The sequence below is a fragment of the Schistocerca cancellata genome, chromosome 6, assembly GCF_023864275.1.
Source record: "Schistocerca cancellata isolate TAMUIC-IGC-003103 chromosome 6, iqSchCanc2.1, whole genome shotgun sequence".
NCBI classification, from domain to species: Eukaryota; Metazoa; Arthropoda; class Insecta; order Orthoptera; family Acrididae; genus Schistocerca; species Schistocerca cancellata.
Window position 1 is genome coordinate 151,336,925 of NC_064631.1, and position 222,868 is coordinate 151,559,792.

The 222,868-nt window shown below is 43.2% G+C and overlaps 1 protein-coding gene and 1 non-coding gene across 2 annotated transcripts; one reads left to right on the forward strand and one right to left on the reverse strand.

The window, feature by feature from the left end:
* Positions 1-44,448: 44,448 nt before the first annotated feature.
* LOC126088215 (UDP-glucosyltransferase 2-like) lies at positions 44,449-198,558 on the reverse strand. Its single transcript, XM_049906341.1, has 8 exons — positions 198,484-198,558; positions 198,381-198,439; positions 151,338-151,590; positions 130,938-131,192; positions 110,420-110,740; positions 74,960-75,182; positions 59,158-59,377; positions 44,449-44,725 (listed from the first exon to the last, which is right to left on the reverse strand). Exons 1-8 carry the CDS (start codon positions 198,556-198,558, stop codon positions 44,449-44,451), a joined length of 1,683 nt encoding a protein of 560 aa, XP_049762298.1.
* Trnas-uga (transfer RNA serine (anticodon UGA)) lies at positions 48,993-49,067 on the forward strand. The gene has a single exon. It is a non-coding gene; the product is annotated as a tRNA-Ser (tRNA).
* Positions 198,559-222,868: the final 24,310 nt, after the last annotated feature.

A 222,868-nucleotide genomic window follows, 5' to 3' on the forward strand; every position in this document is an offset into this window, starting at 1 on the left:
CAAGGTTTTAAATTGTAAGACATTTCCATGGGCAGATGTGGACTCTGACCACAATCTATTGGTTATGAACTGTAGATTAAAACTGAAGAAACTGCAAAAAGGTGGGAATTTAAGGAGATGGGAACTGGATAAACTGACTAAACCAGAGGTTGTACAGAGTTTCAGGGAGAGCATAATGGAACAACTGACAGGAATGGGGGAAAGAAATACAGTAGAAGAAGAATGGGTAGCTCTGAGGGATGAAGTAGTGAAGACAGCAGAGGATCAAGTAGGTAAAAAGACGAGGGCTGGTAGAAATCCTTGGGTAACAGAAGAAATATTGAATTTAATTGATGAAAGGAGAAAATATAAAAACGCAGTAAATGAAGCAGGCAAAAGTGAATACAAACGTCTCAAAAATGAGATCGACAGGAAGTGCAAAATGACTAAGCAGGGATGGCTAAAGGACAAATGTAAGGATGTAGAGGCTTATCTCACAAGGGGTAAGATAGACACTGCCTACAGGAAAATTAAGGAGACCTTTGGAGAAAAGAGAGCCACTTGTATTAATATCAAGAGCTCAGATGGAAACCCAGTTCTAAGCAAAGAAGGGAAAGCAGAAAGGTGGAAGGAGTATGTAGAGGGTCTATACAAGGGCGATGTACTTGAGGACAATATTATGGAAATGAAAGAGGATGTAGATGAAGATGAAATGGGAGATACGATACTGCGTGAAGAGTTTGACAGAGCACTGAAAGACCTGAATCGAAACAAGGCCCCGGGAGTAGACAACATTCCATTGGAACTACTGACGGCCTTGGGAGAGCCAGTCCTGACAAAACTCTACCATCTGGTGAGCAAGATGTATGAGACAGGCGAAATACCCTCGGACTTCAAGAAGAATATAATAATAAGCAGGTGTTGACAGATGTGAAAATTACCGAACAATCAGTTTAATAAATCACAGCTGCAAAATACTAACGCGAATTCTTTACAGACGAATGGAAAAACTGGTAGAAGCCGACCTTGGCGAAGATCAGTTTGGATTCCACAGAAATGTTGGAACACGTGAGGCAATATTGACCCTACGACTTATCTTAGAAAATAGAGTAAGGAAAGGCAAACCTACGTTTCTAGCATTTGTGGACTTAGAGAAAGCTTTTCACAATGTTGACTGGAATACTCTCTTTCAAATTCTAAAGGTGGCAGGGGTAAAATACAGGGAGCGAAAGGCTATTTACAATTTGTACAGAAACCAGATGGCAGTTATAAGAGTCGAGGGACATGAAAGGGAAGCAGTGGTTGGGAAGGGAGTAAGACAGGGTTGTAACCTCTCCCCGATGTTATTCAATCTGTATATTGAGCAAGCAGTAAAGGAAACAAAAGAAAAATTCGGAGTTGGAATTAAAATCCATGGAGAAGAAATAAAAACTTTGAGGTTCACCGATGACATTGTAATTCTGTCAGAGACAGCAAAAGACCTGGAAGAGCAGTTGAACGGAATGGACAGTGTCTTGAAAGGAAGATATAAGATGAACATCAACAAAAGCAGAACAAGGATAATGGAATGTACTCGAATTAAGTCGGGTGATGCTGCGGGAATTAGATTAGGAAATGAGACACATAAAGTAGTAAAGGAGTTTTGCTATTTGGGGAGCAAAATAACTGATGATGGTCAAAGTAGAGAGGATATAAAATGTAGACTGGCAATGGCAAAGAAAGCGTTTGTGAAGAAGAGAAATTTGTTAATATCGAGTATATGTTTAAGTATCAGGAAGTCGTTTCTGAAAGTATTTGTGTGGAGTGTAGCCATGTATGAAAGTGAAACGGGGACGATAAATATTTTGGACACGAAGAGAATAGAAGCTTTCGAAATGTAGTGCTGCAGAAGAATGCTGAAGATTAGATGGGTAGATCATATAACTGATGAGGAGGTATTGAATAGGATTGGCGAGAAGAGAAGTTTGTGGCACAACTTGACTAGAAGAAGGGATCGGTTGGTAGGACATATTCTGAGGCATCAAGGGATCACCAATTTAGTATTGGAGGGCAACGTGAGGGTAAAAATCGTAGAGGGAGACCAAGAGATGAATACACTAAACAGATTCAGAAGGATGTAGGTCGCAGTAGGTACTGGGAGATGAAGAAGCTTGCACAGGATAGGGTAGCATGGAGAGCTGCATCAAACCAGTCTCAGGACTGAAGACAACAACAACAACAACATCACTTGTGCCCCACTCATCCTGCCAGATTCCCGTTCGCCAGAGTTTAAGCTGTCGCTTTTTGCTTAAGTACACACCGGTCTTTAACCAGTCCAGTGCAGCCTGATTTCTGCTGACAATATCTGTCGGTTAGTTTCCGAATACTACATATCTAGCTTCCACCAATGTGTTGCCGTTCGCTTGGTGGCGAGCGTTAGTCCATGTGCCCATCTACTTACTGCAAAACTGAGTACTGATTCGAAGAGCGCACAATGATATGTTCTTATTACTGACAAGGAAAGTCTACATTGTCCCGAGTTTAGCCTTACCAGTTCGTGTGGTATTTTTTCTGCCTAGTCTGTCGTTATCCTATGTCTTCGTGACAATTTTCATCTTTGTGTACTCCTACGTAGCATGTTACTACAATTCTTTTTTTTTGTTTGCGTCCTAAATTTTTATTAAGGATCCGTTTCCAGTAGACCCTTCAATAGAGTGTATGTTGTTTTGAGGTCTGCTGTCTGGAGTTTGTTTGTTGTGCACCACTGTGTGACTGTATGTAATGTCCCATTTTATTTCCCTTCTAGCTGGGCTCTGCTGTTAGCAGGAACTACTACCACTAGCGTAGGCGACGACTTCATCTAGCCTACTGTCTCCTCACAAAAGTTCTCCGAGGGGTCCAATAGTTATGTCCCAGAAGATGGGTCCACAGATCGATCCATTGGCAATTCTCCTAATAGCCTTGCGGCTACCTACGTGCCATTGTTCTACCCTATCCCTGCAGTAATCCAAGAGACTATTGTACAACGAATAGGGTACTTCCAAGTGCCTTAACCACGCAAACGGTACAGGCTACCACAGGTTATCAAAGAAATCGGCGATGGCTATCAAGACTGCTATTACAATATTTATTCTGTTTGATTGTTACAGTTTCAAGCGCATGATTATGCGTTGTATATTGATTGACCTTCTCTAAGCCCAATTAATGGGAAATAACGTCGTAGTGAGCTATGTGAACCTGTAGGCGGCTGCACAGTAGCTTCTCCTGGACTTTAGACATTGTGCATTGTGTTTACAATGCATAGCTAAATTCTAGCTCATAGGCCAATAGCTAAATTCTCACAGCTAGCCACTAGCTTAAAGTCTTACATGCTACCTTTATCAGAGTACAACGGCAACTGCTAATGCGTTCTGCGCGTCTCTACTTGCAATCGATTCAGCCACTCAGGCAACATCTTTGGTTCAGTGGCGTCAAAGATACGATCTCTTCTACATGTGATAACCATTACATGTCATTTTTCATGAAATACCGGGTGATCAAAAAGTCAGTATAAATTTGAAAACTGAATAAATCACGGAATGATGTAGATAGAGAGGTACAAATTGGCAAACATGCTTGGCATTTCGCTCCGTTTTACACTGTCTTTTCTGTATGCTGAGACCGTCTTTCAGCCAATGATTCCTTTTTCGATTTTCTCACACTTTTCATGCAGTTATTACGTGTTAGCCTCCCTGCATTTCCTATTTATTTCATTCCTAACTAACTTGTAGTTCTGTATTCGTAAATTTCCCTCATCTTTTCGGTTCTTCCTTCTTTTGTCGATCATGTGAAGCATTTCTTTGGGTTTTTCACAGTTATCTTCTTCGAAACTATGTTTTTTCTTCCAGCTCCTGTGATTGTGATTTTTAGACATGTCAATTCCTCTTCAACTGAATTGCCCACTGAGGTACTCATTATCGCAGTATCTATAGCCTCAGAGAACTTGCAGCTTGTCTCTTCATTCCTTATTAGTCCGATATCCTACTTCTACTGCAGAATACTCTTAATCTCTACTAAATTGAGATGTGACAACTGTATTGGCTTCTGGGTACTCCTTACAATTCAATATCTGATTTCATAATCTCTGCCTGACCATAAAGTAATCTAATTAAAATCTTCCCGTATCTCCCTGCTTTTTCCAAGAATGTTCCCTCCTCTTATGATTCTTGAACAGAGTATTCGCAATTATAGTTTAAATTTATTGCAGAACTCAATTAGTCTTTCTCCTGTCTCATTCCTACCACCAAGCCCATATTCTCCCGTAACCATTTCTTCTACTCTTTCCTACAAGCACATTCCAATCCCCCATGACTATAAGATTTTAATCTCCCTTCAAGTGCCGAATTACCTGTTCAGTATCTTCATATACGGGGTGATCAAAAAGTCAGTATAAATTTGAAAACTGAATAAATCACGGAATAATGTAGATAGAGAGGTACAAATTGACACACATGCTTGGAATGACATGGGGTTTTATTAGAACCAAAAAAATACAAAAGTTCAAAAAATGTCCGACAGATGGCGCTTCATCTGATCAGAATACCAATAATTAGCATAACAAAGTAAGACAAAGCAAAGATGATGTTCTTTACAGGAAATGCTCAATATGTCCACCATCATTCCTCAACAACAGCTGTAGTCGAGGAATAATGTGAACAGCACTGTAAAGCATGTCCGGAGTTATTGTGAGGCATTGGCGTCGGATGTTGTCTTTCAGCATCCCTAGAAATGTCGGTCGATCACGATACACTTGCGACTTCAGGTAACCCCAAAGCCAATAATCACACGGACTGGTGTCTGGGGACCTGGGAGGCCAAGCATGACGAAAGTGGCGGCTGAGCACACAATCATCACCAGACGACGCGCGCAAGAGATCTTTCACGCGTCTAGCAATATGGGGTAGAGTGCCAGTCTGCATAAACACCGTACGTTCCAGCAGGTGGTTATCAGCCAGGCTGGGGATTATACGATTCTGTAACATATCGGCGTACCTCTCAGCCGTCACGGTAGCAGTTACAAAACCAGAATCACGCATTTCCTCGAAGAAAAAAGACCCGATAACGGTAGATGTGGTAAATCCAACCCATACCGTGACTTTCTCGTCGTGCAATGGAGTTTCCACGACAGTTCTAGGATTTTCGGTAGCCCAAATTCTGCAGTTGTGGGCGTTGACAGACCCTCGGAGCGTGAAATGAGCTTCGTCGGTCCACAACACGTTACTCAACCAGCCGTCATCTTCCGCCATCTTTTGAAAAGCCCACACCGCAAATGCATTCCGCTTCACTAAATCGCCAGGTAACAGTTCATGATGCCGATGGATTTTGTACGGATAGCATCGGAGGGTACGCCTCAGTGCCAACCAAACAGTAGTGAATGGAATGCCGGTGCGACGCGCGACTGCACGAGCGCTGACTTCCCCGTGCATAGACGAACCCGCTACAGTCTCCATTTCTTCCTGAACTGTCTCAGCAGCATTACGCCTTGTGCTCGGTCGGTCACTACGGGGTCTAACGTCTAAACAACCCATGGCTTCGAACTTCGAAATCATTCTCGCCACGACTGCATTTGTCAACGGATCTTTTCAGGATCGTAACGCTGAACTAGCATATTATGCATTCTGATAATACAGCTTCACTAAAAGCGCCTTTTCAGGCAACGTCAACATGCTGCTACTGTTGGCGCATCTGATTCACTCTCTCATTACAGCTCCTTTTATACACGATTGTCATGCGCAGTCACTGATGTTTTGCTGTCCAGCGCCATCTATCGGACATTTTGTGAACTTTGTTTTTTTTTGTTCTAATAAAACCCCATATCAGTCCAAGCATGTGTGTCAATTTTTACTTCTCTATCTACATTATTCCATGGTTTATTAAGTTTTCTAATTTATACTGACTTTTTCATCACCCGGAATTACAAAATCGGGCTCCGCATACAAGTGAACCCCTCACATGGTTCCTCCCAAATGTTCTGTTGTGTGTATGTCAGCATGAATTGTTCCCAGTAATGCTTCCTAGTTTGTTCTAGTATACGTTTAAAATGGTGTTATCTTTGGATAGCAGCGAAATAACGGTGCTTTTCTGACCGTTCTCAAGGATACTGAGAAAGAGTGAGGAATTATTAACAGTTCATCCATCTGCCAGTTCACAGGTACACTGGCGTGGTTCATTGTGGACTAATGCATTTAAACGATCTTCATCAAACCCCGAAGGCCTTCCTGAAAGTGGAGAGTCACTAATGTCAAAACGATCATCCTTGAAAGGAGAAAAACATTTTCTTGCCGTACTCTGTCCAATGGCATTATCTCGATACACGGCGTAAATGGTTTTTCTGCCTCCACTACTGTCATCCGTCTATTGAACTTAAACAGAAGAATATGCGGGAAATGTACCGATTTCTCCACTTGGCACTCCATTTCCTAGCGTTCACAGCTCCAAATGTGAAAACAACAATGTCTAAACTCAAAGAGCGACAGTGAACTACAAATAAAAATGACGATCGATAAATAAATTCGTAGCAACCGGAATACCAACATGCAAAGCAAAACAAAAAACTACGAACTTGTGCACCAACCTAATACACACGCGCAGCAGAGATGAGAGGAAATCGTTCTAGCAACGATACCAGCCGCATATGTGAAAATCCGCTCACATAAGCGACTTTGTAAAGGGAAAATTGCTACAGCCAGGCGCCTGTGAACGAGTATCTCCGAAACGGCGGAAGGGGTCGGCTTTGAGCTGTCGTCTGCATCTATGGAGAGTGGTTTAAGACGATGACACGAGGTTTGGACAGCTAGTCCTCGTCACAGGAAGCGGACGCTTGCTCTCTCTGTAAGCAGATCTCTGTGGCAGAACTGACGACAAGGTACAATTTTTGAACATGGGTCCCGGTGGAAGACGATCCCTACGTGCTGCCTCGTTGACCAGACGACACTGTTAATTAAGACGACATCGGACACGGGACCATCGAGATTGGACTGTGGACCAGTGGAAACGTGTCGTCCGGTGGGGTGTATTCTTGTTACATCGCGTGGATGGTCTTGTTCGGATACGGCGTCATCCAGGCGAAACTGAATCATAGCTTGGAGACAGTGGCCAGGTCATTTAAGATTCCGCGCTTGCATAAAGTTTGCAAAATCGCGTCGTGACGATCGGCAATTGATCTCAGGGACGATGTAATAGATTTCAAATGAATAAATGGCAGGATAAGAATTATATTCGGCCATTGCGTGTCCACGTCGTCATCCGTTAAGCTAGTATTGCTGGTTGGCTGTAACAATAAAGCATTAAAACACTTCATGTATCATATATCTATTAGGAGAAATGTTAAAATGAGAACTCATGAGACTAAATTAATTTATATTAATTTCATTGCAAATGGTTCTAAAGCTAATACATGACACTTCATCGCTGTTCTCTACACAGAAGTAAGATTAACTGAAGATAGTCAAGGTATGCATCTGTCGTGCGCACTGTCAGTATGAAGGCTAACAGACAAGAGAGAGGGATCCGATTAGGAACTCTCTTCACTTACTTTCTAAAACAAAACAAAAAAGTATTGCAGTCGATCGCAGTCAGCCTATGAATGACTGCCGCTTTATCTTTGAAGTATTATTTATGAAATAATAATTACATTTCACAAAATTAATTTGCCTAAGGTACTTACAGTGGAAGTTACCTACAGTAAATAAATAGGTAAGTGCACATTTTTGTGCTTTCCGTTTTTTTTTTTTTTTTTGTGACGTTACACGTAGATAAAATTACGTGGGTCTGTCCATGTAATGCTTCAGAGCAAATCCCGTTATGTTATTTTATAAACTTACTGTTCATAGTTCGTTGCAGTGAATCTTTTGTCGTTTGTAACATAGACCTTACTAAGTAGAATCCCCGCCCCCCCCCCCCCCAAAAAAAAAAACTAATACTGCAGTTGGTACCAGTAGGTTCAATCAACGTGCTAATATTACGCGAACTCAAATCGGACAACGCTCTTTTCACGGAAACACTATTGATAACTAATTCGTAGTCCGCATACATATCGTTTTGTGCGTTAGGAGGAGAGATGATATTTATCGCCCACATACATTAATCCAAGCTGTTAAATGTCTCAGACTGTCGATCAAATCCCGTACTTTGTTATAACACACCACGAAAATTCTAAACATATTATGTGTATGATAAATAATTATAGATTCGAAGGCCAAACGTTATTATCTGTTTACAGCACCATACTGACATTACACTGCATGATGGAACCATAACAGATCTGGAAATACTATAAATTCCAGCCATTGCTGCAAGTGCATAATAAAACAAGTTTTCCAGTCTTGGTTGTATAGGAAGCTACGTGAGCAAACGAGATGATTTCAGAGATATGGCGGAGTAACTTTGAGTTTTACCATCAGATTGACTGCAAAATAGCTGCCGTTATTGATGTTTCTGTGTAATAGATTTCGACATTAGGCATACAGTACATATTTTTGTAAACCATTACAGATCCTGATTGCCTTTTTCTGTAAGTAGTGTATCGGGATATTGCATCTGCGTTACCGATTAAGCCATAAAAATTCATTTGAAGCTCTGGCTTTTACTGCCACGAAACCGGTTGCGATCAAGTAATAAAGGACTAAATACAGCTGAAGCAGTTATTAATACCCAAGATGAACACTGAAGACCATTAAAACTGGTTTTCTACAATAAGTATACATGTATCTAAAATATAACACTTATTTGTTCCAATTTTAGGAGTCATAACCAGAAAACATGTCATGATCAAAAACATCTAAGGTAGTATTACTTCCTCTGTAAGACAGCATATACGGAAACTTCGGTTGGTAACGGCCTATGTCTGTTCGACGCACATTGCCTCCTTTACGTATCAGGAAGATGTAATTTGTTCTACATCTCTGCCAGCAAGATAGATAGACCTTCTATGAGTAACCATTCTTTGCATTCTCATATGAACGTCACTAGAATCTCCCATATTCTTAACGCTAAAAGAAAAGAACTCTGGGAATTTAATGTACCCCGTACTGGGTTGCTTACGAAGAACAGTCATCGAACCTAGAGATAGTCTAGGGCAGAACTGGCAGCATCGCTAATCGGTAACTCAGGTAATCGATTTCAAATTCAAGTAATTAAAACTATAGAAATACAGAACATATAATTATAACCAACTGTCGGACCTGATTATAAGAAATGTATACACAGCCACACAAGGTAACAGTATTATTTTCATTCTTCAGAAGTCTGCCTTAGTATTCGTAAGAGTTTCGGAGAAACACTGGAATACGTCTTATCACTGCAATTTGAGCACCAGGAGCAAATGCTTTTCACTTACCGCTATTCACTCTAGTAGGAAAAAGATGCATCGGATATAGGTCATGACGAATACACTTCCAGTCACAAGATCTTCAAAATGTGATCAAACTTGAAATCCAATTACACTGTATTGTGTGTGCCACGATATGGATAACCTAGAGCCATGGACTTTGCATAGTGGCATAGTGTTAGTTTGCACACTACAATAGCATACTTAGCGGTGTATATTTAGAAGGGGCGTTCAATAAATAACGTAAAACATTTTTTTCTCATCTAATTTCGGCAGAATAAATGAGGAAAGTTTCCAACCGCTTTCTCATACATAAACAGCAGCTGACCGGCGTTGTCTGGTGAAACGTTGTTGTGATGCCTCGTGTAAGGAGGACAAATGCGTACCATCACGTTTCCGACTTTGATAAAGGTCGGATTCTAGCCTATCGTGATTGTGGTTTATCGCATTGCTACATTGCTGCTCGCGTTGGTCGAGGTACAATGACTGTTAGCACAGTATGGAACCGGTGTGTTCAGGAGGGTAATACGGAATCCAGTCAAGAACCAAGAGAACTTATTTAAACAGAAATTACGAATGCTTTGTTATTGTGAACAGGCGTCACAGTGTTATTGTGTGTGTGCATTCTTGCTTGTTAGTTGCACGATTACGTAACGACTATAAGGCTCACACACTTAGAACATTTACCAATACTGCTAATGAGATTCTAATGCAACATTTTGGTTTACTTGACTCCTGGAAATTGAAATAAGAACACCGTGAATTCATTGTCCCAGGAAGGGGAAACTTTATTGACACATTCCTGGGGTCAGATACATCACATGATCACACTGACAGAACCACAGGCACATAGACACAGGCAACAGAGCATTCACAATGTCGGCACTAGTACAGTGTATATCCACCTTTCGCAGCAATGCAGGCTGCTTTTCTCCCATGGAGACGATCGTAGAGATGCTGGATGTAGTCCTGTGGAACGGCTTGCCATGCCATTTCCACCTGGCGCCTCAGTTGGACCAGCGTTCGTGCTGGACGTGCAGACCGCGTGAGACGACGCTTCATCCAGTCCCAAACATGCTCAATGGGGGACAGATCCGGAGATCTTGCTGGCCAGGGTAGATGACTTACACCTTCTAGAGCACGTTGGGTGGCACGGGATACATGCGGACGTGCATTGTCCTGTTGGAACAGCAAGTTCCCTTGCCGGTCTAGGAATGGTAGAACGATGGGTTCGATGACGGTTTGGATGTACCGTGCACTATTCAGTGTCCCCTCGACGATCACCAGTGGTGTACGGCCAGTGTAGGAGATCGCTCCCCACACCATGATGCCGGGTGTTGGCCCTGTGTGCCTCGGTCGTATGCAGTCCTGATTGTGGCGCTCACCTGCACGGCGCCAAACACGCATACGACCATCATTGGCACCAAGGCAGAAGCGACTCTCATCGCTGAAGACGACACGTCTCCATTCGTCCCTCCATTCACGCCTGTCGCGACACCACTGGAGGCGGGCTGCACGATGTTGGGGCGTGAGCGGAAGACGGCCTAACGGTGTGCGGGACCGTAGCCCAGCTTCATGGAGACGGTTGCGAATGGTCCTCGCCGATACCCCAGGAGCAACAGTGTCCCTAATTTGCTGGGAAGTGGCGGTGCGGTCCCCTACGGCACTGCGTAGGATCCTACGGTCTTGGCGTGCATCCGTGCGTCGCTGCGGTCCGGTCCCAGGTCGACGGGCACGTGCACCTTCCGCCGACCACTGGCGACAACATCGATGTACTGTGGAGACCTCACGCCCCACGTGTTGAGCAATTCGGCGGTACGTCCACCCGGCCTCCCGCATGCCCACTATACGCCCTCGCTCAAAGTCCGTCAACTGCACATACGGTTCACGTCCACGCTGTCGCGGCATGCTACCAGTGTTAAAGACTGCGATGGAGCTCCGTATGCCACGGCAAACTGGCTGACACTGACGGCGGCGGTGCACAAATGCTGCGCAGCTAGCGCCATTCGACGGCCAACACCGCGGTTCCTGGTGTGTCCGCTGTGCCGTGCGTGTGATCATTGCTTGTACAGCCCTCTCGCAGTGTCCGGAGCAAGTATGGTGGGTCTGACACACCGGTGTCAATGTGTTCTTTTTTCCATTTCCAGGAGTGTACATTCTGGATTTAAAGTACTTCCTGTGAGATACCAGATGACACAGTGGTTAGTTTATGTGACAGCTACACGATTTTATCACGACGCTACTAATGAGTGACAATTTACAATGTTGCTTTTGCGGTGTATCTGTTTTATATCTGCACAGTTTTTCTGTATTATTCTGGAAAGTAAAACATGTTTTAGTAGTAACTTTTGTGGTATAGCTACAATGAGACAGCCTTTTCCGTAGCACAACAATACGTTACATTATAGTACTTTCTTGATCACGGTAAGGTACGTAATACCTAAGATATCTATACGCAAAGCATTTCACTTTTGTTTATCATGAGGTAAGTACATCGACTTCTGCAGAACTTAGATTTCGGAGGACGATAACTACGACATTTCCACAGAATTATCTTACAGCAAGACTCACATTTAGCGCTAAAGGACACGTATTTGAGTGATTAATTTTATACTTAAAACATTTATTTTTAAAGATATTTGAAGTACATTGATACAAAGGTTTTCCGTAACACATTTCATTCCATTGCTGTAATCTGTAACACCTGAGGGTATAATTACATTAATCCTCAGGGGGATACACGCTTACTTTGTGTACCATGTGTTTGGCAAGCACAAGGAGCCCTAGCTAATACGGTATTTGCTTATACAACTTTACACATCGGTACCATATTCCTCTAACACATAAATTACATAGCTATCTGATCATTTAACTGAGAGAGACAAACTTTTTTACTACATCAGTAACAGATGTTTACGTAATTACACCGTTGGATAACTTCACACTTACGAAATTGTATTTTGTCTGTACTTTGTGAACTGTTCATATTTTTTCAGAACCATTGTGATACTATGAGGGCTTTGAATGATGTATTTGGTATGAGATCATGATTTTTAAAGTACGTTTGAGGTAGATGACACTACTGAAATGAGCAGAGAATTTTTTTTAGGTTTTGAAATTATTGGAGGAAGCTGCGACGATTTTGAGATTTGACTGAGGTGTTATGATGTTATTATTACAACGACGATGTGTATTATGCTGTTGACGTATGTTTATGTCAATAAGATGATGCTACCATATATGAGGAATGTGATTACGTGTTTATATGTATATGAATAATGAATAGAAGTTAGGGACTCTGACTTGTGAAAAAGGATGTTGGAAACCAAGAATCGTACTTTAAGAGTTATGAAATGTATGTAAATGCGTGAATGTATTACAATGCCGACGAAAATTTTTTGGACACTGTTATATCAATAGCATTTTGTTTCTACAGATTTGTAATGCAAATTCTTGACCTGTGAAATATTTTTATATGAGACTGTCACTGTAGCAGAAACTGCTGTCGTAAATATTTCAGTAAGAAAGGTAAGTGACCTTGACGTAATGCGTTTTGGGCGCCCAGCTGAGAGGTAGCCATCTGACAAAAGAAAGCCATTAGGTGGAGAAAAAAAAAGAGGCCATTATCCTCGCCATTGACATTCCTTTAGAGATAGCATCGCAAATACGACACGCTCATTACTTGGAAAGATACTTACATCTGCACACCTGATTATGACAAGCGTCTTTCTACGAGAGTTGAGAGAATTAGTACTAACTTATGAAATGTCACATGACTATTGAATGATATTTTTATGCTTTGCTTTTCATAGTTGCTTATTTCATTTGTTATCTAGTTTCCAGCTGTGTTGCAGCATTGGTTTTATAAAAAAAAAAATGCATTTGCTAATGTGAACACTTTCTGTCAACAGATCTATTAAATAATTATTTTATGATCCACATTCTTCGAAACAGGAGCTCTTGGAATGGAAAGAACAATAAGAAGGGACTGATAACGATAACTGCATATATAATTTTTTTTCAAGTACTTGGTAATTTTTTGTAGAATTAGTTTTTGTGGTGCACCATTTTAATTACATAGACATTAAGATGTGAATAGACATTTCCCTTATCTGCATTGTTGTTTTAGTGTACTATTTTTTCCGCTTGAGCTATGTCATGTTTAGGTATAAGTTACTGCTGTTTGCCAGGCATAGTGTTACTGAATTTGACTTTGTGTTACTCTGCTAAGCCAGTTTATTACTGATTTATTTTTAATGTTTGCTGCTCATTGCATATTAGTTGTAATATTGTTGCTTGCTTTGCCAATTTGAATTTTTTGTCATTGATGTTTGTATTAATTATTTTGTGCTGCTGCATTGCCTCGTCCCTTAGTTTAGCATCTGAGCTCAGTAGATTTAAGTTAGCTTAAGAGGGGGTAGCCTATAAGAGAATTAGTTGCGATGAATTTGAAGAAATGCACTGAGAGGTTATACGAGAAAAATACAGAAAGCATGCTTGGATAGGATTTTTTTGGTGGAAGCAAAGGTTGAAATAAGACGAAAGATCTATGGAATGAAGTTTTGGGTTGGACTGCAGTACCAAATGTTACACTGAAAACGAACCCTGTCCTTTCCTTTTGGTGTTATCCCACTATGTGTTTGTGTACCCTTGTGTATTTGTTTTCTTCCTGTCTCTGTGTAGTTTCATAGAAGTTTTTCATCTTCTCATACTAAGCTATATTCACTATGATGAGGAATACTGTTATCCTCAAATATAATTGGCATTAATAATATGTTATTTACCTTGTAAATATGCTTAGACATTATTTATTCTGTTCTGTTTTAATGCTCATGTGTGAAGTTGATGTTTCGAAAGTTATTCTGATCTTTTATGTATGTACTCATGTCATAATTCCTGTAACACTGATGTATATGTCTATTTCTATTCTTTTGTAAAGCCTGTATTACTACAAATGTTATCTGTATTGTTATGTTTTTAATGATGTATTTTGTACCTTTGTTATTGTATTCTCATGTTATAATATTGTAATTGACACCAGTTCATCAAATTAAGTAACTTGTAAGCATTCATTTCACTGCACACATTTCTGTTGGTCATAGTAATGCACAATATGTGAGAAGTTGGGACTGTTAGTGTTTGCACGTGTGTTACTAATTCAGCAAGGGACTGGATAACAGCATTGCTGGTTCTAAGGACAATTCCAAAAACTTTGTGAGTGCACAAGTGGTGGTTATGGACTTGCTATCTTCTCTGCAAGACTCTTCGATGGTGATTGTGCACCTGCACAGTCGCAGCAGATGGCTGCTGGCCATCTCTACAATGACTACAGTGGGTCTCCACCTTCGATGAATCACCAATACCATTATTTCTACAAGGACTGCAGTGGGTCTGCACCTCTGGTGGCCCACCAATACCGTAATCTCTACCAGGACTACAGTGGGTCTACTCTGTGATGACCTACCTACCAATATTCATCAACTTCGACTGACTCTGCGGTTTGTTTGCTCTGTTGTGGCCCATTACCTGTCAGCATGTCAAGAGTCAGCACTGTCTTTCCGTTGGAAGGACAACACTACTTCTTCAAGACTGCATGGAAATCCACTACTTCTGTGTGCAATTTTTTTTACTAATGAGACTTTGTGAAAAAAAAACTGTAATTACTATTATGATGAATGATCAGGACTATCTTTATGGACTGTGAGAAAATTTTAGCTTTTGACCAAAATTGTATCAATAAGTGTGTGCATTTGCTTTCTTTGTTATTGTAATTACGATTATGAAAAATTTTAACAAATATGTATTGCCCACTGCCCAAAACAATTTGTAAAATTTTTTGTGGGGAGCATGGGGGCTATGTAAGTAGGCTGTTTATGTTTTCTTATTGGCAACGTTACGTAGCGCTCTGTATGAAAATCACTGGCTGTGCTGTGTGCAGTCTGTGGCTAGTTTGCATTGTTGTCTGCCATTGTAGTGTTGGGCAGCGGCAGCTGGATGTGAACAGCGCGTAGCGTTGCGTAGTTGGAGGTGAGCCGCCAGCAGTGGTGGATGTGGGGAGAGAAATGACGGAGATTTGAAATTTGTGAATGAACTGCTATATATATACACTCCTGGAAATTGAAATAAGAACACCGTGAATTCATTGTCCCAGGAAGGGAAAACTTTATTGACACATTCCTGGGGTCAGATACATCACATGATCACACTGACAGAACCACAGGCACATAGACACAGGCAACAGAGCATGCACAATGTCGGCACTAGTACAGTGTATATCCACCTTTCGCAGCAATGCAGGCTGCTATTCTCCCATGGAGACGATCGTAGAGATGCTGGATGTAGTCCTGTGGAACGGCTTGCCATGCCATTTCCACCTGGCGCCTCAGTTGGACCAGCGTTCGTGCTGGACGTGCAGACCGCGTGAGACGACGCTTCATCCAGTCCCAAACATGCTCAATGGGGGACAGATCCGGAGATCTTGCTGGCCAGGGTAGTTGACTTACACCTTCTAGAGCACGTTGGGTGGCACGGGATACATGCGGACGTGCATTGTCCTGTTGGAACAGCAAGTTCCCTTGCCGGTCTAGGAATGGTAGAACGATGGGTTCGATGACGGTTTGGATGTACCGTGCACTATTCAGTGTCCCCTCGACGATCACCAGTGGTGTACGGCCAGTGTAGGAGATCGCTCCCCACACCATGATGCCGGGTGTTGGCCCTGTGTGCCTCGGTCGTATGCAGTCCTGATTGTGGCGCTCACCTGCACGGCGCCAAACACGCATACGACCATCATTGGCACCAAGGCAGAAGCGACTCTCATCGCTGAAGACGACACGTCTCCATTCGTCCCTCCAATCACGCCTGTCGCGACACCACTGGAGGCGGGCTGCACGATGTTGGGGCGTGAGCGGAAGACGGCCTAACGGTGTGCGGGACCGTAGCCCAGCTTCATGGAGACGGTTGCGAATGGTCCTCGCCGATACCCCAGGAGCAACAGTGTCCCTAATTTGCTGGGAAGTGGCGGTGCGGTCCCCTACGGCACTGCGTAGGATCCTACGGTCTTGGCGTGCATCCGTGCGTCGCTGCGGTCCGGTCCCAGGTCGACGGGCACGTGCACCTTCCGCCGACCACTGGCGACAACATCGATGTACTGTGGAGACCTCACGCCCCACGTGTTGAGCAATTCGGCGGTACGTCCACCCGGCCTCCCGCATGCCCACTATACGCCCTCGCTCAAAGTCCGTCAACTGCACATACGGTTCACGTCCACGCTGTCGCGGCATGCTACCAGTGTTAAAGACTGCGATGGAGCTCCGTATGCCACGGCAAACTGGCTGACACTGACGGCGGCGGTGCACAAATGCTGCGCAGCTAGCGCCATTCGACGGCCAACACCGCGGTTCCTGGTGTGTCCGCTGTGCCGTGCGTGTGATCATTGCTTGTACAGCCCTCTCGCAGTGTCCGGAGCAAGTATGGTGGGTCTGACACACCGGTGTCAATGTGTTCTTTTTTCCATTTCCAGGAGTGTATAACAGGGGATGGCTACAGAAATTTGCAAGCAGGCAGATAGAGCAATGTGGGTGACCCTGACGACTCAGCTGTGAGACAGACGTGCCCTAGTCTGTGAGATAGACGGGGCCGACTACACATAACCGTAGCAAGGTGACAGGAAACAGCAGCCAGGCTGACAGCATCTCTGGAGACTCTCCAGTGCGCGTTAATTCTCCTCTAAAACGCTTAATCGTATGTATGTGAAAAGCAATAAATTCCACACAAGAACAATCTCAAATTGGTTAAATGTAGGATAAATGATTTTTAAAGGTAAGCAAACGATGAGGAATAGTGTTAGATGCTAATCTAAATGATGTAAATAAAAGAACTGTGCTATCCTTGTTGTCCGCAGAGCCTCTTTTTATCACGAATCTGCAAACTGTTCGTGATTTCATCTATAGTAACGTCAATAAGCAGTCACTTTCCTTCGTTTCCGTATCACACAGCTTTACACAGCATGCAAATATTTTTTCATGATTCAAAATACACACGACGTGCGACCATCATGTACTGGGTTGGAGAATTGCCACAGCATTTAGAATAAAATAACATCATCATTTCCTCAAGAAAGTAATGGCATTATGGCAGAGTCATCATGGCACAATGTCCCTCTCTCTTCAGAATGTACCATCCATCCACAATTAAATCATTTATGGTGTCATGTTCTCTTTTATTGCTACTAGTTACAGCTCCTGTCCTTCAGTTACCCCATATGTACAATAAATTTTTAATATATATAAGTACATGTGTCAAGCCATCTCTATCGTTTCTTCTGTATGAATAACAAAATTCACATTCTTTTTATTTTGCTAGGAATCTACAAGGTCTCTCACTCTCTCTCTCTCTTCTCTCTCAAACTGTAGAGCAGATCTGTGTCATCCTGGAGTCAGATGGTTCAGTGACTACATAGCTATCTCTCTTTCTTGAAGCTTTCTAGAGAAGTAATCAATAGAGAACTACAGGCACTTTGGTCTAGTGCTTATGCGACCAAAAAAAAAAAAAAAAAAAAATCAGCTACGCTCTGCGTATAAATACAGATAACCTGTTTCACCATATTGTATTCGGATTTTACTGAATTTTTTACTTTTCCACATTTTTCCGTTTTTCAGTATTTATAATTTTCTGCAATATATACGTACGCTATGTGATCAAAAGTATCCGGACACCTGGCTGAAAATGACTTAAAAGTTCGTAGCGTACTCCATCGGTAATGCTGGAATTCAATATGGCGTTAGCCCACCCTTAGCCTTGATGACAGCTTCCACTCCCGTAGGCATATGTTCAGTCAGGTGCTGGAAGATTTCTTGGCGAACGGCAGCCAATTCTTCACGGAGTGCTGCACTGAGGAGAGCTATCGATGTCGGTCGGTGAGTTCTGGCACGAAGTCGGCGTTCCAAAACATCCCAGAGCTGTTCTATAGGATTGAGGTCAGGACTCTGCGCAGGTCAGACCATTACAGGGATGTTAATGTCGTGTAACCACTCCACAACAGGTCGTGCATTATGGACAGGTGCTCGATCGTGTTGAAAGATGCAATCGCCATCACCGAATCGCTCAACAGTGGGAAGCAACAAGGTGCTTAAAACATCAATGTAGGCCTGTGCTGTGATAGTGCAAAACAACAAGGGGTGCAAGCCCCCCCCCCCCATGAAAAACACGACCACACCATAACACCACCGCCTGAGAATTTTAGTGTTTGCACTATACACGCTGGCAGATTACCTTCACCGGTAATTCGCCATACCCACACCCATGCATCGGATCGCCACATCGTGTACCGTGATTCGTCACTCCACACGTCAATTTCCACTGTTCAATTTGCCAATGTTCCAATGTTTATGTTCCTTGCAACCGAGCGAGACGTCGTTTGGCATTTACCAGCGTGGCGTGCGGCTTATGAGCAGCCGCTCGACCATGAAATCCAAGTTTTCTCACCTCCTGCCTAACTGTCATAATACCTGCAGTGGATGCTGATGTAGTTTGAAATTCCTATGTGATGATCTGGAGAGATGTTTGCCTATTACACAACTGTCGGCGGTCTCTGTCAGTCAACAGACGATGTCGGCCTGTACGTTTTTGTTCTGTACTTGTCCCTCCACGTTTACACTTCACTCTCATATCGGAAAAGTGAACCTAGGCATGTTTAGGAGTGTGAAAATCTCGCGTACAGACGTATGACACCAGTGACACCTAATCACCTGGACACGTTCGAAGTCCGTTAGTTCAGCGGAATGCCCCAATCTGCTCTTTCACGATACCTAGTGACAACTGAGGCCGCTTATATGGAGTACCTGGCAGTAGGTGGCAGTACAATACACCAAATATGAAAAAAGTATGTTTTTGGGGGTGTCTGGATACTTTGGATCACATTGTGTATACCAAGCAATAATAACCTAAAACTTGCACCACAAGTATTGCGGAAATGGAAAGTGCTATAGGAAATGTACGTTTTGTGGAAAAATGCGCTTTCGTAAATGACTGATAGCCCATTGACGTTAACAGATTGAAAGTACCGTAAATTAGAATGTCAGTGGTGTTTATTGTAGGATCCTAGTGCTAGTGGTTTACGAGAAGTCATACTTTGAAAAGTTGACACACTGACACTTGTACAGTACGTGCGATAGCACGCACTAAAGAACAAAACAAGTGCATAAACTACTTATGTGGATTCTGATCAGTAACGAGACATCTGACCATCACAGTTTGTATTCAAAATGACCACCGGCAGCGGCAATACACGCTCCCAGTCCGGTTTTGAACGACTGCTACATACGTGCTAGCATTTCAGCGGAGATGTCCGAGCAGGCTGCAGCAATACGTCGTTGCATATCATCGGCAGTAGTTGGTATGTCTTTGTAGACAGCGTCTTTCAGCTTTCCCTACAGAAAAAATGTATAACCGTCACATCAGGGGACGGGCCGGCCAAGGTACAGGTCCTCTGCGTCCAATCCAATGGTTTGGAGAAAATTTGTGAAGACACGCTGTAGTACTTCGTGCACTATGGGCTGGACAGCCACCATGTTGTTATCACAGATTCCTCCTGTTCTGTTCTGCAGAGGAACGTCTTCTATCGTCTGTGGAAGATGGTCTGTTAGGAGGCTGTGACACTTGTGCGCGTTCAGTGCTATGTCTGTGGAAAAAAAAAAGGCCTACGAGCTCATGGTTGACTGTTTCACGCCACACGTGTACACTTCATGGACGCTAATGTTCCATATTAAAAGCCAACGGAGACTGTCAAGAGACCAAGCGTGCACGTTTCGGCGGTTTAATGGGTCAAATGGCTCTGAGCACTATGGGACTTAACATCTGAGGTCATCAGTGCCCTAGAACGTAGAACTACTTAAACCCAACTAACCTAAGGACATCACACACATCCATGTCCGAGGCAGGATTCGAACCTGCGACCGTAGCGGTCGCGCGATTCCAGACTGCTGCGCCTAGAACCGCTCGGCCACTCTGGCCGGCTTCGGCGGGTTACCTTACCATGTTAGATCTGGGGTACCCTGTCGTAATGCCCACGTACAGAAGTTAACACGGTTCTCATAATCGTTTCCATGCAACTCTTGATGGAGCGATACATGGTAGGGATGGAACGTATGTCGATGGAGAATGCACAGGACACTTGTCTGACTAATGTGCGGATCAACTGCTACAGCAGCAAGAACATTAATTTCCCCCTCTTCTGTCATCACTTATTTCCTTCTAATACGTTGATTAGATAATACAATAACACTTTCACACAACTGGTTGTAGAGGTTTATAAATAATTGCCTAGATAGTTGACGTCTATTGGCGTATCTTACCGCGTACACCATGCAAGGACGAACTGCATTCTTCCTGTACTCTCTCTATATACTATGAGCATATAGACTTTTTCAGTACCGGTAAATCACAGCGTCCACTGACGACCAGCTGATTGGACTGCCACACACTAACTGACTAGCAAGTCGCAAGCAGTGCACTCAAGAGACACACAAGCACACTGTAAGCAAACATAACAACATCGTGCGTAGCAACTACGCAGGTTGAATTGCACAAACAACTGTCGGCTTGGAAACTTTTTAAAATACGATCTGGCACTAGAATTCTTTGACAAACACCACTGACATTCTAATTTACCCCAATTTTAGTTTTTTTAATGTCAGTGGGTTTTGTTCCATCTAAAAAGCGTATGTTAGCACAGAAAAAGCACTTTGTGAGTATAATGACAATTTCTTGAAAGTCTCTTTGGGTTTGCTGCCCGATCCTAAAATCAACTTGACTCGATATTTCGGCGATCCAACTGTTCGCCATCTTCAGGAAATGCTGCTTCTGCTGATGAGTCCCACTGAGAACTGACGCCAGGTTGCAAATCGACGTCCTATATAGGCCACCGTTCAGTACACGGCGCATGCGCCGCCCATCACGGTTTCTGCCTTCCAAAACAGGGAGGTGGCGCCGCCCTTAGTGAAACACTGCTGGCAACGATATATCGCAATCAAGGCCGCACCGAAGAACGTTCAGTTTTGATGCGAGATAATACAGTATTCCACGTTTTCCTAAGAGGAAACCCATTGTCTCTGTTGATTAAATTATCAGCCAATCTAATTTCAATCGCCTCTTTATAAACACTGTTCCAAAAATCGGAAATGTTGGCAACCACAACAGTTTCCTCAAATTTCATTTTGTGTCCCTCATTTAGGCAGTGTTCTGCTACCGCCGATTTTTCCGGCTGTTGTAGCCTCGTATGACGGTGATGTTCCACACACCTGTCATGCACTGTGCGAATAGAACGACCAAAGTAAGCTTTCCCACATTGACACGGAATTTTGTACACCCCGGGTTTCCTAAGTCCCAAATCATCCTTCACAGATCCGAGCAGAGCCCTAATCTTAGAGGGTGGACGGAACATACTCTCAATGCTAAAATATTTTAAATTCGTCCAATCTTAAACGATAAGCCTCCAGCATAAGGAAGAAAGGCCACATATCTATGTTCCTCTTCGTACACTTCCGGAGACGGTCCAAACTCCATAGCCCGACGAATCTGCTTCTCGGTGTATCCATTATCCTTAAAAACAGTCATCAAATGCTCAAGTTCTTGGGTTAAACTGTCTGCGTCGGAAATGGCATATGCTCTCCGTACCAAAGTCCTAAGGACGCCACTACGTTGGTGTGGTGGATGACAACTCTTAGGATGCAGATACCAATCTGTGTGTGTCGGCTTTCGGTGCACACTGTGTCCCAAAGTGCCATCTGGTTTTTTATAAACCATTACGTCTAAAAATGGAAGCATCCCATCATTTTCAACCTCCATAGTAAATTTGATACGGGGATGAAGACAGTTGAAGTGGTCCAAAAATGTGTTAAGAGCATCACGTCCATGCGGCCAGACGAAGAAGGTATCGTCCACGTATCTCTAGAAGCATGTTGGTTGCAAAGCTGAAGTCCTCAGTGCCATGTCCTCGAAGTCCTCCATAAATTAATTGGCGACTATGGGTGACAAAGGACTACCCATAGCCACTCCGTCATTCTGTTCAAAAACGTTACCGTTAAATAAAAAATACGTGGAGGTCAGCACATGACGACAAAGCTTCACCAGCTCTTCATCCAGTTTTTCACTGATCAAACTAAGGGACTCTTCCAGAGGAACTCGAGTAAATAGGGACACCACATCGAAACTCACTAGCAGATCTGAAGGACTCAACTTCAAAGATCTGAATCGTCGAATAAAATCCACCGAACTGGATATATGGTGTTCACACTTGCCAACAAATGGACTGAGAGCAGATGATAAATGCTTTGCCAGGTTATAAGTGGGTGCACCCAAATTACTAACAATAGAGCGTAGAGGAACCCCTTCCTTATGCAACTTAGGCAGACCATACAACCTAGGCGGAACGGCAGCAGCAGGATGCTTTACGTTTCTTACGTAAATCATCTGACAACGAACTCTTTTTCAACAGTGAAAGTGTCTTACGTTTGATCTTTTCTGTGGGGTCATTAGATAGTCTTCTGTACGCCGGGTCGTTGAGAAGTAAGTCCATTTTGAGGACATAATAATCCCGCGTCATTACAACCGTGGCATTCCCCTTGTCAGCTGGTAAAACTACTACTTCATTATCATTCTTAAGGGAACGAATGGTTGCTCTCTCTGCGGAAGAGATGTTATCCCGCGGTGGTCGAGCCCGACGTAATGTGTGCGACACTTCTTGCCTTATTTCCTCTGGTTGGTCCTCGGGTAGGCTGGGTACTGCTTGTTCTACAGAGCATATGAACTCTGTGATAGGAAGTCTCTTGGGAGTGGGCGAAAAATTTAATCCTTTCTCCAATACCGACACTGTGGGCCCATCCAACGCCTTGTTAGAGTGATTAATCACAGTACGCCGACGTTTATTCGCCTCTGATGCTTCTTTCCCGTTCTACAGCATCTTTGGATCACAGTGTCCCGGGTTCGATTTCCGGCCAGGTTGGGGATTTTCTCTGCCCGGGGACTGGGTGTCTGTGTTGTCCTCATCATTTCAATCGTGACAATGACTAGACTGGACTGCGAAAAAAAATTTGGACTGTGTAAAAATTGGGACTTTATACTGATGCTGATGACCGCACAGTTGAGGCCTCCACAAACCAAACATCGTCATCAATGTTTTTAGATTGGATCCACCTTTCAGACACTACCTCAGATCATACGTTGGTGGATCCATACCAAACATTACCGAGAAATTATTGTGCAGATGGACCCACCACAACCGCTTTCCCAGTCTTTACACAGGCTGATCTGCCCTGAACGGTATGTCCAGACATAGTGTAGACTGCATCCATACCTAATAATATTCCCGGAAGTAGCTTGTTGTGGATCCATTGTTATCAATATCCTACACCTAAGGCAGACATGTGGGCCTTTAGGATGCCACTCTGAACCCAACCCCGGATGCTGCCAACGCTCACACCAACACCGCTACCCCCAACGGCAACATCCCCAACGATGGTCAGTTGCTCAACAGTTGCATGTCCATTCGCCCTTACGCATCTCCTCAGCCATAGTTCACCCCTGTCTTCTATGGTATGTGGTGTTCCACAGCTGCCTCGGCACCGTTATACTTTAACCATGGTGACACACGTGCAGTTTACAAACTGAGCTGTTTCGGAAATGCATTCACCCATGGCCCTAAAGCCAATGGTCATGCCATTCTGGACGTCAGATAGATTGCTCCATTTCGCATAACAATAACTGCAATGTTTTTTCCGTGTCCCCGCGACGCACTTTATATACCCTCCACTGGTAGTGCTGTCACCCACTGTCTGTTACTGCACGCTGACGTCGAACAAAGGTGGTGCTCACCTTAATGGGACTGGACCGGGCATTCATTTCCAAATGATTATTTTCTTTATTTTGGACAAAAGAAAAGCTGCTTAATTTTTCTACTACTCCGAAGCACGCAAGGATCTAAATCATTTACGTAAAACAAGTAGGATGACCCACAACCAACGTGACCCGTTCTTTGTGGAGGCAGCCAAATGTTGAAAGAATGGTTCAAATGGCTCTGAGCACTGTGGGACTTACCATCTGAGGTCATCAGTCCCCTAGAACTTAGAACTACTTAAGCCTAACTAACCTAAGGACAGAACACACATCCACGCCCGAGGCAGGATTCGAACCTGCGACCGTAGCGGTCGCGCGGTTCCAGACTGAAGTATCTAGAACAGCTCGACCACTTCGGCCGGCAAATGTTGAAAGAGACACGAGTGTGGATCCTTTGCGACACAAGACGGCAGAGGGTTGCCATGTGCAGAGTCTCGCCATTATACATCGGCGAAACCTGTGGCGACAATAACAATCAGCAAGGATTTCTTGGCGCTGTTTGGAGAAAGCAGGAGCCCAAATCGCGTACGAGTATTACACGATCTAGCGCAGGACATCACGTCTGACTCTGTTTGAAACTGCCATCATAGGAGACGCACCCGCTGCCGTTCTGCAGACTCCATCCAGAATTCAATTCGTATCTCCTAAACTGCATGGTTAGGTGGTTACTAGTCTCTGAAGTAAAGTTCCACTTAAAGGGAGGGATCGCCACCATTTTGTGAAATGACCCTTGTGACTTCAAAGACTTCCTGGAAGGACATTTTACAAACTGACTTTAACGCCGCAGCAATGGTTCAGAAATACAGATACATGAACTACCATGTTTGCTGAGAATTCAGCATTCATAAAAGGCTTTTGAACCAGTGAATTATCATCTCCCTGAAACACTGTAGATTTTTGAGTGCCCCCCAACGCAAAGCTTCTTCCGGAAATTTAGAGGGGAACGATACGAAGCCAGGTAGGGAGTTGCCTGACATCATTCACTCATCTAACTCGGGGGTTCTCAAACATTTTCCGTCACGTCACCCTTCTCAAACATAAATTATTTTGCTCCCCCCCCCCCCCCTCCCCTCCCCGCGCCTACTATTTTCCTTTCTCTCCTAAGCAGTTCTATGCTAGGCACAAAACGGCCCACGTTATCTACTTCTGTCTAATTACTGCAACTGTCAGTTACAACAATAAAAATAATAACAGAGAGCAGTGTTGGAGCACATCGGAGTTAGAGCATTTTTTAGAATTTGACACGTTTGTGTTACTCAAATATATTGAATGATAACAATTAACCTCATGCGCGACTGGAAGCTCAAGAACATGTTATTAATTCATATCACCATGAAACAATGCATTCATAAATTACAACTGGTTCATAAATAACCGCGGCTTCATGTGCAGTTACTGGAACTGAGAAAATGTGTGAGTTTCGCTACACGTATTTTTACAAATTAGTTCACAAATTACACTCCTGGAAATGGAAAAAAGAACACATTGACACCGGTGTGTCAGACCCACCATACTTGCTCCGGACACTGCGAGAGGGCTGTACAAGCAATGATCACACGCACGGCACAGCGGACACACCAGGAACCGCGGTGTTGGCCGTCGAATGGCGCTAGCTGCGCAGCATTTGTGCACCGCCGCCGTCAGTGTCAGCCAGTTTGCCGTGGCATACGGAGCTCCATCGCAGTCTTTAACACTGGTAGCATGCCGCGACAGCGTGGACGTGAACCGTATGTGCAGTTGACGGACTTTGAGCGAGGGCGTATAGTGGGCATGCGGGAGGCCGGGTGGACGTACCGCCGAATTGCTCAACACGTGGGGCGTGAGGTCTCCACAGTACATCGATGTTGTCGCCAGTGGTCGGCGGAAGGTGCACGTGCCCGTCGACCTGGGACCGGACCGCAGCGACGCACGGATGCACGCCAAGACCGTAGGATCCTACGCAGTGCCGTAGGGGACCGCACCGCCACTTCCCAGCAAATTAGGGACACTGTTGCTCCTGGGGTATCGGCGAGGACCATTCGCAACCGTCTCCATGAAGCTGGGCTACGGTCCCGCACACCGTTAGGCCGTCTTCCGCTCACGCCCCAACATCGTGCAGCCCACCTCCAGTGGTGTCGCGACAGGCGTGAATGGAGGGACGAATGGAGACGTGTCGTCTTCAGCGATGAGAGTCGCTTCTGCCTTGGTGCCAATGATGGTCGTATGCGTGTTTGGCGCCGTGCAGGTGAGCGCCACAATCAGGACTGCATACGACCGAGGCACACAGGGCCAACACCCGGCATCATGGTGTGGGGAGCGATCTCCTACACTGGCCGTACACCACTGGTGATCGTCGAGGGGACACTGAATAGTGCACGGTACATCCAAACCGTCATCGAACCCATCGATCTACCATTCCTAGACCGGCAAGGGAACTTGCTGTTCCAACAGGACAATGCACGTCCGCATGTATCCCGTGCCACCCAACGTGCTCTAGAAGGTGTAAGTCATCTACCCTGGCCAGCAAGATCTCCGGATCTGTCCCCCATTGAGCATGTTTGGGACTGGATGAAGCGTCGTCTCACGCGGTCTGCACGTCCAGCACGAACGCTGGTCCAACTGAGGCGCCAGGTGGAAATGGCATGGCAAGCCGTTCCACAGGACTACATACAGCATCTCTACGATCGTCTCCATGGGAGAATAGCAGCCTGCATTGCTGCGAAAAGTGGATATACACTGTACTAGTGCCGACATTGTGCATGCTCTGTTGCCTGTGTCTATGTGCCTGTGGTTCTGTCAGTGTGATCATGTGATGTATCTGACCCCAGGAATGTGTCAATAAAGTTTCCCCTTCCTGGGACAATGAATTCACGGTGTTCTTATTTCAATTTCCAGGAGTGTATTTGAAAGATACCAGCGGACAGACGACGTCTGAACAATAATCAAAATTTAAATGCCCATATAAAAACTGTTATATTCAAACTGATCATTAAAGGAGAAACAGACAAAAGTATAAACACAACCAGTTAAAATTTGGAAATTTTCTAACACTTGCATATTTAGTGTGGCGTGTGTGCTTGAACCTGTGAAGAAAGCAGGTCCAATCTTGGTTGAATTTTTGAAACAATTCACAGCTCCCTTTCCAGCTACAATCGAGGCCGATGTTTCGTCTAGATTAACGTCCTTGCGAAAAATGTTGACTCACACATGTAACTTCAAGCGAAAGATAACAATGCGTCCACTACTCCTCGTGCTAAATTGGGATATTCATTCCGAGTCGACACACAACAATTTTCAGGAGACTTCGATTTAAATTCGTTTAGAAGTGGTCTATCACGCGAGAGTTCTATTAGTTCTTCCAGTTCTATTGTTGACTGGTGGTCTGTTATGTTCGTACCGAACGGATTGTAGATCTAGTCATACGTCAGAGAAGGTACTGACGATTTAGCATCGATTTGTTGACCTATGTTTTCGAGATTTACTACGCCAGTCCTACTAATTTTATCTACAACTAACTCACTTCCCGTTATGAAACCATTCAGACGAGAAGACATCTCGTAATTACTCTTTTTATTCTGGGATTTCCCAAATGCAAGTTTAGTTTTAACGCAACCACTTTCTCACTTAGAAAGGCTGTATCATTATTGCGACCTTGAAGTGATAAGATCACCCAGTTTCTCAAAAACATCGGCCAAGTAGCACAATATTAGAAGGCATTTTTCATTCAGTAACAAAGACGTGAGAGTAGCACCTCTGTTCAGCAGGATAAGATGCAGTTCATCCTTCAGCTCCAGAACGCTACGAAGAACTTAACCACGAGACAACCAACGTACTTTCGTATGCAATACAACCGAATCAGGACTACCCATCTCCTCGCAAAGAATGGAAAATAGCCTACTGTTTAAAGCTCATGCTTTCACAAAATTTACAAATGGTTCAAATGGCTCTAAGCACTATGGGACTTAACAACTGAGGTCATCAGTTCCCTAGACATAGAACTACTTCAACCTAACTAACTTAAGGACATCACACACATCCATGCCCGAGGCAGGATTCGAACCTGCGACCATAAATGCAGCGCGGTTTCGTACTGAAGCGCCTATAACCGCTCGGTCACAGCGGCTGGCCACAAAATATACAACACTGACTACATCTTTCAGCACATTATTGGCTTCCGGTTATACTACTTCAGAAGCCAATGCATCCTTGTGTATCATGCAGTGTGTGTGTTTCATAGAAGGACAAAAAGCACATCCTCTTGCCACGAATCCCCTTTTAATTCCAGAAAATGCTGCCACCCCATCGGTACATATACTAACACAATTTTTCCATGATAGGTTGTTGTCAACAACACAGAAATTCACAAGAAAGAAAATATCTTCTGTTGTGGACTGACAAGACAGCCAGTCCACAGTGACGGGTAACCGAAAGGCACGCGTTTACATAAGCCGGCTGGCGTTAGGTCTGAAACAGGATACGTAATGAATACTATGAAGAAAAGTACGTAGCTGCTGGAATACTTAACTTTAATCCATCATTTGTATACAGCATTCTTGATGATACAAGTGAGACTCTCTCTAGAAATGGTTAATGGCGCCTTGCTAGGTCGTAGCCATGGACTTAGCTGAAGGCTATTCTAACTATCTCTCGGCAAATAAGAGAAAGGCTTCGTCAGTGCAGTCGCTAGCAAAGTCGTCGTACAACTGGGGCGAATGCTAGTAAGTCTCTCAAGACCTGCCGTGTGGTGGCGCTCGGTCTGCGATCACTGACAGTGGCGACACGCGGGTCCGACATGTACTAATGGACCGCGGCCGATTTAAAGCTACCACCTAGCAAGTGTGGTGTCTGGCGGTGACACCACATCTTCTGCTGGAGTTCTCCTTTATAAAGCTCTGCAAAATAGAAAGTCTTTGTGCATTTTCATTTTCATAACAGTAGTGTGGAGAGAAAAGAAGCTGGGAACGATTTCTGATTAGTAGTGTCATCAAGTAGGAAGGCGAATTTTGTTCTATACTGAAGAAATGGTATCATTTGGTTTTTCAGGTCAGCGGCTATTGCGTTAATAGCACAAGCCACGATATCATCAGAGACTAGCATCGACTTCAGACTGTCACCAAAACTTTCTCCATGCATGATTTCGTACATTTCGACGCGAAGAATTAATTTTTCACCAGTAACGTGTGATCATTTAGATTTAGTAGATTGATGCATGCTCTTAGGGCTTTCTTAGGAACTGATGCCAGTTTTCTATTGCTCATGATACTTAAAAATTCCGTGGGTAATACCTAGACAGTCCGCATGTTTTGTCTGCAGATGTATCTTTAGTTTCGTGCTATCGTTGGCTAAAATCTCCTAACAAAGGACAGATTGTTGTCGTTCCTCATTATTCCAAGGAATTCTGGTCAAGCCCGATGTGAGATAATGAGCTTGTTACTTCCACACTTTCGTTTTGTATTTAGAAATAACATCGATGATAGGAGCAGAGAAAGATGCGAGACAACATTGATTAAATTCGAATCTTTTTCGTTACTGAAACTATTTACCTTCGAAGTAGAAGAGACACTCTGCGAATCACTTCTATGGGATATCTTGCTATCACTTATAATCAGTTAGATGTTCATTGGAACGGCGGGACTTCCGTCACTTTATTTTAAATCCGGTTAACTACTTCCACGAAAAACGCACTAGAATTCAACGTCTAGCTTAGCTGTCGCCTTTGAACTGACTCCTAAAGCTTGGCTGAAATCGAGTGAACAGTCACAATGGCTGTGATTATCAGTCTATTCTAGCAGCCAGTATTGCAAGGAAATGGCGGTCAAATTGTCAAGCGGGCTATTGTCATAAGTGGCTGTTAAGGGTTTGGTAAATTGATAAAGCTGCGCGTGTTCGGTGACATGGGCTACGTGATGAAATATTAATCGCAACTTTTTTCAGCATTCCTTTTGACAGGGCCTACAGGTTAGTTCTTAGGAAATAAGACAGCACATTAATGACGTGGAAGCTCCCTGGCTTGTTTCATAGAAATAAGATTCTGACGCTAGCAATATTTGTTCACTAGAAATCTTTTTCTTATTTTATTTATTGGAAATGCACACATGCCGTGCAAAGGATTACTTTAACATTATATTACATTCACATTACTTGTCTTTGCTATAAGCTACGATGAATTTCTGTCTAATCCTGCATTTGATAATATGGTATCGGTCACAAAATTCCAAGCACAACTCACACACACACACTCGTCATTTGGTTCGTGACATAATTTATTGCCACACACCTTGTGGTGAAAACCATGGGTCGCCATTCTCGTCGTCACGTGTCGCTTTTCATGGTTAGCTTCCATCCAAGTCCTTTCTTGATTAGCATACGTTGCATAGAAGTCCTCTGATATGTTGCTTTTCTTCTCATGCAGATCTTGTAGAAGCCGTTTGATGTCAGTAGTAGCTGGGAGTATGAGCTCGCATCTTAGATCCTCTATCAGAAAGGTCTCCCTGGTAAGCTCGTACACTTCCTCGATCTTGAGTTCTCCGGGACTCCTAACATTCTCTTCAGGTATCTAGCCTTTACTCACTCCAGTTCTTCCAACTGTTTGTATGTGAGGTATTCTCCGACTGATTCTAGGCCATATGTGAGAACAGGTAGTATCTTTAGCCTGAACAGATCCATAGCTGGGCTGATCGATAGCTGTGTGATGTCTCTGATTTCATTCACAACTCTAGTGGCCACCACTGCTCTAGATATACACTCCTGGAAATGGAAAAAAGACCACATTGACACCGGTGTGTCAGACCCACCATACTTGCTCCGGACACTGCGAGAGGGCTGTACAAGCAATGATCACACGCACGGCACAGCGGACACACCGGGAACCGCGGTGTTGGCCGTCGAATGGCGCTAGCTGCGCAGCATTTGTGCACCGCCGCCGTCAGTGTCAGCCAGTTTGCCGTGGCATACGGAGCTCCATCGCAGTCTTTAACACTGGTAGCATGCCGCGACAGCGTGGACGTGAACCGTATGTGCAGTTGACGGACTTTGAGCGAGGGCGTATAGTGGGCATGCGGGAGGCCGGGTGGACGTACCGCCGAATTGCTCAACACGTGGGGCGTGAGGTCTCCACAGTACATCGATGTTGTCGCCAGTGGTCGGCGGAAGGTGCACGTGCCCGTCGACCTGGGACCGGACCGCAGCGACGCACGGATGCACGCCAAGACCGTAGGATCCTACGCAGTGCCGTACGGGACCGCACCGCCACTTCCCAGCAAATTAGGGACACTGTTGCTCCTGGGGTATCGGCGAGGACCATTCGCAACCGTCTCCATGAAGCTGGGCTACGGTCCCGCACACCGTTAGGCCGTCTTCCGCTCACCCCAACTTCGTGCAGCCCGCCTCCAGTGGTGTCGCGACAGGCGTGAATGGAGGGACGAATGGAGACGTGTCGTCTTCAGCGATGAGAGTCGCTTCTGCCTTGGTGCCAATGATGGTCGTATGCGTGTTTGGCGCCGTGCAGGTGAGCGCCACAATCAGGACTGCATACGACCGAGGCACACAGGGCCAACACCCGGCATCATGGTGTGGGGAGCGATCTCCTACACTGGCCGTACACCACTGGTGATCGTCGAGGGGACACTGAATAGTGCACGGTACATCCAAACCGTCATCGAACCCATCGTTCTACCATTCCTAGACCGGCAAGGGAACTTGCTGTTCCAACAGGACAATGCACGTCCGCATGTATCCCGTGCCATCCAACGTGCTCTAGAAGGTGTAAGTCAACTACCCTGGCCAGCAAGATCTCCGGATCTGTCCCCCATTGAGCATGTTTGGGACTGGATGAAGCGTCGTCTCACGCGGTCTGCACGTCCAGCACGAACGCTGGTCCAACTGAGGCGCCAGGTGGAAATGGCATGGCAAACCGTTCCACAGGACTACATCCAGCATCTCTACGATCGTCTCCATGGGAGAATAGCAGCCTGCATTGCTGCGAAAGGTGGATATACACTGTACTAGTGCCGACATTGTGCATGCTCTGTTGCCTGTGTCTATGTGCCTGTGGTTCTGTCAGTGTGATCATGTGATGTATCTGACCCCAGGAATGTGTCAATAAAGTTTCCCCTTCCTGGGACAATGAATTAACGGTGTTCTTATTTCAATTTCCAGGAGTGTATATACTCTGAAACCTTTTCCCGTATTTTGGACTGTGATACATAGATATTTGAAATTTTTAACCCTCTTGAGTCGTTTTCCATTGCTTCAGTGAGTCTTCCTCCTTTCCCGAATGCTACCAACTCCGTCTTCTCTTCGTTTATCTCGATGTCGTTTCACCCCGCCCATTCGCTTAGTGAGTTTAGCGCTACTTGTAGTTTGTCTATATCTGTCACTGCGAGGGCCATGTCATCAGCGTATATGTACGTGCTTGTTCCTGCCATTCCTTTCGTGACATCGTGCGTGAGGACGTTAAACAGGATAGGACTGAGTGGATCGCCTTGGTGGACGCCCTTCGTCTGTGGCAGCCAGTCGGATATGCCTATTCCATCACTATCTGTATGTGGTTTTCTGCCAGTACATTCGATGTCAGGGTCGTTATATCGTTCTTCCAGTTAGTCCCTCCAGTTTGTTTATTAAAACCTTTCTGCTGAACAGGTCGAAAGCTTTTGAGTAGTCGACAAAAACCACATATAGTTTTTGTTTGAGTCTTCCTATGGTCTGCTTTATTTGTTCCTGCAGGTTTTCTACTGCCAGGGTCGTGGGCCGTCCCTTCCTAAAACCGAACTGCTCCCCTGGCAGAAGGGGCTCGAGCTTCTCTGCCAGCCTTTTGGCGAGGGTTCCCGTTAGGAGTTTCAGTGGCATGGATTCCAAAGCTATTCCTCTGCACGCGTCTGGGTTCTCTGTCTCCTTTTCCCTTATATAGTAGTTTGAGTGCTGATTTTCTCCATCGCCCGGTATGCTTCCGAGTTCTATACATTTATTTAGAAGGGAGATCCATATCGGCAGGTATTCTTGTGATGTCTGTGCTAAGTGTTCGTTTCTTATTCCATCTGCTCCTGATGCTCTGTTGTTCCTCATTTTCTGTATCGCTCTCGCAATTTCATCTGTGGTGAGGATCTCATCAGCCTGTGGGGTCCCAGATGTTTTGATCGTAGGTTTTGTTTCTTTTGAACAGATTACTTTTCTTATGTGGTCTTTCCATGTTTCCATGGGGCTGTTGGGCTGTATTTTCTGTCTTTTCAGTCTCAGAGCACGGTGTAAATCTTTTTCTTGTATAATATCAAATTGATTGACTCTCTCGCTGTTTTAGTTTGTTGGTGGAATATTAATTGCTATTATCTTTCATTAATATCTCAGTAGTAAAAATAGGAAAAAATTCCATTTTTCATCTCGTTCACGTAGATGTGGACTCGGCTCTTGCATGTCGGGAAATTTCACTTTCAGTATTGCTGGCCGAAGCACTGCGTTCAGAGTTCGGGGTGAATTGGAGTAGTGTATTGAATGTAGCAAGTTTTACTTTGCAACGAGTCGGTTCCATCAACTACGACCAACTGTGAAGAAGAGTGAGGGAGGCAGGAGAAAGTGCTGTTGGCTGCGGCCCGGCCTGTTACAAGGGCGGAGAGTTTTTGTACGACACTCACGACTGCAGCGCAGTGGAAACAGAGAGTGACAGCTGCCTACGCACAACCCACATTTCTGTCGTCAATAAGTTTTGCTTTGACTAAGCAGATGTGATAATATCGAATCTGATTCAACACCATAACTGAAACGAAGTACATTAGCTGAAAAATCTTTGGTCCTGAAGGAAAAGGCAATTTTTGTGACAACAATAGCATGGTGCATTACAGGGTCGCGACTTAATCATTCCAAGTGTTAGTAAACTTTACATGCTGTTTGTGAAAATTAATGCGTGTGCAAGGAGCTGGATTTCATGAAAAAATATGAACGGCAGCCATGTGACATGAAGATGTGACGATCACTACTCCGAAAACGTCACTTTTGTAGTGATCTGCTGCAGTGATTTCTAATCTGCGTGATTTTGAGTATGGCTTACAGCTTAGTGAAAAAAACTATAGACAATGAAAAAAGTGGGCCACTTAAAACTTTTGTGGTACTAGACATAGAACAGAGCGCACTGAGAGCTGCTTATGCATTAAGATTATGTAGAATTACCTTGTTTAGGGTCAAGCGCACAATCATATGAGGGTGAGGTCTCTTCCAGGGACACTCATAAATTGTCGAAGAGGACAGAAAATCGTTATGTTGCTATTCGGTTCATGAGAGTTGTGTCTATCCCAAATGTTGCACACGGTAACAGTAGCCTATAAGAAAGGATTAAAATTAATAGCGCGTCATTGTATGGCCTGACTTTGTGCTTAGAGGTGGTAGAGGGAACGTCAGGTCCCATAGTGATTCCATGCAACTATATCACAGCCCAATGATATATCCACCAATTCAGAACGGCTGTGATTCAAATCTTCAATTGATGACGTAAATGTAGTGCTTCTATTATTTCTCTTAATCATTAAAGGGATAGTTGCTTTCAATAGACCAGGACTAATTTTCTTATCCATCACTGTACAGCCCGGAATTGTTGTTCCCTTCGCCACTGGCCTTGACATCAATGTTACACTGTACTCTAACATTCCTTCAGTAACGTAGAGGGAACATTTCCATGGTATAGCTAGTGCCTTCAACATTTGATGCAGCACAATAAAAGTAAACACTAGACAGGGGTAACGCCTGTTCCGACGAGGCCTCTGCGAGGAGAGTTCTGTGACATATGACAAGGAGCTAGTATGTTGCCAGTCCCTCCGGCCATTATTGCCAGTAGATAAATCCTAGCGATGCCGCTGCTTCTTTACTCGAGCAGCTCCTCATTTGACCTCAAGAGCCGTTCTAGCCCTCCATGACTCACACAAAAATTGGAGGAGGTACCTGGAATCGAACCCAAGTCCTTCGGCACCGAGGGAAGCGACGCTAACAATTTATTTTAGTATTAATATTTTTATTCAACAAGCATAAAGGGTATTCAAAAGAAAAGCACGAAATAGTACGGTAGGTATAATTGAAGGTTACACTGCTCCCACTTGAACTTGGCCATTGCACTTTGTGTGACCCTGGAGACGTGTGGATCCGAGTTACCGTGGAGCAGAATCACTCCTTCGTGAGCAGCTCCGTGGTCGAGGAATCGGACCTTAGATCTCGAAAAAGACGATGAGCATCACCTTGCCTGCTGAGAGTATAGCTTTGCATCTGTTAGTGGGGAGCGTAGAGGAATGACTCCATTGCATGTATGTGTCACTACGTTACCCCAAATCAGCATATGCAAATTTCAACCGATTTGGTTGTCACGATGTTTCATACCTTTTCATTTTGACACGCCTTATATTTTGGAACATAATACTGCCTACCCTGTTTGCAACCATCAGTCCCACTGTAGTGTATGATTGGAAGTATTATTAATTTGCTTCTATTAGCCTGTTGATGGAGCAGTAGTCTCAAGCCTTTTCACAACTATTGCCCAGTCTCATCCGTGAAGACGATCGCTTTTTGCATCAACTCTGTCTCACTGGTTCCGTTACTGAGCTTTGCTAAGCAGGTCCTGTTTTACTGCTTTTTTGATTACTAGCTTGTGAATCAGAGAAATGTTCTCTACAGCAGACGAAATGCCAATTACATTGCTTTATGGTTGTGCTGACATTAGATCTCGTGCTTTTTCTTCAACAAATTCGAACAAGCAATACGTCAAAGTTATTCCTAAGCAGAGTTCAACCTCTTTATCAACTTCCGGTACAGTATGTGCTTTCACCTCTGGTAATAAGTGGTTGTTACAAAAGTTTCCATATTTATCTTCGGCTTGTAGTTCGGATATGTTTTACCCCTTGAAATTTACAGTGAGATAACAAAAGTCATGGGATACCTCCTCATATCGTGTCGGACCTCCGGACCGTAGTCCAGCAGCTCGTCGTGGCATGGACTGAACAAGTTTTTTGAAGTCCCCTGCAGAAATACTGAGCCGTGCTGTTGTCTCCACAGTTGTCCATAACTGCGAAAGTGTTGCCGGTGCAGTATTTTGTGCACGGATTCAAATGGTTCAAATGGCTCTAAGCACTATGGGACTTAACATCTGAAGTCATCAGTCCCCTAGACTTAGAACTACGTAAACCTTGTAAGAGGTATGCGATGTATGCGCTGCCTGCAACAGGCAAGACTTAAGAGAGTCTCTGACCAGAGAGCAGTATGTAGTTAGTTGTCACTAGTCGGCATTAGTCGGCAGTAGTCGACAGTAGTCTGCGTGAGTCTGCAGTTGTCGACAGTAGTCCGCGGGAGTTGGCAGTAGTCGATAGTAGTCTGCGGGAGTCGGCAGTAGTCGGCGCGTGTCTGCGCGTGTCGGCAGTCTGCTCTGGTCGGGACGCTTGAGGATGAGTATTATTGTAGAAGGTAAAGAAGCAGCGTTGCGCATATCTAGTAATGTATGTTAACTGTCATCCAATTTCTTTCAAAAAATGCCCCAATAATAATTTTTATAATATAAAGTAATTTTTTTTAAAAAAGCATTCATTTCAATTTAAATATTGTAACCTCTGAAAAAAATTGGCTCCCATTTATAATCTCTGTGCAGAAATGCATTCACATTTAATGTTCCCAAAAAATTTCTTTTCTCATTTAATGTTAAGTTCGAAACAGAAAAATTCCTAAACACCAAAGTAATAAAAAAATTCACTAACCTGGTAAATTTTATGGCGACAGCAGCGCTGCGCCACGGCCCTGTACTCTGAATAAAAAGCAAAATATTCTTACCTCAATAAAAACTGCGAATATATCTGCTCTTAACTAAAAAATTTTCGGGACAGCTCCGTGCAATGCTGGCCTATGCTTTGTGACTCATGAAAGGAATTAATTATTCATTGGATAAAATCTTTAAATTGAAGTGAATGCTTTTTTTTAAATTACTTTATATTATAAAAATTATTATTGGGGCATTTTTTGAAAGAAATTGGATGACAGTTAACATACATTACTAGATATGCGCAAGGCTGCTTCTTTACCTTCTACAATAATACTCATCCTCCAGAGTGCCGACCAGAGCAGACTGCCGACACGCGCAGGCACGCGCCGACTACTGCCGACTCCCGCAGACTACTGTCGACTACTGCCAACTCACGCAGACTACTGTCGACAACTGCGGACTCACGCAGACCACTGTCGACTACTGCCGACTAATGTCGACTAGCGACAACTAACTACATACTGCTCTCTGGTCAGAGACTCTCCTAAGTCTTGCCTGTTGCAGGCAGCGCATACATCGCATACCTCTTACAACCTAACTAACCTAAGGACATCACACACATCCATGCCCGAGGCAGGATTCGAACCTGCGGCCGTAGCAGCCGCGTGGTTCCGGACTGAAGCGCCTAGAACCGCTCGGTCAAAGCGGCCGGCTGCACGGACTGACCTCTAGATTATGTCCCATAAATGCTAGATGGGATAGACGTCGGGCGATCTGGGTGATCTAATAATTCACTCGAATCATCCAGAATGTTCTTCAAACCAATGAAGAAGGTGGCCCGCTGAAATGGCACGTAGTCCAAAACAAGTCCATCGTTGTTTGGGGACATGAAGTCCATGAACGACTGTAAATGGTCTCAAGCATCCGAACATAACCATTTCCAGTCAATGATCGGTTCAGTTGGACCAGAGGATTCAGTCCACTTTATGTAAATACAGCCCACACCATTATGGGGCCAACACCAGCTTGCACAATGCCTTGCTTACAACTTGCGTCCGTGGATTCGTGGGATCTGTGCTACACTGGAACCTACCACCACCTCTTACTAACTGAAACCGTGACTCATCAGACCAGGCCACGGTTTTCCAGTTGTCCCGAGTCCATCCGATATGGTCACGATCCCAGGAGAGGTGCCGCAGTCAGTATCGCGATGTTATCAATGGCACTCGCATCGGTCATCTGCTGCCACAGCCCATTAATGCCAGATTTCGTCACAGTGTCCTGACGGACACGTTCGTCGTGCCTCCTACGTTGATTTCTGCGGTTATTTCACGCAGTGTTGCTTGTGCGGTGGCTCTGATGCCGCTGTTCTCTGTTGTTTTAAGTCAAGGCCGTTGTCCATGGTGAGAGGAAATGCCTGAAATTTGGTATCCTCGGCACACACTTGACACACTACTGACATGGAACGTCCCATGTGTCTGTTCCAACTACCATTCCGCGATCAGAGTCTTTTAATTCCTGTCGTGCGGCCACAATCACGTCGGACACCTTTTTACATGAATCACAATGACAGCTCCACAAGTGCACTTCCCTTTTATACCTGGTGTACGCGATACTACCGCCTCTATATATGCGCATATTGCTATCTCATGACTTGTCTCTTCATTGTGTAAGGGAAATATCTTTGGGTCCGCATCGTCACTGAAATGATGTGGCTGTAAGCTGGTGAAAGGCCGGATCGCCGTCGTAAATCGATGTCAGGACGGCGCGTTCATCTTCCTGAAGTTCAGGATCAGATATGACATAGGCCTACAAATAATAACAATCAACTATTAAACAATTCTATGGCTTAGAGTATTAATTAGTTTCTTAACTGTTTACTTCCTCTTTTACTACATAAAAATCCACCACTAACACATGAATTTGCAGTAATCTGTTTTTTTTTAATTCGATGTTGACATAACTGTACTGTTTTGTTGACACAATAGACAGAAAAGTGAGCGTAGATGGGCAACCCATATTCACAGAGTTTGACAAAATATCTCAAGTATCTAAATTTAAATATCTGGGAGAAATCATTCAACCATGTGAATGAAATCGAAAAGGAAGCAAAGAGAATCATGTAATTACAAAACTTCTGCGGAGTTACATGGAACAGGTACAACAAAAAATCAGTATCTCGCAACGCAGAATTAAAACACTACTTCACATAACTCAAACCTGAAGCGTTATGTGCAACAGAGCCATTGATTGTTGGAGGTAGATCATTAACTAAAGACACAGAAAAAGTAGAAAGGAAAATATAAAGGAAAATTTTGGGTCCGGTCTGTGTTGAGGGAATCTGAATGAGACCGAAGTCTAAAGACTTACAATAAACTGGAAAAAACTACTCTCAGGAAAACAATATTTAAGTTTTACGGCCACATTCTCAGAATGAAAGATGAAAAACTTACCTGAAAGATTTTTTACCTTGTCCTCTGACTGAAAGAGGAAAAGAACTAGATACATGAAACCGAAAGAGATCTTCAGGAAATAGGCATTACAAACAAAATTCTACAGGACAGAGTTGCATCTTTAATTGACAAACATCAGTTTAAAGCTAAACCAACTGTTACATAGACGAGAATATTGACAGACGTATGCAAGAAAAACCACAGTGAGAAGATAGGAGACACTCAAAAGAAAAGAAGAAGAGAGGAAGAAAGAAAAGTTGCTGATGAGCCTCTGTTAGAAGCTGCTCATTAATACAACTGAAAGTGGAAAAAAATTATAATAGCTTTTTGTTTGCTACAAAATAACTACCCCCGCCTATCTTGCTAAAAAAATGTTGCCAAACAACTCCTGGCACAACCATTCAGCTACAGAGGCGGTCTTCGAGCACCATATTCAGCAAAATAACAGCGAGACCCATGTGTCTCTGATAATTATTTTTTTCTTATCCCTTCAATGTTACTGCTGCGGGTTGCTGCTCTTCAGCTGAGAGCATCAATACAATATAAAACATAATGTCTAAAAATTTAAATGTATAAATTAGTTTCGTGTTTCTGCAATTTTTAAAACAGCCAATTGTACATTCAAGAGTATAAGTAATATATTGTTTACAAAACATATTAATTAATGATTGAGGATGGATAAAAACGGAGTACTTCACTTCATTGGGAGTGCAGGAAGTGAATAGTAGATGATAAGGGCTGTTGGAAGAAGCGTGTTTTGGAAACGATGTGGACTGGAAGAGTTGGAGAAGAGGACTCGGAACCAACCATTTGGAAAGGGAAGGAGGAAGCTTGGGAGGGGGGTGGAGGGGGGTCGGTGGGACGGGGGAAGAGGAACCCTCACATGAAGAGGAAGAGAAGTATTCTAATAAACCTACAAGAATGAGAAGATCTAGGGCGGATTTCAAGGTAATGTAAGGGGATATGGCTAAACTTTGTTGGGATGAACGGTTAGCCAAACATGTCACCCCCTGTGTAAGTAGTCGTATGACGTTGTTCGCTTAGAGGGTCGGAGTGGTGTGTCAACCGTCTTGCATGTTGACTGGGCAATACAGGCGAAATGAATTAGAGACTTGATGGGAAGCACATCGCGCTTAGGCTGTAGGAAAAAGGAGGAAAGGCAGTAACAGATAACGCTGCATCACTGTTACAAATTGAGCGTTGTCAGAAGAGGCAGTTCTATACAACAAATGCCCTGCATAGCGCAACAATTACACACCGGCACGTTCATTTGACAATATTCCTCACACAGTACCACTTTGAAAACATTTAGTCACAGTGTAGGGTTTATGAATCCACTTTTCCCCTAAGTAAGTCACTACTTCTTTTATGTTGATAATAAATATTTTTCTGTTTTTTTTTTTCGCAGAATCATCTGACTTGTCAAACTAACTGCGACTTCTCATTGGAACAATCTACAGATCCTTCCGCCTCAGAGCCTTTTCTAATCAACTATACTTACTAACAGTTTCCAGAACCTGGAAAGAAATGAAGCTTGCTTCATGTGAATGAGTAACATGTAAAACTATATTTGTTGTCCTCAGTTCTTTGGTCACAAATACCGTAGTTATCAGAAATAGGTGAGCAACTACATTCAGAGTATTTGTAAGAACTACTGAGATGAAATGGGAAAATCAAGGTCTTGTATACTGTCAATCGTTCCTGAATTCACAGTGCATCTTGGTGTAATTGCCAGTACTGCGCGGTGGTGACATAGCGGGCATCCAGCACAGATAAATACTTTCTGCCAACTGGCAGTTGACAGAGACGATGTCTTAAGCATAGTGGTATCTGAGACTCTGGGACATGTCCACTAACCAGTCCAATATCTGGATGTGCGCATGTACGTCTTATTTTAGTCATATTCACTCGAGCACTATTAAAAAAGTGTAATAAGCAGTTACCTCGCAGTGAAGATTGCAGAAAATGCTTTTGCCGGCAGCTGCGGGCTTCTTTCCATTAACGTCATTAAATTTATAGATGATGGGAAGGAGAAAGAAGTGACGGTGCAGGCGTGAAGGGTGAAGGGATGTGGAAGGCAAAACGCTAAAAGTAAGTAAGTCGATGGTGAGCAGTTTATGGCAAGAGGGAGACGATGTAGAGACGAGCGCAACTAAATTCTCTACCCAAAAGTTCTGACAATAAATATCCCGTTGCCGATATGGATAACATTATTACGCAGCAGTACCTTTGATATTAAGAATATGTCATGATCCACCAGATGTCCATGTACACAACATCGATATGTATGTAAATGATTATACAGTTGCAATTCTGTGTTAGAAGTAAAACAGTCAATAGAAAGCATTAATGGTGTTCGTATGTAATGCTGTTACTATGCGTGGTAGAGTATATAAGCGGGATGGACAGCTTCAGGTATTGACTGATAACTGGGAAGGACACGGAGACACTTCGTAATCGTGTGACACAGCTTTATGAGTACCCTAGAAAGTTTAAAAGGAATCTTATTGTGTACCTCTAGATGATCAGCCGGTCGAATCACCCAAGATACAGATTTTCGCGACACTCGTATGTGACAGTGTTCCGATGTTGAACTGAATGGGAACGTTAGGGCAGACATACTAGTCAACAAGGTTCCAGTCGATCATATCTAACCATCACAAAGGACCGTCGCCTTATTGTGCACCAAGCACTTCACAATCTCCTTCACGTACGTCTACGGTCGCCATAGCAAGTAACGGCCCCCCTGCAACATCTGTGTCCTCCAGCACCATTGGTAGCAGACTAGCAGCAGCTGCACTAGTCAGTTACCGTCCCCGCCGACGTTAACACCACAACACAAACGGCCGCGTGACGCAGCGACTGGGATGCATGAATTGTTGGTAAATGGTTTCGCACTGTGTTAGACGGTGAATCGCAGTTCTGCATTGCCACTGATGACCATCGTCGGCGTGTAGGCAGTGGCCTAGAAGACGTACGGTGCTGTTACGACACCCCCGGGATAACAAGGCCGTCCAGCAGTGTTAGTGACGTCACACTAAGCGGCCCATAGCCGACGCAGCAGTCCTCGGACACCTCCGTACAGACGCGCCTGATGCTAACGATCTTCTGTCCGTCATACAGAAAGGAGCGAACTATTATTCGAACCAAAGACCAAATTATATATATTCTTGTAAACAGCATAAAGGTTCATAACGAAATACTGATTACATATACGGGCAGGAATAGGTTTAATCGATTGAGGAACTTTGCCACTATTTTATAATTGTCAGAACACTACTTAGCTTTAAAACTCGCATACAGGTGGTGACAAATGCCAACTGACAGCAGGACTTAACATTTTCAAGCTATTACACTGAAAGTAAATTATCTTAAACACTGTCATACATAGCAAAAACCTCACTACTTTCGTTTTCAATAAGGTAACAAGAGTTCGCTTTATCTCATAAAACACATGACTATTGTGAATTTACTCATATGTTCATGGTGACAGCTGTTTTCAAGAATTTTTACAAGTGTATCCCCAGTAATAAAGAATGGAAACGAAAGATAGATATCAAATATTCTCCTTTTAACATAGACATCACTGAACACAAGATTCTGTCTTGCACTGTGATACTAAGGGACTGCTCTTTCCTTTAAGAAAAGCCTGACAATTTGAAGTTCACTCTGCTATTGAAGATACACTTCTTGAAATAATATTAAAAATGTTATGAAAGGTAAGGAAATGAAAAACAACCAAGTGCATTACATGTAAGAATGTGAGCAAAAGGCTGAGGCTCTCTTTACTTACCATTTTCAATCTCTCTACAGCTTATTTCCTTTTCCACGTAGAAATCACCAACTGCAAGTCTCATTATTGCTGTCTGTTACTAACAAAGTGCTTTTCTATTTAGAAAACCTGACAATTTGATGTTCATTCTGGTACTGAAGATAAACACTTTTCAGAGGAGTTCTAGAACCTATTCCTGCCCGTATATGTAATCGGTATTTCGTTATGAACCTTTATGCTGTTTACAAGAATATATATGATTTGGTCTTTGGTTCGAATTATAGTTCGCTCCTTTCTGTATGACGGACAGAAGATCGTTAGCATCAGGCGCGTCTGTACGGAGGTGTCCGTGGACTGCTGCGTCGGCTATGGGCCGCTCAGTGTGACGTCACTAACACTACTGGACGGCCTTGTTATCCCGGGGGTGTCGGCTGTTACTCCTTGCTTCATCATGTGGGGAGCCACTGGGTATGACTTAACGTTACACTGGTGGTAACTGAAGGAACTCAGACGGCGCAGTGGGATCTCACAGGCATCCTGTTTCATCATGTGTTACCTCTTATGTGACTGTATCGTGGTACCACTTATCAACGGAACATTGCTTGTCTACTCAGGAAAGAAATCCTGAGATATTCCTGTGACCAGAAAAATCGCCGGCCGCTGTGGGAGAGTGGTTCTAGGCGCTTCAGTCCGGAACCACGCTGCTGCTATGGTCGCAGGTTCGAATCCTGCAGCCATGGATGTGTGTGATGTCCTTAGGTTAGTCAGGTTTAAGTAGTTCTAAGTCTATTTTGTTTCCTCGTCCTCTTTCATGTTACTTTTTTTGTCGGGCAGTATGTTTAGACGAACATGTATTTATATATATTAGACTGTGAAAAGATACTAGCTAATTGGTAGTGTGCGAGGAGCATTTTGAAATACAAGTGCCAATCTGCGTTGAATTACTGTGCTGTGCAGACCTTTTGACGTATAGAACTGCAGGGTGTGACAACGCTGCACTTGTAAGATTGTTGGAGCACGCTCCATTACTATCCCTCCTCCCTTCTTCTAGAGAGTAAACACGACGGCGTTCCCAGGATCGGAAGGCCTTCAGTTCACTCTGCTGGTAGTTTTTCTCCAACACAAAAAGAAGCGATAGCCGACGCCTCTACGAAACATGCTAAGCTAACTCGTATGCAGGTCATCGGTGTACATTTTTACACAAAGAATGCTCACGTTTCCAAAGTTTACTGGCATCCCCAAACTCGCCAATAATCCTTCGACTCTCACAAACGCAGAAACCTTGACGACTGCGATCCCTGAGCGTGCATTCACTCTTTCTTCGCTTTCTTATCGTTCTTGTGTGATCGGACCACTTTCCGGAAGATGAAGTGCAGCGCCAGTAGTGGGAGAGATGCCGCTGCTACGACGAAGGCCGCGACATCTAGGAGTAGGTACTGGTACCAGGCGAGATCGAGCGCGGCAGAGCGGAGGTGCGGGGCGCCCCTGTGGCGTAGCACGTACTCCACCCAGTACACAGCCTCCTCCAGCGGCGGCCGAGGCCGGTCCCTGTACAAGGAAGACAGCTGCTTCGCCCGCTCGCTGTACCTGTGCAAAATGAAAGTACTTGGATTATTGTCTCTTCCTGAAAATTCCTGGCAGATTAAAACTGTGTGCCGGACCGAGACTCGAACCCGGGACCTTTGCCTTCCGCGGGCAAGTGCTCTACCAACTTTTTTATTTCTTTTTTTTATTTTTTTGTTTTTTACCCCTTCTTTAATTTTTTTTAAACGCTACCCCCTTTTTGGACCACTTTTTTCCCTTAAAAAGCCCCTTAGGAAAATGGAACTAAAAAATAAATAAATAAAGAAAAATAAAAAACCTAAGTGCCACCGCCACTTCTCATCCTATAACAAAAAAATCTGATCCACTTCAGGCGTTGGCTCCTGAGTAAACCCACCCCAGAGAGCTGCCTATAGACCAGGGGAAGTATGGGAAATCAAGGTTAGGGCTATCCGTTGCCACTTTTTTTTTTATATGATTACATTTAGGGAGCGTGTACAAATGAGAATTCTAGTAACTAAGTCTTACAAGTAAGTGTTACAACAACAAAGGTGGCATAAAAGAGTAATCAAAAATTAAAAATATAAACCACTGATGTAATTCGAACTAAAAGGTTCTTCAATAATGTAACTGGTTCCACTTGGAGCCTCGCCATCGTTATCTGAAATCTCCAATAGCGCCTTTGAAGGGCATCTGCAACGGAGGCATTCTGCTTCGCTAGTGCCTCAAGGAAAACAGTATCCTTGCAGCAGTTTGTCTCTTCCTTTGGTCATGGCTGACAAGGCAGAACGTTGAGCCGTTAGTGTGATGCGGCACAGCACATTAACCACAGCCTGGCACTCCCCAGCTAAGTGGGGGGTTAACGAAAACGCTGCGTAAATAATTTGCGAAGAGCGTACGGTATTTCGGTGTGCGTTCGAGGGCATTGTGAGCATTTTGTAGGAACCACCAGTAATCAAGCTGCTCTTTCTCTCCGTCGCTAAAGATGTAGGCGACGGTCAATCATATCAGGTGTGACCCGGAGGTAACAAGCCAATATCTTCTGTGTTAATCGCCAAACTCCGGACGATGATGCGCAAGTAAAACGATGTTCATCGGTATCCAAAAGGTGACAATCTGGGCAATAAGGGGAGTCTGCCAGTCCAATAGTGTGAAGTCGCTGGCGTGTGGCATATTTTTTGTTGGCGATCTGATACCACTTCGAACGCACCGTGGTTGACAGAGAGTGGTGGTGTATCGTTTTCCACACTCTTGGCCAGTGAACCGTAGGGTACTTGTTTTCCACCACGTTATGGCGAACAGCCCACAGAAGGTTGGTATAAAAATCTTTCGCCTTTGGTGGACGTGTGGCGGAGAGGTTCGAGCTGACATAGCTGTAATCAAGAATGAAGGTCGACACATGGGAGAGCTGTGGTGCGACGTGCGCAACCGACACCGGCGGGACATTAGAGACTGGCTTCAGAACCTGTAGTAAACGACCCGTGAGAGAGGTATGTTGACTTTTCCATCGTTTCCTCATGTTGCTCATGTAAAGGGCAGCTGCTCTCGCCCTGACGTTGACCAATCCCAGTCCTCCTTTGTGCACTGGGAGGGTAAGAGTCTCGTATCGTACTTTAAATATATGACCTGCGGAAACGTAGTAACTGAAGGCCGCCTGAAGCCGGCTACCAACTGAGCTACCCAAGCACGACTCACCCCCGTCCTCACAGCTTTAATTCCGCCAGTACCTCGTCTCCTACCTTCCAAACTTCACAGAAGCTCTCCTGCGAACCTTGCAGAACTAGCACTCCTGGAAGAAAGGATATTGAGGAGACATGGCTTACAAGGAGACGGCACGACCGTGGGGTCGGGGATTTGTCCGCAATTTTGTGCCGTGAAAGAGGATCCCTAACACCTCACGTGGTTAAAATATTAGGACGCACTACTCGGAAAATCCTGAGAAAAATCGATCCAAAGTTTCTTAGGTGCCTTATGAGTATAAAACTTTAGTCCACTACCGAGCCGCCGTCTGGCCTACACGGTTAGCGCTTGGACCCTTACGCCAAAGGTCTCGAGTTCGATTCCTATTCTGGCACTTTATCTTTTCTTCTGTTGCTTGCAAAATTGCAGCGCGTTGTTACAGGAGAATCGTGAAATTAATTCCAAGGAAGATTGTACAAAAATTCATTCTATAATTCACCATCAATTATCTTCACCATTATTCCGAGACATGATTCAATATGCCTGGTTTGCCTCAAAATTGTCAGAAACTCGAAACGTTTTCGTAAATGTTAATGGGGCATGTTTTTGTACAGATTTATTGCAAACGCCCTGTGATTCTAAAAAATCCGCTTTTATATGTTGCGCAAGATGTCGCAAAAATTATTGCTTTGTTTGTTTTTACGATAATTACCACTGCGTTTCTTGTTTATAATTATTATATATATAAAAATTGAATGTTTTCCAATAGACTTTGTTATTTTGATTAAAAAGGCAATGTCTCGCCTCGTATACTTTACAATGAAAAATGCAAAACCCATCGTCATGAATTGTGTTGTTGGACAAAAAGAAAATAATTTTCATTCAATAATGAAACTAATTTGCTAAAGATAATGTAGGTTTGGGAAAGTTTCTGAATAATTGGTGGAATAACCAAAGAAAATGAACCAGAAGAAAAAAAAAGTGCCAGAGGAGGAATCGAACACGAGACCTCTGGTGTAAGAATCCGAGCCCTAAAAACTTTTTTTTTTTTAAATCTCATTTTGTTCGCTTCATCTGCTCGGGGCGGACGTCGTAATACATCCGTTTAAGTTCGTTATTGATCAATTAACTCAGGTTTTTTTTTATTACAGAGGGCAGCTAACCCTCTGACCGAACACGCTGAGCTACAGTGCCGGCAGCACCTAGGCCAGCCGGCGGCTCGGCAGATTACTAACATTTTATACTCATAAGGCACGTAAAAAACTTTGGATCGATTTTCCCGGGATTTTCCGGGTAGTGCGTCCTAATATTTTAACCACGTGAGGTGTTAGGGGTCCTCTTTCCCCACACAAAATTGCGGAAAAATCCCTGACCCCACGGTTGTGCCGTCTCCTTGTTAGCCACAGCCTGGGGGATGTTTCTAGAATGAAATTTTCATTCTACAACGGAGTGTGCGCCGATATGAGACTTCCTGGCAGATTACAACTCTGTGCCGGGCCGAGACTCGAACTCGGTACCTTTTCAGGGAGTGGCAACTGAACCTTAACATAGACAAATGTAATGTATTGCGAATACATAGAAAGAAGGATCCTTTATTGTATGAGTATATGATAGCGGAACAAACACTGGTAGCAGTTACTTCTGTAAAATATCTGGGAGCATGCGTGTGGAACGATTTGAAGTTGAATGATCATATAAAATCAATTGTTGGTAAGGCGGGTGCCAGTTTGAGATTCATTGGGAGAGTCCTTAGAAAATGTAGTCCATCAACAATGGAGGTGGCTTACAAAACACTCGTTCGACCTATGAGTACTGCTCATCAGTGTGGGATACGTACCAGGTCGGGTTGACAGACGAGATAGAGAAGATCCAAAGAAGAGCGGCGCGTTTCGTCACAGGGTTATTTGGTAAGCACAAACTCAAGTGGCAGACTCTGCAAGAGAGGCGCTCAGCATCGCGGTGTAGCTTGCTGTCCAGGTTTCGAGAGGGTGCGTTTCTGGATGAGGTATCGAATATATTGCTTTCCCCTACTTATAAAAAAAATGGTTCAAATGGCTCTGAGCACTATGGGACTTAACTTCGAAGGTCATCAGTCCCCTAGAACTTAGAATTACTTAAACCTAACGAACCTAAGGACCTCACACACATCCATGCCCGAGGCAGCATTCGAACCTGCGACCGTAGCGGCCACGCGGTTCCAGACTGTAGCGCCTTTAACCGCTTGGCCACACTGGCCGGCCTCCCAACTTATACCTCCCGAGGAGATCATGAATGTAAAATCAGAGAGATTCGAGCGCGTACGGAGGCTTTCCGGCAGTCGTTCTTCCCGCGAACCATACGCGACTGGAACAGGAAAGGGAGGTAATGACAGTGGCACGTAAAGTGCCCTCCGCCACACACCGTTGGGTGGCTTGCGGAGTATAAATGTAGATGTAGATGCCTTTCGGGGGCAAGTGCTCTACCAACTGAGCTACCCAAGCACAACTCACGCGCCGTCCTCATAGCTTTAATTCCGCCAGTACCTTCCAGGAGTGCTAGTTCTGCAAGGTTAGCAGGAGAGCTTCTGTGAAGTTTAGAAGGTAGGAGACGAGGTACTGGCGGAATTAAAGCTGTGAGGACGGATCGTGAGTCGTGCTTGGGTAGCTCAGTTGGTAGAGCACTTGCCCGTGAAAGGCAAAGGTCCCGAGTTCGAGTCTCGGTCCGGCACACAGGTTTAATCTGCCATGAAGTTTCATATCGGCGCACACTCCGCTGTAGAGTGAAAATTTCATTCTAGAAATTGTCTCTTCCTGTCAAAATGTTTGACATCCTTGTTTCGCTAATAGACCTATGACATTTCTTCAGTGTGCTTCCTAACAGATCTAGGCATTTCCTGCCTATCCTTTCTCACCAAAGGGTTCTATCCTCGATTCTTATCTTGCCGTTTTCTTCCCTCGCGATAACCATGGCAGGAAAACGCTAAGGCTCAGTCTAGATATAACGGGGTCAGTGTAGTGAAATGAAAAGACGACAAGGATTTCTGGTCTGACGAGTACATGGGAATATCAAAAGCAGCGAAAATGATATAACGGGAGTAGGCTTCGTTACTAATACAAAGGTAGGACGCAGAGTGAGTTACTGTGAACAGTTCGACGATAGAGTTCTTCTCATCAGAATCGACAGCAATATTTCAGGTAATTAATAAACCACAGAATAATGTAGATAGAGAGGTAAAGATTGACACACATGCTTGGAATGACATGGGATTTTATTAGAACAAAAAAAAACCATATTGCTAGACGCGTGAAAGATCTCTTGCGCGCGTCGTTTGGTGATGATCGTGTGCTCAGCCGCCACTTTCGTCATGCTTGGCGTCCCTCAGTCCGTGCGATTATTGGCTTTGGGGTTACCTGAAGTCGCAAGTGTATCGTGATCGACCGACATCTCTAGGGATGCTGAAAGACAACATCCGACGCCAATGCCTCACCATAACTCCGGACATGCTTTACAGTGCTGTTCACAACATTATTCCTCGACTACAGCTATTGTTGAGGAATGATGGTGGACGCATTGAGCATTTCCTGTAAAGAACATCATCTTTGCTTTGTCTTACTTTGTAATGCTAATTATTGCTATTCTGATCAGATGAAGCGCCATCTGTCGGACATTTTTTGAACTTTTGTATTTTTTTGGTTCTAATAAAACCCCATGTCATTCCTAGCATGTGTGTCAATTTGTACCTCTCTATCTACATTATTCCGTGATTTATTCAGTTTTCAAATTTATACTGACTTTTTGATCACCCCGTATATGAGGATATTGAACAGGTAATTCGGCACTTGAAGGGAGATTAAAATCTTATAGTCATGGGGGATTGGAATGTGCTTGTAGGAAAGAGTAGAAGAAATGGTTACGGGACAATATGGGCTTGGTGGTAGGAATGAGACAGGAGAAAGACTAATTGAGTTCTGCAATAAATTTAAACTATAATTGCGAATACTCTGTTCAAGAATCATAAGAGGAGGGAACATTCTTGGAAAAAGCAGGGAGATACGGGAAGATTTTAATTAGATTACTTTATGGTCAGGCAGAGATTATGAAATCAGATATTGAATTGTAAGGAGTACGCAGAAGCCAATACAGTTGTCACATTTCAATTTAGTAGTGATTAAGAGTATTCTGCAGTAGAAGTAGGATATCGGACTAATAAGGAATGAAGAGACAAGCTGGAAGTTCTCTGAGGCTATAGATACTGCGATAATGAGTACCTCAGTGGGCAATTTACTTGAAGAGGAATTGACATGTCTAAAAATCACAATCACAGGAGCTGGAAGAAAAAACATAGTTTCGAAGAAGATAACTGTGAAAAACCCAAAGAAATGCTTCACATGATCGACAAAAGAAGGAAGAACCAAAACGATGAGGGAAATTGAGGAATACAGAACTACAAGTTAGTTAGGAATGAAATAAATAGGAAATGCAGGGAGGCTAACACGTAATAACTGCATGAAAAGTGTGAGAAAATCGAAAAAGGAATCATTGGCTGAAAGACGGTCTCAGCTAACAGAAAAGACAGTGTAAAACGGAGCGAAATGTTCGAAATTCTGAGAAAAATAGGGTAAGCTACAGGGAAGGACGGGTAATATACATTAACTACAAGAACGAAGAGGAAACAATAAGACTGAAAAACCAAGAACGAAGTGCTCTGTTTTAGATGGTTTAAGACAGGGATGTAGTTTTTCGCTCCTACTGGTCAATGAATACATCGGAGAAGCAATGACGGAAATAAAAGATGGCTTTAAGAGTGGGATTAAAATGCAAAGTGAAAGGATATCAATGACAAAATTCGCTGATGAGATTTCTATCCTCACTGAATGTGACGAAGAATAACTGGAAATGTTGAAGGGGATGAGTAGTCTAATGAGTGCAGAATATGGATTGAGAGTAAATCGATGAAAGGATAAAGTAATGAGAAGTAGAGGAAATGAGAACACCGAGAAACTCAAAATCAGAATTAGGGGATCACGAAGCGGACGAAATCAAGGAATTCTGCTAACTAGACGGAAAAGTAACTCGTGAAGGACAGAGCAATGAGGACACAGAAAACAGAACAGCACTGGCAAAGGAGGCACTCCTGGACAAGAGAAATCTGTTAGTATCAAACATAGGAATCCGTTGGAGGAAGAAATTTCCGAGAATGTACGCTGAAGTACAGCATTGTATGGTAGTGAAACATGAGCTGTGAAAAAACCAGGGAAGAAGAGAATCGTAGCAGTTGAGATGTGGTGCTGCAGAAGAAAGTTGAAAATTAGGTGGAGTGATGAGGTAAGGAATGAGGAGGTTCTTCGGAGAATCGGCGAGGAAACGAATACAGACGGAAGCGCCAAAGAAACTGGTATAGGCATGCGTGTTCTAATACAGACACAGGCAGAATACGACGCTGCGGTCGGCAACGCCTTTTTAAGACAAGTGTCTGGCGCAGTTGTTAGATCGGTTACTGCTGCTACGAGTACAATGGCAGGTTATCAAGATTTAAGTGAGTCTGAACGAGGTTTTATAGTCGGCGCATGAGCAATGGGACACAGCATCTCAGAGGTAGCGATGAAGTGAGGATTTTCCCGTACGACCATTTCACGAGTGTACAATGAATATGAATCCGGTAAAACAGGAAATCTCCGACATCGCTGCGGCCGGAAAAAGATCGTGCAAGAACGGGAAGAACGACAACTGAAGAGAATCGTACAACGCGATAGAAGTGCAACGCTTTCGCAAATTATTGCAGATTTCAATGCTAGGTCATCAACAAGTGTCAGCGTGCGAAACATTCAACAAAACATCATCGATATGGGCTTTCGGTGCCGAAGGATTACTCGTGTACTCTTGATGACTGCACGACACAAAGCTTTACGCCTCGCCTGGGCACGTCAACGTCGACATTGGACTGTTGATGACTGGAAACATGTTGCCTGGTCGGACAAGTCTCGTTTCAAACTATAACGAGCATATGGACGTGTACGGGTATGGAGACAACTTCACGAATCCATGGACCCTGCATGTCAGCAGGGGACTGATCAAGCTGATGGAGGCTCTGTAATGGTGTGAGGCGTGTACAGTTGGAGTGATACAGGACCCCTGATACGTCTAGATACGACTCTGATCGGTGACACGTACGTAAGCATCGTGCAATTTTGCGTATGATGATATGGTTGGAGACCGTGGCTGTTATTTGAAGTCAAATGTTGATGCTGTTGAGGCAGCAACCAGCCACAAATATATTTTCATTAACTCGAACAAATCTGCATTTGCATCTCATATTGCTGAAGAAAACCATTCAGTGAGAAACATTGAGAACAGCTTAAAAATTTTACATGTAGCAGAAAAAGGAGCCACTGTGACTGTATTAGAAGAAATTGAAATACACACACACAAAAACAGCAACCCAGACTATATCCTTAATGAACAAACCGAGTTAGCTAACACTCATCTCCTGAAAAATTTCCAACAATTATTTTCCGCCCTCCAAAGCAAATAATATTCCTACGTCTATCTGCAGATCAAGTAGCAAATTTATATGTTACTACAATTCTCATGATGCTAAATGTAAATAAATAATGTACTGCCTTACCTATACAGTACTAAAAACAAATTGGATCAACTTTGTAAATAATGTAACAGTATACGCTCTAAAGCTCACAAAATCAATGTCTCTCTGTGCTAATGTAAAAGGCGTTTCAGTTGCATAAGTGAATTTATTACCTTTTTCCAAACATGGGACACCTTCATGATGTTTCGATATATCATAGCATCTTTGTCAATCATATGTTTGTAATCACTTTGTATTGCGTCAAAACATGTGGTGTGCGCTAGAAACCTTTTCTGTGACAAATCTAAAGTGTTCAGAGAGAAAAATTTACGTGTGCAACGATAAAAATGCAGTGGGAATGTATTCACATCTGTTGGATGAATGTAATACAAACAAAGACTCCAAACCGACATTTCAGATAAGTTGCATCCAATGAAAATCTGTAACGCAACCATCTGTGTAGCATGCTTATAATTACATTTTATTTATATTTTAGGACAATTAATCTGTAAAAAGACGTAATAAAAGCATGAAAACCGTCTGAAGATGAATCATAACGATTCGAAACCGGTAACGGTACCCTTTGAGTAAAGGAACTGAAAACAAATTTCTGGCTGGTTGTTGTCTCAACACCATCAACGTAAGCATCGTGTCTGATCACCTGCACGTATTCATGTTCATTGTTCAGAAGAGATCTACATTTATGGACAGCCTTGCAGGATTCATGGTATCATTTCTCTACAGCACTACTTCAGACATTATAGTCAAGTCCATGTCAAGTCGTGTAACGGCACTTCTGCGAGCTCGCGGGGACCCTACACGATATTAAGCAGGTGTACCAGTTTCTATGGCTCTTCATTGCTATAAAACACTGACAAGAAAAACGGACAGGATGGTAGGACATCTGTTAAGGCATAACGGAATAACTTCCACGGTGCTAGAGGCAGCTGCAGGAGGCAAAAACTGTGGAGGAAAACAGAGATTGGAATAGATACAGCAAATAACTGAGGACGTAGGTGACAATTGCAACTGGGCGTTGAATCTCACTGACTGGAGTAGATTCGTCTTCGGTGATGAGTCCCGCTTCGAACTGAGCCGCGATGGACGGCGAAGACGTTTTCTGTGATGCCCCGGACAATGGTAGGATACCGACCTGACTGTCACCCGCCATACGACCCAAGAAGTAGGCGTGGCGATCTGGTGTGCACTTCTTTTCGTCACAGGACTACTTTGGTTCTCATCTGCGGCACCATTACAGCACAGCGGTATGTTGACGATATTCTGTAGGCCATTTTGTTGCCCTTTATGGCGAGACAACCTGGGGTTACATTTCAGCAAGATAATGCCCGCCAGAACACGGCGAGAGCTTACACTGCTCGTCCTCGTGCTTGTCAAACTCTACCTTGGCCAGTAAGGTCACTGGATCTCTCCAGGAAATAAGAACGTTTGGAGCATTACGGGCAGAACCCTTCAGTCAGTTCGAGATTTTGACAATCTAATGCACCAACTGGAAAGAATTCAGAAAGATACCCCTGCTTGAATGATGGCCGAAGGTGGACCAACATGTTACGATTTTCTCAATTTGTGAAGCTCTTTCTCTTGAATAAATCATTAAGTTTTTCTGAAGCTACAATCTGATAGCCGGCACGGTAGCTAAGCGTGCTCGGTCAGAGGGTCAGCTACCCTCTGTAACAAAAACCTGAGTGAACAGATCAACGGAAAACCTAAATGGATGTCATCGGACGTCCGCCCCAAACAAATTCAAAGAACAATATAGTACAAAATGAGATATGAAAAGTGGTAACGTGCTTGCCTCCCATGCACTTCGCCCAAGTTCGATTCCCGGCTGGGTTGGAGATTTTCTCCGCTCGGGGAGTGGGTGTTGTGTTGTCATCATCATCATTTCATCCTCGTCATCGGCCGCAAGTCGCCCACTATGGCGACTTGCACTTGCGGCCGAATCCTAATGGGACATTCCGGCCAACAATGCCATACGATTTTTTCACTTTTGTCTGTACCTGTACCTTTTTTTTGGAGGCTCATGGGAGGAAGATAAGAGAGATTAGTGCGCATACAGAGACTGAAGCAAAGCAAGCGCTGTATCGTGTGTGAGATACGGAGGCGAGCGAGTGCGCCGGGACTTACCCCAGTTCACTGCTAGTAGCCCCACGTCACCTTAACGCGTCTGCATGTAGCGCACAAGTATTGCACCACAATTAAGTATGAAATTAAAAATCAAAATTTATGTTTAAAATTTTGTTAAAATATAGTTTAGTGTTATAATGTTCCAAATACCATGTCTTTATGTTCTGGACTTAATAGTTTACGTAAAAATGCCGTTTTAAGAGAAAAATAAGCGGTGCTAAATAAAGAAGCTAGAAAGCCAGCATTGGTCAAAAATGCCGTTTTAAGAGAAAAATAAGCGGTGCTAAATAAAGAAGCTAGAAAGCCAGCATTGGTCAGAAGGTGCAGTTAGAGATCATAAATAAGTGGTGCAGGTTTCCAAAACCATATAACAAAAATTAACACCGGAGTCCACGTTTTTGGGAAAAATCAGAGGCGCTAAATAATGGACTTAGAAACATGAAAATTAGTTTTATGCTTCAGTTCATCCCAGAAATAATACCTGAAAGAGCACGTTAAGCTACCTATTATAGGTTTTGAGTAATTAAGTAGAAACCAATTTTGTAACTAAAATGTAACAGCACACCGCCGTCGGCTCCGGCACCTATTAAAATGCAGCTCGAGAGGCAGTAAAAGGTTCACTTCGCATTCAGCCACAGTAAGATCCGTGTCTGTTAAACATCGGATCGCGCTCTGCCTCGGATGGCGTCAGAGCCGAACTGATTGTCGTAGATTAAGTACCTGTAATTTTAATGATAGAGAATTTTGGTTAAAGTGGATGACAAATCATACCAATTGATAGGGCTATACTAAATTTGAGAGTTGTAGTATTAATAACTGCTGACATAACTTCTAGTAAAGACATGGTTCAGGGGTAAAAATCTACCGTTAGCTCCACTATAAAAATTCTAGAAGGCAAAGTTTTCATTATAGCGAGCTGTAACTTTTTCGGTGATTTCAAACAACTTAACCGAATACAAATAAAAATTAAGAGGTTTCTGAAGTAATTTGCAACTATATTGTTAAAGTTTAAGTGTCCGAGAAAGCGGTCGTTCGGAGGCTGCTGCAGTATGCAGACAGCCGTAGACAACAGATGTTCCCTCAGCCGTCCGCTCCGGCACCTATATAAATGCAGTCGGAGAGGCAGTAAGTAGTAAGGTTCACTTCGCACTCAGCCACGGTAAGATCCACGCCTGTCAAACGTCGGATCTCGCACTGCCGCGGATGACGTCAGAGCCGAACTGTGTCAAAGTGCTTATTTTGCGGTAGAAACGGACAGTGAACTCGCGCGGATTGTACACCGTCCTGGATCGCTTATAATTCGCTGAAGAAACTGTTAGTGTTCCGACCGTGAGAATTACAATTCCACGTGGCAAGTGGTGACTTTATTTCCACTTTAATGGCGAGCATTAATTTGAACATTATTGCAAACTTTCATTGAGTAATTTTAGTCAGGGCGAAAGACAATCTGGTAGGAACGTACCGTAGAGGTCGCCTCTGAACTGCTAAATATGCTGTTAGAATAGAAAGACTTGCTTTCAATTGAAAATAGTAAATTTCCAAGTGTTGTATGGGAGAAACTTTATGCAATATAATTTTGACTGGAGCTTCATACTTTTATTTAAAATCAAAGTCCTAATCCTGCAAAGAAATAGGAGGACAGAAACTTTTCTTTAGTGGGCTGGACCAGAATGTGGCCTTGCAGACTGGAAACTAAGGTCAGTAAGTTTCCCTTCGCTTTCTGGCTGATCACAAAATTGCACTACTGGCCATTAAAATTGCTACACCAAGAAGAAATGTAGATGATAAACGGGTATTCATTGGACAAATATATTATACTAGGACTGACATGCGATTACATTTTCACGCAATTTGGGTCCATAGATCCTGAGAAATCAGTACCCAGAACAACCACCTCTGGCCCTAATAAAGGCCTTGATGCGGCTAGGCATTGAGTCAAACGGAGCTCGGATGGCGTGTACAGGTACAGCTGCCCATGCAGCTTCAACGCGATACTACAGTTCATCAAGAGTAGTGACTGGCGTATTGTGACGAGCCAGTTGCTCGGCCACCATTGACCAGACGTTTTCAGTTGGTCAGAGATCTGGAGAATGTGCTGGCCAGGGCAGCAGTCGAACATTATCTGTATCCAGAAAGGAGCGTACAGAACCTGCAACATGCGGTCGTGCATTATCCTGCTGAAATGTAGGATTTCGCAGGGATCGAATGTAGGGTGGAGCCACGGGTCGTAACACATCTGAAATGTAACGTCCACTGTTCAAAGTGCCGTCAATGCGAACAAGAGGTGACCGAGACGTGTAACGAATCGTACCCCATACCATCTCGCCGGGTGATACGCCAGTATGGCGATGACGAATACGCGCTTTCAATGTGCGTTCACCGCGATGTCGCAAAGCACGGATGCGACCATCATGATGCGGTAAACAGAACCTGAATTCATCCGAAAAAATGACTTTTTGCCATTCGTGCACCCAGGATGGTCGTTGAGTACACCATCGCAGGCGCTCCTGTCTATGATGCAGCGTCAAGGGTAACCGCAGCCATGGTCTCCGAGCTGACAGTCCATGCCGCTGCAAACGTCGTCGAACTGTTCCTGCAGATGGTTGTTGTCTTGCAAACGTCCCCATCTGTTGACATCTGCATCTACATCTACATCCATACTCAGCAAGCCACTTGACGGTGTGTGGCGGAGGGTTCCTTGAGTACCTCTATCGGTTCTCCCTTCTATTCCAGTCTCGCATTGTTCGTGGAAAGGATTGTCGGTATGCCTCTATGTGGGCTCTAATCTCTCTGATTTTATGCTCATGGTCTCTTCGCGAGATATACGTAGGAGGGAGCAATATACCGCTTGACTCTTCGGTGAAGGTATGTTCTCGAAACTTGAACAATAGCCCGTACCGAGCTACTGAGCGTCTCTCTTGCAGAGTCTTCCACTGGAGTTTATATACCATCTCCGAAACGCTTTCGCGATTACTAAATGATCCTGTAACGAAGCGCGCTGCTCTCCGATGGATCTTCTCTATCCCTTCTATCAACCCTATCTGGTACGGATCCCACACTGCTGAGCAGTATTAAAGCAGTGGGTGAACAAGTGTACTGCAACCTACTTCCTTTGCTTTCGGATTGCATTTCCTTAGAATTCTTCCAATGAATCTTAGTCTGGCATCTGCTTTACCGACGATCAACTTTATATGATCATTCCATTTTAAATCACTCCTAATGCGTACTCCCAGATAATTTATGGAATTAACTGCTTCCAGCTGCTGACCTGCTATACTGTAGCTAAATGATAACGGATCTTTCTTTCTATGTATTCGCAGCACATTACTCAGGAATCGAGACGTGGCTGCACGGTCCGTTAGAGCCATGCGGATAAGATGCCTGTCATCTCGACTGCTAGTGATACGAGGCCGTTGGGATCCAGCACGGCGTTCCGTATTACCCTCCTGAACACAGCGATTCCATATTCTGCTAACAGTCATTGGATCTCGACCAACGCGAGCAGCAATGTCGCAATGCGATAAACCACAATCACGATAGGCTAGAATCCGACCTTTATCAAAGTCGGAAACGTGATGGTACGCATTTGTCCTCCTTACACGAGGCATCACAACAACGTTTCACCAGACAACGCCGGTCAACTGCTGTTTATGTATGAGGAATGGGTTGGAAACTTTCCTCATGTCAGCACGTTGTAGGTGTCGCGACCGGCGCCAGCCTTATGTTAATGCTCTGAAAAGCTAATCATGTGCATATCACAGCATCTTGTTCCTGTCGGTTAAATTTCGCGTCTGTAGCACGTCATCTTCGTGGTGTAGCAATTTTAATGGCCAGTAGTGTAGTTGCCAGGCGTGAGAAAAACGGCGAACAAACAAATTAAATATTAACTTTTACCCTCCGCCCCACAAGACGTGTAGGTACTCATCTCATGTTTCCCTCGCTCAACGCACGAATGGAATTAAACAGAGAATCAGTAATATTGGTAGGAAGAAACCACCTCCACGCACACTACAGTGGCTTGTGAAGTACCCAAATTGTGCCTAATCCTGTATTCCTTACCTAAAGGAAGACGCTAAGCTCCGTGACTTACCTGGTATCGTTGACCAGCGTATCGATGGCAGTCCGCAGCGCCTGGAACGTGAGGTCCTCGTAGCGGACGCGGACGCCGTTGCCCGCAGCCGCCACCCTCACCCCGTTCAGCTCTTGGTCGGAAAACAACGGAACGACGAGCAGCGGCACGCCCGCCATTATGCCCTCCTGTGTCCCCAGCAGTCCGCCGTGCGTTATGAACACCCGCACGTTCGGATGATCTGTTAAGCCAGAAAATTCCATTTGGACACTTCAGAAGGATAGGTACACGGGAGCTGTTTAAAAAATACTACTTTGACAGTGGATCTTTCACTCTGCAGCGTAATGGGCGCTGTTTTGAAACTTCCTGGTGAGTTAAAAAGTACTCGTATGCCGGATCGGGAGTCGAACCCGGAACTTTGCCTATTTCGGGCAACGCTCCTACTGACTTAGCTACCCAGACACGACTCGTGATCCGCTCTCACTGCTTTTCTGTCCCAGTGTCTCCCTCCTACTTTCCACACTTCACAGAAGCTCTCCAGCATACCTTGCGGGACTATTACTTCTGGGAGAAATGGTATTACAGAGAAACTGGTCAGCCGCAGCCTCAGAAATAATCTTTTATTCTGCAGATGAATGTGTGCCATATAGGAGCTTGCTGGCAGATTATAGCTCGTATGCAGAAAAGCTTCTGGTGAGTTCGGAAGGTAGCAGACAGTTAATGGCCGAAGTAAAGCTGCGAGAGCGGGTCGTGAGTCGGTCTTTTCTTTCCTTTTCAGTATACAGAATAGTATCAGTTGCACTAATTGCCTTAGAAAGGATATAACAATAACTTACAGATCCTAAGTAACGCTCCTCGAGCAATCGGGTGACAAATGAGGCTTCGACGATTTCTTTTTTTTTAATCAGCACTATGTAATGACCTCAAACTCTTTTGGCAGTGGAGAGACTGACAGATCTGAAGCATGAATAGTTTGAATATCCACTCTGTTCACAATATTTGGCAACCTCTGTCTTCCAACTATTCTCACAACTATTCAAATTTGTGACCGGGAAACTTTCTGAAGGCAGTGGAGAGACTGTGACAGGTACATACTGGACAGGCCGTCCAGGCAATTTTGGGGATTGAGTCTGCCCATAACAAAAAACAGTGGAAATGGGTACTGACGTAAACGAGGACTACACAGAAAAAAAGAGTGCGTTTCTTACTTTAAAAACTCATACTGTCGCTGGAAAGCAAGTATTTTTATTCAGCCCGCGCACGATAACTTACAATTCTGTCGGCTAATGATACTATGGTGTTTGTTCCTGAAGATGAAAGGGACGACGTTACATCTTCAGAAATGACCGTTGAAATTACCTTTAAATGTAATAATTTATGCCAACGCTACAGTACATACACGACTCTTAACTCCCCTCAGTATTTTCAAGACGTCTGTCTTCCTGATGCAAATGATTTCCTTTCTCTAAAGAGAGGAATAGCACCGACAAAGAATGGTTGTAGTTACTGCCCCTTTTCATTGGCACTGACTAACCACATAGTTCCGCTTATCTCCCTCCCTCCATCCCACCCACCCTCTCCCTTTCTCTCTCTCTCTCTTTCTTTCTCTGTCTCTCTCTCGATTTCTCTGTTTTACTTTCTCTCCCTCTCCCACTCTTTCTCTCTCTTCCATTGAATTTCTCTACCCTTCTTCGACACCTAGTTCCACTTTCTCTCTCACTCTCTACACATCTCTGATTGTCTCTCGCATTCACCCACACACACACACTTTCTCTCTCTCTCATACACATATTCTCTTTCTCTCTTATCATTTCTTTCGTCTTTCCATCGTCTCTTTTCCCCACTCCCCTCTTCTCATTTTCTCTCACTAACCCGCTCGCACACCAGATGCTTCTCTCTGTAATTACCATCTCTCTCTCTTTCTCCTACTGCTCCATCTACTCCTCTGAAACAATACAGTGCAATGTTTCCGTTATCACTAGGCATACACTTTGGGTGCTTGAGCTATGCTTGCGTTTCTGGAGCTGGAAATGAATAGAATTCTACTCCATACGCATTAAAAATTTAAATCAAAACGAAGCAAGCGAATTGTATATAATGAACTATGCATTGCGTTTCATTAATTTTGCAGCTCTGCATCGCAGAATCCTTTACTTCAGTATGATGAAACCACATCTAGATCACAGTTATATTTATAAGCAATTGCCACAGGAAACATCTTATGGAAACATAAATGATGAGAGTGCTAAACAGAATCAGTACACAGAGCTCATTCTGAGATAGCAAAAGTCATTTTCTACGAGCTGTACTACACAATGTGTTTCAGGAAATTACCAGAAAACGTTGAGGATACTTAAGTCACCCTTGAAAGGTAATTTTCTTCTTAAAGAAAACCATCGTCTATGAGTTTTGAACATTCTATGAGTATCAATAACACATTTACGTACAAATAACACACTACTAAGGCTATATTCGAATATACACTACTAGACATTAAAATTGCAACAGCCAGAAGAACAGCATGTAAATAAATTTTGCCAGTTGTGCAGGTGGGACAATACATGATTAAATTTTTAGGTAATTTAGGAGTAGGTCCTATACAGGGTGCGAAATTCAGTGCACGTAGCTGCCACTTCTGAGAGAAGCATGGTCAGGCATCGAGTCACACTGAGACTGGATGTGATATGCGTCCGTTATCCCGTGATGCTTCAACTCCACGCCAGACTTCATTAGTGTGGTGTCACCGCCAGACACCACACTTGGTAGGTGGTAGCTTTTAAATCGGCCGCGGTCCGCTAGTATACGACGGACCCGCGTGTCGCCACTGTCAGTAATTGCAGACCGAGCGCCACCTACGGCAGGTCTAGAGAGACGTACTAGCACTCGCCCCAGTTGTACAGCCGACGTTGCTAGCCATGGTTCACTGAGAATTACGCTCTCATTTGCCGAGACGATAGTTAGCATAGCCTTCAGCTACAATTGCTACGACCTAGCAAGGCTCCGTATTCAATTGATATTTATATTCTATTAATGTATCATCAAGAGCGATGTTCTACAAATGTGGATTAAAGTTAAGTATTCCAGAAGCTACGTACTTTTCTTAATAGCATTCATTACGTATCCTGCTTCAGACCTCACGCCAGCCTGCGTGAGCTTAGCGTGCATTTTGGTCTCCTCAAACAAAACAGTGTTGGCACTTCTGCCGACACTTCAATTAGCATAGTGGCAGGCGAGTGGTGGCATGCTAGCTCTAGCCAAACCACGACCACATGGTTGCAGTAGCTAAGAGATGTGGAAAACATACTGGCCATGTATCGAGAGAGGTCCGGAGAGCACGTAGAAGAGTCCTCGAAGATAGGGAACAGCTGCCGGCTTTAACGTATCATAAATGTGACAGTTACTCTCCTACTCTCAAAAACTACTAACTACGCGAACCAGAGGTGGTCACATTGTGCACCTAGTGCCAGTCCATACCATCATGACATATGCTGGGCTTGCAAGAAGATGATGGATGCAGTCAAGCAATGTTCTTTCTCCTCAGATCCTCCACACAGGGATGAATTTGTCATGAGGCTACACACCAAACCGGGCCTCGTCTCAAAAGGCAACGTGGTACTGCTCCCTGTGTCCAGTGTTGTTGGGTGCACCAGTGATGATATGCCTCTCTCTGCTGCCACCTCGAAGGAAGCCGAAACTGTAGTCTCCAAACTAACAGTCCGTGGTACTTTGGATGTCATCGCACAGTCCGTGTGGATACTTATTTTGCTGCAAACTAGCCCATTTCCTGATTCAGCGTAAGTGGCATGTGCTGTATCCAGCAACTCCATCTCCCAGCAATACGGAGGTGACCGGCAGGTAGCCGTAACCAGGCTGGATTATGTATCAACACACCGGTCGGGTAAAACACGGTGGTCTGTTATCACTTATCAAGTTATATTCCGATGGAGACCACGCATACGTGTGGTACCAGTTTCACCACCTGTAGCGCTTGCGTCATCGTAGGTGGCACTACATGCGTGGGATTACTTGCCTCTGCCGGTCATCGTAACTGAATGTGTGTCTGTACGGTCCTGCATGACTGATAGAACATTATCTAACCTCTCATTGCGCTAGTCACGCGGCACTGCTAAGATCCCAACATTCAAACGAGTTTCCTTAATGAATGAGAAACCCATTGCGTAATTTTTACTCATATTCAGAATGTTGATAGCGTTTGTGCTGTGTCTCACGCACGGTGTATATTCGGCTTTACTATTGCTCGTCATCCGGAAACATCTGTGTGTTAAAAATCTAGTAAAAATGTATAATTTCATGTGTATGACATCATAGACGATGTGTAAAAACAATGTTCTAGATGAACGGTAAGCGCCAAAATGACAGAGGGTTGACGTAGCTGCGAAGCGACCATTGGCCATCGCAAAAGACAGCGATGCTACAATGGCGCTACGGAACAACCGGCCGCCGCTTAAGTTTATCGAAGGCCACTGGTGATAATCATGAAAATAAAATAAAAATGAAGGAAGATGGCACTATAGACTTATGCTGCACGCTGTTTTGAAGCCAGAGTGGGCGGTGCCTCCCGACAATTTAAATAGCCCTAAACATTAGCAGACTGCAGACTGCTTACATGAAGAATATAGTGTAAGGAAGGCAGTTTCTAACGTATTTCTGTTTTTGAATGCGTTTTTGCTCTAGTAATACGACACATTCGGCCTCGTTAATGTACCACGTTCTTGTTCATATATTTCGAATAAATAAGTTACAGTAGTTGTATTACATGTTTATTACCTTATAAATAAATAAAAAACTTTTTTATTTTAAATTCAGTGCATTAGTATTTGTAAAATGACTCTTAGTGTTCATTAAAAAATAAGTTACAGTAGTTGTATTACATGTTTATTACCTTATAAATAAATAAAAAACTTTTTTATTTTAAATTCAGTGCATTAGTATTTGTAAAATGACTCTTAGTGTTCATTAAAAAATGACGATCATTCCACTTGGGACCTGTGGAATGGTACATTATCTTATTTGTTTTAGTTGTAAATATTTGTCATGTATTGTTGTTTTTCTGACATGTTCCACATCCTGGAGGACCTCCTCACTACGGATCAATTGGAATGAAAGTAAATCTAATCTAATCTAATCTAATCTAAGAAGAGAAGGATGTGATCTGAAAAGGATGCTTTCGTAATGCATTTTATTCCTCGTTTACTATATCCATATCTACAGCAAATGAAGCTGTAATTCTGAAACCAACGCTTGTTGTTTGCTTACTGCTATTGCTTCTTGTTCGTCACATTTTCAGCTTTCAGCTCTTAAGCACCGCCTTTTTAATGTTCACGTGTGCAAAGAAACTTACCCAAGTGTTCTGTTGTTAGCCCAAAAAGATTGCAGTGAGGAAAGAAGGAAGGTATGCTATTGTATCTTGTGCATATCAATAAACAGAGTGAGTACTGAAATGTCAAAGAAACAGAACTGCTTAGAGGTACAGCTCCGTGCACAATAGAGTTCTTGTTTTATTAGAGTGCATTAGTCTCAATGTAGTTTACACATCTTCTCACTCTGAAATCTTATCTGTGGTACGTCACTCAGCGTGTGACCAACAACAGTAATAAAAGAGGTATAATTTTTAAATTCGAGTATTAGCCAGCACTGTGGAACGGTAGTATAAATGTGTTAAAGGGGATAGTCTCAAACGCTTAAGACTCCGTAAAATTAATATTTCGCTTTAACACAAATGTAAGTAATTTTGTTAGTAATGACAGCCTAATCTGTGTAAGATGTAGGCCTACCTTTCCAGCAGTAGCCTGTCTGCTTCTTTACCCGAAATATTTCCCCCCAGTGACTGTCAGTTTATCAGGAATAACAAAACGTAGTACAATAGGAATTTACGTCTGCTTTGATCATATGCTTGGTTTTACTTTGGAATTTCATTTTGAAGTTTTCAAAGTGTATAAGCCTATACCATGCTTTGTGATATACCAATAGCTAATTAGTTACTTAGTTAGTTATATGTTTCATGTTCATTTGCGCGATAAATCGTAATGGTATAGTACGAGATATTATATACCGACACCAATTTTTTTTGAAATATGCCTCCATGGTGATCATTCGTTAGTTTTTCGTTTTTTAATTAAAGACAGACAGATGTTAGTCAGTAATTACTACTCATCACGATTTACAGATTACAGAAATAGTTAATATTTTGAGAAACAGAAGGAATTGTCAAAGAAAAACGTTTTCAGTTTCATTTCAAATGTTACTTTGCTTTCTGTCAGGCATTTTATGTCAATTAGCAATTGATCAAAGCTTTTGGTTGCAGTATTGTGAACTTCTGCCTGTACTACAGACAACCATAATGTGGTGTAATGAATATCATTTTTCATTCTGGTGTTGTAATTGTGTGCATCATTGTTCCTGTCGAAGTGCAGTGGATTATTAGCACCAAACTTCGTGGGGGAATAACTATGTTGTGGAAAGGATATATTGCTATTCATTCGCCGAGCAGCAGGCGGGCACGGCGAAAAGAGTGCTCACATAAGTTTACAGCCAAAGCCTTCTTCAAAAAGGAAACAAAGCACGCATACACATTCATATTGCCGGCCGGAGTGGCCGTGCGGTTCTGGGCGCTACAGTCTGGAGCCGAGCGACTGCTACGGTCGCAGGTTCGAATCCTGCCTCGGGCATGGATGTGTGTGATGTCCTTAGGTTAGTTAGGTTTAATTAGTTCTAAGTTCTAGGCGACTAATGACCTCAGAAGTTGAGTCGCATAGTGCTCAGAGACATTTGAACCATTTGAACATTCATATGGTTCAAATGGCTCTGAGCACTATGGGACTTAACATCTGAGGTCATCATTCCCCTAGAACGTAGAACAGCTTTAACCAAACTAACCTAAGGACAACATTCAAATTGCTCTGACCACTATGGGACTTAACATCTATGGTCATCAGTCCCCTAGAACTTAGAACTACTTAAACCTAACTAACCTAGGGACATCACACAACACCCAGTCATCACGAGGCAGAGAAAATCCCTGACCCCGCCGGGAATCGAACCCGACAACCCGGGCGTGGGAAGCGAGAACGCTACCGCACAACCACGGGCTGCGGACTAACCTAAGGACATCACACACATCCATTCCCGAGGCAGGATCTAACGTGCGACGGTAGCGGTCACGCGGTTCCAGACTGAAGCGCCTAGAACCGTTCGACCACAGCGGCCGGCCACACACATTCATAAAATCATACAAACAAAACTCTCACACATACATGACCACTGGCTCCGGCTCTTATAGCCAGAGTCTTTTTTGAAGAGGGGGGGGAGGGGGGAGGAGTAAATGAGAACAATGTGTATTCATAAACAAGAGGAATTTACGTTACGTAGCCACGTGTTGTGCGGGGACGAGACTGTTGATACAGTGTGGCACGGATGTCGGAGCGTTTGCGATTTGCAAGGCACTGCAAAACGTAGGAAACAAGGGAAGGATCGGACACCGAGTAAATAAGGCAAATCCAAAGTCGAATGACAGAAATAAAAACGCTACAATAAAAGTAAACAGTGCAAAAGCAAATATTGCTTGAACGGACTACTTACGAATGAAATTTGATTCCTTTAAACTTTAGACTACGGTCGGATAGTTTAGTACACCAGTAAACAACGCAAGCTGGTATTTTTTGTGAAACTACTACGTCTCCAGACAATCAAAACAGCCAACACGGTCGAAACTGGGCACGGGCGAAGTATCACCGCGGTGAACCATGGAGGTATGAATGCGGTGAACCTAATGTTTTGGACTACTTAAGATGGCGGGCTTCGGCTTAAAGTTTGTCGAGGTGGCGTTACGTGTTTGTTCGTCTTTAATAGTTCCCACATGATTTTCATGAAAGAGATAGACAGTTTTTGTATATACCTTCTACATGTAGGTCTTATTGGTAGTCTGTCTACATTCAGACATCGTGCGAGCTGGATCGTCGCATGGCGATCCGGTTTGGCAAGGCTTGGTGTGGTTGGAGTAATAGTCTGGCGTGACCAGACTGTCTATGCAGCAGGCTGAAGGGTGCGGGAAGTCAGATTTTTGAGAAGAAATTACCGTGAATGGCAGTAGTTGCGAGAGTTGTTCGCCCCCCCCCCTTTTAAGTACCGATTTTGGAATATTTAGGTTCTCAGCGAAAAACTGGCTGGTGTGATCTTTACCAACTTTTAGTGCTGTGTGCAATTATAGTGAATTGTGGTAAATTTAGGCTGTGGAAGGCACAGCTGGAACAAAGCGTTAATGCTATAATACTAACTGAATTTTGTGCTCGTATCAGAGGTATCTGATATTTTGATCCGTGACGTATTGTTAGTGGCTTCCAGCTCGCTCAGAAGTAATTAGGTTGTTGGTTGGTTGGTTGGTTGGTTTGGGGAAGGAGACCAGACAGCGTGGTCATCGGTCTCATCGGAGTAGGGAAGGATTGGGAAGGAAGTCGGCCGTGCCCTTTCAGAGGAACCATCCCGGCATTTGCCTGGAGCGATTTAGGGAAATCACGGAAAACCTAAATCAGGATGGCCGGACGGGGGATTGAACCGTCGTCCTCCCGAATGCGAGTCCAGTGTCGAACCACTGCGCCACCCCGCTCGGTAATTAGGTTGTTGGCCGGTCCATTAGTGGTGAGTTAGGTTGTTTGAAGTGCATCGAGCGAGGTAACGAATCGAGTGCGTTACGGTGGAATTTTGGGCCCTAACATATACGGTGGACATCGTTTGGCTCGTTAGTTTGAATTGGTCCACGAATAATTAAATAGACCGTACCTTTAGCCGATGTTTATTGCGCAACTTAGTAACGTGGAACCATGAACGAACTGCACGGTATTAAATTGAGACTTGCAGAGTGGAAAGTGATGAGTGGCCTATTTTCAAATAAGTAATTGTTGCGGGTCGCGTCACGCCAATGCCTGAAGAGGCAGCGCTTTGCTTTGAGAGTTAATTGTTTGGGTCAAACAGGTGGTTGCATTTAGGGCTTTTATTATTGCTGATTGTATTGCTATCGATTTGTAGGTCATTAGTTTGTTGTTGCCACTTACGTCGAGAAACTTTTTATTGAAATACATTAAAAGACTCAAATAAAATGATGCTACGTTATAGAAATATCAAAGAAGGATTGCGTTCTGAATTATAGTGTAAGTGGGCTGTTTAGCTGGCATTATTGGCGCTCGCTGTATTGCAGTAGTTCGAGTAACGAAGATTTTTGTGAGGTAAGTGATTCATGAAAGGTATAGGTTATTGTTAGTCACGGCCATTCTTTTTTAGGGATTATTGAAAGTCAGATTGCGTTGCGCTAAAAATATTGTGTGTCAGTTTAGTGTTGATCAGAATAAGTAAAGAGATAAATGTCTGAGTACGTTCAGTTCTGCTCAGCTGTTTAAAAATCAAATAACGTAAGAGGTTTATCAGCACAGTAAAATATAAATTTTCCTAAGGGGTCGTTTCAATAGTTATTATAGAGAGATGTGGTAGTTCCAGATTCAGAATCTTAGAATTTGTGTTAAATGTGCTAGGTTGATGTAGATAAAATGAGCCAGAAAGAGGATTTGTAGGATTTACCTCAAGCGGGTATAGTAATCAGAATCAGTAACTGAATTTGCTAAAAGATTCCAAGTGCTAAAGAAAGCCGGCTTCAGAGTTTCACTTGAAACGTGAAATAGCAATTGCTCATTGGTCGTAAATTCGTATTTAATGAAATTAAATACGTAATTGGGTATCTGTCTGATAATTTCGGCTAGTTAACGTAAAATATAGAGAAAACGTAACAGAAAGTAAGCCATATTGATATTTGGGCGGTTTCTTTTGAGTAATTAACAGCCAGTTAATAGTAATTACGCCTTATCGTTGAAATTCGAAGATCGTCTTATCTTTGCTATACGTGACGACCAACTGACAAGCTATCTAAAGTTCTGATTAAGGCGTAGTGCTTAAACTGGAAAGGAATTGATAGCAAAAGATATTCATACATACCTATTACGTTTAACTAATTCTCAGAGAAGAAAGAAAGAGAGAGAAAGATTTATAGATAATTCGTAACTATTGTTGTACTTAATTACAGGCGATTAATATCTCAATAGCATGATTCAAAGATATTACCATTTGACATGAGGTAATTTATCGCATTGGACAGACGATAGCGATTTATTACGACACGTCAGAAGAATTCATTAAGGTATCCTTTTAGAGTTACTTTTCGCCTACGCTAATACGAGGTTAAGATTTTTCAAATTACCAGGAATTTTTCAGAACTCGTATTCATTGCGATTAGGATTTTTATGTCAGTTGAGATTTCAATATAAGGCATTAATCTTTAATATGTCTCGCTGAGTGATGTAACATTTTGATTTTCCGAAAGTCTATTCCTTGTTATATACTGCACGGAAACGGTACTTAGCCTTACTATTAGTGAACTTAAATAGAAAATATTTGTCGCTGTGTAGGTATGTGTCGTACTTTGTTCCACTCATTCGACTTCGAATAATGAAATGATCGTATGACATTGTTGGCTGGGATGTTCCAGACGGGTTTGGCCGCCAAGTGTCGGCGTCTCATTAGGTGATTTGCGGCCGATGATGAAGATGAAATGATGGTTCAAATGGCTCTGAGCACTATGGGACTTAACATCTGAGGTCATCAGTCCCCTAGAACTTAGAACTTCTTAAACCTAACTAACCTAAGGACATCACACACATCCATGCCCGAGGCAGGATTCGAACCTGCGACCGTAGCGGTCGCGCGGTTTCAGACGGAAGCGCCTAGAACCGCTCGGCCACTCCGGCCGGCATGAAATGATGATGAGGACAACACAACACCCAGTCCCTGAACGGAGAAAATCTCCAACACGGCCGGGAATCGAACCCGGGTCCAGTAAAGGGAGGCAAGTAAGTTACCACCCAGCTAAGCAGGTGAACGACTTCGAATAACAATGAGGTTGAAAACACCATTGGAACTCTATGAGACTAGTAGTGCGTTGCAAGTAAATAACATCTAATACAATATAAATACTGTACGTTTAATCATTTCTGATGTGCTGGACGGCAAGTGTACTCGGATGTTAGCGCAGTAGCAGGAAGTCCCATAGAAAGCATTGTGGCGTTAATTCAGTGACTCACTCTGTCCTTGTTATCCAAAAGTAAAGAGTTCTATGGTTAACACGCTACCTTCGTGATGTTGGACTGGAACGCTAATCATTTGCATATCCAAGCATGTACTACAGTTTATGCCAGTTGCTATTTGCTACATGCTGTCGTCATGGTGTTGCAGTTTTGACGGCCAGCAGAGAACGTATAACAGGTTTTTTTCAAACGGTTTGCTCTGACCTAGGCTATGTGATTGATGTCTCCACAGCCATGACCACACAAATCTGTCAAGCATGTCAAGATTACGTTCCATGCCTTGAAACGCATAACTGAATCGGGCAATCAGTTCAGGTATCATTACCGTCGGAACAATGTACATTACGCTCGTGAAACGCTCCCAAAGGTAAAAATCATAATAGGGCTTCACGCGGAACTGGCAACAAGTCTTGCTTGACATATCCTGTGATTGCCAAAGTAGAAAGTTAGCTGCGTTCGCAGACGCAAACTGAAATATGCAGGAGCTCCAATTGCTAAAACCAAAGGCAAAGAAAAGAAAGACCGTTGGCTGAAAGACCCAGAAGGGTAGCTGCAGCCCGCTAATCAGAAGGGGTGTTCTTCCTCGACACATAATGGCACCTTTCCCCGCAGTGCGTGAAAGTTGTGTTTTAAGTGTAGCTGTTGAGTATGGGTGACTATAAGGCATGTTTGTATATTTTGGTGACACATTTGCGTTGTAAGAAGATAAGGTACAGGGTCAAATGCGATATTGCGAAGTAGCCTACTCCTCTAGAATTGCATCAAGCGGGGCCGTCGAGCTTATTCTCCCAATGGACGGATCACCATCAACAATCTTACATGCCCACATTCCATTAGACACAATATGCAGATTTATAGTTTAAACCATGTTTTTTTTTTTTCAAAGAAAATTTTGCACTGGCTGTATGAATTATTTTTATTAAATCTGCGACCGGTTTCGCACCACTTATCGGTGCATCCTCAGGAAATATACGCTATTTATAACATAGTAAGGTTGAACATTGCCCTATAGCCACTCCACAGCATTCACGTCCAATATACCGTCATCTGGTGAAAGCGGTAGTTGAAATATAAAAATCCTTTAAAATTTTTTAAAATGATGGAAGGGGCAATGACCGTGCAAGTTGAGAGGAGCACATCAGCGACCCAGGCTCAAAATCGGCCGTAGGTGCGCATTTGCGGGAAACGGGTCACCATATCACCGATATCCAAAACAACACGCGGACATGCGGGTGTTACATTGGAATGTAAGGGCAACACCCTTAATGTTTTGGAAGAGGTTGAAATCTTCAGAGTTCTGAAGAAATCCCCTCGCTCCTCACTTAATGCCCAGACCGATATGAGGCACAAGGGTCTTTTAGAAAATTTTGATTACTTAAACAGGTAGCCTTACCCCTATAGCTTACTTGTTAGTAGGTTCTGTCCAATACATTTTTGTGCGTACTCCGGGCCTTACGCATTCATAACCACCACATTTATTATTCTTATGGTTTTAACTAACAGCCCATTTTTTATATTGGCCGCCTAGTATGGCATTAGACATTTTTTAAAAAAATATAAATTCAGTAGCCCCCACTCTTCACGCCTTGTACGTCATCCGGCCTCTGGCGAAACCCGCGACACTGCGTGAGCGCTTTCAGGGTTTCGGCCAGTCAGTCAGGTCGTGTCCGCTGTTGCGCGGCTCCTCTCAACTTGCACGGTCATTGTCACTCCCATCATTTAAATTTTTTTTTAACGGATTTTTATATTTTAACTAGCGCTTTCACCAGATGACGGTATATTGAACGAGAGTGCTGGGGAGTGGCTACAGGGCAATGTTCAATGTTACTACGTTATAAATAGCGTATATTGCCCGAGGATGCACCGATAAGTGGTGCAAAACCGGTCGCAGATTTAATAAAAATTATTCATACAGCCAGTGCGAAATTTTCTTTGAAAAAATGTCGAAGTTAGGCTGTGGTTGCCCGTCCTACAAAACAACATGTTAAAACATGGGTGCAAAGATTGTGACCAGAAATTTCACGCCAGCAGCTCCCCTATCCTTGCCGGATGAATACACTGAGGTGACAAGTCATGGGATAGTGATATACACATATACAGATGGCGGCAGTATAGCTTACACAATGTATACAAGAGCAGTGCATTCCAGGAGCTGTCATTTGCACTCAGATGATCCATGTGAAGAGGATTCCGACGCGATTATTGCCCCACGACGGGAATTAACACTTTTGAACGCGAAATGATAGTTGCATTTCGGAAATCTTTAGGGAATTCAATATTCCGCGATCCACAGTGCCGAGAGTGTGCTGAGAATACCACGTTTCTGGCATTATCTCTCACCACGGGCGACGCACTGGCCGAGGGCCTCCACCAGGCCCCCACAACCGCTCGAGTGGTCGACTGTGAAGAGCGGACAAATTGAATAGCTGGGCGGCGGCCATTAGAGTGGTAAACTGACGCGCGGAGTTCGAATGTTTATACATCGCTTTTGGTTATAAAATGCCTTCCCTTGAGTTAGGTCACAAACATAATGCCTCATTTAAATACATTACTACAATATACTTTTTAATTTATGAACAAACAGCAACTAGTCACTGTTTATGAATTTATCTTACGTACTACATGGAATCTGCCGTAGCTAAAAGTTATGTACTGGACCCCTAGTATTTTTCGTAGTTCATTAACGATAGATGTACGCAAAACGCATCAAAATACTCGAAGATTTTCCCACTATATTAATAGATATTTTATGACTCTACCTTGCTTTAGATTTTATGACGAGAAGTGCGTTATATATGGCATAGTGCTTTGGCCACTCACGACGAAATTATCAAGTTACAACCTAACCTAAACCATGAAAACACTACCGATCAGCCAACTTTCTTCAAAATGATCAGAACATATAAAATGGTATTCTGTCGGTCGGAAATCTTGCCTGCTGACAGCGTGTAACCATTTTTGTAAGAGCTGTGGTTTTGAGAAAGGAAACCTGCAAATAGTTGCACAGACATTATGCTAATACCGTGTTACAAAAACATTTATTAAGCAAGTGCACTGACATACAAAACAACTTAAAATATTCACATATCTGTGAAATGTAATAGTCGTTCCTTTCTCGAATTTATTTGTACAATTAATCGCTGTACAGCTCTTCACCATTGTACTTCTTTTGATTGGAACGTACAGACAATATAATTACGAGTAACAAATACTGTATGTACGCCCCAACAAATATACAACGTTGAATCAGGGTCTTCATAAACAACAATACTACACAACACATCAGACTACAACCACTATAATGGCGTCCAGCCGAAGGTTCAAATTATCCCGCGACTGCAGCGCCATCAGTGGGTCTAGTTATTTTTTACAAGGTCTTTGGCCTACACTTACGTCGTTTGCGTAGAGTTGTCAGTGCTGACAGACAAGCAACAATGCGTGAAACAACTGCAAAAATCAATGTGGGACGTACGACGCTCGTATCTGTTAGGACAGTGCCGCAAAAATGGGCGTTAATGAGCTATGGCAGAAGACGACCGACGCGTGTACCTTTGCTAATAGCACGACGTGGTTTGCAGCGCCTCTGCTGGGCTCGTGGCCATATCGGTTGGCTCCTAGACGACTGGAAGACCGTGACCTGGTCAGATAAGTCACGATTACAGACGGTAAGAGCTAACGGTAGGGTTCGAGTGTTGCGCAGACCTCACGAAGTCGTGGAACCAAGTTGCCAACAAGGCTCTGGGCAAGCTGGTAATGGTTCAAATGGCTCTGAGCACTATGGGACTTAACTTCTGAGGTCATCAGTCCCCTAGAACTTAGAACTACTTAAACCTAACTAACCTAAGGACATCACACACATCCATACCCGAGGCAGGTTTCGAACCTGCGACCGTAGCGGTCGCGCGGTTCCAGACTGAAGCGCCTAGAACCGCTCGGCCACATGGGCCGGCATGGATTTTCCACCACGAGGTTACGAGCTGGCTATTTCCAACTCAAACTCCACCGCACAGGGATGCGGTAGCGATCTGTTGGATTATGGAGACGGGTGGAAGCAGAGCTGACTGTACACAGCATACGATATTGTGAGTACAAATTCTGTAAGTGTGTAACACATAAAGTGATATCAAGCTGCACCATGTAAGTACACTGGCAGAAGTACAGGTTATGTAAGATGACTGCTCACCGCTGCGGCAAAAATAGTTATGGAAAACTTTTCTTAGTTAGATCCAACAGCCAGGGCTCGCAGGTTCCCATAATCTCAGGTGCATATTTGCAACTGTTAAGGTAACCATCTCGTGAAAATCGGCATGGCTGTGTGTGTGTGTGTGTGTCTTTGTATGTGTAAAACACCTTCACCAGTAATCTAATGATGAAACCACAGTCACAATACATATTCTATAACAGAGTGCTCCTAGTGTAGTTATAACAAATTACTAAATGCAGCCGTTGATAAAATCCATCATTAGGTTAAACTCTGCTGGGAAAGATCGTTGTAGCAATCAGTATAAATGAGAAACGAATAACCCTAACAGGGGTAGCTATAGTGTCCATTATAAATCCCTTGGTGTAAAGAAATGTAACTATTGCCTCTGTAAAGAAGAGTGTTACGCAGCCGCTAGATCTGTTCTCTGGTCTGTTACATAAACTGTAAAAACGGCCACGTAGTGGTCGTTACTTACAGAGGACGTCGTTCTGAGGCATCCACTTCTGAGCTCGCACGTTGTGTGGCAGGTGCGGCAGAACAGCCGGGTCGACCTTCCAGAGGACGTTCTGAGGCACCGACGCCAAAGTGTCGAGAATTGCTTTAAACTTCTCCCCTGGCAAATCGTCAGGCTGCACCAGGGAACCGAAGCTGAAGTAGATCACTCCCTGAGGACTATTATCCAGAAAACTCTGCAGATCCTGAAAAGAGTAATGGAAACGAATTAAGGACTAATTACTGTCGTTGTTGTTGTGACACTGAAGGCAGAAGCTAGTCCTTTACAGCTCTTGACGCTAGTCCATCCTGTGCAAGGCTCTTCAGCTCTGTGTAACTATAGCAGCCTCATATTGCTGTCGAGCCCTCGTCACTCTCTACAAATTTTCCTCCCCACACTTCCCTCCATTACAAAACTGACTATTCCTAAGCAACCGATCCATTATTTTAGTTATATTATGCCATAAATTTCTTTTCTTCCAATTAAAATCAAAACCTCTTCGATAATTAGTTATCCACTCCAGCAAATCTCATCTTCAGCATTCTCGTTTACACCATTTGTCAGTTTCAGGCAGTACTGCAAATACTTATGGAAAAATTTCCTAATACTTAAATTCATGAGCTTCAATGGATTGGAAATAACAGCCAACCAGATACAAAATACAAATTTATTTAACCTTGACCATGATTTCGATAGCTTTAAAACTGTCTTTTTCAAAAGGTATTATACCTATTAATAATTGTTACGACATTGTGTATAGAACAGACATGGTATCGTTACAATAAACAATATTACAGGAAATGTTTACAAATAATTTTAATGAAGCATAGTCACGTAGAATCACATATTATTTATATCCGATGTGGGAGTCGTTGACCGTCTGTCGCATGTGCGGGTCATCCACTTACACACATTTAAAATACACGGTTTAAAAGTTGTAGCTCACAACTTTACCGCTCGATGCAGATCTTTGCGCTGTGTTTGTTTTCCTCAAAATTCTATGTTCAGTAACAACACGTCTTTAATTTTGTTGTGTTACAATGTACACTTAGTCATTCACAGTTAGGTGGATCCTCAACATTTTAGTAATGAACCACCTTAGGGTAATCCTTCTCATTTTTATTTTTAGTGTCTTTTATTCATCCTATAACATCATCATTTCTAGATACGAGGGTGGTTTGAAAAGTTCTCGGTATCACCAAGAGAGGTCAGCGCTAGCGCAACGAGTTGTTCGCGTGATATTCATTGGACTGTTGCCTGTAAACACCTGTCACGTCAGTACTCTTGAAAGACAACTGTGGCGGTGACGTGTCTGTTGTTGTACCCGTGTTGTGATTTACGAAGATGGAAAAAATGGTTCAAATGGCTCTCAACACTATAGGACTTAACTTCTGAGGTCATCAGTCCCCTAGAACTTAGAACTACTTAAACCTAACTAACCTAAGGTCATCACACACATCCATGCCCGAGGCAGGATTCGAACATGCGACCGTAGCGGTCGCGCGATTCCAGACTGTAGCGCCTAGAAACGCTCGGCCACTCCGGCCGGCGAAGATGGAAAAAAATCGCGATTCGAGCAGTGATTAAGTACTTCGTAAACAAAGGTATGAAAGCGAAGGACATTCATGCCGATTTCCAGAATACACTGGGGGACCCTGTTCCTTCATCTTCAACAGTTGCCGAGTGGACAAATGAATTTAAATTTGGTCGGGAGAGCTTAGATGATGATCCGCACAGTGGTCGGCCGAGATGTTCACTACTCCAGAAATCGTTGCAAAAGTGCACAAAATGGTCATGGAGGATCGCCGATTGAAAGTGCATGAAATTTCTCACGCTTGCCAGATGTCATCTGAAAGGGTGTATCACATTTTAACTGAAGAATTGGAAATGAAAAAATTATCTGCAAGTGGGTGCCGCGACTCTTGCGGCTGGTTCAAAAACGTGTGAGAATGGACATATCGGAACAATGTTTGGCCCGTTTTAGGAGAAATGAAAAAGATTTTTGCGCCGGTTTGTGATACCACAGATACAAAACAACAGTCAAATCAGTGGAAACATGCTGGTTCTCTGCCACCAAACAAAACAAAGACAATTCCTTCGGCGGGAAAGGTTATGGCATCAGTGTTCTGGGTTGCGAAGGGGATTCTGTCAGTAGATTATCTCCCCACTGAACAAACAATTACGGGATAATACTATGCTAACCTCCTGGACAAATTGCAACAAAGGATATGCGAAAAAAGTCCAGGTTTATCAAAGAAGAAAGTCATCTTCCATCAAGACAATGCGCGCCCGCACACATGTGCCGTCGCCATAGAAAAATTACACGAACTAAGGCATGAATTGTTCCCAAAACTGAAAATTTTTCTTGGTCGGCGAAGATTCACTTCAAACGAAGAACTGATAGCCGGCGTTGACAACTATTTTGCCGGCGTGGAGGACACTCATATTCGAGATCGGATCAAGGCACTGGAACATCGCAGGACCAAGTTCATTAATCTAAATTAATCTAAAAGCATATATATATATATATATATATATATATATATATATATATATATATATATATATATATATCCACGTACAAGTGCTTCGCTTGCGTTTTTGTGATATTGTAAAGAGTTTGCTTTGTTTACCTGAGCCTGAGGGCTCTTTATAAGCCACATGACTTGAATGGAACACTTTTTTACCCCCCTCCCTTCTCCCCATTTCAACTTTTTAGTTTACATATTAATTCCACTAAGGAACATGTACTTGTGATATCACACACGCTGCTCATTGCAGCTACACGCATGCAGGATGTGTGACAAGCCTTCAAAAATGTTAGAATCACAGTCAAAATCTACCTGGTGCTTGAGAGCCTCCTTAGCTGGAACCACAATATTGTCTTTCCGACTATATTTCTTTCCCTCGCTGCCTAGTTTCTTCCTTTGACTTTGAGCACTCCGTTTTTGTGCAGTTTTCCTTTCCATTTTGGAATATTTTGTATTGTTTAAATGCAATAATTACTTCAGCAATTCCCTATGTTGCAAACAAGCCACAGACCTTGTACATCAATCGTCAGTAGTTCACACAAGTGCACGCCAAGAGACTAACAGAGGGTTGGCGCATGACTCATTATTTGAACTTCGGTGTTGGTGTTAGACACTAGTGCAGTCTTTAGACAGCTGTATACACTGATTCCCGATGATCTGGCAGTTTTGTCAGAATAAATGTCATTGGTCTTGATGACATTTACAGCGGAATTTTTTGGTGCTTCGCCCGTTATTTACTCACATGCCAGGAATGCATGTCCGAACATAAAACCAGACACTAGGCTAGCCTGCAGGTGCAACACTTTTGTATTTGCATCTGAGCAGTATCCTCCGCAAGCTACAATCGTCAGTCGTGGTCTGAACAATTTTATGTGTAGTTGTGAGTGCATTATTTCGGAGCTAAGTGAATTCGAACGTGGGCAAATTCATCGCGCTCGCATGGTGGGTACTTTCGCAACAAAGGTAGCCGAAGTGATTGTTTTTACGAGAGTCACCGTATCGAAGATTTATACCGCATACAGGTACAGTGGAAAAACATCATCTGCTAAGTCACAACGCGGGTGAAAGTGTGTGACGAGGTATCGCAACGAACGGTCATCGAAGAGTATTCCGACGAAAAATAAGAAGATGACAGCTGCAAAAAGTCGCTGCAGAGTTGAATGTCGCACTCGCGAGCCTTGTCAGCACCAAAACAACAGGAAGGGAGCTACAGAAGCAGGGAACTGCAGAGCAAGCAGGAATTCTAAAACCAATCGTCAGTTATGCAAATGCCCGTAACAGGAAAAAGTGCTGACAAAGCCATGAAACCTGGGCTATGGATCCTGGCAACCACAGCTACTAGATATCAATACTAATAAGCCTTTGTGATCCACTTTGGAGAGGAGGGTGTGCGATTTCTATCCATCTCCGTCACCGTTGCCTGAACTTGTTGGTATTTTGTAGCAAGAGTGGTATAACATTCGCTTGACCTTGGAAGAATGTCATTTGGCCATATGAGCCTTGCAGCACACCGAGTCCAACATACGGCAGAGTGGTAAGGTACTATGGGACCGAACTGCTGAGGTCATCGGTCCTTAGGCTTACACACTACTTAACCTAACTTAAACTAACTTACGCTAAGGACAACACACACACCCGTGCCCAAGGGAGGACTCGAATCTCCGACGGGGAGAGCCGCGCGAACCGTGACAAATGGCATATGTCTCTTTGAACTCTCTGAGTGATATTGAGGTATTACAGTGGCCATCAAGACCCGTCTGTCCCTGGTAGAACCAGTGTGGCAACATCTCGGACGTCAGCTGCGTCCCAGTGTCAGTGTTCAGGCTGTCAAGGACCAGTTACAACAGTTTGAGTCGTCTTGCTTCAGGAGAGTAGACAAACGCTTTGTCACACACTTCCCAACCGAATTAGTGCATCCAGGCGTGAGGGTGTGCAACGTCAAACTGACAAGTGAGCTGCTACCGCCAGCTTCGTTGTAAATCTGATTCAATTTTGTTATCACCGAAACAACATCACATACCCTCTCAACCCAAGTTTCATTTCGTCCGCCCTCGCCCTCGCCCTCGCACCCACACCCATCCCTCTGCCGCCCCCTTATGTCTGCTTCACTATTTTTATCAGACAGTGTACGTCTTACAATGTGTTTTTTAAGAGAGGAACCATCCTGTAATCAGTAACACCTCGTACTGCTGTCGCAGTGGAGAGTGTTGTTGCACTGTCCACGCGTGCTTTTTCGTAAGTGCTCAAAAGAAATTCTTTGAACAGCATGCTCTTATAGAGAAAGTTATCACGTAATAATAAACTTGTGTCTTGTAGAGTACAAGGGTTTGCTTCTACTGGCGTGACATTGAGACCGTATACTGGTGGTAGCTTATAATAAACTGAAGCAATCTGTTGAAATTAGTAAAGTTAAAAATTGGCCACCGTTGGAAACTCACTGTAAAGCAGAGAATACGTTATTTCAAAGTGCAAAGTCATTTTGTATTGGTCTATTAATTTCAAGTTTAGAGCCTAAGAATTTAATCAGAATGCAATAAAATATGGTTCTTTTATGGTAAAGAATTTACATATTGTAGGGACCTTAGATTTTAAATAGAGGTTTACAATTTATAGTTCGTGAAAAAGTTCGCAGTCTATTATTCACATACCCATCGGAAGTTATGGTTTGGCGGAAAAACCCTCTGTACCATAACGGGTATTGCGCTGTTTGCGCATCACACTTGAGGTTTCACATTATGCAGACCACCTTGATGTAAGTGATGCGGATGTTCAGAAATCTGGTGCCTATTGCTGTGCGAGTTCATGTATCCTGATGAATGCAGCCACGTTTCATCATAAAAACAGCTACTGATGATTAATCTCTCTATTAGGTGCAGACTGCAAAAGCCAGTTGCAGTACTGAAGTCGTCAAATATTATCTGAACTGATCAGTCGATGCACCACCGTTAGTTTGTATGGTTTCAATTTGAAGATATGCTACTGGGACAGCAGTATGAAGTGTTAAATGGCCCAAGTATTCTCTGGCTCCAGTGCGAGACCGCTCCTAATTCGTCTCGTTCAGTTTCTGCCAAAGACCGATTCTTTTCGTGCCACACTATCTGGACAACGCGCAGGGCCCTCATGCGGTGAACATAGCCTGGCTGCGGGGCTACTGGTTCCGTCACAGTGCCGGAGACAGCCCTTGCATCGTCTGCGAAGCACCATGTACTTGTGTATCTACATACATACCCCGCAAGCCACTGTACGGTGGGTGGCGGAGGGTTCCCTGTATCACACTCAAACTGAACGAGGGGAAAAAGATATCTTTATGCCTCCTTATCAGCTCTAACTTCTCGTATTTTATCTTCGTTATTCTTACGCGCAATATACACTCCTGGAAATGGAAAAAAGAACACATTGACACCAGTGTGTCAGACACACCATACTTGCTCCGGACACTGCGAGAGGGCTGTACAAGCAATGATCACACGTACGGCACAGCGGACACACCAGGAACCGCGGTGTTGGCCGTCGAATGGCGCTAGCTGCGCAGCATTTGTGCACCGCCGCCGTCAGTGTCAGCCAGTTTGCCGTGGCATACGGAGCTCCATCGCAGTCTTTAACACTGGTAGCATGCCGCGACAGCGTGGACGTGAACCGTATGTGCAGTTGACGGACTTTGAGCGAGGGCGTATAGTGGGCATGCGGGAGGCCGGGTGGACGTACCGCCGAATTGCTCAACACGTGGGGCGTGAGGTCTCCACAGTACATCGATGTTGTCGCCAGTGGTCGGCGGAAGGTGCACGTGCCCGTCGACCTGGGACCGGACCGCAGCGACGCACGGATGCACGCCAAGACCGTAGGATCCTACGCAGTGCCGTAGGGGACCGCACCGCCACTTCCCAGCAAATTAGGGACACTGTTGCTCCTGCGGTATCGGCGAGGACCATTCGCAACCGTCTCCATGAAGCTGGGCTACGGTCCCGCACACCGTTAGGCCGTCTTCCGCTCACGCCCCAACATCGTGCAGCCCGCCTCCAGTGGTGTCGCGACAGGCGTGAATGGAGGGACGAATGGAGACGTGTCGTCTTCAGCGATGAGAGTCGCTTCTGCCTTGGTGCCAATGATGGTCGTATGCGTGTTTGGCGCCGTGCAGGTGAGCGCCACAATCAGGACTGCATACGACCGAGGCACACAGGGCCAACACCCGGCATCATGGTGTGGGGAGCGATCTCCTACACTGGCCGTACACCACTGGTGATCGTCGAGGGGACACTGAATAGTGCACGGTACATCCAAACCATCATCGAACCCATCGTTCTACCATTCCTAGACCGGCAAGGGAACTTGCTGTTCCAACAGGACAATGCACGTCCGCATGTATCCCGTGCCACCCAACGTGCTCTAGAAGGTGTAAGTCAACTACCCTGGCCAGCAAGATCTCCGGATCTGTCCCCCATTGAGCATGTTTGGGACTGGATGAAGCGTCGTCTCACGCGGTCTGCACGTCCAGCACGAACGCTGGTCCAACTGAGGCGCCAGGTGGAAATGGCATGGCAAGCCGTTCCACAGGACTACATCCAGCATCTCTACGATCGTCTCCATGGGAGAATAGCAGCCTGCATTGCTGCGAAAGGTGGATATACACTGTACTAGTGCCGACATTGTGCATGCTCTGTTGCCTGTGTCTATGTGCCTGTGGTTCTGTCAGTGTGATCATGTGATGTATCTGACCCCAGGAATGTGTCAATAAAGTTTCCCCTTCCTGGGACAATGAATTCACGGTGTTCTTATTTCAATTTCCAGGAGTGTATGTTGGCGGTACTACAATCGTTCCGCAGTCGGCTTCAGATGCTGATTCTCTAAATATGCTCAAGAGTGTTCCTCGAAAACAACGTCGTATTCACTGCAGGGATCACCTTTTGAGTTCCCAGAGCCTTTCCGTAATACTTTAGAATAACCAGTCCTATATGCAGTCCCCTTACTATATCACTCATACTTCCCCAGAAGTCGACCATTTGCCTTCCGTACCACAGTTTTCACATGCTCGTTCCATCTCATATCGCTCGGCAACGTTACGCTCAGATATTTAAATGACGTGACTGTGTCAAGCAGGACACTACTGATGCTGTATCCGAAAATTACGGGTTTGGTTTTCCTATTCATCCGCATTAACTTTCATTTTTCTTACATTCTGAGCTAGCTGTCATTAAATCACATCAACTAGAAATTTTTTCTAAGTCGTCTTGTATCCTCGTATGGCCACTCAACTCCGTCACCTAGCTGTACACCACAGCATCATCAGTAAACAACTTCAGATTGCTGCCCACCCTGACCACCAAATCATTTACGTATACGGAGAACAACAGCAGTCCTATCACACTTCCGTGGGGCACTCCTGACGCTACCCTTGTCTCTGATGAACACCCTCCGTCGAGGACAACGCACTAGGCTCTGTTCCGTAAGAAGTCTTCGAGCCTCTCACACATCTGGGAACCTATTCCATATACTCGTGCTTTCGTTAACAATTTGCAATGGGACACCATGTCAAACGCTTTCCTGAAATCTAGAAATATGTGTAAGTAGGCTGTTTATGTTTTGTTATTGGCAACGTTACGTAGCGCTCTGTACGAAAATCACTGGCTGTGCTGTGTGCAGTCTGTGGCTAGTTTGCATTGTTGTCTGCCATTGTAGTGTTGGGCAGCTGGACGTGAACAGCGCGTAGCGTTGCACAGTTGGAGGTGAGCCGCCAGCAGTGGTGGATGTGGGGAGAGAAATGGCGGAGTTTTGAAATTTGTAAAAATGGATGTCATGAACTGCTGTCCCCCCCATGAACCATGGACCTTGCCGTTGGTGGGGAGGCTTGTGTGCCTCAGCGATACAGATAGCCGTACCGTAGGTATAACCACAACGGAGGGGTATCTGTTGAGAGGCCAGACAAACATTTGGTTCCTGAAGAGGGGCAGCAGACTTTTCAGTAGTTGCAAGGGCAACAGTCTGGATGATTGACTGATCTGGCCTTGTAACAATAACCAAAACGGCCTTGCTGTGCTGGTACTGCGAACGGCTGAAAGCAAGGGGAAACTACGGCCGTAATTTTTCCCGAGGGCATGCAGCTTTACTGTATGATTAAATGATGATGGCGTCCTCTTGGGTAAAATATTCCGGAGGTAAAATAGTCCCCCATTCGGATCTCCGGGCGGGGACTACTCAAGAGGATGTCGTTATCAGGAGAAAGAAAACTGGCGTTCTACGGATCGGAGCGTGGAATGTCAGATCCCTTAATCGGGCAGGTAGGTTAGAAAATTTAAAAAGGGAAATGGATTGGTTAAAGTTAGATATAGTGGGAATTAGTGAAGTTCGGTGGCAGGAGGAACAAGACTTCTGGTCAGGTGACTACAGGGTTATAAACACAAAGTCAAATAGGGGTAATGCAGGAGTAGGTTTAATAATGAATAGGAAAATAGGAATGCGGGTAAGCTACTACAAACAGCATAGTGAACGCATTATTGTGGCCAAGATAGATACGAAGCCCACACCTACTACAGTAGTACAAGTTTATATGCCAACTAGCTCTGCAGATGACGAAGAAATTGAAGAAATGTATGATGAAATAAAAGAAATTATTCAGATAGTGAAGGGAGACGAAAATTTAATAGTCATGGGTGACTGGAATTCGAGTGTAGGAAAAGGGAGAGAAGGAAATGTAGTAGGTGAATATGGATTGGGGCTAAGAAATGAAAGAGGAAGCCGCCTGGTAGAATTTTGCACAGAGCACAAATTAATCATAGCTAACACTTGGTTTAAGAATCATGAAAGAAGGTTGTATACATGGAAGAACCCTGGAGATACTAAAAGGTATCAGATAGATTATATAATGGTAAGACAGAGATTTAGGAACCAGGTTATAAATTGTAAGACATTTCCAGGGGCAGATGTGGACTCTGACCACAATTTATTGGTTATGACCTGTAGATTAAAACTGAAGAAACTGCAAAAAGGTGGGAATTTAAGGAGATGGGACCTGGATAAACTGACTAAACCAGAGGTTGTAGAGTTTCAGGGAGAGCATAAGGGAACAATTGACAGGAATGGGGGAAAGAAATACAGTAGAAGAAGAATGGGTAGCTTTGAGGGATGAAGTAGTGAAGGCAGCAGAGGATCAAGTAGGTAAAAAGAAGAGGGCTAGTAGAAATCCTTGGGTAACAGAAGAAATATTGAATTTAATTGACGAAAGGAGAAAATATAAAAATGCAGTAAGTGAAGCAGGCAAAAAGGAATACAAACGTCTCAAAAATGAGATCGACAGGAAGTGCAAAATGGCTAAGCAGGCATGGCTAGAGGACAAATGTAAGGATGTGGAGGCTTATCTCACTAGGGGTAAGATAGATACTGCCTACAGGAAAATTAAAGAGACCTTTGGAGATAAGAGAACCACTTGTATGAACATCAAGAGATCAGATGGAAACCCAGTTCTAAGCAAAGAAGGGAAAGCAGAAAGGTGGAAGGAGTATATAGAGGGTCTATACAAGGGCGATGCACTTGAGGACAATATTATGGAAATGGAAGAGGATGTAGATGAAGATGAAATGGGAGATACGATACTGCGTGAAGAGTTTGACAGAGCACTGAAAGACCTGAGTCAAAACAAGGCCCCCGGAGTAGACAACATTCCATTGGAACTACTGACGGCCTTGGGAGAGCCAGTCCTGACAAAACTCTACCATCTGGTGAGCAAGATGTATGAAACAGGCGAAATACCCTCAGACTTCAAGAAGAATATAATAATTCCAATCCCAAAGAAAGCAGGTGTGGACAAATGTGAAAATTACCGAACAATCAGTTTAATAAGCCACAGCTGCAAAATACTAACACGAATTCTTTACAGACGAATGGAAAAACTAGTAGAAGCCGACCTCGGGGAAGATCAGTTTGGATTCCGTAGAAATACTGGAACACGTGATGCAATACTGACCTTACGACTTATCTTAGAAGAAAGATTAAGGAAAGGCAAACCTACGTTCTATAGCGTCCCCAGTGCCATATTACGAAAAGACAATATTTATAAAGAAGACATTCATAATTTGTAAGAGATTTTTTTTTTCATGTAGCCGTAAAATATTAATTTCTCTGTCCAGGTTTCAAATGCAAAGAAATAATTTATGACAAAATGATCGAAAGAGGTGTTAATGTTTTAGTCGTCTTTATTACTTCTTCTCTTGTTTTTCTGGTGTGTCGACGGACATCTTGCGTGTGCTGACAAATGTAAGCATATTTGTATGAGTTAAGCATGTAATATACTGATTTAATATTATTGTGCACTTTTAATTTGTAAGAGGTGATCCCGATTTCATGTCCGCCTTCCTTGAATTAACCTGCATTCAAGTAATTTACAGCTCAACAATTGCAGCGGCCGATGCAGCCAACGACGCCATTACGTGGCGATATTAACTTATGAAAAAATTAGCGGAAGCTGAAAACTCGCCCGCTATTAGCATAATATTAATTTTTCTCCACAGCCACCCGACGTTGCAGAAAATACTTAGCTTTAAGATTCTTATTTTCAGTACCATAGCCGAGACCCAGAGCCAGCACTCTGACTACAATACAATGGTTAACGGAGGTAAGAAAGCTCTCGCGCGTGTGTGGGCCGCAATTGTAACTAATAACTAAAGATCTTATGCTTTAAGGTGAACTGACTAGCCGAGGAAATTAATATGAAAAGTTTAATACATTGTACAACTTATATGCTCATGTTTTAAGATTCAACGAGTCTAACATTCATTAACGTAACGAATAATTTGAAATTAATACTGTTAAAAGGGAGAACTTCAGGAACGCATTTAATCGTAAAATCAAAATTAAATGGAATATCACTTTTATTAAGGCCCACCACGTAAGTCGGCAACAATCAAAAAATAATAATAGTAACAATAATATATATATTAAATTACGACGGCCGAAGTTACGCGAGAGTTCCTAGCATTTGTAGACTTAGAGAAAGCTTTTGACAATGTTGACTGGAATACTCTCTTTCAAATTCTAAAGGTGGCAAGGGTAAAATACAGGGAGCGAAAGGCTATTTACAATTTGTATAGAAACCAGATGGCAGTTATAAGAGTCGAGGGGCATGAAAGAGAAGCAGTGGTTGGGAAGGGAGTGAGACAGGGTTGTAGCCTCTCCCCGATGTTATTCAATCTGTATATTGAGCAAGCAGTAAAGGAAACAAAAGAAAATTTCGGAGTAGGTATTAAAATTCATGGAGAAGAAGTAAAAACTTTGAGGTTCGCCGATGACATTGTAATTCTGTCAGAGACAGCAAAGGACTTGGAAGAGCAGTTGAACGGAATGGACAGTGTCTTGAAAGGAGGATATAAGATGAACATCAACAAAAGCAAAACGAGGATAATGGAATGTAGTCAAATTAAGTCGGGTGATGCTGAGGGAATTAGATTAGGAAATGAGACACTTAAAGTAGTAAAGGAGTTTTGCTATTTGGGGAGCAAAATAACTGATGATGGTCGAAGTAGAGAGGATATAAAATGTAGACTGGCAATGGCAAGGAAAGCGTTTCTGAAGAAGAGAAATTTGTTAACATCGAGTATAGATTTAAGTCATTTCTGAAAGTATTTGTATGGAGTGTAGCCATGTATGGAAGTGGAACATGGACGGTAAATAGTTTGGACAAGAAGAGAATAGAAGCTTTCGAAATGTGGTGCTACAGAAGAATGCTGAAGATTAGATGGGTAGATCACATAACTAATGAGGAAATATTGAATAGGATTGGGGAGAAGAGAAGTTTGTGGCACAACTTGACCAGAAGAAGGGATCGGTTGGTAGGACATGTTATGAGGCATCAAGGGATCACCAATTTAGTATTGGAGGGCAGCGTGGAGGGTAAAAATCGTAGGGGGAGACCAAGAGATGAATACACTAAGCAGATTCAGAAAGATGTAGGTTGCAGTAGGTACTGGGAGATGAAGAAGCTTGAACAGGATAGAGTAGCATGGAGAGCTGCATCAAACCAGTCTCAGGACTGAAGACCACAACAACAACAACAACAACATGAACTGCTGTATATATTATGACTTTTGATGACTATTAAGGTAAATACATTGTTTGTTTCTTAATTAAAATCTTCATTTGCTAACTATGCCTACTAGTAATTAGTGCCTTCCGTAGTTTGAATCTGTTATTTAGCTGGCAGTAGTGGCGCTCGCTGTATTGCTGTAGCTTGAGTAACGAAGATTTTTGTGAGGTAAGTGATTTGTGAAAGGTATAGGTTAATGTTAGTCAGGGCCATTCTTTTGTAGGGTTTTTTGAAAGTCAGACTGCGTTGCGCTAAAAATATTGTATGTCAGTTTAAGCACAACCTTGTATAATTGTTCTAAGGGGACGTTTCATATGGTCTTTGCGTGTTGTCCTTCATCCATAGATCACAGTATGTCATCTCAGGAGAGCGCAAACTAATTTTCGCACGAGCGATGGTTTCTAAAATCGTGCTGTTTTGTGGACATACGCTTCTCGGAATCAAGAAAATTTGTTATATTCGGACTGAGAATATGTTCAAGAATTCTGTAGCAAGCCGATATTAGGTACATTGGTCACTAATTTTACAGGTCCGTTCTTTCACCGTTCTTAAATACACCGATCACATGCGCTTTTTTCCAGTCGCTTGGAACTTCAAGCGCTGGGTGAGAGATTCGGGTTAAGTGCGGGGGGGGGGGGGGGGGGGGTAAAGGGCCAACACACTAGAGTACTCTCTGTTATACCGAAATGGGATTCCATCTGGGCCTGGCCACTTATCTGTTTTCAACAATTTCAGTTGTTTCTTTACGCCAGAGCTGCTTATTACTATGTCGTCCATTTGATTGTCAGACGACGTTACGTTTGTACGATACTCCTAGGTGAACGAATTCTTAAACGCGAAATTTTAAACTTCGCATTTCGTTTTGCTACCTTCAACTGCCATACCAGACTGGTCAACGAGTGACTTGATGAAATCCTCAGACACGCTTAGCGATTTGACATAGGACCAGAATTTTCTCGGGCTCACTGTCAGACGTTTTGCTAAGATATGACAATGGTAGTTGTTGTATGCTTCGCGCATAAATTTTCTCACGGACGCACAAATCTCTAATAACTTTTGCCTGATGTCATTTCCGCGTTCTGTTTTGAACCGAGGGTATAATAGCTTACGCTCTCTCAGCATTTTCCGAATATCTTTGTTAATCCGCAGTGGGTCTTTTCCATTCTTTACCCATTTACTAGGCACATAACTATCCGGAGCACGATTTAGAATCTGCTTCAACTTTGCATGTAATTCCTCTACGTCCATCTTTCTGGAACTAAATGTTATTTCGCTGTCTAAGTGAGATGCTAACAACAGCATATTTGCTTTTCTAGCAGGAACACTCCCCTACCCTTCTTGACTGATTTCTTAACTTACGCAACCATAGTTGCTATAATGACGTCATTATATGTAATTCCAGTTTCTATACAGACATTGTCAACAAGGTCGGCCTGTTTTTGGCTACAAGGTGTAAGAGAGTTTCATTGCGTTTGGGCTCCCGAAATAGATGCTAGATGCTCAAGACAAGTTTTCAAAAAACTTGTTCAAAAGTACTTCGCGCGACTGCGTGTCTGTATCCCCTGCAATATTTCCATAATGTTCCCAATCTACACTGAAGCGCCAAAGAAACTGGTATAGGCATGCGCATTCAAATACAGAGATATGTAAACAGACAGAATACGACGCTGCCGTCGGCAACGCCTATATAACACAAGTGTCTGGCGCAGTTGCTAAATCTGCTATTGCTGCTACAATGGCAGGTTATCGAGATTAAAGTGAGTTTGAACGCCGTGTTATAGACGGTGCACGAGCGATGGGACACAGCATCTCCGAGGTAGTGATGAAGTGGGGATTTTCCCGTACGACCATTTCACGAGTGTACTGTGAATATCAAGAATCAGGTAAAACATCAAATCTCCAACATCGCTATGGCCGGAAAAACATCCTGAAGAGAATCGTTCAACGTGACTGAAGTGCAGCCCTTCCGTAAATTGCTGCACACTTCAATGATAATCCACTAACAAGTGTCAGCGTGCGAACCATTTATCGAAAGATCACCGATATGGGCTTTCGGAGCCGAAGGCCCACTCGTGTACTCTTGATGACTGCACGACACAAACCTTTACGCCTCGCCTGAGCCCGTCGACGCCGACACTGGACTGTTGATGACTGGAAACATGTTGCCTGGTCGGACGAGTCTCGTTTCAAATTGAAGCGAACGGCTGGACGTGTGCGGGTTTGGAGACAACCTCATGAACCCATGGAGCCTGCATGTCAGTAATGGACTGTTCAAGCTGATGGAGGCTCTGTAATGGTGTGCATCTGGAGTGATATGAGACCCCTGATATGTGTAGATATGACCATGACAGGTGACTTGTACGTAATCAACCTGTCTGATCACCTGCATCCATTCATGTCCATTGTGCATTCCGACGGACTTGGGCAATTCCCGCAGGACAATGCGACACCCCACTAGTCCAGAATTGATGATGATGATGTTTGGTTTGTGGGGCGCTCAACTGCGTGGTTCTCAGCGCCCGTACAATTATCCAATCTTTGCTCAGTCCAATTTCGCCACTTTCCTGGATGATGATGAAATGATGAGGACAACACAAACACCCAGTCATCTCGAGGCAGGTGAAAGTCCCTGACCCCGCGGGGAATCGAACCCGGGACCCCGTGCTCTAGAAGCGAGAACGCTACCGCGAGACCACGAGCGGCGGACTAGTCCAGAATTGCTACAGAGTGGCTCCAGGAACACTCTTGCGAGTTTAAATACTTCCACTGACCACCAGACTCCCCAGACATGAACATTATTGGGCATGTCTTGTAACGTGCTGTTCAGAAGAGGGAGATCTTCACCCTATCGTACTCTTACGGATTTATGGACAGCGCTGCAGGATTCATGGTGTCAGTTCCGTCCAGCACTACTTCTGACCTTAGTCGAGTCCATACCACTTCGTGTTGCGGCACTTCTGCGTGCTCGCGAGGGCCCTACGCGATATTAGACAGGTGTGCCAGTTTCTTTGGCTCTTCAGTGTATACCTATACTCGGTAGATTGTTGTTGCCTCCAACTTGTATTGCATGATCTTGGTAGTTACGTGGTACTGAACGTAGACGTTCTTTGAATGACTGTAGAACTGTCTCAGCGGAATCGGGTGGCTTCACTGTCGCACTCGACGTCGACCTCAATAGAGACAACACACTCCAGAGCTTTCCGCTTCGGGTTTTAGCCATCGCTCTATCCGAAGAATAATTTGAATGTGAGAACTTTTCTGGAGGGCAGAACTTTGTTAAGAATACTTCAATTTCCGCTGGATAGGTCAGGAGTCCACTACACGCAACAAGCGGCTGGGCGGTTTTTTAGGTTAGATGGCCTCGGGCAAGTACAGAAAGGGCAACAGCCTCAACAGGTGCGGGGCAAAGTCAGGACATGCGGGGACCAAGCAGCAATCGGTATTGTAATTGTAAACTGTCGAAGCTGCGTTGGTAAAGTACCGGAACTTCAAGCGCTGATAGAAAGCACCGAAGCTGAAATCGTTATAGGTACAGAAAGCTGGCTGAAGCCAGAGATAAATTCTGCCGAAATTTTTACAAACGTACAGACGGTGTTTAGAAAGGATAGATTGCATGCAACCGGTGGTGGAGTGTTCGTTGCTGTTAGTAGTAGTTTATCCTGTAGTGAAGTAGAAGTGGATAGTTCCTGTGAATTATTATGGGTGGAGGTTACACTCAACAACCGAGCTAGGTTAATAATTGGCTCCTTTTACCGACCCCCCGACTCAGCAGCATTAGTGGCAGAACAGCTGAGAGAAAATCTGTAATACATTTCACATAAATTTTCTCAGCATGTTATAGTCTTAGGTGGAGATTTCAATTTACCAGATATAGACTGGGACACTCAGATGTTTAGGACGGGTGGTAGGGACAGAGCATCGAGTGACATTATACTGAGTGCACTATCCGAAAATTACCTCGAGCAATTAAACAGAGAACCGACTCGTGGAGATAACATCTTGGACCTACTGATAACAAACAGACCCGAACTTTTCGACTCTGTAAGCGCAGAACAGGGATCAGTGATCATAGGCCGTTGCAGCATCCCTGAATATGGAAGTTAATAGGAATATAAAAAAAGGGAGGAAGGTTTCTCTGTTTAGCAAGAGTAATAGAAGGCAGATTTCAGGCTACCTAACAGATCAAAACGAAAATTTCTGTTCCGACACTGACAATGTTGAGTGTTTATGGAAAAAGTTCAAGGCAATCGTAAAATGCGTTTTAGACAGGTACGTGCCGAGTAAAACTGTGAGGGACGGGAAAAGCCCACCGTGGTACAACAACAAAGTTAGGAAATTACTGCGAAAGCAAAGAGAGCTTCACTCCAAATTTAAACGCAGCCAAAACCTCTCAGACAAACAGAAGCTAAACGATGTCAAAGTTAGCGTAAGGAGGGCTATGCGTGAAGCGTTTAGTGAATTCGAAAGTAAAATACTAGGTACCGACTTGACAGAAAATCCTAGGAAGTTCTGGTCTTACGTTAAATCAGTAAGTGGCTCGAAACAGCATGTCCAGACACTCCGGGATGATGATGGCATTGAAACAGAGGATGACAAGCGTAAAGCTGAAATACTAAACACCTTTTTCCAAAGCTGTTTCACAGAGGAAGACCGCACTGCAGTTCCTTCTCTAAATCCTCGCACAAACGAAAAAATGGCTGACATCGAAATAAGTGTCCAAGGAATAGAAAAGCAACTGGAATCACTCAACAGAGGAAAGTCCACTGGACCTGACGGGATACCAATTCGATTCTACACAGAGTACGCGAAAGAACTTGCCCCCCTTCTAACAGCCGTGTACCGCAAGTCTCTAGAGGAACGGAAGGTTCCAAATGATTGGAAAAGAGCACAGGTAGTCCCAGTCTTCAAGAAGGGTCGTTGAGCAGATGCGCAAAACTATAGACCTATATCTCTGACGTCGATCTGTTGTAGAATTTTAGAACATGTTTTTTGCTCGAGTATCATGTCGTTTTTGGAAACTCAGAATCTACTATGTAGCAATCAACATAGATTCCGGAAACAGCGATCGTGTGAGACCCAACTCGCTCTATTTGTTCATGAGACCCAGAAAATATTAGATACAGGCTCCCAGGTAGATGCTATTTTTCTTGACTTCCGAAAGGCGTTCGATACAGTTCCGCACTGTCGCCTGATAAACAAAGTAAGAGCCTACGGAATATCAGACCAGCTGTGTGGTTGGATTGAAGAGTTTTTAGCAAACAGAACACAGCATGTTGTTATCAACGGAGAGACGTCTACAGACGTTAGAGTAACCTCTGGCGTGCCACAGGGGAGTGTTATGGGACCATTGCTTTTCACAATATATATAAATGACCTAGTAGATAGTGTCGGAAGTTCCATGCGGCTTTTCGCGGATGATGCTGTAGTATACAGAGAAGTTGCAGCATTAGAAAATTGTAGCGAAATGCAGGAAGATCTGCAGCGGATAGGCACTTGGTGCAGGGAGTGGCAACTGACCCTTAACATAGACAAATGTAATGTATTGAGACTACATAGAAAGAAGGATCCTTTATTGTATGATTATATGATAGCGGAACAAACACTGGTAGCAGTTACTTCTGTAAAATATCTGGGAGTATGCGTGCGGAACGATTTGAAGTGGAATGATCATATAAAATTAATTGTTGGTAAGGCGGGTACCAGGTTGAGATTCATTGGGAGAGTTCTTAGAAAATGTAGTCCATCAACAAAGGAGGTGGCTTACAAAACACTCGTTCGACCTATACTTGAGTATTGCTCATCAGCGTGGGATCCGTACCAGATCGGGTTGACGGAGGAGATAGAGAAGATCCAAAGAAGAGCGGCGCGTTTCGTCACAGGGTTATTTGGTAACCGTGATAGCGTTACGGAGATGTTTAACAAACTCAAGTGGCAGACTCTGCAAGAGAGGCGCTCTGCATCGCGGTGTAGCTTGCTCGTCAGGTTTCGAGAGGGTGCGTTTCTGGATGAGGTATCGAATATATTGCTTCCCCCTACTTATACCTCCCGAGGAGATCACGAATGTAAAATTAGAGAGATTAGAGCGCGCACAGAGGCTTTCAGACAGTCGTTCTTCCCGCGAACCATACGCGACTGGAACAGGAAAGGGAGGTAATGACAGTGGCACGTAAAGTGCCCTCCGCCACACACCGTTGGGTGGCTTGCGGAGTATAAATGTAGATGTAGATGTAGATGAAAATTTTGATAGTCTTAATATCGTTACTCTGAACGCGATCTAACTTCTCTTTCGGCACATCGACTGGCGAGTGTTCGTCAGAGTACCCCAAACTACCGCCTGGCCTAAAAAGCCCTCATGTGAACTCCACAGGTACTTAGCTACCCGAGCAGCTGTTTCCTTTGTATAGCGTACCTATGACCTATCAAGGGTAGTCCTACACATCCCCAATCCACACTCGACAGCGCAAGTCTAGAAATCAGACGCCAAGACTGTCCCAGAGACGACGAAGCCTTTGCTTCAGGCCGTCCATTCGGCTCCGAACCAAAGTACCCCGACAACTCTGATAACAGTGCTGTAAACTGAGAGCTCTGCTTGTACCGTGCGCGGGGCCAGCAGCTTTCACCTCGTCCGGCAGCCGCTCACATGAACTGCGATTCGCCTCAGCTCCTATGCAAAGTGCGTCGTTGGTGGCGAAGTGAGCCACAATTTTTCAAACGAGTGCACTCTCCGACCTCGATAGCCGCAGGCAAGACCGCCTCCACATCTCGGATGAAGGACCCCGCGGATTTCTAGCCAGCTCTGAACGCTATCTTCCTAAGGGGCTCCATATGCGCTTAACGTTGTTGCTGTCTTTAAGTAGCAGACCTCTACCCATGTGTGCTTGCTCGAAACCTTCTGAAGGAACTGTGACCTGTCCATTCACGGAGTGAATAAGTGAGACTCCACTTCGAGCAAGGCGGCCGTGTTACCACCCGCCACTCACCCTGCTGTGAGCGTGGGTCCACTAGGAGGTGCCTCGGCAGCAGAGACCGTGGGCGAAACAAACGATGCGTTGTCCCATGTGACGCACCGGATTCTCCTCCACCGCTACACGCCGAGGCAGCAAACTGAAGGCGACTGACAGTAATCAGAAGCGCATTCAGCTGTTCGCGAACTGCGTTCAGCTCCTCGTGCGTCCGCACAAAGACTGCACGCATCCTCCTCATCGTAGCAAGACTAACAGAAGTAAACCATAAAGGCAGACAGAAACAAAGTATGCAACTTGCTGCTCGCCTGATGTGTCACCAGTGGATGCTGATGTATCTTGCTGAACGAACAGACGCTAGTCTTCAAATCAAAACAAATGAGCTATTACTGCGCTATAGACTGAATGAATTTACACTTGTAAAACACGAGATTAATCTTCTTAAATAGAAAAACACGCAAGAAATTTAAGAAAAAAATAGATACGTAACTTGTCCCTCTGGAGATGTGTATCAGCAGACAGCTGGGACCTGACTGAGGACATCCTTCTCATAGAATTATTTCTGTCTTCTTCATTTCTGTAGAACTACTGCAATCAGCATCCACTCAGACCTGCTTACTCCGTTCGAGGTTTGGTTTCCATCTACAATTTTCACCCCCGTTACTTCTCTCCATTACCAAACAGAAGTCCCTTGATGCCTCAATATGAGTAGTGTCCTGCGAACCGAGTCTTTCTTTTGGGTACTCTGTCCCATAAGTTTCTTTTCTCCCCAGTTTCATGCACCACTTCCGTATTTGTTGTTCGATAAACCCATTTAATCTTCAGCAATCTTATCTAGCACCATATTTCAGAAGCTTTCTTCTCTTCTTGTCTGAACTGCTTATCGTCCACGTTTCATTTCCGTCTAAGGCTAACAATAAAATTGATATCGATTGTTAACAAATTTGGCCGGCCTGTGTGGCCGTGCGGTTCTAAGCGCTTCAGTTTGGAACCGCGTGACCGCTACGGTCGCAGGTTCGAATCCTGCCTCGGGCATGGATGTGTGTGATGTCCTTAGGTTAGTTAGGTTTAAGTAGTTCTAAGTTCTAGGGGACTGAAGACCTCAGATGTTAAGTCCCATAGTGCTCGGAGCCATTTGTTAACAAATTTCTCTTTTCCCGAAACGTTTCTCTTGCTGCTATACTACATTTGGAGTCTTATTTCGTAATTTAATTTCCTCAGTCTCGCTTGATTTAATTCGGCTACATATCATTATCCTCGTTTTACTTGGGGTTCATCTTATAACCTCTTTTCAACACACTTTTATTCCTATTGAACTGATCCTGCAAGCCCTTTTCCGTCTCTGCCTGAATTCCAATATTACCAACAAACTTCAGAGTCTGAAGCTCTTCTCTCTGAATTGTAATTAGCTTTCCAATTTCTCTTTGGTTTCCTTCACGGCTTGAGCAATGTACGTGTCGAATAAGACTGGGAACAGACCACAATCTTTCACAATTAAAAGGTGGTATATCAGTTAATGTTTCCAAAAGCTTATTATCCGTAAATGGTCGTTTCCCTGCATTTATTTTTGTCGTATTAATAAGACCTGCTGGTACGCTTGATTTAGGTGGAATATTCTACAGGAATTCTCTTTTAATCCCATTAAAAGCCTTTTCGAAGTCAATAAAGCATGTCTCAAGTAACAAAAGGCCCCTCCCAAGGGATCTCACAAACTTCTTGCGCCTTCACGACTCTGGTTCCTCGGTAATAAAGGAAAGTTTATCAGGTTAAAATTTTGCGTGCTAGTTGACTAGTGTTGCCAGATAAAATCGGGATTTACGGATCTCATAATCGGGACACAAAATAAAAAATAAATTGAACTAACATCGTAAATTTTCAGTAATTAGATAAGAATTTCGTTTTAATATATAACGAACAAAGCTGAGACAGTGCTACAACTAAGAGTGAAAAAAGGACCGTTCTGTACATTAAAAGTACCACCTTTAGGCTGATAATGAAGAATCTCCAACATGGTTCAGCACAAGTCAAGAAAGTACTAATTGGCACGTGAGAGAAGTCGCGGACAGTGAATGATTGATAGAAGATGGAAGTTGGAACACACTTCAGAAAGCAGCGGCGCGGCAGTAATAATACAACAGTGGAAACAATGCAGCCGAGGGCGCAACCTACGGCTAGCGCATGCGCTGAGGAGACCCTCATAGTTCACCACATTGTAGCTTTCTTGGTTACCGCCATCGACGCGTTCAAGTACTCAGTTTGGAACTGGACGTACTCGATCAGTTATCAGTGAAAACGCATTACATTTACCACAGTTAGCGATGCCCAAATGTCGTGACATTTGGCTTCCTGCACAGGGTCGTAAATACAGTGACGGGGATCCTGGGGCTAGCGCCTACATTGCCACCCCCAATCCACTATATTCCCAGCTCAACAAAACGTCGCCCACACATCGTCTTTCACAGCCAGCCTTCCCTTTCCCCCTCTATCCTACTACACACGCATATGCAATACGTTACAACATCTCATCCCACGTTAGTCAAGGAGTGAAAGCAGTAAGAAAACCTTTAAAAAATATATATTTTAAATACTTTAGTGACACGGATAATAATCTTAACAGTTTTCCCCCCATTTATCCAACATGGAACACCAAATCGTACCAACATCACTGGACGTAACAATCACTGCACACGGTCCTGTTGTTGTTGTTGTTGTTGTCTTCAGTCCTGAGACTGGTTTGATGCAGCTCTCCATGCTACTCTATCCTGTGCAAGCCTCTTCATCTCCCAGTACCTACTGCAACCTACATCCTTCTGAATCTGCTTAGTGTATTCATCTCTTGGTCTCCCCCTACGATTTTTACCCTCCACGCTGCCTTCCAATACTAAATTGGTGATCCCTTGATGCCTCAGAACATGTCCTACCAACCGATCCCTTCTTCTGGTCAAGTTGTGCCACAAACTTCTCTTCTCCCCAATTCTATTCAATACTTCCTCATTAGTTATGTGATCTACCCATCTAATCTTCAGCATTCTTCTGTAGCACCACATTTCAAAAGCTTCTATTCTCTTCTTGTCCAAACTATTTACCGTCCATGTTTCACTTCCATACATGGCTACACTCCATACAAATACTTTCAGAAATGACTTCCTGACACTTAAATCTATACTCGAACACGGTCCTAGGTACATTTTAATCCACACTGCTATATTAAGACAAGTTGTGTTTAACGGCCGATTAACTTCAAACTTTTACTGAAACTGTAGCGAAGAAATTCGATAAATTGTTCTGTAATTATAATAAATGGTATGTTGCACAAATTTGTACTATAACTAATTTCTTACGACTTCCCAAGGTTTACAATTTTAAAATACAAACCATTTCTAATTTTAACAAATTATAATTATAAAGTATTTTTTGTAATAATCTGAAGATGGACACTTGGCCCGAAACCGATCGTATTGAAATAAAGGGAAGTGATCTAGAGACTTCAACAGTAAAAATATCATTACAATGGATATAAATGAACCCACTCAAAAGTAAAGCTTTGTCAATCACCACAAAGATGAAGATATACAACACTATTATCTGCCGCATAGTACTGTACAGTTCAGAAAGCTGGACGCTTACAAAGAATGAAAGAGAAAAACTGAATGTTTTCGAAAGAAAAGTAATGCGAAAAATCTGAGGACCTGTGTTGGAGAATGGCGTTTGGGGAATTCGAAAGAACAATGGCATTTATTAGTTAATGAAGCAACCGGCTATCATCCAGAAATTAAAAAGTAGGAGACTGCCATGGGCTGGACATGTGGCCAGAATGGAAAACAACAGAATCATCAAGAAAGCATTTGAAGGAACTCTCCAGGCAATAAGACCATTGGGCCGACCTCGCACAAGGTGGAAAGATGACATAGAGAAGGACATCGTAGTTCTGGAAGTTTCCGCAGGGTGGAGAGAGGCTGCGAGAGATAGAAGGCGGTGGAAGCAGATTTCTGGTGCGGCGCGTGGTCTACAGGGCCTGTGATCGCCGAGAAGAGAAAAGAGAGAGATCTAGAGACTGAATTTGGACCTTTTTCTCAGGTGTAATGTTTCAAGAATGTTTAGAGGAAGGTACAACCACGGGTAATGGCATACTTTTCTACTGTATTAAGAACTTGACAAAATCTCTGAGATGATGGATACTGACATCAACGACAGTGCATGCTGGTAGTGAAACGTCCCCTTTGAACAATTTTACATGTGAAACGTCCACTTAGAACAATTATACAAGCCTGTGCTTAACCTGGCACACAATATTATTTAGCGCAACGCAATCTGACTTTCAATAACCCCTACAAAACAATGGCCCTGACTAACTTTAACCTATACCTTTTACAAATCACTTACCTCACAAAAATCTTCGCTACTCAAGCTACTGCAAAACAGCGAGCGCCACTACTGCCAGCTAAATAAAAGATTCAAACTACTGAAGGTACTAACTACTGATAGGGATAGTTAGCAAATGAAAGATATTAATAGAGAACAAACAATGTATTTACCTTAATATTCATAATTGACATTCAGTCTTACAGATTATCAAAACTCCGCCATCTCTCTCCCCACGTCCACCACTGCTGGCGGCTCACCTCCAACTGTGCAACGCTACGGCTACGCGCTGTTCACATCCAGCTATAGCAGTTCATGACAACAATGGCAGACAACAATGCAAACTAGCCACATACTGCACACAGCACAGCCAGTGATTTTTATACAGAGCGCTACGTAACGTTGCCAATAAGAAAACATAAACAGCCTACTTACATAGAGAAAACATAAACAGCCTACTTACATAAAGAAAACATAAACAGCCTACTTACATAGCCCCCATGCTCCCCACAAAAAATTTTACAAATGGTGTTGGGCACTGGCCAACACAGATTTGAAAAAATTTTTCATAATTACAATAACAAAGATACAAATGCACACACTTATTTATACAATGTTGGTCAAAAGCTAAAATTTTCTCACAGTCCATAAAGAAAGTCCTGATTGTTCATCATAATAGTAATTACAGTTTTTGTTTTTCACATAGTCTCATTAGTAAAAGAAATTGCACACAGAAGTAGTGGATTTCCATGCAGTCTTGAAGAAGTAGTGTTGTCCTTCCAACGGAAAGACAGTGCTGACTCTTGAAATGCTGACAGGTAATGGGCCACAACAGAGCAAACCCCCAGCAGAGTCAGTCGACGTTTCGAAGAATATTGGTAGGTAGGTCATCACAGAGTAGACCCACTGTAGTCCTGGTAGAGAGTATTGGTGGGCCACCAGGGATGCAGACCCACTGTAGTCCTTGTAGAGATGGCCAGCAGCCATCTGTTGCGACTGTGCAGGTGCGCAATCACCATTGAAGAGTCTTGCGGATAATAGAGCAAGTCCATAACCACCACTTGTGCACTCACAAAGTTTTTGGAATTGTCCTTAGAACCAGCGATGCTGTTATCCAGTCCCTTGCTGAATTATTAACACACGTGCAAACACTAACAGTCCCTACTTCTCACATATTGTCCATATACTATGACCAACAGAAATGTGTGCAGTGAAATGAATGCTTACAAGTTAATAATATGATGAACGGGTGTCAATTACAATTATATAACATAAGAATACAATTACAAAGATACAAAATACATCATTAAAAACATAACAATACAGATAACATTTGTAGTAATAGGGGCTTTACAAAAGAATAGAAATAAACATATACATCAGTGTTACAGGAATTATGACATAAGTAAATACATAAAAGATCAGAATAACTTGAAACGTCAACTTCACACATGAGCATTAAAACAAAACAGAATAAATAATGTCTAACATCTTTACAAAGAAAATACCATATTATTAATGCCAATTATATTTGAGGAGAACAGTATTCCTCATCATAGTGAATGTAGCTTAATATTAGAAGAAAAAATTCTATGAAACTACACAGAGACAGGAAGAAAACAAATACACAAGGGTACACAAAGACATAGTGGGATAACACAAGGAAAGGACAGGGTTTGTTTTACTGCAGTATTTGGCAAACAAAACTTTCTTTGCTTCTTGGAGATCTCCCTTCATTCATCATTATTCCCAAAAAGTCCTATCTATACCTCCTTCCTGTATTCTATTCATATTTCTTTCAAAATAATTATTTCTGATTGTACAATACTCATTGGGGCCCAAATCTTTCTTCGCAATGCATTCTTTACCTATTCTCCATAGTCAGTTTCTTATATAGTCTACCCCCTCTTAAGCTAACTTAAATCTACTGAGCTCAGATATATATACCAAGGGACGAGGCAATGCAGCAAAAAAAATAATTAACACAAACATCAATGACAAAATATAGAAATGGCAAAGCAAGCAGCATAAATTAGCAAAGCAAGTGCAATATTACAACTAATATAAGGCAATGCAGGAAACAAGAAAAACTAGCGTAGAAGAGTAACACAAAGTCAAATTCAGTAACACTATGCCTGACAAACAGCAGCAACTTATACCTAAACATGACATAGCTCAAGCAGAAAAAATATTACAGGAAACAACAATGCAGACAAGGGAAATGCATATTCACATCTTAATGTCTATGTAATTAAAGTGGTGCACCATAACAACTGATTGTAAAAAAATATTACCATGTACCTGAAAAGAAAATTAAGTGTTACTGTTACGAGTTACTTCTTATTGTTCTTTCCTTTCCAAGTGCTCCTTTTTTAAAGAATGTGGATTACAAAATTATCATTTAATAGATCTGTTGACAGAAAGAGTTCACATTAGCAAATGCATCTCATTTTATAAAAGCAATGCTGCAACACAGCTGGAAACCAGATATCAAATGAAATAAGCAATTACACAAACCAAAGCATAAAAATGTCATTCAGTAGTCATGTGACATTTCATTTCATAAGTTAATGGCTCTCAACTCTCGTAGAAAGACACTTGTAATAATCAGGTGTGCAGATGTAAAAATATTTCTTGTCATTTTGTTAGGCATTTCAGTAAATATCATAAATTTTTAAGTAACGAGGGTGTCGCATTAGCGATGAAAGGCACATCCTAATGGCTTATTCTCCAGGTGTTTGACACAGCTGTGTGCCCACAACGCATTACAAAAATCATATGTTTTCAAGTAACGAGCGTGTCGCATTAGCGATGCCCTCTACAAAGGTATGTCAACAGCGAGTTTAATGGCCTCCCTTTGTCCTTTTCTTCCACCTGTGCCTCTGGCACACCCTAATGGCTTTCTTTTCTACCTGAGCGTCTGAAAAGGCTTGTTCTCCAGGTGTCTGACACACCTGGGTGCCCACGTCACATTATGTGCAGGTGGTCACTTAACTTTCTTACGGAAACATTTACGACAGCAGTTTTCGCTACAGTGACAGTCTCATATAAAAATATTTCACAGGTCAAGAATTTGCGTTACAAATCTGTAGAGACAAAATCCAATTGACATAACAGAGTCCAAAAAATTTTCGTCGGCATTGTAATACATTCACGCATTTACATACATTTCATAACTCTTAAAGTACGATTCTTGGTTTCCAACAACCTTTTTCACAAACCAGAGTCCCTAACCACTACTCATTATTCCTTACCTTATTCGTCGACACTTCTTCAATATTTCATCATAACAGATACATAGCATACTCAAATAACTCATATAGCATCAGCTTATTGATCATTATGTGCAGCATAATACACATAGTCATCGTAAAAATAACACCATAACACCTCAGTCAAATCTCAAAAACGTCGTAGCTTTCTGCAATTGTTTCAAAATCTAAAGAAAATTCTCTGCTCATTTCAGTAGTGTCATCTACCTCAAACGTACTTTAAAAATCATGATCTCACACCAAATACATCATTCAAAGCTTTCATAGTATCACAATGGTACCAAAAAATATGAACAGTTCACACAGTACAGACAAAATACAATTTCGTAAGTGTGAAGTTACCCAACTGTGCAATTGCGTAAACATCTGTCACTGACGTAGTAAAAAAGATTTGTCTCTCTCAGTTAAATGATCAGATAGCTGTGTAATTTATGTTTTAGAGAAATATGGTACCGATGTGTAAAGTTGTATAAGCAAATACCATATTAGCTAGGGCTCCTTGTGCTTGCCAAACACATGGTACACAAAGTAGGCGTGTACCCCCCTGAGGTTTGTTGTAATTATACCCTCAGGTGTTACAGATTACAGCAATGGAATGAAATGTATCGCGAAAAACTTTCTTTGTAATTCAAAAATCTTTAAAAATAAATGTTTTAAGTACAAAATTAATCACTCAAATACGTGTCCAGTAGCGCTAAATATGCGTCTTGCTGTAAGATAATCTCTGGGAAGTGTCGTAGTTATTGTCCTCCGAAAGCTAAGTTCTGTAGAAGTCAATGTACTTACCTCATGATACACAAAAGTGAAATGCTTTGCGTATAGATAACTTAGTTATTACGCTTATTGCCGTGATGAGGAAAGTACTGTGCTGTAACGTATTGTTGTCCTACGGAAAAGGCTGTCTCCTTGTAGCAATAGCACAAAAGTCACCACTAAAACATGTCTCACTTTATAGAAGAATTCAGAAAAAACTGTGCAGATATAAAACAGATACACCGCAAAAGCAACATTGTAAATTGTCACGCATTAGCAGCGTCGTGATAAAATCGTGTAGCTGTCACATAAACTAACCACTGTGTCATCTGGCATTTCACAGAAAGCACCTCAAATCCTGAATCCACTCTCAAGCAAACCAAAATGTTGCATGAAAATTTCATTAGCAGTGCTGGTATATGTTCTAAGTATGTAAGCCGTATATTCGTTATGTAATCGTGCAACTAACAAGGAGGAATGTGTCGTCTGTTCGCAATAATAATGCATTCGCAATTACTTGTCTAAGTTACCTATGTTCTTGACTGGATGGTTAGTTAGCTTTAAAACATAGTTGCATGTTAACAGTTTCTCAGTGTGACAAATTGTACAAGTGGTGTGAAGTGAAAATTGCAAAGACAAAGTTAAAAAGCAGATTATCTGTCAATAAATGGTTTTACATGAGAAATGTGGTGTAAACCTTTACTCTTCCTAGAACGCAGAGTTTCAACTTCAACGCAATTATCATGTGGTATACGTCGGATTCTGTAAGGTCCATTGTAAACTAGAAAGAATTTGTGACTCAAGTGTTTCTTCTTATGTGACAATGAATGAGCTTTAATGAGAACTTTCTGACCAATATATAATTTCTTTGCATTTGCTTTACCGTGTAGTTTTCTCCTTTTGTCTGCTGCAGATTTTATATTTTTAAGAGCCAAATCAATTATGTCTTTGTGTCGAAGTTTACGTGTATTCGGGAAAGGTACAAGCTCTCTGATTCTGTTCGGAGGTTCTACATTCTTCAGTACAAGAGTAGGTGGTAAAGCAGTGGAATCATGAGGCATTTCATTCAGCACATTTTGAAATAAGTGTAAATATCTGTCCCAATGCTGATGCTTTCTGTGACAATAAAGTCTGCAAAGCTTATTGATTTCTTTCATAATCCGTTCAGACGGGTTACAATGTGGTGAATACAATGAAATAAAAACAGGTTTGATTTTATGATTCCGAAGCATGCGTAACCAAACAGCAGATCTGAATTGCGGTCCGTTATCTGAAATGACTTTACTAACGTGTCCCACTTCACGTAAGAAATTTTTAACAAAGGCGTTGGATACAGACCGTCCAGTGGCTTTACGTAACGGAGTGAAAGAAACAAATTTTGAAGTAAGTTCAACAGCGACTAGAACGTACGAAAATCCATTCGATGTTGTGACAAGGGGTCCCAAGAGATCAACAGCAGCAAATTCTTTTAATTTGGAAGGAATAATAGGAAACAACGGAGCACGATGTGAGATAGTAGATGGTTTCGCCTTTTGACAAAGTTTACAAATAGACAAGACTCTTCGAATTCGCTTTTCCATATTGTTAAAATAACAAGTCGTTCGAAGAATATGATAACATTTTCGTGGGCCAAAATGTGCGTAGCTGAAATGAATGTACCAAATGAGCTTATTAGCAAAATCGTCTGGAATGCAAAGTACCCAAAGCTTGTCATCAACAGTGCAGCGTTTGAAGAGTATGTTGTTTCTAACCAGGTAATAATGCCGAATCTGAGTGTGTGTCTTTTCATGCCATTTACTTTTGATATCTTTCCAAATCGGATCTTTATCTTGTTCATGAGCAATGTCCTTTAAAGATGTGGTGATGAAGTTTTCAAAGGCGACTTTCTGAATGTAAAGAATACTGAAATTTTTCTCGAGGTTGCCTTCTGTGTTACTTTTCTCAAGCCCAGCCGGTGCGCGTGACAGCGCGTCCGCAACAATGTTCTCCTTGCCGGGAATGTAGACTATTGTGAAGCGGAATTCTTGCAGAAACAATGCCCAACGTTTTAACCTATCATGATTTAATTTTGAAGACATAAGAAACTGTAATGCACGATGATCACTGTATACTTTTACGTGCTTACCAGAAAGAAAGAAACGAAATTTGTTAAATGCCCAAACGATAGCTAAAGCTTCTAATTCAGTAACGGAATAATTTTTTTCAGATTTTGTTAGCACTCGGCTAGCAAAAGCAATGGTTTTCTGTATGGTAGTGTCATTTTCTATGGCTTCTTGAAATAAATGGGCACCAAGACCAACTTTGGAAGAATCCGTGCTAAGGCAGAAATCTTGTGACAGATCTGGATGAGCTAGTATTGGCGCGTGAAGTAACGCTTCTTTCAAAGAATTGAATTCCAACTGTGCTTGTTCGTCCCAGTTCCAAATAGTATTTTTTCCAGTGAGAGAACAAAGTTTTGGTGTAACTAGAATTTGCATATTCAGAAAACGACGGTAAAAATTTACGAGACCTAGAAAACTGCGGACTTGTTTTTTTGTGGATGGAACTGGAATGGCTCTAATTGCTTCTAACTTTTCAGGATCCGGCTGAATGCCTTCAGAAGAAATAATATGTCCCAAAAACTTCACCTTCGTCCTACCGAATTCAGACTTTTCCAAGTTAACTGTAATTCCAGATTCTGCAAAAATACGTAACAAACTGTTGAGTATGCGGTTATGTTGTTCCCATGAAGCTTCTGCTATTAGAATATCGTCCACATATAAGGTGATGTGACGTTTTAAGAACTCAGGTAATATGGAATTTAACCCGCGAATGAATGCTGCTGAAGAAATGTTCAAACCAAAAGGAAGTTTCCGAAACTGATAACAAACGCCGAAACAAAGGAAAGCTGTGTATTTTCTACATTCTGGATGAAGTTCGATCTGATAAAAGCTGGATCTGAGATCAATGGAAGACAACACTTTTACACCATTAAAATTTTGAAGAAGTTCTTCCATCGTCTGCGGCCTGTCTGTTTCAGGAATAATGATAGTATTGATTTGTCTCGAATCTAAGACAAGTCTGATCGATCCATTTTTCTTCTCAACAACATGTAACGGATTGTTGTATGAGCTTGCTGCAGGCTCAATAATGCCCTCGTCAAGCATAGATTGTATTTCTGTTCTAACACGGTCCCTATAATGTGCTGGAATTACGTATGGTCTAACACAAAATTTAGTATGCTCACGAACACGAAATTGGTATTGAAACCCCTTGATTGTTCCTGTTTTGTGAGTAAAAACTGTGGAATGTGCTTGTAAAATCTCAAAAAGGTCCTGCCTATCAGTGTCATTACAATTCTCAATTGTCTGAATTTTATTCTGAATTAACTCATTAATTTCAAATATGCCGTCGATGTCATCCCTGTCAGTACTTGCAGAGTGATTGTTAGTGTCTAGTTCCGTAGAAAATTCCGAACTGTTATCTAACAGAAGGTAAAGCCGATTAATTTCCTCATCATGGTTTGAGAGCCAGTCTTCAAATTTCAAAGCTATTGACATACCTTCTTTCTCTAAACTTATTTCAGCATCGTGAAAGCTTAAAATTGCTTTGTATTCATTCAAAAAGTCTACTCCCAGTATAATTTCCGTCGACAATAATGGAACAATAAGAAAGTTCATAGAGAAGCTGTGGCTTTGGCAAAAGAATTCTAAATTGGTTTGTTGGCGTACATCTACACTTTTTCCAAAGATTGCACCTTGTAATTTAATCTTACGTAACGGAAGTGTGGGGCAATCGTTCGATTTGTTGCATTTGCTAAAAGCTGTTTCACTAATTACTGAAATGGGACTGCCAGAGTCAAGTACTGCCGTAAATTTTACGTCATTTACAGTAATGTGAATCACAGGATATGCAATGTTGTTATGTTTTACGTCGTGTTCCTGGAGTAAGATGTCCCTAATGTCTTCCATTTTTACGTAATTACTAGCTACGGCAGCTCCGTCGTCAGTTTCATAAGTACATATTGTCGCTGCCAGCGGAGTGAGTCATTGCCTATTGTCTCTTTGTTGGCGCGCGTCGTTATTGGGATTTGGAGACCTAACTTCTACAAATTCATCGTGACGAGAGTGCTCTGCTCTGTTTAAATCTCGCCAGTTCTGATGCAATTCAGGTCTGTCGTTACGATCATATCGTCTGTCGTCATGTCGGTAGTTTACATAGTTTCTTGTTTGCCGGTCACGTGGTGGAGAATTTCTGCCTGAGTCGTAACTGCGTGCTGGACCGTTGCGTCTAAAGTTATTCTGTCTCCCTTGATAATAGTTATATTGGTTCCCATATTGTCTGTTTCTCTGATTGTCTCTGTGATAGTCATTACCGCGGAAAGGTGATCTTTCCCTGTAACTATTACTCTGCCAGTGGTTGTCATATGGGTGGTGTCTGTTTTGGTCACGATTTACGTTGTAAGAATAGGTTTGTCGTGGCCATTTATTGTTTCTGTCGTCACGGAATTGTGACGGATGTGACCTATAGTGATTGTTTTCCTGTTTTCGCATCCCGCGACTGTCTGTGTCAATTTCCAGTTCTTGTAACAGTCCCTGAAAAGCTTCAATATCGTCTTTGCAACGTCCTGCCAAAATAATATGTCGTAAATGTTCAGGCAGTTTGATTAAGCAAATGCGGATGAGTTCTGAGGGGCTGTATGGGTTTGACAGGTACTGATTCTTGTGCAACATGTCTTCAAAATATTTGACAAGACTGGAAAATTCAGATTGTTCAAAGTGTTTCATCATCATGATGCTATGTTTTACGCGATCTTGTGTAGCTTGTGACCAATATGCTGAGAGGAAGGCGTGGTAAAATTCTCCTTCACTGTGACAATCGTGAATGACCGATCGCATTCTTACAGCTGGTTCATTCTCTAAGTAGCCACACATAAATTCTAACCTGTGCTCCAATGACCAGTTGGGAGGGAAACAATGAGAGAATTGATGGAGCCATGCTTGTGGATGAATGTCGTTGCCAGAATTCTTAAATGTTTTGAATTTACGTGTAGTAATGAACAGCTTATAGTCAAAATCATCGTGTCGGCGAGTAGCATATCGTGTCGGCGGTTCCATCTCAAAATTCGGTGTACCTTGCCAATTTCTTTCATAATTACCGAAATGCCCTGTGTTATTATTTTGTGGCTTTTGCGTATTTCTAAGTTCCTCTTCCCGTGTTGGAGCGCGAGTGTCCTCTGAAATACGTAATTCTTGTATTACCTGTGTCAGCTGATCTTGTACTTCCCGCATTTCTCTTTTGTACTGTGTGTTGATTTGATTTTGATTTTGTTTGAATTTTCTAATTTGTTCATACTCTTCTGTGTCAGTGAAGGCTATGGGTCTTGTGTCATTCAGATCATCATCTACCTTTGTAGATAAGTTAGTGACCTGATCCGAAAGTTCGGCTACTTTCTCTGATAATGAACTAATTTCCCCCATGTGTCTTTCTACTGTGTCCTTTAAGTTTTCCTGAGTTTTTGCAAGTTGCGTAACCGAATCGGTAGATGCAACTGAGTCAATTTTAGCTTGCAAGGTCTCATGATTTTCATGAACAATAGTTTGCAGTTCTTTTATGGCTGCTTCGTGATTCTGTAATGTATTTTCATGCCGCGAAAAAATAGGTTGGAAATGCTCACAAATTTGTGTTTTTACATCATTACAGACTTTCTGACATTTCGATTCAATGTTATGTAATTCAGTAGTTAAATCTTCACGTGTTTGTTCAAGTGTGGTGCCTAACTTTTGAAGCTTTTGCTGTGTTTGTCTCTGATTTTGTTCCATTGTGTCTAACTTTTGAAGATTTTGTTCCACTGTGTCTAACTTTTTAAGATTTTGTTCCACTGCGTCTAACTGTTGCTGTGTTTGTCTCTGGTGTTGTTCCATTGTGTCTAACTTTTGAAGATTTTGTTCCATTGTGTCTAACTTTTGAAGATTTTGTCCCATTTGTCTCTGATTTTGTTCCATTTGTTGCATTAATTGCAATAATAATGTATTAGTGTCTGGAATCTGTTTCTCTATGCTTTTTGGCAGTGGATTTTCACCGGCAACATTCACATTTTGACAAGCAGAAAATGTGTCTTGACTCATTTGAGAAAACGGTGAGGACGCAAAACCTGAATCTACAGTATTTGCAAAATTGTGTCCTATCATTTCGGATTCCTGAGGCGAGCTGTTGCCGACCGATCGATCGATAATGCTTCCCTGTTCATTACCTGTTTGACTGGCTACACCATTGTTTGACGCCCGCTCCATTTCCCTATGCACAGTTACCAAATTACTACTTTGAACATTAGTTAACTCATTACATGGTGGGGCCAACACACTGCTTTCGTCTTCACTGTCATTTCTTAGTTTACTTTGAAGCCGAGTGTTACGTTTTTCACACGCCATTATTGTCACAATATTTCACACGATAACACAGAAAAGCACAATTTGAATAGCAAAAATAAGAGAACACATTAACATAGCACTGAAAATAATATCTAGTTAATTGCAGCTGCGAAATACTTGGTGCAAATCTACATGCATGCCACAACTGTTTTACAGTACAACAATGAAAGGCTGCAACTACAAAGGAGATTCCCTCTACAATTACGCACTAGCAATAAACAAAATCTACACTAATTACACAAACTACAAGAAAAAAAATCAGAAGATTCCAGTGAGGTATCCTAGGCTAAGGGTCGACATATGAAACGTCCCCTTTGAACAATTTTACATGTGAAACGTCCACTTAGAACAATTATACAAGCCTGTGCTTAACCTGGCACACAATATTATTTAGCGCAACGCAATCTGACTTTCAATAACCCCTACAAAACAATGGCCCTGACTAACTTTAACCTATACCTTTTACAAATCACTTACCTCACAAAAATCTTCGCTACTCAAGCTACTGCAAAACAGCGAGCGCCACTACTGCCAGCTAAATAAAAGATTCAAACTACTGAAGGTACTAACTACTGATAGGGATAGTTAGCAAATGAAAGATATTAATAGAGAACAAACAATGTATTTACCTTAATATTCATAATTGACATTCAGTCTTACAGATTATCAAAACTCCGCCATCTCTCTCCCCACGTCCACCACTGCTGGCGGCTCACCTCCAACTGTGCAACGCTACGGCTACGCGCTGTTCACATCCAGCTATAGCAGTTCATGACAACAATGGCAGACAACAATGCAAACTAGCCACATACTGCACACAGCACAGCCAGTGATTTTTATACAGAGCGCTACGTAACGTTGCCAATAAGAAAACATAAACAGCCTACTTACATAGAGAAAACATAAACAGCCTACTTACATAAAGAAAACATAAACAGCCTACTTACAGTAGTTGCAAGATTGTAGCGGGATTTCACATAGAACTGGCCACGACGTAGCACTGACTTCGTGACGTCATGCGGCCTTCCTGTCTATTGTTGCAGGCTCTATATGCTTCAGAGATTAGGCTGGGGCTGAACGCACCTGCGGCAGGGGCTTGGGGTCCTCGACGTGCAGCCCGCCGACCTGGACGAAGGCCGGCACGCTGGGGACGGGCTGGTCGACGCTCCAGTGGCTGTTGACCAGCACCAGGCTGGTGTTGCGGACGATCTGCTCCAGCGGCGGCGTGTCCGCTCCCAGCACCTCGCGCAGCTTCTGTTCGACGTAACCACCCGACATCAGCCAGTCGACGGCCCTCACGTAGACGTGCATCACCGTGCTGTACACCCGCTCCCAGAAGCCAAACGGCGCCTTCAGGGGCACCAGGCACTGCTCCGTGTAGGCGGGGTGGTCTGGGTTACCCACCTGCAAACGGGAGTACACGCTGCAAATACCGGGCGGGGAACAGAAAGCCGGCCGTTCTGGCCATGCGCTCCTAGGCGCTTCAGTCTGGAACCGCGTGACATCTACGGCCGCAGGTTCGAATCCTGCCTCGAGCATGGATGTGTGTGATGTCCTTAGGTTAGTTAGGTTTACGTAGTTCTAAGTTCTAGGGGACTGATGACCTCAGAAGTTAAGTCGCATAGTGCTCAGAGACATATGAACCATTTTCTTGAAGAGAAAAAAGAACTCGTGGTAACACTCTTAAGTCCTGGTGTGTACCATAAAAACCTATACTAAAAAATGACAGCTAGTTTCTGTCATACGAGGTGCATTCAAGCTCTAAGGCCTCCGATTTTTTTTTAATTAACTACTCACCCGAAATCGATGAAACTGGCGTTCCTTCTCGACGTAATCGCCCTACAGACGGACACATTTTTCACAACGCTGACGCCATGATTCCATGGCAGCGGCGAAGGCTTCTTTAGGAGTCTGTTTTGACCACTGGAAAATCGCTGAGGCAATAGCAGCACGGCTGGTGAATGCCCGGCCACGGAGAGTGTCTTTCATTGTTGGAAAAAGCCAAAAGTCACTAGGAGCCAGGACAGGTGAGTAGGGAGCATGAGGAATCACTTCAAAGTGGTTATCACGAAGAAACTGTTGCGTAACGTTAGCTCGATGTGCGGGTGCGTTGTCTCGGTGAAACAGCACACGCGCAGCCCTTCCTGGACGTTTTTGTTGCAGTGCAGGAAGGAATTTGTTCTTCAAACCATTTTCGTAGGATGCACCTGTTAACGTAGTGCCCTTTGGAACGTAGTGGGTAAGGATTACGCCCTCGCTGTCCCAGAACATGGACACCATCATTTTTTCAGCACTGGCGGTTACCCGAAATTTTTTTGGTGGCGGTGAATCTGTGTGCTTCCATTGATCTGACTGGCGCTTTGTTTCTGGATTGAAAAATGGCATCCACGTCTCATCCATTATCACAACTGACGAAAAGAAAGTCCCATTCATGCTGTCGTTGCGCGCCAACATTGCTTGGCGACATGCCACACGGGCAGCCGTGTGGTCGTTCGTCAGCATTTGTGGCACCCACCTGGATGACACTTTTCGCATTTTCAGGTCGTCATGCAGGATTGTGTGCACAGAAACCACAGAAATGTCAACTCTGGAGGCGATCTGTTCAACAGTCATTCAGCGATCCCCCAAAACAATTCTCTCCACTTTCTCGATCATGTCGTCAGACCGGCTTGTGCGAGCCTGAGGTTGTTTCGGTTTGTTGTCACACAATGTTCTGCCTTCATTAAACTGTCGCACCCACGAACGCACTTTTGACACATCCATAACTCAATCACAACATGTCTCCTTCAACTGTCGATGAATTTCAATTGGTTTCACATCACGCAAATTCAGAAAACGAATGATTGCATGCTGTTCAAGTAAGGAAAACGTCGCCATTTTAAGTATATAAAACAGTTCTCATTCTCGCCGCTGGCGGTAAAATTCCATCTGCCGTACGGTGCTGCCATCTCTGTGACGTATTGACAATGAACGCGGCCTCATTTTAAAATACTGCGCATGTTTCTATCTCTTTCCAGTCCTGAGGAAAAAAAATCGGAGGCCTTAGAACTTGAATGCACCTCGTATTTTAAGCAACTGTAACTCTTAGAAAGGTTCTGCGACACATCAAACTCCCGAGTACCTAGTATGCGGGTTATCAGTGCATTGTGTGGCGATGTTTTCTTTTAAAAAAAGCGATACCTGAATGTTCTCTTATCCTAGATACACACGTGCGTGTTTTCCACTCTCAGAGAGCTCTTGCTAGTAAAACGTGTTGCACATACCACGCCAATAGTCAGCTCTCCAGTAGTGTTCTAGAGTGGGGAAAGAATTCATATAGTCGCTCTCTCGAGTTTAGACCTCTCGTGTAGACGGTGACCTCTGTCTCTATAGACCTGCTTGCAGTAGCTTTCAGACAAGAAAAACTGTACCGGCATTCTTGGGAGAGCTGAGAGTGTTGAGCGGCCATATTGCGTCCCAGGTTTGTGCAGTATTTCACACTTTGTACGCTACCGCATCTTGGTAATATATTTTTCTGTACTCTTGCATGCATTAAAGTAAATATACCCACGTAACTGTCGTGTTTTGAGCCATAATATCTGGCCATGACATGTTTCTGAGCGAATAAATCGCCTGTTTTACCTCCAAAACTAACAGCGCTAGTAGCATTTAGCATATTTCGAAAGTTCTAGGCTTGAACAATCACTATGCAGCAAGTAACATATAATTGCAATTTGTGTCCACAAAAACGTCGTGGACATATTATGTAGAATTAACAAACGGAAATAAAAAGCTGTCACTGAACAGACTCGGCCCCACGCTCATATGATAATATGCGCCACAGTAACACTGCAACACACCGCTCTGTAAACGTATACTGGCATTGTCGGGACAGTTGAGGTTACGGTCACGACGGATACGCACTGTGAGTGAGTGTAAGCGACGTGTCGAAAAAAAAGTGGTGAAGGAAGCTGTCAGGAAGTGGAGTGAGGACGAAGTTGTGCATTTATTTAGTCTGTACGAGGAAATGGCCAGCGTTACGGAATATTCCGTTATCGGACGACGGGAACTGAGACAATAAGCAAAGTTAGTTGGCCGAAATGGTTACAGTTTTTAACACCTCTACAGAAGAAATTTTACCAGGATACCCACAATTAAAGAACTCAGACAAAATAGTTTTATAACACAGATTAATTAATATAGAGGAACAAGTGAAGTTATGTTTGAAAGTAATCGGTTTAGAACGCGGAAAATTGCAATTTAACTTCAAATAATACAGCTGTAGGCTATCTATAAATGTGTATGATGTGGTATTTATCTGTTGAAGAACAGACCTTCCGTACCGGTTCCTTAAGTCAATACAAGTAAAATGTTCAGATAAATATATTTCCGCAAATGTGTGATTTAACAGATATCCGCCTATTTGGCTTTTGAAAGCCTACAGATATCAAGATGAAACTGGTGTAATGTTATTTCATTGTAATTCTTTCTGTACCAAGTATTAAAGAGAATAAACGTAGCTGATGCTACAAATGTTAGTGTCACAAGCAGATTGTCTTTAACGATAATGGATTTATGCACGGTAATATCTAGATTGACAGTTTTGAGCCCAGTTCAAAGAGTATTTCTTCCCCGTCTATCGTAGTCTTCCTCTTAAAATTTCAGTATAGTTGTGGATTTTCCATTAAAAAAACTCTGCAATGAGATTCTTGCATGCTCCAAAATCATCCCGCCGCCTAATCCGCTCTCTTATCCAACACGAACGTGGACATTTATGTTTTTTCTTTGCCGCTAAAAGTACAGGGCTATTATAAATGATTGAAGCGATTTCATAAATTCACTGTAGCTCCATTCATTGACATATGGTCACGACACACTACAGATACGTAGAAAAACTCATAAAGTTTTGTTCAGCTGAAGCCGCACTTCAGGTTTCTGCCGCCAGATCGCTCGAGAGCGCAGTGAGACAAAATGGCGACAGGAGACGAGAAAGTATGTGTCGTGCTTGAAAAGCACTCACATCAGTCAGTCATAACAGTGCAACGACACTTCAGGACGAAGATTAACAAAGATCCACCAACTGCTAACTCCATTCGGCGATGGTATGCGCAGTTTAAAGCTTCTGGATGCCTCTGTAAGGGGAAATCAACGGGTCGGCCTGCAGTGAGCGAAGAAACGGTTGAACGCGTGCGGGCAAGTTTCACGCGTAGCCCGCGGAAGTCGACGAATAAAGCAAGCAGGGAGCTAAACGTACCACAGCCGACGGTTTGGAAAATCTTACGGATAAGGCTAAAACAGAATCCTTACCGTTTACAATTGCTACAAGCCCTGACACCCGATGACAAAGTCAAACGCTTTGAATTTTCGGCGCGGTTGCAACAGCTCATGGAAGAGGATGCGTTCAGTGCGAAACTCGTTTTCAGTGATGAAGCAACATTTTTTCTTAATGGTGAAGTGAACAGACACAATGTGCGAATCTGGGCGGTAGAGAATCCTCACGCATCTGTGCATCAAATTCGCAATTCACCAAAAGTTAACGTGTTTTGTGCAATCTCACAGTTTAAAAGTTTACGGCCCCTTTTTCTTCTGCGAAAAAAATATTACAGGACACGTGTATCTGGAAATGCTGGAAAATTGGATCATGCCACAACTGGAGACCGACAGCGCCGACTTCATCTTTCAACAGGATGGTGCTCCACCGCACTTCCATCATGATGTTCGGCATTTCTTAAACAGGAGATTGGAAAACCGATGGATCGGTCGTGGTGAAGATCACGATCAGCAATTCATGTCATGGCCTCCACGCTCTCCCGACTTAACGCCATGCGATTTCTTTCTGTGGGGTTATGTGAAAGATTCAGTGTTTAAACCTCCTCTACCAAGAAACGTGCCAGAACTGCGAGCTCGCATCAACGATGCTTTCGAACTCATTGATGGGGACATGCTGCGCCGAGTGTGGGAAGAACTCGATTATCGGCTTGATGTCTGCCGAATCACTAAAGCGGGGCACATATCGAACATTTGTGAATGCCTAAAAAAACTTTTTGAGTTTTTGTATGTGTGTGCATTGTGAAAATATCTCAAATAATAAAGTTATTGTAGAGCTGTGAAATCGCTGCAGTCATTTGTAATAACCCTGTAGTTTTATCACACAGATTAATTAATATAGCCCGCATCTCGTGGTCGTGCGGTAGCGTTCTCGCTTCCCATGCCCGGGTTCCCGGGTTCGATTCCCGGCGGGGTCAGGGATTTTCTCTGCCTCGTGATGGCTGGGTGTTGTGTGCTGTCCTTAGGTTAGTTAGGTTTCAGTAGTTCTAAGTTCTAGGAGACTGATGACCATAGATGTTAAGTCCCATAGTGCTCAGAGCCATTTGAACCATTTTGAACCAATTAATATAGAGAAACAAGTGAAGTTATGTTTGAAAGTAATCGGTTTGGAACGCGAAAAATCGCAATTTAACTTCAAATAATACAGCTGTAGGCTATCTATAAATTTGTATGATGTGGTATTTATCTGTTGAAGAACAGACCTTCCGTACCGGTTCCTTAGGTCAATACAAGTAAATTGTTCAGATAAATATATTTCCGCAAATGTGTGATTTAACAGATATCAAGATGAAACTGGTGTAATGTTATTTCATCGTAATTCTTTCTGTACCAAGTATTAAAGAGAATAAACGTAGCTGATGCTACAAATGTTAGTGTCACAAGCAGACTGTCTTTAACGATAATGGATTTATGCACGGTAATATCTAGATTGACAGTTTTGAGCCCAGTTCAAAGAGTATTTCTTCCACGTCTGTCGTAGTCTTCCTCTTAAAATTTCAGTATAGTTGTGGATTTTCCATTAAAAAAACTCTGCAATGAGATTCTTGCATGCTCCAAAATCATCCCGCCGCCTAATCCGCTCTCTTATCCAACACGAACGTGGACATTTATGTTTTTTCTTTGCCGCTAAAAGTATTTAAAGTGCTGGTGGAGCCCGGTGCTCTTCTACCGCTACTTCTTCCTCACGCACAGCTATATGACAGAAACATCTCGCAGAAAGTGATCTCTCAGATCTCAAAGACACTCTCACCGTGCTGTTTGTAAACGCTTAAGGCATCTGCTCTTGCTAGACTCTCTGACATACAAAAAGTACTCATAAGGAATTATCAGACAGTAGCTATCAGCGAAAATTCGTCCCTCGTGTAAACTATTCTGCGAGCACTTTCTTCGAGTACCAAACTTAATGGGAGCAAAAAAGCCGTCACGTGTTTCGCAGGGCTTACAATTAGAACTGCAGTCGAGACGACATCAAGAAATTCCCTGACAGCTTGCATAGCTGTTGCCAACTTTCAACCGCGAAGCGTTAGCGGCTGCAGACTGAAACAGTAGTCGTCTGGAGAGCTGGTACAACACTGAGAGGTTGCCATAGAGACGCTTACAAAATCGTATTACTTTATTAGTTGAGGGAGGTCCGCAAAGCTGCGGCGCCCAACCCACTGTAACTGTCATGAATCTACGAGGTGCATTCAAGTTCTAAGGCCTCCGATTTTTTTTCTCCGAACTGGAAAGAGATAGAAACATGCGCATTGTTTTAAAATGAGGCCGCGTTCATTGTCAATACGTCCCAGAGATGGCAGCACCATACGGCAGATGGAATTTTACCGCCAGCAGCGAGAATGAGAACTGTTTTAAATACTTAAAATGGCGACATTTTCCTTACTTGAACAGCGTGCAATCATTCGTTTTCTGAATTTGCATAGTGTGAAACCAATTGAAATTCATCGACAGTTGAAGTAGACATTTGGTGATGGAGTTACGGATGTGTCGAAAGTGCGTTCGTGGGTGTGACAGTTTAATGAAGGCAGAACATCGTGTGACAACAAACCGAAACAACCTCGGGCTCGCACAAGCCCGTCTGACGACATGATCGAGAAAGTGGAGAGAATTGTTTTGGGAGATCGCCGAATGACTGTTGAACAGATCGCCTCCAGAGTTGGCATTTCTGTGGGTTCTGTGCACACAATCCTGCATGACGACCTGAAAATGCGAAAAGTGTCATCCAGGTGGGTGCCACGAATGCTGACAGACGACCACACGGCTGCCCGTGTGGCATGTTGCCAAGCAATGTTGATGCGCAACGACAGCATGAATGGGACTTTCTTTTCGTCGGTTGTGATAATGGATGAGACGTGGATGCCATTTTTCAATCCAGAAACAAAGCGCCAGTCAGCTCAATGGAAGCACACAGATTCACCACCACCAAAAAAATTTCGGGTAACTGCCAGTGCTGAAAAAATGATGGTGTCCATGTTCTGGGACAGCGAGGGCGTAATCCTTACCCATTGCGTTCCAAATGGCACTATGGTAACAGGTGCATCCTACGAAAATGTTTTGAAGAACAAATTCCTTCCTGCACTGCAACAAAAACGTCCGGGAAGGGCTGCGTGTGTGCTGTTTCACCTAGACAACGCACCCGCACATCGAGCTAACGTTACGCAACAGTTTCTTCGTGATAACAACTTTGAAGTGATTCCTCATGCTCCCTATTCACCTGACCTGGCTCCTAGTGACTTTTGGCTTTTTCCAACAATGAAAGACACTCTCCGTGGCCGGACATTCACCAGCCGTGCTGCTATTGCCTCGGCGATTTTCCAGTGGTCAAAACAGACTCCTAAAGAAGCCTTCGCCGCTGCCATGGAATCATGGCGTCAGCGTTCTGAAAAATGTGTACGTCTGCAGGGAGAATACGTCGAGAAGTAACGCCAGTTTCATCGATTTCGGGTGAGTAGTTAATTAGAAAAAAAATCGGAGGCCTTAGAACTTGAATGCACCTCGTACTTACGACGACTCAGCTATAGTGTTTTCGTTTGCAATAGACTATTATGCAAGGGACTCATAGTTTATTGCTAGACGGCGATGTGGATCTAAATCCCACCCTCAGACTGCCCTGAAATATTTTTTCGTTGTTTGCCATTTCATTTTTAGGTACGTGTGTGCACTCGACTGTTTAACATGCTCGTGGGCGGTTTACTGTCTATACAAGGTGTGTCAGAAAAGTGATGAGACTGATTTTATATCTAATAAAGTTTCTATTTTTTTCAGACAACAGTATTGTCAGGTTCGAAGTAGTTCAGCTCGGCAGCTATACAGCGGCGGTGTCGTTGTTCCAGACCTTGGTAGCAGCGCTGAAAGGCTTCAACTGGTGGGGCCTTTACCGTGCAGAGTCCCAAAAGTAGTCCTTATAAAACTTCCGCAATTTCGGGAAAAGAAAAAGTAACAAGGACTCAGATCAGGTGAATGTGGGCCGTGCAACAATAGGAATGCCTTTTGAGGCCAAAAATTCCGTGATGGAACTGGCCTCGTGGCATGGGGCGTTGTGATGAAGCAGCATCCACTTGTCTGCAGTGTTGAGTCCACTCGAATCACCTTTTCCGTGAGCCATTCAAGGAAACCTTTGTAAAACATTTGGTTGCTAGTTTGTCCTGGAGGAATAAATTCTTTTGTGGACCATACCTCTACTGTCAAGAAAGCAAATTAGCATTCTTTTCATATTTGATTTGCTCATTCGTGCTTTTTTCGGTCGTGGAGATGTCTCAGTGCCACTCCTAAATTTGCCTCTTTGTCTCAGGATCATACACAAAGTTCCAGGATTTGTCTCCTCTTATCACATGACTGAACCATTTGTTGTCACTGTCAATCATCTCACATCAACGCACACATTTCTTCAATTGCCCTTCTGCACAGTTGTGAGGTTTTCCAGCACCGTTTTGGCATAAACCTTTCGCATGTCCAAATCTTCTGTCAAAATTTGATGTACGGTGAAAGTGTTTAACAGGTCATCCATCATGCGTATTGTTAAATTTGGACCTGACATCACAAGATCACTCACACGTTCGAAGTTATCGTCGGTTTTTGAAGTTGAAGGTACCGCTGAACGAAATTCATCTTCAACGTGTTGTTGGCCTTCAAAACAATGGTTTGTACCAGTAAAAAATTTGTGCTCTTGATAAGGAATGTTGCCCTTAGGTTTGTTTTACCTTTTCGAAGGTCACGCTCGCGGATTCTCCAGATTTAACACAAAACGCAGCTGCATAACATTGCTCTAAATTCCACTGTTCCATTTTCGTAACACACAAGAAAAATACAATTTCGCTCATGGCGCTCTCAAAAACCAGGTGATGGCTCTACGGAGAGCTGACCATCTGGAAGGGATGAACACACCGATCTACACAAGTAGAACAACACAGCGTCGCCAGTCTCAGTTTCTTGGGAGCTAGAGGACAATGACTTCCAACTCACTGAATGCTGATAGTAATAGAAAATAGTGTCGGTTTTCTGGCGTTTCCCTTCACAATGTTTGCTCTGTATTGATACGAAATGGAAGTGTACTGTTAAATATAGTCAGGAGAAATCTACTGTTGATTTTACTTTTTTCTAGTCGCCGACTGATCTTAGTAACACCAATAGCGTCCCAGATTTGTGAGGACACATGCTCTCCGGCATATCCGACTGAAAGTATGGTTCATGTTTTTTGATTATTGTTGCTTCTGCTGAGTCGGCTGCACGTGCATAGTTTTTACAAATGGAACTGTACATGTATATGTCACTAGAGAAGAGGGTGTCATTTTTTTCTGTTTCATGTGGGGCATATCGAGGACAACGCGGGAAGCATCGCGGGAGTGAGCGTGCTTCTGGTCTCCAGCCACTGTGAGCTGAACGCCGTCACGACTCCGAAACGTGGAAGCGTTGTCCACGGAATTCACAAAGCAGTTATTCAAAGAATTAAAAATTGTAATCAGAAATTTCATTTTTACTACTAAAATAGGTGTTTTGAGTCTTTGTAACAACTCTGAGTATACAGTATGTTGTGTAGTCAAGTACACAATTAATACACTGCTCCAAAGAACGGAGATTAGGGGAACGTGACTTCAGGTATCTGACGTATTCCAGTGAGCACTTACCAAATTATCCTATATCTTTCGCAAATTCAAATGGTTCAAATGGCTCTAAGCACTATGGGACTTAACATCTGAGGTCATCAGTCCTCTAGACTTAGAACCATTTAAACCTAACTAACCTAAGAACATCACACACATCCATGCCCGAGGCAGGATCCGAACCTGCGACCGTAGCATCAGCGCGGTTCCGAACTGAGGCGCCTAGAACTGCTCGGCCACAGCGGCCGGCATTCACAAAATAAGTACACAAAAAAACATAATTACATCCTCAGTAGTTTATAAAAAACTGAAACTTCCGACAGGTGTCGAAAACAAAGTGAAAACAATCACTCATCCCGTCATCCAGGACTTTGAGAGCGCCCCTATTTGAGCGTGTGTGACTCCCTGGCAGCTACTTGGCATGCTCCTTATGAGTCTCCATAGGTCATCCTGTGTTATCCGTTCCCATTCTTTAATGAGAGTTGTTGTAGAGTCTGTGGAGGAACAGGACGACTGTGAACTCGTCCGTCAAGCATGTCCCACATATATACGATGGTGTTAGATCGGTACCCACCTCCTGCCATTCCATTACTCCAATGTCCAAGATTCACCAGAAGTCCCTGCTGACGGCCGTTAAATAGGCTCTGGCATTAGAAGCAGTTCAGGACCACCACCGTCTGCAGCAGCCACCACATGGTCCAGCAGGATCCATTCGATGTACTGCGTGGTGGCGAGGCGACCATGGACAACGATAAGCTCTGTATGGCTGTCAACACTGGTGCCTCCTCACAACATTGCAGAACCTTGGAAATCTGTCGAGTTCGTGGAGAATATTTGGCAGGCACATCTCACCACTGATTTCCGCACACGAACATGCCCATTACCTTGCGTCAGAGCATATCTGGACTCATCCGTGAATAACGCATTACGCCAGTTACGGAAGTTACACATGACATGGCAACGGCGGAACTGAAGCCGAGCTGCAAGTGTTGTCATGTCAAGCGGGGCACTCGGACATCTGGATTGCACGGTCCTTTTCCGTAACCTGTTCATTACGGTCTGGTGGGACACAGCGGCTCCTGTGGCCCTTTTGACATCGTCTTGCAGTGCTCTGGCAATAGCCGTACGACGCCGCAACGCGGAGATGGCCAGATATCGGTCTTCACGAGGGTTTGGTATGCATCGAAGATCTTGTCCAACTCGACTTATGGACTGACCTGTCTCTATGTAGCTTGCCAACAACCTATGGATGACACATGGAGAGGCATTGGCATCCGCAGAAACACGACCGAAAGTCCATCGCTTTTGAATCAAATAGACCGCCCTTGCAACTTCCACTGCATTTATACGTCGCATTACATGCGCTTGGTTGAATACCACGTCCACAAATGACAACTGCCATCTGTGTGCCTCACAAGAAAAAACACTAGGTCACCGGTACTCACTGCCTTCTGATGGGTCACCTGACGCTGTGATCGTGTAGTGCATAACACAGCAAATAGATGGTGAATGATTTATTTGTTGCCAACAATGGAAGCGAAGATCTCAATCCATGCAATGAGACCACAGGTGTCACCTGTATCAAAATAGATTTAACATACCGGATGTCGACACACGTGTTCCCCTAATTCTTTTCAACAGTGTAGCTACGTTGAACTTTTGTTGTGAAGTTATTGTTGGTACAGTGCAGTATCAGGATAATTTGAGTCTAGCTTTTAATTAACCACTGAGTGAGGTTTAAGGTCTTCCTAACTCGCAGAGTAAACAAAAACATATTCAAGATTATTTTAGCAAGAGGCGTTTGGTTGTTGATGCTTTAATTTTATAATGCAAGAAGAAAAGAGTGTACTATAGTGAAAATTATTGAAGGATTTGGAGTTAATACAAAATCTCTTTCCCAACATTGCAGTTTGATGGAGGACAAAGCCGACCTCAAATTAATATGAAGTTTTTGCCGCACTGGCACCCTCCCTGTATCTTCTCTCACCAAGTTACCGAATTCACGTGCTGAAAAGGCGAACCTACAAGAAGCTTATTTGAACATCCAAGAAAAGAAGTGAACTACGAACTAAGAGACTATTACCACATCAAGACAGGACCCTACACACCATAGTGTCTAAAACAGATAATTGACAGGAAGAGAACAGAAGCCTCTGAAGTGTGGTGCTTCAGAAAAACGCTGTAGATTAGATGGGTAGTTTGCGTAACTAATGAGAAAGAATTTAACAGAACTGGAGAGAAAAGGAATTTGTGACATATTTGACTAAAAGAACGGAGAAGTCAATAGGAAACATTCTGAGACATCAGTTCAGTACTGAGGGACACGTGTGTGTGTGTGTGTGTGTGTGTGTGTGTGTGTGTGTGTGTGAAGGAAGGGGGGATTTTAGAGGGAGACCAAGAGACGAATACAGTAGGCAGGTTGAAATGGACGTAGATTGTAATAGTTATTCCAAGATGAAGAGGCTTGCACTGGATAGAGTATCGTGCAGAGCTGCATCAACCCAGTCTTCAGACTGAAGACCACAACAATAACAACAACAAAAAAATCTCAATACAACTCACAATTTAGTTTCAGGTTGGAAGGTGTTTATGTCTGCGTGTTGGCACTACTTCTACTTATCTAAATCAATGGAGCCAGCGATCATTTCACATACCTTTTTCATTCCAGTGTAATGATCCAAACTCGGAGTAATACAGATTGTTAAAGACAGGCTATGGTTGCGTATATATTGTGTAAACTCTTTAAAAGATACACTTCAGTCATGTGCCGGAGTTCCAGCATACTTTCTTTCGGCCGGCCGGAGTGGCCGAGCGGTTCTAGGCGCTACAATCTGGAACCGCGCGACCGCTACGGTCGCAGGTTCGAATCCTGCCTCGGGCATGGATGTGTGTGATGTCCTTAGGTTAGTTAAGTTTTAGTAGTTCTAAGTTCTAGGGGACTGATGACCTCAGCAGTTAAGTCCCGTAGTACTCAGAGCCATTTGAACCATTTTTGAACTTCCTTTCGATTCCCCCTCCCTACATTTCTGGCTGGGTGATTAAATCATTTTCACCTTTTTAGGTAGAAATTAGATTCGCGTAAGTATGAGGATTTCTATATAAAGTCATCGACAGGCGTCGGCGGCGCCACATCAACCAAGGTGATAGGTAAGTGCACTTAAGTATACGTATTTAAGTTTGGTAGCATTTCTACAGGAAAAATAGCCACATCAACCAAGGTAAGAGGTAAGTGTACAGGAAAAATAGCCACCAATATAAGTGGGTTCTTTTTTGTCATCAGTCCAGTCTATCAAAGTTTGGTAGAGTTAATTATTTGCATTTCCTTGTATCGTAGTTGCGACCAATCGCCATGGCGTGGAACGACCCGTTTTTAACCCCCCAAGCAAACAGAATGGTATTATGAGTTTAACACGTGTATCTTTCTCAGGCATCGTAGCTCCCAACCGAAAAGTCCTATTTTAATACAGTGTTATCTATCTTTACTGTAGTGTTGTGGAGCGATTGAAAGTTAACACCTAAAAAAATCAAATCAACATTAGTTAATTATTACCTTTAACAAGAACTGTACAATATCTTTTTAACATACGAAAATTTTGAACTTATTATTATATGAATTCACTATGTATATTTATCATGACCTTAACAAAAGAAAAATAGTTACGTTTCATGAGACAATTGGTGATATATATATTTCTGAACAATGTAGATATTAATAAGTAATAACATTAGATATGTTATTACAGTAATCGTGAAGTAAATTTGCAAAATTACCACCTTAGCATAAGTAAATTGCTATCAATTAAACTTAGTCTAGGAAGAGTACATTAATTCACCCAAATAACGTAACCTAGGAAATTAAAACTGAGAAGTCGCTTGTGATCAATTACCCTAAGCCACCCATTGAACTCAGTTTAATCACGTTTATTTACTAAATATCAGAGATAATAAAAAGTCGGAATAATAATTTTAGGTTGAAACACAAAACCGCATATGCGATATTCTGCTGCCAAAATCTTGCAACTGTAATAATATTTATAAAATTATATCTGTTGTCAGAAAACGCTGATTTTGTTGAGGCAAGATATTGTGTCTCGAAAGCTGTTTGTGTGTATATGGAATGAAAATATTACTACGTATATTAAACTACATTTTTTTTACTTTATGGAGGCTTTTTGTGTGGCTTTTTAATTTTTAATTTAAGTTTTATTACAATTACAGCATATCATATCATATCAGTGGAATGTATGACAATTATTTATATGATTTCATAAAGTTTTATGAGTCTTTTTGATTTATACTTAACTGTCGCATACTCAACATACATCAGACATTCTTCTATAAAGTGAAAGGAGTTGCCCACAGACACGCCATCACTTTATGTTTGAGGTTAATTTTATTACACATTATGTTTTTACAACACTGGGGAGTTGGTCACTACTTTCTGTGTGACACTAAAACTGAGTGACGAGTAGTGTTAATCATTCCTTCTTCTAGTATTACATTTCTGAATCATACTGTTGCTTTGCAACTATGATTCTTTGTTGACACCATTCTTCATATGAGAGTGAATGAACTTAGAAGCTGCTGTCAGTATGGCCAACTCTTAAGCGATCATAATCGAATTTCTTAAGCTCTGCTCCCGTGCTTGCAGAAAGTACCAGTTAATATGCAAAGACTGTGATTCAGTGTATGCTGGACAGACATGTAGAAGTTTTAGAAGAAGATACCCTGAACATTTAATAGCAATGAAACGCGACAGCACATAATCCACGCCGGCCGGAGTGACCGAGCGGTTCTAAGCGCTACAGTCTGGAACCGCGTGACCGCTACGGTCGCAGGTTCGAATCCTGCCTCGGGCATGGATGTGTGTGATGTCCTTAGGTTAGTTAGGTTTAAGTAGTTCTAAGTTCTAGGGTACTGATGACCTCAGAAGTTAAGTCCCATAGTGCTCAGAGCCATTTGAACCATTTTTTGAACATAATTCACGTTTGCAGACCACCTCACTGAAAACAACCACCACGCTAGTGCCATAGAAATAGAACTCCAGACTTTAAAACACAGTTATCATTTGCATCACTTATTGTCAATAACAAAATGTTACCGGATTCAAAAACCTATCGCCTGAGGGAAAAAGGAATTAATGATCAGGCAGTACTCTGCAAAAAAATGTTATTCAACAGTCTAAGCGAAGTATCAGACAACGCACTATAAAACTTGGACACACACACACACACATATATATGTATATATATATATATATGAAAACACATCGGAACACACATATATACGTATATATGAAAAGACATCTAAAATTTGCGGCCCCCAACCGGGAACAAAACAATGAAGAAACGACTGTGAAGAGTGCGTTTGAAATGTAAACATACAATGATGCTTTTATTTAAGCCTCAGCAATATAATAAGATTCACAACTCTCTAACGAGTAGGAGAAAACGCAAGTAACCGCTCTTAAAAACGCAACACAATCTATGAATAACAAACAGCAAGAGATAGTTCTTCATACCAAAGCCTCACAAAAAAATTTGCTGATGTCGAAAAGTCATTTTAAATATAAAAATAACAACAAAAATTAGCAGGAAAATAAAAACCAAGTACAGCTCAGAACAAGTAAATACAACAGTAATAAGAGTAGAAAGGGGGCATATATCACAATTTCACCGGAATACGTAGTATAAAAGTTCGTTGTAAACAAACATGGAGTTCACACGTTGTCTTAACACCCCTGAATTGCAAGTGACGTGGGGCAAAATTTAGTCTTGTAGCTGATATCTGTTGGCAGCCATAGGGCACACATAATACAAGAAAAGTAAAGTACATATGTAACTTAATACAACAACAAAATTCTGATGTAACTGTTAACTTATTGCTAAACTACATGAAAATATGTGTGTGTATACACGTTGCTCAGAAGCAGTCTGGAAAGCTTATAATAATTGTTGACAAAAAAAATTCGATACACTGCAGAAATTTGGAAATTTGTGGTAAGTTTCTATGGGACCAAACTGCTGAGATGATATTTTCCTACGCTTACACACTGCTTGATCTAACTTAAACTAACTTACGCTAAGGACAACACACACACCCATGCCCGAGGGAGGACTCGAAACTCCGACGGAGGGAGCCGCGCGAACCGTGACAAGACGCCCGAGACCACGTGGCTACTCAGTGCGGCGATGCATTGCGTCATTTAAGCAGCATTGAAGTTAGCCAACCAGACGTTGAGAACGTAAATTCATGCTGTCCGGCGGAGACCGTGTCGTCAAATGTTTAAACAGATGTATTCAGAAGGTTGTAGAGCAGACACCACATATTATCCTTGTCAGGTGCTTCTGTGCAAGAAACATATTTATCCTCAATGAAGAGTTATGGAAGAATATGATGGCGTAAGACATTAGTGAGAGACGGTAGAAAAAGTAAGTCTGCATTCGACTCTTTCATTGACATTATCCGCAACGCAGAACTTAAATGTTTGAGGTGATTTGTAACATGCGATTTCCAGTTGAGGTACCTAGTAGTATATCCAGAAATTAAAATATTCAGCTACGTTTATTGATGTAGACACATGCACTATTAAATTAGGTCGGTGAATTAAGTTCTAAGCGTATTTGTTTTTCATGTCGGTATTCCAGTTACTATGTGTTTATTTACCGATTGTCATTTTTTATTTGTGGCTCACTGTTTCTATTTGTGTTTATACAGGGTGTTTCAAAAATGACCGGTATATTTGAAACGGCAATAAAAACTAAACGAGCAGCGATAGAAATACACCGTTTGTTGCAATATGCTTGGGACAACAGTACATTTTCAGGCGGACAAACTTTCGAAATTACAGTAGTTACAATTTTCAACAACAGATGGCGCTGCAAGTGATGTGAAAGATATAGAAGACAACGCAGTCTGTGGGTGCGCCATTCTGTACGTCGTCTTTCTGCTGTAAGCGTGTGCTGTTCACAACGTGCAAGTGTGCTGTAGACAACATTGTTTATTCCTTAGAACAGAGGATTTTTCTGGTGTTGGAATTCCACCGCCTAGAACACAGTGTTGTTGCAACAAGACGAAGTTTTCAACGGACGTTTAATGTAACCAAAGGACCGAAAAGCGATACAATAAAGGATCTGTTTGAAAAATTTCAACGGACTGGGAACGTGATGGATGAACGTGCTGGAAAGGTATGGCGACCGCGTACGGCAACCACAGAGGGCAACTCGCAGCTAGTGCAGCAGGTGATCCAACAGCGGCCTCAGGTTTCAGTTTGCCGTGTTGCAGCTGCGCTCCAAATGACGCCAACGTCCACGTATCGTCTCATGCGCCAGAGTTTACACCTCTATCCATACAAAATTCAAACGCGGCAACCCCTCAGCGCCGCTACCATTGATGCACGAGAGACATTCGCTAACGATATAGTGCACAGGATTGATGACGGCGATATGCATGTGGGCAGCATTTGGTTTACTGACGAAGCTTATTTTTACCTGGACGGCTTCGTCAATAAACAGAACTGGCGCATATGGGGAACCGAAAAGCCCCATGTTGCAGTCCCATCGTCCCTGCATCCTCAAAAAGTACTGGTCTGGGCCGCCATTTCTTCCAGAGGAATCATTGGCCCATTTTTCCGATCCGAAACGATTACTGCATCACGCTATCTGGACATTCTTCGTGAATTTGTGGCGGTACAAACTGCCTTAGACGACACTGCGAACACCTCGTGGTTTATGCAAGATGGTGCCCGGCCACATCGCACGGCCGACGTCTTTAATTTCCTGAATGAATATTTCGATGATCGTGTGATTGCTTTGGGCTATCCGAAACATACAGGAGGCGGCGTGGATTGGCCTCCCTATTCGCCAGACATGAACCCCTGTGACTTCTTTCTGTGGGGACACGTGAAAGACCAGGTGTACCGCCAGAATCCAGAAACAATTGAACATCTGAAGCAGTACATCTCATCTGCATGTGAAGCCATTCCGCCAGACACGTTGTCAAAGGTTTCGGGTAATTTCATTCAGAGACTACGCCATATTATTGCTACGCATGGTGGATATGTGGAAAATATCGTACTATAGAGTTTCCCAGACCGCAGCGCCCTCTGTTGTTGACAATTGTAACTACTGTATTTTCTAAAGTTTGTCTGCCTGAAAGTGTACTGTTGTCCCAAGCATATTGCAACAAACGGTGTATTTCTATCGCTGCTCGTTTAGTTTTTATTACCGTTTCAAATATACCGGTCATTTTTGAAACACCCTGTATATTGTCATTTTGCCATTTGGAGATAGTGAATGGAGCTGTGGAAGCTAGAAAATGGATTGCCAATTGGAGAAGTCGGAACATTTCCTACGTATTCTTCTGTTCGTGTTTACTGCATGGGTAATAGCAGCAGAGGCCGCCAGAAGTACTCGTGCCGTGCATGGAGATAATGCCACTGGACAGAGCACGGCAATAAAATGGTTTTCTCGTTTTAAGGAGGCTGGTTTTGACATTAGTGGCTCTCCAAGTTAACGAAGACATTCGGGCTTTGATGAAAATCGTTTAAACGCATTAATCCACGGTGATCCACTTTAGTGTTTTCGTAAACTGGCAAATGTGATGAGCTGTGACCATTCAACCATCGTGCGACATTTTTGTCCAGTGCTGTAGGTTCAAGAATCGGGTGGAGGAGTACCGCAGTTTCTGAGCCAAAATAAAAAAAAATCGGCAGGTGGCCACATGTGTTTGCATCTCTGTTTGCTCGTCATCAATTGGCTCGAGAACAACGCCGACCATTCCTATTTCGAATCGTTACTGGTGACGAGCAGTGGAGTCTTTATGCTAACACAAGAGGTGCGAACGAATGGATGAATCTAAACAAAGCAACAACTTCCCGTACAAAGACCTACTCGCATCCGCAAAAGATAATGTAATGAATCAGGTGGAACATCGGCGGTGTGGTGTACTACAAATTGCTACTGACATTTATTGCCAACAACTGAGCCGTCTTGCAGACGCAGGCGAGAACAACCACCAGGAAGATTTGGTGAAGTGATGCTGCTCCACGACAAAGCCCCTCCGCATTCTGCTGCATTGAGAAAAAAATTATGTGAAGGTAGTATCTGTTCCCGAAAGAACAGATACCATTGATGACCGCGCAACTTCTCTAGACTAAAATGATAATTAAATCGACACCCTAGCTGCAAACAGGCGTTGATATACATCACTGGGGGCATGTTGAAAATGTGTGCCCCGACCGGGAATCGAACCCGGGATCTCCTGCTTACATGGCAGATGCTCATTCCATCTTTCTTTTCTTCATTTTGTTCGCATTTGTTCGTTGCCTCTGCTCGGGACGGACGTCGTACGGCATCCGTTTAAGTTTGTTGTCGATCGATTAACTCAGTTTTTTTTATTGCAGAGGGTAGCTAACCCTCTGACCGAACACGCTGAGCTACCGTGCCGGCTTCCATCTGAGCCACCGAGGGCATAGAGGATAGTGCGCCTGCTAGGACTTATCCCTTGCACGGTTCCCGTGAGACCCACATTCCCAACATGCCCACACCACTACATTCGTAGTGCGCCCAATAGATGTTTGCCCATCACACTCATTACTCGTGGCAGATTAATCTACCAAGTCCCGTACGAGTTGGGGCATAGCGTGTGCGTGAAGGTAGTATCCGTTCCCGAAAGAACAGATACCATTCATGAACGTGCAGCTTCTCTAGAATGAAATGATAATTAAATCAACACTGTAGCTGCAAACAGGCGTGTTCGAGTCCCGGTCGGGGCACACATGTTTAACATGTCCCCAATGATGTATACCAACGCCTGTTTGCAGCTAGGGTGTCAATTTAACTATCATTTCAACAAAAAAAAGCCCTAAACACTCTACAGGAGTTTGTGAGTTTGAGAAATTATTCCGCTCCCATGTTATTCACGTGATCTTACGCCCTCAGATTCACCTTTTCCGCACCCTGTCGAGCAACCTTCAAGAAACTTCCCCTCCGGATGAAAATTCACTCCGAACAAGGGTCAACGAGTGCTTCGCCTCAAAACCACGTGATTTCTACAGTCGCGGAATCGAATAATTACCCCAGAGTCGGCAAACTGTTGTAAATAGTAAGGAGAATATTTTATTGATGAATGAAGTCTGTGCCGGCCGGTGTGGCCGAGCGGTTCTAGGCGCTTCAGTCTGGAACCGAGTGACCGCTACGGTCGCAGGTTCGAATCCTGCCTCGGGCGTGGATGTGTGTGATGTCCTTAGGTTAGTTAGGTTTAAGTAGTTCTAAGTTCTAGGGGACTGATGACCTCAGATGTTAAGTCCCATAGTGCTCAGAGCCATTTGAACCTTTTTTTTTTTTTTTTTTTTTTTTTTTTTGAAGTCTGTGTTAAGTGTATCTGTTGTGTTTATTAAACTTGTGGAAAAGCGCTACGAAAAGCGCATAAACCCAATAATTCTGTGGTCAGGCCATGAGCGGTACTGATTTGCATGTCCATTTGCAGTGACCAAGTTACCGATTTTCAACAAAATATTGTTTGAATTTTTAAGTGCTCAAGTTACTTCATTTGGCTTGACTATAGTGCTTGCATCGTGAGCAAAGAGAACTCTGTTTGCTGTTATGTCGCTATATCTGCTGTTAATCCGGTACGCGAGGCTGAAAAGCGCTTGTTGGACGAAGCTCCAGGGACAGTTGGACTGGCAATGAACTCACCCTGTCGTGCGCGCCGTTGAGGGCCATGCTAGAACTGATGGCGACCAGCGGCGCGCGAAACTTGTGCGCCAGTGCGGCCATGCAGTCGTGGACGAAATCCTCCGAGATGACGAGGTCGAACCGCGACCCGGAGTTGGCGAGCCGCCGCATCTGGGGCAGGTCGTACACCTTGGCGCACAGCTGCCGGTTGATGTTCTTCAGGAAGACGGGCCCCGCGAACGGCATCCGCAGTAGGTTGATGACGGCCGAGGGCATCTGCAGAACGTCCGCAGATCACACCAAGTCGGAGTATCCAATTAAACTAACTAGCTAACACCTACGACCGTTATAAGGACTGTTCGTTAGTGCCGGCTTATGGGACGGACTTCCCGGACATTATTTGACCTTCAACAATAAGAACAATAATAATAAAATGATAATTAAATCGACACTCTGGCTGCAAACAGGCGTTGATATACGTCATTGGGGACATGTTGAAAATGTGTGCCGCGAACGGGACTCGGACCCGGCCTCTCCTGCTTACATGGCAACCGCTCTGGCCATCTGAGCCACCGAGATGTTTGCCCATCACACTCCTTACTCGTGGCAGATTAATCCACCAAGTCCCGTTCGAGTTGGGGCATAGCGTGTGCGTTCGCACAAGAAGGTCAATGGCCGGACAGCCACATTTCAACTATATATGAAGGTAGTGTCTGTTCCCGAAGTCGATTTAATTATCATTTCGTACCAGAGAAGCTGCACGGGCATCAATGGTATCTGTTCTTTCGGGGACAGATACTACTTTCATATAAAATAATCATTCAAACAGTAATAAAATGAAGATTACTATTTCTGTATAGTTCCTGCTGGATCACTCAGTGCTTTTAGATTTCAGACCAACGATCTTATTTTGAAGTTAAATTCCTACGTTTTGCAATGTGCAAGCTGCAATTTCAGACAGGAAATTCCGTTATAGATCCTCAAATACGAGATAAAATCTGAAACCTCCCCTTAGAAAAATTAATGAATGTCTTTGCTGGTGCCGGCCGGAGTGGCCATGCGGTTCTAGGCGCTACAGTCTGGAGCCGAGCGACAGCTACGGTCGCAGGTTCGAATCCTGCCTCGGCCATGGATGTGTGTGATGTCCTTAGGTTAGTTACGTTTAATTAGTTCTAAGTTCTAGGCGACTGATGACCTCAGAAATTAAGTCGCATAGTGCTCAGAGCCATTTGAACTGTGCTGGTAAACCCCTTAGGTTATTTGATTTTCAAACAGCTGAGCAAAACTGAACGTACTCAGACATTTCTCTCTTTACTTATTCTGATCATCACTAAACTGACATACACAATATTTTTAACGCAACGCAATCTGACTTTCAATAATCCCTACAAAAGAATGGCCCGGACTAACAATAACCTATACCTTTCATGAATCACTTACCTCACAAAAATCTTCGTTACTCGAACTACTGCAATACAGCCAGCGCCAATACTGCCAGATAAATAAAAGTTCTAACTACTGAAGGCACTAACTACTGATAGGCATAGTTAGCAAATGAATTATTTTGATAGTGTACAAACAATGTATTTACCTTAATAGTGTTCTAAAGTCATTATATATATATATATATATATATATATATATATATATATATATATATATATATATATATCAGTTCATGACATCCAATCCTACAAATTTACTGTCTCTGATGGACACGTCTAGATCATCCGCTCTCAAAACTCTGCCATCTCTCTCCCCACATCCACCACTGTTGGCGGCTCACCTCCAACTGCGCAACGCTACGCGCTGTTCACATCCAACTGCCCAACAATAGAATATTCCAATAATGCAAACCAGCCATAGACTGCACACAGCACAGTCAGTGATATTCATACAGAGCGCTACGTGGCGTTACCAACATAAAAACTTAAACAGCCTACTTACAAATCTGTGGCACAATCCGGTGACCAGAATATTGGTCTGACAGCAAGTGCCTTTCTTCGCAGGTTGCGGCCGTCCTGGAAGGACTGAAACGGGGGAAAATCCTCGCCCCTATCCAGGATTGAACTCGATACCTCCAGGCCAAAGTCTCGCGCTCTACGCGCCAGACCACTATGGCCCAAACCCTCAAATACCTTTGGCGTCCAGGCCAAAGTCTCGCGCTCTACGCGCCAGACCACTATGGCCCAAACCCTCAAATACCTTTGGCGAAAGAAGATGACTACAATCTGCGTTCAACATTTCTGTAGACATTCGCGTAAAAAATGGTCAGGTGCGAACAGGACTCGCGCATCGAGGGTTCCGTACAAACTTAGTTGTGTATGTAGACAGTTCATCCACTCCAGGAATCGAAGATCTCGACGAGTTTTACCTGTTATAGTCATTGATATTGGCAAGACATCAGTCCTAGAGATTCCAAGACTTTCGAGAATGTTTTAATTTCAAATATGACGTGGGGTAACAAATAACAAAAGAAGTAAACTTTTCGTGTGGTATAATAACATATTAACAATTTTCCTATATTTTTCTGTTTACTCGTTCTGTGAACAATGCCTCTTCTCAAATTTTATGATTCTAAACCGTCGGGAAATTCCCTATAGCGTTCGCTGAGTCAGTTTGCCAGTATCGAAATACGTGGCATAAATGGCAGTGTGTTTTAGATGCACTGACTCAGAAGATGACATTTCTTACACCGACAAGGGACTATAGACCTTAGTATGTGACATAAATTTCAACTTGACACGTCTACCGGTTCCTGAGGAAAGCTGTCTTTACAGACGGACAGGCAGGTAGACATCTTGCTAACAAATGCCAGATTTTTTTGTGTGTGATTTCTGATTTTTTCCTTAGGCTATAGTGTGAAACTTTGGCACATTTCATGATTCTAGATCAATGGGAAGGGGCCTGTAGGTTTTGGTGAGTTGATTTGGGATCATTAAAATTTGTGGCATAAACGACAATATGGTTCGAGTGCATTGACTTAGCAGCTTCACTGTTTCACTTCCTCAAGAGACTGTAGACCTTAATATGTGACATATATTTTCAACTTGATACACATACCCGTTTCTGAGTAATAGGATTCTGAACAGTCGGACCGACAGACAGACAGAAGGCCAACAAAGTGATCCTATAAGGGTTCAGTTTTTACCGACTGAGGTACGGAACTCTGAAAGGAAAAGAGGAAAGGTCAGTTAGAAGCATACAGAATTCAACACGTCGCTCTCAACGGAACGAAAGTGACAGACTTAAAAGCAACATCGTGAATGCCCCAAAGCAGTGTTGTAGGACAGTGACTATTTATACTATACATAAATACCCTAGCGAATAGCATCAGAAGCTTCGCGAGGCTCTTCGTGGACGATTCTCTCGTCTAAAGGAAGCCTGAAAGAAGAAGACCAAAGAAACGCAACAATATCTGCAGAGAAACGACAAAAGACTCAGGGACTGGAGCGTCATAAAGTGCTGTTTAGGAAGGTGATTCCAGGCTCAGATGCACTGGTAGAAACCTAAGTAAATGTAGTAAGTTAATTCATCTGCGAAAGATGTACGGGGAGGTTATAATTACAGTGCAGCTCTCGCGCAGGTCTAGTGAGGGCTGTAATCATCGTACGGCAGCGAAACTTTTTTATTTATTGGCTTTCGGGCTGTGCCCATTCAGTCAGCTCAACAGTATGTCAGTTATGACGATACGAAAGTAACGGTGACGTAATAACCAGCCCACAGGCTGAGAAAATCTCCGATTAGGCCGGGAACCGAACCCAGGCCCCTTCGCCTGACAGTCCGCCATGCTGACCAGCAGCTACCGAGGCGGACCGTAGTAACTCTGCGGGTATGTTAATGTCTTAGTGTGGAACCGATGTACACTGGAAAAAAATTAGTTCCAAGTTTGAGCATGTAATGCATACGTGCATTCCCTTCACGTGTTTAAGTCAAGTATTACGCATATTTATGCGATCGGGAATGCTCAGTAGCAGCCACGCTACATGTACATTTGACAATTAAGTGTCAGCAAGGATCATTAGTGATGAAATCATAGGAGGCAATGTTGTGCAACCTTAGTAGGGACAAGATCCGACTATTCCGGAGTAGGATCTTACATTCTGAGACAGTGTTCCGAGACCAACTTCCATCACAATGTCCGCAAACGTGACGTCATATCCGCCTAGTAACAGCGATCTGAACGCACATCGGCTGAAAGTTTATATATATATAGGAAACGAGAAGTGTCCTTATTGGCTGAGGGAGAAAGGTGGGGTATCTCTTGTCCGTCAGGAAGATAGGGCGAGTTAGTAGCGAGGCGCCTCTCAAAACGTATGGTCGAATAACCGGGGGCGGCTCCAAAACAACGGTCGCGAGTAAATATTCCAGCTGTTAAACATAAGATAAAGTGAAGGTTAATTATCAGTGAACGCCACGTGTCGTGTGTATGACGGTTATGGAAAGTCGAAAGGTGTTCATGTGTTGTAAAGGGTTGATTAACGGCGTAGCCAAGAGCCGCCATATTGGAAACTCAGTGAAGTGTGTGTCAAAGTATTTTCTTTATTAAAACGACTATAGAACAAATCGTTGTTGACATTTAATAACTGGCATCCCGAAACACTCCACTTCAGCAGGATCATCTACATTGAAACTGGCCCCTGAGCGCTACTACTGTGCGACGAGGGATGGACTACCGAAGCACGTTACTGATACAGAAACTAGAGAAGTAAGGCAGAGTCGCTTCCTTCTCGCTACAATGCCACTGAGGGACTTCTAACCACCAGGTGAAAATCTGGTGCTGTAAACTGTCTGGCGGTATGACATACACACTGCCATTTGACAAGACATAACTTCAGTGAACAACGTGGGTACAGAGGAGAGAGACCATGCGCTTTTAGAGAAACTGATTTATATGAAAGGCAGCAATTACAGCGCTGCTTTGACAGAGTATCACCGACTGAAAGGTCCGAGGAGACGCTCAGTGTAATTAAATGGTTTAAGGGAGATAATAATGAAATACGAAAACGTGCGTGAGTATGGTGTGACACCTGGAAGAGGAGGGAGTCCTATCCCGTTGGAGGTTGTTGACGAGGTTGCTGTGCTATAATTGACCATGCAACATGTGCCCCGAGTAGCGCTACTGCTCGTTCAGTGTCAAGACAGTTGTCCATCCCATGGTCAACAGTATGTGAAGTTTACCAATATTCACTCCTGGAAATGGAAAAAAGAACACATTGACACCGGTGTGTCAGACCCACCATACTTGCTCCGGACACTGCGAGAGGGCTGTACAAGCAATGATCACACGCACGGCACAGCGGACACACCAGGAACCGCGGTGTTGGCCGTCGAATGGCGCTAGCTGCGCAGCATTTGTGCACCGCCGCCGTCAGTGTCAGCCAGTTTGCCGTGGCATACGGAGCTCCATCGCAGTCTTTAACACTGGTAGCATACCGCGACAGCGTGGACGTGAACCGTATGTGCAGTTGACGGACTTTGAGCGAGGGCGTATAGTGGGCATGCGGGAGGCCGGGTGGACGTACCGCCGAATTGCTCAACACGTGGGGCGTGAGGTCTCCACAGTACATCGATGTTGTCGCCAGTGGTCGGCGGAAGGTGCACGTGCCCGTCGACCTGGGACCGGACCGCAGCGACGCACGGATGCACGCCAAGACCGTAGGATCCTACGCAGTGCCGTAGGGGACCGCACCGCCACTTCCCAGCAAATTAGGGACACTGTTGCTCCTGGGGTATCGGCGAGGACCATTCGCAACCTTCTCCATGAAGCCGGGCTACAGTCCCGCACACCGTTAGGCCGTCTTCCGCTCACGCCCCAACATCGTGCAGCCCGCCTCCAGTGGTGTCGCGACAGGCGTGAATGGAGGGACGAATGGAGACGTGTCGTCTTCAGCGATGAGAGTCGCTTCTGCCTTGGTGCCAATGATGGTCGTATGCGTGTTTGGCGCCGTGCAGGTGAGCGCCACAATCAGGACTGCATACGACCGAGGCACACAGGGCCAACACCCGGCATCATGGTGTGGGGAGCGATCTCCTACACTTGCCGTACACCACTGGTGATCGTCGAGGGGACACTGAATAGTGCACGGTACATCCAAACCGTCATCGAACCCATCGTTCTACCATTCCTAGACCGGCAAGGGAACTTGCTGTTCCAACAGGACAATGCACGTCCGCATGTATCCCGTGCCACCCAACGTGCTCTAGAAGGTGTAAGTCAACTACCCTGGCCAGGAAGATCACCGGATCTGTCCCCCATTGAGCATGTTTGGGACTGGATGAAGCGTCGTGTCACGCGGTCTGCACGTCCAGCACGAACGCTGGTCCAACTGAGGCGCCAGGTGGAAATGGCATGGCAAGCCGTTCCACAGGACTACATCCAGCATCTCTACGATCGTCTCCATGGGAGAATAGCAGCCTGCATTGCTGCGAAAGGTGGATATACACTGTACTAGTGCCGACATTGTGCATGCTCTGTTGCCTGTGTCTATGTGCCTGTGGTTCTGTCAGTGTGATCATGTGATGTATCTGACCCCAGGAATGTGTCAATAAAGTTTCCCCTTCCTGGGACAATGAATTCACGGTGTTCTTATTTCAATTTCCAGGAGTGTATTTTACACTGGGGCTCGTACAAGATTCAGCCGGTACAGCAACTGAAACCTCGTGATTTGCCGCAACGTTTTACTTCACAGGACGCCATGTTGTGTACGAAGAGTCATTGCACTCGTCGTATGTGACTGTGTAGTGTGGATTCACAAGCACCTGTATTCTCGGTTCGTTCTACTAACAATAGAATACACCCACATATACCGTGACGTCTGCGCGTTATCGAGACATCCTTGTACAGCAAAACTTGTACTCCTTCCTACTTTGGAAGAACGCAACTGTGTGAAAATCATTGTTTTCAAGCAAGATGGGAGAACAACTCATCTCGCTCCCTCAAAGAAATATCGGCTTAATGAAACCTTCCACGAACGTGTTATCTCCAGAGGTCTTCAAGAATGCAGCATCTCATCGACGTCTCCAGTGCTCATATTGAACAAAACTGCGTTCAAGTGGCGGTTTTCAATAAAATCAAATCTCTCACTTGTTTGACCTCTTCTACCCACGTTCCGTTCCTCATTCACGACATATGGAACCTTTCTATATGTCTTTCTTGCGTTCATGGCGCCAGATTTGCAAGAGGTGGCCAAAATTTAGAACTAATTTTTTCCAGCGTAAATCGCTCCGCATTAACGCCTTGCCATGTCTACCATGTTTCGCTGCCATACGATAATTATAGCTCAGACTGGACCTAAGGAAATAGCTGCACTTTGAATATAAGCACACGGTATTTTGTAAGTCTCTTGTTCGAACGATCCTTGACTACTGCTAGTCGCTCTGGGATCCTTACTAGGTATGATTAATAGAAGAGGTAGAGAAGGTCCAATGAAAACGTAACGAAGCCATTTCGTTTAAGAAGAACAAGAGCCCTACGGAGTTGCTTATACAACTCTAATAACAGAGGCTAGAAGTCTACAGTTGAAATTTCGAGAGCCTTCATTCCAAGAAGACCCATGCAACATACTAGTATCGTCTCGTGAAATGGTGTCAACGAGAAAATCAGAATAATTAGAGCTCGTAGGGAAGCTTAACAACAGCCGAACATCCCAAGCACCTTTCGCGACTGAAACATGGAAAGGGGAAATTATGGTGGTACCATATGTGCCCTTCGCACATACCGTTAGGTGATTAACTGAGAGTATAAGAGGGTGTATCAAGTGAAAACCTTAAATTTGTAATAACAAATCGAAATTTCGCGCCGTTATCCTACAAACAGCGTGCAGAATGGCCTCTAGGTGGCAGCATAGTGCAGATGCACGCATACCGTCGCAGTATCAGTATAAAGATGGCCGCCCCACTTGCGACTTCCACCAGGGAAGAACAGCGTTCTGTTATTCGGTTTTTGCGTAGTGAAGGTGTGAAACCTATTGAAATTCATCGACGAATGAAGGTTCAGTATGGTAATGCATGTTAGTCACAGCAGAAAGTCTACGAATGGAGTAGGAAGTTCGCAAATGGTGTGACTTCAGTGGCAGATGCTTCTCGTCTAGGTCAGGCACAACGAGTTGTGACTCCACAGAACATTGCAGCAGTTAAAGCCATAGTGAAGGAAAACCGCCGAGTGACACTGAATGACATTGCAGCATGTTTACAGATTAGTCATGGGTCAGCACACCACATTGTGCATGATGTGCTCCAGCTTCACAAAGTGTCTGCAAGATGGGTGCCACAGCAGCTGACTCCTGAAACGAGAGAACGACGTGTTGATGTTTGTGAAGAACTTCTTCGGTGCTTTGAACGAGAAAGTCATGGCTTACTTGCAAGAATAGTTACTGGCGACGAAACCTGGGTTCGTTTCCACCAAACGGAAACGAAGAGAGCGAGCAAGGAATGGCGCCATTCCTCATCACCAAAACCAAAGAAGTTTCGAACAGAACAATCAGCAGGGAAGGTTATGCTGACTCTCTTTTGGGACGAAAAAGGAGTCATTTTGGAGCATTACATGTCTAGAAGGACCACTGTCAGCGGTGCATCATACACAGATCTCCTAAAAAATAATCTGCGGCCAGCAATAAATCAAAGCGACTGGGATTGCTGTCAGCAGGTGTCCTTTTGCAACATGACAATGCAAGGCCCCACACTGCCCGTACAACAGTTGCAACAATCACAGACCTCCATTTTGAGTGTCTTCCTCATCCACCATACTCACCAGACCTTGCCTCAAGTGATTTCCATATGTTTGGACCACTCAAAGACGCAATGGGGGGAAAGAAGTTCCATTCTGATGAAGAGGTACGCCTCGCGGTGCACGAGTGGTTGCGCGGACTACCAAAAGAATTTTTTTCTAAAGAATTTATGCAGTTTGTAAGAGCTGGAGGACTTGCATTGAGCGTGGGGGGAGATTATGTTGAAAAGTGACACAGCTTTGTACCACTTCTACACAATAAATAATGTTTAAAAAAATATTTAAGGTTTTCATTTGACTCACCCTCGTATGATGATATAGAAGCACCCCCTGAGCGATTCAGTACGTCAGAGAGCTCCTGATATTGGCTGCGAGTGACGTTGTCCAAATACTGTGCTAAGACAGTGGATTCCAAGCTTTTTTACTTGGTTCCCCCTTTGCAGCCCCAGAGTATCTCATACCCTGCCTAAGTTTATTTATTTATTTTATTTATTTATTTTTTTGCATCTTTCGAAAAACTTTATTTGTTGTCCAGTCTTTAGTAAAAGAGAATTATCAAATGTAGAGTTATATAAAACTATAGTGTTTCAAAGGATTTGATGGTCGAAATCGAAATTTTTTTGTGTTACTTAAAATATCTGATGATATTGCCTTCACTTGAATATCACTTTTCATACGTAACTTTTTTTTTTATGTGATGGAAGTTTTTCTTTTAAGTAGTTCCCGAATGTTTGGTTCCAAACTAGTTGAAGCATACTTGGGGTTACTCTCCACGTTCAGGGGACTGCGGTGTTTTGTTTTCATGATGGTTAGTGTCGACAATCCGGTCGCACATCCGTTGTATATGAGAACTGCACGGGGACTTTTGAGGCCTCCTTTGCCACTCCTGCATAAATAGTAAGGAAACTGTTCTAAAATCTTCCAACACTATTTACTGGAACTGTTCTTTAGCACTCGAATGCATTTCAGTTCCACTGCATCCTCATGCATTTCATCAGGAAGCCAGAACGTTGGCCTAGAATGGCTGCTGGTCCATCAGTACAAATTCTCATAACTTTCAATGGCCTCTGTCTGTAACCTGACTCTAACCTAAAAAGTGGGCCCCCTTGATCCCAATAGTCACAGGGATTTTGTCTTGTGTGCTTATGTCTCCTCTTACACTTTCTTCAAGGTTCTCAGCTAATCTTTCCCTCCCCTCCTTTACAGGTGCAGGCCAAGATCAGTGTATTTCCATCTCCCAATCACAGCAACAGGCACGCCTCAGATTTGAGACTTTGATTCAGTCAACAGCAGTTCTCTCAACTCTTTGTTTACAAGTCTAACGGTCTGTTTACCACATGGCTGGTCATGTCGCTGCGAAACCTCGAGAAACCGCAAACGAGTGTGTGGCGTTGCTGCTCCTCTCCCGTGACTGCTCCGCCTCGCCTTATAGCAAGATTCCTTTGCCTCTATATTTTTTCTACGGAGCTAGCCTTAAAGTTGTTCCTACGAGTCTGCTGCACAGTATTAAGCTCAGAAACTGGCTGAGGCCCTTCTCCTGCTTCAGGTGACAAGTCAAACTGATTGCTAACCGGAATTGGAAATGTGATTTCTGAGGTTCCCTCTGCCTGTTACTCGTCACCTTCTCCCAGCTCTGATTCACTCTTTCCTCCTTCAGCCTATCTAATACGAAATAAGCCCTTTATAATTCTATCTGAAGGGCACAAATCTTTGTTCCAAGTTCCATTACTTTCTTCTCTGCACTGCATAATCTACAACTCCGCGGAAGAGGCTCATCTGACAGCTTTTTAACATCCATTGGTGGAACATATTACAATTTGGTGAGTTGTATAACGGTTATAATCTGAAAGATCAATTCAAAAAATAAATACAGAAGTAGGAAACTTCAGAGTGAAAATGGAATATTTTAAACTGTTAATAAGAACATAGTTGTGTCTACGTATTCTTAGTAGGTGTGTTGCATGCAGAAAGTCAATAAACGTAATAAATTTACACTACTGGCCATTAAAATTGCTACACCAAGAAGAAATGCAGATGATAAACGGGTATTCATTGGACAAATATATTATAGTAGAACCGACATGTGATTACATTTTCACGAAATTTGGGTGCATAGATCCTGAGAAATCAGTACCCAGAACAACTACCTCTGGCCGTAATAACGGCCTTGATACGCCTGGGCATTGAGTCAGACAGAGCTCGGATGGCGTGTACAGGTACAGCTGCCCATGAAGCTTCAACACGATACCACAATTTATCAAGAGTAGTGACTGGCGTATTATGACGAGCCAGTTGCTCGGCCACCATTGACCAGACGTTTTCAATTGGTGAGACATCTGGAGAATGTGATGGCCAGGGCAGCAGTCGAACATTTTCTGTATCCAGAAAGGTCCGTACACGACCTGCAACATATGGTCGTGCATTATCCTGCTGAAATGTAGGGTTTCACGGGGATCGAAGTAAGGGTAGAGGCACGGATCGTAACACATCTGAAATGTAACGTTCACTGTTCAAAGTGCCGTCAGTGCGAACAAGAGGTGACCGAGACGTGTAACCAATGGTACCCCATACCATCACGCCGGGTGATACGCCAGTATGGCGATGACGAATACACGCTTCCAATGTGCGTTCACCGCGATGTTGCCAAACACGGATGCGACCATCATGATGCTGCAAAACAGAACCTGGATTCATCCGAAAAACTGACGTTTCGCCATTCGTGCACTCAGGTTCGTCGTTGAGTACCCATCGCAGGCGCTCCTGTCTGTGATGCAGCATCAAGGGTAACCGTAGCCATGGTCTCCGAGCTGATAGTCCACGCTGCTGCAAACGTCGTCGAACTGTTCGTGCAGATGGTTGTTGTCTTGCAAACGTCCCCATCTATTGACTCAGGGATCGAGACGTGGCTGCAGGTTCCGTTACAGCCATGCGGATAAGATGCCTGTCATCTCGACTGCTAGTAATACGAGGCAGTTGGGATCCAGCACGGCATTCCGTATTACCCTGCTGAACCCACCGATTCCATATTCTGCCAACAGTCATTGGATCTAGACCAACGCGAGCAGCAATGTCGCTATACGATAAACCGCAATAGCGATAGGCTACAATCCGACCTTTATCAAAGTCGGAAACGTGATGGTACGCAATTTCCTCTTTACACGAGGCATCACAACAACGTTTCACCAGGCAACGCCGGTCAACTGCTGTTTGCGTATGAGAAATGGGTTGGAAACTTTCCTCATGTCAGCACGTTGTAGGTGTCGCCACCGGCGCCAACCTTGTGTGAATGCTCTGAAAAGCTAGTAATTTGGATATCACAGCATCTTCTTCCTGTCGCTTAAATTTCGCGTCTGTTGCACACCATCTTCGTGGTGTAGCAATTTTAATGGTCAGTAGTGTATCTGTACCTTGACCAATGAGAGGAACATATTTCTTATTAAATTTGAGAAAGTTTGTGAAATTCTGTAAGACTTACTCCTCCTTGTTTTACGAACTTGTCAGCGTTTAGATTTGTGTGGTTTATCTTGTAACCGAAATTTAACGGATTCCTTTTAGAACTCAGATGGGTGACCATACAGTTTTCATTATTTGGAGTCAACTGGCACTATTCGCGCCATATTAGTGTCCTGTGTAAATCGCGTTGTAATTGTTTTTGCTTTTCTGATGTCTTTCCTAGACGGTAAATTATAGCACCATCTGCAAAGAATCTTTTCTATGCTAAAAAAAGTGTGAGATCAATGTATTCAGAAACCCATTTTTTTGATGGTGAAAACCAGTGCCTTTGCTTACTAACTCTTTTAGTTTATAAATGGTGGGAGAGTGTGTCTAGGACACTTCGCTCAAGAAGCTGCAGAAGTTGTTCCCGTGTATAAACACGTGGTTTTTTCCGTTCAGAAATCAGGAATTAGCCGGTGGTTATGGCTCAGCTGTTCTAGGCACTTCAGTCCGCAACCACGCGGTTCCTAAGGTAGTAGGTTCGAAAACTGCCTCGGGCATGGATGTTTGTGATAGGCTAGTTCTAAATCTAGGGTACTGATCACCTCAGATGTTAAGTCCCAAATCAGGTATTAGGTTATCCACGCAGGAAATGCTTTATAAAACTGGAGCACAGCAGTACCATGTTGCGTACGGAATCATTAACAGCGTTTACAGTTAATAAAATGTAGCTCGTCGCCACTCAGCGCTTTCCAAACATGATGGTTCCACTATCGACAGTGTTTTCTGGATTCACCGTGAGGCGCGCCTGACCTGGACGATGAGCATCAACCAAGGCATCCCCTAACTTCCGACTCGATACCTAGACTTGTTGCCGTAACAAATGTGAATCATTGTATCTCACTTTCATCCTATAATGAATTTCAACATGTTTCAGAACTTCACTGCGCAGGAACAGAGTAGAGGCCGCGCAGGATCGCACGGTGACCAATTTTCGTGCAAAGCATTTGTTTGTTCGGAAGGCGAGGCCGACACTGTCTACCATCTTTGGGCCGGTCGGCTATGACAGAATCGAGGCACTTGCACTGCGATCTTTCTCAAACGACTTACAGAAACTATTCGGTAAAGTATTTAATTTTTTCTTTATTGCTATGTGTCAGGTTCATTACTAGGTGCACATCATTTCCTTAATTGTCATAGTTCTTGTGCTATTTACGTGGAAGTAAGACAGTACGCGAAATTCGAAAAGATTTGCAATGAAAAATAGAGGTCGCTATGATTTTGCGTTTCGTACATATTGCATAATATGTTGCTGCGAATGAAATTAGCTAACATATTGAATTTCTCTCTATACTTGGCTGCGGGTCAGTATCTGTCACAAATCTCGAGAAAATTGATCTGACGTGGCTCATTCATTTGCGATTGCGCCGCGCCTGCGATAAGGTCAGAGTGAAATATCCACAACATTCGTCATATTTCATAAACGGCTTGAGAAACCGAAATGAGGTTTTGCCAAATGAGAGCACCTAAAGAGGAGAGAGCTTTGTCTCATGTTTATTATGCAATACTTCATCATCCAACGTGCTATTCAACAACGTACAGACTTTTTCGATGAAAGAATGTAATTTTTGAAGACCATCGATAGCTTGTGAAGCGAGAAATGCTCTGGGTTTCGGAACAACGCAAGTGAACATTTACACGTTTATATTGTATCGAGGATGCGCTTCATCATAAGACACTGACCTTACTTTCCTCGGGGCCTCGCTTAATAAACTTCATAAACCATTGCTTCAGAATTCTCTCGCAGTTGCGTCTGCATAACATGTTCGTGACGTGAGGCTATGTAAACTCCGCTGGGTTTTGTCACAAGAAGCAAATTTTAACATGGCAATAAGAGAAATGTGTAGGCTTTATTCAAAATTCTCTACTCGTGACGCTTCTGTGAATGTTACAAATGATTAACAAGCGCCGGCAGAAGTGGCCGAGCGGTTCTAGGCGCTACAGTCCGGAGCCGCGCGACCGCTACGGTCGCAGGTTCGAATCCTGCCTCGGGCATGGATGTGTGTGATGTCCTTAGGTTAGTTAGGTTTAAGTAGTTCTAAGTTCTAGGGGACTGATGACCTCAGAAGTTAAGTCCCATAGTGCTCAGAGCTACCTGAACCATTTGATTAACAAGCCAGGCGAAAATACATCACTGCATTATCGACGGAACTCCTTTTAGATACTAATCAAAGCAGAGGTGACAGATCCTTTTGAATGGTCACCATGCCAAGTGCGGGCGTGGATCGGCTCCGCGTAATATGCATAAAATGTGAGTGTAGGCTTAAATATAACATAATGATGTGTAACTTTCCCGAACAGAAAATGAAAAATAAAAATAATTAAATTTGAATAATTAAATTCTGACGTAAAGAAACTGATAAATCTTAACTCATGAAAAACTGATAAATTTTGACGTAAGCAGCGCTACGCCATGGCCCTGTGAAATCATTCTGAATCTGTCCGTGAGAAATAAACTGACAAATTCTTACTTCATGATGATGTCGCTGCATAACGCAGTCTATATAACTGCTCATAAATGGCACATCTTAGTGCAATGCTGGCCTCTCTAATAATACTTGATAACATTTGTTTGAGATCTGGATTACGAGAGAAACTGACTTTACTTCGTGACACAGCTGCACAGCTGGTCGTCTGATTACTAAAGAGCACATGATTATGATCTGACAAAAATTCTGGAATATTTTAATTTAGGTAAATGACTGGATCGGGACTTGCAGTTACTTAAGGGGTTCAAAAAAATGGTTCAAATGGCTCTGAGCACTATGGGACTCAACATCTTAGGTCATAAGTTCCCTAGAACTTAGAACTACTTAAACCTAACTAACCTAAGGACATCACACACACCAACGCCCGAGGCAGGATTCGAACCTGCGACCGTAGCAGTCCCGCGGTTCCGGACTGCAGCGGCAGAACCGCTAGACCACCGCGGCCGGCTTACTTAAGGGGAAATTATACTTTTATAGTTGACTGGTAAAAATAATTATATTCTGAAATTTTTTATGTTATTGATAGAGAATACAATTCATTGTAGGGGAAAACTGAATATATTACAAATCTGGGTCAACTGGTGCTGACGAATCACAAAAGAAAAGATTGAAACAAATTCATATGAACATCTCAGACAAGTGACTTAACTACGCGCATCCCAATAAAAATAATAAAATTTACCTTACAATTGATGGTTGACTTAATTTACTGTTGATTTTTCATTATATTAACAATTATTCATTTGTTCATCGTCATCTCATTCCATGGTATCATTTAGATTTGCAGCTGATGACAATTATTATTCAGTTCCATATAATAAAATTTTACAATTTGTTCTGTACTGTGACTTTAACAACTACTAACCGTAAACTGCGCTGTGCCACCGACAGACTACAACTACACTGTAGCAGCGAGCGACTGCAACTGCGGCAGAGACTGCTCTGACCTGAGACTCTATTGCAGCTCTCTTTTGGTAGGGGCAAAGATATTTTATGTCTCAGGCAGCGCCTGTGAATTGTGGTTCTAGCAAGTGAGCACTACATCGAAATTATATTTGCTTTAGAAGGGTGGAGAACCCTTTACAACTTCCCCTCCAGCGCTCAGCATTTCCCCTACAGCGCCTGCTCATAGCCCTGACCACTCCCCCCCCCCCCCCACCCCCCCACATGCCCTGTCATCAGCACATCTACTGGTCACAGCATTCTGCGTGGACTGTAACAGAAATACTAGAAAAATGTTCTCTGGCTGGTATGCAGAAGACCTGGGTTCTATTTCCGGCACTATTGGATTGTACCTTGGCGGGAGGACTGGAACGGGGTACACTCACCGTGTTGATACCAGTGGAGAGCTACTTCAGTGATAAGTAGCGGTTCCAAGGTCTCGACAGCGGAGAACATGGGAGAGCAGTTTATTGATCCTGTGATCCTCCATACCACACGAAAATGACACCATTGGCGGACGATGGCAAGGTGGTCAGTCGGACCCGATTTGCCAGTCAGGACAGGTTGGGTATCTATTTGTCAATTTAACTCCATTTTATGCTTTGTAGAGCTCACTCTTAGATTTTCTGTCTATTACATGAACTGATGGCAGTATGATGCTGATATAACTTAATTTAATATCTTTTTATTTGTGGGACATCCACAACTATTGTGCACAATGTTCATGGTAAACAGATCCGCTACAGTTGTAAAACATATCATTGACCGAAGTCTTGCAAGACAGGAGTCGTTATACACTACCACCGTTTTGGGGGTCTTACCCCAATCATCAGGTGTATCTGAACTCTAAAGTAGAACAACAATTCTAACTACTTCATCAAGCAATTAAGAAATTAAAAAATTAAAAATTGACATTTAAAGACTGAAAAACATATGAAATCATTGAACAATAGCCTACTTAGCAGCAGTAGGACGTAATGTCCAAGCTGTAACAGCTAATGGGAAGACATATACCATAGGTTGACCATTAAATAACATCACAAATTGTGACTGTGTAGAGCTTCAACTTTCAATCGTGGTCTGGGAAAATTCCTTTTGCGCCAAAATTGCCTCCAGGAATGCATACAGTCTATAACAATGAAGCAACCATAGGACATTAGGTGGAAGCTACGTGCTAAAGCGAAGTTAAACTATGATAGATGTTAGCCTATTAGTTGTTATGGGATCGTAATGACACCCCATTATTGCTAGGTAGATTATTGTTCAATAATTTTACCTGTTTTTCAGTTTCTAAAAGTCAAGTTTTAATTGTTTTAAAAATCTTAATTTCTTAACGGAGTAGGTTACAACTGTTGTTTTGCTTCAGATTTCTGATACACCTGATGATGGGGCTAAGACCCCGAAATTATGGTAGCGTGTAACGACTTCCGTCGTGCAAGGTTTCGGTCAATAAACTGTTTTACAACTATGGCGGATCTGTTTGCCTTAAACATAATGTAATTGACCAATATATGTATCTTTACGTTGTGACTCTTCTTTTGTGTACTCTTCCTGTGTAGGATTACTTGAGAATGGGGCCGCGACGCCAAAAACAGTCACAAACAACGAAAGATAAATAAATAATATTAAATTGAATTGTCGTTATCAGGAGAAAGAAAACTGGCGTTCTAAGGATCGGAGCGTGGAATGTCAGATCCATTAATCGGGAAGGTAGGTTAGAAAATTTAAAAAGGGAAATGGATAGGTTAAAGTTAGATATAGTGGGAATTAGTGAAGTTCGGTGGCAGGAGGAACAAGACTTTTGGTCAGGTGACTACAGGGTTATAAACACAAAGTCAAATAGGGGTAATGCAGGAGTAGGTATAATAATAATGAATAGGAAAATAGGAATGCGGGTAAGCTACTACAAACAGCATAGTGAACGCATTATTGTGGCCAAGATAGAACGAAGCCCACACCTACTACAGTAGTACAAGTTTATATGCCAACTATCTCTGCAGATGATGAAGAAATTGAAGAAATGTATGATGAAATAAAAGAAATTATTCAGATAGTGAAGGGAGACGAAAATTTAATAGTCAATGGTGACTGGAATTCAGTAGTAGAAAAAGGGAGAGAAGGAAACGTAGTAGGTGAATATGGATTGGGGGTAAGAAATGAAAGAGGAAGCCGCCTGGTAGAATTTTGCACAGAGCATAACTTAATCATAGCTAACACTTGGTTCAAGAATCATAAAAGATGGCTGTATACATGGAAGAAGCCTGGAGATACTGACAGGTTTCAGATAGATTATATAATGGTAAGACAGAGATTTAGGAACCAGGTTATAAATTGTAAGACATTTCCAGGGGCAGATGTGGACTCTAACTACAATCTATTGGTTATGACCTGTAGATTAAAACTGAAGAAACTGCAAAAAGGTGGGAATTTAAGGAGATGGGACCTGGATAAACTGAAAGAACCAGAGGTTGTACAGAGTTTCAGGGAGAGCATAAGGGACCAATTGACAGGAATGGGGGAAAGAAATACAGTAGAAGAAGAATGGGTAGCTTTGAGGGATGAAGTAGTGAAGGCAGCAGAGGATCAAGTAGGTAAAAAGACGAGGGCTAGTAGAAATCCTTGGGTAACAGACGAAATATTGAATTTAATTGATGAAAGGAGAAAATATAAAAATGCAGTAAATGAAGCAGGCAAAAAGGAATACAAACGTCTCAAAAATGAGATCGACAAGAAGTGCAAAATGGCTAAGCAGGGATGGCTAAAGGACAAATGTAAGGATGTAGAGGCTTTTCTCACTAGGCGTAAGATAGATACTGCCTACAGGAAAATTAAAGAGACCTTTGGAGATAAGAGAACCACTTGTATGAACATCAAGAGCTCAGATGGAAACCCAGTTCTAAGCAAAGAAGGGAAAGCAGAAAGGTGGAAGGAGTATATAGAGGGTCTATACAAGGGCGATGTACTTGAGGACAATATTATGGAAACGGAAGAGGATGTAGATGAAGATGAAATGAGAGATACGATACTGCGTGAAGAGTTTGACAGAGCACTGAAAGACCTGAGCCGACACAAGGCCCCCGGAGTTGACAACATTCCATTGGAACTACTGACGGCCTTGGGAGAGCCAGTCCTGACAAAACTCTACCATCTGGTGAGCAAAATGTATGAAACAGGCGAAATACCCTCAGACTTCAAGAAGAATATAATAATTCCAATCCCAAAGAAAGCAGGTGTTGACAGATGTGAAAATTACCGAACAATCAGTTTAATAAGCCACAGCAGCAAAATACTAACACGTATTCTTTACAGACGAATGGAAAAACTAGTAGAAGCCGACCTCGGGGAAGATCAGTTTGGATTCCGTAGAAATACTGGAACACGTGAGGCAATACTGACCTTACGACTTATCTTAGAAGAAAGATTAAGGAAAGGCAAACCTACGTTTCTAGCATTTGTAGACTTAGAGAAAGCTTTTGACAATGTTAACTGGAATACTGTCTTTCAAATTCTAAAGGTGGCAGGGGTAAAATACAGGGAGCGAAAGGCTATTTACAATTTGCACAGAAACCAGATGGCAGTTATAAGAGTCGAGGGACATGAAAGGGAAGCAGTGGTTGGGAAGGGAGTAAGACAGGGTTGTAGCCTCTCCCCGATGTTATTCAATCTGTATATTGAGCAAGCAGTAAAGGAAACAAAAGAAAAATTCGGAGTAGGTATTAAAATCCATGGAGAAGAAATAAAAACTTTGAGGTTCGCCGATGACATTGTAATTCTGTCAGAGACAGCAAAGGACTTGGAAGAGCAGTTGAACGGAATGGATGGTGTCTTGAAGGGAGGATATAAGATGAACATCAACAAAAGCAAAACGAGGATAATGGAATGTAGTCGAATTAAGTCGGGTGATGTTGAGGGCATTAGATTAGGAAATGAGACACTTAAAGTAGTAAAGGAGTTTTGCTATTTGGGGAGCAAAATAACTGATGATGGTCGAAGTAGAGAGGATATAAAATGTAGACTGGCAATGGCAAGGAAAGCGTTTCTGAAGAAGAGAAATTTGTTAACATCGAGTATAGATTTAAGTGTCAGGAAGTCATTTCTGAAAGTATTTGTATGGAGTGTAGCCATATATGGAAGTGAAACATGGACGGTAATTAGTTTGGACAAGAAGAGAATAGAAGCTTTCGAAATGTGGTGCTACAGAAGAATGCTGAAGATTAGATGGGTAGATCACATAACTAATGAGGAAGTATTGAATAGGATTGGGGAGAAGAGAAGTTTGTGGCACAACTTGACCAGAAGAAGGGATCGGCTGGCAGGACATGTTCTGAGGCATCAAGGGATCACCAATTTAGTATTGGAGGGCAGCGTGGAGGATAAAAATCGTAGGGGGAGACCAAGAGATGAACACACTAAGCAGATTCAGAAGGATGTAGGTTGCAGTAGGTACTGAGAGATGAAGAAGATTGCACAGGATAGAGTAGCATGTGGAGCTGCATCAAACCAGTCTCAGGACTGAAGACCACAACAACAACAACAAAGTGAATTGTAGCTTTGGAATGTCTATTTACAAAACAAAGAGTACTTTAGGAACATTTTCAGATTTTTTACCTGTTACTGAATTATTCCTGAGTACTGATAGTTTAACGATTTTTCATAAATTTTGAAAGAACTGTTTACTAACGCCAATAACTGGGAAGACATGGTCGGAACTCAGTGAAACAAATTCCGTTACTTTTTTATCATATAATCGCTCATATAATCACTCACATTATTGTCAGCTTCTGGGACGTCTCCTTTGAAGCTTATGTCAGTGTAGTTCTCCAGCGGAGAGTCCAGGGGGTAATGGCCGACGACAGTGACGTTGTGGCCTCTGGAGGCCAGCGCCTTGAAGAGGCGGCGAAACATGATGAAGTGGCTGCGGCCGGGGAAGGATGTGGCAGCCAGGATGTTGGCCGCTTCCGTGGGAGCAGACGCCAGCGCCACCGCCGAGCAAATCGCTAACCACGTGGTGGGCCGCATCCTGCAAACAAAGAGTCCATGCTCATTTAAAGCAACAAATATGTGGCTATCATCTTTTTCCCTTGCAATTTCACTTTTCTGTGTATTCTATGGGCCAAAGTTTGTAAATAAGTGTACTTATGACAGAAGCTGAAGAAATGAATTACTATTTGCGTCACAGTGAGGACTCGAACCTGGGTCTCCTGCTTAGTAGGTAAATGTGCTAGCCATTACTCCACCACAGCAGTACAGGTAATACGCTAGCATGGACTACCCTAAATGGTTCAAATGGCTCTGAGCACTATGGGACTTAACTTCTGAGGTCATCAGTCCCCTAGAACTTAGAACTACTTAAACCTAACTAACCTAAGGACATCACACACATCCATGCCCGAGGCAGGATTCGAACCTGCGACCGTAGCGGTCGCGCGGTTCCAGACTGTAGCGACTAGAACCGCTCGGCCACCCCGGCCGGCGTGGACTACCCTAATCCAGTGTCTCCCTAATACAAACTTCAATTCATGCCTTCAGTCTATTTTCCCCTTCTTATATCGTCAGTATTCCCCATGCTCTTCCCCCAGCTTTGCACGTAATGGGGAAATCATGTCTGTACCTGAAGCATAAGTGATCTGTAGATCTCATATAATTAAATTTCCCTTGACATGTATGAATCTCAAATTTATCTATGATAATGATAGAAGCTGAAGAAATGAATTACAATTTGTACCATTGCCAGGACTTCGACCCATATTTCTTGCCTACTAGGCAGCTTCTTTAGCCATTACACCACCACAACAGTATAGGTGACACAGCTGCATGGACTATCCTAATCCAGTTCCCTATATAATACATCCTTCAGTTCACACCGTCAGCCTACTTTCGTCTTCTTAAACCATCAGTAACGATGAGGCCTTCTGGTATTGGAATATAACCCCAGCTTTGTATGTAATGGGGAAAATTTAATTATATAAGATCAATAGCTCACCTGTGCCTGAGGTACAAGCAGGATTTCCCCATTATGTACAAGGCTGGGGTGCCATTCCAGTAGTGGAGAGCCTCAGTAATACTGAAAACCTAAGGAGAAAATAGGCTGAAGGCGGAATGTTTGTGTTAGGGACACACTGGAATAGGGTAGCTCATGCAACTTCGTCCTCTGTACTGCTGTAGTGATGCAATGGCTAGCACCCGTGCCTATGCGGAAGGAGACCTAGATTCAAGTTTTGGCTGTTGTACAAATTTTAACTCAATCCTTCAGCTTCTATCACTGTTGTAGATAAAGTTGAGACACATATGTCTCAAGAAAAATTTAACTATATAAGATATATAAGTTTACTAATGTTAGTGTGATTTTGTGTTTTAATAATACCGACTTGTACTAAAGTGTTGATGTTCGGTTTTACGTAAGACAAAATAACAAAGTGGGATCCATCGTATACATTTTCCATAATCTCAGAGAGTCCTGATGATTGATAAACTATTGTAATGTTTTATGGAAGAAATAATAGCAATTAAAGTCTCAATAATTTGCAACACTACAATTAACAGAATTGCTCAAGTCGAGTGAACAGCAATTTTAAAGACAGTACTTAACAGAGCGAGATTCAGTAAAAGATATTTGTTGAGTATTTTTTATGGATAAATGAGTTTTCAATTTTACGCAACTCCAACGCGTCAGACATGTTTGTTATCGTGTTGTGCATTATCAGTAGTAATTGCATAAAGTGATTAACAGTAATTGTTAATGAATAGCAATAAAAGTTGAAGTTGCATAAAACCAGTAAGTGAGTAAAACCATGTCACGAACTTTGCCAATCTTTTAGAACTGAAATTTTGACTTTGCAAATAGCGTAATTGTAACTCACAGGAAAGTGATTATTAAAAATTGGTATATCGTTATGATAATTTTTAATTTTTAATTTCATTCTCAGATTATGGTACAGTCCTTTGTATGTTAAGCACAGGCGCGTTATGATGACGTGGCGCTGGTAGTAGTGAACTGGGTTAAGCCCAGAAACACGCTGCACCTCTTACAATGTTTGTCTTATCTTGTATCAAGTACCAACGAAGAGGCCAAGGTCCGAAGCGTATTGTAAGTCCTGTGATCTATTGTTACACTGATGGCGCATACTAGGTCTGATGGCATTCTAATCACGTGGCGACACTGAATGTCCTATTTACCATGGCAGCTACAGCGCTCAACAACTGTGAAGACGCTGTCTTTAATTCAGTTGCTCTCGAGTGATATCTGGCAGTCCTCTAGAGATTACAATTACAGAAGGTTACCTCCCACTAGTAATGTGTATTTATCTCGAACGACAGTTCTCATTGATGGATGGGATTTCCCACGTGTCGAGATAGTTGCCACACACTCTTGTGATGATAACACATCAAAAATCTGCTGAGTGCACGGCCTCGTAGATGGCCAGTTGCATACTTCATGCACCTGCGCCAGGGTTGTGATCAAGGGCAATGAGAAGATACATCGTGTCCATTGTGATTTATTTCTTTCAATTGAGTATTTATTTGCAGTAAGCTAATTAAATTCATTATTGTGCTACTACCTTATGTATGTTGTATGTTAACCAGGGTCCTAGAAACGACGGAGAGGCTCCGTCCCCACCCCAGCCGCAATGGTCCACAACCTCACGACGACTACTGCAGTCCACTTCACCCCTCCACCCCCCCACACCGAACCCAGGGTTATTGTGCGGTCCGCCGCCCCCCCCCCCCCCGTGGACCCCCCCCCTCCCCCCAGGGAACGTCTCACACCAGACGACGGTAACCCCTATATTTGCGTGGCAGAGTAATGGTGGTGTACGCGTACGTGGAGAACTTGTTTGCGCAGCAATTGCCGACGTAGTGTAGCTGAAGCGGAATAATGGGAGCCAGCCAGCATTCGCCGAGGCAGATGGAAAACCGCCTAAAAACTATCCACAGACTGGCCAGCTCACCGGATCTCGACACAAGTCCGCAGAGCGAATTCGTGCCGGGGACCAGGCGCTCCTTCCCGCCCGGAGCTACTACCCTATAATAATACGCTTACACTTCATTATTAAATAATGGGCAGTAATTAAAATTGTAATGGACAGGATATTGATTTGTCAGTTCGTGTTCTTGACGAAATTAATTATAAAACACATACACTGAAGGGAAACAGAAGTGTTACACCGTGAAAATGTACCAAATTGAATTCCATGCCTATGGAGTACAATGAGTGACAAAAGTCGTGGCATACGTCTTAATGTCGTGTCGGACCTCCGTTTACCCGTGGTAGTGCAGCAACTCGACCTGCCACCGACTCAACAAGTAGTTGGAAGTCTCCTGAAGAAATACTGAGCCATACTGCCTCTGTAGTATTCCATTACTGCGGAAGAGTTGCAAGAGTAGGATTTTGTGCACGCCTGACCTCTCGATTGCATCCCGTAAATGTTCAGTGGATTTCATGTCGGATGACCTGAGTGGCTCGAACTGTCCAGAATGTTCCACAGAACAGTCGAGAACAATTGTGTCCCGGTGACATGGCACAATGTTATCCATAAATATCCCATCATTGTTTAGGAAGTACCAAAACTAAGTTATCTGTGCACCGTTCAATCTTTCGACCAAATTTGTTGTATGGGAGCGAAAGCTGGGTGGATTCAGGTTACTTTATCAACAAGGTTGAGGTTACGGATATGAAAGCAGCTAGGATGATTGCAGGTACTAGTGACTTTGACTTGACTTAATTCCTTTGGCCCCTATGGGGCCATGGGGCATCCAGGAGAACTCGCCATCCGTCTCTGTCTTTGGCCATTTGCCTCAATTCTGCCCAGGTCTTGCCAACTCTTTTTGCTTCCCCTTCCACTGTCCTCTTCCATGTGCCCCTTGGTCTTCCTCTCTTCCTTGTTCCCTGGGGATTCCATTCCAATGCTTTTTTCTCGATGGCTCCATATGGTTTTCTCAAGGTGTGCCCCAACCAGCCCCACTTTCTCTCTCGTATCTGGTCTTCTATAGGTATCTGGTTTGCTATTCGCCAGAGCTCCTCATTACATATTTTTTCTGGCCACCAGATATTCATGATGCGTCGAAGACATCTATTTATGAAGCTTTGTAACTGGGTTGTTATCTTTTTATCCATTTTCCAGCTTTCACTGGCGTACAGAAGGACGGCCTTCACATTTGTATTAAAAATACGGATTTTTGTTTTGTATGTGATATTTCTATTTTTCCATATTGGATACAATTGTATGAAGGCAGAATTTGCCTTTTTAATGCGGTTTTTCACGTCATCTCCAGCTCCGCCATCTTCCGCCACTATACTACCCAGATACAGCAATGAGTTGACAGTCTCCACTCGCTGCTCACCTATTAACAGGGGCATCTCCATGTTACCTGAATTTACTCTCATTTCCTTTGTTTTGCCTGTATTTATCTTGAGGCCAGCAGTCTCTGCTTCTTCTTTCAGCAAGCTTAATTTAGCTTGCATATCAGTCAGCCTTGGAGCTAATAAAACTATGTCGTCTGCAAAATCCAAATCCTCCAGACGTTCGTGGATCCCCCACTGGATTCCTCGTCTCCTGCCTGCTGTGACTCTTCTCATAACAGAGTCTAGAATGAGTAGAAAAAGTGTTGGTGACAAAATGCAACCCTGCCGGACTCCAGTTGTTTCTTTTATGGGCTCTGTCATATTTCCCTTGTGGAGTATGCAGCATTCGTAGCCATCATGTTTTATGATGTTTAAGATCTTCTGTGGTATGCCATACTTCCGCAACACCTGCCAGAGCACTTTATGTTTCACGGAATCGAAGGCCTTTTGAAAATCAATGAATGCCAGGTACATGGTTGCTTGGAATTCTTTGCTTTGCTCTAAGATGATCCTAAGAGTGTTAATAAGATCAACACAGCTGCGTTGTGCCCTAAAACCGGCCTGTTCTTTACGCAGTCGCTTTTCAAGGGATTCTTTAATTCTGTTTAAAATAATTCTGGTGAGGACCTTACTGGGCACTGACAACAATGTAATACCACGCCAGTTGTTACAGTTTGACAAATTTCCCTTTTTTGGGAGCTTTACCACCAAGCCATTTTTCCACTCCTTTGGAGATTTCTCTTCAAGCCAAATATGCTTCAGCAAAGGATGGAGCATTTTAACAGTACTTTCAGTATCGGCTTTTAAGAGCTCCGGTGCTATGTTGTCTAGGCCTGGAGCCTTTGTATTTTTTAGTGTTTTCAAGGCAATCCTAATTTCGTCCATTGTGGGGCATTGCAAATTTATATTTTGGTCTTCTTCGACTTCCTCTGGAACATCTCGTACTTGTTTCTCTTGGTTGTCTTCACAATTTAACAGTTCCCTGAAGTGCTCCTCCCATCTCTGTAGCTGTGCCTGTTGAGTTGTAAGCATCACACCATTCTTGTTCTTAACTGGTCCTTCATGTCTGAAGTTCTTCATTGACAACCGTTTGGTAATGTTGTAGAGGTCTTTCATATTTCCTTGTCTTGCTGCCCCTTCTGCTAATTTTGCTAGCTCATCTATCCATTTCCTTTTATCTCGACGTAGCAATGTTTTCACTTTTTTGTTTGCCTCCATGTATTCTTTATGCGCTTCGCTCTTCTGCGCTCTTGTCTTACAAAAATTTAACTTAAGTTTTAGTTCTTTCCTGTGGCTGATTTCATTCCACGTAGCATCGGAGATCCATTCCATCCTTTGATGTGCCTTAAATCCTAGGATTTTTTCTCCCACATCTAAATAACAGTTCTTGATTTTTTGCCAGCACGTTTCAATTCCCTCTTCCATAAAGTTTTCTTCAGAGAGGACCTGGAATCTGTTTTGTAGTTCAAGGGCAAATGTTTCTTTGATCTGTTGGTCTTTTAATCTTGCCACCTCTATTTTCTTGCACCTATGATTGAGCTTGGTTCTATTTGCCACTATCTTCAGTCTGAATTCCGCCAAAACTAGGTGGTGGTCACTTCCAACGTCTGCCCCTCTTCTATTTCTGACATCTAACAGAGAGTGTCGGAACTTGCGACTTATGACTATGTGGTCTATTTGATTTTCGGTAACGTGGTCTGGAGAAACCCATGTTATCTTATGGCAGTTACGATGTGGAAACAATGTGCCTCCAATGACTAGGTCATGTTGAGCGCATGTATCTATCAGTGGATTTCATGTCGGATGACCTGGGTGGCTCGAACTGTCCAGAATGTTCCGCAGAACAGTCGAGAACAGTTGTGTCCCGGTGACATGGCACAATGTTATCCATAAATATCCCATCATTGTTTAGGAAGTACCAAGACTAAGTTATCTGTGCACCGTTCAATCTTTCGACCAACTTTGTTGTATGGGAGCGAAAGCTGGGTGGATTCAGGTTACCTTATCAACAAGGTTGAGGTTACGGATATGAAAGCAGCTAGGATGATTGCAGGTACTAGTAGATGGGAACAATGGCAGGAGGGTGTCCACAATGAGGAAATCAAAGAATAACTGGGAATGAACTCTATAGATGTAGCAGTCAGGGCGAACAGGCTTAGATGGTGGGGTCATGTTACACGCATGGGAGAAGCAAGGTTACCCAAGAGACTCATGGGTTCAGCAGTAGAGGGTAGGAGCAGTCGGGGCAGACCAAGGAGGAGGTACCTGGATTCAGTTAAGAATGATTTTGAAGTAATAGGCTTAACATCAGAAGAGGCACCAATGTTAGCACTGAATAGGGGATCATGAAGGAATTTTATAAGGGGACTATGCTCCAGACTGAACGCTGAAAGGCATAATCAGTCTTAAATGATGATGATGATGATGATGATGTTTAGGACCATGAAGTCCATGAATGGCTGCAAATGGTTCTTCAACTAGCAGAAATAATCATTTCCTGTCAGCAATCGGTTCCGTTGGACCAGATGACCCAGAACATTTCATGTAAACACGGCCCACACCGTTACGGATCCACCACCGGCTCGCAAAGTGCCCGTTGATAACATGGGTTCATGGCTTCGTGGGCTCTTACCTGACCAGGCCACGGTTATCCAGTTGTCTATGGTTCAAGCGATGTGGCCACGCGCCCAGGAGAGCCACTGCAGAGGATGTCGTGCTGTTAGCGTAGGCAATCACGTCGGTCGTCCGCTGCCACAGCCCAGTCACGGTAAATTTCGCCACACTGCCCCGACGGAAACGTTCGCCGTGTGTCCCACATTGATTTTTGCGTTTATTTCACGCGGCGTTACTTGTCTGTTAGCACTGACAACGCTACGCAAACGCCGCTGCTGTCGGTCGTTAAGTGAAGCCCTTCGGTCATTGCTTTGTCCGTGGTGACAGGTAATGTCTCAAATTTGGTGTCCTCGGCACACTCTTCACACTGCGGATCTCGGAATACTGAATTCTCTGACGATTTCCGAAGTATAATGCCCTACGCGTCTAACTTCTACTACCATTACGCGCTCAGCGTCTGTTAATTCCCGTGGTGCCGCCACAGTCTCATCGAAAACGTTTTAAAATGCATCATCTGAGTACGAATAACAGCTCTGCCAACGCACTGCCCTTTTATACCTTGTGTAAGAGATACTACCGCCATCTGTATACGTGCATATCGCTGTCCCATGACTTTTGCCAGCTCAGTGCATAAGAAAGTATGTATTTTTGTATAGTTATCTTCGGTTGTCGTACTCCATATAACGCGGGGAAGTAATGGGTTTAAATAGAAGCAATTGACTTTCAATAAGGGGGTATAACTGCGTTAATCTGGTCCGACAATATTTTGAATGGTAGATTAGTTGTTCTAACTGTTCGAAGGACCACGTCAGCGCGTGTAACAGTGACGTCACTAATATTACCGTCACTGTGTTTCAATTTAATTGTTCAGGTACTGGATTCGACAAACCTGACGCACAGTTCTGTCATTTAGTTTAACACGTACAGTACAAGATTTCTACTATATCTTCAGAACATATCTTTACAGATTCTTCTAACCTTGTTTCAAAGTGTAGTACTTCGATAGTGGAGAGTTCCTTCAAAAACGAATTACAGTGTATCTTTCCTACTCATTATTGCATTGTACAGGGTGAAAATTATTTAAACTGACAAACTGTGGGAGAAACACCAAAACAAAAATTTTTTCGAATTCCATAATTACTTGTGAGCATTTTTTAATCCCGTAGAGAGCTCAATCACTTTCACTCGTTCAACTGCACATAATGTTGGGGCAGGTCAGGTTAATGTAAGAAACATCCTTCATGAGCAATTGTTAATTCATTTCACATACGGCACGTATACAACCTGGAACCAGGTGATTATCCACATTTTTCGCGGTGGTGGCTGGAACAGTGTCAAATGAATCCACCATTTCTGTCCTCTGTGCTGTTTACAGATGAAGCAACGTTCGGACGTGATGGGATTTTCAACATCCGCAATTCGCATGTTTCGAGTGAGTTTGATCCACATGCCACATTTATTCGCACTCATCAACTACGGTTCTGCTTGAATGAGTGGTCAGATGCTGGTGGTGACTGTTTAATTAGGCCATATCTCCTTCCTAGGCCATTAAATTAAATTACAGTTTCCTCGCCTACCATTGCCAGATTTGCTGGATAAAGTGCGACTCGCTACAAGACAGCGTATGCGGCTCCAGCATGTGGGGACGCTGAAATATTTGAGTCATCCCGGGCCTCGATTCTTGCACCGACAATTTCCAGAAAAGAAAAATGGCAGTTTTGGTCGAGTACCATGGCCTACCCGATTCTCTGATTTGACCCCTCTGTACTTCTTTGTGTGACGAGAGATGTGCAGCCTTGTTTGCAGAGCCCCTGTTAATCAGAAGAGGATCTGGCTGACCGGATGGTACCAGCAGCAGTAGGAATTAAGAACAGTTCTGCAGTCTTTGACCATCTACCCGTTTAAAAAATCCTTACCGGAAAATACGACATTAGACAAAAACATTTTTTTTTCGGTGCCCTGTGCAACATCCCAGAGTTTATCGGTTTAGATAATTTTTACCCTGTGTATCGGTATCTCTCAGTCTTAGTCCCTCTGACTATGTAAAGCAAGCACTTGGACTAAACACGCCGGCAGCATCGACTGTGCGATCTCGCGCCAGTGCTGCCACAGGCACACTAAACCGAAAAACGAGAAGACGGCGAAATCTACCACGAACGAGGTCGAAGAATGAAAAGGCGGAACAACGACGCGCCGCTGATACCCCTGATCTGTACAACTTCTTGAGCCTAATCGAGTAGACATGAAGCGAATCCAACGCAGCAGCAACAAAATTAGAGCTGCTGAGAATTTTTCCGGGTTGTATGGCCGTGGTCCATGGAACTCTTCAATCCCTGAAGTTTCGTCCAAGGCTACGTTGGACATATTCGGCGGTGCTCCTGATTGTGCTGAGTCTTGCCGACTGTGCACAATCAGGAGCACCGCCGAAGATGTCCAACGTAGCCTTGGACGAAACTTCAGGGATTGAAGAGTTCCATGGACCACGGCCATACAACCCGGAAAAATTCTCGGCAGCTGAAACATCCGGTCATGAAAGCCTTCATTGTACAGGGTGTTTCAAAAATGACCGGTATATTTGAAACGGCAATAAAAAATAAACGAGCAGCGATAGAAATACACCGTTTGTTGCAATATGCTTGGGACAACAGTACATTTTCAGGCGGACAAACTTTCGAAATTACAGTAGTTACAATTTTCAACAACAAATGGCGCTGCAAGTGATGTGAAAGATATAGAAGACAACGCAGTCTGTGGGTGCGCCATTCTGTACGTCGTCTTTCTACTGTAAGCGTGTGCTGTTCACAACGTGCAAGTGTGCTGTAGACAACATGGTTTACTCCTTAGAACAGAGGATTTTTCTGGTGTTGGAATTCCACCGCTTAGAACACAGTGTTGTTGCAACAAGACGAAGTTTTCAACGGAGGTTTAATGTAACCAAAGGACCGAAAAGCGATACAATAAAGGATCTGTTTGAAAAATTTCAACAGACTGGGAACGTGACTGATGAACGTGCTGGAAAGGTAGGGCGACCGCGTACGGCAACCACAGAGGTCAACGCGCAGCTAGTGCAGCAGGTGATCCAACAGCGGCCTCGGGTTTCCGTTCGCCGTGTTGCAGCTGCGGTCCAAATGACGCCAACGTCCACGTATCGTCTCATGCGCCAGAGTTTACACCTCTATCCATACAAAATTCAAACGTGACAACCCCTCAGCGCCGCTACCATTGCTGCACGAGAGACATTCGCTAACGATATAGTGCACAGGATTGATGATGGCGATATGCATATGGGCAGCATTTGGTTTACTGACGAAGCTTATTTTTACCTGGACGGCTTCGTCAATAAACAGAACTGGCGCATATGGGGAACCGAAAAGCCCCATGTTGCAGTCCCATCGTCCCTGCATCCTCAAAAAGTACTGGTCTGGGCCGCCATTTCTTCCAAAGGAATCATTGGCCCATTTTTCAGATCCGAAACGATTACTGCATCACGCTATCTGGACATTATTCGTGAATTTGTGGCGGTACAAACTGCCTTAGACGACACTACGAACACCTCGTGGTTTATGCAAGATGGTGCCCGGCCACATCGCACGGCCGACGTCTTTAATTTCCTGAATGAATATTTCGATGATCGTGTGATTGCTTTGGGCTATCCGAAACATACAGGAGGCGGCGTGGATTGGCCTCCCTATTCGCCAGACATGAACCCCTGTGACTTCTTTCTGTGGGGACACTTGAAAGACCAGGTGTACCGCCAGAATCCAGAAACAATTGAACAGCTGAAGCAATACATCTCATCTGCATGTGAAGCCATTCCGCCAGACACGTTGTCAAAGGTTTCGGGTAATTTAATTCAGAGACTACGCCATATTATTGCTACGCATGGTGGATATGTGGAAAATATCGTACTATAGAGTTTCCCAGACCGCAGCGCCATCTGTTGTTGAAAATTGTAACTACTGTAATTTCGAAAGTTTGTCTGCCTGAAAATGTACTATTGTCCCAAGCATATTGCAACAAACGGTGTATTTCTATCGCTGCTCGTTTAGTTTTTATTGCCGTTTCAAATATACCGGTCATTTTTGAAACACCCTGTATGAACAAAATTAGAGACCTGTTGGCTTTCACTAAAGACGGTTTCCGCCATGGATTGTTTGAGGCTGGTTGTGAATGCGAGCTTTCTACGTCTTCGAGACAGCATAACACTGTCAACCCAAGACTCACAGGACACGAGCGTAAAATACGCCTCCAACAGATAATAATGAAAGTTGTAGACTTTCCCTGATAGAGGAAATTCGCATGTTTTTTAGCCACTCAACCTTCAAACAAAATACAGGAGGGGGGTGGGCATTCTAAACAGTTGAATGAAATGCCAATATGAACCGCAACGATGGTTATAGGCGCGCATTTTGTTGACTGCCAGCGGTCGCGAGCGCCATTCATCGGATGAGGCTGTCAATGCTGCCGCCCCAATGCACGTCACGCGCTGACTCATATTAACCGTTATAGAGTCCATCCGGAGCAGCCACAAACTATGACAGTGGTTTCTGTCTGGTCTGAAAATACCACCCAAAAGCATTAGCAGTGTAGGAAAACAGCACTCATCCCCATCACCCACACTACCCAATGACATCCATGCCGAATAGTATGACGCTCTTGTCAAATGATGACACAGGCAAGAAGGAATACTACTATACCTGTACATTAGCTTCCATACGCGATGGCCAACGGCTGTAATAAGTTTCCTGAAATATATGATGCACAACCACTCACATGTCTGGCAATCATTTATTTTACAACGAGTTTGTTTCACAGTTTGAGCGATACGTACCTGCGAAAAACTATGTGTCTAACAAAAACAGTTCAAGTTAGTATTTAACTAACCAGGGTAATCCTAGATGAAACATATCCTTATAATAACGTGTAACGTCTTCCAAAACCTGCCGTTGTGTACAGTATTGCAATATCCCGGGTTACCTTGATACCTAATTTTAAATATTTGGGTAGTACACACTTTTTCTTATAAATTACAAAAATCAGTGGTTTCACTTGGTTTTCGTCGTGCCACGTTCATCACGTTATCAACTATTTCTTAAACTATACATGAACAAAGCACAGATCATCTCAGTTTTGGTATACGTATACACTGTTCCGGGTTCGATTCCCGGCGGGGTCAGGAATTTTTCCTATCTAGAGATGACTGGGTGTTGTGTCGTCTTCATCATCATCATTCATACCCATTGCGGTCGGAGGAAGGCAATGGTAAACCACCCCCACTAGGACCTTGCCTAGTACAGCGGTGCGGGTATCCCGCATCGTCCCCTACGCTCCTCCGAGTATGGAACTTCATCCTCATCATCATCATGCACTGTTATGACATAACCTTGCCTCAGACATACGAGTACTTTTTCATGTTTTGATAATATTACATTTTACGCGGATGTCTGTTGATGGCCACATCATGAGACTGAGCCTTATTGTAAAATAACGGTCAGCTGTCTGTCTGTTTGTCCGACTGTTACGAAACCTTTTTCTCTGAAATGAGCAGAGACGTATCAAGTTCAAATTGATGTCACATATTAGGGTCTACGGTTCATCGGCGGCGCAAAAATTTTAAGCTTCTAACTCAGTTCAATCTAAAGATACGGCCATTCATGTCACATATTTTGATACTCAGAAAGTCATTCATCAAAACCTATAGGATGCTTCCCGTTACCTATAATCATGAAATTTGGCAAGAAGCAAGCTTTCATAGTACAAGTAAAGGACAAAATCCGAAAATCGTTAATTTGTAATTGTATAACACGAAAAAAATATTGTCATTTTTTATCTGTCTGTCTGTCTGTCTATCTGTCTGTCCGTCTGTTAAGACCCTTTTCCTCTGGAACATCTTTGCGTACCAGGTTCAATTTATGTCACATACTAAAGTTTATGATCCCCCGGCGGTGTAAAAGTTTTAGACTTCTCAGTCAATGCAATCAGAGGGCCGCCACTTGTATCATATACATTGATACTCGAAAACTCAATCATGAGAAGTTGTACTGTACTTTCTGTTGACCTGGAAGCATGAAATTTGGCAAGAAGCAAGGCTTGACAATACGAGTAAAGAGAAAAGCCCGACACTGTTGATTTGTAGTTATATCGGAAGAAAAAAATATTTCTTTTTCCATTTGTTATCCGACTTGAAAGCTGAAATTAAAACATTCTCGAATGTCTTGGTACCCTCGGAACCGATATCTCGCCAGTATCAGCGTTGATGACAGACAAAGTAGTTAATATCTTTGATTCCCGGAATGGATAAACTATCTGTATACATAATTAAATTTGTACGCAACCCTCAGTGCATGAGTCCTACTCACACCCGGCCAGTTTTTTATCCTAAACAATCCTGCAGCAAACTCATATTATTCTTAATAACGGCACTTCAAGGTTTCGAAGAACTAGCATCCAACCCAGTATGTATATTTCTAATGTATCCGAGGGTAAATACGATATACGACTGTTTTAATACTCGGTCATTTGGTATTCAGTTTTCCTTTTGTTTTGTCAATCTTACTCTCCTTCTCTCTCTTTATTACATATATATATATATATATATATATATATATATATATATATATATATATATATATATATGTGTGTGTGTGTGTGTGTGTGTGTGTGATTAAAAGTATCCGGACACCTGGCTGAAAATGACTTACAAACTCATGGCGCCCTCCATCGGTAATGTTGGAATACAACATGGTGTTGGCCCACCCTTAGTCTTGATGAAAGCTTCCACTCTCGCAGGCATATATTCAGTAAGGTGCAGGAAGGGAATGGCGGCCCATTCTTCACGGAGTGTAGCACTGAGGAGAGATATCGATGTCGGTCGGTGAGGCCTGGCACAATGTCGGCGTACCAAAACATCCCAAAGGTGTTCTGTAGGATTCAGGTCAGGACTCTGTGCAGGCCAGTCCATTATAGGTATGCTATTGTCGTGTAAGCACTCCGCCACAGGTCGGCATTATGAACAGGTGCTCGATCGTGTTGAAAGATGCAATCGGCATCCCCGAATTGCTCTTCAACAGTGGGAAGCAAGAAGGTGCTTAAAACATCAATGTAGGCCTGTGCTGTGATGGTGCCACACAAAACAACAAGGAGTGCAAGCCCCTCCATAAAAAAACATGACCACACCATAACACCACTGTCTCCGAATTTTACCGTAGGCACTACACACGCTGGCAGATGACGTTCACCGGGCATTCGCCATACCCACACCCTGCCATCGGATCGCCACATTGTGTGCCGTGATTCGTCACTCCACACAACGTGTTTCCACGGTTCAATCGTCCAATATTTACGCTCCTTACATCAAGCGAGGCGCCGTTTGGCATTTACCGGCGTGATGTGTGGCTTATGAGCAGCCGCTAGACCATGAAATCCAAGTTTTCTTACCTCCCGCCTCATAGTACTTGGGGTGGATCCTGATGCGGTTTGGAATTTCTGTGTGATGGTCTGGATAGACGTCTGCCTATTACACATTACGACCCTCTTCAGCTGTCGGCGGCCTTTGTCAGCCTACAGACGAGGTCGGCCTGTACGCTTTTGTGCTGTACGTATCCCTTTACGTTTCCACTTCACTATCACATCGGAATCAGTCTGCCTAGGGATGTTTAGGAGTGTGGAAATCTCGCGTATGACACAAGTGACTCCCAATCACCTGACCACGTTCGAAGTCCGTGAGTTTCGCGGAGCGCCCCATTCTGGTCTCTCACGATGCCTATTACTACTGAGGTCGCTGATATGGAGTGCTTGCCAGTAGGTGGCAGCACAATGCACCTAAAATGAAAAACGTATGTCTTTGGTGGTGTCCGGATACTTTTGATTACATAGTGAAAGGAGTATACTGGGGCACATGTGTATGTGTTACCCGAATATGATTATATGAAAGATGTATGTCTGTGATAGGCTTTATATCGCAGACCCAGATATACTGCTTCTGGTTTGACATTATTGCAGTGTTGGAGTAAGAGAACGCTTGGCGCTCAGTTGTAGGTAGCTGTCAGTGAGCGAAAGGCGATTGAGTTGGCAGTTTTTGTGATGTGCTGTTTAAAGCCACCAAGTGTTAGATTGATTTAGGTATTTCAGTATTGTTGAATTTGGAAGCAGAATTCTTCATGCAAGCAAGATAAAGATGTTAAACAATTATGATTTCTGTTTCTGCCAGCGCGTTAATGTAGATGAGTTGGCTGTCGATTTGTAAGTGTTGAGTAGCCCCAGAATGTATGTAAACCGTTTTGATAAATAGGCTAGTTAGATATTTCACTTTGTAATGTTTTTAAGATTTGTTGACAGAGCTACATCTGATTTGATGATTTGCATTTATGTTGGATTAATGAAGTTATATAATACTTGCTGTTTAAATCTCATTGTTTGTGAATCAATTGAGAGTAATGTAAATTCAATTCTCAGAGGTTTTTGAAAAGGCAAACTTAACTTGCAATATAATTTTGCCAAAAAAAGTATTAGTAATTCACTCCAATCAGTACCGTCTCCCTGTGCAGATCATACATTTTTTAAAGAAGTCAGGTTTTCGTCAATGTTCTCGCTTAACGGCCAAAAGAATTTCATGTGCATTTCAAAGTATTATGGCCAGCATTTCACAGTGCTGAGCCTGTAGCTAGCATATTTTTGTTTTTCATGAGAGACCAGAATATATCGCGTTCCACCATTGCTGCTCTAGAGGTAAGGCAATTTAATTTGTTTGTTATGTGCTCAGGGACAAAAGTTATCAGTTTTGAACAGGACCAAATGATTCAGTGCCTAAGGGCTGAATGTATTTTTTTATTGATATTGGGAGGTGCATTGCCCAATCAAATCGTGTAAAGTTTGGCTAACAATAACACAGAATAAGCACACCACTTGTACTTACGACATGTAACACGGCAATTCGAGTTCAGTACTTATTCCACAGATCAAACATGTGTGTGTGTGAGAGAGAGAGAGAGAGAAAGAGAGAGAGAGAGAGAGTGTTAACCTACTTGTAGTTTGGATACAGAACAAAGGAACAATAAACACAAAAATGTTTTAAGTCAAATTTTCTTGTAATTTTCGAATTTCAGTAAAATAAGAACCATCTGATTACTGCAAAGATGTGCCTAAATGTGACTGGGAAAAGAAACTAATAAAACAAGAACTTGTGTTCTGCAAAAACAAGCTGAACCTTCTCCTTTATTTAACACTGAAAACAAATATGGCTTTTTAATAGCGGTTATTTCAGTAGGAATCATGACAAGTACAGTACTGCCGCGCCATCACAAACCCAGAACCTGAATTGAAAGTGATTTGCGTTATCGGTAACCGTATAATACTTTTCTTAAAGGCTAGTTTGGTAACAGAAAAAAAGTGAAAGGTATTCATATGATGTGGACTATTAATTGAAAGTAATAGCATATGCAGAAGAACATGGAAAGAGTGTAGCTGAGCGGCGTTTCGGCCCTCCATCAACAGAAAAAAGCCATTCGCAATTGACGGGCTAGTAAATAAGAACTGAAAAAATGAGGAAGACTAAATGTGCAACTAGAGGACTGAATGCAAAATGTCCAATAATAGACCATAACGATTTCAAGGCATTTAAAAACTCAGTTCGGTTTTATAAACTAGATTGTTTCAGTCTAGCTTTGCAATCTAACAATAAAATAGTAAAAATGTTTTTTCTTTAAAAAATTGCTTAAAAGTGAAGGCGTGTCTTAGAGTCCGTAAAATACGGAGGACTGGCTATGGTGCTCACGGACGCGCCCTCTCCTTCGAAGAGGACGTTCTTCGTCACGTAGAAGGGAACCCAACGATGAGTATTCGAAGCGTGGCCTATTACATGGGATCCAGTAGACCATAAGGGTCAGAGATCTTCGTCTCCGCTGTGTGCGTACAGCGAAGCGGGAGATTTGGAAGTGGCTTTGTTGTACGTGTTGGTGGCTGAGTTCCGTAAACATTACCCATTGCTGTTGTACCAGGACCACATTTAAATACGGCCTTGCGTTGCTGAAACGACAGTCTTACTTCATTCATTGCTGCACTGTCATCTGCTGGAAAACGTGCGCCAATATCTGTTGAGAAAACAATGGATTACGCTACCGCACCAAATTGCAACGATACGTCATTTTTTTCCAAAGATATCAGCTATCGAAGAGTGTCTACATTTTTCTGCACCCCTTTTGTTGTCTGTGACCTCGTGGAGCTTGACAGATGGAGGTGGGAGCGAACGACAGGAGAGTAGGAAGATTGGTTTTAATGGCCCGTCGACATCGAGATCGTCAGAGTTCGGATTGTTTCAAGAATGTGGAAGGAAATTGGCCATGAACACTCACAGGCACAATCCCGGTACTTGCCTGGGGCGATTTTAGGAAATCACGGAAAATATAAACGTGGACTGCTGGACGCGGATCTGAGCTGCCATCCTCCCGAATGTTAGTCTAGTGCGCTAAGCACTTCCCCCATTGACTCGGTAGGGAGGCTGGTAACCAGACACAGCATTCAACCGCCGGCCTGCCCGTAGCAATGGAGATTGCGACTGAGGGCGCGGGCATGGCGAACATTCTAGTAATATACTGTAGACATGAAAAGGTATCGCCGTATTCAGAAAGAAGATACACCTCTTACAAGGGAACCTCCCCATCGCAACCCCCTCAGATTTAGTTATAAGTTGGCACAGGGATAGGCCTTGAAAAAACTGAACACAAATCAATCGAGAAAACAGGAAGAAGTTGTGTGGAACTATGAAAAAAATAAGCAAAATATACAAACTGAGTAGTCGATGCGCAAGGTACGTAACATCAAGGAGAGTCTGAGCTTACGAGCGCCGTGGTCTCGTGGTTAGCGTGAGCAGCTGCAGAACGAGAGGTCCCTGGTTCAGGTCTTCTCTCGAGTGAAAAGTTTAATTTTTTATTTTCAGACAATTATCAAAGTTCAGGCACTCACACATAATCAACTTCGCTCTCCAAAATTCCTGAACATGTTCAGATTTGCTTGGACATATGCAGGATTTGACGGTCTACACACGGAAACATTTGAAAACGTAAAAAACATATGTTTTGACAGAGCACAGGGAAAACTGTGCAACTGTGAAACTGTTGCATTCATTTGTTGTAGTTTATGTGACAAACTCTTATGTTTTCATCACTTTTTTGGGAGTGATTATCAAATCCAGAAGAAAACCTAAATCGCGCAAGGTAGAAGAATCTTTTTACCCATTCGCCAAGTGTGCAAGTTAGGTGGATCGAAAACATATTCCTGTCATGTGACGCACATGCCGTCACCAGTGTCGTATAGAACATATCAGACGTGTTTTCCTGTGGAGGAATCGGTTGACCTATGACCTTGCGATCAAATGTTTTCGGTTCCCATTGGAGAGGCACGTCCTTTCGTCTACTAATCGCACGGTTTTGCGGTGTGGTCACAAAACACAGACACTAAACTTATTACAGTGAACAGAGACGTCAGTGAATGAACGGACAGATCGTAACTTTGCGGAAATAAAGAAAGTAAAATTTTCGTTTGAGGGAAGACTCGAATCAAGGACCTCTCGTTCCGCAGCTGCTCAGGCTAACCACAGGACCACGGCGCTTCTCAGTTCACAGTGTCCTTGATGTTGCCTATCCGGCGCATGGACTACTCAGTTTGTATATTTTGCTTATTTTTTCATAGTACCACACAACTTCTTCCTGTTTTCTTGATTGATCTGTGTTCAGTTTTTCAAGGCCTATCCACTGTGTCAATTTATAACTATATCTGAGGAGGGTGCGATGGGGAGGTTTCCTTGTTAGAAACGCTCTTTAAGTAGAATCTTGTGTTACAGAGCCCTATCTGTAATGCTTATTCCTTGACCCTACAAAGGCAAACTTTGATAAATTGCAATTTTCAATAAATCTATTATAATTTATAAAATAATGTTACCTTAACAAACCATAGCTGCACGATAGCCACGGAAGAGGCCTTTCATTTCATCTCTGAACTGATTCAGCGCACATAGACACGCAGATTCCAGAGATCGAAGATTACACTTATTTTTGTCATAATCTATGTAGTACACATTATAACCATCATTACACAAACAAGCAGCAGCATATAATAGGCTTTGGATATTTATGGAACAACATCATTAGATATTCCTGTTTTCTCTAAATTTGTGGTGCATTTCACACCATGGAAAGGCTGTTGGTTAAATAATTACCGTAATTACAAACCAAAATCTTACTCTTCCAGTGAAATCAACAGGCAAAAACAGGGTGGGTTAAGGTGCTACACCCTTTCATTATATTGTTATTGCACCATTTTCTGTGTTATGATTATTGGGCATAAGTTCATAACACTATAATTAGGGATTGCAGATATCACTTTCAATAAAAAAAAATCATGGGCCTATAATTTCAATCGCACGTCAGTGCTCATCCAAAGGTACTACCACATGTTAACTTAAGTAAATAATCAAATATGTACTGACAAGCAGTGTGATGTGTCCATTACGGTGTGAACTACTTTGTGAACGCTTCAAACGGCGTATGAGAGGGTAGTATAGCGAGACAGTTTGTGGTTAGACTTGGGTCGCAGCGTGTATGAGCACAGGATATTCTACCATAATAGTTGGTGTTGAATTTTGTTAAACAACGGAGAAGATTTAATAATGTTCGCGTATGAAAAATTTTCCAGGAAAGGGTAGCTGAGCCTCTATTCGAATGCGGTGTCCTCGAATAATTGAGACCTGATGAATTCATGCCACAGTAGTTAAAAGTATTGACTACTGAATAAATTCTACAAAATATTCACACTATTGTCAGTGAAAGTAATTTAGAGCGTGTCACTTACAGCAAAGATTTTTTGTTCCAGCCGCTGTAAGTGTTAAACACTAATTCATAGAGTGTAGGGTTATAATTAAACTTTCCCTGTTTGACATATTATTACACGGAAACTAATTACCGTAAGAGTACCAAATTTGGTAGCATTACTCTCAAGGACACGGGAAAGAGAAATAATGCAGAATCAGTTCAATTAAAACACTTTTAATGTGCTGCTACGGTACATCATACCATTACATGCCGGTACCATTACTGCTACAAAATGGGCTCAACATAGCGACCATCAGTGCCCAGAAGAGTCTGAAAACGTGGGATTGCATTCTGTACAGCAGAACGGAGGATGTCTGTTGTTACCTCTCTTGATTTGCTTCGCTTCATATCAGCACATGTGTGAGTGTTCCCCTGGTAAATCCTGCCTTCAGGTAGCCTCACAACCAGAAATCACAGGGAGTGAGATCAGGTGATCGCGCCGGCCAGGTGTTTGGAAATGATCGGCTGATAATTCGATCGTTTCCAAATGTGTTTCGCAGAAGCAAGTGAACTTCACAAGCAATGTGCCGTGGGGCTCCATCTTGCGTGGAAACTATCGAGTTCAATGTGTCTCTCTCCTGTAGGGCGGATATGACATGCTGGCAAAGCATATTGCAGTAACGCTGGCGAGTCGCACTGCACGTCTTTGATCCTTGAGCGCCAAGCTGTTAAAAAATGAATGGGCCAATAATGAACGTACCCGTGAAGCCGCACCATTTGGTGACACATTCACTACACAGAGGAACTTCGCGCACAGCGACTGAAGGTGAAGATCCCCAGATTCGGCAATTCTGTGTGTTCATCTCACCCGTCAGAGACACATGAGCTTCGCTGTCCATAGGATGGTCCAGGACAAGCCCTCGTCAACTTCAATCCGTGCGAGAATGAGGAAAGCGAAGTCAGCTTATCGTTGTGCGTCATGTGGTGCAAGCTGCTGTACGATATGGATCGTGTACAGATACCATTTGAGAATGGTTCGAAGCACCTTCTGTACAATGGAGTGGGATGAAACTTCCTGGCAGATTAAAACTGTGTGCCCGACCGAGACTCGAACTCGGGACCTTTGCCTTTCGCGGGCAAGTGCTCTACCAACTGAGCTACCGAAGTACGACTCACGCCCGGTACTCACAGCTTTACTTCTGCCAGTTTCTCGTCTCCTACCATCCAAACTTTACACAAGCTCTCCTGCGAGTCTTGCAGAACTAGCACTCCTGAAAGAAAGGATATTGCGGAGACATGGCTTAGCCACAGCCTGGGGGATGTTTCCAGAATGAGATTTTCACTCTGCAGCGGAGTGTGCGCTGATATGAAACTTCCTGGCAGATTAAAACTGTGTGCCCGACCGAGACTCGAACTCGGGACCTTTGCCTTTCGCGGGCAAGTGCTCATCCACTTGTACCGGGCATGAGTCGTGCTTCGGTAGCTCAGTTGCAGAGTGAGAATCTCTACCAACTGAGCTACCGAAGTACGACTCACGCCCGGTACTCACAGCTTTACTTCTGCCAGTTTCTCGTCTCCTACCTTCCAAACTTTACACAAGCTCTCCTGCGAGTCTTGCAGAACTAGCACTCCTGAAAGAAAGGACATTGCGGAGACATGGCTTAGCCACAGCCTGGGGGATGTTTCCAGAATGAGATTTTCACTCTGCAGCGGAGTGTGCGCTGATATGAAACTTCCTGGCAGATTAAAACTGTGTGCCCGACCGAGACTCGAACTCGGGACCTTTGCCTTTCGCGGGCAAGTGCTCATCCACTTGTACCGGGCATGAGTCGTGCTTCGGTAGCTCCGCTGCAGAGTGAGAATCTCATAATGGAGTGGGATGTTCAACTGCCGTGACACAGCACGCGCCCTGGCTGAGGGTCAGGAATTGCGAGTATAGCTATAGCAACAGCGATTTCATCAACCACCTGTGGTGCAAACGGTCGTCGGCCTCTTCCGGAGCGACGCCCAGTTCTCCACTTGATTCGCACTTCTTCAGCATGTTCCGCACAGCAAGTGGGGAATGAGGACCCTTCCGTAATCCTTTCAGTCGGCGATATTCTCGAAGTACAGATGGAGCATTGTTGTTGTTTTGATAACAGAGCTTCACCAGCAATGCCCTGCTCCTTTTGTCCAAGCTCATGTTGACACGTCAACTAGCACACTGCGACTGGACAGGTATGTGAGACTACGAATCAGGATGATTGATCACGGCACCTGGTGGCTATAGTTGGAAGTGGACTGTGGTGTTGTGACGCATGAAAATCATGCACCACATACTCTGGGAATTAATGTTATCAAGCTTGGTACTCGTACGGTAATTAGTTTCCTCATTATAACGTATTAAACAGGGAAAGTTTAATTATAAGCTCTCGATATTACGCTCGTGTTTTTCGACCCCAAGGCCTCTTACACACGTGCGATTTCCGGCAGCGCTGCTGTGCAGCGCGGCGGCAGCAGTCAGCGTTCCTTACAAGGGAACCTCCCCATCGCACCCCCCTCAGATTTAGTTATAATTTGGCACAGTGGATAGGCCTTGAAAAACTGAACACAGATCAATCGAGAAAACAGGAAGAAGTTGCGTGGAACTATGAAAAAATAAGAAAAATATACAAACTGAGTAGTCCGTGGGCAACATAGGCAACATCAAGGGTAATGTGGGCACAGGAGCGCCGTGGCCCCGTGGTTAGCGTGAGCAGCTGTGGAGCGAGAGGTCCTTGGCTCAAGTCTACCCTCAAGCGAAAAGTTTACTGACTTTATTTCTGCAAGTTATGATCTGTTCGTTCGTTCATGACGTATCTGTTCACTGTAAAAAGTTTAGTGTCCGTCTTGCGACCGCACCGCAAAACCGTGTGATTAGTAGACGAAAGGACGTGCCTCTCCAATGGCAACCGAAAACATTTGATCCAGGAAAACACGTCTGATATATTCTATACGACACTGGTGAAGGCATGTGCGTCACATGACAGGAATATGTTGTCGACCCACCTAACTTGCACACTTGGCGAATGGGTAAAAAGATTCTTCTACCTTGCCCGATTTAGGTTTCCTTGTGGATGTGATAATCACTCCCAAAAAAGTGATGAAAACATAAGTGTGTGTCACATAAACTGCAACAAATGAATGCAACAGTTTCACAGTCGCACAGTTTTCTCTGTGCTCTGTCAAAACATATGTTTTTAACGTTTTCAAATTTTTCCGTGTGTAGACCGTCCAAATCTGAACATTTCCTGGAATTTTGGAGAGCGAAATTGATATATGTGAGTGCCTGAACTCTGATAATTGTCTGAAAATATAAAATTGAATTTCTTACCGGAGGGAAAACTTGAACCAAGGACCTCTCGCTCCACAGCTGCTCACGCTAACCACGGGACCACGGCACTCCTGTGCCCACAATACCCTTGATGTTGCCTATGTTGCCCCGGACTACGCAGTTTGTATATTTTGCTTATTTTTTCATAGTTCCACACAACTTCTTCCTGTTTTCTCGATTGATCTGTGTTCAGTTTTTCAAGGCGTATCCACTGTGCCAAATTATAACTAAATCTGAGGGGGGTGCGATGGGGAGGTTGCCTTGTTAGTGCAAATAGACGGGGCATTTACACACGTGGCGAGTCGTACGCCAGCGGCAGGGGCAACCGAGCGACCATCCGTGCACGAGCGGTAAGGTTCAAATGGTTCTGACCAGGGAACCTCCCCATCGCAACCCCCTCAGATTTAATTATAAGTTGGCACAGTGGATAGGCCGTGAAAAACTGAACACAGATCAATCGAGAAAACAGGAAGAAGATGTGTGGAACCATGAAAAAAATAAGCAAAATATACAAACTGAGTAGTCCATGCGGAAGATAGGCAGCATCAAGGAGAGTATGAGCTCAGGAGCGCCATGGTCCCGTGGTTAGCGTGAGCATCTGCGGAACGAGAGGTCGTTTGTTCTAGTCTTCCCTCGAGTGAAAAGTTTACTTTTTTATTTTCAGACAGTTATTATCTGTCCGTCCCTCCGTCCGATGCGAGGTAACTGCGCCGTAGTATGGGGACGCTACACCTAAATAAACATCGAAACACACAACGTCAGTCGACTACAGCGCACAGAAGAGAGAGTATTCCTGCTAACGAGGCTCCCTGGCTGGCAGTTGACTGTTCGCTACTTCATCACATCCACAACAAAACCTAAATCGGGCAAGGTAGAAAAATCTTTTTACCCATTCGCCAAGTGTACAAGTTAGGTGGATCGACAACATATTCCTGTCATGTGACGCACATGCTGTCACCAATGTCGTATAGAACATATCAGACGCGTTTTCCTGTGGAGGAATCGGTTGACCTATGACCTTGCGATCAAATGTTTTCGGTTCCCATTGGAGAGGCACGTCCTTTCGTCTACTAATCGCACGATTTTGCGGTGCGGTCGCAAAAAACAGACACTAAACTTATTACAGTGAACAGAGACGTCAATGAACGAACGGACAGATCATAACTTTGCGAATAAAAACTTTTCACTCGAGGGACGACTTGAACCACAGACCTCTCGTTCCGCAGTTGCTCACGCTAACCATATGAGCACGGCGCTGCTGGGCTTACGGTATCCTTTATGTTGCCTATCTTCCGCAAGGACTACTCAGTTTGTATATTTCGCTTATTTTTTTCATAGTTCCACACAACTTCTTCCTGTTTTCTCGATTGATCTGTGTTCAGTTTTTCAAGGCCTATCCACTGTGCCAACTTATAACTAAATCTGAGGGCGGTGCGATGGGGAGGTTCCCTTGTGAGCACTATGGGACTCAATTGCTGAGGTCATCAGTCCCCTAGAACTTAGAACTACTTAAACCTAACTAACCTAGGGACATCATACACATCCATGCCCGAGGCAGGATTCGAACCTGCGACCGCAGCGGTAGCGCGGTTCCAGACTGTAGCGCCTAGAACCACTCGGCCACTCCGGCCGGCGAGCGGTAAGGACACAGAGGTAGCCAAAGATTTTCATAATAGAACACACATTGTCTCGACGCTCGTTGCAAGAAAATGTGTTAATACGACACAGTAGAGCCGTACATTTAATTCAGAAGTCTATCATTATTAAGAGATCTTATAAGAATGCAAGTACTTACACGAATTCGCTGCCTGCTGGAATGAGAAAATCCTAGCTGCGAAAATGTGCGGCCGCTGTTACTTCTCAGCAACATCTGAGAACAGGTGATAGCGGTGTCTCACTAAGGGGACGTTATCTCCGTATGAATCTGATAAAACGAGAAACGGGAAATCTGACTGTAACGGCGGTGTCTCACTTTCAGAAAATAACCTTGAAGAAAGAATGGCGTTCCATGACTGATCTCCGTTACAAAGTTCCTGATAATCACATTTCTCAGTACAGCTTCTGCTCTTATAAGCTCTTCTAAAGCCCTCCTCACACGGAAGCTGGTCGACTTTTGTGACATCAGAACATGGAATTTCATGTTCTGGAGCACTGCGAAGCGTCAGAGACTGAATAAGACAAGTCAGATTTTGGTTTCGTGGAAAGGAACGTGGCCAGTGACATGCTAGATCGCTTTCTACTTCACAAACGGAACTTATAAGACGCCATATTGAGTTACGTCATTTGCAGTAAGTTGGACGTCATATGTAATGTATTTTGTATTATTAAAAAAAAATGGCTCTAAGCACTATGGGACTCAACATCTGAAGTCATCAGTCCCCTAGGCTTAGAACTAAGTAAACCTAACTAACCTAAGGACATCACACACATCTATGCCCGAGGCAGAATTCGAACCTGCGACCGTAGCAGCCACGTGGTTTCGGACTGAAGCGCCTAGAACCGCTCGGCCACTACAGCCGGCTTTGTATTATAACTTATGTCCTATGAATATTCGGTGTTTCAGAGCACCAGCACATTGAAGAACTCCGGGTAACTTGCCGTTATTGGTACGAATTCTTTTACTTAGACAACTGGGAAACGTCATATTGGTCGTGAAAGAATTTTTGCATTTGGTTGTTTTCGTATAATAAGTTACCCTTTCAAGGCAACGACACATTGAAGACTTAGTACAAACCTGTAGTCCTTGGCATCGTTTGTTGTCATTAACTGTCGGTTAATAATATATCAGTGGAAGCATGCATTCCTAGAGTCAGAGGCATAGCCTTTCATAGCAGATTTTCACTAAAGTGTAGTGTGTAGGCATATAGTGTTGTGAACCCACTACCTGATTCGGGTCCTTGTGTCTGCTAATACATTTTATTCACCTTCACGTTCTCTAAAAGTTTCTTTTACCTTCATGGAAGTATGTTTCGTAATATTCGATTCACGTCTACATAAAAGCGTTTACTTTCAGTAGAGAGTTAGATCGGCTTTTTAAACAAGCCATGGAATATGGGCTGATGAACTGCAAGACTGCATTCTGTGTCACTGTCCACTTCAATGGCAATTCAGTATTTATTTATTTATCCAAAAAGCTTTCCAGAGCGTAAGATACGTAATTCATTCATGAATATTGTGTATCACTACGTGCACATACGCCCGCGTACAAGTATGCATGCACAGCCTTTGATATAAAACCTTGCTGCCAGTTGGCCGTCTCTGAAACTAGTACGAGTCGCTCACTTACAGTACCAATAAAACTGGACTTACGTCGAAATTTTAAGTCCGACCATCCACACGATCTTGCAACACTTTAGGATGCGCAAGTCTCTGCAAGAAGTGTTGTCTTCCCCTCGAGCTGTTACAGTGCTGTATCTGCTCGTGGTCTAATGGTAAACATCACATATGGTAGGCGTAAAGTTTGGGTTAATTCCTTCCTTTACTTTGTAAAACCGGATTTCGTCCGTGTTCTGAAAATATCATTGTGATGGAAACTGAAAGAATTTGCTTCATTTCCTAACTCGCCAGCAATGGGAAAACATTCCAGGAAAATCTCCACAAATGATCTCGTGTCTGTGTCACGATCAGAACAATTTATGACCGAGAGTTTCCTCGTCAAGCAGGGGTCACCGTCTAATGCCAGCCTGCGTCCGCCCACAAGGAGAATTCTTGTAATTTTTTACGTTTGTGCACGTGAAGTTCAGAGCTCAAATATCAGTTTCCCAAAGCAGTTAGGTGCTGCTCTCAAAATTTTCGATAAAATATTCGAAATTTTCACAAGCAAGACTAATATCCTAAATTGAGAGAGGGTCCTGAACAGGCAGCGTGGTGGTGAGGTAGAGTGATTACTTACGATGTGGGTGGCCTGTATTCGATTGTTGGCCAGTCCATATTTTGTATATAGTTATATACACTCCCGGAAATGGAAAAAAGAACACATTGACACCGGTGTGTCAGACCCACCATACTTGCTCCGGACACTGCGAGAGGGCTGTACAAGCAATGATCACACGCACGGCACAGCGGACACACCAGGAACCGCGGTGTTGGCCGTCGAATGGCGCTAGCTGCGCAGCATTTGTGCACCGCCGCCGTCAGTGTTAGCCAGTTTGCTGTGGCATACGGAGCTCCATCGCAGTCTTTAACACTGGTAGCATGCCGCGACAGCGTGGACGTGAACCGTATGTGCAGTTGACGGACTTTGAGCGAGGGCGTATAGTGGGCATGCGGGAGGCCGGGTGGACGTACCGCCGAATTGCTCAACACGTGGGGCGTGAGGTCTCCACAGTACATCGATGTTGTCGCCAGTGGTCGGCGGAAGGTGCACGTGCCCGTCGACCTGGGACCGGACCGCAGCGACGCACGGATGCACGCCAAGACCGTAGGATCCTACGCAGTGCCGTAGGGGACCGCACCGCCACTTCCCAGCAAATTAGGGACACTGTTGCTCCTGGGGTATCGGCGAGGACCATTCGCAACCGTCTCCATGAAGCTGGGCTACGGTCCCGCACACCGTTAGGCCGTCTTCCGCTCACGCCCCAACATCGTGCAGCCCGCCTCCAGTGGTGTCGCGACAGGCGTGAATGGAGGCACGAATGGAGACGTGTCGTCTTCAGCGATGAGAGTCGCTTCTGCCTTGGTGCCAATGATGGTCGTATGCGTGTTTGGCGCCGTGCAGGTGAGGACTGCATACGACCGAGGCACACAGCGCCAACACCCGGCATCATGGTGTGGGGAGCGATCTCCTACACTGGCCGTACACCACTGGTGATCGTCGAGGGGGCACTGAATAGTGCACGGTACATCCAAACCGTCATCGAACCCATCGTTCTACCATTCCTAGACCGGCAAGGGAACTTGCTGTTCCAACAGGACAATGCACGTCCGCATGTATCCCGTGCCACCCAACGTGCTCTAGAAGGTGTAAGTCAACTACCCTGGCCAGCAAGATCTCCGGATCTGTCCCCCATTGAGCATGTTTGGGACTGGATGAAGCGTCGTCTCACGCGGTCTGCACGTCCAGCACGAACGCTGGTCCAACTGAGGCGCCAGGTGGAAATGGCATGGCAAGCCGTTCCACAGGACTATATCCAGCATCTCTACGATCGTCTCCATGGGAGAATAGCAGCCTGCATTGCTGCGAAAGGTGGATATACACTGTACTAGTGCCGACATTGTGCATGCTCTGTTGCCTGTGTCTATGTGCCTGTGGTTCTGTCAGTGTGATCATGTGATGTATCTGACCCCAGGAATGTGTCAATAAAGTTTCCCCTTCCTGGGACAATGAATTCACGGTGTTCTTATTTCAATTTCCAGGAGTGTATATGGGACTATGGGACCAAACTGCAGAGGTCATCGGTCCCTAGGCTTACGCACTACTTAATCTAACTTAAACTAACTTATGCTAAGGACGACACATGCACCCATGTCCGAGAAAAGACTCGAACTTCCGACACGGGAGGGGGGTAGGGGGGCATCCTCTCACATTTCATACAAAATACAAATGTGCAGATTCTACGAGCATTTCCGTGAATACATAAAGATGAAAAAAGTTATTTTAATTTCTCTTGTAATTTAAACAATCTTTATTAACAATATTCTATGAAGGGTCGGAAATTAAGAATTTACTATTGCAATGAAAACTGGATTTTTGTGTACAATATATAGTTTGAAGAAAGGAGAAAAGCATTTCAGAAAATGACAATTAGATACATGTTAATTAGCATATGTCTGATGAATTTTATATTAAAATGACACAGATGTTCAAACTGAGCAGAAAAACAAACGAAAAAAAATAACTATCGAAACGAGGTCCGAACCAGCAGTTACCAGTCTCGAGCGCTACAGATGTCTTTTTTCCATTTTTTAGTTTTACGCCTCACAGAAATGCTCACAGAACATGCACCTTTGTTTTAAAATTTGCGTTAGCAGGAAATCAAACCCAAACTGCTCATAGGACACTCTACTACAGAGCCACGTTGCCTGTAGAGAAATCAGTCGATTTTCTTGAGAATTTTTCACAGAAGCGTCTAACTGCTCTGGAAGGGTGCTATTTGAGTTCCGAACTTTACGTACCATACAAACAAAAAATTACAAAAATCCAGTTGCTGTGTGGCCACATTGTCAGGCATAAAATTGTTTGTTGTTGTAGTTTGGTTTTTGTGCGCTAGGTAAATTCAGTAAAGCGAGTGGAAGATTTTTGACATCCAAGAAGTCGTGATAATTGACATATGTGATTTACTGCGACTGTTCAACATTCGTGTGACATTCTCATTCAGTAGCCGAGGTTCAGAAGTCGAGTGTAAGAGAACAGCACGCTCTAATTCAAACAACAAAAATCAAAGCAGCGACTACAACTGTATTTTTGCTTGAACACCATCAGTTCGCTTGTTTAGCTTTGTTATGCAGTATTGTTACTGGTGACAAATTATGATGCCTTATGTTAACTTCCTAAGAAGAATTTAATACCCGAGCCCTAAAAAACCTATCGTCATGAAAAGGGCAGCTGAACAGATAATTTTGCAGTTGGTGGCAAAAAAATGTGCACTTAGAACTGCTCTCCAGGGAAGTGACCATAGCAGCTGGCATTTGTTGCCAACAACTGTGATACCTTTCGGTCACGATTTAGGAAAAATGGGCAACGAAACTAAATGAAGTAGCTCTACTACACAACACACCTGCTTGTACTCTGCTGACTTCACAAAAAAGCTTCACAGGAGTTTCAGAAGTCGTCCCTAACATGCTTATTCTTGTGATATTGCGGCCGCAAATGTTTACCTGCACCTTATCGGACAACTTGTAGGGAAGCAGCCTACTCTCGCCTTATAAAATTCACATCAGTCTTTCCATTGTGTGCCAGCCTAGTCTGCTGTAACTAGCTCTGACGTCATAAATGTTGCGCAATACTTTAAAAATCAAGTAAATAACCTGAAACGTTTCTAGCATGTCAGGAGTAATACTAAATCAATATGTGTTGAATATCAGTTCAATAACTTTAACCATTTTCGAAATTTGGACGTTTTTCGGTAAAAATCATTGGCGCAACAGAAAAGAGCTAGAAACTTAAAAAATTGTATTTACATTCCTTTTTCAAAATAATTTAGTAGAAACAGTATTCTGGATCTCACAATTAAAATTTTAGTTGAAATTCATGATTTTCTGGTTTTTGTCTTAGAAATTAAGGAGGCAAAATAGATTAAGTAGGTGAATAAATGAAGCTAGGATGTTTAAATTTAAGTAGAAGGGAGATCCGCTATAATCATAAAGGTGTGAGAAGTTTCAACTGAATAACTATAAAACTATAGCGATAGCGTATCTCCAAAGGGCAAGTTCAGAGCTCGTCTACTGCGTGTAGTGTAATTAAATTAATTCTCTCGCCCAAAATATTTGACTTAGCCACGTCAGACTTTTATTATGATTACTTACCTGTGTGCTGATTGCACATTTAAATTGAGAGCTTCATCAGCGATCAGCAAAGGAAGCAATGATTTATTCGATAACTTAAAGTGGTGCATTACTAGCCCAGCAGTTAGTCGGGAGAGCGGATTTGATCAGGCGTTCCCTAAGCCGTCCGCACCGCGGCTTTATATGTAAGAATGCTGCGCGAGAAGAGAAAGGCGCCAGTTCTCTCCAGACGCTGATTAGCGCACCACCTGTGCCGGGAGTCGCGTCGCATCGGTATCATTGCTATAAATAGCCTCGGATGCCGTAATAAGTTACTCGGGATACGCGTAACCATGAAATCGTTTTCGAGTGAAGTGTTAATTCTGGGATGACTTTAATGATCTATCTTCAGTTTGCGTATGTCGTATTTTCACGTGCCGCCGCGGGACAGACATCCTACCATTATTTAGCGTGGCGTTTGATGAACATTATCATGAAATTATGGCGAGAATTCACTTAAACATTTAATTTGAACAGTTATAGTTGCATCAGCGCATTAGACTCTGAACTGCTCTGGTAGTTGGATTGTGTGGATTCTTTTTGGTCTGTGACTTTCAGAATATAGTGAACATTTTTGAGAGAATAGTTTTTGATTATGAATCTCAGACAATCTCCTAATTCCTCAGAGCTATAAGCTGTAGCTATAAATGTATTTCTCAGATGAAGTGGCCACTAAGAATTCTAATTACAGGCTTCACATTTTGCTAATCACTTTCTGGTTGCCAATATTGTAGTTAGAGAGCCAGTGTTGAGAATGGCAAATAACAACATAAAAACAAAACAATTATTCTACTATAATTCCACCTGCCGCCCCACAAACTGTAACGACAATTCCTTTCTGGGAGAAAAGGCGGTTCAAATATGGTTTGACGATGTCATTAACCCATAACTAGTAAGTTCCTACAAACGTGAAATCGGTAAAATACCTGAGCATTGTCATATTTCTTTAAAAAATCTGTGAGAATGCTGTGTTGGTGATTAATTTCTGTCTTATGTTTTAATTAATGGGAAAAGGCTATTAAAATATGCATTGTATTAATGCAAATAAATTAAACTTACCATGATAATCTTGCAGAGAAAGTAAATTTTAATAAAATAATAAGTGTGTATAAAATCAACATATATAAATCGACAAGAATTAGTAACGTAAAACGCACTTTTCGCTTCGAAATAATAAGTGTTTACATGATGTTCTGTGTCACGCTCTAGTAGTATAGAAACATTGCAGTTGGTGAAGAAGCATCAGGAGATCCAGATAACAAATTATTCATTGCCAAAATTTCATAAATCGAACTGTGTATTCACAAAAACAAAAACTTTTGTTGGAAGACCCAGAAAAAGGAATTACGAAGAGTGAAGTATCATACGTTTTTCGCCTTTTGTAGGGGAGGGGGCACTTAAAATAACGAGAATGCTTTTAATGGAAAAGCTTTCTTAAGATTTATTAACGATTTTCGATCTGGATGATTATAGTTCTGTCACAGAATAGTAAATCTGGCCTCCATCGAGATTCGAACCGAGAACCACTGCAGCCTTCACTTTACAGTGCGATCCTTTATCCAGTGCTAGCGAACGACTGTGACATTTATCTTTCTCTTGTTGCCTCAGTGATGGGTGGGACAGAAAAATATGAACGTAGAAGATGAGATTAGATGATTGGACTCAAAATCAAAAATAAATAACCCGATGTCACACTTTAAGTGAAATTCACTGATATTACTGAATGGAAATGACAAGAAAACATTACGTGAATTTACCAGGATAGTTCTATTCCATCCAGGAAGTAACTCGACGATCACACAGTTACACAACATTTTTTGTATTGTTGCCAATTTTCTGTTATACTACCAGCAGGATGAACTTGTTTCCGGAGCCAATGTGTTTCTCCAGAAGTCAATACATCTTGTGCCTCAAATATGTGGCAGCTGAGGACCAGAATGTAAAAGGTATAAGCCGAAGATTTTTTTACCATTTGCGTAATTATGCTTAGGGAACAGAGTGCCATTACTAATAATACTGAGATTCGCCACCTGTCAATTAAACGTCATAAATCCGTAACTGTCTCTTAAGTATAATGATAACTGAAAACCTCATTCATCAGACATGTTTCACTTTTTTGGACCATAGTCAGTGATTATGCTTTAATCACGACGAGCAGGTAAAACATTTTCTGACCGTTGTAGGCTTAGAAAAGATTATCTTGGAGTACTCTGTCATTGGCACTATCCCCGGAAGGGAAGAGCTCAGATGAAAAGAACGTAGTATTCATGGTGAAACATGGACTTCCTCAGGGAAACCTTGTAAGCTACGAATAATATAAAGTTGCAAATAAAGAGAGTCCATTGTATAAGGAAACCAATGACCAATGGCCAAAGACCAATGACCGAAGAAGCGGGCTCAAAATGCTGTGAAGAAAATGAAACCAGCAAATGTGGGCAGTGCAGGTTCGATTGCACCCTCTGTTTACGTGAAAGGAGAAGCAGATGTCATCCGAAAGCCCAATTAGGAACAGAAAGCGCGATCAGTAACGTCCAGAATAAGTCACCCGTAAACGGAATTATGCCTTTAAACGCTGACTGAAAGAATCAAAGTATCGTCGCCTTATAATTATTACAATATAGACGCCACTGACGCTTTTCCAATAAAAGAAAGGAGTGCCTATTTTGAAGAGACTTCAGTTTGCAGTATGCTTAAGACAGAGAAAACTGGAAATAACGATATATTCAAAAAAAGCTGAGCATAGTGCTGATTTTCTGTGCCAACCTCACAGTCAGCACAGCGTATTATTAATTTAGTCCTTGATAGTTTTATGCAACTGATGCTTCTATGGTAATACAAAATTTATATGAGAGTTATAGAGATATTTAACAGTATAGAGCCGGCTGGGGTGGCCGAGCGGTTCTAGGTGCTACAGTCTGGAACCGCGCGGACACTACGGTCGCAGGTTCGAATCCTGTACCGGGCATGGGTGTGTGTGATGTCCTTAGGTTAGTTAGGTTTAAGTAGCTCTAAGTTATAGGGGACTGATGGCCTCAGAAATTAAGTCCCATAGTGCTCAGAGCCATTTGAACCATTTGAACTGTATAGATGGGATGGTAGTTTTGGAATTTACAGAGACTATTCACACGCTGCTGATTCATGATGAAAAATTACCACTCCTTATTTTAGCAGCAATAATTCCTCGCTACATTAAAATCCATACTTAATTTCTGCCTGTGAGAGAAGTTCTTAGCAGTGCATGAATAGCATCAACAACCCACACACGACAAAGACTCATTGCACGACAGTTAATCACAGCAGAATTTCCTATGCTTTCATTTTTCTGTCAACGACTTAATTTCTTTCGTATTAGGCTGTCGCCTTATTGTGTAGATGATAGAAAATAGTTGCCGTATATTACACTATCATTCACGGTCACTCCCTTCTCCCACATCCCTCCCACATCCACTGTGGTTGCCTCGTAAATTATCCAACTGGGCGCATATTTGCACCTACATAACCGGCTACCTGTGGCAGCTTTTCTGATTAGATTGTCTGCTGTTACTCTGAAGATGAATAAAGAGAGTACGGATATTCCAAGCAGCGAACATCGCATGTTTCCATTCTTACAGGTGCGCCATTCAAGAAGTGGTGAAAATAGCGGCACAAAGCACCTATGAACTCGTCAATGATAATGTACGAGAGGGTTAAGTCAGTAATGGAACACTTTTTTTTCGACCAATTTCTGTCGAAAAAAATGCTGCAATTGTTGAGAAAATCATGCAATATTCTCTCCCCTACAGCCTCATGAAGTTTCAGTAGGTGGTGGCGCTATAAATAGCGTTCACAATGTCGTCTGTAACGGAGTTGCGTTCCAAGTAGAGAACCGTCATTGAGCTTCTTCTGGTGAAAAACCAGAGCATCGCAGATATTCATAGACGCTCACAGAATATCTACGGAGATGTGGCAGTGAACCGAGGCACGATGGGTCGCCAGGCGAAGCTTCTGTCATTATCGCAACAAGGCCGCACAAGCCTATATACTATATCCAGAGTGCTGCTCGATCGCTCACAGTTGTGACTCCTGCAGTATTGGGAAGTGCGGACGCTCTCATTCGAGGTGATCGATGGATCACAAATAGACACCTCGTCCCACAACTGGACGTGCCTGTTGGCAGTGCTGACACACTCGTCCATCAGCAAGGGCGTGTACCCGGTGGGTTCCTCGCCTCCTAACAGACGACCATATAGAGCAACAAGTCTGTTCCAATGAAGGATGCAGAACATGTATGATAGGGAGGTCGTGCGGTAGCGTTCTCGCTTCCCGCGCCCGGGTTCCCGGGTTCGATTCCCGGCGCGGTCAGGGATTTTCTCTGCCTCGTGATGACTGGGTGTTGTGTGATGTCCTTAGGTTAGTTAGGTTTAAGTAGTTCTAAGTTCTAGGGGACTGATGACCATAGCTGTTAAGTCCCATAGTGCTCAGAGCCATTTGAACCATATGATAGGGAAGTTGCAAATGCTGCGAGGCGATGGCTCCGATGTCGACCAGTAGAGTGGTACCACGCGACCATACAAGGCCTTCAAGTAAGGTGGCATAAGGCCGTCGCATTAAATAGAGTTTATGTCGAAAGTGTATTGGAATCCCGGAAAACAATAACAATTTTCTTTCAGAAAATCTTAGACACCAGGAAGGCATCCGGCCCAGACGGTATCCCCGCAAGATTTTATGTTGACTATGCTACAAATATAGCGCCATTCTTATCCATCATCTATCAGAGATCAATGGAACAGCGGAAAGTTCCACAGGGCTGGAAGAAGGCCCAGGTCATATAAATCTATAAAAAGGGTAGAAAATAAGATGCACATAATTACCGGTCTATTTCACTGACATCGATTTGTTGTATAATCATGGAACATATTTTGTGTTCAGACATAATGACCTTCCTAGACTCTGAGAAGCTCATCTGCAAAAACCAGCACGGTTTTAGGAAACAGCAGTCATGCGAGACACAGCTGGCCCTCTTTATGCATGATACACAACAGGCTCTAGATACAGGCTCCCAGGTTGATGCCATATTTCTCGAATTTCGAAAGGCGTTCGACTCAGTTCCGCACTGTCGCTTGCTCCAAAAGGTGCACACTTACGGCCTATCCGGTGACATAGGCGGTTGGATAGATAGTTTCCTAACAGACAGGGAACAATTGTCGTCCTGAATGGGGTAACTTCAACAGAAACATGCGTAACTTCAGGTGTGCCCCAGGGCAGTGTAATAGGTCCGCTACTTTATACGATTTACATAAACGATCTGGTTGATCGTATTGACAGCGGCATTAGACTGTTGCCGACGATGCTGTAGTCTACAGGAAAGTTGTATCACACGAAAGTTGTGAACAAATCAATGAGGATTTGCAGAAAATAAATGCGTGGTGTAATGACTGGCAGTTATATCTAAATATTAGTAAGTGTAACATACTGCGTATAACAAGGCGAAAATCCCCATTAATGTACGAGTACAAAATCAACGCCCAGTTTTTGGAAGCGGTAACATCCGTCAAGTATCTGGGTGTGACTATTCAAAATGGTCTCAAATGGAATGATCAGATTACACAAGTAATGGTCAAGGCAAACTCTAGATTGCGGTTTATTTGTAGAATCCTGAAGCGATGCAGTCTTTCAACAAATGAAATTGCTTATAATACGTTAGTTCGTCCTGTCTTAGAGTATTGTTCGTGTGCATGGGACCCTTATCAGTTGGGTCTGATTCAAGAGATTGAGAAGGTCCAAAGAAAAGCGGCAAGATTCGTGACTGGTACATTTAGCCACCGCGAGAGCGTTACAATTCTTACAGAAAGTTTGAAGTGGGACACACTTGCAGATAGACGGCGCGCTAAGCGGAAGGGACTGTTCACAAAATTCCGAAATCCGATCTTCGCCGAGAATGTAGAGCATATGTTACTACCACCAACTTTCAAATCGCGCAATGATGACCATTCAAAGATAACGGAAATTAGAGTTCTTACTGAGGCGTTCAGACAATCGTTTTTCCCTCGCTCCAACCGCGAGTGGAACAGACGGGGGGAAATATGACTTTCGCGCGAATTGTGCCCTCCGCCACACACCGCTTGGTGGCTACCGGAGTACATATGTGGATGCAGATGTAGAAAAAAATTTGTTGCAATAGTTACTGAACGCCCCTCGTACTAATAATTAATGAAGTCAGGAAAATTCCATGAGTTACTTGCGATTAAGAGAAGTTGCTTCTGTAGCCTAGTCAGCATTGCAGTACGAAGTCAAGGACTTTTTTAGGGTTTCATTACTTAATTTCGTTAAGGTAATATTCAGTTTCATAAGAGGAGGAGGAAAACGCCTGACTCTAGATATAGCCTTTTCCAGGGTGGTTTAATCTATGGTTACATTTGCAGCAGCACACAGCTAGTGAGGTACCAGTAACTTGATCATTCTCTTACTGTTGTAGTGGTGGCCGTGACAGACAGAGGCACATATCCCACAAAGAAAAAGATAAGAGAAATTTTAATCTACTTTTAAATTAACCTTTTTGCACTCAAAATATGAAACTCTGTAACTCATTGTCAATTATTACATAAGAACTGTCCAGAATGTTCCATCAAAATTACCCATAAATATTGGCGAACTTGGCAGAGTAGTTCAGCTCCAATCCTTGTCGCAAGTAGACTGTGACAGACTTTTCCACCATTTCCCGTGGCATTGGCAAATCTCAATTACTCCTGTAGAAGCAATACGCGTTTAAATGTGTCTACATCTCCATTTAGTGATGCTATAGCTGGCAATCTGGGTCGAATTAAGGGCTGACTTCATTGAATACACACCAGTTTCTACTTGTTAATGTTATGTAAATGTGAATAAAACTGTAGAAACATTGGAAATAATTACAACCAAAACAACATGTGATTTATTACTATTGTTTATGTGCAAAATTCTGTAATGAAGATGTAATTGTGTTATGAAGGAAGTATGACAAATATGGAAGCTCTTGTGTGCAAAGTGTACTATGAACCATTGAGATCGTACTGAAAGTTTAGACCTTTGTCTAGTATCATGAAAGATTGATGGCGGACAAAATCGCAGTTTTCGCTTCTTGTTTTAATTTTGAGGTTACAAGATTTGCAACAACTACATCTCGTCTGCTCTCACTATTCATCATATTTATTTTCGACGGTAATATATTCTTATCTCATGACTCAAATTCTATAACCAGTGTCTATTAGAACAATTGCCAGGACTACAGAAGAAGAACAGACACGTCATTGACCGGCCGGAAAGTCCATAGGTTTGTGAAAAAAGATATTATTCATAATGAAGCAAGAAGGAGATTTGAAAACGGATCTGCCGCTTTGGAGTCCAACACCCTGCCCACGGAACCACGATGCCTTGATTCCGGCAACTCACTCGATATGCATATCTTGATCTTGGATCGTTCACTGTTTCTATTTTGTTTCTTTCTGCCCAGTCCAGTATACCTTCTTCCACTTTTTACGCTTGGTCTGTGTTGAGTTCTTGACGGGCTATGGCTATCCACTGACCCTTTAACACTAAATCTGAGGGGGATGAGATGGGGAGTTTCCGTTGTCAGTTTCGTGGACCTCTTTTTGTTATTCTAAATTTTCTCCCGGTTTTCGCTTGTCCTAGCAAAGCGTCAGCAGCTGTTATACATTATTGCGAGCAGATGATGTTAATAACTATACGATGAAATTGGTACAGATGCTCAGTCAATGAAGTGGTGTTAAGCTAATTGCTTTGGATGACGTCAGTAGTGGTGCACCAACACTCCTTAATACGTAAGCAAAGATGGTAGCGCTGGCGTTTCTTACGAGAAACAAATCTGATGAAGCTCTGCCTATTTCATCCTGCTCTGCAAGCAAGCATTCACTATAAACTGACGTTCAAATAGCAACAACTACCTTGACATACTGCCTCATGTTTCCCTCGAGAACAAGCAGAGAATGGAACAAAAAGTTCCGAACGCCTGAACGGAAATACTTGTCAACGTGCTCAATGTAGTATGTGAAATACCTGTCTTATTAGCACCAAGAGGGCATGCATGCTGCTCGATGTAGAGTTACGCTAGACGCCTTAGGTGCAGGGAAAAAGGTGTGACAACACAATAGAGCTACAATTAATTTTTCCCTAATTCGATAGTGTTGTGAACTGAACATAAGCTGTGAAGATCGACGACGTATTACTTATCTAATTAAGTCGTAGGTTTTCTTGTTTTATAGTTAGTGAGTGCAAGTAATGTCGAATGACAGTTATATTCCCCACAAATGTTAATGATTTCTCATCCATGGCCAGTTAATGATTATTTTGGCACCGTTACTGAAAAATGTGTATGACAACGTTTGCTACATCGCCTAGAGTTCACAAATGAATAACTGAAGAATAGCATATCTCCTCTATAATAAACCAAAACTTTTGTGTGTCAATTTCTGATAAATTGCGAATAATTTACATGACACCCTTACAGTGCAGTACTAGAAAAATAAAATTTAATTTTTTATTTTGGCACTGGAGTAGGTATATATACTGCAGTTTAAGTCAAATGGACATTGCCGAATTGTAAGTGCAATTTTTCATGAAATCAGCAATTGCTGTAAACGGTACTACTCAGCTTGCTTCACACTTTATTTCGCCTGTTTTAGTACTATTTTTGCTCGGACGACGAATTGTTTATTCACCTCGTTTGGTAAAATTGTATTTTTACTTATATGATACACTGAACATTTCTCATATTGCAGTTAAATCATGTACTATTGTTTGCAAAATACTCCTCAAGATTAATTTGAAAACTATGTCTTTTTCCTTGCTATCAATTTAATACGCTGAGTTAATGAACGAAATCCAATTCATGAGAAACTAATTACATAAAAATGAGAACAGAGTTTGTTGTTTTGATAATTACATTAATTCTATAGACAATTGCACAAAAATATTACTGGCCGCCATGCTACTGAAATGGCAGTCACTACACAAGTTCTGTATTTTATAGTTAATTAAGTAATCAGCTCGTTTGAATCTTTTTCCACTGCTCTGAAACATACTGACTGTTAATTAACTGAACGAACAGGTGCTGAACTCTCATTCACACGTATTTTAAATACTTTATTGCTGTATCAGTGACTAAGGAAAGGATAGACTTGTCCTATGACACACATAACGAGGCAAATGTTCGCAAAAAAAATTGGTATTCTCTAAAAAAAAAAATCCGGTTGATTACAATTCATCTCGTTTTTACCAGAGTCAGGTGGCTGATGAAGTCTGGTGACTTGCTTGACCCACAATGTTTCTAATTCTTTTGAGATACTGGTGTTTACCTTTTATTGTTAACTCAAACACCATCACCATTCCTAACAGTATAACACAATTTTGTAGATTTTTCCCATTTGTGGTTCCTTTGTGAACAAATTCAGTGCAAATTATCTAGCAGTGGATACAAGAAGTGGGGCAAAGTGCGTGCGTAGATGGAGTAGTAAGACTTGGGAAAGGTTGATGTTCACAGAACATTTGCGTAAATGAAAAGGGGACACAGGAGTGTCCTAAACGTCTGTATAAAATCGAAGGATTTATTTCACAAGTTTTAGTCTAATGCTAGCTTTAACAAAGATGGTTAGTAAGTGGGGATTTGGAGGTTAGATTTTGTTTGAGTGTTTGTACAATGTACTTCAGTGTTTTCAACAACTGAATGACAAGGTGGTGAATTGTGATGTATAGATTTCAAGAACGAATAGCTCTTGTTGTTTTCCACAATTATTGTCTTGATTCCCGCAGTACTGATAGGGAAGTACCAATAGGTAAAATTATTAAGTTGATGCTGGAGAGATCATTGGGACGAATGGAGAACCGGATGGTCGGCAAGCAAATCAGTGTCATCAGCATATTGAGGAGGATGCACGAAGGGAATCCTTTAGGAATATTGGCTGACTGTAGCAGATATAGAAGTCGTGGCAGGACAGATCTTTCTGGACTACCTGTAGCTGGATTGAAAATAGGATATTCTGTGAAGTTAATTGTTACATAGGGTGTACGATTAAATAGAAATGATTGAGCCGATAGGATTTAAACGTCTGTAATCACATTCGCAGTGGATATTGACTAACTAACAACGCCATACTCTGTCATAATCATTTTCAGTGTGTCTTCGTTTTTAGTATAGGAGTTACGACATGGCCTGGCCATCGGCGTCGTAGGTGACTAAGCTGTAGGAAACGGAGTATATAATAATGTATGATCTCATCGTGGACGGAATTGTAGTGTTCTGTCCCTTTAAACGTAACATAATTAGATTCAAACTGCGTCATTGCCTTACTATTAATACGTGTCTCGTCTATTTTTACAAAACGTTGGGTCTATCAACGTTAGGATATGCGGTATCCTAGAGCTCCAGCTACACTACAGCACAGTGAAGGCTGATGGGTTGAGGCATCAGAAGGTGTCAACAACCAATTAACTTAGATCTACGAATATTAATCCTATAATTCATTCAAACCGTCACCAACTGCAAAATTTTCAAATAATGAAACGTCGTCTTTGCTTTGAAGGACAAACTACGTATGGAACCACAACTAGCAGGATGAAGGTATCCTCACTCCGAATGCCGATATGTTGTGAGCCGCATCCGATGTCGAAAAACTAGATGGTTCGTTTCACATCTATGGTGACTCAAAATTCACAGTCAATGCTCAAATGGTTGTGGATGCATACCCGGCACCCAAGGAGAGGACATCGTGGCTAAAGTGGGTGAGGGCATCATTTTCGCATAGACAGATCTTTAGGAAGCTTATTTCCAGTTTTCCTGTGACGTACAGATAAAAGGCATCCTCGTGGTAAATACACGCTTTGGCTGATTTCTGAACAATCTTTTGCCGTTAAGGATTTCCAGCGCTCTGACCATCTTCCAACGTTATCCGGAACAATTAACGAACAGCATCCCAGAAATGACCAATATCTGGATGACATTGTTTTTATAGGAACAGATCCAATGAATCTGTCACACAATCTGGAGAAACTCTTTCAGGTTCATCAGAAGGCTAATGTGAAGTGCAACGGCGACAAATATGTTTTTCGTTCGTCAGATGGAATACTTAAGCCATATGTTAAGTGCTGCAGGCATCCGACCTGTACTGAATGATGCTGAGGCCATCCAAATCTTCCTCCCTCAGGAATATGAAACAGTTGCAGGCCATTCTCTGTCAACCAAATTATTTTAAAAAAAATTGTTCCTCACCCAGCCATTGGAGAACCGTTGCACCTTCTATTACACAAGAATGTGACGTGGCTGTGGTCGACCCGCGGCCAAAAGGCCTTTCATAACCTAAAACAGGCACTCCTGGAACCCACCTGTTTGTGACGTATGATCCACAGTCCCTAGTAGTCCTGGCTGCAGATGCCTCAGATTGTGGACTAAAGCAGTCGCCTGTAATGGCGTGGAGCACCGCATCACTTTTGCTTCCAAGACACTGACCATAACAAACAGTGTAAATCGATATCCTGAGAAAACTCTGTAGACTATGTTTGTCATGCTCTCAAGATCCATGTTACCACACTGCACATAGGACGTAGGCTACAGAAAAAGGTTGTTACAGCTCGCTTGGTTTCATTCCATAAGTTCACACGATCGTGTTGCCTGTTCAAGGATCTAGATATACAAACTACTGCTTCCCTGCATATTTATTCCTTACTGAAATATGTTTCGTTACTTTTACGAACATACAGCTGAATTCGTAGAATCGATACTAATAATAAGATTAATCTACACGGAGATTTAAGGTTATTATCTTTGTCCCAGGGCTGTGTCCGTTACGCAAGAACATACATTTAAAAAAAAATTGTTAGCCGTCATAATAAGTTTACTAACTACTGAAGTAAAAATTATGTATAGTCTAATGAATTCATTAATGATCAGAAACTTCAGCCCCATTAATTAGTTCCCTAGGGAAACTAACTGATGTATATACTTCTAACAGCATCAGATAAAGTGTCACATAAAACCTGACCTCCGTATATCTTCAGCGCCGTAATACGGTCTGTGTAAGCGTTGCATACTGCTTTGTTTTATTATGCTTGGATACGGTAGAGCAAAAAGTACCGAAAACGCTGCGGTGCATGTAAATATGCATGTCTGTGACAAGTTTGAAATTAACTTTTAAATTAAAATATTTAGTTATCTCACATCCTTGATCATTTCACTTAGGCTCAGTGTGAGAAACGTTAGCATATCCCTGCTTTTGCCTGCTTGTATTAATGTTTCTGTGATGTTTTCTTCATCCTTGAAAATCTCCTGACTATGGATGTATGGAACGAAAAGAATATCTACCGATCAAACTTTCACTGTCTGACACTTATTGAGCTGTGAGCAGACTTGCAAAAAGAAATGTATTCTATGGCCATATAAATCATAGACAACACCATTAATGTCGTCACACATTGCTATAGATACTATATTTCTCCATGTATCGTTGTGAATTTCCCTTTTACTTTTTCTTAAGGAAAACAACATACATGCTGCTTGTTGCTGCCTTCAGTCTGAAGACCGGTTTTATGCAGCTCTCCAAGCACATGCTGGTTATATACTATTTTAGCTGAAAATAATGACTGGCCTGTTTTTCGTTATTATTACTAGCATTGTGATTATTCTTATTATCAAGGCGGTCTTGTAGTTAGGACCTCATCGAGTAAATCATTCCCATCAGAGAAAAATCCTTTCTGTCCTACTCCATTGTTGAGTCGCATTCTCGAAGTGCCTCTCAATAGCAGGAACGCGATTCTGGGAGAACCTCCCCCATTATATTAGACAAGTGAATAACTTCTCCACCTTCGGAAGACAGTTAATGATGCATCTACTAAAGCAACAATAATGATTGCAGTTGTCCCTGCACGAACTAGTTAGCCTCTTCCGCCCTTCTTCCCAGCCACAATTGCTTCTTTTCCCAGAATTCTTAGTTGATACAGTCTCCTTGAATTTCCTTTCCCCTGAACTGCACATATCAGAAAAAATCTATCTCGTGCACCTGTGAATTCTTTTTACATCTGCCACTATCATTATTGTTAGTATTTTCATTGTTATTGTTAATATTATCACTATTAGTGGCAGCAGCTGCAGTAGAAGTGCTAGCAGTACAACTTTACTAGTTCATAATCAATATTATTTACTCACATGGCCACTTAGGATACATTTTAACACTGTTTGTCGTATTATAACTGCCATTTCTGAGGAAAGTATGACGTAAAAAAAGATACTGTATACGTGAAACCTAGGTCTGACCTAAGACACGGTCTCATGACCCTAATCAGTTTACGTTAAATAAATAAATAATAGATTGCCTGTTGCAGTGTCTACACGACATCAGCGTATCGCCTCAGTTCACACGATTCAGTACCAAATAAACTCTAAAATTAATAGTACACTGTCAAACATAAATTTTCAGAGATAAACTTTTCTTATTTTAAATTTTACAGAAGAAATTCCACAGTCTTCCATCAATCATAAAAACAAGTAAATAAAACAATGTTACAATGTTTTTCTTTATGAAAGGATTTAAACAGAGTCAAAACATACCGTTTACGTGAGTACTAACAGCATTTTTACTTTTACAGAATAATAAGGCAAGTACCGAGACTTTTTGTGAACGATTCTAAGACGCAGTAGGCGACTAAAATGTTCTGTTTTTTTCCTTGCTTATTGCAATTAAGGAACTAAAACATAAGAACAGACAGCTTCAGTCTATAATTAAAAATATTTCGAAATATTTAGGAACGGAAAGTTGACAGAATTGTCTAAGCTGCGATGGGCTCACATTCAGACATTCGACATGAGTTTTTGCTGGCAGCTTTTGCAAATGTACTTGTCGCTAATGAACCAAACGTTTGATGTTTTATTCCCACTTTTCTGGTTGCAGGAAACCTGAATTTGACAACGCCTTCTATTTCCTTATTGTTCAGCGCTGGTATCGAGTGCCTGCAAGGGAAGACTGCTCATCTCTGCAGTTTATAGGGGGCTGGAAGCTCATCTGCTACTCTGAAGATAAACTCTCGGCGTGAAATCTTCTTAGAGGTAAGTAACTTAAAAACTGTGTGAGCATTGATCGTGGTAATCTCAAGAATATTGTAAAAGACATGCACAGGCCATCGGTGGGTGCCAGCTCGGACATTGTGGTGTCTAGCCATTTGGTCAACTAGATCGACTTCACCCTAAGTTTGATTATAAAACTTCAATGTTTCTGGAAGTTTCTTCTCAGTATTCTCATTCATCTGAAATCTGGCATGCATGTTACTGAGAATAACGATTTTTTTTTCTTTTGCCGTTGGTATACCATGAGAAGATTGTGGCCTGACTTGTACAAGGATGTTGCATACAGTGCGTCATCTCCCCTTCCCGCCACAGGAGGGACTTCGTTGAGTGATGTCCATAGAGTGCCAACTAAACTTGTTCCTTTTTGTTCGAGCTCATCCGCCAGCTTCAAAGAGGTGTCGAAGTGGTCAGTCGTGATGTTACGACTACAACTGAGGAATGGCTGTGAAAGCTTCATAACGACGTGGTGACCAAGACCCTTGCTTGGATCACGAGTTTCATGTTTGCCTCAGTAAGGGAATCCATTCAGGATGTAGCGCTTGTCAGCGTCGCAACAAAGCCACTATTTTATCCCATCCTTGTTAGGTTCAATCTACATCTACATGCATACTCCGCAAGCCATCTGACGGTGTGTGGCGGAGAGTACTTTGAGTACCTCTATCGGTTCTCCATTCTGTTCCAGTGTCGTATTGTTCGTGGAAAGAAAGATTGTCGGCATGGCTCTGTGTGGGCTCTAATCTCTGATTTTATCCTCATGATCTCTTCGCAAGATATACGTAGGAGGGAGCGATATACTGCTGGATTCCTCCGCGAAGGTATGTTCTCGAAACTTCAACAAAAGCCCGTACCGAGCTATTGAGCGTCTCTCCTGCAAAGTCTTCCACTTGAGTTTATCTATCATCTCCGTGACGCTTTCGCGATTACTAAATGATCCTGTAACGAAGCGCGCTGCTCTCCGTTGGATCTTCTCTCTCTCTTCTATCAACCCTATCTGGTACGGATCCCACACTGCTGAGCAGTATTCAAGCAGTGGGCAAACAAGCGTACTGTAACCTACTTCCTTTGTTTTCGGATTGCATTTCCTCAGGATTCTCCCAATGACTCTCAGTCTGGCATCTACTTTAGCGACGATTAATTTTATATGGTCATTCCATTTTAAATCACTCCTAATGCCTATTCCCAGATAATTTATGGAATTAACTGCTTCCAGTTGCTGAGCTGCTATATTGTAGCTAAATGATAAAGGATCTTTCTTTCTTTGCATTCGTAACACATTACACTTGTCTACATTGAGGTTCAATTGCCATTCCCTACACCATGCGTCAATTCGTCGCAGATCCTCCTGCATTTCAGTACAATTTTCCATTGTTACAACCTCTCGATATACTACACCCAACGTACCGCGACCATGTCCACCTCTCGCAGCTCCATCCACTGTACCGATGGCATGTGCTGTATGACTGGACACCTGTACCTGTAGGGGTGCATTTGCTTGTGCACCGTCATGATCTCATCTGGCTTACAGCAGACAATGCAGTTGTCACTAAATAGATTTCCTATTTCTGAAGAAAGACAACATTTATCAGTTTTATTGCGTTGTCGTCTTGATGACATTGAATCAAACCTAAGATGACTGCGTATTTCTACAGATCTGTTCCTTTACATGGTGCTTTGAAAGAAAGGAGGTTTCCGTTTACTGCTCCGTAAGTTTTTGTATGAAATACCCCGAGGACCATATGCTCCACGAGTTTAGAGTAATCCAATGAAAGCATCTTCCAATCTTAGGGACCATATATTATTACCAACTATGCTGTGAGCCTTTTCTTCAGTGTACTTTTTTTCATCAGTTTTAGCATCGGTTCGCTGACATATAGTCACAATACAGAGAGTGGCAAGTCATTTACAGCATGTCGTCTCGCGTGTCCCGTCGGCCCGGGTCTTTACCGCAAGTCATTCTGAGCGCTGCTCCTGCCTGCTGTGTCGCACGGCAAAAACCGTGTCCCCTTGGTGCCCTGGTGCCCTCGCCAGGGAGTGGATGCCGTATGGCGCTTCCTCTTCGTCGCCCACGATGAATTGCTGCACCCAACGTGCCGCGACCATATCCACCTCTCGCAGATCCATCAACTGCACCTACCGCCACGCCGTCGCCGTCTTGTGAGTCCTGCACAACATCTGGATCATCGCCATTGTTAGCTGCAAATTGAATCGTATGTCACATTCATTTATCAGTGACTTACCGATTCCATCAGATAGCTGACCGATAACTCGTCCACACCGCCGTCCACGACCTTGTCGAAGGCCCCGTTCTGCATTGCACATACGTTTGGTTCTTCGTTGGGAGGGGCGTAAATCCGTAAATCCAACATCTCAAGAATAGAAGAAAGAAAACTATACATTGCACTGTGCTCTCATTGGTTCAAAAACGTAGGTAGAATGGTCCATGTTTAAGTTGAGCAAGAGGTAGGTCATCGTCAGATCGATCAGATTCTGCTTACTGTTCATTTGATGCGTCTTAATCACTCGAGTCAGCAGTTTTCACTGGAACAAAATCATCGCCCTCCTCCACGTTCGTCTCACTACTGGATTCATCACTTGACTGCGTCGGTGAAACGCCCACCAGATAGTAGAGAATCTCGGCCTCCGCAAGGCCACGTCGTCTTGCCATTGTAGTTTCAACGACGGAAATTCGCGAAAATAAACTGTAAGCTCACGTCGCTGGCGTCAGGACTGCCTCAGCTCTCTCGGTTTGACAGCGGAAAAGATATACTTGTCAGTATGCTTCCTTAAGGGCGGCGCGCCTGACATCTGCTGTCGTGTAAAACAACTGTTAGCAGTGCCCCAGACAGCAGTGTAGGATGGAGAAGGGGGTCTTGCCCACCATATAAAATTTTACTCTGTGACTTCCCAGTGTCACTTCAGGTCTACACGTCGTCAGTCCGTAGAAAAATGAAAGCCGCCCTGATATAAACTACCGCCTGACCTCCGAATCCTTTGTATTTCACATTCTTTTTGCCACAAAGTGTAGTAATATATTCCAACATCTCGTGAATAGCGCCGAGGCACGCCCAGTAACTACACTCCTGGAAATTGTAATAAGAACACCGTGAATTCATTGTCCCAGGAAGGGGAAACTTTATTGACACATTCCTGGGGTCAGATACATCACATGATCACACTGACAGAACCACAGGCACATAGACACAGGCAACAGAGCATGCACAATGTCGGCACTAGTACAGTGTATATCCACCTTTCGCAGCAATGCAGGCTGCTGTTCTCCCATGGAGACGATCGTAGAGACGCTGGATGTAGTCCTAAGGAACGGCTTGCCATGCCATTTCCACCTGGCGCCTCAGTTGGACCAGCGTTCGTGCTGGACGTGCAGACCGCGTGAGACGACGCTTCATCCAGTCCCAAACATGCTCAATGGGGGACAGATCCGGAGATCTTGCTGGCCAGGGTAGTTGACTTACACCTTCTAGAGCACGTTGGGTGGCACGGGATACATGCGGACGTGCATTGTCCTGTTGGAACAGCAAGTTCCCTTGCCGGTCTAGGAATGGTAGAACGATGGGTTCGATGACGGTTTGGATGTACCGTGCACTATTCAGTGTCCCCTCGACGATCACCAGTGGTGTACGGCCAGTGTAGGAGATCGCTCCCCACACCATGATACCGGGTGTTGGCCCTGTGTGCCTCGGTCGTATGCAGTCCTGATTGTGGCGCTCACCTGCACGGCACCAAAGACGCATACGACCATCATTGGCACCAAGGCAGAAGCGACTCTCATCGCTGAAGACGACACGTCTCCATTCGTCCCTCCATTCACGCCTGTCGCGACACCACTGGAGGCGGGCTGCACGATGTTGGGGCGTGAGCGGAAGACGGCCTAACGGTGTGCGGGACCGTAGCCCAGCTTCATGGAGACGGTTGCGAATGGTCCTCGCCGATACCCCAGGAGCAACAGTGTCCCTAATTTGCTGGGAAGTGGCGGTGCGGTCCCCTACGGCACTGCGTAGGATCCTACGGTCTTGGCTTGCATCCGTGCGTCGCTGCGGTCCGGTCCCAGGTCGACGGGCACGTGCACCTTCCGCCGACCACTGGCGACAACATCGATGTACTGTGGAGACCTCACGCCCCACGTGTTGAGCAATTCGGCGGTACGTCCACCCGGCCTCCCGCATGCCCACTATACGCCCTCGCTCAAAGTCCGTCAACTGCACATACGGTTCACGTCCACGCTGTCGCGGCATGCTACCAGTGTTAAAGACTGCGATGGAGCTCCGTATGCCACGGCAAACTGGCTGACACTGACGGCGGCGGTGCACAAATGCTGCGCAGCTAGCGCCATTCGACGGCCAACACCGCGGTTCCTGGTGTGTCCGCTGTGCCGTGCGTGTGATCATTGCTTGTACAGCCCTCTCGCAGTGTCCGGAGCAAGTATGGTGGGTCTGACACACCGGTGTCAATTTGGTCTTTTTTCCATTTCCAGGAGTGTATTTAGAGTCTGAAACCCGGTGTTACTGAGTTCAAACCGCATGAAAATGTATATGGGTCAAAAATTACCCACATGGTATTACTTGTATAACAGCTAAATTTTTCATACTTCTGGGTGGGCTAGGGGGATGAAATTTTGCTAAGTTGTACAATCCCATAAATGATGAAAAGTCACTGGAGCATTTGGCCCTGCGTTGATTATGAAGGGCATAAGGTCCTCAAAAAACCCTCATGGGTCAAAATTGATCCACATGGTACTTGTACGGTTAACATGTGAAATCCCGAAAATCTCGTAGTTTTTAACCTCGTTAAGAGAACATATCGGTTAAAAGTACTACAGTATTATACTACATATACCAGTATTGAAAATAACTAAACACTATTGCAGTTGTGATAACTTACATTCTTCATAGATAAGTATCATTTCTACCTTGTTTTAGTTGTTGGACATTGTACATACACAATGCATCGACTGAAGACGGTTGAATAAATGACAGGTGTGCATTTCCTTTGTGTTTTCATTTGTTTATTTTCAACTCCAACAATCAGACAACTTACTATTTCCGATGTGTATGTATTGTGTGTTAGTACAGTAGAGTCAGTCAGTGTGTTGTTAGGTTTTTGAAAACCTTATTTTTACTTGATTGGTACACTGTGATACAGTTTTCAACTGGTGTTGAGGAGAGGAAGATAATTACGGAATAAAAAATGTTGGGTGCCATTTAAAAAGACGTACTGTTGTTCACCATCTTTGTAACGAACAAAGAATAGAAGCAATAATCCTGGTTGAAATCCACTTGACAGTTAAACAAGATTTTCTTGATACATTTTTTGCTTCTGGACAAGAATTTATTTTAGGTGGTCATGATAAATGGGACACACTTATGTATACACTACAAACATAATCACTTTTTCTGTGGGTGCAACAACAGTATATTGATATCTCAAGTACAATGAGCGTCATCGGTGAATGCAGTTCAGCCATTTCAATTCATTTCTCTAAAATTGAATACAGGTTATCGCCGAAGCATGCAACCATTTGAACAATACATAACTTTCAAAAATGCTGGAAAAGGTCAGCGATCAAAAATAGAATATTTGAAATTAATTATAAAACACTCTAAATCGGAAAGGCACGTGTCTTGCAAGATCATTTGATGATCTTCAGACCTTCAAAACTGTTATATGATACAGGATATAAATTAGAGGGCACACAAAAATTACGAGACATACTCATATTGATGGACGGTGGCTATATGTAGAGCAGGAAATGCTGAACGATGAGAGTCGCCGTTCTATAAATACTGGAGGCTCCACCTACAGCTGACAGCACGACGTCAACGTTAGCTAATCAGGTACGAATCGAAAGAATTATCTACAAAAAGATATAACTGTTAATAAATGCAACGTCAAAATTATGCAGAGTAATTTTATAATAAAGAAGAAATAGCTTATTAATGCAGATATTGCCGAATACGCATCTTAAGAGCTTTAAAAAGGAAACAAATAAACATCGTATTCGTTGTGTACAGGTTGCCCTCTAGGAGCATGTTAGAAAAATAACTACGATGTTGTTGGTTTCTATGGAATCATGGACGCCGTTCCCAAGATGGGAGCAGAGCGATTTCCAGAAAAATGGCAATGAATATCGGTAGGTGATGTCAAGCAGAAGACATTCCACAGATGTCCGAAGTAGTTGGTTACTATGGAGATGGCAGACGCTGATAATGGGCGGTACCCATTGAAGCGGTCACAAACATCGATAAATGAAGCTTACCAGAGAACGCAGAATGCAGTAACACTATGTAAATAAGCGGTATCTCTTAATTTACGTATCGATGTACACTGAAGAGCCAAAAAAAAACTGGTACACTTGCCTATCGTGTAGGGCCCCGACGAGCCCGCAGAAGGGCCGCAACATGACGTGGCATGGACCCGACTAATGTCTGAAATAGTGCTGGAGGGAATTGAGACCATGAATCCTGCAGGTCTGTCCTGGACATCGATGGATGATCAGACAGGATGTTTGCGTTGAAGTGGTCACAAACACCAATAAATGACACCTGTCAGAGTCGTATCTAGAAGTAACAGGGGTCACATATCACTCTAACTGCACACTCCATACAACATTATAGAGCCTCCGCCTGCTTGAACAGTCCCCTGCTGACATGCAGGGTCCATGGTTGCCTCCATTCCCATACACGTCCATCCGCTCGATACAATTCGAAACGAGACTCGTCCGACCAGGCTACATGTTTCCAGTCACCAACAGTCCAATGTCGGTGTTGAGCCCAGACGAGGCGCGAAACTTTGTGTCGTGCAGTCATCAAGGATACAGGGGCGGGGTATTCGGCTCCAAAAACCTATATCGACGATGTTTCGTTGAATGGTTCACACGCTGGAAGTTGTTGATGGCCCAGCATTAAAATCTGCAGCAATTTGTGGAAGGGTTGCACTTCTGTGACGTCGGATGATTCTGTTCTGTCGTCATTGTTGCCGGTCTTGCAGGGTCTTTTTCCGGCCGCAGCGATGTCGGAGATTTGATGTTTTTCCGCATTCCTGATATTCACGGTACACGGGAAAATCCCCACTTCATCCCTACCGTGGAGATGCTGTGTCCCATCGCTCGTGCGCTGACTATAACACCACCTTCAAACTCACTTAAATCTTGAATGAGATTTTCACTCTGCAGCGGAGTGTGCGCTGATATGAAAACTTCCTGGCAGCTTAAAACTGTGTGCCCGACCGAGACTCGAACTCGGGACCTTTGCCTTTCGCGGGCAAGTGCTCTACCAGGAGAGCTTCTGTAAAGTTTGGAAGGTAGGAGACGAGGTACTGGCAGAAGTAAAGCTGTGAGTACCGGGCATGAGTCGTGCTTCGGTAGCTCAGATGGTAGAGCACTTGCCCGCGAAAGGCAAAGGTCCCGAGTTCGAGTCTCGGTCGGACACACAGTTTTAATCTGCCAGGAAGTTTCACTTAAATCTTGATAACTGCCATTCTAGCAGCAGTAACCGATCTAACAACTGCGCCAGACACTTGTCCTATATAGGCGTTGCCGACCGCAGCGCCGTATTCTGCCTGTTCACATATCTCTGTATTGGAACACGCATGCCAAACCAGTTTCTTTGGCGCTACAGTGTATATCAAATAGTTGATGGGCATAATATGGTAGAAAATGGTACTAGAACTGTGCTGCGCAGGACTGCCCTCTACGGCAGTTGACTATCGTCATTAGTGGTTCCTGTTCCGTGTACAGCCATTGTTCATCAATATGGGTATATCTATGTTTTGTAATTTTTCAGTTAATTTTATGTCCTGTTTACGTACCATCTAATTTATAAACTCTGTCATATTGCAGTTTTAAAGATCTGAAGATGATCACGTGACGCTCGAAATCTGTTACCTTGATTAAATGTGCCTTTGCGATCCAGACTCTTGCATAATTAATTCCAATTAGATAATTTATTTGATAGTAGTGTCGGAAGTAAAATGTTCATAGCACTCTACAGCCCACAGTCAGGAGTTTATTTGTGAAAAAAGAAGACCGTTATGTACATGTTTACCATTTATGCTTTGACGGTAACGAATCCATGGCACAATGCGTTGCACGATCTTCTACAATGCCTGTTGCGAAAGTTCGCTGAGTATCAATGTATTGCTGTCTTTGAGGGCAGCAAGAATCGATAGTTTCTTCCTGTAGATATTGGTCTTCAGGAAAAAAAAATCAGCGGCCAAAAATCGTCTTGATGGAAACGCAGTTCATTGCTTTCCATAGTCGATAATGGTCTTAGAAAAATGTTTATAATTAATACACCAAACGTTTTATTTGTATTTCACTACCTTTCGGTGCACTACCTTTGGGAAGCGCTGTAGTAACATCTAAAAATGTCGTAGTCGGTCCTTAGCTCGTGTTCGTGCGGTACCGTTCTCGCTTCCCGTTCCCGGGTTCGATTCCCGGCGGGGTCAAGGATTTTTTCTGCCTCGTGATGACTGGGTGTTGTGTGATGTCCTTAGGTTAGTTAGGTTTAAATGGTTCTGAGTTCTAGGGGACTGATGACGATAGATGTTGAAGTCCCATAGTTCTCAGAGCCATTTGAACCATTTTGTCGTAGTCGGCCGAAGTCGATCGCCTTGCGATCACAGACTTATGTGCGATTACGTTCAAGGGCCAGCCCCGCGTTTGGTCTGCACGTAAGATGGCGTCGCTAGCCAACAATGTCAATAAAGGGAAACAAAACACGAGAAACCAAAGCGATGTCTTGCAGAGAATAATAAAAGGCGTAAAACAGTATCATTTGTTCTCATTACTGTTGCTGAAGCGGGAGAAATATGACTGCCGTACTCCACAGTTTACGAAAAATTTGTGGTAAGATCTTATGGGACCAAACTGCTAAGGTCATGTGTCCCTAAGCTTACACACTACTTAATCTAACTTAAACTAGCTTACGCTAAAGACAACACACACACACACACACACACACACACACACACACACACACACATGCTCGAGAGAGGACTCGTACCTCCGACAGAGGGAGACACGCTGACCGTGACAAGGCACTGTAGACCGCGCAGCTACCCCGCACGCCTCACAGTTTGTGGTACTGTAGTAAGCGGTGCGTATATATTACATCACGCAATTCCTTTCTTTTCAGTATAATCTGCATTTCTTACAATTTCATTATGTTCTTTGTAAATTGGGTGGGCACCAATAACTTTACAGTGGTTTAGTGATAGTTAATAACTAATAATAGCATTAATTTAGCGACGACAGCTGCAGTACAAGTGGAAAATCAAATTATTTAGAACAAGAGCGTTGGAAAATGAAAAGACCAGTGTCTACAAAAAATTTTGTAATCCATAACAAATCTCGGAATCTGCAAAAATTTAAAACTTCAATGACAGCCCACGTCATATTTAGAATGAGCAAATCCGCTCTAATCGGAAGCGTTTTTTATATACTTTTCAAAATTTGTTGTAGACACAGTTCCTTTCGTTTTCCAAGGCTTTTGTTTTAAACAATATGATTTGGCACCGTTGTTGCACTTCTATAAGTAGCGTGTCTCTGAACACAAATATCCATTTTGCAGAGAAATTGTATCATATTCGCATTCTCACATACACTCCTGGAAATTGAAATAAGAACACCGTGAATTCATTGTCCCAGGAAGGGGAAACTTTATTGACACATTCCTGGGGTCAGATACATCACATGATCACACTGACACAAATATCCATTTTGCAGAGAAATTGTATCATATTCGCATTCTCACATACACTCCTGGAAATTGAAATAAGAACACCGTGAATTCATTGTCCCAGGAAGGGGAAACTTTATTGACACATTCCTGGGGTCAGATACATCACATGATCACACTGACAGAACCACAGGCACATAGACACAGGCAACAGAGCATGCACAATGTCGGCACTAGTACAGTGTATATCCACCTTTCGCAGCAATGCAGGCTGCTATTCTCCCATGGAGACGATCGTAGAGATGCTGGATGTAGTCCTGTGCAACGGCTTGCCATGCCATTTCCACCTGGCGCCTCAGTTGGACCAGCGTTCGTGCTGGACGTGCAGACCGCGTGAGACGACGCTTCATCCAGTCCCAAACATGCTCAATGGGGGACAGATCCGGAGATCTTGCTGGCCAGGGTAGTTGACTTACACCTTCTAGAGCACGTTGGGTGGCACGGGATACATGCGGACGTGCATTGTCCTGTTGGAACAGCAAGTTCCCTTGCCGGTCTAGGAATGGTAGAACGATGGGTTCGATGACGGTTTGGATGTACCGTGCACTATTCAGTGTCCCCTCGACGATCACCAGTGGTGTACGGCCAGTGTAGGAGATCGCTCCCCACACCATGATGCCGGGTGTTGGCCCTGTGTGCCTCGGTCGTATGCAGTCCTGATTGTGGCGCTCACCTGCACGGCGCCAAACACGCATACGACCATCATTGGCACCAAGGCAGAAGCGACTCTCATCGCTGAAGACGACACGTCTCCATTCGTCCCTCCATTCACGCCTGTCGCGACACCACTGGAGGCGGGCTGCACGATGTTGGGGCGTGAGCGGAAGACGGCCTAACGGTGTGCGGGACCGTAGCCCAGCTTCATGGAGACGGTTGCGAATGGTCCTCGCCGATACCCCAGGAGCAACAGTGTCCCTAATTTGCTGGGAAGTGGCGGTGCGGTCCCCTACGTCACTGCGTAGGATCCTACGGTCTTGGCGTGCATCCGTGCGTCGCTGCGATCCGGTCCCAGGTCGACGGGCACGTGCACCTTCCGCCGACCACTGGCGACAACATCGATGTACTGTGGAGACCTCACGCCCCACGTGTTGAGCAATTCGGCGGTACGTCCACCCGGCCTCCCGCATGCCCACTATACGCCCTCGCTCAAAGTCCGTCAACTGCACATACGGTTCACGTCCACGCTGTCGCGGCAAGCTACCAGTGTTAAAGACTGCGGTGGAGCTCCGTATACCACGGCAAACTGGCTGACACTGACGGCGGCGGTGCACAAATGCTGCGCAGCTAGCGTCATTCGACGGCCAACACCGCGGTTCCTGGTGTGTCCGCTGTGCCGTGCGTGTGATCATTGCTTCTACAGCCCTCTCGCAGTGTCCGGAGCAAGTATGGTGGGTCTGACACACCGGTGTCAATGTGTTCTTTTTTCCATTTCTAGGAGTGTATCTTTACTTTTTATACTGACAGTAATTATACCGTACTTTTATGGCCCTTGGCAAGGACTCCTATTTGGCATCGGTATTGTAAATACAGACCTTTCCGTGTTCCAATCCTTCATTCTACATAATGTAATTTGTTACAGGTACTATAACACCTCCTTGGTCAATTAAATTCCCATCCTCCCCTCCTCCCCCCTCTGTCCCTCCTGCCCCTACCGACCAACTCCATTGTCCCTTCTTGCAATGAACACTGTCACGTTATTGTTACTATACTGCGAATAGTCTGCATCTCAACACGAAATCCAGTTTGCGTTGGCCGGCCGGTGTGGCTGAGCGGTTCTAGGCGCTTCAGTCTGGAACCGCGCGACTGCTACGGTCGCAGGTTCGAATCCTGCCTCAGGCATCGATGTGTGTCATGTCCTTAGGTTAGTTAGGTTTAAGTAGTTCTAAGTTCTAGGGGACTGATGACCTCAGATGTTAAGTCCCATAGTTCTCAGAGCTATTTGAGCCATTTGTACCAGTTTGCGTTGTCATTGTATTCTATTGTAATTTATATGTTTCTAAACTTTTTATACTAACATTTTTACTTTTCTTGAAAAGGTTTGCTTACTTGTAACATTTCCCATTTCTTTTCTTTCTTGTATTTCTATACGCTTAGCATTTTTGTAAAGACACTCACCGTATCTCTTGTGCTCCTTTTGTTGGTTTCCCTACAAGCTGAAAACAATCAATATGGCTCTGTTAATTCGTTTTTTTTTTTAATTTGCATTGTGCAGTGCAGAGCAACTCAGCAACAATGTGTACTCCGCAACAGAAAGCACATTGCGTTAATTGGCTTGTGAAAACTGAGTCAGTTATAACAATGCAACGTAATTTTAGACGGCAGTATGGTGGTGAACCACCTACAGCAAAAACTATCTGTCATTGGCTAAAGTCTCTCAAGAAAGCCGGTGGTGTTTTAAAAGCAAAATCACCAGGTAGACCGAGAATTTCTGAAGATGTTGTTGAACACATCCGTGTTTCGTGTGTTCAGAGCCCAAAGAAATCATTGACCAGACATAGTCTACAATTAGGAGCGCCTAAAGGCACTGTGTATGATGCTGTGCGTAAAAGACTTAAGTTGCTTGCCTACAAATTGCAACTGTTACATGAAATAAAACCTACTGATAATATCGAGAGGTATGAGTTTGCTGTTCACTTTCTACACAGAATTGACAATGATGTCAGTTTTTTTAAAAATATTCTCTTTTCTGATGAGGCTGCTACATTTCATGTCAGTGGAACATTAATCGTCATAACCGCAGAATTTGGGGGGCAGAGCATCCACATGAAGTTATTCTGCATCAACATCACTCTCCCAAAGTTAAGGTCTGGTGTGGTTTGATGGAAGATCGTGTGATTCGTCCTTTCATTTTTGTAGAAAAAACAATGAATGGGGACGTTTACTGTACCATGTAGACAGAGTACGTCTTTTCCCAAATGGATGATATTGAGTCAGAAGAGGGGCTTGTGTTTTTCCAACAAGATGGCGCCCCACCTCATTACAGTAACCATGTGCGTTCGGCTCTTGACACTCGCTTTCCAGGTAGATTGATAGGCAGGTCTGGCCCAATACCTTGACCACCACGAAGTGCAGACTCAACCCCACTGGACTTTTTCTTTTGGGGCCACATAAAAAATGTTGTGTAGAATGAAAAGATCAGAGACATCAATCATTTACGGGAAAGAATCGTCGTGGCTGTTGGGACAGTTACACCTGAAATGTTGGTGAATACATGGCGAGAATTGGAATATCGTCTCGATATGTACAGAGCAACAAATGGATCCCCCATGGAAGTCTACTAACATTAAACAAAACTTGAAGGTATTCTCTTTCATGACATGTGCTTAGTGATATAACTTTTCATTAATTTCCCCATTAAATTTACACTTAAAACTAGGGAGTTCTTTTTCAAACACCCTGTATACATTGTGAACAGCGACGATGTATAGCGCCATTGTTGCCTCAAGTGCTGTTCTGCCAGCTGATGGCAGCCAACATGGCTTCGTTTATTGATTTTTATTTTACATGTTTAATTCTGTAACTATTTTGTTGTCGAACTATTATTGTGTACGTATGTCTATTATTCTTCATAAACAAAATTCACTGTCAATCTTTACTATGTACGGCGCCACATTTCCCACTATTCTGCCACCTGACGGCAGTTATTGGGGTTTGTTCTTCACTGTTCTTGTTTAAAAAAATATTTTTCCGTGTTTCTTACTGTTATAATTTTATCATGTACATCTTGCTGTTGTATTTTTATCATTTAATTTATGGATCACGTAGTCAATTATGACGAAGAATGGCCCTAGCACCACTACCATACTGCCATATGATGTGAAAGTTCACCCAAGTTTCATGTTAAGTTTTTTTTCACTAGTCTGCTTATAATCGTTACATACACATCTAGTAACCTTTATATCTACGTGCAGCATGTTGCTCCTAGATACGCATTTGCCTGAAGTACATTGTGTGTACAACTGAGAGTTTCTATTCTGTTTTGTAATTTCCATGTATCTTTGCTATTTTTATCTGATATCTGAAGATGACTAAGTCTGGAACGTATCATATTACGAGCAATAAACTCATTTTGTTTTTGAAGCATGACATTTCCATAATTCAGTCTGAATTCAGTACTACTGTTCAGAACTGATGAAAACTAGGATAATAAGGCTACTTATTACATATATATATATAAAGAATGGAAATGTGGATTAATAGAATTTTTTTAGAAAAGTTTCTATAAAGCCCGTAGTTGCATAAGCAAAGTGACGTGAAGTATACATGTAGCTATAAAATGAACAATATTCTAGCCATGGAGGAAGAAGAAAATGTACAGGGAAATGTAAAGGGAAAATGGCTCCTTATCTACGGACATAAAGTTGAAAGGCCTGCAGAAAGATTTCTCTTCAGTTTATTATATACTGACGATGCTGCGATTTTCCTACAGATACCTAAACTCCTGAAAATGATATCATTTTAATATGAAAATGTGCTTCAACTCAAAAAGAAACTGACCATCTAATATTTAATAAGTAAATTTAACGCATATCTGAATACAGAAAATTAATTGTCAAGACTGTAATCATTTCTGTATATAGGTGAAGATGGCTGAAAATTCCCAGTGATTTACTAGAGACGTCCTAGGCTGTCGCCTAGAACACCCGAATAAACCAGCGGTCGTTAACTATTAGCTAGGAAACGGTCCTCAGCATCTTTAATAGAAATCCTTCTTTTGTACAGGTATACCAAAAGAGACGTAAACTGGACGTATGGAAGGCCAAGAAATTTTTCAAGTGTATATTCTCAATTAAATGAGACTGATTACGTTAGTTATCCCAATATTTTTTAAAAATAATTGGACCCTAAGGGAACAACACCCACAGGTAAAACAGTAGGAGACTTCGGTTGATAGTATCTTAGGAAAATGCAATCAATCTATAAACAATATTACTTACATGGCGCTCTTCCGACCCATCCTAGAACAGTGTTCAAATACGTTGGATTAACAGAGAATAATGGATGTACAGAAAGGAGGGGAGCACGACTTGTCACATGTTTGTTTGATTTACGTGAGAGCTTTACGGCGCTGCGCAAACAGAACTGGTAGACACTAGAAGTAAGATTCCAACTCTTAAGTGAAAGTCTACTTACAAAGTTTCATGTTACAGTATTAGCTATGAAATTTAGGAGTGTACTATAGCTCGCCTCGAAGTAAGAGCGAAGACATTGCAGCGCGAACATAGGGCTTTAAGTTATCATTCTTGTCGCTCTCCATACACTAATGGAACAGTAGAAAAGCACACCACTTGGTTCTATGGAAACTACCCTCTGCCATTAACGTTAGAACGACTTGCACAGTATGGATGTAGATAAAGGTGCAGACTTATTACAAACCCTCTTTGTAGTATATGTTAGAGATATTTGTGAGAAAAACTGACTAATACATACCACGCCACCCTTAAACCTATGTTTGTTTCTATTTGTTGTTATGGCTGAATCCCCCTGAAAGCGGAAATGAAACAGAAGTTGAAACGTGGGGACTTAGGGAAAGCAGGAAAAGGTGTGGACAGGGTCTAATCAATTACCATTGGTTTCACAGTAAACACGTACACTTTATTTCAGGAAATAATTTTTTAAAAACAATCATTTTAAAATACTTGACTGTTACACAAGCTACACTGACGGCTAAAAGTGTTGGCAGTTGTGCTACATTTACAAGCAATTTTGCCCGCATCTCGTGGTCGTGCGGTAGCGTTCTCGCTTCCCACGCCCGGGTTCCCGGGTTCGATTCCCGGCGGGGTCAGGGATTTTCTCTGCCTCGTGATGGCTGGGTGTTGTGTGCTGTCCTTAGGTTAGTTAGGTTTAAGTAGTTCTAAGTTCTAGGGGACTTATGACCACAGCAGTTGAGTCCCATAGTGCTCAGAGCCATTTGAACCAAGCAATTTTAGAACATAGAACTAGATGTTATGTCATGATCGCAAAGATAGATCTGACCTAAACTCGATGGAATTGCGAAAAATGAGGACCTAATAGGGATAAGTTGACCGAATATATACCCAAATGCGGTGAAACTGAGGAAGTACTTTGCTATCTTCTGGTTCGCTCCTAACAATTTGTATATGGGACCAAGTATGTGGCAACAGGAGGAATCCGGGAAAATGTGGACATTGAAACGTAGGGAATAAGGGGGGCAGTCAATTTTTTCCCATTGAGGCAGCATTATACTGTATCTCTATTGAGGTACCAGTGATGCACGCGAGTTGACTGCTGTATTTGATGCTTTTCGGGGTGACAGAGAACGATTAATTTCTAAACTTACTTCCATCTGCGTTAAAGGATAACAGACAGTGGACCAGGTGATCGATTGAGATGGAATTGTAACGAGGTACGATTTAATGGCTGACAGATTCATTTTAGAGAAGGTTAAGTTGATGGAGGTCAATTTTTTTCCCAGTGCTCTGCCCAATGCATCAGTCACGTGACATAGCCTGCGTTCTATTCGGGTACAGCTACGTGCTCCTTATGTGCTTTAAAACACTGCCTTCTTGCGATCGTTAACGTTAAACCTGTCGGTCATCAGAGGACTTCCATCTCATGTGTGAAGAAACTTGACACACTCCTCTAAACGAGCTTTGATTTATGCGATCGCCCCTGTCGCATCTTGTGTGTAAAATCGAGACTTCACCGTCATAACTAAGTTATCGGTATGAGCTTGTGACGCTATACAATCCCCGTGTACACATTTGCTCGACAGATGTTGTGTTTACAGATTTAGTGGCGGAATAACTTGTACTTTTCGCATGTCGGACGCTGCTGCTGTGCGTTTATGTGTTTCCTTGTAGCATGTATCCCCAGCTACCATCACTTTACATAGGCCTGATGCAGGCATGGTATAATTTCTTAACTGTGGTCGGATGTGAACAGTGGATACAATACATCTCCGCAAAGCTATATTGTGCTCGTATGATGCAAAGTAAATGTTTTACGGAAGTAATTTTTTCGTTTTACTATTCTATAAGCTAGTTCAGCATAGAGAAACTGTGAAGAAGGATGTATGTCTGATAGGACGGAAAGGTATTCTATCTAACATTATAGCCTGTTTTTAAGTGCAGAACGTTGTAGTCTTAGGAGTGCGTGTAGTTTATGTTCTCTCTCTCATCAATTCCTTCCAGGTACAGTTCCTAGACACTAGAACAATAATTTAGAGTTGACAGCTTCGTTGATTTAGCTAAAAACGTGTCGAACTAGATTTGTCTCGAACTCCATCGTGTACAAAAATAACTCTTTTTCTTGTTCTTCTTAACTGTATGCTGTTACATTACGGCGCTTTGAAATCTGTTACTATACATCGATAAGGAGTGCTAAGCTCCTCGACATGGTCACATCTCGAGAAATCTTGTGCACTTGGACGAGTTAGGACTCGGAAAGCTCTATTCATTCACGAGACGTGGAGTGTAGCGGTCTTTTTCTGATCGCTTGGAGATCAGTTCTCTAACGGTGCTGCAGGGCGGGTTGGTCAATGAGAGTGTGAGGATGGTCTTTTACCCTAAGACGGGGAGAATGTTCTATGACTCCCATCCGCAGAGAGATGGCTCGTAAATTAAGTACTATGCTCGAGGTCTTAGCAATATGTAGAGCGCTGTCTGTTATACTTTGATGATTTATGTGTTCGAGAATTAACTCAGAATGGGCGTACTGAGTAGTCATCTAGCCATATTCGCAATGATACTCGCAAAGTAGAGAAGGGATTGTTTAGCTATGATACTCAAATTGGGGAAACATGCCATCACATGATTGGCCGGTGTTGGAGTTACTGTAAAATTTTTCACGATATCAAGTGTGTTGCTTAATATTACAGTACATCGGCGGTGTCTTTTCCATGGCATTCGTGCATTGGTGCGCTGTTGGTTAGCACGCAATGATAGACTGATAACGCTTGTTTGAGCTGGGGAAAAAGTTTTGTGGATGGGAGACAACTTCTGGGGGTTGCTAGCAGTGAAACAGTAATCGCGTGCTCGAGTGAAAAATGAGGAATTACCCGAAATGGAACGCGGAGCCGTCATCTATTCCGTTACTGTGACATATGGTTTTAAATATAGAGGTCGTGAACCCCTTACCCCTTTTGAACAGTAGTTTGGAAGCTTTCCACAACGCTGCCAAACTCTTCTAGTTTCCTTATCTTGTAACTGTCTTTTATTTAAAATCATCCAGTGTTATGCTATCGGCCGTAAGAATATGATTTACACCGTGCGATGTCTAGTTTTCTGTGATTGGCCGTGGATCAGAGCGCCTTCATGTCAGTTTAGAACCTGACACAGCCTTGAAAGTCGTGGCACAAAGAAAAGGAAAATGTTTGGCGTTGTACAAAAGCCTGTTAGAAAACTGTGTTTTAAACAAATAAACAGGACAAGGGGGAGCGTCCCATACGATCGTTCGTCTAGAGTATAGGTGATTAGACTTTAAAGTGGCCTCTGCATTGCCTGTGAATTTTTAATAGGATCGTGTCCACATAGGCATCTGCAATAGCAGTAGCAGTTTGAGGTGAGAGATTGGGAACGCCTTTAGGTATGCTTGGATGGCTGCACTCTGCGCTATTCTGGGGAAGTATTGTGAAATCTGTTTCTTCACGCTGGAGGTCCACCGCAGTTATGCGTCAATGCATCCGCATCGACACATAGATGACTTGTAAATCGTATGTGCTTTTGTAGTGCGTAATTTTTCTATGTTGGGAGGGCAGAGAATAACGATGATAGCATGTTTGGCTGATTGATTTGAATGGACAGAGATCTGTAGTACTTGTATCTAGTTTGGGGACGTACCACATTGCACGCATTTCAACCGAATGCTCAAAACACGATCCTGTTGCAATAACTCAGGTCGTTCTGTTTCTACACGGGTTGCAGAAGATGGTGGATACGTCTTTCTCCGACTTCTGCTCAGTTCCGACTTAAATTTGAGCGAACACTTATGGAAAGCTGTAGAAATGGGTGCGAATTCAAGATGTGTAGGGTGTGACTAAAACCAGGTTCTAATTTTACTGTAGCAGACATGTTCGAGGAAGCTGCCTCGTTTAGAGATATGAGAGTGCAAGAAATATGATTGACTTGTGTGTGTCAGCCTATGCATGTATGTGCTTGAATGGAAAGACCTCATTCAAAGTGTTGGACATAATTTCTAACATATAGCGCAACACTAGAGATCTGGGAAGCTAGTGTACATTTTTTCTCCTTAGGACCTCAATTGGAACATCATCTACTACTAGTACTACTGATTGTTCTCCTTCTCAATCAGTCATCGCCTATAACTCGGCAGATAATTCGCGGAACCTCTGATATGGTCTTGAGACAGAATGCGTTGCAAATAATACAGAATTTTCTAGTTGCGGAATTGTGAGGGAGTTGCAAATACCTCTTACGTACCACGTTCCTTAGCAGAATCACTTTCAAAGTTCATTGATTTTCTGACGATGTTGCATCGTTGGCTGATAATACGTATTCGTACGATCACCTTCACGATATTTGTCCGGAAAACACTGCCTCATTCAGAGATAATGTCGTACCTCGATTTGTAAAGAGGGTATAGCATTTAGCATGGATACTTGTGCGCACGTGTAGAACAAAGACCGCTTGTAACAGTAACATCCAGTAGTTGTTGTGATCATGTTTTTTCTTTAACATCTGGTCTGTTACGTCTATGACAGGGTGGTAGGACTCGCAAGAAGAACGTAAGAGACGGATCGTTGATTTTCGGTCAGTATTATTTCTTATTGTAGGCAAACAGTTATTGACGAAGTATTATACATAGTATTAATGCTGGGTGCGTGAGATGTTCGCATTTGAGCATGAGGTTTATAAAGTTTGTTTTCGTGTAAAGGAAATGACTATATCCAGTCGTGACGTGGGTATGAATTTTGCTTGGAGTGGTGTGATGGCGAAGGGAAGAGTATGTCCAATAGTAAGGAAGGTACAGATATTTCCATTTCCAGAGCAACAGCCTTCAGCGGGGGTGTATTTCCGATACTTCTGTCATTGCCAAATGCCATTAAATTGAGACCGCGATCGTAACATTTAATTGTGAGTATAATGATAGAAGATACATGTGGCCAGTTTTCTAGAATGTTTGGGTGTATGAAAAGTCTGTGGTGGTATTGAATCACGTTCGCCGTTAACGGCAGCATTCTTCCGAATGCAGAGGCCTGTTGGAGTGTTATTCTATCCCATGTAATGCATAAGAGTTAACTTTGCAGTCCTCTACACGACTGAATGGCGAAGTAATACTTAGCATGTGTTGGGCGGCTTTCGTGATCAAGTGGAAATCTGAGAAGATGGTGTGTTTGCGGTACAGCGTTATTGCCTCTCGTGTAAATTGTTGGGTTGACTGCTCCCGCACAAAAAAATGGCTCTGAGCACTATGGGACTTAACATCTGTGGTCATCAGTCCCCTAGAACTTAGAACTACTTAAACCTAACTAACCTAAGGACATCACACACATCCATGCCCGAGGCAGGATTCGAAACTGCGACCGTAGCGGGCACGCGGTTCCAGACTGAAGCGCCTAGAAACGCACGGCAACACCGGCCGGCGCTTCTCCACATTTGGCGCATTTATTTAGTTGAGGGGAGATCGATTGTGGTATATGGAATACACGTTTGCCTGTTCTCTAGACAGGAGAAAGACCTTACTTGGCTTGTAAATTGTATGGGTGATTTAGTGGTTTATAGAATGCTGCACGTTTGTAAAGTTTCGGGTTTTAGGGAAATAATTTCCGGTGTATATCTTCGGAATTATGATGCGCTAGCGATCGGTAGGCTACTGCTGTGTGCTTGATATCGAGAAGTACGGCGAAAATGATTTAAAATTATGATGAAAATAGGTGTGTTCATGTAATCCTAGAGTCTGGAGATGTCTGTAGAAACGCAAGCAAGAAGGCAGGTCTGGACCAGAAAGAGTAGCGCGTTTGTACCGAGGGGGAACCGATCGTGTCTTTGTACATCAGTTCTGAGAGTCACTTCGATTCACTGAGGGCTTTCTGATGTAAAATGGGTGATTTTGTATGGCGTAGGATATGAATTGTATGTTTACTAGATCGATACGGTATGCATTGATATATTGCTGAGTTGGAAATCGGTTTCACGCACTAATATTCAAGCTCCTGACCTGGTGGGAGGTGAGTGTAAATGAGTAGGTGTGTTTACGTATTTGACGATATGTATGGCACTTTGCGAGGTTTAGTTGCCTGTGTGAAGTGATGATCAGTGTAAAGTAGTTTATTACCGGTGAATGCCGCATCTGTACAAAGAAAGAAAAGGCTGATGGTGCTTCGCTAGGACTGGGGAGCACTGTAACACAAAGCGACTGTAAGTGTAGGCGTGTGATAATTTTTTCGGGTGCTGTACAGATATAAAAAATATCTGCACTGTTTGTCTAAAATGTGTATAGATTGTATTGTAAAGTTAGTGCGGCTTACATTGTGTAAAATGTATATATATTACATTGTAAGGTTAGTGTGGTTTATATGATGGCATGACTAGAGATGATGACTGTGTGTCCTATCGTGAGGGATGTATAGATTGAGCAGACTGATAATGATGAGGGTATGAGTGAGAATTTTTAAGTGGAAAATTATATTCGCTATAAATACTGAAGTACAGTCGTCAAGAGGAGAGATTAAATGTACATTGATTGGTTTCAGACTGCAGCAGCAATAGTAATATTTAATTGTAGTTACAGTGGTAAATATGTTCCTGGCTTGCAGTACTCTTGTGAGTTTGGTACGTATTTGATAATGTGGAGACAATTTTGCGGGTTTAACTGTGAATGCAGTTTAGCGATCTGTGTAATATAACGGCTGAAAGCACCAGAAAGAATAGGTGGATGGTGTTTCGCTACGGGTGGCTTAAGTAATTTGGCGTGTAAATTCGATAAGAGCAAATCAGAATGCTCGATTCATTGAGATCGTTTGTGCTGGGATATAGGGTAGAGGGAACTTTTGCGTATGTTGAAATCTGGAGTGGAAAGACGGTAGTAGCGCCGGGGTGAGTGCATTCGATGTTATTTTCGTAAGGAGGTTCTGTTAGAGTAGGAACTTCAGTGCATACAAGCTGGAACATATAGAAAGCTAGCGTTAACTGTTTCTGGGAGAATATAAAATTCCGGAGAGGTCGAGTTGGCTATTATTTTTTTACAAAACCATGTGACGTAAGAATAACATTGGGAACGTTGTTACATGGCGAGCTGTGGCTCAGACGTTTCGCCTGGAGACGCGGCGTGGTACACACAGCTGAACATGTCACGTATGTTCTGTTAGATGGAAGCAAGCTGCGGTATTCTGTCATCCGCGGTAAAGACAGTGCTGGCCTGAGGTGTCTCGAGTATGGGGCTGCGCCTTGAAGTTCTGTGACGTAGGTATAAGGGAAACTGTACAGGCGCAACTTTCACCTGTGTTCGGAGGCAGCTCAAGGCTGCACTCTCTCCCGATCACGTCAGCACATGTGTCTAAGTGAACACGTATTTGGATAGGAATTTCTCAGAAATGAAGTATGAATGAGATGTCGCCGCTTGCGGGACCCGTGGGGGGGGGGGGGGGGGGGGGCTGCGGCTGTGCAAGGTTTGACAGCTGACAACTGGACGACTGCACCACATCATTGGCGCTGTCTGTGCGCTCTACTGAACAGGAGTTGGCAGACGGTGCTTTGGGGCATTGATTGAATTATTTTGCAAGCAGGTGTGTGGGCTGTGCTATGAGTTATTTCGACAGTTTACTAGTACTGAGGGTGTCTAGACATAACTGTGTTGAATTCTTTAGAAGGAGTGTGAATGTCTGTAATTATAACATTTGCATAAATTAGGAGTTGTTTGCGTGTCTGCAGAGCGTGTATTGTGAGCGCAATTGTAAGATGAAGAGTGTTTTGTCACAGTGTGATAAGTATATTCGATCTCTAAATAAAATGTTCGAAACTGAATAGAGTGGACTCCTTCCTTACTCTCCCCAGCAATGTAGCGCAGCCTGAGTAATTCTAGCATAATTCTCGCCCCTACAGACCACCACCTGGGATTAGGCCATAGGAGGGATGACAGTACCACCTGATGGCCGTAATGTGTACTATGTCAGTTGGACAGTAAATCTCGTGGTGGAGACACTGCCTGTAAAATAACGACTTGTGTTCAGATCTGTTTTCCCGCCATTTTGCCCCACCACCTTGGATGATGTCATCCGATGTGCACATTAGTACATATTAGTACAGGTTACTGCACGTTAGGACATCTTAGGCCGCCAACATGGGTCGGTAAGGGTTGAGGATCGTGGTGGAGACTTTAAGTATTTGATTCCAAGTCCAAGTGGATGTGGCATTGGTGAAAATTGATTCCAAGTCCTAGGTTCTATGAAGTCGAAACACGTGACTAATGAAGTAGCCAATAGGACTGCAGCATTCTAGGGGGGGGGGGGGGTACTAGGTCATGAATTAACACCAGGCTGATAGTGGGAAAATGTGGCCCTTCTCATTTCATCATTGAATATTTAAACTGTAAATTGACTTATTGAGTATGAAATGGAATTAAATACTTAGGTAATTGATAGGTTAGATGAGCGATGTTGGTGTCACTTGTGTTCAGTTAAATTCGTTAGCATATTTACAGAAGACTATGTCTGGTGCAAGTATAAAGGTGAGGACTTGAGGCTTGCTCAAGACGCCGCTGACGCGGTGCATGTTCGGTTATAACGAGTGCGAGAGAGAGAGCAGAGGATCTTGTGTGATCACCGGACTTCACGGTAGCGCCCTCTGGTGCCCACGATATGAACTAAGTCAGTTGGGCTCTGGAGCTCGTGGTGAACACACTGGGTGCCGTCATCTTGAATACTGGTACTTACATCATGATCTGACATCAGGAGAATGCCCTCTGGTTGCACCGATATGAACTAAGCCAGTTGGAGTCCACACCCAGTGGAGAACACACCTGCTTGAAATTGGTTAAATAATAAAGACAAGTCCTTTTTTCCCGCCATTTTCTTAGGTGTGACGCATTATCCTGATTCGCGCATTTTTCTGGGGGCGGGGGGCGTGGCACTTTCCGCCAAAATTCAAACTTCCCGTCAAAATCCGCCGTCTCGATTGACGTCACAGCCACCATCTTGTATGACGTCATCGCCGCCATCTTGGATAATGGTACTTTGGCGCCGTACAGAGGTTGTTCCAATACTATCGCTAGGCAATGTGAAGGTCTTGACTACCTTTAAAATCAAACGTAACCTCATTGCTAGGTGTGACACCTGAGTTAAAGATATACTGGGACGTTTCGGTATCTGAATGCTAGTGGTTTCTCTAGTGAGGTAGTTACCTCTTCCATCCATCCCTATCTGTGGTAACGCTTTGACTCTAACGACCCCATCGTAGACAAGACACTAAACCCTGAACTTTCTTCCTGTCATAAACTTCTCCACTGGAAACTTTGGAGACAATATTTTGGGAAGTCATTATTGCCAGGACCCAGCATGTACGAGGATTTGTAATTACATAAGACTGTACATATCAGTGACAACTGTATAAGAACCTTATTCCATGAATACATGCTTTGTCTTTTAGAACATTATTTTCATACATCTTCTGTGTAACAATTGAACCATATCAGACAAATATCATTGGTATCCTCGAAATACTGCATATTTACCTACCCCTTTTTTAATCTTTCAAATATCATTACAGTATTCATGATCCTTTCCACAATCGAGTGGGATTAACAAAAGCGGAAAGATGATAATGGGTTAACCTATGGGCATACTGCGTAGGATTGTGCTCATAATTGGCTTGAATATCTAAGAGGCAATGAAAGAAGCGAGGGAGTAATTTTCAAAAGAAATAAAGTACATTATTAATAGGCACTCGTAATCATGTCAGTAAGTCGTTGTATCCTTTGGGCTAAACAATACTGTACCAATACCCCTTATTTTGATATTGTTTTATTAGTCAACGAGTTTCGTCTTTCCAGGCCCAGAATGACACCAAGTCCCAATCGTGCATGTATAAGACGAGGCATAAATGTATCTGTTTTCGTAGATATCCTAATTTCATCAGCATGTGTGATCTTCAGATATGCTACAGCAACTGTCCAGACCGACAGACAGTCTGTAAGACAGAGAAAACGGTTGTGGATCTGTCTTGTTGGACCGTACCAGTCCAGGGAAATAAAACATGGACTAAAGAGAAACTGAAGAAGAAATTAAAAACATGGTAAATATAGTTCTATACAGGGATGTTAGATATAAAATGGACAGATGAAATACATTATGAAGAAATAAGAGATATGATATGCTGAAAATACACTCCTGGAAATGGAAAAAAGAACACATTGACACCGGTGTGTCAGACCCACCATACTTGCTCCGGACACTGCGAGAGGGCTGTACAAGCAATGATCACACGCACGGCACAGCGGACACACCAGGAACCGCGGTGTTGGCCGTCGAATGGCGCTAGCTGCGCAGCATTTGTGCACCGCCGCCGTCAGTGTCAGCCAGTTTGCCGTGGCATACGGAGCTCCATCGCAGTCTTTAACACTGGTAGCATGCCGCGACAGCGTGGACGTGAACCGTATGTGCAGTTGACGGACTTTGAGCGAGGGCGTATAGTGGGCATGCGGGAGGCCGGGTGGACGTACCGCCGAATTGCTCAACACGTGGGGCGTGAGGTCTCCACAGTACATCGATGTTGTCGCCAGTGGTCGGCGGAAGGTGCACGTGCCCGTCGACCTGGGACCGAACCGCAGCGACGCACGGATACACGCCAAGACCGTAGGATCCTACGCAGTGCCGTAGGGGACCGCACCGCCACTTCCCAGCAAATTAGGGACACTGTTGCTCCTGGGGTATCGGCGAGGACCATTCGCAACCGTCTCCATGAAGCTGGGCTACGGTCCCGCACACCGTTAGGCCGTCTTCCGCTCACGCCCCAACATCGTGCAGCCCGCCTCCAGTGGTGTCGCGACAGGCGTGAATGGAGGGACGAATGGAGACGTGTCGTCTTCAGCGATGAGAGTCGCTTCTGCCTTGGTGCCAATGATGGTCGTATGCGTGTTTGGCGCCGTGCAGGTGAGCGCCACAATCAGGACTGCATACGACCGAGGCACACAGGGCCAACACCCGGCATCATGGTGTGGGGAGCGATCTCCTACAATGGCCGTACACCACTGGTGATCGTCGAGGGGACACTGAATAGTGCACGGTACATCCAAACCGTCATCGAACCCATCGTTCTACCATTCCTAGACCGGCAAGGGAACTTGCTGTTCCAACAGGACAATGCACGTCCGCATGTATCCCGTGCCACCCAACGTGCTCTAGAAGGTGTAAGTCAACTACCCTGCATCTCTACGATCGTCTCCATGGGAGAATAGCAGCCTGCATTGCTGCGAAAGGTGGATATACACTGTACTAGTGCCGACATTGTGCATGCCCTGTTGCCTGTGTCTAAGTGCCTGTGGTTCTGTCAGTGTGATCATGTGATGTATCTGACCCCAGGAATGTGTCAATAAAGTTTCCCCTTCCTGGGACAATGAATTTACGGTGTTCTTATTTCAATTTCCAGGAGTGTATATAAACAGCTACCTTTATTGGATTATTGAAGAAGCTTATTGTTACATACTAATATGTACGTAGCTACTTAATTAAGCTGTGGAAGGTGTGAGGAAAGTGACAAATTGTGAAGTACAGCAAAAATTGAAATGCAAATCAAACAGGTATTGCTCATAAAACAAATGGAAAACAGCAGAAAGTCAGCTTCAATTGGCAGAGGTGCAGCTACCATCTACCACATCTTTCATTCGCTCTTTCCGTAACTGTCGAGCCTCATTTCGAAGTGGGGTTTCCCTCATACACAAAAATGCGTAGGTG

Bases quoted from the DNA above. Each gene is read 5' to 3' on its own strand.
- LOC126088215 (XM_049906341.1), bottom strand. From the start codon at position 198,558: ATGCAGAACGGGGCCTTCGACAAGGTCGTGGACGGCGGTGTGGACGAG. The intron at 198,440-198,483 runs GTAAGTCACTGA...TTCAATTTGCAG, and splicing joins TCAGCTATCTGATGGAATCG to CTAACAATGGCGATGATCCA. The intron at 151,591-198,380 runs GTAGGTGCAGTT...CTTTGTTTGCAG, and splicing joins AAGACGGCGACGGCGTGGCG to GATGCGGCCCACCACGTGGT.